The 288,358-nt window shown below is 42.0% G+C and overlaps 3 protein-coding genes across 4 annotated transcripts; 1 reads left to right on the forward strand and 2 right to left on the reverse strand.

Moving 5' to 3' along the window:
* Positions 1 to 1,296: 1,296 nt before the first annotated feature.
* On the reverse strand, positions 1,297 to 31,709 carry HS1BP3 (HCLS1 binding protein 3). The gene is made up of 7 exons (XM_053588578.1): positions 31,620 to 31,709; positions 26,510 to 26,675; positions 22,308 to 22,515; positions 19,799 to 20,024; positions 8,272 to 8,432; positions 7,063 to 7,201; positions 1,297 to 3,126 (listed from the first exon to the last, which is right to left on the reverse strand). Exons 1-7 carry the CDS (start codon positions 31,649 to 31,651, stop codon positions 2,868 to 2,870), a joined length of 1,191 nt encoding a protein of 396 aa, XP_053444553.1. The 5' UTR covers positions 31,652 to 31,709; the 3' UTR covers positions 1,297 to 2,867.
* Positions 31,710 to 45,463: 13,754 nt separating this feature from the next.
* On the forward strand, positions 45,464 to 49,499 carry GDF7 (growth differentiation factor 7). Its single transcript, XM_053589750.1, has 2 exons — positions 45,464 to 45,894; positions 48,494 to 49,499. Exons 1-2 carry the CDS (start codon positions 45,507 to 45,509, stop codon positions 49,453 to 49,455), a joined length of 1,350 nt encoding a protein of 449 aa, XP_053445725.1. The 5' UTR covers positions 45,464 to 45,506; the 3' UTR covers positions 49,456 to 49,499.
* A 12,464-nt stretch (positions 49,500 to 61,963) lies between these two features.
* LDAH (lipid droplet associated hydrolase) lies at positions 61,964 to 203,392 on the reverse strand. Of its 2 annotated transcripts, XR_008379646.1 has the most exons (8): positions 203,315 to 203,392; positions 191,922 to 192,077; positions 178,544 to 178,687; positions 161,341 to 161,510; positions 114,324 to 114,558; positions 79,091 to 79,173; positions 63,085 to 65,100; positions 61,964 to 62,763 (listed from the first exon to the last, which is right to left on the reverse strand). XR_008379646.1 is itself a non-coding variant. In XM_053589131.1 (7 exons), exons 2-7 carry the CDS (start codon positions 192,073 to 192,075, stop codon positions 64,909 to 64,911), a joined length of 978 nt encoding a protein of 325 aa, XP_053445106.1. In that variant the 5' UTR covers positions 192,076 to 192,077; positions 203,315 to 203,392; the 3' UTR covers positions 62,807 to 64,908. The 2 variants fall into 2 exon arrangements, 1 of the variants encoding a protein (XP_053445106.1); XM_053589131.1 differs by lacking the exon at positions 61,964 to 62,763 and having other exon boundaries at positions 62,807 to 65,100.
* Positions 203,393 to 288,358: the final 84,966 nt, after the last annotated feature.

The raw sequence follows: 288,358 nt of genomic DNA on the forward strand, positions 1-288,358 counted from the left end.
AGCTGGTGAGCTAGAGAACTGAGCATGACTCTCCACATCACCCTGACACCAGGTGTCACACCCATGGCACAGAGTAAGTCAACACAATGCCCGGGTACGGCCACAGCACCACAGACAGCAGCTGAGCTTTGCTATTTCGCTTGCATCTGGCATGAAGGCCCGAGCCTTGGGGCAGCCCACTGCATGCATGGTGCACTGACACGGTCACAGGCTGCCAGAGCTCAACGAATGGGTGCTGTCCAGTGGAGCCCATGACATGGGCCTAGCCAGGACAGGCTATAGTTCGGGGACTTTCCAGGAGAAACAGCCTGAGTTCCTGGCTTCCTGAGAGGAACAATACCCAGAGGAAGGGAGCAGCAGGACCCCAGCCATAGACAGCACATCCTGTCCTGGGCTCACAACAGGTTTCCAAATAAACAGATGTCACTGTCCTGAATTAAACCTCTCAGTTTCCCCTCCGTGGTGAACTCTCAGCTGCAGGCTTTTGGGCTGAGCAGACCTCAGAACAGCTTGAATGCTTGTCCTCGGGAGCAGAGGCACCAATTCAATATTGGCTACAATACCCAAACAACCCACATCGTGGGGGAAAAGGGGCTGTGCAGCTGCCCTCGCTTCCTGGGAATCAGTTTCTACTTCTCCAGTGGATGTCGCTTTGCAGAAATGTCTACATCAGAATCTCTGGGTCCCAGGGCTGAAGGAGAATCTTGGAATCTGACCCTTGGCAGGTGCAAATGCAAGAGAGGTTTGTTTACACGTGGGCAGGGCCACTAACGTCAGAGCTGAAGGGCTTTGGGGCCAGTCCAAGTCTAGACAAGTCCCCACTGTGGGGAGACAGGAGTGAAGCCTGGAGAGGGAAGGGATCCTCCTTCCACACAGGTCTTGGCTGAGCCATTATTGGCTGGATGACCCTGCTGAGCCTGGGCCTCCAGCCCCTCTGCCTAGTTACACAGTGGGAAGGAGTACCACAATCCCCTCCTTCCCCGACCCTGCCCCAATAAGCAGCAGCCTGGGTCCATCATTTCAAAGGACGATCCCCTGCACTCCCCAGCACCTGTCATCTCCCATCAGCTCAGGCACAGAAAAGAACATTGCTAATAAATGCTGGCACGCGTCAAGGACACAAGCTTTACTGGATGATGACTGTCATCAATTGGCCAGTAGATCACAGATCTGCAGAAAAAACAAGCCACAACTGGAGCGTCAACATCTGGGGAAACACAATCCTCCACTGCATGTTCAGAGAACTCCAGCCTATGGAGGCAGCTGGTCCAAAGGGCCTAGGGTGGCAGGCTAGGACCCAAACTAGGGTGGCAGGCCAGGACCCCAACCAGAGGATCAACCCCACAGCCATTAGCCCTGTGTGTTCTCTGCCCTGTTAACCAAAGGTGACAGATGCATAGGACAGGGTGGGAAGGGGAAGGAGCCCGAGGGAGACATAGACCCCACCTCCCCATGCCTCCCAGGGACCCTTCTGCCATCAGCAAGGGGTGCAGAGCCAGGGTGAAAGAGGAAACTTAGCTCTTTGTCCCTGAACCGCCGGTTCCCTCTCACTCTGGCACAGGTAGAGGGGAGGGCAGGGATCTGTCCAGGACTAGGAGCTGGTGGGGGACGTGGTAAGATGCAGGACAAAGCAGACAGGTCCTGGCACAGGGTAGGCACTGGCGGTACTAGACCCTGATGGTTGCAAAAACCCAGTGTCAATCGGGGCCCTCAGGGTTGGCTCTTGGTGCATATCAGAAAAGGGTCTGGGGTTCTAGTCCCAGTCCCTCTAATGCCTCTGCCAGGCAGGACAGGACCAAGGAACAACAGTGGTTGCATTTCATTAAAAACTAGCCCTGAACATAAAGAATATATCCAAGAAAGACATCCTAACATTCTTTGCTCCATTAAACATCTGAGAATTTCCTGAGCACTTTCATGGTGCTCAGACCTGTGTGCCAGGGCTCTGAGGGGTCAGGAGAAGTCTAAGGCACTGGCCCTGCCCTGTCACATAGTTCCTGCCCCCTGGAAAGGCAGCTCTGCTGCTGAAAGGCCACAGATCAGGTCCAGACCCTGAGGACAGTGAAGGCCTAAGCGTATAAGCCCAAGAGCATGGAGCCCCTGGGAGAGGGAGGCGGAACCAGATGGAAGCTCAGACCAGCCCCCTGCTGAGTTGGGGGGGTGGCGGCTGTGACCCACTCTGCTGACAGCTGCAATGCTGGATGCTGGCTTTGTCTCCTGAGGCCAAAGTAGGCAATGGTTGGCCAGTACTTCCCTGGGAAAGGAAGAGGGAGGAAACCTTGGAGCCTGACAGGGCCTTCCACACTCAAAAGGCAGGGCTGGGCCTGACTTCTCTCTCCTCTCAGAGCTGGTAACCAGGGGGTGCTCAGGAGAAGTCCCGAACAGCCCAGATGGCTTGACTCTCCTGCTCAATATGCCTCTTAGCGGGGACCACTGAGCCCCTGCAGAGACTCTGGAGTGGCCTGGCATAGACAGGCCTCATCTCAGGCTGGCCAGGCCCTCCCTCCTATTCTGGGGCTGGCAGAGTCAAGGGCCCATCTGACACCTCCTTGGGGCCTGCGTCCATCTTTGCGGTTGGGCTCCTAGGTGGCAAGGCATCTTCACATTCTCCCCTCCATATCCATGGGGACTGAGACAACTTGGATTTCAATTTCTAGGAGGACCTCTACTCTCTGCAGCCTACAAGGTTCCACTGTGGCCCCAAAGCCCTTGAGAAAAGGGGAAAATGCAGCTGTGGGTCCTGTGACCCAGGGTTCCACCCAACTCCTTTGGGTGGAACGGAGTCCTGGCCCCACAGGGCACCCTGCCCCTCCCCCACACCGCCCAGACAGGCCTGCCCAGGCCAGGGCCAGCATGTGGCGGGCAGGTCAGAAGAGGCTGGGGGTGGCCTGGGCAGGTGTGTCGTGGTCCTGGATATACTGTAAGATGTCCATCTCGTCCATGGCTTGGATCTGCTGCTGTGGCTTCTGCGGCCCAGCTGCTGCTTCAGACGGGCCTGCATTGAGGGGAACAGCTGGCTTTCTGGGTAGTGCTGGCTTTGCTGCCACCAGTAGCCTGGGCTTAGGCTGGGGCTTGGGTTTGGCCTCAGCACCCAGGTTCAGAATCTGGTCCAAGTCCTCTTCGACTCTAGAAAATGAAAGGGAGGTGCCCTGAGCACAGCCCTTCTCCATAGAAAGAACAAGACTGCCCCCCTCCCCCAGGACTGCCTACTCTGGCCTGTCCACCCATTCTGTCCCGAGGGAACCCTGAAGGCCAAGGCTCTCCTTCCTTCCCAGCCACAGCACATTGGGCTCACGGCCAGCCCCTCGCAGGCTCCTGAGAGTTGCTCTTCAGGTGACCCCACTCTAAGTGCCTTGGCTTCACTGGGGGCTTTCCCTCCAACCCTCTAGAAAGAACTAACAGCTATCATGTCCAGAGTTCCCGCTCTACACTGAGCCTCTTAGACATGTTATCTTTTTTCTCCCACCCTTGCCTTTTAGACACATTATCTTATTTCATCCTTAGAATACCACTCTGGGAGATAAACTGTGTTTCCACCTTGCAGACAAGGAAGCTGGAGACCGAGGCCAAGTGGCCCTGAGAGGACAGCACACGACAGTGCCCACGTTGGCAGGAACCAGGGTGTTGGCGCACAGAAGCTGAGCTGTCACCCAAATCAAGTTCAACCAGTGAAGAATAAACAGGGGCTCTGCAGTGAGGTGGAGCAGGAGACACCTCTGGAGACCCACCAGCTCTCTTGACCTCTAGAGACCGAGGCCTAGCAGCAGACTCCTTCAGTCTGCTCCATCCACCCACAATTAACACTGTGCTGAGTATTCACTGTGGCTAGACATTTCCATGTCCATTAACTCACATAATAATCTCAAAACACTGTCTAGTAGCAGAGAACAGTTCCATTTTACAAATGTGAAAACTGAGGCAAGAATGGTAAAGGACCTTGCTCTGGCCCCACAGCTAATGAGAAAACGAACAGGACTTGGCCCATGTATGCCTGGGTCCCCAGGGGCTTTCCTGGGGCACCTGGGTTCCAGCTTCCGGGTGGGGTTTCTCCTTGCGTGTAGTGGGTAATGGCCAGAGGCATCATTCAGCCAGGCTGGCAGGGGTGGCACGGAAGCGGGGGCAGAACGCTCAGCGCAGACCTAGCCATGCCAAGCTTTGGTGTCCCCAGCTACAAAAAGGAAGAGGGACAGCATCCCCTGGCAGGGCTACACACGGCTGTGCACGGCGCTGCAGGCAGAAGCGGCTTCCACTTCTTGCCCCAATGCTCCTCATCAGGTACCTCTGGCCACTCTGCCTCCCTGGTCCTCAGTTTCCTTGTCTGTAAAGTGGGATTATTCCTGCTCTGCCGCCCTCACAGGGATTCTTACAAGGATCAAATAAGAACAAACGGAAAGTCCTTTCCAAACGTAAAGGGATACTGCAGGTATTGATCTCACTGACGGCCACAGGCGCTGAGCAAAGCATGCATAAAACATAAAGTGGCAGCCAGTTCCGTGCTCAGTGCTGGGCAGCCCCAGCAGTCAGAGAGGATCCACATAACTGCAAAGGTCTGGAAAGAAGTTACTGCATGCCAGAGAAGGGAGGGACCCATGGGCCAGAGCAGGCTGGGAAGGCTTCCTGGGAAACTGGGCCCTTAAGAAGGGTAAGCCTCCTGACAGCGGGAACAAGAGGATCATTCCAGCTCTGACATCAGCAAGGCCGGGGAGGGGCAGGTACCATTGGTCAGAACGAGGCCTAAAGGGCACTGACCCCAGAGAGGGAGAGTTCAGAGTCTGCTGGCATAAAAGTAAATGAAAGGTATCCTTCCTTTCTAGACCCAGAGGCGCCAGTCCAGGCCTTCATGGAGAGAGCAGCAGATGCTTGGGATGGAGGCGATTTGGGGAGGCCTCACCCATGGACTGGCCACACTTCCGCCCAGTGGCAGCCCTTCCACAACTCCCTGGGGCAGCTGCTGGTTCCTCCTGCATCCTCTACTAGAGGATAAGGGTGGCCAGAGAAAGCTCAAAGGAATGGAATTATCCTCAAACATGGGCCCTTAGGAACAGAAAGCAGCAGCTAACAGCTCATGTCAGATTTCAGGATTATCCTGCTTGGCAAAGCAGCAACTCTTTGGAACTAATCAGCAGCTGGATTTGCTCTGAGGTGGGAGGTGTGTGTGGGTGGCCAGTCATAGGAGGCGATGCAGCAGCTCTTGGGATATAGATTGGTTGCATGGACACCCCCTTTCCAAGTACTCTGTTTCCATCTGGGGTCCCCGACTCATGGAAGAAGTCTCACTAGTACAAGGCCTAGTTCCCTTCTTGCCCAGGACCAGGTGGTGTGAGTGCACCAGCGAGGAACCCCGGCCTCCCCTGCCTAGCCCCTGCAGAGCACAGAACTCAGCCCAGCTCTGGAGGGGCTGCACAGCAGAGGGACCAGAGGCTTCTAAATCCCAAACCTTGCTTAGTGTACAACCCATGCTGCTTTGGGATAGCTGAGGCTAGCAACAGGCTGGATGTGAGGTGGGAGCATGAAAGAATGAATGAGCATCATTATTATGAAAAAGCCCAATTACTGCCTACACAATCACAGGGCAGACACAAAGAATAACATGTGGTTCCTACTCTCAAGCTGACCTTTTCATAGCAGATGTCCCCCCCACCTATAAAGGGTTGATGCAGCATGCACACTGAGCAGTGACTCCCAAAGAGCTCTGTGGGGTGCTAAGAGGCACCACAAAGGACAGGTCCCAGGGACTAACAAGAACGTGACGCGCTGCGTGGTGGTGGACCATGTGCCACAGGCCTCACCTTTTCTGACTCACAGCAACGGCCACAGAGCCCCTTCTAACACCCCACTGTACTGTGTTCTCCAGTACACAGGATGGGAAGAAATTAGGAGAAACAAGGCCAGAAAAGGACCCAGGAGAGCTGCCCCCTGGGGACACATGGGCTCCTAGATGTGCTCAGCCTGGGCCTGTCCCTCCCCCAGATGACTCTAGCACCTGCCACCCTGTGCCTTGGTTTCCTCACTAATGAAATAATAATCTTGGTTTCTTCCTAGCCTGCTGGGATGTCAGGAGAGAAGCCACAGGATGAGAGTGAGCAGATGCCAGGGGCCTTGGGGACATGTAAATACAAGGAGCCGTCATAGTCACTCAGGCTTGGCGGCCACTCGGAGGGCTGTCTGATAGTCTGAGGCTGCTAACAAGGGGTGCAGATGAACAGCCTCCAGGGACCACACACCTCGGTGTCGCACCAGCAGTTCCTGGAAAGAGGCAACCTGGCTTCTTGTGAATCACCAGGCACAGCCCTGTGCCAGGGGTGACAAGGATATAGAGAAAGGCACAGCACCAAGCTCGCTGGGATCACAGCTGGGGGAAGCTCAGGAAGAACCAGGGGCTGGTGGGGAGTGGGGATGGCAGATTGTCCGGCCGAGTGCTCAGAGAGTCCCCAGTGGAGTGGTGACCTCTCCCACGCTCCACTTTCTACGATATGGCAAAAACAGCGTTTACCATAGGGCGCTGTTGTGAGGATTAAGTAAGCTGGTGGGTAAGGAGTCTGGCTAACCAGCACACAGCAAGCACTCAGGAAACAGGACTGTCACTTGCATGAGTGCCATGTGGCAGATGGGGCCTCGGGACCCTCCCTTCTCTAAAGCTTGACCACTGGGCCCTCCTGGAGATGGCCAGCACCCAGGATACCTGCATTCTGCTCCTTGTGGGCAGGTTGCTACCAAGAGGCAGTTTTCCCTGTTCTCAAACTCAAGTGATGCCAGTTACACCTGCTTTTGTGATTCCATAATTATCATTATAGAATCTATTAAAATATGAGTGTGATAAGAAAAAGACTGGTTATGCATATAAAGTTCTTTTTCTGGAATGGCTGAGCTGCCTTGGGCTGCTGATCCTTCCCTGAGCCCCTGCATCGCCTCTTGGCCAGTTTGCGCCCCCAGGCTCCTGTTCCTGACAGGCTGGTTGTCTTCCCTCAGAGGCTGAGGCCAGGGAAATGTTACATGAAGGGGCCCCGGCTCTGCCCAGGCTACCCGCAGAGCTGGTGAGGTGCTGCTGGGGACAGGTGGTACCTGAACAGCTCCTCAGAGGAATCCCCGTGGCAGGGGCTGGATGTGGGGCCTCCACTCTCACAGGGGGCTGGCCGCAGCAATAAGGAGTCACCCAGGGGGACAGCACCGCCGAGGTCAGGATCATCAAACAGCTTCAGAGCTGCAGGAAAGGCAGCAGCAGGAGGTCAGAGGAGGTCCTGGCCTGCTCAGCCAGCTGGGCTGCCGGGTGGGGACGACTGGCCCAGCCTCCCACACACCCAGGAGATAGATACGTAGAAAACCAGAGTGACAGGAGCAGGCAGAGGTGGGAGGGCAGGAGGACAGGAGCTCACTGAGGGCCTGGGTCAGCAGTCTGCCAGGACTTCCAGCACCAGGGCTAGTCAGCTGGCGGCACCACCCCACTTTCAAGCCCTCGTGGGTTTCCCATGCCTTTCAGAGGTCAGAGCTCTTGGGGTCACTGTGCTGGCTCCTCAGGGTCCAGGCTAGCTGGCGCTCCTAGCTTGTAGCTTGCTCCCATGGCTGCCCTGTCCCACAACAAGGTTTGACCACAGCCACTGCCCTCAAGTAGCCTGGATCTGCTCCCCACACTCTCCCCCAGTTCAATTGAGCAAGGCTGCCCTTTGAGAGCACAGACTATGGCCTCTTTGCCTGGGATGAATGCATTTCTCCAGCGGGCATGGCGAACTCTGGCTGACCTTCCAGGGCCCAGCTCACATAGAGCCCATTGCCCCACCCAGCATCTGGGCGTCCACAGGAGCTGATGCTTCGGCTCAGCCTGTCACAGACTTATGCTGCTCTGAGGCCATACAGACGGGACCAGGCCTTACTCCTCGGGCCTGGCCCTGAGTGGCCACCCAGCATGCGCTGGATGAATTAGTGGGTGGCAGCAACTCCCTCTTGGAGGAGGACTAGCAGGCCTGAAGGAAGGTAAGACCCAGGGATGAATAAGTCCCAAGGCTCCTCGGGTTCCCTCTCCCGACTCTGCACAGGTGACACACCATACTCTCTTGTTAGAATCTACACTGCAGAGCCCACGTGCGCCCAAGGCACACCAGTGCCCACTCCCAACTCAGTGCCTGCAGGCCCTATAAACTCATGTCTGTATCCCAGCTAAACACGACAAGGGGAAGATGTGTTCTGTTCATGCACAGTGGGTCACTTAGTGACAGAGGCTGGCCACTGAGCAAGGACACCAAGAGCACAGGGATCACAGCCTGAGGCTCTACTTACGGTCTGAGGGAGGTGGCTCCTCTGAGGGGCTTTGTGGGGAGTGCTTCCTGCCGGGGCCAAAGAGCCTGTCGTCCGTGTTCACCTCCTCATCAAAGATGGTGAGCCGGGGTGAGGGCCGGGATTTCACAGCCACTTTAGGGGGTTGCTTGGGCTTCTTGGAGCTAAACAATCACAGACAAAATACAAGGTGACGACTTCTCATAAGGGTCCAGGTGGCCTGGTCAACCCACACAGGACTGGGCCCTGCCAGATGCCAAGGGCCAGAGTAGACCAGGCATGGGAAGGCTTGGAGTGGCCTGCCGGAGCAGTCCTCATGGGCACTAAGATCCTGTCACCAGGTAAGCAGAACAGGCCTGTGGAGGGAGTTAAGAGGCAGCTTTTACCAGTGACCTGACGATGGAGTGGTGAGAGGCCTGCAGCTGCAGGTGGCTGTTCCGTGTTTAGGAAACGACCGCTGTCAGGAGAAGCAGGTGGTCACCTGGTTAGGACACTGGCTGCCCAACAACCCCAGTCCCTAAAGCCACTTGGGCCTATGTAGCACAGACCAGAGAATGTGCTCTTCTCCTGGGGGTGGAGGCGGCCACCTGGGCTCAGAAAGTGGGGGCCCGGCTCAGAGAACCAAGTTTCACAGCTACTTGAAATGGGGGGGGGGACACAGCCTGAGGACATAGTTTAGGCCTGGGGCCGTGGTGAGTGCCCTTTTGTTTGCTTTCAATGGTGTAGCCATCCTTGTTCTAGATACTTAAGTTCCTTGGAGCATCCCCCATCCTTCTTGAAGCCCTTCCGGGACTCAGAGCTATACTTGACTCTGCCACCCTAGATCCTGTCACCCCCCACTAGCCAACTGGCCAAGGAGGTCCTGCTCTGGGCCTGATTCTGCTGTGGGAAACTCAGAAGGGCCACAGTGGAAGCTTCTGGGGCATGGGAGTGCTTTACTTTTTGATCCAGGAGCTGGCTACACAGCAGGCTTGTAACTAACTATTCATGGAGCTAAATGCTCATGATCCATGCACGTCACTGTGATACCACCAATAAATAAATAAACTGGGTTTTATTTTAACAAGTTGGTCCAATCCCTACTGCAGATGCCTACATTAGCCATTTGAACGTTCCTGCAGATTATGAGAATACACTCTTTACTGGAAACTGGAATTCCATGCGCCTTTCTGCCTGGCGAGTAGTTCCATTGGACTGAGGTCACCATCTGAGTTCACAGTGACAAGACTACATGGCAAAACTGTTCCAAGAAGCTGTCCAGGCCTTGAGCAATGCTACAGATTAACCAGTGGCAGATAAAAATAGCTGGATGGCCTTGGTGCTGGAGGGGCAGGGCCCTCCAAGGCGACTATTCCCAAGGTTTGCAGTTTGAAGTCTGGTAGGATCTTAGGTGCCAGCTTCCAGCTGCAGCTGAGATGGGAGAAGGTGTGACAGTGGGGAAGGTGCCCTACTGAAGGCCGCAGGTCAAGTACCCGCCCCAAGCTCAGGGCCCAGTTCTGGTGGGAGGATCTCTGGTCTGTTTTCAGGATGAGAAAACAGTGGTTCAGAGAAGCTGAGTGTCTGCTCAAGGCCACACAGCAGGCAAGGGGAGGGCAGGCAAGCTGGGACCAGAACAAGGGTGGTCACATTTGTGGTCCTGTCCTCTTGTCCTGTCCAGGTGTCCCACAAGCAAGAAGGTGATAAGGCTTGGTAGGGATACCAGGACTGATGCTGCTGTTCTCTGGGGGGGGAACGTGGCTCATGACACAGGTGGAGATGAACAGCAGGGGCACAGCTGTGGGACAAGGCCAGGGGGACCCATTTGCATGGCCCCTGTACTACGGCCATTGTAGCACAGGCCACCAAGGACATACCTCTGGTCTTTACTACCTGAGGGTCCTGCCTGTGGTGCTGGGGTAAGGCAGGGGAAGCCCAGACTCTCCATCCTAACAGCTAGTGCTTTCCAGAAGCCATAAGCCTGCATTCCCCTCGGGTTCTCCCCATACTGGAGGAGCTGGGGCTAGGCTGCTCTTCCTTAGACACCTTTCCCTCACTCTCACTGAACCAGCAGAGACAGCTTCGCTCTCACGACCCCTTGGCTATGGATACCAAACACAGGCCAAGGCCCCTCAGGGGAGGCCCTTGGAGATGGCTCCAGCCACTACTCCCAAGAGAGAAGCCCCAGACAGGTGGGAAGCCCTAGTTGCTCTCCTGTGGAATTCATGGTCAGTCAGGGCTGGGAGTCATTGTTCTGCCCCCTGCCTCTCTTCCCTCGGCCCTTGCTCCTGGATCCAGCAGGGACAGCAGCAGTGAAGGCTAGAGAGCCACCCCCTAGTGGGTCCAGCTCCCTCCTGGGAGGGCAGGTCTGGCCACTCTGCAGCCTGGATCAGCAGCTTCACACCATAGCCCCTGTGTCCTGCTCAGAAGAAACAAGCTCCCAGGACGAAACTGGCATCCCCCACAGCCTGCGGGCCGCATGGGAGGGAGCTGGGGGGAGAGGCTTCTCGGTGACCAGAAACCAGAGGAAGAACCGAGAGATGAGACCCGTGTACAGAACAGAGGAAGCGAGAACACAAGTGTGATGCTGGCTCTGGAGAAACCGGCAGGGTCTCCATGGCGCCCGTCTTACACCCACGTCTACTCCTGATAGCGCAGTCAGCTTTGACTTTCCTCAGTGTGACCTTTTCCTCCCCAATCAGATAAATGCCCTTGTCTTTCTCCCTAGAGACACGTTTGACTTTTTGTCATCTTGAACTGAAATAAAGTGGGGTGGCTCAGTGAGGCAGGGTTTGTACTCTGCCCCCAACCTACTGGGCCATCCTGTCTCCCTAACTCTCTGGACCCATCTCAAGGGAAGATAAGCAACAAGCAGGGAATATGTGGCTCTGGCATCTAAGAGCCTCAGGGCTCTGTTCTGACCAGGCTTAAAAGTTTAGGCTCTGGAGACATAGTTGTGGGCCTGGTTCTAAGCAGATGCTCGATAAACACTGGACAAAAGGGTAGAGGAAAGGGTGGGGGATGGATGGATGGAGGGACGGACGGACAGATGGATGAACAGGCAGACAGATGGGCGGGGTGATATAGCACATCTCTAATTCAGACTTATTTTTACCTGTTCCTCCACAGATGGGTTCCCAACCCCACTGTCGGTCAGGCCCTGCACTTGGGAAGCCCTTCCCTGCTACTGCTCCCCCTCCAAAGCTCTCGGTCAGCCCCCCAGTCCCTCTGACTTCTGTGAGCCACCCACATACTCCCTAGTCTGTACCTTTTGTGACCACAGCACGCTGAGCGCCTCCCCCCTGCAGAACCCCAGGCTGGGACAAAGCCACCCAGGCAAATAAGACCCACCGCTGTCTTCAGAAGGTGACGCCCAACCTGGGTAAAGACAAAGAAACATATCATTGCCCACTAGGCGCTCCACTCTGTCACTGCAGAACACAGAATTAGGAGCCATCCCAGCCTGAGAGCTCAGGGGAGGAGGAGGCCCTGTGGAGGTGGGTGGTGACCCTGCTAGACTGAGGGTGGCAGAGCATCTCAGGCAAGGGACCTACTTGTGACTCTATGAGGGTAAGCTTGGAGTCTGAAAGCCCCTGAGCAACAAGACATTTGTCAGGTTTAAAGCATGTCCCCTCGGCCTGCCCCCTCCACTTCTACGTCAGCACCCACCTGGCCGTCTGAGGCACCTACCCGCCAGCCCACCCTTCATACTGACAGGAGATGAAGCCCCTGACTGATGTGATGAAGGACGCCCTCATCTTCCTTCACCAAAAGAAAGGCTGGTCATTAGACTCTTGTCACGGGGCGTTGTGTGGGAGGCAACAGGGGCATCAAACAGAAGGGTCTGCAGTGAGAGGAGCTGTGGCTTAGCATTGAGCAGGGGCATGTCTGAACTTGTGCAGTCCTCAGGACTGCCAGACAGCCAGCCCAGCATGGGTTGCATGAGGCCGGTGGAGGGGGAGCTCCTGGATGGGCACAGGCGTGTGCATGTCGCACGCACATGTGTGCACCAGCAGACACCAGCCTGCCTGCTGTGTGTGACAGAAGACAAGACGCACAGCCCAGGCTGCGTTCTGCAGGCGGGCATGCAGCACAGGGTGAGAGGCGGCAGCTGCCACGGCTGACAGCTCCAAAGCTCTGACAGGCTGAGATGAGGCCCTGCTCCCTGTGGCTTGGGCAGTTCTGGTGACAGTGATTGACACATGAGAGCATTCCCCACTCTGGCCACCCAGGAGGCCAGATACACCATTTCCAGATGTGCCCACCCATGTGGCAGACTACCAATGGCACCAATGGCCCAGGACCCAAGGGTACGTGTGTCACAGAGGTATCTTCCAGACACAGCCAGGCCCCCTGGGTCTGAACAGAAGCCAGCAGATCCTTCCACAACCAAGCCACAGGACAACATGACTGTTACCATCAAAGCCAGGGTGATGCTTAACCAAATGGGGACATCAAGCATTTTCCCAGTGATGCAACTTTCCCACTTTAAAACAAAGCACTTTTCCTATTTTAATTTAAAATCCAGCTATTTTTTTTTTTAATTGTTGGGAATTCATTGAGCTATTTGTGTTTTTTGTTTTTTTTTTTTAAGAGAAAATCCTCAGAGTGCCAATAAATGAATTTCTGAAATGCATTCCAGGACGATGTTCTGCAGTGGGTGCTTTTGCAGAAGTCATCGTAAGAATGAATCACCAGAGGACAGGCCCAGAGGGTCCAGGATGGAGGCTTTAGCGAAGGACTGGATGGAAGAAGGCTGGGCAGAGTCTCGAAAGTTGAGCTCCAAGGCAGAGAGAAGAGCCCCGGGAAAGGCAGAGGTTGGGCGCACTGAAAGTGCACACAGAGGGAGAGGTGGGCTGATGGGTCTGACCCAGGGAAAGTCTGTCCTTTGCGAAGCCACAGAAAAGATTCAGGAGGACTGGTGAGGAATCTGGGCCAGTCCTGTAACTTCCCTGAGCATTTCCTTATCTGCTAGGTGGGAAGGAGGCAAGAGCAGGGAAGTGCTCTGGAAACTGCAAAGTGGAACCCCTGTGCTGGTGGTACAAGGTGATGACAGAGGCCTGGGGTCCTGGGGACTGCTTGATGATGTCTAGGCTCACTGTGTTTTCCACCCAGCAGACTTCACTATGGCTCTTAAGAAGTAAATGGGGCCAGTCTGGGTAGGAGTTGCCATGGATGTCTATCATTTGCTGTGGTCCCCAGAGTCATACTCCAAGGATCTGACTCTCCAAGCCACTACGTCCTACCCCAAGGAACCAGGACCTCAGTGACAACCCCGTCTTGTGAGTGATGCTGTTTCACCTCTACACGGGGGCTAGAGGCTACCCCTTAACCATCACAGCACCCGCACCACCATGGAACCAGGTGGGCCCAGCTCCAGGGCTCTGTAGCCCACTGCTCCATAGCAAGCACAAAGCCCTGTTTGCCCTGATCACCCCAAGAGCCTGAATGAAGGGGCAATGGCCAGACCCTGGCTCACCTGACCTGTAGCAACCAGCCCAGGAAGCCAAATCACAACGTCTATAGCCATCGGCACAGAGCAGTCATGCTCAGCCAATACCTGCCAGTTTTCCTGACGTGTTCTCCCATTTTTAGTCTGGTAAGACCAGACAGAGAAACCAGACACACTCCCTGCACAATCACACAGGACACAGGACACCCCACCTCTTGCCAGCCGCTTCCGTTGCCCCAGGTCAACAACCTCCAACTAGTGCACACAAGCCGTCCTTTCTGTCCTCTATAAAGGCTCCCACTCCCTGTTGCCATGTGCCATGGAGTCTCTGCCATGCCCAGGTGCAGGGGCTGACTCCTCCCTGGCTGCAGCAAGCTCTGAGCAAACAGCTTCTGCCTGTTCTCCCGTGGGCGCTCTTAGCTACCTGTGTGCCAAATAGCACCCCAAATGCTGACATGGCCAACAGGAGGCCGGCCGCCTTGCCATGGAGAATGCCCTTCACCAGGTCACCACATCTGAGAGCAAATGGACGAGGACTGAGAAGCCCATCTCTTGGCACAGGTGGGGACAAGTATGGAGTTAGAGGAAAAGTCTCCACTCAGCAGGAGACCCCAGCTCCCCTCCCACCAGCTCCTGTGTAGCCTTGGGCAGGTTCCTCAATCCTTAAGAACAAAGAGATTGGATTTGACTTCTCTGGTCCTCATAGTTTTAAGGCTGTGTCATGCTAAGAGTACTCTGACTTGCCAGAACTTTCCACAGAGGGTCCTGGAGCAGCCTGAGGCAAGGATGACCCCCCCACCCACCCCAGGAGTCAAGCAACCCTTTCACCCCATTGAGGACTCAAGCAAGCAAATCACTTCCTCCAGAGACAGAGATTTCTCTCCCCAGGAGGGCCTGCTACAGGGAAATCTGACAGGTCTATGGGTCTCCTGACAGGAGGTACTGCCCCCGGGTCTCCTGGAAGGAAGGTGTCTCCTGGTAGGAGGTACAGCCCCTGCAAGCATCAGATGGAATCATTACCCACATAACAAACGCAGGAAGCAGAAAAGCTGCCTTTTACATCTGAATTGTTTAAAACACAAAGATCACACCTGTAATGCTAGCACTCTGGGAGGCCAAAGCCAGAGTTTGAGACCTGACCAGCCTGAGCAAGAGTGAGACGCTACTAAAAATAGAAAAACTAGCTGGCATGTGGCAGGTGCCTGTAATCCCAGCTACTGGGGAGGGTGAGACAAGAGGATCTCCTGAGCCTAAGGTTTGAGGTTGCTGTGAGCTATGACTCCACGGTACCCTACTCAGGCAACAGAGACTGTCTCAAAATAATAATAATAATAGTAGTAGTAGTAGTAGTAATAATAAAAATAACACACAAAGACCTCTTTAGAGCAAAGTAAATCTGAAATAGTGATAACATTTACAAACTTTCCTCTAGTATTTCATCTGGTTTTATCCTTTTAACCACTGGGCCAGGCAGGACTTTACCCCTACTTGACAAACACAGAAACTAAGTAAGGCTCTGTGCAGTTCAGGGGTCCACTCAGTGACCACCAAATGGCAAGGGGCAGAGTGGGACATGACCCCGTTTGGGGGTGGCCACAGATCCTGGGGTGTCCAGCCTTCCCACTCACTGTAAAGCCATGCTCCCAGGAGCCCTGACCTTCTGCAAAGCTGCCCAGGGCTGCCTCAGGTGGTGGGCTGAGGCTGGGGACAAAGATCCAGACCCCACACTGGTCCCAATTGGAACAATTCTACTTCATTCTGTTTTTTTTTTATTGTGGTTCTACAGATTTCTCTGGAGCCAAAGATTCTGCTACGAACTTAAAAAGTGGAAACTACTGTTCTTTCTGCTGTCCCTAAGAGTCCATCCATTCAGGCTGGGTGTCACAGTTGCCCAGTAGGGAGTGTGGATGTGCTGACATGCTGTGCTGCAGTGACAACTCATGTGGAGCGTAGCCTGTGTGATGTTTCAGGGTGGCTGTGTCACCCACCTCCTGCGTTCCTCATGGCTTTGGGCCCCTGTGCAAGCCAGGGCTAAGTGCCACAGAGGTGCAGGGTGACGTAAGGCCCAGCTGCCCCGGCCCCCACATGGCACATAACTGCCCCCGGCATGGCACACTGGGGAGCTCCCCTTGCAGGCAGCTGGCAAGAGAGAAACCCCAGGCTCAAGGAGGAAGAGGTGGGGAGCAGAGAGGAAGGCCTTTCTCTGGCACCCTGTGGGGGGCAGACCATGGTGACCAGCTGACCTTCTCCCCTGGGGGCCTATTTCCTTCTGGCATCTTCAAGACTTTGATGGAGTTTGGTTTCTGGGGCTTCTCCAACAGGACCTTGCACAAAAATTGCGTTAAGAGTTTGTTAAAACACAGAGTCTGGGGTCACACCCAGGTCAGTGGGGGCCTGGAATCTCCATCTCTGCCAAGTTCCTGGTGGGACAGGGTCTCCAGCTGGCCTCTGCTGTGCTGGTGGCCTTGAGGGGACCCCTGGGTGCCCAGGCTTGGGCAGAACAAATACAAGGCACCATGCCAGCGAGCGATGTGTTGATACTCAGCAGGAGGGAGTTCACCCCCAGGCACCCTCTGTCTTCTAAATCTTGGGTTAGCAAATCTGTGGGCACCTGCCAGTATGCCAAGGGCATTTAAAACCACAGAGTCATCCCAGAATGGTGATTTTGTCCAAAGTAGAAAGTAAGGTATTATTTTTATACTAAAATATACATGATGATTTTATGGAAGATGATTCAAAATCCATACCAAAAAAACTACAATAAAACACAGCGTTCCAAGAAACATCCAGTATTACCACTTGAGGCCCTGGCACAGGGCACTGGGTGCTGGCTCACCCTTTGTGGGAGAGTCTGGGAAACCCCACCCTGCAGACAGGTGTGTTCACTCAGGAACCAGCCTGTCCATAGGGAAGTTCAGGGTCCTCAGGGACCTGGGGCCTAGAAGGGACAGGCCCTGCAGGTGGGCAGGTTTGGGAAAGTAGGGGGGCCCTGCCAAAAAGAGGGGCTTCACTCCTTAAAGAACCCTTTGACTTGACACCAAAGTCCCCAGAGGAAGTTCTGGGGGTCTTGCCATATACCTGGGGGAAAACCAAAACAGAATTAAAGCTCCGCACGTGTCAAAGTTCCTCAAGTTACCGCCTGTAACAGTCAAAACCTATGGAAAACACAACGTCCACAAGCAGAGGCTCGGCAATGCCACTCACGGCACCATGACCTGAGAGACTGGCACGGCACGAAGGGAGAGGATATATCTTGATCTGGAAAGAACCAGGATACTCAAGCTGAAAAAAAGCAAATTATCGAATGGTGCACACAACCCAATTCCATTTTGGTAATAAGATGTGAATATATTCAAAAGTGAATTTAAAAATTCACAGAGGAAAGACTTTTACCCATGTTTTCAATTTTTTTCTGTACTAATTGTGTATTATGTGAGTCACGGTGAAAAATGTTCCCAGCAGACTATTTCCAGCAGAAGGCAGAACTATTAGGGGAGAACTTCAATCCCTCCCCTCAGTGCGGTGAAGTCTCTGCAGGGGAAAGTGAAATACAGACGCTACGTGTGACGTGGAAAGGCAAGCGGAGTAGGCAGAGCAGGCAGAGGCAGGCACTCTCCGCGTCGGCTGTTACGGGAGGGAGCTGGGACAGCGTCAGGAAAAAGCCCCAGCAGATGGGGGCAGGGCAAAGCGGGGCTGGGCCAGGCCAGGGTGAGGCTTCTTCTACCTTTAGGTGCTCTGTAAGGGTGCAAAAGCCCACCTGGTTCCTAATCAAAACCAAGTTTAAAAGACAAAGAGGAGCCAGGCTAGCTTGGGCTGGGCTTTGTGCTGGCGACTCCCAGCCGCCCAGCCACCCTACAGTGGAGCAACAGCGCCTCATGGTGGCCACAGCAGGGAAGGACTGAGGCCTGTCACACGGAAACGTTATGGGCTCCAGGGAAGTCCACAGCCAGGCCCACACAGGAGCTTGGGCAAGGGGAGTAGGCACAGCTGGAAAGTCAGGGCTTCTGCGTGTGCACAGGGCAAGGGATGGAGAGAAATGCAGAGAGGACATAAGCCCCCTGCAAAGATGAGAACATCCCTCACTGCACAAAGTAGTCAACAAGTCCATCTGATGGCTGCACAAGGCGGAGGTGCCATGCTGGCTTCAAGACACTGCTCTGCCACACACCAGGCTCTGGCCACGTTCCTGCTCAGCTCTGCCCTTGACTTTGCCATCTGTGAAAGGGGGGTGATGCTAAGGCCCTGCTCACCTCCCAGACTGGACTGGAGATGGTGTCAAGCCCTGGCACTGCCATCTACAGGCTGCGTGAACGCGGACGAGCTGCTGGACTCAAGGCTAGTTTCCTGATACATAAATGAGTCATTTCCTAAACTGTACCCATAATGGACTCTGAAAACAGTGTACTCAGTTATGACCCTTTTCCAAAGAATGAAAACAGAAGAGAAAACATCGGTACAATATATGTGGTAAGACTTTGACTTCTTGGAACTCCATCTGTTTTACAGTACATGTCTATCTTGGGTCATACATGCGATACAATTTCTACTGTGGATTACAGCAAGGCATTTCCAAAATGCTCTCTTAACGATAATGCAAGCAAATGCTAACTTAGTTCCTGGCATTTAATAAGCTCTCCAAAAATGTTACTTATTACGCCTGCTGGAGGTGATAATACCAACTGTTGTAACATGGGTCCTTAAAAGAAAACCCGGCAGGAGATGGTCTGAAGCCTCTGGGATTCCTCTTCGCTACTGAGCCTTCCTAAAATTCAGGGCAAGGCCCCTTGGAGTACAGAGCCAAGGTACGGAGCTGGGGGCGGGTGGTCTCAGGCCGGCTGATACATCATCCCTGACAATCTGCTAATAAAGTAGGAAATTCAAGGCAGCACTTGCCAACCCCAAAGAGCATTTTCCTACCCAAAAAAGGAGCCACTTGCTAAGCATGTCCTTCAGCCAAAGACTGGCAAACACCACCAAGTCCATCTCAGCTTGGCACTGCAGGTGGTTACTCAGAATAACGGAGGGCATGAGTTCAAACAAAGCCTTGTCCTGACCAAAATAAAGCCCAAGAAGGGCCTTTGGGCTCGGATAAGTGTGATAAAGACTGCTTATTCCAGGCTTCTCCTGACATCACTGCCACCCGGGCTGCCTCTCCCTCACAGCTGCTGACCTGCTGCTCCAGGACAAGGCCGGCCACGAAGGAATAAGAGGGGCCTGGCTGTGGGCACTTGATGTACCAAGGTGCTGCAGAACCCCGGCCCCCTGAGCACCAGACACCTTCCCCCATCCCTCTATGCCAGTCTCACCGCCACCTTGCAGCCCGTCCTGAGAGGAAGGTTATGTGCAAACTGGCTCCAGCTTCTAGGACCACGTTCTGCATGTTGTTGCAGCCAAACTTGCCTCTGCCTGTTTTCTAATCGGCTCTAATTTCTTTCTAGAGCAGGACCTACAGGACAGGGTTCCCTCACCTGCTGCCTGGGGACTTCAGTGAACCTCTCAGACCCACTTGTTGTGGCAGGGAGCAGGGGGAACAGCACCTCTCGGTCTGGTCTGATCCTATTGAAAGAGGGGGCTGTGATGACAGCTAATTGCTAACATTTACATTAACTTGTTTCATCTTTACAAAGGCCTGAAGAGGTAGGTACTGTCATGGGCTCATTTCTGCTGAGGAAAACTGATGAAAAGGTAAATGGCCAGACACGTGGCTGTAGTGGCAGAGCTGGACCTCAAGCCCAGGCAGTCTGGCTCCAGAGACCAGGATCATAAACTCAGCTCAAACCCTAGCACCTTATTTACCAGCTGTCTGACCTCAGGAGTGGAACTTGGCCTCTGAAGACTTCACTTTTTTTAATCTGTAAAATGGGTTAATGAGAGCTGTTTGTAAGGCAGGGAAGCAATGAATCAACGAGATACAGTATGTGCCCAGGTGCTAGTGAGCCCAAGCCTAGAGACAAGGGTGATGCCGAGGGCATGCAAAGAGCCCATCCCTGAGCATACCAGGCCGAGGCCTCACGGCCCAGATGCCTGCACGGGGATGCAGGGGTCATCTCCAGAAGGCCTGAGATAAGGCAGAGGGAGCCCTCTCCACAATGGGAGACCTACCGCATGATGCCCAGAGGATCCAATACCTCCTCCTCCTCTTCCTCCTCCAGGGTCTTTTCTGAGTCTTCGTCCTTCAGGCCCAGGGTGGGCAGACCCTCACCGGCCCTTCGGTCTTGCTGCTCAAAGAAGTCAAAAGCCTCCTCATCGTCCCCTACCTGGCTGTGTGCGTCATCCAGGACAGAGGAATCTTTGCTTGTGAGACCCACAGGCCCTGGGGATCTGGTGCCTGTGGAGGAAGATAGAAGAGAAGGGACTTGACACCCCCAGCGGCACAGCAGGCCTCGGCACACTGCGCCCTCCCGCACCAGAATCTGAGGCTGAGGGCTTCCTGTAGCATCCTGGGACCAGACTCCGCCTGGAGCCAGGATGGTGAGTCTGAGTGGATGGGAGGCGACCACCATTCCAGGAGGCACCCAAGTGCCTGCTACAGCCCCCCAAGGGAATCCTGGAGTGGTCACAGGACAAAGGCAGCAGTTCCAGAAGACATGCAGCCCGCATGTGCTAGTTGCAGGATAGACACCCAGGCACAGGGCGATTCAGAAAGAACCAATACCTCTAGGACCGTTTCACAGTCAAGGAGCACGGCAAGGAGCTCTGCAAATCTAACCATGGACAGAGGCCGTGAACTTGATGCGTGCACAGAGTGAGCACATGGAAGAATCTAGAGCAAATTATGATCACTCCATCACCAACTGGCTGAGACCTGTACTTCTCTTTTTTTTTTGGAGGGGGGGAATAGAGTCTCACTTTGCTGCCCTTGATAAATTGCTGTGGTGTCATAGCTCACACAGTCTTAGACTCTAAGGCTCATAAGATTCTCTTGCCTCATTCTACTGAGTAGTGGGGACTATAGCCCACAATACCCAACTATTTTTAGTGACAGGGTCTCACTCTTGCTCAGGCTGGTCTCTAACTCCTGAGCTCAGGCAATCCACCTGCCTCGGCCTCTCAGAGTGCTGGGATTACAGGCATGAGCTACTGTGCCCAGCAGACCTGTGCTTCTCAAACTGTGGTTGCAGAGAGGCGTCTACATTGAGCGAAGTACAGAAAGGGACAGCAGGCATCCAGAAACTTCCATAGCCACTTGGTTCTGTCATCACATCCAAGCATGTGATTCTGAATTCGTGATAGTATGTGCCTGTGATGGACTGGGTATGAGACAGCTAGCCCTGCCCCCATGGACAGTTTCAGAAGCGTGGGTTTAACTACTTGTTCCTCTCTATCCAAACAGTTCCTGGGTAGTTTATCTTTGAAAGCATCAGCTTTAAAAAAAAAAAAATCACATTATAAGAATTTAGTGTCTGGCACACAGGATGTACTGAGTAATGATGGATTATATTGTATTTTATGCTGTTACTTTATTTGGACAAATGTGAAATACCACTCTAAATCTTAACAACCTTCAATTAAATGTAATAAACGTCACGGAATAAGCACTTTACATTTAAATATCACAAAAATTCTATGCAGGAAGCCCTTACTGTCTCTCCATTTCAGAGATGAGAAAACTGAGATCCAGGGTGGCTGGGGAAGTTGACCCATTCCACAGTGCCTCTCCGTACGGGGGGAGCCAAGCCATCCTGACATCTGCTCCAGCCATGCTGGACCATAGCCTCCAAGACAGGCATCATGGGGACAGGTGCCTTAGATCCGTGGGGGTGGGGCAACAGACACAAAAGTCCCGGGCCTTCTACACATACGCTAGCTTTGCTCTTTATTCCCCATTCCTATTTTTTTCAATTAGTTTATCTGCCATCAACTTGTTTTGAAAACAACTTCTGATACATGGAACTAGGAGATTCATAGTAGTTGGGAACACAGTTAAAGCTAAACAGACTGATCCAAAGGCAGGGAGAAGTCAGGGAGTGAGAGCCCAGCACCACCAGGGGAGCCTCTCTCCACCCAAGGCCCAGGAGAACCTGCCCTGCCAGGAACCTGCCCGGGGGTTCTCAGGGGTGGGGTGTGACTTCAGTCACCATTTACGTGTGGTGGGCTCTGTTCAGAGCATTTCACAGGTATTAGCTCACTTGATCTCACACCCACCTGCCAGCCAGGTTATCCACGCCTTACAGATGAGAAATCTACTGAGAGAAGAGGGACATAGATGGGAGAGTCCCAGCCTCGTCACTGAGGCGGGGTGCTGGATCAGTGGATCATGGCTCAGCCTGGAGGTACATTCATGACTTTCCGTGGGTATTATAGGACCCCGGGGTGGCAAGAGGTGGACAGGTGGGGGTGTGTAGTGGGTGTGTGTGTGTGTATATGTCAGGAAGCTTCCAGGGATGGGGCAGATCAGGAAGCCCAGGGATGGGATCACACTTTGGAGACCTACGTGAGTCTCTCCAGAGTGGGTCTCCTGATCACCATTTGGTCTCAACAGCCTGGCTGAAGCTTCCCGGCTTTCCCGGCTGCAGAGGGTGGCTGTGAACCTGCCCCCATTGGGCCAGGGCAGCGAGGCCTAGTTCTGGGCTGGGAAGGCTTCAGGGACACGAGGCAGAGCCTCAGGTACCTAGGAATTCTAGCAGCTCGGGGCTGCCAGCCAACTCGGCATCCTTGGAGACACAGCGCAGAATCTCACTGAACACGGCTCTCCTTTCCCGGATGTCAGACTCCCCAACAAAGAGGACCTTCCTGGGGAGCGGGGGGAGGCTGGCTGCTGCATAACGACTGCTCAATTTCTGGTAAAACTCCTCAATCTCGCTGTACTTTTTGGAGACCTGGAATGAGAGGAGCATGTGGTTTCCTCAGTGAAGAGTGACAGGGAGCTGCTGTCTCCACAGCCGGAGATCGGAGGTGGCACTGGACACAGGCAGTGTGCTGCTGGCCCTGCCTCGGGCTCTGGTCCTCAACCCTCCTTGTAAACAGAGGCTCAACTACAAATGTCTTAATGGCCTAAAGGAAAGATGCCATAAAGGTGCTGTTCTGGGCACTGTCTTAAGTCCCAGGCAGAAACACTTGACACAGAGAACCCTGCCTGGCCTCTAAGTGACCACAGCTGCGGCCTGCATGCTGGGCTTCAAGTGCATCAGCAGGGTGCTCTCACCCTCTGGCAGGCAGTGGGCTGCCCCCTGCAACACTGTGAGTCACCTTTTCTCTGTACAGACCTCTGGATCACTCTCCTTGGAGCCAACAGCAGCCTTTGGCAGGGCCTGTCCACACAAGCAGTGGCAGCAGGTACCATCAGCTAGGGGCCCTCTGCGTGCCAGGACCCAGGAAAACAGGCTGGGGCTCCTGCCATGCCATCTTCGTCAGCTGAGGGCTGAACTCAGCTCCCTGCAGGGTTGGGGCTGACCATGCCGCCTCCACAACCTCTCCCCATGACTCCCAGGCAGTTCAGGCTTCGTTCATTCATTGAGCTCCTGCTGCATGTTCGCTCTACATGGAGACACCCCAACAGCTCTCAGTGTCATGTAGGGCTGGCAGCCAGAGCACAGCAGGTTCAGTGACATTGTCTGTGGTCCACGTGTGGGAAGAGAAACCTTTCCTGCTCTACGTACACACCACCAGCCTGGCGTCCATCCTCAGTCCTGGGCTCCTCTGTGCTTCCCCACAGGCTGGGCCTGTCTCCCCTGACTCTGTGGGAGCACCCAGGGTGAAGGACAGGTCACTCACACTCCTGGACCTAGGTGCACCCACAGGCACCACTGGAGTGCCAGCGTGTGGCTAACCAGCAATGCTTCCAGAGTCCCCAGCCTGCGGAGGTTCCAGACACCAGAAGGTGGCTGGGGACTCCAGAACCCCCTCAGAGGGGATTCCCCTAGGATAGGGAGCTACTGCAGCAGCTGTCAAAACAAGAACCTGGCTCTGGAGCTTTCCTGAGAAGGCTCTAAGGAGAGGCAAGAGGATCCTTTCACACCCAGCCCAGGCTGTCCCCAGGCCCTGGTGACTCCAGCCTGCCAGGCAGGCAAAGCAGGCCCCAGTGGAGGCAGGGTGCACCCTGTTGGCCTAACAGCTCCATGCAGCCTTGGCCCACAGATGCCTCCAGGCCCAGAGTCCTGGGAGCTCCAGGGCATCAGCAGTCCTGAGGGGCCTGGAACTCTTAAGGCTGGGAGCTCACCCCTTGCAAGGCCTATGCCCATCAGTGTTCCAGACAAGGCTTCCCAGGCAGCCACCTGCCTCGGTAGCAACGAGAGGAGGCCAAGGGCAGAGGAGCTCAGGATGGGAACTCATCTACCCAGTGTCCCCATGAGCCAGGCATCAGGCTGATAGCGTCTACCATAACTGTGTGCATGCCTGCACTGCCAGCACACGCGGGGTGCCCGCAAACCCTGCATGATAGCAGCTCAGCCTAGAGCCCTGTTTTACTTCAAGGTTAGCTATTAAATACATATTCATATTAAAACATATGTGACCTTTAAAGGGGTAGATACAAAATGCTCACTAATTCTTTTAGCTAAGTAATGAAACGTCTAGGAGATTTCATGCTTGGGGCATACACCTTTGGGCTACACCATCAGATCCCAGAGCACAGTGCAGTTCTCCTTTGCACTCATGATACTTCAAAATGAAAAGCTCCTGTACACACACATATACTCCACAGAACATGGGTGTCACGATAAGGAAAAGTGGCACTGGTGTGGCACAGGAAGGTGTTACAAACGACCTCATGTCCACCCGGCTGGCCTCCTGTATAAGGCCAGCCTTTGTGCAGGACCGAGCAAGCGGCTGGCTGAGCGCCTCAAGGCTCCCAGAATGCTGCTTCTTGATGCCCTGCAAATCAAGCAAAAACCTCCTCTTCTGAAAACAGGGGCATGCTGAGCTCCATGCTGGGTCAAGTCACATCACTAGGAGATGCATGTAAACAGAAAACCCAAATCTCAGGGCCACCTCACCCAACTCCTTATGCAAAACAGAAGCTAAGGTCTCTGAAGAACTGGTCCCACAGATCATTCATTAGGGACATTCTTTGCTGATCCCCCACTATAAGCAACAATATGCAAATTGTACCTATGTCTAGCACCTAAAGCTTAAAGTCTGCTGATTCCACACTAATAGCATTAGTAATGAATTATAAGTTTATCTATACAGGTAAGGAAAGTAAAGACACGGAATCAAACATCCTTCCATCAAAAGACATCTCCATAATTCTTTTGCTGCCCCTTTTCTTTCCCTTCTAATATTCCCCTTATTTTATGTTAAATGTAGGTTTCCTGGGCCTCAGGAGAAGGTAACCACCTTGCCTTATCGCCCCCCACTCCCACAGTCTTTTTCCTTCTTTTACAGCCTTTAAAATGCTGATGGTTCCAAGTTGCCCTTTTGGAAAACACAGCCGTGGCTTGTCCACAGTTCATGTTTTTCTCCACTGGTTGAGATTTTCACCTCTTCATTTACTTGAGTCCACAGGAGCAATACAGACCCAGAACCCCTTCCTAACCCTACACCTCTGCTCTCCCCAAGAGGTGGTCTCAGGAGCAATGAAATGAAAACCAGCACTATTGTAGACACTTCCCATGATGTTGCTGAATATCCCATAAAGAAAGATCTGTGCCATAAATCTCTTAATGTGGTGTGTCTTTGAATAGGTCACCAGAGCAATGTAATTCATCATTTCCCTTTTTGTTGTGGCTGCCAGGAGATTCAGAGCCAACCAGTAACTTTTAATAATCTCGGCCCTTCTTGGAACTCTCTCCTTCTTCAGCCCCTGAGACCCCACAGTCACCCAGCTCTCCCCGTTCTGCCTTGACTACAGACTCCCCCTTCTCCACGGGACTACCAATGGCCTTGCAGTTTCCTCCTGAGCCCCTCTCTCCCACCTCCACATCTGTTCTGTAGGCAACTTATCCACTCCCAGGCTTTTAACATCCCCTACAAGCTGATTCCCAAACCTGCCTTGGAGGTTAGGCCTAACCAGGTCCAGAGCACCAGCCTCACATATCAGTCCATTGGTCTGATTGACGTGGACACTTCACACTCAACGTGCCCCTCAGATCTGCCCCTGCGGGGGTACTCTTAATCTCAGTGGGTGGAAACATCCAGCAATTATGTGCATGCTACCTTGAAATACTTCCCTCTCCTCCAAACCAACTGTCACTGGCTTACTCCGAGTGCTCACCTTGGGGATTGCCTCCTTTGGGGATTACTGTAGTGGCTTCCTAACTGGGTTCCCTGTCGCCTGCCTTGTTCCTTCTAATCCATGTCCATGTTCCCAACCAGTCCAGTTGGATAAAGGACCATGTTATTCCCCTGCTTGAAACTCCTCCATGGCTGCACGACAGGTTCAGCTGGCCCCCCCAACACTCTCCATGACCCAGGGCCATGCTCAACTGCTCAGAGTTCCCCTCACAATACCCTGTCTCCAGCCTCTGCTTAGGCTGTGCCCTCCGCACAGGGCACCCCTTCTCCCCTCTTTTCCCACTGAACTCCACCTGCTCTTTACAACACGGCTCAGCCCTCACCTTAACTGGGAGGTTTCTGGAAGCTGTTCCCTAGGGTGGGTTAGATGTCCCTTCTCCATGCCCCTAAACCCCTGTGTGCTTCTGTCACCATCTGTATCTGTCTCTTTACAAAAAGTCTGCCACCCCATGGACTGACAGCATCTGATTCACTTACGTTCTTACTGTCCCAGGCTGAGCCTGGCACTCCAGGCTCTGAGTGAGCACTAGACAGAGAAGTGCCCACTCCCTGATGCCACTTGCAGCTGGTGGATAGGTGCGTATGCCTGCCTGGACTCGGGACACCCTCAGAGCCCCTTGGCTGTAGTCCCCAGCTCACCAAGAACTGGACGACATCCTCGGGCCTGTGCTTGGCGGACTTGAACGCAGCCAGCTGGGTCACCACTAGGATCTGATACTCCACGTGGCCGGACATCATCTTGCCCCGCACCTCCTGGTGTTGGGGCACAGACAGGTCGATGCCTGTGTGGACATTCTGAACTCGCCTGCCAGAGGAAGAGAAAGCAAACGAAGCTGAGATTCAAGCTATAAGACTTCTCAAGGAACACAAGGGTAGGATCGTGTAGTGGCACCAGGTACTAGGCTGCTCTGCTGGCTGTCCTCAGTGGTCACTGCTCCACATTACCTGTCCTGCCACACTCTAGCCCCTCAGGAAGCTTGGCCTCCCAGGCTGCAGCCTGCCTTGGGGATGCATTGGGGCAAAAGGTCTGTTCTCAGAAGCAAAATGAGAAAGGGTGGGGCTTGTTGAAAACCATGAACAGCTGGGTGCCTCACACAAACTCAGTCCCTGAGCTCTGCAGGATGGGGGCGGGATGGCATCTGGGGGATCTACTCACATCAAGGAAAATACTAGATAAGACAGTGGGGACACTACACCAGGGACCTGGAGGAAGATGCCTCTATTCAGCTGGCTAGAGGGAGGGGAGGTGCTGTGGGGAAATGGGCTGAGTGCTAAAGCCAGGGTCCTTCCAGCCTCATCCGGGTAGAATCCTCCCTTTGGAATGCTGGTAGGACCAATCAGGTGAACACTGTGGCTCTTAGGAAAATTTTAAATGCAATTCAAACATACTGAACTGTGTGGAAAGCAAAGAAGTAATGGGACATTCTCTTTGAAGTGAGAAAGATGTTCAGCGTACCTTCCTGATACACAAGGGTGTGACACATACCTGCGCAGACTAACCTCTCTCACCCAAGACACCTCTGGCGGGACGAGCAGTGCATGCCCTGATCATCAAGGCGAGATCAACCATGTGCTGGGCAGAGCCCTTGGAGCACACGGGCTAAGACCCTGGGCAAGGTGGAGCTTAAATTTGTGTGTGGGAAAAGGTCCTTCCCTCTCCAGAATTACATCTCACTCAGCAAATCCTCCTCACCCAGCATCCCTTCTCCATAGATTCCTCCCATCCCCTGCTAAGCCTGTGACACCATCACCGAGATACACTGTCACTGACTGGGAAGGCCCACACAGCAGGCCTCCTTGCCCCGTGTGTGCCCCACGGCTGTGCACACCAGTACACTCGACAAGCATCCTCCCGCAGCACGAGGCACGCTGCAGACCCAGGCTGGCCGGGCCCGGGGAGGTAAAAGGCACAGGAGGGCCAGACGGAGGCTGTGACGTGGAAGGGCCCTCTCTCCAGCAGCTAGATGACACCCAGCTCAGATGTGTTCATAGCCTCATGTTGCACAGTGTCGCTGTCACAAGTGCAGGAGAAAGAAAACAGGCACTGTTTCTTCAGGATTGTTATGGAAACGGAGCACAGATGGGTAGAAGGGACAGGAGGACACCTGAGTTGGTGGGGGGGTGGTGGGCCTCTCACCTGGGAAGGGGACAGAGGAGACCCAGCTCTTCCCCGACTAGCACCTCCCACGGTCCATCCTGGTAGGCCCCAGGTCTGACAGTTCCTTGACCCCACCGACACCCACAATCCTCCCTCCCCCGTTTCCAGAATCTCGTCTCACCGCTACAACCCTCTGCCTCTGGCCCCAGATCCTCCTCTCCTAACCTCTCGCCCAGGGCTTTCCTTGCCGGAACAAGCCCACTTCTCCAGTCCTCTGCTTTCTCTGCCCTGTGCCAGGTGGCTTGCGGCTACAGACGGACAAGACACAAGCGTACCACCTGGTCCCACACAAAACTCAAGGCCACAGACTTCAAGGCTGGCACGGCACCAGTTGCTCCAGATGTGGGGTTCTGAAAGTGTGGCCCCGGACCAGCATCTCTTTGGCTGGGAACTTATAGGAAAGACACCTTCAAACCACTGCATCAAAAGGCTTGAGATGGCCACATCTTTGTTTTAGCAAAGAACCTCCCTCCAGGGATTCTGATGTGTTTGGGCCTAATCCAGTGACTGTTCCGCGTCCACACACCCCTAAAGAAACTTTTTCTGGACAGGGCGAGATAGTAACTATTTTAGGCTTTGCAGGCTACATGGTCCCTGTGGCAGCTGCTACGGACAATACATAAACAAAGCAGGGTGTGTTGGGCGGGATTTGGCCCACACCTGTGCCTAGACCAGGCTTCTCACATTTGTATGCCAGGCATACAAGTCCCCTGGGGATCAGATTCTGGTTCTGCAGGAGGGGGCTAAGGGTCAACATATCTAACAAGCACCCAGGAGATGCCTGCGTTCTCTGTTCTGCTCCAGGGACCACCAGGGAACATCCTGGGCTCCACCATCACACCTGCCATCAGCCTGCATCTGCTCTTGTACATGCCTCCTGGGACTGTGGACTGCCTGCTCCTAAGGCTGCACTCCCCCTTCCTAGCCCCTCTGGGCTACTCAAGGACACAGCTCTGTTCTCCTCTCTTTCCTTGCCTCAGTTTCCCTGCCCTACGGCATCACTGCCATCAGCACACAATCGCACTCTGAGGTACATGTGACAGAAGCCATGATGACCCCACTCCCCTTCCCAGCAGAACTCCTCAAATTAGTGGCCTATATTCATGGGTTCCAGTTTCTCTCCTCTTGATTGATTTTGAACTCATTCTAACAAACTTCTGTCTTCTTCTTGCAACAAACTGCCTGCGCCCAGGTCACCTGTGACCTCTGTTATCAAATCCAAAGGCTGGGTTCTCACTTCCCCTCTTGCCTGACTTGTCAGTAGCACCTGGTTGGCTGCTCCCTCCCTGAAGCTCCCTCTGCCTGCATGGGCTGCAGGGATGCCCCATTCCTTCTTCCTGGCTCCTCCCTGCCCTTCCTGGGCACCGCTGCTTAGCTTCTTTGGCTGTTCCCCTGAAGGCACCCACCCCTCTTAGACCTGTTTCCCCCAATGGCTCCCAAATTCCTCTCACCAGCCCAGACTCTCCTCCCCTCAAAGCTAACCTCCTTTTGCCTCCTGACCTCCACTGGGCTGTCAACAAGCTTCTCAAACCCCACATGTCTACATAAATGCTGAAGCTCACTTTTCCCATATCTGCTCTGTTCAGTCTTCCCACCCTGCGATCTTTCAGAACCGTAGGACAGGAGCTTTGCAGTTAACTCCTAACTCGTCTTCCTCGTTCTCACACCCCACACCCAAGCATCAGCAAACCTGGGTGCTCAAAATATATCCAGAACACCAGCATTTCTCACCTCTGTGCTCCCAAGTCACCATCAACTCTATATGGACTCCTGCAAGGAGTGAGCCACCAAGGGTGCAAGGGAGACCCCTGCTGGGCCCCTGGCCACCTCTATCTACCTGCAGTTCCCCCCTCCCCCAGCCACAGCCCACACTCAACACAGTAGCCGAAGAATCTCTGTAAAACAGAAGTGGGGGCCTATTGTGCTCAGAATGAAATCTGACAGCTTATAAGGTCTTTTCTGATTGTCCACTGCAGCCACACTGGCCCCAGGCCCTTGACTCCTGCTGCCCTCACAGCTGGGCACACACTTTTCAACATTTCTTTTCCCTGGCTCTCTCCTTCACGGAGCTTGTCGGGGATCTCTCCAGGGCCACTCCACGAGCAAGATGCCCCCTGACCACAGCATGCAAGACGTATGCACTCCTCCCAGCATCCTTTGGCCTCTACCACATCATTTTCCTTCACAGCATTTGCCATCTTGGACATGTGACCTACTTGCCTACTATCCTTCTGTCCCCACTGGAGTTCTAGGTTTGGCTCACTGCTGTCTCCTAGAACCTAGACTTGTATCTGGCACAGAGAAGTGCCAGTAAACACCTGCTGGCTGAAGGCATGCATGAGCACAGGTGGGGATGACACATGGAGGCCAGGCTGGAAACAGGAGCTGGGACCGAAAGGAAAGGGCCAACCGAGCTGCTGGACTGGGTGGAGGCACTCACCCTCAGGCAAGCTCCTCGGAAATGAGCACAACTCCCTGGGCCTTCACGCTACCTTCACCCCCGTCTGTTAACAAGCTGAGCCCAGGTCGGTGGGGAGAGAAGCCACCCACCCCCTTTCCCAAGCATCCAGCACCAACATCATGCTCCACCAGTCTCCGTGTGGCTGGGGGGCCGATCTCAATCTTCCAGTTTGCAGGACAGCAGACAGACATGGTGAGAGGAGGTGATGTGTATGCAGTAGGGAAACTTCTGTCCAAGAAGATGCAACCTGTAACCGAGGTCTATCTTGCAAATAAACCAAGCAAGTTCTGACATCAAGGTTTACAAAAAGAATCATGTTTTTCTAGACTTGACTTCTGGATCACTGGAAGATTAACAGTTGGGTGAAGCAACACATTCACTGATGTAATAAGCAGTTGGCAACTTAGCCCAAGATTTTGTGTAAGGGGGATGAGGGTGGAGTATATGAAAATACTTGAAGTGAGTCACTTTACAGCTTTTTAAAATGAAGGAAAAGAGTAAAACCCTCCTGGGTCCCCAAGACCAGGACCAGGGAAGACCCCTCCAGCCTGGACTCTTAACTTGCACATCTCCTGAGCTGCCCCCTTGAACCTCTTCCTAGCCTCTCCCATCCACCTGCAGGATGTGAGCCCGTGTTCCTGCCCTACTCTGTGTGTCCAGGCAACCTGAACTTACTTCCCACTCCCAGCATCTACGCTCCCCCACCAGCTCAGGGTTTCCCCCTGCAGGGCTCCTCTGATTCACCCCTATCCCCAGTGCCTAGCTCTGGGCTGGCACACACTGAGTTGAGCGCTGAAAAGGATGGAGAACTCTCAGGCCCCAAAGAGAAGACCCCAAGTGCATAGGAAAAGAGAACAGAGTCCCCTCTCTGCCCGCCTGTATTGAACCATTCAGTCCCAGGCAACCCGCTGGATCTTGGGTGAGTTCTTTTCCCTGCAGGGGCCTCAGTTTCCCCATCTGTAACACGAAGGCACTAGAGGTGGGCCCCGTCACCCTCCCGCAGAGGCCCAGCCCGACAAACCACCGAGGGCGCTGGGGGAGGCCCCAGCCAACCACAGCCACGGACCCCCGGGTGATGGCCGGGAACCCCGGACCCCAAGGCTGGCACCGGGCGCGGGGGTCTGGCTCACCTGGAGGTGACGAGCACCGCCGGTGACTGCATGACGGCGGCCGCGGCTCCGGGCGGGGCGCGCAGTCACGGGACTGCGCCAGCGTCGCCGCGTCCCCGCCCCTGGTTCCGGCCGGCCGCGCCCCTCCGCCGCCCTGGCGCGCCCCCTGGCGGCCGTGACCGCTTAGTGCGGCCCCTTGGGTGGCCCCGGCAGGGCAGAGCAGGGGGCGGTCCCCGCACGTTCTCCGTCCTGCGCAGCGAAACGCTCCTGGAGTCCCGGAGCTGAGTGGCAGCCCACGTAACCACCTCACGCAGTGGCAGTCAGTATGTTTGTTGTGTAGCGAAGAAATCCTATAGTAAAGGTTCTGAAACATGATTTTCCCCAGTGTTTACTCGCTGAACAGACAGGACTCTTTCTGCAGCTAGTCCCAGTACAAAACCACTCCCGCCTTTCCCTCCTGCCCTTTTCATTCATCCATCCAGCCAAAAAATACCTACTAAGCTGGGACTCTGTCTGGCCTCCCGCCCTCTACCCAGGATTCCTCTCCGTCCCGCTGACCGCTCACCCTCTCTACTGGTCAGGCATTCTCCCCCACAGAGCATCTGTAGAGAGCCACTTCCTGGTGGTGTCAGAGCCCTGGGTGGAGGGTTCCCAGCCCTGGCCCTGCCTCTGATGGCAGCTGCCGGCCCTAGCTGGGCCAGGGCAATGGGGCCCAGGGGATAGCTCCCTCTGAAAGGGGCCTAGGTGTGGAGGCAAGCAGATGTAACAGGCCCTCTCGTGACAGAGTCACCTCTCCATGGGGTGAAGAACAGAGAGGTTATGTCACTTGCCAAAGTAGCCCAGGAAAAGAAAAGCTGTGTCTGGGAGCAAGGCTGGGAGAAAAGTGCAAACCGTTGCTCCTATTCTGTTGCTCTCTCCGTGGAGGGCCCCAGTGACAATGAGCCACAGAAGCGGGGCTCACCCACATCAGAATTCAAGACAGGGTGACGTTGGCCATGTTTCCTAAGCTTGCCAGCCACCACCATCATCATCATCACCACCGACGTCATTACCTGCATTTGATTTTAGTGATGAAATCCTATAGTAAAGTCTTGAAACATGACTTCCCCCAATCTATCTCCTGAATAAATGCATTGACATGCCTTATAGAGTTTGTTTCAAATTTGTTTACAGACAAGATGAGTAATAATGAATGGAAGGACGGCTGAATGAATGAAAGTTTTGGAGGGAGGCCAGTGGAGGCTGCAGGGAAGAGCCTGGATATGTAGCCAGAGCTGCCATCTGCTCTGCCTGCCTGCTGGCCTGTCTGGGGGACAGAATTAGTGGTTGCAAATAGTCCTCTCTGTCTTATTTAAACTGACATGCTCCACTTTAGAGGAAGGGAGTTTGGTGTCTGGGCAGAAAACACTACTGGCTTCAACATTCCAGAAGTCTGGGTATTGTGGAGTCTAGCAGTCACCTTTGCACAAACATTTATCCAGCAGACACAATGTGCTTGCTGGCTGCAAAGAATACACAGTGAATAAGATACTTTCACTGCTTTCAATGGGCTTTTCTGCCCTTGTACTTGGAGAGTGGGTGGGGGGGAGGTCAGATAAGGCTTTCTAAAGGAGCCAAAGTCCAAGGTAAAACCTGAAGATGGGAGGGGCAGAATAGAGTAGAGGGAGTATCATGCACAAAGCCCTGAGGTCAAGATCAGAACACCAGGGAGGACAGGGAAGTGGCAAGCAGAGCCAAGGGAGAGAGAGCCTTGTTCACCACACCTAGGACTCTGCACTGATCCATCAGAGGGTTGTGGACTTAGGAGTGGGCTGACCAGCAAAACTGTGGACGGGGCTTGGAGCATGTGGTGCTGAAGGCAGGAAGATGGGCAGAACTGCTGGGCAATCTAAACTGGAGATGATGGCGGCATGAACGAGGGTGATGGCTGCCTAGGGGGAACAGGGGACAGGTGAGTCAGTTGTAGCAGGTAGAAGTGATCAAGACTCAGGAATCAAGTAAGTGTGGGTGAGAGGAGTTAAGATACCTGGGTGGTCTGCTCCTAGGAGTGGCTGGGCAGTGGAACCGTTCTGTGACAGGGCACCTGGACAAATAGCACATTTTTGGTAGGATGAGAGGTTCTGTTTTAGACAAGTGGTGTTTGAGGGTCTGGGGACATTGAGGAGATTGGGTCTATGGCCCTGGACCTCAGGAGGTGAACCTGGGCTGGAGACTGGGGTGGGAGCTACTGGCAGAGAGGAGGCTATTGAATCTGACATGGGGTTAGCCCCCGTAGGAAGGTCTAGGGAAGCATTTACATCCCAGGGGTAAGCACAGGTGGGAGCACTAAAGACAGGGACTCCCCATCACTGGGAGAGCTGTAGCAGGTCTGTCACTAGTGCCTTGTAAGGAAATGAAACAGAGCTCACTCCGGCCCCAGGACTGCCAAGTGTGCACCGCCGGGGGACTCAGCATACCTGTCAAGAATGCAGCTGGTTTCCCATGAAGCAATGACCCCATCCCGGACAGCAATCTCATTTTCTGCCTCTATGGATCCCACGTGTTCCAAGTGGCTCCAGCACATAATTGTATACAACGCATGGAATGTGGGATCTAAATCTGATATTTTCCGCTTCCTGCTTTATTTGGGGAGCTCCTTCTGTGGCTGAAGCTGCGATAACAAAAACCACATTGCAAAGACTTTTCTATTCCTCCTTTCCCTGATGGCCTGGGAGGAACCGCAGGGCACAGTCTCCACCCAGGAAAGTCGCTGGGCCTCAGGAGCAGTGCAGTCAGCTAGAGACACCTGCAGCCCAGGGGAGGTGCTCTGAGCTCTGGCTCCTTGTTTCTGGTGCCATGGGTCTTTTGGGCAATTGCTGATTTGCTTCTGTCCACTGATGTGATGCTTTAGAGCTCCAGAAGTCTGGGCCACCACCTTACTTGTTATTCAGCAAACACTCATGGGCATAGTTCTGGGCCTGTTACCTCTCCAGGCTGGGGAGTCAAAGAAGGAGACACAGGCTTGTCCAGTGTGGGCTCCCAGTCCTCTCCTGGGGCTCACAGACTGTTCTGGGACAGTTGGAAATTTCAACAAGGATGCAAGCCCAGAGTGGAAGACACAAAACTAACTCAGCCAGGGGTGAATACTAAGAATTCTTCCAGGAGGAGATGGTGCCAGACCCAGTCATGAAAAAGTGGGTATTATCTTTTTGAGCCTTGGTTCTCTCATTGGTGGAATGGGCATAACAAAAAACTTTTAATTCTTAACACTGCTATGAATTAAATGAGATAAATTGTGATTGACCTGAGATGGTGAAATGCATGGCAGACACTGTAGGTCAGCTACCCAAAAGCCTTTCACAATCCTCTTTCCTGCTTTTTACTACTATGGGGTCTGGAAAGGTAAAACATTCATGTCTCTTCGTGGTTAGAAGGGGCCACGTGACATAATTCCAGCTGTGTACACAGAAGATCCTCTGGGGGGTTTACTTTGCTGGGAGAAAATTCTTCATCACTTCTTTGTCTTCTGGCTGGAAAGAGGATAGAATGCTGGAGACACAGCAGCCATATTGTGAGCATGAGGCACAAACACAAGTCTGGGGCCTATACATTAAGAATGTAGGAGGAACCTGGGTACCTGATGGAATATGAATTTCTATATACTTTCTCTGAACTTCTCCTTTCATGAATGTCTAAGCCACTCTAACTGGGGTTTTCTGCAATGAATTTCTTATTGGTACAGTTGTAATGTACTTAGATAATGCTTGAAATAAAAATGGCTCCATATGGAATGGGGATGATTGAGGAGGAAGAGAAGAGATAAAGGGTGTTCTAGGCAGTGGCACGAAGCCAGGGTGTCTTGACAGAAGTAGGCACGGGAGAGATCTCTAGAACAGGTGGCAGGAGCTAGCAGGCCCTGTGCTTGGAGGGCCTGTTGTGCACCACAGAAGAGTTTACATTAATCCTATAGAAGGAGGGGGGAATGGAATCACAGAATGAACAAAGGGAAAACAGAATTTCAGGAAGGGGATCAGGGTATGATGAGCAGTGCTAAATGCTGCTGAATGCTCAAGGAAGATAAGGAGCCATCAAGAAAAACTCCAGTTGGACAGTAAAGAGATAAAAGCAATTTTTCCTGAGGACGGTTGCAGTAAAGGGGTTAGAGATTCCAGCACAGAACCAGGCTCAGATCTGAATGCAGCCTGGGTGAGTGTGAACTGACAGTGTGAACTGTCAGTTCACACTCACCCAGGGAGCAGGGTGGGGGCTGGGGAGGGAACTTCGCTGAGAGGCTTGGAGATAGGCTGGAGTGCTTAGATGTCACCTGGAGGGTGGCAGAGTGAGGAACCTGACCAGACCAACAGGGTGATCAGATACAGAGCGTAGGGATTCTCCCTCAAACTGGATTTTATAAGTACTTGCACAGATGGGCTTAAGAGAAGGTTCAAGAACCCGACTAAAGTTGGGTCAAGAGGAGAATCTTTTTTAGAGAGAAAAGTATCCCTAGGCCTGGAGGAGAGCACTGTAGGGGAGAGAGGAGAGGTGGGGGTGGCTCCCTCTTCTGGAAGCCGAATTCCAAGGCAGAGTATTTTTTGAAGTATTGCTTAGAAATAGCACAAGCTGAATATTGAAAAACTAGAATATAGGGTAGCAAAAAAAAAAAAAGGAAACAAGAAATCACACCTCGTTCTACAGCAGATGTAATAATTATTCACAGTTTGTTATTCCTTTCCTCCTGACATTTTTTTTCTATGCTTGGACATAAGATCTATCTTTCATTTCAAACAATACAGAACCTTATTCAATATATATTTCATAACTTGCTTTTTTGTTTACCACCTGCAAATATTGTTCCATGGTAAATAATCTCCCAAACCATAATTTTCAAAGGCTATTGAAGTACCATGTGCAGACGTACCAGAACTGACTTCCTCATCAATCTATCCCTGGCAGAAAGGTGGGGCATGGGGGATCTAGGGAAGGGCTGTTTAAAGCCAGATGCACTAGGAAGAAGGCTTGGGAGGAAGGTGCTCACTTGTTTGGGAAAACTGTTCTGTGAGTCTTTGTGCGCTAGTAGTGTGGATCAGCCCTGGATCCCAAGAGATTGGGAGAAATGAGACAAAGAGCTTAATTTCTTTGTGTTATAAAGTAAAAGAAATTCTGGAGGAGTTGCCTGCCAGTCTCTTGTAAACTCTGGGAGCCTGGGGGGTTGGGGAGGGAGAACAGGGCCCAGCCATGTGGAGAAGGCCCAGGGTGGTGGCGGCAGTAGGTGGCTGCCCTGAGTCCTGTCCTGCTCTGTCGTGTTCCTCTGGGGTGCCCCACCTCAAACTTTTGTGGCCTGTTGTGCACACTGCTCTTGGGAAAATGGTCTTTGGAATAAAGACAGTGGCATCCAGGACACAGAGGACCATGTCCAGGAAGTGACCAGGAAGTGACAAGGCAGCAGGAGTCAGTAAGGAATGGATTGGGGACAGACTCTAGAAGCCCTGCTGGTGGCACTGCAAATTCAGCCTGTCTGGATACTGTAGAAGGTGGCAGACTTGGGGACACAGGGTCGCGAGCAGTCGATGGGTGTGGAATCTTTGTCCTACTAAACTGTGCTTGTGTTAATACCACGTGCAGACGCGCCAGATCTGACTAAGCTGACAGAGCTGGAGGGAACGCACCTGCTCCACGCCTCGCCAGCTCCATTCATTTTCTGAAACTTTCTCATACATGGTAAGTGAAAAATGCTATTTTTTGCAGGGGTCCTCAAACTACGGCCCGCAGGCCACATGAGGTGGTGTGATTGTATTTGTTCCCTTTTTGTTTTTTTACTTCAAAATAAGATATGTGCAGTGTGCATAGGAATTTGTTCATAGTTTTTTTTTTAAACTATAGTCTGGCCCTCCAGCGGTCTGAGGGACAGTGAACTGGCCCCTTGTTGAAAAAGTTTGAGGGCTCCTGTGTCCTTTACATGATTACAAGTAAGGTTGAACATAGTTTTACCTGTTTGTTACTCTTATAATGTTTCTTTGTGTCTGTTTATTTCTTCTGCCCACTTAAAAAAATTTGCCCTATTTTCCTTTTTCTTGTTGATTTGAAGAATGCTTTATATATTAAAGATACTATTTGTGATAAATACTATCCAATTGGTTTTTTAAATGGTCTTTCTCCTAAGTTTTGATTTTGAAAACGTTTCAGATGCACAGAGACGTTGAACCTAAAGGGTTACCAGCCACATCTGTGAACACTTGGCTAGTCTCACGAGTGAGGGCTCAGATGAAGACCCCCCCCCCCCAGAAAGGCATCACCTGGGGTTGTGAGGGAAGCGGGGGGCTGGGCAGAGCTCACTAACTGGGATGCAATCTGTAATTACAGCAGAGGTTCCAGCCCGTTGAGCCCAATGGCTCTTCCAGGCTGTCCTGAATTGGGGCAAGGGAGTGGGCCTTCACCCTCCACATGGACCAGCCATTGGACGTGATCTGACCTTGGGTGCCACAGCTCCCTTAGCTAACCTCTTTTTAGGACTGAAAATCTGCCTCTTCCCTGTCTCTACTCTGTCCACCCTGGATTTCTGCATAATATATTATGGATATCTTCCTAACTCGGTCTTGTAAGGGGGGAATAGAAAGCCGCTGTAAGGATGTATCATGTATTATTTCATCCTTACTGTATTGACTATCATTATGACCATTTTCACTTTTCACTATTAACTCAATTAAAAAAAAATCCTTGTATTTAAAAAAAAAATCTTTGTATTTTTATCTTCACTTGTGTGAGTACATATCTATAAATTAAATTTCTAAAGTGAAAAGTGCCGACTCGAAGGATTTCCTTCCTTAAAGTGTTGATGCCATCAAATCGTTCTGGGGAAATCTCTATGAACTGCCATGGGTATACATAATAATGCCCATTTACTCATCTCATCAATAATCAAGTTTTTTTTTTTCAGTTTTGTTAACCTAAAATATATATTTAAAGTGATATCTTATTGTTCTTTTAATTTGCAATGACTTCCTAATGACTTTTTGGACTTTGATTCTGTCACCCAAATAACGTTGGGGTTTGTGTCCCCAGGAATCAGAACAAGGATTTTTATTGGAGCTCTTTTTTTGAGCCTGGAACAAGGTCTGGGAAGATAGAACCCAGCTGGGTCACTGCCCTAAATTAACATATTCTTTTAGAGGTGGATCGATCAGCTACCTGAGGAATGGGGAGCACATGGGGGTTGCCATGGCCTAGGGCCGAGTCTCCAGTTTGGTAGATGCTCCATTGTTTGCAGGACAGTCTCCCAGATTGCCTCCTGCTGATAAGATAGCCCACCCAACCTGAAGACACCAGGATGCCGGACAGTCAGGGATCTATAACACTCTGCTGCCACCATCCTCATCCTCAGGGATGGGTGTAAGGTCTCACCTCCCACCTGAGACACACTTTCTGGTTCCTCCAACACTGCCCCTGCCCTGTCAGCCCCTGCCTACTCAGGTTGAAGACAGTTTGGTTCCCTAATCATCTAGAACAGAAACCCTGGACTCTATCTGAGCAACACTGGAGGATCAGGCATTCCAAATCATTGCACAAAGTGTCTGCAGCTTTTATTTCAAAAGTTGCTGTTGTTTTAAATCTTATGCGTCTACAAAGGTCTCCAAGAAAATGCAATGGAGATACAACAACAGAAGATTCAGAATACTGACATTCGGGATGAGCAAGTCCACATTAAATGCCACCATTATGGAGCCAGACACTGTGGTAAGGACATTCTCTACTTGATTTAATTTACTCTCTGCCACATCTTGATAGGTAGGGAAGCCTTGTCCCCTTTAAATACAAGCAGACAGCGGATGACAAAGGTTAATTAGATTAACCTGATAAAGATCACAAAGTTCCTGCTTGGCAAAAGCTTTGGAAGCCAGGTCTTTACCACGACTCCAGACTGTAATCTTTTTACTGACTTCAGTGGAGGTATGTGGTCCTGTGTCCCCATCTCCTAGTATACCTTTCAGCTCCAGGTGAGCTTGCTCATCCAGAGAACTGGTTTCTGAGTCTTCTCCCAGACTGGTCAGATCTTTTGTCATTCCTCCATGCAGAGACTTCAGCCACACAGTGATGCTGTTACAACCAGTGACCAGAAGATGGCAGTGTCTGCCAGCCCACCTCCAATTTGTCCAAATCTCAAGGGCTCTGTGATGTCCCCTTTGGAAGACTTCTGGGAAAGAAGCCACTCTTCTTCCTGATCTGTTCTTCCCCTCCCCTGGCTGGTGACCTGGGGTACAGGAGCCGGCCACACTCAGCAGCCGGGGGCCAGTGCTTCAGCTGACCCCAGTGTGGATGCCAGAGCTGTTGCTTAGGGTAACCTGGGGCCCTGGCCTGAGCACAGGAAATTCCTCAAGCTCGAGTAAGTCCAGCCCTGGGCATTATATAAGGACTGAGCCAGAGCCCACTGGAATCTTCCCACGCCCACTGTCCATTCTTGTCTTCTGGCGATGTTCGCTGCACATCTCTGGACTGAGTGGAGGCCATCACCACCAGGTGTGGAGACGTTGGTAGACACTTTGCAGCTAATGTCACCACCTTCCTTCTCCCTCTGTCTCAGGGAGACCTAACTCAGGCCTCTGAGTCCTCACCCCTAATCCTCTCTCCTGCTCTTAGTCAGGAAGGCCAGAGGCTGAGTTGGGTCCAGATCCTGGGCAGTGGACCAGTCCTCACGATCTCCCCACCTTTCACTGGCAGACACATCGACTGTGAGTCTTACTGCACAGTTGGGGATCTAAAGCCAGGAAGGGTGAGGGATTTGTGACCTAAGATTGGAAGCACAATTTGGATTGGGGTCTCTTTTGACTTTCAAGCGCATCAGTTTCACGTTCCAGGACACAGCGCTCCTAATGGTGGGCAGGGTGGAGGCAGCCTGCGTCATGCTCACCCACAGGGTACCGTGATCAAGGTTGAGTCAGGCCCCTCTGGGCTGTGATATTTAGCAAAGGCCCAGGATCACAGAGGGGCCCTGGATCGCAGGTGGCTGTGATGACAAATGACAGCTGGCTGATTACTTCCCCTCGCTGGGGACTTGGCTTCCTCAAGTGGACGATGTGGGCTGTAGAACAAGTGACCTCTAAGGTTCCCCTGGTTCTCTCATCATCAGAAATGGGGGTCAGGTGGCTGGGTGTGGTGGCAGAGGACCCATGTAAGGCTGAGTGGGCTGTTGCTGGGGCTCAGGTCCTGTGCTGAAGATCAACCTGGCTCCAGCTGGTGGGATCCAAGACTAACTTCCTAAGCGCCATTAACCCAGTGTTCCAGGTTCCCAAATGACATGTAGACTCCCCATAGCAAAGGTGCCTCAGAAAAGTGGCTCTCACAACAGTATAAAGAGCTTCCTCAGAGCCAGAGCTGTCACAGGCTTCCTGGTACAGGGAGCTCCATCTCTGCAGGTATGCAAATATAGCCTGAAGAGCAATTTGTTACGATTCAGGCATGGCATGGAAAGTTGGCCTAAATAACCCTGAGGTCCTTTCAGATCCTGCGATTCCATGCCTGAATCAGGGGCTTGGTGTTCAGAGAAAGCAAATAGCTTCTCAAGGCATGAGTGAGCCAATGGAAGGCTCTGTGGGTAAGAATGTGGAAAACGCCCTCCTCATCCCAGTTAAGAAACACCACCCCTCTCCCCAGCCAACTGCTTTCCCCCATTCCCTGCCTTCCTCTGCTGGGACCAACCTCACCTCCTTTCTCTGAGGAGGAGACAGCTGGAGACTCGAGATCTAGGGGTTGGGGGACTGCCATCAGATGAGGGAAGAGGGAGAGTTAGGACTTCCAGTCCCTAGGTTTCTTCTATCTTCTTAGAACTCTGCTCCTGTTTTCTGCCTCTGGGCCTCATAACAGCCTTCCAGCAACTCCTGGGGCAATACAGAGGATGGGAGAGCCACCATTCACAGTGCTCTTGGTGGGATTAGCCACTTGGCACAGAGCACAGCTTCAGGGTTTCCAGGCTGTGGGTGGAAGCTCTCTCCTGCCCAGCCTATTAACACAAAGCTCCCTGTATCCTCCAAGAGGAGTTCCCAAATGGGCCTGGGACAGGTGGGGTTTGTACTTCCAGTGAGGGCCACCTGCTCACCAGTAGTGCTCACGCTTCATGGAGTCAGGACTCAGGGATGATGCCTAGGAGGCTCCTGGTCTCACGTTTCTCTCTTTAGCCAGGACACTATCTTCTCTGTAGGCAGATGCTCATGGGAGGGCCTCAGGAAGCCCTGGGCAGAGCATCTGGAGACCTGGGTCATGGGCAGGCCCTGAAGCTGGTACAACAGACTGTTTTCCATGGCAGGTGTTGTGAGCTCCCAGTTGACAGAAGTGGCAGGCAGGAGTCTCCTGGGGGCCACTTTCAGTCTTTACCTGGACCTGAGAGGTTCTTTTGCTGCCAGGAATTTTCTAGAGAGCCAGAGAGCAAAGGCAGGAACAGTGCCTCTCTGCTGGGGTTGAGGTGTATGGAAGGAGATTAGTTCATCCCCTCTCATACATACACTTCTAACTGGCATAGGCAGCAGACAGCCTTCCAAACACTGGGCAAACACAGGTGGTGACTCTAGGCTTACCAGGTGACCCTGAGCAAGTGGCTAAATTTCTTTGAATCAACCTTCCTTATCAATAAAATAGGAATAGGGAGCCAGATGCGGTGGCTCACACCTATAATTCTAGCACTCCAGGAGGCTGAGGCAGGTAGATTGCCTGAGCTCACAGGTTGGAGACCAGCCTGAGCCAGAGCAAGACCCTGTCTCTAAAAATAGCTGGGTGTTATGGCACGTGCCTTTAGCCCCGGCTACTTGGGAGGCTGAGGCAAGAGAATCGCTTGAGCCCAAGAGTTTGAGGTGGCTGTGAGCTATGATACCATAGCACTCTACCCAGGGCAACTGAGTGAGACTCTGTCTCAAAAAAATGAAAAAAAAAATGGGAATAGTCCCTAGCTCACAGAATAGTCCTGAGAATGAAATGACATTAGGTATGTAGAACAGCAGACATGATGCTGGTATTCAAGAGATAATGGGTCCCATCGTTATTCCTGGGGGAGGAGACACGGCTCCTCTGTGTTGCTTTCCTTTCTAGGCTCAGTTCCACTGGGTCCTCTGCTGATCACAAAGCACAGCCTCCACCCCCAACCCTGGTTTCCCATGGCTTTACTCTGAATCTCCTGACAATATAATATACATTTATGTGCTTACTCTTTTGTTTTGTGTCTGTCCTAAAGCTCCACATGTTTGTCCCGTGCATTGCTGAGTCTGTAATACATGGAAGAGTGACTGGCAAGCAATATTTACTTGAGAGAAGAAATGAATGAAGAGACGATAAATAATTGAATGAATGCATGTTTTCCCTGTACAGACCAGACATGGAGGTGAAGTTAAGTTGGGCTGGAGCAAACAGCTGGCTGGCAGTGGCTCTGGCTGCATCAGCCTACCCTGAACGCCTCTTCCAAAGCCTTCCAGTGGGTAAAAGCTGCTCCTCTCCCTGCCATTTATCACCCTTGGCACTCAGAATACTTTGAGGGCTGGAGGACAAGGCTACTGAGCCTCCTCGGTGCCAGTCTGTTATCCCGGCCACACACAAACTTCCTAAGCTGAGAATTCTCCCATTTTACAGATGAGGAAATTCAGTCTCCAAGAAGCTAAGTGGCCTGTTGCCACAGAAAGGCAAGGGTGCAGGGATTCCAACTCATCCCGCTAAACCCCAAGGTGGCCTAAGGGCAGGGCTGTCATAGAATCAGAAAGGTTTATTTGTCACTGACTGCGCCAGGACCGCTCTATTCTCTCCTTTATACAGCTGAGGAAACGGAAGCAGAGACAAGGCAAGGGAAACTTGCCGTCAAGGATCAAAGCCAGACCCAGGACTACAGCTGTTGACCCCAGTTCAGGGCGCCAGGGGGTTGGCACAAATCATAGTGGAGTTGATCTAAACCACGAAAAGGCCGTGCGTTCACGGCTGCAGGGAGAAATGACCAGTAACAGAGCAGCCCGGCACTGAGAAGGGCCGCCAGCCCTAGCGTGTGGTGGCTGTGGGGGAGCGTCTGCCAGCCAGCTCGCGCGTGTCCTGCACGGCCACTCTGTACCGGCACCAAAGAAAGAGAAGAATCCATGGCTATGGAGGCCGCTAATTCTCCAGCTTCTGTTGGACAGAGTAGCCTAATGCAGCCTGATTGTCGCACAATCCCCAGGCGGTCGCGTTCCGGCCACGGAAAGACCCTGGGAAGACCCTCGGCGTCAGTAGCGTTGATACGGGCGGCGGCGGGAGGGTATCTGCCTTCTGCCTTCCCCGCTTAGTTCTGGCCTTTCTCCTTGGCCCATCTGATGGATCGGCCTTGGGGTCCACCGAGTACTGACCCTCATCAGGCCTCTCCTTCCAGCCCCCGTGGCTCAAAGCCCCAAGCTGAGCAGGCGTGACCCGCAGGGCGATGACTGAGTTCGCTTGGGACGAATCGGCGGTTCAGGGGAACTCGCGAGCCCAGAGTTGGCCCCGGAACTCCCCAGGCAGGGTCTCTTCTGAGGGTCAGAGTGCAGCCCAGCCAGATGAGTGTCGGGACCCACCGGGTGTGGATCCGGCAACATCGTGCTGAAGCTGATGACCCGCTCAAAGTGAGCACCATCCCGGTCGAGAGTTCGAATTTGGTGGCAAATGTAATTTTAAAGCGAAAGGACGTGCCTGTCCTTCGGGGGTTCGTCGGGCTTGTTGATCACGGAACTTTTTGCATTCTAGGGATGTCCTGGCTGCCCTCGAGCTAAGCCGACACCCGCCACCGACCTTCTTCTGCGCATCTCCCAGAGATGTGCCGGCTGCCGAGCCAAGTGTCCCGCAGCCCGCGCGCGTGCGCTCCCAGGATCCACCACCTCCGTCAGGCGTCCGGGCCACCCACCCCCGTTCCGGTGCCACAACCGCAGCCAGGGAGAGAAGGACAGAGGCGCCACCCCAGGTGCACCAGGGATCTCTGCCGCCCGCCCTCTCCGCTCTTGGCCGCATCCGAACTTACCTGGGGTGGCGGTTTTCAGTTAACCAGTTTCCATACCCGAAGGCGGGCAGAAGGTCACAAGTTCGACGCAAAAACTGGCCGCGCCCTCCAGCACGGAAGTTCCCTCCTCACCCCGGGGCTGCTGTGGTAACTCCTGAGCTCCTTCTAGAGCTTAACGGCAAATTCCGCCCTCTACCCAGTCCTTCCCGACGGACGGCTGTGTCCGTCGCTTTCTTTCTGGCCTTCCCTTCCAGCCGCTCGCTCTTCCTTTCTTCCTCTTCAAGGAGCCTCCTTCCCTGGTCCAGCCGTCGTCTCTGATCCTTTGGGGCTTGTGGCAAGGTGGGGAACCGCGGACCTGGTGACAGACAACGCGCCTTTCGGCCGCCCGGCGGCTTCTCTGTGCGCGCTAGCCACAGGGTTGCAGCGCGAGCCGCACGGGAGGGGCCAGACTTTTCGTGGCCCCACCTCTGGCGTCCCTAGCTCTATCAGAATAAGAGCAGAGGGAGGCCGGTGTTTCTCCCCAGGGGAGAAGGGAGGAAGCTGGGCGGGTCCGCACGATGCCCCGGAGCCTCGAACCCAGGCGGGCACTCTGGTCTCCAGCACAACACGGGAGGAGCGGGATTCCCATTGCACTTGAGAATGGAGGCAGGGTACCCGGCTGTGGCGGGGGCCTAGGGCCAGTAGCGCTCATTTGGTGAAGGTGGGGGCGAAGCGCTTCGGGGGGAGGAGGAGGTTCCTGCCCTGGACTCCACTCTAGGCGCGAGTGGGGGGCGCAGCGCTGCCCCTCGAGCGTTCAGCAGGGGGCGCTGCTCCGGGGGCGTTGGGCGGGGTAGGGTGGGAGAGGAGGGGGGCCGCGGCTGGCCGCGCACACTTCCCCCATTATTAAACACTATGTTCAAAAGGCGCCGGGGGACTTCCCGGAGCCACGGAGCCTTCGCCGCCCGCCCGCCCGGCCCACGGAGCCCATGGACCTGAGCACCGCCGCCGCGCTGTGCCTCTGGCTGCTGAGCGCCTGCCGCCCCCGCGACGGGCTGGAAGCGGCCGCAGTGCTACGAGCGGCGGGGGCTGGGTCGGCCTGGATCCCGGGGGGCGGCGGCGGCGCGGGCGGCAGGCGGACCCTCGCCCCGGCTGCAGGTGCCCCGGCTGTGCCGACCGCCAAGGTCCCCGGAGCCCGCGTCGCGCGCCATGCCGCCGGTTCAGCCTTCAGGAACGGCTCGGTGGTGCCGCACCACTTCATGGTGTCGCTTTACCGGAGCCTGGCGGGACGGGCTTCGGCCGGGGCAGCAGCTGTCTCCGTCTCAGGCCACGGCCGCGCGGACACGATCACCGGCTTCGCAGACCGGGCGACCCAAGGTACTTACGCCTTTTCTGTGCTTGCCCACCCGTCCGGTCCTGGGCTGAGAGACCACCCCTGGAGCTGTACCACTGCTCCATTCTGTTCGGGGCTGCGACCCTGTACATCCCAGACTCAGGTGTTAGAAACCGCCAAGGCCATCGCTCCGGAAACTCTGCGCCTGGACTGTGGGCGAGTCGTGGCAGCTTGCGGGGCTGAGCCGGTCCCCCTCGGTGGGGCTGCCCTGGCATTATCGGGTGGCAGGTAGAGGGCTGAGCCGGTCCCCTCTGTGGGGCTGCCCTGGCATTATCAGGTGGCGGGTTCTTTCGAAGAGGCAGCCTGTGCCCTAGATTCACTTCTTCGGGAAGGGTCTGGAGTGGCCTCCGGCTCATAGCCCTTGGAGAAGAAAGGAGGGCAGGAGTTGGGACTCAGGGATCTGGCCGAGAGAGTCTGCAGCATTGATGGTGGCTACTTCGTCCCAGCTGTGTCTGCAGCTCCCAGTCTCCCCGGGAGCAGCACAACTTGAGGAAAGCCCAGGGGAATCTGGGGCGGAGGCAGGCATCAGACGCAGTAAACGGCCCTGAGAAAGAAGCTGGTGGCCCCATCAGGTCTGAGAGTGTCCTACTCCAGGCTGGTCTGGTGGTGGTGGCTTGGGTGTGTTCCAAGTATGTAGCTAGGGGTGCCTGTGTTTGGTGCTGGGCCCCTTCAAGAGCCAGAGGGCCAGGACTCTGGTTTCGGAGAGGACAGGCCAGGAGCCCCGGGGTTGTAGGCCAAGTGCCCACCTCTCTCTGCCCAAGGCCCGCTACTCTAAAGGTAGGATGTGGGTGAGGCCGTGTGGTGGTTGCTGTGTCATCTGGATTTTATTAATCTCCACTGAAATCATTAAAGCAGACAGATAGGGAAAATTTAACTAATTTCAGGAGGAAATGCAAGTAATTTCAGCTTTAATTTTATCCAGCCAGAGACAGCATGGAGAGCAGGAGGGAAAGAAAGGCAAATAGGAATGCAAATAAATGCTGCCGGTCTGAGGTGGCCCCTGGTGGGCAGCCACTGACAGCGGACCTCAGACCTCGGCCTGGGAGAGCAGGCAGAGGCCAGGCAGTGACCAGATCCTGCATCCCCCCAACACATACACAATGCCTCTCCACAGACGGCTTTATTTTGGGTAGTGGAAAACCTGGGCCCAAATGGCTCTATGTCAGAACATTCAAACATTCTCTGAGGGCATGATAAGGCCCTGGACTGGATGCTGGATCCTCATAGGAAACCCCAGGCCTCACAGGGCCCTGCGGGTTCCCAGGCTGCAGGAGGGGGCTATGCAGTGCCCTAAGCTGGCAGAGGCACTGCACTCTTTTTCTTAGCTTGAGCCAAGTCTAACACTGCCTCAGACTAGGATAAATCCTTTCTTGGGGAGTTTCCCTGGGCTGTCAAGACCTGAGAGGCCAGATCTTCTGTCCCCCTCCTTCACCCTGACCCTCACCTTGGAGCAGGACCGCTTGAGATCCCCAGAGGCTGTGACAGGGCCAGACCTCCGACTTCAGGCATCAAGGCCTGGAGTCTGTGGTTGGTGGGCAAATCCCCAATGGTTGGGGGAGTCTGCACAGTCTCTGTGAGTTTGGGGCAAAATGAAACCATATGACCCCCTTCAAAGGGAGCTCCTTATCTGCTGCTTGGTGGAATTTAAAAAAATTTTTTTTGCCTGAGCCCAAAACAGAAAAAAAAAAAAAAAAAAAGTGTCCACAACCAGAAATAAAACCCCCAAACTCAAGATAAGTAACAACAGAGGGAAGAATGTGCCCACGAAGGGACCAGCGGGTCCTGGAAACAAGACCTCCCTGTCGCCCACTGCCTTCACTGCAGCAAGGCCATTCAGGCTGCTCCAAACCCCTCCAGAGGTTCCTTTCTTTTCTTTACGGACTTTCCTCCTCCTTCGCAGCCCGCTGGAGCACACAGGGAGGAGCCCAGCCAGCAGCAGAGGTCATTGCTGTGAGACCCTGGTCCCTACCTGGGCCTCAGTTCCCCTTTGGCAAAGCGATGAGGTTGGAGTAGAGGGACTCTGCAGTCGCGCTCCCCTTCTGGACGACTGGCAGAGCCTCAGCCTGCCTGGGAGGCTGTGGGCGGAAGAGATGTCCAGGTTGGGCTGGAGGAAGAGAGGTAGCAGAAGACACAAGAGTTTTCAGGGGACAAGAATTTACGGATTTTGCACAGCCTGAGACTTTCACCTTTCCAGGGGGCAATAAGGAGCACTCCGCATACAGTTAGCCACCTCAAGAAGGGCCGCCGGACTTCCGAGCCACTCACTAGAACTTTCCTCTGCATGGGACCCTGTCCCCAGGAACCCATGGCTGTGGAGCAGGCATCAGAATTCTAGTGGGCTTAAGTCTTGAGTCTCCTGGTGCGGGGGCTGTGCTTCTGCTCTGTGGGTTGTTGGGTGGAGGAAACCAAACTGGGTCCCTATAGTCTGGGCCGACAGAGACTCAGGGCAGGCAGCAGGTACAATGGGCCTTATTCCCTCCTGGAGAGCAACTGGGACGTTTGCAGGTAGGAGGCCCTATGGCTGGAAAGAGTGCAGGTTTCGCTCTCACTCGCTCTTTCTCTGTCTCTGCCGATCCCCTGCAGATGAATGGGAGGCCGAGACGGGCCAGAGCTTCTTGTTCGACATGTCCAGCCTTCCAGAAGCTGATGAGGTGGTGGGCGCTGAGCTGCGCGTGCTGCGCCGCGGGCCTCTCGAGCCTGGCCCTGGCCGCGGGACTGCCCCGACGCTGCTGTTGTCCACGTGCCCAGGCGCTGCCCGCGCGCCGCGCCTGCTGCACTCACGGACCACGGAGACCCTGGACGGCAAGCGCTGGGAGGTGTTCGATGTGGCGGACGCCGTGCGGAGCCACCGCCGAGAGCCGCGCGTCCGCGGAACGTTCTGCCTCTTGCTGCGCGCGGTGGCCGGCCCGGCGCGGAGCCCGCTGGCACTGCGGCGGCTGGGCTTCGGCTGGCGGGGCGGCGGCGGCGCGGCGGCCGCGGAGGAGCGCGCGCTGCTTGTCGTCTCCTCCCGCTCGCAGAGGAAGGAGAGCCTGTTTCGGGAGATCCGTGCCCAGGCCCGAGCTCTCGGGGCCGCTCTGGCCGCGGAACCGCCTCCCGACCCGGGACCCGGGACCGGGCCGCTGAGAGCAGTCATCAGCGGCCGCAGGCGGCGGAGGACCGCGTTGGCCGGGACGCGGGCGGCGCAGGGCAGCGGCGGGGGCGCGGGCCGGGGCCACGGGCGCAGGGGCCGGAGCCGCTGTAGCCGAAAGCCTCTGCACGTGGACTTCAAGGAGCTGGGCTGGGACGACTGGATCATCGCGCCGCTGGACTACGAGGCGTACCACTGCGAGGGCGTTTGCGACTTCCCGCTGCGCTCGCACCTGGAGCCCACTAACCACGCCATCATTCAGACGCTGCTCAACTCCATGGCGCCCGACGCGGCGCCGGCCTCCTGCTGTGTGCCCGCGCGCCTTAGCCCCATCAGCATCCTCTACATCGACGCCGCCAACAACGTGGTTTACAAGCAATATGAGGACATGGTGGTGGAGGCGTGTGGCTGCAGGTAGCGTGCGGGCTGGACAGGGGGCAGCCGTGCCGCCAAGGACCCCAGCTGAAGAACAGCAGCGAGCCACCCTGTCACCGAGCATGGAGCGTGTCCGACACTGGCCCAGCCCTCACTGGGGAGGGAGAGCGCTCGTTCACACTCACACACACACGCGTGCACACAGGCGTACCTTGGACGCCTTCAGAAAACTATGGGATGTGATGGCCCGACCTGCCTGCCGCGATCGACTGTCAGCCACGTCTTTGTGTTTGCAAACAGACCACTACTCCCATTTGGGGAGAGGGAGGTGTGTGTGTGTGTGTGTGTGTGTGTGTGTGTGTGTGTGTGTGTGTATGTGTGTGTGTGTGTGTGTGTGTGTGTGTGTGTGTGTGTTGATGTTACAGTAACAGGCATGAAAAGGGATAGGAAGTTGGGGGATCCAGAATGGGTGACCTAAGGGGGTGCTCGAGTACGTTTCATCGCAGCCCTTTTTGTTTCTGGCTGGGTTGGTGTGTGAGCGGCTGAGTTCCCGGTGGTGCACCCTGTAGCTGGCTGACAGAGGCTGAATACCCTCTTCCAGGATTTGCCTTGCACCGGAACCATTTACTCCGGGAAGGAACCGCTGCAAAAGGCATCTTTTCTAACTTTTAAAAGTTGATGTGCCCCCTGCCTCAGTTGTGGAAGGGCAGTTTTGTCTGAAAGACTGTATTGTGGAACTTCCTCAATCTCTGTAAGGGTCAACTCCGTCGCTTTTAATCTACTCTGATTTGAAATGATCTAGAAAGTGGAAAGGATATTTTCCTTTCTTGGGGGTGGGGAGTGAAAATTGCCTATTCTGAGCTGACATGACATTGCGGGTCAAGAAGGAGCTGCTGGGTCAGAAGATTCCCTAGCTTGGCGGATGGAGGTGGTAGCACCGCCTTAAGGTTGTCGAGAAGGAAGTTAGTGTACTGAGCGAATGGAACAGGGAAACTGCTTTTCCTAGAGACCTGCCAGGAGGTTTTCCTGAGAAGCCGGAGAAGAGGCTGTCAGGGCTTGAGTGTCCTCAGGTTGGCTTAGCAGGGTACACAGGTTGGTAGCCAGGTAGGTGCAGCCCCCCTCCTAAATAACATGTTCTGAATGGTTGGCAGGTGCTTGAGCTCAGCTATCCGGTGGGGTCGGCCTCAGCATTCACATACTCTCACTAGTGTTGTGCTGTAGTTTTTGGCAGTGTTTTTGTAATGTGAAGGGAAGCCACACAGAAGTGCTTTTGTCAGACTTAAACTCACAACCTAGACCCTGAGATCAGGAGAAGGCCAACACCTCCCCTCCTCAGCATCCCAGGTTGGGTGCTGTGGCCTTAGGTAGGGCAGGGCCTCGATGTGCGGTGTGTGGGGTGGGGGGCAGAGATGGAAATCCTTATTCCCCACTTTCTGTTTTTTTGCCTCCAAAGAGCTGTATTGATGGTCAGATTTTTCTATCCATGTAAAAGTGAGCTGAGCATGCAGCCTTCATTGTGTTGATTCCGGTATGCCTGGGAATCCTTTGTGTCCTGTTGTAAATGGTTGGGAGAGGGAAGAGAAACAGGTTAGACTCCAGCCGTCTGGGGTTCAGAGGACTTCTTTGAAAACCTTTGCAGCCCTCCTGGGTACTTCTGTGTAATGTCGTGCTGGGCTTTCTTCTTCAGGGTCCTGGAGAGGCATCAGTTCCTCCTTTGTCTTAGAAGCTAAGGTCTAGGACAATTCATAAACATTTAATTCTTAATGATGACACTCTTGAGAGAGGAAAAAGGGAGAGGGACTAAAGATTTAGATACAGCCAATTTATTTAAGGGTCTCACCTGAGTCCTTTAATCCTGTAAAATTTCCCCAGAAGGAAAAAAAGATGTATAAATTTTTCTTAAAATTAAGATCCCCCCCCTCTTATAATGTGATTTTATATATTTTTGGCTACATGAGTGGCTATAAATAACCAGAAAACTGAAAAGTCCCTTCAGGTTAAAATTTTTAAAAACATCCAAACTTGGCTGCTCTGGTGCAATCCCATCTTATTTTAGGGACTGAGCAAGGATGAACTCCAAATTTGTGAATTTTGCCCGAGAAGTCTCTTGTTTTCTAAACAAAACTTGTTATAATGAAAAAATTTTTTAAGTGGCACTAACATGTTATAAGTGACGTTAGAAGGTTTAGAAAAGAAGTTAGCAAAAAGCTACAGTTGAATATTATTTTGGAGAAACCCTAGGGTATTTAATATTTTTGGACCAAAAAAAAAAAAAACATTTTGATAATTGTTTAGTGACTAGGAAAAACACTGTTTTTTAAGAAAATGTCTTGATTTAGCCTGAGCTTTTTATGTAGGAAAAAATGCCAGTTTTCCCCGTTTCATCTGTTGACTTCCTTCTAACAAAATGTGTTATGAGTGATGTGGGAAGCAAGTGCCTCCCTGCATCTTGAGTCCAGGCTGCACCCTGGGAAGAGCAGAGGTGCTGTCCTCAGACAGTGACAGTTCCTCCATGGTTCCATCCCCTCAGTGTGCTCTTTGTCTATTGCACGAAAGGCTACCTTTTAGATTTCCTCTGGAGACCCCTGGAGCCATGGTTAACACAGGGGATGCATTCCTTGCATGAAAATGAGAAGAAAAGGGCCACCACAGGCAGGGCAGACACGGTTTTGGTGCTAGTGTGGTAAAACTAGCTTCTGCCAGCACAGGGGGTAGCACCGTGTGTTCTCTGCCCTCTAGGCAGTGGAGACCAGTGCAAGCCCAGAAGCTCTGTTTGAATCCTCACCTGGAATCTCTAGTCACAGCTGACAGCAGGGATGAAGTGTGTTAGGGACAGCAGTCCCTTTTTCTCCCCCTGCCCCATCATCCTCAATCTGAGGTCACCAAATTCTCCCTCCTAAAGTCAGCGGAATTTTCTGGTTGGGGGAAGAATTGTGCATGACTAGTTGAGATCTTTTGAACCACTATTTCCTTCTAGTGAGTAGGGTTGTAAGGTTTGGCATTCCTGCTGAGGGAGCTTGGCAAAGGCCAGGTGGGGCCCAAGTGGGGCTGGATCTGCCAAACACCAAGACAGTCTGGTCACTGCTGCTTAAGCCAGAACTTTCACATTAAGGGAGACCCCTACTCTGGCACCACGAGGGCATTCCCACTGATGCCCAGATGCTTGCCTTGTTGAATTCTGCTTTCTTAGCCACTAGCCTGGGTCTTCCAGAGAGAGTGGCAGGCTTTGTCTCGTCAGTCTGGGGAAGCTAGGCTAGAGCTGTGTTCATTCATAATATCCATAGTTCTCTTCACTGTGCTTTCTTGGCATTTTCTTGTTAAAAGGTGTGTATTGTGTGGTAGGAGAGTCCCAATTCCACCAAGCCCCAGCCAGCCACTGCTCCCTGGCAGCCCTTATGCAGTCGGCAGGAGCTGGAACCTTGCCACGGGCGCTGTGGAGAGCACTGATAATCCCTGGGATGGGCTGGACTATCATTCAAATCCTGCATGTTACATATCCTGTCAGCAGTTTTTTTCAGACTCATGGCAGAAAACAACTATTATTTGTAGACTGAATTTTTAGGCAGAGAAATCGAATTGTTTCCAAGAGTAGCTTGTACACAAATAAGGTCCAACTCTTCCCTTGCTTGAATCTCGTTTGCAAAAACTCCAGTGAAAAGAAGAGAAAGGGCTGTAGCTGTCTGTCTCTGGGCCTAGATGTTGATAGGGGGCCTTACTGGTTCCCATGAGAACATGTTGGCTTGGGGCTGCAGACCTCTCCCCAGCCTGGAAAGCAGGGCTGACTGGGTGGGCTGTGGGTCGGGAGGCCCAGATCAGATGGTCAGTGGGCTGGAAGGCCGAAGGCTCTTGAAAGCAGCAGCATCAGCAGCAGCTGTCTGCCTGGGGGGCCAAGGGCTGGCTTTGCCCTTCAGAGTGTCTGGATTGGGAAGGGAGGAGAGGAAGTAGACTGTGGACGGGCAGTTGGCACACTCTGGGAGTGGGAAGTAGCCAGATCCCTCTAGGGCAGCGGTTCTCAACCTGTGGGTCTCGACCTCTTTGTAACAATGAAAATACATCCCGGCATTAGGAAGGTTGAGAACCACTGCTCTGGGTCTGGTGTGTCAGAGTCACGCTAGACTCAGAGCCTACTATGAGCTCAGCACGTCCAGAGGGAGCTGCCCTCTACCACAGCCTGTGCTTGCCTGGAGGGAGGCTACTGGTGCCTCCTGAGAGAGGTCTGAGGAGAGTCTGGGCGGTCACCTCCCTGAAGGAGCTCCCACTTCTGCCCCTGTAAAATGAGAACCCTCCTAGTCCCAAGGTTCTAGGATTCTGCTTTGTCCAGAAGCTCCCTCAGCCACTTTAAAGCCTGAGCAAATGTGATAGCTCTTGGAAAAGTCCCCTCCCAATCCCAGTCCCAGAACTACATCTCTTGGGTTTTGCTGCTCTTGCCATTTGTGTGTGTGTGTGTGTGTGTGTGTGTGTGTGTGTCCATTTTACTTCCAGCTCTATTGGTGCTTCATGGATGCTGCTTTGATTTACACCTGGGGTCTTGTAGATGCAGAGGAGGCTAGCACCTAGGGATGGGGCTCAGCTAACCTTATCTTGTGGCCCCTGGTTGAGCTGCTGACACAGCTCGAGTTCCCTGGGCTCATGAGGGGTGGGTAGAGCCAGACTCAGGCTGAGATTGTGACCAAGCACTGGGAAAAGGCTCCCACCTGCTGCTGGTGTGTCTGCAGAGGCAGTGGAGGAAAGGAAGGACTATGCCTTGTTAGCTGAACAGACAGGAACCTGGGACTGTCCCGGGGGCCCCAGGCAAGGCAAGTAAGCCTGTCCCAGTGGACTGCTGCCCCAGGGCCCTACCCCTCCTCGCCCACCTCACTGCCATGCCCATGTCTGGATTTGAGGTCCAGTTCCAGCTTGCCGGGGTAGTAACCCTGGGGCAGGCACCAAAAGAGCTTCTGTCTTTCCTTTTTGTAGTCTGGAATGGGGTTTAACATAAAGAAGCACTAGGAGAGAGGGGGCAGAGGAGATGTTTATTTCTAATTTTTGAGACAGCTCGGGATTTTGTACCTGGAAAAAAAATGACCATTTAGGTTAAAGCGGAGTTCTTCCTCCCTTTGTGCCATTCCGAACTTTAATCTGTGCCCAAAGCTTAGAATTTCACAAATGGGTGACCAAGGGTGTTATTGAGAGAAGCCTCTTCTTTTTAGGAAGGTCACCATCCCAGCCTGAGCAGACACCTGTGTGGACATAGGCTACAACAGGAGAGGGTTAGAAGTTGGCCTGGTGAAGCAGTGGGTAATTGAGGGCTCAAAAGTTGCTCAATGTGCTCTGATCATTATTCAGGGATGCTCTCTGCTCATGAGGTGCATACATGCAACTGGACCAGAGCTCAGCTTGCAGCCTGCGACTTGGTGACAGGCCTTTGACTGGGCAAAGTTTGCCTTGGTGCTTCCTGGTGGCAATAGCAATGATGGCAGAGCAACCCAGGACAGGTGAAGCCGTTGAAAAGTAAGCGTGAGGTTATGAAAAAATCAGTCTCTGTTTCACGTCATGCTTGCAGCTGCCAGAAAGTACAAACATATCCTCAGAGCAGCACAAGGGTGGATGAGGGCCTCCTGCCTCCTGCCTGTGCAGACCCTGCAGGAGCCTTCTGGCATCTGTGCAGGGTGTGTACATGTGTGTGACAACAGATTTCTCTCACGTGCATCCCCTACACTGGTAAGAGGGCTGCAGTGTTCACAGAGGTGTCCTGAGAGAGGTTTCTGCACAGCCAGGTGAGTTTCTTGGCAGGACAGCTTGGTGTGATGGCATAAGGAGCACAGTTCCCCTGTTTTTTTTTTTCCAGATGAACTTCCTTCTGCTAGTTTAGAAATGTTTCACTTTCAGAGAGGGCTATGTGATAGAAGCTATAATGCAGAAGCATTTGATCATGGTTCTCAGTTACAGAATGCTGGAATAAACTGTCAGGAACAACAAAAGAAAGCTTCTGATGGACAACCCCAGGCACCTCTAGGCATGGCGGTGCAGGCCGTCCAGGATGAGCCTGCTGCAGTGCAGTGGTGGCTGGAGATTTGCCTGGGCAGGAGGTGGGTGAGTGGCTGTCTTTGTTGTCACATCTACACTGCTCCATCTGACCAGCAGTGGCAATGACCACACCTAGTCACTGCATTGAGAGGTGGACCCGGATGCCAATTCTGCATCTAGGCCCTGCCCAGACACTTGGCTGCCAGAATCTAGAACTGTGGCTTAGCTTTCTGGGGTTGGCGGGTGCTCATGGCTCGCCAACACTGACTTCTGGGAAGGCCTGTTTTTGTAGGTGTCCAGTGTCCTGTTGAATTAGAAGTAAACAGGAACCAGTCAGAGATCACAGGCTAACCTCTTGAGGACACTCCCTGGGCTACAAGATGGGAAGGGACAGCGCCCAAGGTGGTGACTTGGTGCAGCTGGCACAACTGTCCCTTGTTTACAGCACTCACAGGTCATCAGGACGTGCCCCCGGCCTGTCACATAGGTGCCAGCAGCCCTCACTTGGAGTTTTCAGTGGGATGAGCCCAGAGAGCAGTGACAGGTGTGTCGATAGCCTTTCCTTGTCTGCATCTTTTCATTTCCACGTGTCCTGGACCCCCCTGGCCTGGGCCAGCAGCAGCTTGAGGAAGGGGCCGCTCACAGCAGGGCTTGTTTCTTGGTCAGGGCCTGTCAGACTCAAAGTCAGCCCTGCAGCAGTTCTGTTAGAAAATGCTGGTGCACTTCAGCGAGGAGAGCTCAGGGTAAAACGTGTTTTCTGGCTGGGAAATACTCGAGTGTTCCAAATCAGGAACAGAGACTCTCGGGAGGAACTTCCTCTGGCATTCTCTGTCTTGGATCAAGCATGGCTTAAACATGAGCATCCGTAGAGTAATTTTATTTTTGTATTTCATTTTATACTGTAATGCATAATAGCTTTTATGTTTTCTTTGACAAAGAATCATAATTGAGTCACTTTAGGTCTTTTAGCTGGAAAGTATTTCACCTCATATGAAAAGTTAATGCATTTTTTACAAGGATTAACATGCCAACTGTAATTTGCCCTTTCAGCAGACGACAATAGGGGATCTGAAAAGTTTGGGAAAAGTTTATTATTATTTTTTTAAAATGTACAAAGAAGCAGGTCTTTTCATGGCTTAAGGGTTGCTGCAGAGGTCCTGTACCCACTTACAAGGGCTGTTGTTGAAGCAGGCCCTGGGTGGGCAGAATCCTGCACGTAATGCCTGCCCTGCAGCTTAGAAAGAAAATTTCATCTGATTCTAACACTGTGACTTTAAGGAAATGGCAAAAGTCGAAGTGACAATAATGCCAGCAAGGCTCACTATCACACCATTCCCTCAGCAGCTAAGGACAGAATTATTTGGGGGTGAAGTTAGAAGTCCCTTGCATTTTGCAATGATACCTACAGTTCTCAGCATGCCTTGGGAGATGGAAAAAGAGGAGGTTTTTAATACTCATTTAACATAAACTGAGATCTTTGCCAGCAGCCTTCCAACTTTGCTTTGGCCAGAGCAGAACTCTGAGGCTTGCAGGTGGGGCCATCTCCCTGCTGCCTGGCCATTTGGCCTCTGTGAGATGACGTCGTGAAATGTCGCCTGTGTCCAGGCCAGCTAGCAGGGCCCTTTAAGGGCAGGCGTGAACCCGTGTGTGTGTGTATTCTCAAATTTAAATAGACTGTACATAGTGAAATGTAAATGACCTGAAAGGCAGCAATCTCTATTTTTCTTAACTATTATATAGCAATATATATTTGTTAAACATGCTTGTATACGCTTCATTAACCATTTTAATATTTTGTACAGATAAGTTGATTAAATATTTTATTCACAAAATGGCTGAGTGGTCTCCAGAGGAAAAAATGTTTCTGCTTTTGTTGTTCAGCCTTCCCATGCTCTTCGCGTCCTATTCTTCAATAGCTAAGAAGAGCAGTCAGCCAGGCAGGCACTGGGTGACTCTGTGGTAGGCCTGGTCAGTCCCCCTGGAAATAGCACGGTCTCAGATGTGGAGCTGGGGCTGGGGACCTAGGGGCATGCACCCTGGGTGTGTGGCTCCCCAGGGCACTGTGCACAGCCTCACACTGCATGAAGTCACTGCACAGGAAGGTAGACCAAGTGTGGGTTCAGGGCAGAAGAGGCCAAACGCAGTGAAGAGGAAGTATTTTCACTTTGGGCAATAGGCATTATAATTCGTAAAGAGTTGCGGGTTGTCCCTCCAAACAGTTTGAGAGCCAAGGTTTTCAAGCTGCTGTGGGATATGTCTCACTCCAGAAAGCATGAGCCTTTCTGCCCTGGAGGCTGCATGGTTATGTCTCTAAAGTCCCAAGGCATAAAGTCCAGATGGGCTTTGCAGGGAAAAAGTCCTACAGCAAATCTGATCAGCTACTTTTGCTTATTACTCTTCTGGACCAGTACAAAGTTCCTGTGCTTTGATGCCCAGGACAGGACCAGCCAACGCAGTGTTCTGGTGAGCCTGGCTCTCACCCAACTTTGTCCTACAGATGAAGGAGAAAGCTATTTCAACTATTCCTTAAAGACTTCTGAGAGAGGACTAGTGACAGAGCAGCTGTTGTGGGAACATGACAGGGCCTCACCCTCCTTAGTAACTTGTTACCAGCATTACCTCTATGGGGATATGGAGCTTGCCAGTGTGACCCAACTTCTTTGTCACAGCGATGGCAGCATAGGTCCATGATGAATCCAGCGTTCCCACAGTTTGTTAGCACGAGTACCTGCAGTCATGTGACTGTCTCTGGTGAAAGGTAGATCAGGGAACTTGATCTTTTACTCCTTTATTTCATATTGTTATCTTTCACTGGAAGAAAAAGTGTGTTCCCTTTTCAACTAACTCATTTGGCTGATACAGAGCTGATACAACTCTGTGGCCTCGCCCCTGAGAAGTGTAATGTCATGCTTTCTTAATAATAGTTGTTGATCCAGTTTGCACTGTCTTATTTTTCAGTCTGCAGTTGACCTCCCTTGGCATTTTTGTGCTTAGAATATTACACATTCAATAGAGAAGGGATGGTTATAGGGGGACTGGGAAGTCAGGGGTGGCATTTACAAATTTACCCACTTTCCTAAACACTGATGAGAGCGAGGCTAAGACTGCTTCACTCCCTCCCTGCCCCTGGTATGTCCTGGGTCTGTCCCTGCCTCCTGCTCACTCCCAAGGGGGCCAAGGCAAGGATGCTTCTAAGAGCCGCTCAGCTGAGGAAGGCCCTGTATCTTTCATGACAATGATCCGAGAGAAACTTGTCCAATGCAACACGTCACCAGTATGCAGCCGCTGACCATAGGCTGTGGGCTCTGCTGAGTCCTAATCACACACAGGTGCACAGCCCTTCCCAGTGGCCAGTAGGAGGAGGCCCAGATGTTCTGCAGAGGCTGAGCAGGGTGGATTTGCAGAGGCGGCATTTTAGTCCTGTGAGGGAGGGAGACCCTGCAGGTGCACTGCACCCCCTGGCTGTAATGGCCGCCCCATCACAGGGTCACATTCCCTTCCCAGGGAAGAGGAACTTTCCCAGAGACTTACCCAGCAAGGAGATCTGTCCCAGTGTGGGGAGGTCAGCACAGGTCTCCTTGCCAGAATGTTTGAGGAATGCAATACAAAATGAAAATCTCCACTATTCTAGAGCAGAGTCTTGTGTATTGTTGCTATAATTCCCACTTGGGGTGCTGCACGAGGTTAGTGCTCAAAAAATCATAAACCACATATTTGGTAGCTGTTAATACCCAGACTCCGGGGGTTTTCTAATCGTGGAAGAATGGAAGTAACACTTGCAGTCACACTACACAAGAGGAATGGGACATTTGGTTAGTGACCTTGCTTGCTTGTAGGCCCCCAGTGCAAGACTCGAACAGCTCATGTCTTTGAATCGGTCTGGCCCACTCATGCGCAGCTCTGCTGGGGAAATGCTGAAGTGATAAAAGAGCAAGTGTTCCTGTCCATGCTTCCACTGACAGCTCAGTTTTGAAGATGAGGAGGCCCAAAGATGTGACTTCCTGATAGTCTAATTGCAAGAATTGCATTTCTTGATAGCTTATCCATTAGGTATGGGGAAAGCTTTTATTTAGGTTAACACAATGTACAGAATACTCTATGTAGCAGACCTTATTCAGAGATGACTAAGACAGAAGTCATCTTCCAGCACTGTTCTGAGGGCAGGAAGGGCATTGGTAGGGCAGGGAGGTGCAGACAGGTAAAGATATATTTCTGCAGTGATGGTAAGTGCTTCAGTGGAGGCAAGCCTGGGGCATGAAGTCTGGGAGGGAAGGAAGACTGCTCTGGGAGGCAGGAGCAGTTGGCGTTTTGGGCCACATCTCAGGGTGGGACAGAGGATGGATGTTACCAAAGCTGGAGCAGTGACTCGCACACAGAAGAGCCCATGAAGAGTTCAGGTGTTTGGCACGGAGCACCAGGTAGCTTTGGAAGAGTCGCAGAGGTCAGGGCATTGTCACGACAGCATGCCGTGCTGCTGTCTCTCAATCCACTGCCTGATGCATTTTTCCCCTCTGGAAACCAGTCTCTGTTACAGCTTTCATTTTTTTTTAGAACTCCTCAGTTGTTCTTCTACTCTTCACCTCCCTTGCCAGTGGGCCCTCATTTGCCCTTCCCGTGACCGCTTTTCCTGGCTCTGCACTTTGGCTAGGTGTGCCTACTGTGGCCGCCAGGAGGCAGCATGATGCAGTGGACAGAAGGGGATGAAGTGGTGGCTCTGGAATTGAGGCCTGGATTGTTATCTGTTCTTGTCCATTTTCTGTGCCTGTAACAGAATTTCTGAGCCTGGGTCATTTATAAAGAATAGATTTATTTCTTACAGTTCTGGAGGCCAGGAAGTCCAAGATCAAGGAGCCAGCATCTAGTGAGGACCTCTGTACCGTTATCCCATGGCGAAAGGCAGACGGGCAAGAGAACGAGAGAGCAAGAGAATTAACCTGTTCATGAGGGCCCTCATGACTTAAACACCTCCCATCATGACCTGCCTCCCAACATTGTTACATTGGAGATTAAATTTCCAATATTTGAACTTTGGGGACACATTCAAACCATAGCAGAATCTCACTTCTACCATCCACTAGTTGTGAGATCTTGAGCAAGGCACTTATATTTGTACCTCAGTGGTAAACTGTACAGTGGGCACAGTCAGAACTTTATAGGATTGGGAGGTCTAAGTGAAACACCATGAAAGTGCAGGGGGGAGCAGCAGGTTCTTTATCTGAACTCACTCTCCTCTATTCCAAACCCATCCAAGTTCTCCCTGTGGTAGGACCAGGGAAGTCCCTCCTTCCCCTCCCTCTTCCCCAGGAGCTTTCTCTTTATAGCAGCGTGGCAACCCAGAGCTTTCTCTGGCCCTCGCCCATGCTCTGAGGATGCTCACCTGGAATTACACTTGGTGACATTAGTCTTGCTCTAGAGATGCCTCTGGTCTGGTGGGAGAGGCTAGGTTCACATCTCACAGCCACTCCCCACCTGCTCCAATGTGATCACTTACCTACCTCTGTATGGGGCACAGGCAGGAATCTCAGTTCCCTTGGAAAGTGATTAGGAGATTCATACAAGCTTTCTGTCCTTGGCACTCTGGCAGAGGAGCTTCACTCAACACTTCAGAGATGGGTTTCCTCACAGAGCACACTCAGCTCCAGCCTCCAACCTTGCCTTAAGCCCCACCCCCAGGAAAGGAGCAGCCCCAGTATACCCTCACTGTTCACCTCTGCAAGAGAAGACCAGGGACAAAGATGATGTCTAATGCTCTCTAAGAAATGTTTTGCTCCTGCATCTTTTCTTTTTTCTTTTTCTTATTTTGGGGATTCATTGAGGGTACAATAAGCCAGGTTACACTGATTGCAATTGTTAGGTAAAGTCCCTCTTGCAATCATGTCTTGCCCCCATAAAGTGTGACACTCACACTCAAGGCCCCACCCCCTCCCTCCATCCCTCTTTCTGCTTCCCCCCCCATAACCTTAATTGTCATTAATTGTCCTCATATCAAAATTGAGTACATAGGATTCATGCTTCTCCATTCTTGTGATGCTTTACTAAGAATAATGTCTTCCACTTCCTAGATCAACTGTTAGAGCATCCTGGGTTATACATGGGGAAGCCTGCATGGCCTAAGGTGAGAATGTTGAACCAGGTGAGTGTGCATTGTCATTGCACATGAGCCAGAAATGCTAAGGCTGCGAGAATCAAGTTACAGGCTGGTGAAACAGTACAGAGACAGAGATCACGGGGTCCTGCACTGCACCACAGCTTCTGCTATGCTTTTCCTGTAGGTACCATTTTATAGAGCATCGGCCATATGCCTAGCAAGATGCTAAATGCTATATGCATGACTTCATTTTATCCCCATTAAAAACAAACAACCCCCCCACCCCCAATTCTAAAAACTGAGGTAAGTGCTCATACCATCCCAGTTGCCAGATGAGGAGCTGGCAGCCCGAAGAGGTGAAAATTAGCATGACAAACTTAGTAAGTGACAGATCTGGGATTTGAATCCCTGTTTCCATTTTACTGCCTAGAATAAGGAATTTACCTTTTGGAAAAGAAGCAATGAAAAACTGAAGCAGGAGAGGGACTGATTTTTAAAAAATAATTAATTTTATAAATTCAAAACATCTAAAACTTCCAAAAAAATTTGCAAGTAGGAAGAACATTTTCCTCTGAACCAATGGAGAATAAACTGACAGGATATCCCATCGCTCCCAGATAGTGCAGTGTGTCTGCAGTACAAATGGGGACATTCTCCCATTTCTTCACAATTCAACCAGAGAAAACAGAAAATTAGCATTAGCGTCTTACTCCCAAACCATCTGCAGAGCACATTCAAACTGTGCAAATTATCCCGACAATATCTTTTATAAGAAAAACCTCCAATCCAGAATCAGGTTTTGGGTTAAGTTGTCATGTCTCTTTAGCTTCCTTTAATCTAGAATGGCTTTTGCCTTAGCATAGTGTAGGGTGGAGAACAATCAAAGCTCTGGAGGTGACTGGTTCTCCAAGGTTGAGTGGAGAAGCAGATGGAGGGAGGGCCCTGGAGGTCGTTGCTATCAGTCCATGCAAGCCAGGGAAGGTGGAGGCCTCTGGAGATTCTTCCCCATGGCCTGGAGCAGAACAGGAACAAACCTGGGCATGGGTCAAGGTTCCCGCTACGCTTTCCTCTCAGCTCTGCTTAACTTGGTAAGAAGTTAAATCTTTGACAAAGACCATCCATGTGGTTGACTGAGACACACAGGCAGAAAGAACTGCTTCAGGAAAATGAATTCATCCACTGTTTATTGATTTTAGTCTTCTAATTCCTATTGAAATAAAATGAACTCCAGTCTTCTGAAATCTGATTCTTCTCTCTCTAAAAGAGGCAATGAGAAAGTAGCTTTTCACTTCAACAGAGAGACTTTGACTTGAGTTTAACTCAAGAGAACTGCTCAAATTGTACCCTTTTCCCCCTCACTACAGAGATCAGGCCAGATAAGGTCATACGTGCTAGTAAAACATTTATTTTGAAAATTCATTTTCAAAAGTGAATTAAGAGCCAATTATCTTTTTTAAGCTTTAAAAGTAAGATACAATTTCATACATGCAGAATTTTGAAATACAGAGTAATACTGTAAAATAATAGCTAAAAGCAGAGCTATGAATGTTACTCTTTATTCCAGTAGGTATGATTTACTCAGTACTTGCTGATGTGCTTTGATTTGGTGCTACTGAGCATCTCCTGTCTGCAAGGCACTCGGGGCCACGAGTCCCAGCCTCTAGCATCAGACTTCTAGACGATCTCCCCACATGGATGTCAATATGGCTGGTGTGCACCCCGTACCCATGTCCTGTGTATCTCAGGCTAATAGCACTCCTTGTCTGGAGCTTAGCTGCTCCCTCTGAGAAGTCATTTGCTCCAATGCAGAAGCCATGCCAAAGGACAATAACTCATTCAACGCTCATGCTGGGCTGGCAGCACATCAGAGCTGAGTCTTTCATCAGGGGCTTTAGGTTTCAGGAACAACATCTCATTGTCATTAAGGAATGATAATGCCATAAGGGATTTCCTCTAGGAGAAAACGGAATGTTTCCGATCGATCATCAACTGTCGCTGTAGTCTGTAGGCTTTACTGGTTCCTAAGGTCTAAGGATTGAGTCCATCTAGGGAAGGCAGCAATATTTTCCACTCTAGGCCTCAATGTGTCCAGAGAAGGTAAATTCACCTAACTTAACTAGCACAATATTATCTTTCTAAAATTAACTTTAAAAATAAAAACTTTAAAAATTTCTTTAAAAATAAAGTTACTGCAAAAACGGAGAAGTGATTTATGGTAATGCTCTCAGTAATTTAAAATGCCATTTCAAAAATTATTTATTAGAAAATTTTCATCAGAAAAGAAGGAAAGAATCATCAAGTAGCTAAAAGAGCTCTATCCTCAATGGCTAGCACAGTACTTGGCTCACTGCTGGAGTAAGCCAAGTCTTCAACAGAGTTTTATCGCCAGAATCATAAAAGCTGGTGTGCTCTCATGCAATGCGCACAACCAAAGGGTATGTGGCACACCTCCTGGGTGAGGGGCACAATTACCACAGAGATCTTACCTAACAAACACAAACATTGTAACTTAATCATTTGTACCCTCATCATAATTGAAGTTAAAAAAAAAAAGAGGAATCATAGAAAGAATATGTTGGTGCAAACAAGCCTGATTCAGGACAGCCCAGTGCCTCCCCATCCTGGCTCTGGAGAAGAGCAGCCTGCAGCGAGCTCACACCGAGCAGGCTAAGGCTTAGCACCCAGCTTGTTGGCTGTGCTGTAGTAGGAGGCATAATTGGGATCCTTCAACAACTCTTTATCTGACTAGTTGACCAGAGTAATGTCTGGTGAACTTTGTTCTCTGTCTAATGCAAGCAGACCAGCAATGCCACTGATGATCTTAGCCAAGACCTGTGCAAAGTTAGTTTGGGCTGATCTTCATTTTCTGCCCTAAGGGAGACCCAGGTCCATGGCCAATATCCAATGCCCATCACTTCCTGCTTCTGAAACATGAGTGTATCCTCATCATGACCTCGTACACTTCACATATCTAACCATATCCTTCACATTCATTGATCTCTTTCACATTTTCTACATATATTTCATAATTTACCCTAGGAGAGCCTATTCAATAATGTAACTCAGTTAAAATCAATTAAGTTTAGATTTTCTTTTATCTACAAGGATCCTGCCTACCAAAATAAAGCATATGGTGCCACTGGGTATTCTGTGCAAACACGAGACCTTGTTTAGATCACTGTGTTCCCTGAGTCTTAAAAAATGTTTAAACTTATGGAATAAATCATCAAGTGTGTTTACTTCAGCTTGTAACATGGGGAGCTGGGAGCTTACAGTTTTTAAGCTAAGAGGTTCTCAATTTTTCCTTTACTCATATCAAACATCACAATAATTTATGTCAAGTATAGTACACCTACTGCCTCCATGTACTGGTGGGAGGTACTTGTTTTCCTGCATCAGGATTTATATTTTAGACAGATCATCCTTGAGCCAGTCAGTGACCATTTCTGCCATTTCCTGGTAAGAATGGAGGATAAAGGCATGAGGTATTTGTTTCTCACAGAGTCGAATATCTCCTTCTGGAAAATCCTTCTTGATGTCTTCATAGAACTCTTTTGGACACCATCTATCTACAGTTCCATAGTAAAATGTAAGCTGAAAGACAAGATAAAAACATTTTTTTATTAAATCATAGCTGCGTACATTAATGCGATCATGTGGCACCATACACTGGTTTTATAGACCGTTTGACACATTTTCATCACACTGGTTAACATAGCCTTCCTGGCATTTTCTTAGTTATTGTGTTAAGACATTTACATTCTACATTTACTAAGTTTCACATATACCCTTGTAAGATGCACTGCAGGTGTAATCCCACCAATCACCCTCCCTCTTCGCACATTCCCCCTGCCTCCCCTTCCTCTCCCCCTTCCCCCTATTCTTAGGTTATAACTGGGTTATAGCTTTCATGTGAAAGCCATAAATTAGTTTCATAGTAGGGCTGAGTACATTGGATACTTTTTCTTCCATTCTTGAGATACTTTACTAAGAAGAATATGTTAAACATGCTCCATCCATGTAAACATGAAAGAGGTAAAGTCTCCATCTTTCTTTAAGGCTGCATAATATTCCATAGTGTACATATACCACAATTTATGAATCCATTCGTGGATCGATGGGCACTTGGGCTTTTTCCATGACTTAGCAATTATGAATTGGGCTGCAATAAACATTCTGGTACAAATATCTTTGTTATGATGTGATTTTTGGTCTTCTGGGTATATGCCTAGTAGAGGAATTATAGGCTTGAATGGCAGGTCTATTTTTAGATCTCTAAGTGTTCTCCAAACATCTTTCCAAAAGGAATGTATTAATTTGCATTCCCACCAGCAGTGTAGAAGTGTTCCCTTTTCTCCACATCCACACCAACATCTAACTGGAGTTAGATGATATCTCAAAGTCAGGACAAAAACATTTTTGAGGGTGCTTGCCCTGTGTGCTAGTCCCAAGGCTTTCTCCAGAGCATGACTCTCTCAAGACAGTGAGCTTTCACAGTTCATAGGTCTGTATTAAGAGGAACTGATGGAACAAAAACCATGCAGAAAGTCTCTCATGTTAGCTCACCCATGATTCACTCAAAGGACTCACTAGCAAAACTGTGTATACTGAGGGTGGGATGGACACTGGAGAGAAGGCAAGTGAGGAGGAGGACGAGAGTGGAGAGAGGGTCATTGGATGACTAGTGACCATTTAATAAGCTTAGTATTTCCTCCAAATAGACACATGGTAAACACATGGGACATATTTGTTGAATGGATACAAAGGTGGATCGGAGAGAGTCAGCCCAGATGAGGGGCAGTTGGAGGTTGGTAAGATGTGATCAGTATCCTAAGACAGTTTATGACATTTCTATGAAATGGCTCCATTTCGTATGTTGATTTGGTGGGGACGTGTTGTAAGTAGGTGACAGTAAGCAGACCGAATGGAGACTGGATATCTGCCTCTACCTTATGTGTGTGTGTGTGTGTGTGTGTGTATGTATGTGTATATATATATATATTCCAGCTTTAGGTGCTATGCCTCACTGAGATACCACTATGTTCTAGTTCTCCTGTGTTTCTAAAGAAAAGGAAAACAAAGTGACATCTGATGTTCACAAGGATGCATAGTGGTAACTTCTGCATAAAATAAGAACTAAATTTTAAGGACCCCATGACCTCAGTTATCACTGAAAGAGTTGTGCCCAGCATTAGCCCTTAACTGGACAGTTACAATTGCTTGCACCTTCCATAAAACACCAAATTTGTTCCCTCACTCAAACACTTAATCGCTTATTCATTAATATGTTCAACAAATACTTATTGAGCACCTACTCTGTATTAGGAACCTGGAGAACAGAGATCAAAAGACACAGTCCTGAGGGAGGGGAGATAGGAAAGCCCACGTATAGGCAATTCGAGAACTCAGATGAAGGGCAGCTGGAGGGAAGCCGTGGGCAGGAAAGATCTGCCAGACAGTGGATGCCCGAATTGAGTTTTCAAGGTGGGGGAGCATGCTGTGGAAAGACCCAGCAAAGTCCAAAGCATGCTAGGGCATGGCCTGCTTGGAGAATTGGCATGAAAGATGGCTGGAATAATGGTGGGAGATAAGACTAGAGAGGCAGAGAGCGGCCAGCTCATGGTCAGTCATCGTCTGTGAAGGAGGTTGAACTTTATGCTGAAGTCCACAGGAGCTAACAGAAAACTTCACATGATGCAGTGACAGGATTATGTCCCTAGGTTATGAAAATTACTCTGGCCACGTTGGGAAGAGACTGGAAGGGATCGAGTGGTAGGGTTAGGAGGTATGGAATGACTTGCTCGCTGGATTATGCTACTCATTAAATCCATGATCTGAATATGGGACAGGTAAGATTGCTCTTTATAAAAACACTGCCCTAAAGTCATAATAACATGACTTAACTAATATCCAAAGAGATGGATTAGTTTTCTTTAAAAAACAAAAAACCCTTAAGGAGGGAAACATTTAATGTAATATTCCAGAGAGTAAATTATTAACTAAATCTTGAGTGGCACACTTACTCTGAATCACTTCAGAGATCTTTCTGGTTGTTACCTGGGGTTCCAGTTTTGAATGCTGTAGAGGATCTCAACTTATAGATTTATCACTTAATTTATTCTTCCCATTTTCCTACTTTTGTTTGCTGTAGTGATTTCTGGGGACTCCAAAGCTCCTAAAACTAAAACTCATTTTGTCATGGCTCTTAGGAAAGTAAGAACCTCTTTCTGGAGAATGGGAGAGCCCCGGAGTTGCCTGCTTCTTCTTCCTGGTCGCAGCCCTTTTTATAGCTCTAAAATCTCACAACCTTACCACCAGTGGGTGAATATGCTGGCCAGCTGTAGAAAAATACAACCACCCTGCTATCGCTTTCCCTTGAAATGCTGTTGAGAGTACAAACTCTATTTGTGAGCATTAAATATCTAGCAATAGGGCTAATAACTTCAAGTTCTCTCTAAACCACTCCTCAGGCTTACCACAGGAATTTTTAAATTATATTTAGTACACGGGGCATGGAAGAGTCACTGTACATAATCGTTCAATACTTCCTCACGGCGTGAAATGCTGTGAAGGAGTCTGGAAAGTCAGACCTGGGTCTGTGCCCATCAAGTCTGTTCTTCTGCTCCAGTGCCTGCTCTTGCCTGGAGACACCTGGACACTGAGAAAGCCACTCTGAGACCCTCATAGCAGCACAACTATCACGTGAAGTCTTGTGAAGACCACAATACAGCGGGTCAGCTAGAAGGAAAGCAAGGTAGGAAAGACGTCCTCTAATAAAGTCTGCCTGACAAGAAGAACATTGTTACATGTACCTGCTGCTGCTTTCTGCTGACATTTCAAAGACGATTTCTATTAAGAACTTGCCATTTCCTTTTCAGTAAGGCAATTACAACTTGCAGTGTTTTCAAGAGAAGCCCAGCTTGATGAGCCGTTGGCAGTGGGCAAAGGCCATCCCCATACACAAAGGTGACAGCAGTTATGTGAGCAGGAGCGATCAACACGGAGCCCTACAACCCTACACCCATTTCTGGGTATCACAAGACAAATCACATCTGAGTAATTATGGGGCACACACCGTCCAAGGCATGTACTAGGAATCTCAACAAACGGTGTTGTCAGAGTTCAAGACAGTGCAGCAGTAAGAATTCCAGATTTCCTATACGTTCATTATGATCTTATTTCTTGATTCTCCATGACCAATCACCATTTAGAGTGGGTTTCATTTGGTTAAATAGCTAATTGATGTTAAAGCCAGGTTTTTAAAATTTTGTCTTATTTTAAAAGTTCTTATTCAGGCTATATTCACTGAAGGGCTCTCTATGAAAATCCTGGCTTAAGAATAAAACATGTGATTATCTAACGCCTTTGCATATGCTGGCTTGAGATACTTCCTGTTCTCTCTCTGTTATAAACCAAAGGCAATACATCTGACCAGCAGACTCTGCACCTGTAACCCTAAACAGGAAAATGAAAAAGTGTGGGGTGTGTGGCGGCAGGACAGGTGAAGGAAAAAGAAAGAGAAACAACTGGACCCCAACACGTAGTGGTTAAGAGGACATATTATCATCATACTGGCAAGCAAAACGGAATCCCAGCAGATGAGAATGAACGGATGGAAACTGAGAGTAATGTGCCAGGCTCTGTGGAAAGCGCTTTCCATATATCATCTCATTGTGCCTTATGACAACACTCCAAGCAAAGGATTTTAATCCCCATTTAACAGACAGAGAAACAAAACAAAATAAAACACTGAGGATTAACAAGATTAACTTGCTTAAATTTGAGCAATTAGTGAGTTGAAAAGCCAGGTTATAAATCCAGAGACAACATTTCTAACCAGTACCCTTTCCTACTATAGTTCATAATGAACAGACACATGTTATAGAAACATAAAACCTGAAGGCTGGGAGATCTTAAACTGGATAGGAAAATGAACAGAATGTGATAGGTGCAAACCCAACTACCTTTATTTAAGGCAGTGGTTCTCAACCTTCCTAATGCTGCGGCCCTTTAATACAGTTCCTGTGAGTTGTAACTCACAGGCTGAGAACCGTTGATTTAAAGCTTTCTCAAAGTCTGGGTTGTTCTTCTGAGGTGCTGTGTGTCAGGGGGTGATGACGTCTGTGAAAATACTGGAACTGTGAATTCTCAGGCTATTGGAAGAATATATACATTTGAAGGTTTAGAAGAAAATAGACACTTTCCTGTAGTTTATTTCTTTTTTGCACTTGTATTTATACTAATGAGAGTTGATAAAAAGTAAACATTAAGATGAAAATTTTTATTTCTAAATTGTGGTCAGCTTATGTAATCCATTTTTTCCCATTAAGCACATAATTTAACTTCCTCAGTTTTAGATTTTGATTCCCAGGATCGCACATTTTCCTTTTCACCTGTGTTTTGTGCAGGAAAGTGGAATTATGCTTACTATATCATCTCTGTACTCAGAGATGTGTTTTCCTTTAACTCTTCAGTGAGCCTCTAAGGCAGTGGTTCTCAACCTTCCTAATGCCAGGGCCCTTTAATACAGTTCCTGTGGGTCACGACCCACAGGTTGAGAACCGAGGCTCTAAGGAGATGTGTCCCTCCTAAAATGTCCCTACAAGTTGCTGCTGCTTGTCCTTACACAGAGTCCATATTTGTCTTTTCCCATGTGTTTTTTTCATGCACACGCGTGTGTGTGTTTTGGTCTGTAAATAGGTACTTTTTGACAGTAAATTCTTAAAGCTGACAGATTCAAAGGAGTTCTACGGCAGAGAACAGGAGGCCTATAAAAACTGGCCTTCCAGCACCCCAGGTGGACAGAGGTACGGGCAAAGCACTCGGGAAGACCAAAGCAGGAAAACCTCAACCCTGCCCCAAGAAAGTCAATCAAGCTTTATTTTAGTATGAATTTTGAGTTGTTGCTTTTAGGCATTACTAATGGAGGATTTATTGTAGAACAAAGAAATATTAGAAACCATCTTTTGTGATTTAGCTAATAACAAAAATCACTTTCAATAGCATATCAACATCTCAAAATATTAATAATGAAAAAAGCCACACACAAAATTCTCTGGGTGACTGACTTCTTGCTATTCAATAGGCCAGTAGGGCCATAGGAGTAGAGGGTCTCATAAAATGAAAGTTCTGTGTAGTTTAAGAATTATATATACACTTTTCCTTTGTTAACCTCACGGGTACCCTGAATTTTAGAAGCTCCAGAGATCCTAATTCACCATGCAGTCAAGTTGGGTACAAACTAGATCTCAATTCTTAAGTCCTTGGGCTGTTTCATGATATAGTGTATAGGGCAGAGGGGTAAAGTGGCATTTCTGGGGGTATCATGCTCAGAGTGAAAGGGCTTCTCATAATGTCTTTATATATTATAGGAGGGCAAAGTAATTTTATTTATATTATGGTAGAGTAACTTGTGAGCCACTCAAGCTCCCCTGTAGCCCGGGGAGCATGGTGCACAGCCAGGGCAGTGTGAAGACCTGGGCCCTGAGCCACACTCATCAGGTCTGGAACTTGGTTCTACTATTTATTAGCATTATGAACTTGGATCAGTTTTACTTTGTCTCCCTGTGCCTGTTTACTCACCTGTTAAGTGGAGACAGAAATAGCTACCTGGTGGACTTGTGGTGAGGATTAAACTTTTTTTTTTTTGCAGTTTTTGGCGAGGGCCGGGTTTGAACCCACCATGTCTGGTATATGGGGCCAGTGCCTTACTCCTTTGAGCCACAGGCACTGCCCTGTGGTGAGGATTAGAAAACAAAGCACATCAAGTACTTTGCACATAGTAGGGGCTCTAAAAGGGCAGCTGTGACACAGACGAGGACAAAGGGAGCTCTCAGACACAATGGAGGACTGGGGGCATCTGTCTAGATTCTTCCCTGTGGTGACAGCTATTTATAGGTTAGAGGAAAAAGAAGCCACATAACCTTAAATTAACCTTTGAGAAAATATCTGTTCTTCTGAAAAGTTGCTTTGGGAATAAGTTGGGCTGAGAACATATATAAGTATCAAACATTTTCTTACACCGAAAGTAAATGTGTTTTATTTTGTACATTACTTGTTATGTAATATATGTATGAGTGTTGTATTATATGAGTGTTGTATTCCCCAGTAATGACCATGGAGAAAGACAGACGGGATGGAAGACGGGTCATAACAGTGAAGCACATCTCCTGTCCTCAAGCTGGCACCAGCAGTCAGCTCACAGAGTAGATTCTCTAAATCCACTTTTTTAATAAAACCTGCTTTTCCTCCTAACTGAGACCTGGGGCCTTCCTCTCTTTTTTTTTTTTTTTTAAGGTGATGGATATGCTTTATTACTGTGACTTGATCATTACACACTATATACATGTATTGAAATATCAATATCTATTCCATAAATATGTACGTTATATTGCAAACAAAAATAAAAGAAGAAATATGAAATTATACAAAAAAAATGAACCGTAAAATCTCTTCCCAACCTGTCACCGTTGAACACATGTATCTCAGAGGATAAAATTACAGTCCTTGGCATACCCAAAATACATGAATTACACTGATTTATGTCTTCCTCTCGTGAGGAAGTGAGTATGAGGCGCCGAGAGCCGACTCAGCCTCTGGCATTTCTGGTTCTCTCTGGTTGTGTGCCTCAGGAAGGTGCAGATGTGCTGGGATCGTCTTGCTTCACCCAGTGAGAGAAAGGCCAAGCCCAGCTCATCAGAATTTTCTGCACTGGGTCCTGGGCCTAAGCCCTGGTAAAAATTAAGTACTGCTGTGTTTTCCCTCATCATGGCTCTTATGGGAAGTGGTGGCTGTGGTGTAAAACGGGATTGGGGCATGCCAGGATCTCCTGGCCACATACTTAATATCACTAACACCTTTCATTAACAAAATATCTGGGAAGGGAGATGTGTAGGGAGGGAGAGTTAGGCTAACAGTCTTTTAAAACTACTCAAAAGTACATCCAAGCTACAACTAACTTTATAATAGCAACAATGAACATCTATTGAATGCTCAGAACATGCCAGACACTCTTATAAGGTCTGAATTACAAAGTATGAATTACAGCATTATGTATTTGGAACAACTGTATGAGAACAGATGCTAATATTAAACCATTTTATTGGTAAACAGAGGAGGAACAGTACAATCTGGTAACATAAGCAAGAGCACATAACTAAGCGAAGGGTGGAACTGGGGTTTAAGGCTAGGCTGAGACTCTGGGAACTCTGCCCTCCACCTCACTCACCTCCTCTCCAGCATCACGCTCCACTGGAGAACCCAGGGTATGTTAACGCATTGCCCCAAATGAAGCTCTCAAGATCAAAATGATTGAGATAAAAACAAACCTATCTGTTTCCAGGGTGATTATGATATTCTGGACAGGCTTCAAATTAAATAGGCAGAACTAACACAATCCGTTTCAGACGGAGGCTTGGCGGAAAGGCAGTCCTGGTGAGCTGGACCAGGGAGCACTTCCTATGCTCCACCAAGCAGGACGTGTGCATGTCAGAAGGATTTGCATGCCCAAATCTGCAAACAACTGTACGAGGTTTGTTCCAAGGCAACATGCACCTCTGGGCTAAGGCTAAGACGGAACAATAGAGGGTACCGGCAGAGGGGTTCCTGTCCCCAAGCGCACTTTGCCCCTTTCCCAAGCCACACTGCAGCCTGTCTTGGCCTTGTGAGGCTAAGGGCAGCCCACTTTGCAGGAAGCTCTTCCACTGCTCCCTGCCTTTATCTGAAAGCGGCAACCCATGTGTTCTCTCTGGAACAATTTTAGACTCCTATTCACTGATAGTGATGCTCCGATTCAGTCTGGCAGTAGCACACACCAGCTGTTTCCATAAGTCTTGGCCAAAGATGGTCATGGCAGTTTAGAATTTCCCTCCTAAGTGAGTTTGAAATGAAAACTTCAAGTTTTTAAACCAAACACTAATTCACTTTTCAATGAATGAGACATACATCCCCTCATGGCTCGGAACGATGACAGAACAAGGGAACGTTGACCTCTTATTTGCCTCCAACACACCAGGTGCCTCATAAAGCAGAGCAGACCCTCGAGGCCTCTAGGCAAATTGGGATTGGGATGGGGATAATGTACTGTTGATTGTCTTCCCTCGGTTTATTCCATCGTGGTTTTCATTCCCACCCTCTCCCCTCTGTTCCCATCTTATTCCCTGGCTCCTTGTCCTCCCAACCCTTACGCTGTGTTCCCCAAGGCTCAACTGCTAGATGTCTTCTCTCTCACGTTACATACTTCCTTAGGCTGCCATTGTCCATCCTCATAGCTTTAACTCCAGCCTTCTCACTTTCCATTCAAATTCAGCCCAGAGAAGGCTTCAGACTCACATGCCCAGAAGCTGTCAGACACGTGTCCTCTCTGATGTCCTACAGGTGTCTCAAACACAAGTGCCAAAATGAATGACTTGCTCAACCACCTCCCCTAACTTGCTGCTGCTCCTCCTCCCATATTCTCTACTTTTTCACCAAATCCAGATACTGTGAAATAATCTTCGATTCCTCCGTCTCCATTCCCTCATGCCCTGTTAGTACCAAGTGCCTTTGATTCTGCCACTTAAATCTTCCCATCTCCAATCCACTGCCTTAGTTCTTATAAAAGCCTTGTAAACAGTCTCCCCAACTCAAATTTCATCCTTTTCCAATATTCCACCACACATTTTCCCCAAGCTAATTCCTCTTGTGAGTTTCACCACATTCTTAGGGCCAACTGATGGGAATGGGAACCTCTGTTCAAGCTGGCATATGTTCTGATCGGTCAGTGGCTATGGCACACAGTTGTCAAATGTTTTGATCATCACCCTGATTACGCTTCCTTTGCTTAAACACTTCAGTGGCTCCCCAACAACCTAAAATCATCTCTTTAGTGCAGCATATCATGGTTTCTTATTCTTGGCCAGTGTCTGTGCCACAGTGGCACGCTGCCCAACTTTTTCTAGTTTCTCTAATGCAGGGCTGCTTTAGTCCCTCCTGGTCTACAGGTCCAGGCAGGTCCATGGGTAAGGAGGACCTCAAGTTATGTAAACTTGGGGAAAAACAATCACATCTTTATTTATGTTAACTTCTAAGTATAAGAATTTCCTTCAATTATAAATGCAGGCAACGAATCATAGATTTGGTAATGCCTATATTTGTCATCTATTAAAATTATGGGTATTTTCAAATCACAGAAAATTTTCTGCAGATAATGAAAAAATATTTATACTCATCGCTGCAAAATTATAATAGCAATTCTGACTGAGATTATATCTCATTATTCAATGTATAAAGATGCACATATTACTATAACACAAATTTGTTTTTAAAATATTTTGATAACTCTATTTCAATATAATTGGTTTCTTTTATAATCTTACATATTTACTTTATATGCTTAATATTCTGACTAGGGGTCTAAATGCTGTATGAGAGCTAAAAAGATCCATGGCACAAAAAATGGCAGGATCTATATTGTATAAGTCCATCTCTTTGCCTCTCTGTTTATCTATCTAGCGTATATTCATTGAGCATTTACCAGGGATCGTGACTTGTGCTAGGTCCAAAAGGATGTCAAGATGAGAACAACACAGTTCCTTACCTCCAGGAGGGGTAAGGAGAAGTCAGACCGTTTAAATACTGTGTGGTAGTTGCAGCGTTACACCTTTACACAGGGAGCCAAGGAGGCCAGCAGAGGAACATATGACCAAAACCAGGGGCTGAGGAAGGCCTCTTAGAGATGGCACTCAACCCAAGTTTTAAAGGACAAGTAGGATTTAGTCAGGTGAGGAAATAACATAATCTGTGATGTCATAAACCATGGCATATTCTTTTGGAACAATAGTGAGTCTGATGTATTTGCTCCCAGAATAAGAAATAACTTAATCCTGAACTGAAGCACCACAAAACCCCACAACTGTCTCATACTATGTATGAAATCTCTCAATCTTGGAAGGAAGACAATCGGTCCAGTAGATTTTTCAAGTTAAAAAAAAACATAGAGCCTGGGCAGGTGCAGTGGCTCATACCTGTAACCCCAGCACTTTGGGAGGCTAAGGTGGGAGGATTTCTTGAGGCTAGGAGTTTGAAAGCCTGGGCAACATTCTGAGGCGCTGTCTCTAAGTCTATGTGAAATAAAGATCTAGCTGGGTGTGGTGGTTATGATCAGGCCATTGTACTACAGTCTTCACAACAGAGTGAGATCCTGTCTCTTAAAAGAAAAAAAAAAGCCTATTTTCCCCAAGAATATAAAAAGCCCTCTTCATGTGGGCAATGGAAATCTTGCAGTAGAAACTTTGAATTGGGAACCAAAGTCTACTGATTACAGTATGACAGTTTTCGAGGGTAAGAGAAAGAAGCAGAAAGCCATCTTTATGACACAATAAAAAAGGTATTTTCAGGGCAGCGCCTGTGGCTCAAAGGAGTAGGGCACCGGCCCCATATACTGGAGGTGGCGGGTTCAAACCCGGCCCTGCCAAAAACCCCAAGTATTTTCAGACTAACTTTTCTGTGGCATCCTAGCTGGATAACACAAAGATACATTTTTCATAACTGTTTTAAGTTGAGTAACTGAGATATATGGAATGATTTGTTTTTTTTTTAGTGGAATGATTTTTGCAAGAAAATGTGCAGCTCAAAAACTTTTCACATGGGATAGCCTTAGATAGGTCTGAAGTTCTGAATGCCACTGGGTGGAAATGGCAAAGAGTATCTTTGATCAGAATAACTAAAATTGGGATACTTCCAATCTTAGGAAATTGGGTGTTTGGAAGGCAAGAGGCAATTCCCACCTGTCTTCCTAGAACTATGTGCACCTTTAGATTTCCTTATTTTCTCAAGCAAACTGAGACATACTATGCTGTTTCAACTTTTACCAATATTAAATTACAGCATATTTCCTCTTTTTCATTACAGAAACAAAAAGTTGCAATAAACTTCCTGTCGCTCTGTACCTAGTTTCACTTAGGAATTAGAATTGTGTTATGCTAGTGGAGAGTTCAAATTCAGCTGGTAGAACAGGTAATCAACTGCAAGGAAGCTTTAAACGAAACAATACCTTGTTGCCCCATATCCTACAGGTACATTTAATGACATCTTAAAAACAAAACTATTCCCTGGAGTTGGAAACGGTTACTCCTATGACTGTGTGTTAATATTAACCCTGAAATGCCTGCCATCTACCATTATGCCCCCATGTTTCTCCCATAAAAGTCTCAGTAAACTTACAGCCCTGACACACAGGCTTCTATCTGGGAATGATTACACTTGCATATGGATTTAACTTAGGACAGGAATAAGTTAGCACCTTTCTTTGACCTTTTGCTGAGCACAACATACAAGCAGAATCCAGGAATGATGAGTGTTTTACAGCCGCTGGCTCCCACAAGTGGTAAGACGGGCTCTGACACACGATGGGTCGGTCATTCAGCAAGTGTGAATTTTGGAAGGGAGCATCTGCCAGTCTTATTATTAACTGAGAGTTGAGCTGTTTTTTATGAACTTCCAATCTGGAAACTTAAGTGCATTTTTGAAATGGATTCACTGATTTTTTAACTGAAAAATAAAATACCATTTTTCTTTTCACATCCCTCCATGACTAGATGCAGCTGAAAGCCCTGGAGAGAGGGTTCTTCCGTCTAAGGCCCCAACACTCCCCATTCAGCTAGTGAGGGCTTCCTTCTGGTTTCAGAATTTCAAACTCTAGCCAAGTGCTCTTTTAGAAATATTGGCATTTCCAAAAGTCCTCTCTGAGTGAATATTTTCAATATTCTGAAAATATTTTGTAAGAACATAATGCCTTTCTTGCTTTATGATCATTGTATTCAGGAGGTTATGAAAACACGATGGAACACTGTAGCCAAGTTTAAGTCCAATGTATCAAAGTTTATTAAGGGTTTCTAAGCCCAGTAGGGCAACTAAGGTTTTACTGGCAGGTTTTAGGTTCCTGGGTCCTGTCAGAGTTTGCTACTCAGCAGGGGTCATTTCACTGTCCCCTGCAGATACCACAGTTGAGCACCAACTGTAAAGATCAAGATTAGTACTGTCCATCAGAAGTATAAAGGAAGACACATATGTAATTTAAAAAATTTTTAGTAACTATGTTTCAAAATATAAAGGAATGGATAAAATTACTTTCAATATATTTTATCTAACCCAAAACTGCTTTAGGCATTGCTTTGGGCTACTGAGCATTACCTGAGTCAGGAAGTCTCAAAGTTGCAAATTACGCTCATCAAAACAGGATGGAGGCGGGGCAAGTCCAACCAATTAGAACTAAGTTGGTAGAGGAACGCCCACCCACCCATGAATATTCCTCCTCTTGGTTAGTCTGTTGCCAAATAGAAATAGAACAGGAAGCAGGGGGCTGGTTCTCTGCAAGGAGAATAGCCTCTGGTCTGTCTGTGGAGCAGATTTCTATAGTTTCTGCACAAATCTCAGTTTGACCTACATTGTCAGCTTGCTCTCTAATTCTTTCTTGCCTGAAGCCAAGGACCCCCCATTGGGAGTCACTTCTGTGCATCACCACTGTATCTAAAATATTATCATTTCAATATGTAATAAATATAAAAATTAATTAAATATTTTACTCTTTTAGGAAGTATTAAGGTTTTGAAATCCAATGTGTATTTTACAAAAATTACAGCCCTTCTCAATTCAGACTGGCCACGAATAACCACATGTGGCTAATGGCTGTAGTATTAAAACACTGCAGCTCCTTCCTACTCAGGATGGACAGACAGACAAATGATTCCACGGGAGTACTGCAGCTACCCAAATTCTAGGGTGCTTAGGCATATTCTAAACTGTAGTTCCCTAACAGTTTCAGAGATTGGTGATTCTAGTATTTGCAAGGTAACTTACAAATGATGAGAATTTCAGAAAACAGGTCTTGGTACTAGCACAGGACATTCCTACTCTTGATGTGTTGTAGAATAAGAAAGACAAGCTCACAACTCATTAGGCCATATATGATGTTAGTTCTTTCCGACTGGTCTATTTATGTTTCAATATAACTCATTTATTCTATAAATAGCAAGTCTTCTCAGTACAAGACCAAGAGAGGCTAAAATGCACTGACAAAAATAGGAAAGTCTTGATTCTAAAAGTAAATTCAACAAAACCAGGTGGTAACATATATTTAAGTAACTATGCAATCAGCTTTACTATTCTCTACACAACTTTCAAGGATATCATATATTTAAGTAACTCCGCAATCAGCTTTACTATTCTCTATTCCCACAACTTGCAAGGATAACAATTTTAACTAGTAAAATTGCCTCATAACCTATAAATCAGACGTCCTCAAACTGCGGTCCACGGGCCACATGAAGCAGTATGAATTGTATTTGTTCCCGTTTTGCTTTTTACTTCAAAATAAGATATGTGCAGTGTGCATAGGAATTTGTTCATAGTTTTTTTTTTTTTAAACTATAGTCCAGCCCTCCAACGGTCTGAGGGACAGTGAATTGGCCCCCTGTTTAAAAAGTTTGAGGACGCCTGCTATAAACCTTTGAGGTCTGCATTCTAGCCAATTCTAGTCCTTCATCCTTAGTAAATATATCTGTCCATCTACTTGTTACTTATCTCCTTGCAACACCAAAGTGGTTACCTTAGGCAAATGTTCCTGTATGGTTTCATTGTCTCTCTTCACCACCTCCATCATTTCTTGGCCTCCCAGGTAGGCAGCATTAGCTATATTTAAAAAATAAAAAGTCAAACACTTAGAATACATAGAATAAAAAACAAATGACAAATTTACTTTAGTAAACTCAATCCTCCTTTCTTTTCTCCTGGCAAGTGTTAACCTGATTTGTAACACTGGTGAGGCCAACAGAGGGATGTCAATCACGTAACATGCATAGTCTCTGGAACAAAGAGCACGTCTTATAAGAGAACCTCTCAGCCTCGCTTAGCTTCTCAACAGTAAAGTTTAACAGTTCCCCAGCCTAACGTCAGACACCACAGCAAATGATGTGTTGTAACTGGACCTGACTTGTATGTGTTGTTATGATTTAAAGATCAGAAGCACAAATTATTACAGACAAATCGTGCATGCCAAGGAAATGTACACAGTTACTAACATGAAATCATATGGGCTTTTTTTTTTTTTAAAGGTGACAACTAAAAATAATGTTTATTTTTAAAAATAGGTTTAAAGCATCTCTAAGAATTTTCAATAAGGATTAGTCCTGTTATACTGGTTGCACAACGGGCAAACTCATGCTCACATTTAAGATACTTGGAAAAGCAGAAGAAAGCCAGAGATAACATAAATTTATGTGGCTTTCTTACACTGCCTTGGATTCCATTTAGGTTGATATTATTATTGGCTTTCTTTTTTGATAGCATTAACCTTGTGTATGCCATTCCCTTCATTTTGAATCTGCCACTTTAAGTATGATTCTTGAAATCATATAAATGGACTTCCTTAAAAGTGCAGTTTGAAAGTCTCTCTTAACTAAAGGAACAAAAAGATATTCATGCATATTGAGATCAAAGATATTTGGTCAGACTCCAGTCATCTTGTTTGTTATACTTTGCTATTTCCGACTCTTTTTAGTATGAATGATGAGTTTTCCTCCCCACCCTGGCTTTAAAATTTTCTCTTTATTAATAGTGTCGAAGTATAAATTCCATTTTTATTTATCTAGTGGTTAAGCTTTACCTAAACATTGGAAAACTTAGAGATTTTCCCCTTTGCTATCTGGGATTATTCATCCAGACAAGGCAGGCCCTTGGCATACCTGTATTTTCCCTCCCTCGTCTCCCCGCCCGGCCATACTCTCCCCATGCCTTCCTCCCATCCTGCTTCTACCCCCATGGTTTAAATTATCAAGAATTTTAGTTCCAGATTATTTTACATGTTGCCTCTACTTTCTTTATTTAATGTTTTATCAAGGTAACAATGACGGAGTTTATATATCAAACTTCACAAAAATGCTTACAGCAAAAAGCCATAGTTTCTTGTTCCATTGTTTCCTGCCGCTAGGCCCATTCCCCAGAGGAATCTTCTCTTAACTTTTTTAGCTGTGTGTCCCCTAGTTATCTCCATACTGCTAAATCAGGATCATCTTGTTATATTTCAGTAACTTACTCATCATTTTTGCTGAGCTGCTACGATAGAGTGATAGATGGGGATTTAGCTCACTTTATGGCTCTCACATTCCTTCTTACCATCTTCTCGGTATGTTTAATTCTTATTTTTAATTCCTCTATTACTACTTAAATAATACACTTACACTTTTATTTCTAGATGTTGTTTACTACTGAGCCAACTCATGTACGAGACCGCATTCCCATTCTTACAATAGGCCCCTCCTCCAATACTTGTTTTTGTTACAGCCACTACCTTTTCTCCCCAACTCTCCTCCCAGAAGATGGCCTTCTGAGTCAGTCTTTCACAGTCCTTCTTTCCAGGATCCTTAAGACCCTCTGTTCTAACCTGAGTCCCGTCATCTTTGTATATCCTCTACTTAGCTATTCCTGATTCTTTTTAGTATGAATGATGAGTTGCCAACTTAGAATTTCTCTTAGCTGCCTTTTTGGGTTGTTTCATTGTTTTCTAAGTCTCAGTTAATTAACTCAATCATTTATTTATTCGGTCAAAGACAACAATACTGTATGCCAGACAGTGGCACTGGAGGTAGAGCAATGAACAAGAAAGAAAAAGTTCTGCCATCATGGAGCTTATAATTTAGTGTTGGCAGTAGTGAATACAAATACATGATAGACAGGGAGAAAAGTAAAGTAAGTTCAGGAGACAGAATGCACAGTGACAGTGGTGGCTTATGTTATGTAAAGTCCACTGAAAAAGCCTCTCTGACAAAAGGACCTGTGAACAGAGATTGAATGGGATGAGGAAGTGGGCCATGCAGGCTCTAGAAACTCCCTGTGTCTGAGGACAGTAAGCACAGCATGGGGCTGCCCAGGATGACGTGGGTGGGGAAGGGGAGAAGGACGGGGTTGGAGCTCAGTGAAGTGCCATGGTCCTGTTCTCCTTCTTGTCTGTGATTGCCCACGCACTTTTGCAGGAGCATATCTTTAGGTAACTTCTTAAGGGAAAGCATACTAGAGCAGAAGTTTCTGGAGCTTCTGCCTCTCTGAAAAAGTCTATTCTTCACCTTTACACTTGACTGATACTTGGCTAATTAGAGACTTTCAAGTTGAAAATAATTTTTCCCAGAACCTAGAGGACACTGCTCTACTGTCTTTAAATAACTTGCTACTTCTGATGAAAAGCTTATACGTAGTACTACTTTGATTTTCATTCGTTTGAAGGTGTTTGCAGAATTGTGTGTGCACAATTCTGAAGCTTTTAGAACCTTCTGTATTTTGCTTATGCACATTTTATGACAAAGTGCCTTGATGTAGATCTTTTTCAGTTGTTCAACTTTTTAGTTTTTAACCTCAATTTTATTTTCTACCCCTTATAATAAAGTTTTAATTTTGACAATCACACACACACACACACACACATATGCATATATATTTTTTTTGGAGACAGAATCTCACTCTGTTGCCTAGGTTAGAGTGCCATGGCGTCAGCCTAGCTCACAGCAACCTCCACTCCTGGGTTCAAATCCTGCCTTAGCCTTCCCAGTAGCTGGGACTACAGGTGTCCGCCATAATGCCTGGCTAGTTTTTCTATTTTTAGTAGAGACAGGGTGTCACTCTTGCTCAGGCTTGTCTCAAATTCCTGAACTCAAGAGATCCTCCTGGCTCAGCCTCTCAGAGTGCTAGGATTATAGGCGTGAGCTACTGTGTCCGGCTGACAATCAGATTTTTAATTTATGTGGGATCAGCTTGGGTCTTTGATTATATCTTCTTTAGAGCATTCTGTTCTTGTTTTTATCAAGGTATTTTCCCAATCTTATAGGATAACATGTAGCTTTTAAGTTTTCTTCTGCTCCTCTGATTATCCATTTAATCTAAGGTCATTTATTCATTTCTTTACTTTGCTCAGTTCATTCATGTTGGGGGCTTTCCTTGAATGTCTGGTGATCCTCAGTTATTCATTTGTAACACAAATACAGTAATCAGCTTTATGACTGACAGGCTTCATTTTAACATTACTACAATGTTACATCAAATGTGGTACCACTATACCAGAATACTACGTATATAAAGGTCTTACCTCTATGCTCTTACAGGCTCTTAACAATTTTTAAAGAACATTTTTTTTTTTTTTAATTTGGAGGTCAGATTATGCGTGGCTGCTGAGTGTGCTATGTGAAATAGCAAGGGTGAGGAAGACTGATAGTGGTTAATCCTTGTTTTTAGAAGTATGTCTCAATTTCACCTTTCCTTGCTCATACTTGGAATTTTGAGTCTCAAGTTCTTAGGGGATTCTTATGCTCATTCTTTGGCTATATGAGTATGCCCATCATCTAAGCCAGGCTTGTATAACTAAATTTTATATCTGTGTTGTCCAACACAGTAGGCATTAGGCCCTTGTCACTATCAATCGCTTGAAATGTGGCTGGTATGAATTAATTATAATTAATTTAAATTTAAATAGCTTCATGGGACTAGTGCTCACTGTATCAGACAACGGGCTGAGCTCTAGTTCTCTGTATCTTGTTTCATCAGCTTCCCCTACCCCAGATCACTGTCATCCATGAATTCACTAAAATCTCTTACCAGCTAAGGTCCTCCCTCATTCCTTCATGAACTTCAAAAAAACTTCCTTTAATAAAATTTTCGTTGGATACTAGAATGAAATGAAGCTAAGTATTAGTGATTAATCGGCCCCTTCCAAGTGAAGTGCTTTTTTGGATTATTTTATTAAACTATTTAATTTCACAGCTACAACTAGAAATATTTATATTATTTTAATTATGGATTTGACCAGTTTCTTTGTTCATAATAGGACACCTATTATGTTTTAGGTACCACATGATCAAAAGAGAAAATCCTCACCCTCACAGTATATACAGTCCATAATTGACTACTGCCCTACATTGACCAACTCCTTAAGTCAAGCTAATGTTCACAGATTGGACATGTACCACATGTACTTGATGTAAGTTCCTTATGTGGACCACCTTCATATGTTGACCAGTTTGTTACAGCCCCTGGGGTGGTCAATTTACAGAGATTACATTACATTTTATATCAAGCAAACAATAACAAGCTACCTTCTCAGTTCAAACACCTTAAATATAGTCATTATATAATCTTAAAAAGATTTTTATTATTCTTGTCTGTGATATTAGCATGAATACATATAGGAGTAAATAATCTACATTTTCTTGGCCTAATCTCCTAAATCTGGACAAGACATTTAATTAAAGCTATACATTAAAAATCTGGAAATTAAGGCTCTAAGCAGTAGTTCCAAAGTCAGAGCTACCTTTGTTTCACTGTAATATATATCGCAAGGTATTTATAATAAACAAATAAAGCAACAGAAACTAGGCTAATAAATTATGGTCTATCTACTCAATTAATTCATGCATAACCTATTAAAAATTATGCTGCAAAAGAATATACATTTTGAATACATATTTAAGAATACAAGTAACTGGAAAAAAGCAAACTACAAAATAGTCCAGTATGATCCCATTGTTATAATAATAGACATTTGTGTGGTACAGATTTATGTAAAAAGATGAATAAAATGGTAACAGAGATAATCTCTGTTGATGAAATCCCAGGTGATCTGCCTGTCCTCCCCTTTCTTTTTTTCCATTCTAGTAGGTGACAGAGTTTCTCTTTTTGTTTATTGTTTTCTCTTTCCTAGGATTATTTATTGCCTTTATTTCTTTTCTTTTTTTGGGGGGATAGACAATGAAAATTGCCTATTTCCTTCAAAAATTTGTTAGATTCTCCCTATTTCTACCAGTATTTTATTCCCAAATGTCCAAACACATCCAATAATTCAGTCATTCCATCCCTCCTCCTGTGGACACTTCCCACTTTTTTTTATTTAGTTTGGCCTGGTCACTTTCCAGGCCTGCTCCATAGCTGTCATCCTTGGACTTCACTTTGCCACTCCTCTGGACTGGATTCCCTGTTTTTTTTTGGATTCTATCCATGACTTTCTTTTTGTTCGTTTATTCTCTTACTTTACTGAAGTACATTTTTCAGCAACTATTTAAAAGGTACATGGGATTAATTTTATAAATGTTTACATACCTATTTTTTTCTGTTTACACATTGGTTTATAATTGCTTGTGTACAGAAGTTAAAAATGGCATACTCTCCAAATTTATTCCAGTGTCCATTGGAACGATTCTGATTCCAGTTTCTTGGCATGTGACTACTTCCTTCTGTCTTACTTCTATCCTCATCAAGCTCTTAGTATCTTCACTTTACCTCTGATATTCCAAAGTTTCCAGGAATGTGCCCTCATATTCTCTTTCTTTCATTAATTGGGCTGGGCATCCAGTAGACTTATTCATTGCCTGGACACATCAACTTCAGTGTTATAAATTTTTCTCTTATTATCTGTTTGATAATTTCTTCCCCTATTTTCTCCGTTCTCTGTTTCTGGAACTCCTACTAGTAGGATCTTGGATCTCTTGGAGTGGGCCACTAAGTTTTATTTTTCTTCTACAGTTCCTCCCACCTTCTCTTTCATATTTGTATTAATTACTTTCTCAGAGATTTCTTCAATTTTCTCTTCTAATTCTTTATATCAAATTTTTATTTGGGCTATGAAAATTTCAATTTCCAAGAACATTTTCTTTTTCTTTCCTTTTTTTTTTATTGCATTCTGTTCTTTATTTTATGGCTGTTTTTATTATCTTTCTGATATTAGAGGGCTGTTTTTAAATAGTTTTTTTCCTTATTTTCTTGAGCCTTTTCCTTCCCTTGGTCTGTTTGTCTGTTTGGGTTTATCTCTTACATTGAGGGAATGTTTTAGGCATTTAATTTTATATGAAGGAATGCGCTCTAAGTTATATCTGAAAGAGGCAGCCTTATGAAAATAACAGAACAGTACCTAATCCTGCAATTTCCTTGTAACAGTTAAAGATCAATTCTATGGGTTCTCTTTCTAACAGGCACCCTACCTCATGAGAGTTCTATTTTGTACAACTTCTGAAAAGGGCTGAACAGATAGAAAGGAGATGTAAATCTTTTTTCAAAATTGTTTTTGAGACTCTGTTTATACAGAGTTCCTGTGTAAACAGCAGGGAAGGAGCTTCAGGCTTCAGCCATATGGGCAGACTCTGCGCATCTCCTGCCATATAATCCTGATAATCCCAAGGAAAGGCAGAGGAACCGGCTCTTGGACTTTGACATCAGCCCAGCTTGTTTTTGTTATCTACCTGAGAAGAAAGGAAGGAGCTCATGCCACAGTGCAGTTTTTTCAGCTGTACTTGCCAATTTACAACCCTTTTTAAAATCACCTAGCCTTCTGGCCTCAGTACTGGTTTTCCCTTCTCTTTCCTTGGGATGGGTGCCTTGCCACCGTCTATCCGCTCTCTTTTCTCCTTCTCTTCCCCACTCTCTTTCACTCTCTCCTTCTCTTTCTCCTTTTAAGAAGATAAAATAAATTTTATACTTTTACATCTTAGTCTTGATCTGGAGAAGTCTTTCTCGAACTTGTGTACACTGGCTTACGATGCCCTCTGATGCCCTCATCTGTATTTGTTAGCCGTGGACTCAGGAAGACTGCTGCTGATTTGAACAGGTTTCAGTTAAGACAACTGTCACAGGAAAAACCATGTTTTCCTACTGGGATAATTGTTTTCTATTTTCTTTTTGACAAACTGGGCTTCCATATCCCTTTATTTCCCCTCAAAATACGTATAAAAGCTATAAAGTTCAGGAAAAGCAATTCTTCATTCCTCTTGTCTAGCCCTGACATTTTGGGCGTTCAGATCCTTTGTCCCTGGACATGAAATATCATTTACTCATGGGTGGAAAAATCCTTTTCCTTTTAGATGCAATCAGAACAACCCGCTTCTTTCCTATTACAGCCATCCACTTACCACCTTTCCTATGTAATGTGGCTATTATTGAATGTAACATGGCCAGGCTACTTCCAGCTGTGATTCTAATTTCTTGACACAGTGTTCCAAAGGCACTTTATCTGCAATGTAGGCCCAGTTTAGCTGTGATGGGTGAACAAGATTTGTTCCCCTACCCCTGTAGACACAGCAGATCTGAGTTATCTGATGTCTTGAGACTGACTGTTATATTCCAAAGACTGAAAGCACAAGTGTCTTCTCATACATGACACGTGAACCCCCAAGTAGCCCTTGTTAGGTGCAAGAGTGAGGTGTGTAGCCACTGTTTTCTCTTAGGTGGGATCTTTCTCATTGTAATTCAGGGCACTTGAAATCAACACAGAACACTTTGACCATCAATAAAGCATTACTCTGTAATTATAAACAATAGATTTACTTTTTTTTTTTTTTTTTGGCCGGGGCTAGGTTTGAACCCACCACCTCTGGCATATGGAACCAGCACCCTACTCCTTGAGCCACAATAGATTTACTTTTACCTTTCCAGATTCCTTCACAGAAATTCCAGTTTTAAGTATGTTCATAATCAAGGTAATCAAATTTCTGTTTCATATATATATATATATCTTAATCATATCAGAAACATGAAGTGACTGCAGAACAACATACCCTTGTTTAGCCCTTCTATAAAAATGTCGTTATAGACAGTCCAGAACTTGCAGAGAGATTATGTTGCAGAAGTTCAACCCTAGGTCAATTGTGTTGAATCTGGTACTTGTTTCACTATGGGAACGATACTGATGAGATGACAGGCTTGCCTGGGTTCTGTCAAGGGGCCTGCCTGAGTGAGTCTGGTTGTGCAGGAGTGTAAGATGCTCAGAGATCACGTGGTGATGCCTGAGAACGAAACTGCAGGTTAGGGCCAGGTCAGGAAGGACTGTGCCTTTCAGACTTATGAGTCCACAACTTTCTCCTCTGGCCCTGGGGAGAAAAATGAAAAGAACTGATCTATGATTTAAGAATATCATTTAAATAACAGATAACAAGATAACTATCCCAGAGCAAGCCAGAAGACAGATAACAGGATTAGAATACTGTTATATTGCCTCATGGGAAGAGACTGAAGCCTACAGTTCTTACAGTATGGAAAAAAATAAATGATTGAAGGCATAATCTTTCTTGCTGTAAACATGTACTTCCTATAGAAATTGTAGAAATTATAAGAGTAGAAGAAACAATCATCAAGAGTCTAGCTAAAGGTAATCGTTGCTGATATTTTGATGCTTTTCCTTTAAATCTTTTACACTTTATTGTTATTCCCAGTTTTTACACAGTTATCTTGCATATGAAATTTTAAATCACCATCTGGAGTAGTGCTATCTTTTGTAACTTTCTGTGATGGTGGAAATGTCCTTTGGGCCATCTAATATGGTGGCCACAGGTCACATGTGCCTCTTGAACACTTGAAATATGGTCAGTACAGCTGAGAGACTGCATTTTCAATTTTATTTCATTTGTTTACCTTTAAATTTAAATAGCCACACATGACTAATGTTTGCCCTCTTGGACAGTGGAGTTCTAGAGCAACAAATAAGGCAGAATTTACAGAGTTGGGAAACTGTTTGGATATTAAGGAGAAGGAAGAAAAACTGGATGTTAGTGGGGGCTTAGGAGAAAGGAAAGGCATGGGGGAAGACCACGCCCAACTAAAACAAATTCTAGGTACATTCTGAAACAAGGAAACACAGCTGATAATATGGGGAGGCTAAGGCAGTGGTTTTTGGTACAGCACAGTAGTGGAGAGAAGAGAGCTGCAAGAGAAAGTGAGGGAGACTCCTGAGATCCGCAGAGGCTTCCCCCTGAGTTTTGGCTAAGTTCTGATTAGTACAACCATATAAGAAACTACCCAGAAGCTGGGGAAAGAATCATTTGAAAGAATTACAGAGAATAAACCCTGTATTGGTAATAGTTATTTTTTCTACCAGTTCAATAGAAAACCTCACAATTAACAGTACATCAGCTAGAGAACTCAGAGAGGTTTTTACCTTGGTGGTAGAGTAAAATTATCCCTAACCTCCATGATGTTCTGGTACCAATCATTAAAGCTTGAAAGCAAGACCAGAAAGAATCAAACAGTTTCCAAGTAACCAAAACTATATCTTATAACAGAGCTCAAGAATATTTATAGAAATGCAAAATATCCAGTACCCAACAAGATGTTCACAATGTATGGCATCTAATAAAAAGTTATTAAGCACGTAAGGCAGAAAATACAATCCAAATGAGGAGAAAAAACAATCAACCTAAACTATTAAGAAATGACAAAGATAATAAAATTGAGGAACATGGGCAGTGTCTGTGGCTCAAAGGAGTAGGGTGCCGGCCCCATATGCTGGAGGTGGCGGGTTCAAACCCAGTCCCAGCCAAAAACTGCAAAAAAAAAAAAAAAAAAAGAATTGAGGAACATTAAAGAAACCATACTTGGACAAATGGGTATACATATGCAAAATCATCAAGTTGGATTACTACTTCACACCATTTATGAAAACTAGTTCAGAATGGATCATAGCCTTATATGTGGTAACAACTAAATTTATAACATTTTAGTAGGAAAGAGGAATAAATCTTTATGACCTTAGATTAGGGAATGGTTTCTTAGCTATAACACCAAAAACACAAGTTACAAAAGAAAAAATAAATTGGACTCCATCCAAACTAACATTTTTTGTGTTTTAAAGAACATTATTAAGAAATAAAAAGATGGGGCGGCGCCTGTGGCTCAGTGAGTAGGGCGCCGGCCCCATATGCCGAGGGTGGCGGGTTCAAACCCAGCCCCGGCCAAAACTGCAACAAAAAAAATAGCCGGGCGTTGTGGCGGGTGCCTGTAGTCCCAGCTACTCAGGAGGCTGAGGCAAGAGAATCGCTGAAGCCCAGGAGTTGGAGGTTGCTGTGAGCTGTGTGACGCCACGGCACTCTACCCGAGGGCCATAAAGTGAGACTCTGTCTCTACAAAAAAAAAAAAAAGAAATAAAAAGATAATCAACAAAATGGAAGAAGATTACATATCTAATAAGGATCCATATCCAGAATATATAAAGAATTCTCACAACTCAATAATAAAAAGATAAATATCCTGATTAAAAATGGACAAAGGATTGGAACAGGCTTTTCTCTAAAGATATCCAGATTGAGCATCCCTAATCTGAAAATCTGAAATCTGAAATCCTCCAGAGTCCAAATCCTTTTGGGTACTGACATGATACCAAACGTGGAAAATTCCATACTCGATCTCATGTGACAGGTTGCAGCCAAAACTTAGTCAAAACTTTGTTTTGTACACGAAGTTATTTACAAGTACATATAAAATTATCTTCAGGCTATGTATATAAGATGTGTATATAAAGTTTAAATGAATTTCTTGTTTAGACGTGGGTTCTATCCCCAAGGTGTCTCATCAATATCTACAAACATTCCCAAGTCTTAAAAATTCCAAAATCCAAAACCCTTCTGGTTCCAAGCATTTTGGAAACTGCACAAATGGCCAATAAGCATGTGAAAATACATTCAACATTACTATTCATCAGGGAAACAAACAAATATCAATGAGATACCATTTCATCTCTATTAGGATGTTTATAATAAAAAAGACAAACAATAATCAGTGTTAACGAGGATGTGAAGAAATTGGAACCCACATATGTTGTTGGTGGAACTGTAAATTGGTACAGGCACTTTAGAAAATAACCTGCCAATTCCTCAAAATGTTTGAGTTACCATATACCCTGCAATTCCACTTGTAGGCATATACCTGAGAGAACGGGAAACATAAGTCTATACAAACTTTGTACATGAATGTTCACAGCATATGAGGTCTGACAATTAAGTTCATGAAGTCATCCTAGAAAAAGTGCTACATACCTCATTGGTGAATACCACTATGGTCACCTCTGAAGTACTCCCCATGGGAAGCTATGCACTAAAATTAGCACCTAGTCCACCCTTAAGAGCAATTTTGGAATTCTTTTTTTCTGGAATGGCCATCAGAGCTATCATTGCACTAACTTTGATGTCCTGAATGTCATCAAAATATCTTTCTTTCAATATTTCCTTTATCTTTGGGTAAAGAAAAAAGTCATTGAGGGCCAGATGAGGTGAATAGGGGGGGTGTTCCAATGCAGTTATTTGTTTACTGGCTAAAAACTCCTTCACTGACAGGGCCATGTGAGCTAGTGTACTGTTGTGCACATTTCTCCCCTCAGAAAAATATTTAATACATTTTTACAATGCCATTTTTTTCATGGCATTGTCCCCATAAACTTGGACTAACATGTTCCTGACCTCACTTCCACCCTTGCCAAGTTTAATAAGAAATTTAATGTTTATTCATTGTTCTAATTCAAGCTCCAACATTCTCATGATGACACACAAAAACATGTAGAGACAATAATGAATGCCACTCAGCAAGACACACATAGACACAAACACAGCTGTGAGACATTGATATACTGAGGTCATGAAGCCTTACTGAGTTGTTTGTACAGTATTGCTAACGTAATCAAATGGTGGCAAGTTCACAAACTTAACTGTATATTATTAATTAAAGCAGTATTATCCATAATAATGAAAGAGTTGAAACAATCTAAATGTTCATCAACCGATGAATGGAAAAACAAAATGTGGTTAAGTTATACAATGGTATAGTATTTAGGAATACAAAGTAAGCAAGCATTAACACATACTGAAACATGAATAAACCCTGACAAATATGCTAAGTGAAAGAACCAAGACACAACCCAACATATCAAAATTTTTGTGGTACACAGCCAAATCAGTATTTATAGAGGAATTTATAGTACTAATAACATCTATTAGAAAAGAAAAAAATAGTTCAAATCAATTACCCCTGTTTCCACCTCAAGAAACTAGAAAGAAAAGAGTAATTAACTCTTAAGCAGGCAGGATCAAGGAAATAAAAGTTCAGAGCAAAAATTAATGAAATTGAAACCAATAAAACAATCAAGAAAATGAAACTAAAAGCTAGTTCTTCAATAAGATGATAAAATTCATAAACCTTTAGCTAGACTGATCAAGGAAAGATGTGAACAGACATAAGACATTACCAATATCAGAAAAGAGGGATGTAACATTCTTAAAGATTCTACTGATACCAGAAAAATAATCAGGTAATTTTTGTGGACAACTTTATGCCAAGAATTTAAACATCTTGCACGAAGGACAAAGTGTGTACACAAAGACAAAAATTTTAAGCTTACTCAAAAAGAAACAAATAACATGAATAATTTTATATTCATTAAAGAAATCGAATTTGTAACTTAAAACCTCTCCACAAAGAAAACTCCAGGCCAAGATGACTTCATTGGTCAATTCTATGAACACTTAAGGAAGAAATAATTATTGATTCTACATAAATTCATCCAGAAATGACTACATATATGTAGCTATTTGATTTTTGACAAAAGCAGCATTTCAGAACAGTGAAAACAAGGTGGTTTGTGGTAGGGAGAATTCTGAGATGACTTCTAAATATTTCTCGCCTTTCTCTAAGCCCCTCTTCTTTGATTATGAGTGGAACCTATGAAAATGACATTTTACTCCCAGGATTAGGTTACATTACCTCAGCAGAGTTAACTTTAAGAAAGGGAGATTATCCTGGTGGGCCTAAACTATTCATAGGACTCCTTCAAAATCTGGCTGGTGGCAGAAGCAGCAGCCAGAGATTTGAAGCGCTAGAAAGATTAAACGCACCAGTGCTGATCTGAAGATGGAGTACATGTGGAAAGAACGTGAGAACAGCCTTTAGGATCAGAGAAGTACCTCTGGCTGACAGTAAGCAAGAAAATAGGGACCTCAAACTTAAAGCCACACAAATCGGATGTTCTGCCAACAACCTAAATGAGTTTAGAAGTGGATTTTCCTGCAGAGCCTCCAGACAAGAACAACTTGGATGACAACTTGATTTCAGCATAGATTTTTTTTACCTACATACTATGATAAATGGGTGTTGTAGTTTGTGGTGATTTGTTATATACGTGAAAAGACCATGTGGTAAAAATATGATCTTTTCACTCAATTGGATATTCATATGGGGGAGAAAACATCAAGTAGGCTTGATCCTACTTTGTACTTAACATAAAAACAAATTCCAGGCAGGTTATAGATCCTAAAATAAAAGGCAAAATAATTAAATGTCTAGAACATAAGAGAATATTTCATGACCTGGGGAAGGGAGAAGATTCCTTCAGTAGGACACCGAAACACTACCCATAAACGATTATTAAATTTAATTACATTAAAATTAGGACTTTTTTGCCAGCAAAAAAACAGCATTAAAAGAATAGAGAACGGGAGGAGATATGTACCACGTGACACAGGTATTGGTATCCAGAATATATCTTAAAACTTCCATAAATTGAAAAGAAAAAAGCAGGCAACCAAACATCAAAACAGATTAAGTAGGAATAGAGTGGGCAGAATTTCAGAAGCTGTTAGTCAAATTATGAAGAGGTACTCAATGTCACTAGTTATGATGGAAATGTAAATATAAAAATCTGAAACTCTTCCAATATGATATATGCTAAGTGCAAAATAGGCTCACAGACAAATTGATAGCCAACAAAAAATGGTCAAATTTTAATTTATGTGCTTTTCTACCTTTATAAAGAAAAAGGATTATAAAATTTAAAAAGTAAATTATTTGATTAAGATTAGAATAAACTATCTCTTATGACACCAAAAATTCAAACTATAGAGGGAAAAGGTAGTTAATGTGTACAGGTTTTTGTTTGTTTTCTTTTTCTGCAAAGTTCATTTGGTATCAGTTTTAAATGACTTGTTATAACTACAGAATAGTTTTTGTGAGTGTTGTAGTAACTTCGAAACAAAAACCTATGATATATATGGTAAAAATAAAAAGCTACGAACTACCACACACTATCAGAGAAAATCACTTAACCACAAAGAAAGACAGTAAGTAAAGAAGGAAGGAGTTATACAACCAGAAAATAAGTAACAAAGGGCAGTAGTAAGTCCTTACTATCAATAACATTGAATGTAAATGAACTACATTCTATAATTAAAAGATACAGAGTGGCTGAATGACAACTTGATTTCAGCATGGATGAAAACAAGACATAACAATATGCTTCCTACCAGAAACTCATTTCATCTATAAAGACATACACAGACTGAAAGTGAAGGGATGGAAAAAGATTTTGCATGAAAACGAAAACAAAAAAGAACAAGAATAATTATATCATATAAAATACACTTTATATCAAAAACAGTAAAAGAGACAAAGAAGGTCATTATACATATATAAAGAGTTCAATTCAGCAAGAGGGTATTACAACAGTAAATATTACATACCCCAAAATTAATAGATCTAAAGGAAGAGACAGATTAAAATACAATAATGATAAGAAATTTCAACACCTCACTTTTGGCAATAGACAGATCATCCAGGCAAAAAATCAACAAAGATACATCAGAGTTAAACTACACTCTAGACCAAATGTACTTAGCAGACATTTATAGAACATTTCATCCAAATGCTGCAGAATACACATTTTTCTCATCAGTACATGGAACATTCTCCAGGATAAAATATATGTTAGCCACAAAATAAGTCTCCCAAAATTCAAAAATGTCAAAATCATACCAAATATCTCTTCTGACTGCAAGAAAATAAAACTAGAAATCAATAACAAGAAGATATTTACAAACTGTACAAATATATGGAAATTAAAGAACACGCTCCTGAATGACTAATGGGGTTAAGGAAGATATTAAGAAGGAAATTACAAAATGTCTTGAAATAAATGAAAATGTAAACAGAATACATCTGGGGAATATAACAAAAAAAGTACTAAGAGGGAAGTTTATAGCAATAACACCTACATTAGAAAAAGGTAAAGACTTCAAATAAACAAAATAACCATGCACCTTGAGGAACCAGAAAAAGCAAGAACAATTTCACCCCAAAATTAGTGGAAGGAAAGAAATAATAAAGATCAGAGCAGAAATGAGTGAAATTCAGGCAAGAAAATACAAAGATAATGAAACAAGTTTTTTTTTTTTTTGCAGTTTTTGGCTGGGGCTGGGCTTGAACCTGCCACCTCTGGCATATGGGGCCGGCGCCCCACTCCTTTGAGCCACAGGCGCTACCAGAAACAAGTTGTTTTTTGAAAAGATAAATAAAATCAACATACCAGAATCCCCAAATAAACAAAATCAGAGACAAAAAAAGAAACATCATGACTGATAGCATAGAAATACAAAGGATTATTAGCTATTACTATGAACAACTATATGCTAACAAATAAGAAAATCTAGAATAAACGGATGAATTCCTGGACTCAAGCAATCTACCAAGATTGAACCATGAAGAAACAGAAAATCTAAACAGACTTACAATGAGTTACAAGATCTAAGCAGTAATAAGAATGGCTGGGCAATGATGGCTCATGCCTGTAATCCTAGCAGGCTGGGAGGCGGAGGCAGGAGTATCTCTTGAGGTTAAGAATTTGAGATCAGCCTGAGCAAGATCAAGACTCTGTCTCTACTAAAAATAAAAAAATTAGCTGTGCATTGTGGTGGGTACCTGTAGTCCCAGCTACTTGGAAGTCTGAGGCAGGAGGATTGCTTGAGCCCAGGAGTTTGAGGTTGCTATAAGCTAGGCTGATAGCTAGGCTGATACCATGGCACTCTAGCTTGGGGCAACAGAGTGAGACTGTGTCACAACTAAGTAAGTAAGTAAGTAACTAACTAACTAACTAACTAACTAAGGCTCCCATCAAAGAAAAATGCAGGAATTCACTGCTGAATTCTACCAAATATTTAAAGGAGGACTATTGTATTTTGCTGTGTATAATGCATACTACTATAGGGTGTCCCAAAAGTTGTCATACATAGAGAAAATAGGAGATTGTAGCTAAATCCACTCATATTTACAAATTACTCATTACAAATTTTTACAAAGTGGTGGCCAACATATAGAGAATATTTTGTAAATAAAACAAGTACCTAGGCTTGGTGCCCACAGCTCAGTGGTTGGGGCGCTGGCCACATACACCAAGGCTGGCAGGGTCGAGCCTGGCCCGGGCCTGCTAAACAACAATGACAACTGCAACGACAACAACAACAAAAAATAGCCAGGCATTGTGGAGGGAACCTGTAGTCCCAGCTGCTTGGGAAGCTAAGGCAAGAGAATTGCTTAAGCCCAAGAATTTGAGGTTGCTGTGAGCTGTGACACCACGACACTCTACAAAGGGCGACATATTAAGACTCTGTCCCCCCCCAAAAAAGTACCTAAAGGTAAACAAATGAAAATGTGTATTAAAAATTGAAAAATTAATTTTCCTAAAACGTTGGGTCGAAAACATGGGTATGCATTATACATGGGAGCACATTATACACATCAAAATACAGTAATGACAATTCTACTCAGACTATTTTTAAAAAATCGCAGAGAAGGAAATATTTCCCAACTCATTCTATGAAGCCAGAATTATCCTGATACCAAAACCAGACAAGAATGTAACAAAAACAAGCAAACAAAACTAGAGGCGCATATCCCTAATGAACATGGATGTAAAAAAATCCTCAACAAAAAACTAGTAAACTGAATTCAAAAACACATTTAAAAAATCATTCACCATGATCAAGTGGGATTCATTCCAGCAAAGCAAGCAAGGGTGGTTCATTATATGCCTATCAATATGTATATATCACATCAATAGAATCAAGCACAAAAACCACATGATCATTTAATTAGATGATGAAAAAGCATTCCAGAAAACTCAACATCTCTTCATGCTACAATCTCTCTACAAACTGGATACAGAAGGAAGGTAACTCACAATGATAAAGGCCATATATGACAAACCCACAGCTAATATCATACTGAATGGGAAAAAACTGAAAGCCTTTCCACCAGGATAAGGATGCCCACTCTCATCACTTCTATTCAAGATATTACTGAAGTCCTCGCCAGAGAAATTAGTCAAGAGAGAGAACAGGGCGGCGCCTGTGGCTCAGTCGGTAAGGCGCCGGCCCCATATCCTGAGGGTGGCGGGTGCAAACCCGCCCCGGCTGAACTGCAACCAAAAAATAGCTGGGTGTTGTGGCGGGCGCCTGTAGTCCCAGCTACTCAGGAGGCTGAGGCAAGAGAATTGCTTAAGCCCAGGAGTTGGAGGTTGCTGTGAGCTGTGTGATGCCACGGCACTCTACTGAAGGCCATAAAGCGAGACTCTGTCTCCACAAAAAAAAAAAAAAAAAAAAAAAAAAAAAAAGAGAGAGAGAGAACAAAAGGCTAAGAAAGAAGGCAAATTATCCTTGTTTGCAGATTACATGATCTTATATTAGAAAAACTTAAAGACACTACCAAAAAACTATTAGAATAAGCAAATTCAGTTGTTTCAAAAAAAAATTAAAAACAGGGAAAAGACCCAAAAAGGCATTTCTCAAAAGAAGACAGACAAATGGCCAACAGTTACATTAAAAAACAAACCCCAGCATTACTAATCATCAGGAAAATGCAAATCAAAACTACAATGAGATATAATCTTACCCCAGTTAGAAAAGCTATTATCAAAAAGACAAAAAGTAACAAATGATTATGCAATGCAGAGCAAGGGGAATGCTTATGCACTATTAGTAGGAATGTAAAGTAGTACAGCAACTATGAAAAATAGTATAAAAGTTCCTCAAAACACTAAAAATAAGTGGAAACATCCCAAGTACCCATCAACCCACGCATGGATGAACAAACTGAGTATACCATGGCATACTACTCAGCTATGAAAAAGAGGGGGACTTTGAATCTTTTGTATTTACCTGGAAGAATTTGGAGAACATTCTCCTAAGTAACGTATCTCAAGAATGGGGCGGCGCCTGTGGCTCAATAGAGTAGGGTGCTGGCTTCATATGCCAGAGGTGGCAGGTTCAAACCCAGCCCCTGCCAAAAACTGCAAAAGAAAAAAAACCCGGAAAAATGCATCCCATGTACTCATGAATAAGTTGAAAGTAGTGGATTAACAACTATAGGTTCATATGAAAGAAAATCACAATTAAAGTCAAGAAGGAGGGGCTTGGTGAGTACCCACACAATAAAGTGTACAGGTATATGGCACACTTCCTGGGTGAAGGACTCAACTATAAGGACTCAAGACTACCTTACAAATGCAAACAATGCATGTTTATTGCAGTACCATTCACAATAGCCAAGATATGGATTCGACCTAAGTATCCATCAACGAATGAATAAAGAAAATATGGCATATATACACAAGGAAATGTTATTCAGTCCTTAAAAAGAATGAAACTGTCATTTGCAGCAACATGGATAAGACTGGAGTTTTGAGGTGATGAATATTCTAATTCCTGTGATTTGATCATTATATTGTAACCAATGGTATTAAAATGCCCACATATCTGGGGCACGTATATGTGGTATTTTATGTATATTTATGTATAATTATGTATAATTTATTCTAATTATTATACATCAATAAAAGAACAAAATATCTTAAAATACAGTGAAATACCTTTAAACACATATGCACACACATACAATGAGATAGTACTACATACCGACTAAATTAACCAAAATTAAAAAAAAAGGCAACAGACAATATCAAGCATTGGTGAATAAATGAAGCAAAATAAACTCTACATTGCTGGTGGGAGTATAAATTGGTACAACCACTCTGGAAACCATCTGGTGTTACCTCCTGAAGCTACATGCATGCCTCCGTGCGGCCTCTGCTTTTCCTCCCATAGACAGTGACCCAGCAGAAACACAAGCACAAGTTCACTGAGAGACAACCATAAAAATGGTCTTGACGGCATTATTTTTAATAGTTCTGAACTGGAAATAACTTAAATATTCACCAATATTTAAAACAGTGTAGTACATTCATCCAATGGAATAATTTAATTTCATCCTAATGAAACAATGTTAATTTCATCATAATGAGAGAACTGAAGCTGCCAGCAAACAGTGAACATCACAAATTCGTCTGATTGGAAGCAGCCAGACACTGTGATTACACACAATATACCTCCAGTTGTATAAAGTTCAAAACTTCGACTTTGTAGTTAACTGGTGAGAATGAAGCAAGAGACACAGCAAAAAGGAGGTTTCTGAGATCCGGTTTATGGTGATTCTTGGAGAGGTGCTTGTTAATGTCAGTCTGTATTGTGATAACTCATAGAGGTATATGTTTATGTTTTAAGTACTTTTTTGGGTCATTTTTAAATTAGAAAAAAACTTAAAAATCCAAATGATTTGTAAGTAAGTTTTATGTTTTTAAAAGTATTTTTTCCTCCATCCCATTCTTTATTCCCAGTCTTACTTTTCTCTGGTGACTTCTCATCTAAGTATACTTTTTTTTTTTTGGACAGAATACTAGTTTCTTTTCCAGTAATTACTCTGAGGAAGTCATCTTTGTCATTCCTCAGAAATGCTCATAACACAACACAGTGGTCAGAAATAATAATACCAAACAGAAGTGTAATTTCCTAAGTGGAAAACACATTTCTCTTGGCAAGGACTGTCAACAGCATTCCTGGAATCCCGAGAATGCAGAGTTTCAAGCACTACAGTGAAGGAAATGTCTAGTAGCAGAAGTAATGGAAACAAAAACATGAAGGAAAGATAATGACTTAGAAGAATGTTGACTGTTTACTTTTGCTTCATTATAAATGTAAATAGGAGCATATAAGAAAAAGAGGAGCCTAATATTAATTACATTTGCCTCCATCATCTTCTGAAATCTGCATAATGTCTAAATATTACTACAAGACTTCAACTTAGGGTGGCTGAAAGGCTTCGAACAGCTAAATGAGGACTAAAGGGGGAAGACTAACAGGTCAAACGTTATCACCGAATTCTTCAAGTACATATAACCTACAACAGAAGGCTGCCTCTGTTCAACTCATGTCTATTCTGCCGCTATTCCATCTGCCTAGAGAAATCCCAACTCATCTGTCTTTTCCTCTGCTTCTTACCACAGCAGAATGGATCTCTCCTTTCCTAGTACCAGATACCCTGTACCTGTTTTTATATATTAAAATTCTTCATATTTGTCTCCCCTACCACATTGTAAGTAATTTAAAGGCAGGAGCTATGTTTCATTCATTATTCTTTCTACTGCTTATCTGAGCACTTAGTTCTTGGCAGCTATCAGGAAAGCAAGGTTATTAAATGAAATAAATGAGAAGAGACTGAAGGGTAAGGTTGCTCAGCTAGTGTTTTGGGAAGGGGGTGAGGAGGAAAGGCCTGCTGCTTCATCTGCAGTGGTCCAGGAACTGACAGCACAGTGGAGACTGAAGCTCACTGACACTGGGAAACCACGCTGGCAGACAATGGCATAAAAGTAGGACAAATAGTTACAGACCAAAGGGCAAATCTAAGACTTTCTGATAGGAACTGGCCAGAAAACAGGCCACATAGGCACTGGTCATAGCATCCGGGGACAATGCAGAGGCAAGTAAAACCACCAATAATTATAAAATGCAAGTTTCTGAGGCAATACATAAATAGCTTTCTGACGTAGAACTAGGGGGTGGAAAGCCAAGTTATCCTGCGGTTTTGGTGGCTTGTGGCTTAGTACCAGTTGTAAGATTCCATGCTAAAATTCCCTCATCTGTTTGGCTTTGGCATTAAATTGAGGAGAGGGGATTGCTGGTGTTGAAGCAAAGCGAATTACTAGAGGTGGGCCTGGTTTAATTAGCATAGTGAATTTTGGAGGAAGGACATGTACCATGTGGGTATATATAACCCAGTGCAACCTTGGTTCTCTCTTCCTGGTCTACTCAGGTGGGTGCGTATACACTGCAGTGTCAAATTGACTCTTTACTCCTGGTCTACTATGGCTGAAGTACTACTTTAGTCAATGTGTAATAATAATCATGGAAGCTGAGATGGGCTCTATTATGGATAGGTACATTTAGAGACGATTCAAAGAAGACCTACCGCAAGTAAGAAATAAACCCCAGTCTGAGATTATTTTGCAAGGGCTTACAAAGTTGAAAGACAATCCAGAAGAATATGTCTATGGTGGATCTCAGCTCTGGTGGACAAGGGATGGAATTAACTGTGGTAGCTCCTGTTTGGTAGGTAGAGTAGGAGGAGATAGTAGATACAATGTAACTACCCAAAAGCCAATAATAGACTCATTTCCCTTGATTTCCTCCACTGAGACATGGGAAAGTTGAAACATGTGACTTTCTATATCCCTTTTAGTGAGGGATATGGCATAGTTCTGGATGCTAATCTAAAGGAAGAAGTTCCTAGAGGAAGACTTTCTATATAAGTCAATGGCTAATAAAAAATAAATAAACTTTTTGCTTTTCTTTCCCTTTCCTTTCTTTCTGTCTGAATGTTAAACATGAGGCCTAGAGATGCCAGAGTCATCATGTGATCATGACATGATGAGCAGCATAAGGATAAAGACCTATGTGCTATGGATATCAGAGCTGAAATATGGGAGGAACCCACATCACATCCCAAGTGACACTGTTGTGATGATATTTACATCTCAACTGCCTATGCCCAGATTTCTTGGTGCACGAGAAAAGTAGATCACAATCTGTTTAGGCCATTAAAATTTAGTTTTTTGTAATCTATTTTGTAGATTTTAATTTTTGTATCAAATTCAATCCTGGCTGACAGAAGTGAATAAAAGGCGAAAGATCTGAATGGATACCACAGTATTGATAAAAGTGAATTAAAACTAGGGCCTTTAAATTTTCTGGGTGTTTTTGGTGACAGCACAGGGGTTGACAGGTTCTGGTACTTAGGGAGGAGGGTGGCATCCCTCCTGCTGTATCTCTATGTGTCTCGTGCTTGCCTGAGAGGAGGTAGAGGTAGAAGACGAAAAAAAGCCTATCCCAGGACAGCCCCTCCTAGCACGACTTCTGACTGTCCCTGAGACTGGCAACATTTGCTGAGTATGCGGGAGTTAGAGAGGTTGAGGCCAAGCAGAGCTGCATGGTAGCAAAGTTTGGAGTTGAAATGTGAGACTCGACGATTCTGGAGACATGAGCAGTCCACATTCAATGGAACTTTACGCAGACAAAGCCTCAGGCAGAGGAAGGCTGGGTACTCGGAAAGGCGTATATCAGCAGAGCCTCCCTAGAAGGGGAACTTCTTCAGCAGTTCTTTACTTTTTGTAGATTGTTTTCCACCTTTTCTAATGGTTCCAAGTGTGGCTTTTAACAATGTGAAAACTACGTCTAAAAAAGTAATTCTCATATCATAACATTTGTGCATGAATTATTCGATACAATTTATTATGCATTTTTGTCTATAAACCAGGACTTTGGTTATAAACTTACCTAAGTCACCAAAGTAAAAAATAACTGAAGGTGTTGTATTTTTTTTTTTAAAATATAATATTCAGACTGGTAGATAATTTAAAAATATAAGTAAAAATTTCTTTAGAAAAAAATAGTAAGATAGTCACCGAGTCATTTAATTCTAAACCAGATATGATATCTTAGCATGTATCAAACCACCTTTTACCCAATCCTAATAATAACCCCCCCCCCAAAAAAAGAGAGAGAGATCATTTCATTCCTGAAATTCTATGAGTCACGAAAAGGTACAGCTGAATTTCATAAACAGATTTTTCATAAGCTGCTTACATAGGAGAATAGGAAACATGGGAATTTGGTTTCATCTAATTAAAAAAATTGCTCTGGGGCCAGGCATGATGGCTCATGCCTATAACCCTAATACTTTGGGAGGCTGAGGTGGGAGGATTCCTTGATCCCTGGAGTTCTAGACTAGCCTGAGTAAGAGCAAAACCTCTTCTTTACAAAAAACAGAAAAATTAGCTGGGTATGGTGGTGCACAAGGATAGTCCTACCTGACCACAGGAGGCTGAGGCCACAGGATCACTTGAGCCCAAGAGAGAGAGGTTGCTGTGAGCTGCAGTGATGCTCTGTGCTTTAGCCAAGGAGAGTGAGAGAGCAAGACCCTGTCTTACCAGAAAAAGAAAACAAAAAGATTCTGTGATCAAGTGAAAAATATTTTGAGAAGAAATTTGTGATTTTTTAAGTGAAGCTAATATTATCAGCTCATGAAATAGTTCTTTCATGTTTTATCATTGTAAATGTTTTTAAAAGTTATTTCCATATTGATTAAGGAAAGGACAGATTATTAAAATTTCTTTTGCAAGAATGTATTCAACACAGTAATGTAATCCACCAGGAATTCTCTATATCGCTATGCTGTGTTTTTCTAGGAAAGGAATTAAAACATCAGTTTGGCCTAACAAAAAAAAATCCTGGATTTTTATTTTATTTTATTTTTTTTTTATTAAATCATAGCTGTGTACATCAATATGATCATGGGGCACCATACACTTGGTTCATAGACCATTTGACACATTTTCATCACATTAGTTGACATAGCCCTCCTGGCATTTTCTTAGTTACTTTGCTAAGACATTTACATTCCACATTTACCAAGCCTCACATATACCCTTGTAAGATGCATTGAAAGGAAAATCCTGGATTTTTAAAAGTTAATTATTTTAATCTATTATACTGCTGAACTAAAATATACTTTCTTTTAAGTTTGGTCAGAAAATCCAACTTAGCTGTCTCAGTGAAGTCTATTTTTCAGGAAATGGAAGAACATTTACTCTAAAGAAATACAGTAAATATTCCAGAATTAAAGAAAAATCCATATATGTTCTTTAAAAAAAGCATTTAAAACCCTCTACACAAATCATGCCGATGGGCACCTGTAAAGTCTGTAACATACGCTGTTGAGTTAGTATGCTGCTCTTCTCCGAATGCTGGAGAGGAAATGAGGAGAAGAGTGCAAATGGCACAGAACTCCGGCCTACAGACGGATGTGCCATCTTTGCCAAAATAATTGAGTATTTTGGTTCCTTGAATTTTTCAAAGCCACAACAACAAAAAATGTGTGTATAAACTAAAGGATACAGAAAACTAGTTTCTATCTAGATAGGGCAGGATTTATTATCCAGTACTTGGACTAGCTAACTTCCTCCATTTGTTTCTGTAAGATTTCTAATGAAGCACAGACATTACATAATGTGCAAACACTGCAAGGCCTTCTAAAAGTCAAGCTGGCAAGTTAAAGGTTGCTGTCTGAGTGACGGTCAAGCCACAGAGAAACAAATCTGCGGAGGGAATTATCTGGCCAGGACAGATTCCCAGCGAGGAATGATCTCTGACCTGACCTTCTTTTCCCTTGATAACCCTTCTCTACATGTAACCTCAAAATCATGCCACCAACTCGAGTGGCTGTTATGAATGTTGGTTACTTTCACCATTCATCAGCATAAACTCTGGTGGCGCCCACTTACCATCTGTAGGGGTGTGGCTCTTCTGCTAATGAGTGTTGCTCTTCTTTAGCTGGGACCTTCTTTCATTTCTATTAAGTAATATACTAGGATTACCAAACGGATGGCCAGGGCAAAACTGGGCAAAGAAAGCTTCTGTAATGACTAGTGTAAGAGATGGCAAGGGTGGCACTGGGGATCTAGAGGGAACAGGAGGGAAGAAGCTGACTAGGATGTCTGAGCTGCTTAGTAAATGATGACAAGACCAAACTAAGTAGGGAATGAAGCAAAAACTCAAAGAAGAAAGCAGACAGGTAAATTTTGCCTCCTTTCCTTTGCCTAAAGTTACACAGACCGACTGGGCAATGGGAAGAGAACAGAGGCCATTTTAGTATGGATTAGAGCCAAGGGATTAGAAAATGAGAGACAGGAAGGATGTCAGAAATAGGAGGGTTGTGCTCCAAAAGGCTGTAAGTCAGCTGTTTCAAATAGAGATGAGGCAAGGTGGTTGATGGGCCCAGTCTGGTTTACAAAGTCTATTTTGAACACAGGATTATAACTCTACTATGGTTGTATGAGAAAGGAAGCCCAGGGCTCCTCAAGCAACAGTGTGGTGAGAAATCTCTGGTTCCCTTGGGTTAGGGAGAAGAACATGTCATAGGCTCAAAGTGCCTTGTTCGCTGCTGCCTGCACTTAACGGCTGCTAGAAGATATAGCAGGAGGTGGACTACTGGAACTAAAAGATTCTTTTCTTTCAAGTTCAGATTTTGGAGCCTACTTCTCCAAGAGAGTGCTCATAACTCTGGTGCAGAAAAATTAGAAAATACCTTTATGTAACAACCTGTTTTAATTAAAACATTAAACACTTGAATTCATGTTACATGTATTATATTATATATTCACCAAATATATAATTTAGTATAATTTATTATACCTAGTTTTTTCATAGAAATAGAAAAGCAGATAAAACTAATACATTATGTCCTGATTTGGGTTTAAAAAATACTTCCAAAAGGCATATAGAAAGGACAGATAGCTGCATATCTAATGGTGCCCTTAGTTCTGTGACTCTGGGTCTTCAACCTTTGCAATTGCTCAAGGACAAGTAGCATCAGATTCAGGCAATCAGAATGAAGGGAGCATCTCTCCCAAGGATGAAAATGGTGTCCTGAGCAGGAGAATGCTTTTTTGTTTTTCATTCAGTTTTTATATTAAGAGAACTGCAGATTTATATGCAGTGTAATAAATAATACAGAGAAATCCGGGTAACCTTTACCCAATTTCTTCTAAAGATAACATCTTGAAAAACTATTGTATGACATTACAATCAGGATATTGACAGTGATACAATCAAGATACAAGAGAATTCCAGAATTCTATCAGCACAAGGACGGCTCTTATTGCCCTTTTGTAATTGTAACCACTTCTCTCATTCATTTTTTAAAATTTCAGAATATTAGGGGGTACATGTTTTATTTACATACTTTGTTTTTTGTACAGATTGAGTCCAAGTTATAAGTGTGTCCTTAACCCAAATAATGTGCACTGTAACCAAGAGGTGTGAATTTACCCATCCCTTTTCCTCCTTCCCTGAGCTTGCTTTTCACTGAGATTTACTTCCATATGTACACTTAGGTGTTGATTAGTTCCAACTCAGTATTGAGTACACATCTTTGTTTCTACATTCTTGTGATGTTTCAGTTAGAAGAATGGTTTCCAGTTCCATCCAGGTTGTCACACAAAATACTAGATTACTAATATTTTTATGGCTGAGCATTACTCCATAGTATGCATATACCTACTACATTTTATTAATTCATTCATGGATTGGGGGGCACTTGGGTTGTTTCCACATCTTTGTGATTGTGAATTGTGCTACTACAAACATTCAAGTGCAGGCGTCCTTTTTATAAAATGACCTTTTTCCCTTTGGGTATATACCCACCAGTGCAAATGAGTATAATCTTTATGGAAATTTTTATGGAGCTACCTCAAAGAACTTAAAGTAGACCTAAGATTTGACCCCTCTTTCACTTTTAACCCATGGCATCCACTAAACTATTCTCCATTTCTGCAATTTTATCAGTTCAAGAATGCCATATAAATGGAATCAAACAGTATACAACCTTTGGAGACTGATTTTTTTTTTTTTTTGCTGAGCATAGGTCTCTGGAGATCCATATAAACTGTTGAGAACATTAATAGTTTGCTACTTTTTATCACTGAGTAGTATTCCATGGTATGTCTGTCCCACCATCTGTTTAACTATTTGCCAATTGAAAGACATCTAGGTTGTTTCCAGTTTGGGGCTATTATGAACAAAACTGCTATACACTTTCATATATGGGTTTTTGTGTGAACATGAGTTTTCACTTATCAAGGATGAATGTCTAGAGCGTAACTGCTGGGTTGTATGGTAGCTGCATGTTTAGCTTCTTTAGGAACTGTCAAACTGTTTTGTAGAGCGAGTGTACCGTTTTACATTACCAGCAGCAATGCATGGGTGATCAGCTTCTCTGCATCCTTACCAGCATCGGCTACAGCTATTTGTTATTTTAGCCATTCTGCCAGCTGTGTGATATCAGATCTCCCTGTGATCTTAATTTGCATTTTCATAGTGGCTAATATGTTGAACATCTTTTCACATGCTTTTTGGCATCTTTGCTAAAATGTCTGTTCACATCTTTAGCCCACTGTCCAATCGGACTGTTTGGATTTTTACTATTAAGGTTTGAGAATTTTTATGCATTCTAGATACTAATCCTTTGTCAGATAGGCTGTAAATATTTTCACTTAGTCTGTAGCTTGTCCTTTGAAAAATCTTTAATAGTGCAAGATTTTTACTTTTGATGAAGTCCAATTGATCAATTTTTCCTTTTGTGAATCATGCTTTTCAACTCTTTATCCAGTCCTAGACCCTGAATATTTTCTCTTATTTCTTTCTAAAAAGATTATAGTTTTGAGTTTTATATGTAAATATAAATACATGGATTTGTAAATCCATGGTCTCTTTTGGATTAATTTTTGTATTAGGTGTTAGGTTTAGATCAAGGTTCACTTTCTCTCTTTCTTTTCTTCTCGGCCTGTAGAGAGCCAAATGCTTCAGTAACAAATATTGAAAAGGCAATCTCTTTTTCATCAAATTGCTTTTACATTCTTGTCAAAAATCATTTGGACATATTTGTGTGGGTCTATTTTTACGTTCTCTTCTCTGGTCCACTGATCTGTGTGTCAATACTACAAATATCACACATTCTTGACCACTGTAGCTTATATAACAAGGCATACAACCAGAAAGGCTGGCTCCTTCAACCTTATTCTTCTTTTAAATTGTTTTAGTTATTCTAGTTCCTTGTCCTTTCCAGGTAAATTTTAGAATAATCTTGTCGGTACACACACACGAAAAAATCTTGCTTGGATTTTGATAGTACTTATATTAAACATGGGAAAAATTGACATCTTTATTATGTTGACACTGTCAATCCATGAATGTGGTCTCTCTCCATTTATTTAGGTCTTCTTTTGTTTCATCAGCATTTATAGTTTTTAGCATATAAGTTCCATACATGTATGTTTTGCCAGATTTATGCCTAAGCATTTACTTTTTTGAATGACTGTAACTGGTATTATTTTAAAATTTTGGCTTTCATTGCAAATGTATGGAAATAACTGATTTTTGTGTTTATCCTATGACATTGCTGAATTCACTTAATAATTCTACACGTTGGTGTTTTTCATAGTTTTCCTTGTAGATAATCATGCCATTTGCAAGTAGCAATAGTTTAATCTCTTCTTTTCTGATGTTTATCTTTTATGTCCTTTTCTTGCCTTATTGGATTAATTTCCAGCACTATATTGAGTAAAAAAGGTAAGAGCAGACATGTTTGCCTTGTTTCTGATCTCACAAGCATCCAAAATATTTTTTTCTACATCAGTTGATATGGTCATGTGATTTTTCTTCTGTTGATATGGTAGATTACATTAATGAATTTTAAAATACTGCATCCCAGAAACAGACACCATTTGATTGTGGTTTATAATTCTTTTTATATATTGCTAAATTCTGTTTGCTAATAGAGTATTTTGTTGGGGATGTTTGTGTATATATTTATAGGGGATATCAGTTTGTAGGGGTTTTTGTTTTATTTTGTTTTTGTCAAGTTTTGATTAATGCCAGCTTCAAAAAATGAACTGTGGCCCGGGCACGGTGGCTCACGCCTATAATTCCAGCACTGTGGGAGGCTGAGGAGGGAGAATCGCTTGAGCTCAGGAGATCGAGACTCGCCTGAGCAACAGCGAGACCTCGACTCATGAAAAAAATGGAAAAACCCAGCCAGGCGCCGCAGCGAGCACCTGTAATCCCAGAGGCTTCCGGAGGCTGAGGCAGCGGGATGCCCGCAGCCCCAGTCTGAGGTTGCGGTGAGCTACCACGCCCACTGCACTCTGCTCAGGGGCATAGGGTGGGACCCAGTCTCAACAAAAAGGAAAAAAAAAAGAACTGTGATGTGTTCCCTCCTCTTGTACTTTCTGTAAGAGTTTGGGTAGAAGTGATGTTATTTTTTTTTAAACATTTGCCATAATTCTGAAGTGAAAGCATCTGGGTCACTTGGTTTCACCCGAAAAGACATGTTCTTTTGGGGAGTTTGGAAATTATGAATTCAATTTCTTTCATGGTTATAGGGCTATGCAAATTACCTATTTCATCTTGGGTGAATTGTGGTAATTTGTCTCTCTTGAGGAACTGGTCTGTTTCATCTAAGTTGTCAAATTATGTGTGTAGAATTAGTTGCAGTAGCCTTTATTATCCTTTTGATGTCAGTACGGTCTATAGTGATATCTGTTAATTTCTTTTTTTTAAATTTAAAATATTAATTAAAAGAGTACTGGTGTTATTGTTACATAGATATCTCGTGTAATGCTCTTGGTACACCCATCCCCAGATTAATGTTCAGTGGGCCCAATAGGTAAGTTTTGATCCTGCATCTACCCTCCCATCTCCCCCCTTCTTGATCTCTCATGACCTTTATAACACTTTGTGCCCATGTGTACCCATCTATTATTCTCATTTATTAGTGAGAACATGATGTCTGGTTTTCCATTTTTGAGATACTTCACTTAAAATAATGGTCTCTAGTTAACTCCACATTGCTGCAGATGACATTATTTTGTTCCTTTTTATGGCTGAGTAGTGCTCCATGGTGTGTGTGTGTGTATCATATTTTCTTATCCATTCACTCTCAGCTTATGTTGATTCCATATCTTTGCTATGGTGAACTGCACTGCAATAAACTTTTCGGTACAGGTGTTTTTTGTATTTCATTTCTGATCTTGGTAATTTGTGTCTTCACCTTGGTCTTGTCAGTTTTGCTAAATAAAATTTGTCAATTTTATTAATATTTTCAAAATACAAGCTTTTTTCTCTATTGTTTTTCTTTTTAATTTCCTTGATTTCCATTCTTTTATTTTCTTCCTTCTCCTTGTTTTAGGTTAATTTTCTCTTCCTTTCTAGGTTCTCGAGGTTGAAGCTTAGGATATCAAGACTTTTCCTTCTCCAATGTAATCATTTCTAATGTAAGTTTTCAAGTACAGGTTACAAATTTTCCACCCATTACTGCTTTAGTTGTGTCCTACAAACTCTAATATGCTGCGTTTTCATTTTCATTCAGTTTTATTACTTAAATTTCTTTGCAATTTCCTTTGATTAATGTATTGTTTAGGAGTGTGAGGTCTTTCCATGTTTTTAAAGATCTAACTATTGATTTTCTGTTACTGATTACTAGTTTGATTCCATTTCCATTGTGGTCACAGAAAATACACTGCATGATTTCAATTATTTTAGTATGTTGAAATTAACTGTTTTGCATAGAATGTTCTATAAATGTTCAGGAGATCCTGTTGGTTGATGTAATTGTTCAGTTCTTTGCTAATTTTTAGTATTGTCCTATCAATTGTTGAGGGGGTGTTTAAGTATTTGACTATAATTGTGGACAATTTTTGCTTCATATATTTTGCAGCTTTCTTTTTTGATGCATATATATTTAGGATTGCAATGTTTTCCTGGTGAACTCTTTGTGGACTGTCTTTTTTATTATTATGTAATATCCTTTCCTATCCCTGGTAATTTTCTTTGAGCTGAAGCCTACTTTATCTGGCATTAACAAAGCCATTCTTGCTTTCTTCTGCTGATAAATGTTTGCATGACATAACTTTTCCCATTCTTCTACTTTCAACCCACCTATATTGTTATATTTGAACTGAGGTCTTTGAAGATAGTACACAGTTGAGCCATGTTTTTTTATCCACTCTGCCAATCTCTGCCTTTAATTGGTGTATTTAGACTAATGTAATCATTTGATATGCATTTTATTATTTGTTTTCTGCTTTTTCTCTGTCATTTCTCTGTGTTCTTTTTCCTGCCTTCCTGTGTATAACTGAATATGTTTTAGAATTTCATTTTGATTTACTATAGCAGTTTTGAGTACATCCTTTGAACAGCTTTAGTTGTCTCTATTGGTGTTGACATCTCCCAGTTCAAGTAAAATGTAGAAAACTTATTTCTCATTATGTCCCTTCACTCTCTCCCACATATATCAGTACCTTAAGGATTTCCTCTGAATACATTTAGAACCGTAAGAGATGGTCTTATAATTTATGTTTCAATTGTCAAACATAATTTAGAAATCTCAAGAGGAGATAGAAAATGTATTTACTTACACTTGAACTTTTTCTATTGTTCTTTTTTTTTTTTTTTAATATTCCAGGATTCCTTTTTTTAATCATTTCTGTTCTGTTGAGAAAGCTTCCTGTGGCTTTTCTTTTAGGTTTAATGGTGACAAATTCTTTTATTTTTCCTTCATTTGAGAATGTCTTACTTTACTCTTCTTTCTGGATATAGGTATTTTTTCTGGATATAGAATTTTGTATTGATAGTTCTTTTCTTTTTGCACTTGAAATACATGTGCCATTTCCTTCTGGCCTCCATGGATTCTGATGAGTAATCAGCTGTCAGTTAAATAGACTTTCCTCTGTGAATAATGCATCATTTCTTTCTTGTTGCTTTTAAGAAATTTTGCTTTAGCTTTCAAAAGTTTGATTATGATATATCTTAGTGTGGGTTTCTTTGGATTTATTCTTTTTTGGATTCATTAAGCTTCTTAAATCTACAGGTTCATATCTTCAGCCAAATTTAGGAAGTTTTTAGCCAATATTTCTCCTTTTTTTTTGAGACAGAGTCTCACTATGTGGCCCTGGGTAGAGTGCCGTGGCATCATAGCTCACAGCAACCTCCAACTTTTGGGCTTAAGTGATTCTCTTGCCTTAGCCTCCCAAGTAGCTGGGACTATAGGTGCTCACCACAATGCCTGGCTATTTTTTTGGTTGCGGTTGTCATTGTTGTTTGGCAGGCCAGGGCTGGATTCGAACCCACCAGCTCCAGTGTATGTGGCTGGTGCCCTAGCCACTGAGCCACAGGTGCTGAGCCCAATATTTCTTTAAGTACTTTTTCAGACCCACCCTCTACTTCTAAGACTCTGCTGACACAAACGTTCAATCTTCTGTTATAGTCCCACAGGTACTGAGGCTATATTTATTTTTTCCCCCTTTTCAGTTAATTTCCTCTCTGTTGGTTAATTTCTGTTGATTTACTTTCACCGATTCTTTCCTCTGCCCCTTCCATTTTACTATTGAGCCCATTCACTGAGTTTTTATTTCAGTTATTGTATTTTTCAGTTCTAAAATTTCCATTCAGTATTTTTAAAATCTTCTCTTTCCTGAATCTATCTTTTCATTAGTCTTAAACATTTCTAATAATTGCTCCTTAAAGCGTTTTATAATAGCTGCTTTTAAATCTTTTTCAGATAATTCTATTATCTCTATCATTTTGGCTATTGGCATCTATTGTCTTTTCCTTGTAAAGTTGAGATTTTTTTTTTTTTTTAGATTTTCAACTAAGATATGAACATTTTGGCTATTATGTTGTGAGACTTTGGATCTTATTTAAACTTTCTGCATTAGCTTTTTTTTTTTTTTTTTACTAATACTGCTCTAGCAGGGGAAGGGAAGGGTGCTGCCTCATTATTAACAGGTGGGACAAGACTTTAGCTTCCCCATTTGACTTCTGTTCCCTTGGGGTAGAAGGGCTCTTTGTTATTGCTGGGTAGAGTAGAATGACTCTAAGTCACTAAAAGACCAACTGACATCGGTAAGACAAACCTTTCTCTCATTTGCTGTGCTTTTTCTGGTCAGTCTCCCATATTGGCCTTCTGGATACCTGTTCTTTCTTTGTTTCAGTTGAAGATGGAATTCATATCTGACCTAAAAAAATCTCTCTTTAAGATTTATTCATTTCTCTGGGTTATCTCCCATGTATACGTGAGGTATACACATTGATAAATTTATTTTTTCTAGTGTTAATCTATCTTTGTGACAAGTGTCTATCCCCCAACTAAGTACCATAAAAGATAGAGAGAAAATGATTTTTTTCCTTTTCTATAAAAAGCTGTCCCTTTCCTGATCTTTTGGGGAGGGAGAGTAGGGTTTTGTGGAGCTTTTTTTTTTTCTCTACTCTTTGGTGTTTCTGGGTTGCTGGCTCCACATCTAGGATATATGTTGTAAAAAGAAAAACAAAGGAATTCACTACTGTGTTGTTCTTTGGGTCCCACTGTCCCTTCATAATTTGCCTTCTATTCTCCTTCTTGTATAGTCTTCTGATGTTTGTTTTATATATAATATCCGGGGATTTTAGTACTTAAAAGGAGAAGTAGGGGAAAGTATATTTACTCTGTCTTCCCAGAAGCAGGAAAATGGTGTCTCTAATTGAAGATTGCTTCCCCTCCCCATTTCAATCCATTCTGTAAGGTTAAAAAAAGAAATGCCAAAGAAGAGAGGAAAGACACTGTAAAGGAAAATAAAATGATCATGTTGAGGTAGACCTGGAGAATTCTACATACATCTGCCCCAATTCCAAAGGTCACAAGTAATTTTCAAAGGTGGAGTCACTTTTAGATTTCATCTAGTGTAACTCTTGTTGTGATTAGCTGTTGAGAACCAAAGAGAAGAAGGAACTTAATTGAGGGCACAGAGTGAGTCTAGGTAAGAACCAAAATGAGGGTTGAGGGTTTCTGACTTCCAGTCAGTGCCATTTTCACTAGTAGGCCAACTCTTCCTTTTCTGTATTATGAGGGAAGGATGAGGACCTGAACCAGATGGTCTTTAAGGGATATTTCCCACTTCAACTTCTGGCAATTTCTAGGACTATCCTTAACTTTACTTCTCTTTCTCCCTATCTCATCTTTTTTTTTTTTTCCTTTCACTACTATGCCAAGCTACAATAAAGAATGGGAATTGGGGAAAGCATGGAGGGAAAAAAATCCACAAATGCAAAAAATATATTGAACCTTGTATTTTTGATGACTGCTTTTTACTATATATTTGGAAAAACACCTCCCACACAAACTGCACCTATATACCAGAATGGACAGGGCTGTGCCTTGTTTCTAGAATCACTATGCATGTGGCCTTATGACATTGTTAACACATAGAGCATAGAAGAAAACTTCATTCAGGAGTTTTGCCTTTACCATTAACTAGCGCAAAAAGACAATAGTGGCAACTACTGTAAAGGAAGCTAATCACAGTGGCAGACTGCCTGAATTTAAGCACTGTCCACTAGTTTGGGCAATTCATGTAACTACTCTGTACTTCAGTTTCTTCAGTTGTAAAATAGGGACAGTAGCAATACCTAAACCTCACTAATTCTTCTGAGGACCACAGTGCCATTAGCTGTTGCTGCCAACTACTGTTATATCACTTATTGGAGGTCTGTTATAAATAAAATGCTAGACAGAAACTTTGCATATATTATGACATATAATCCTAGAATAACCCTCTGAAGTATGGGGTATTATTGTTCCTATTTCATAGATTAAGAAACTAGGATTATTTTATTATGAAAGTAATTTATAAATACAGTATAAATGAGTATTATCAAAAAAGAGATTACATTTTAAAGTAATTTTTGAAGCCAAAAGTTAAGGAACAAAAATATTCCCTGGAACATCCAGCAAATATAATCAGCAAAACATCCAGTATTAAAATATATTACTATGATGATTATTTATCACTCTTATAATTTAAACGCTCTCAAAACCATTTAAAGAAGGAAAATAAAAACATAGCCTGTTAACTCCAAAAGAATATTTGGCCTTCTTCTCTTGTGCTGTTTTTTGCAAAGTGAGGATTTTGCAAACTGAGTGTTAACAGGGCACAACATAGCTTCCTGTTAGGACTCCATAAGTACTATGTACAGGAGAGTTGTTTCTCACCATCCTACAGGTTGAGTAGAGAATTAGAAACATAAAGAAAAACATAAGATAACATACGGTAAAAGTAAAGCTTGACGAGCCTTTTCTATTTGTTACATAGAGCTCCCCTTGCTCAATGTATATTCCAATTTTATTATTTCTAAACTTTTGAGAGAAAATAAAGCCAGCAAATATGCTTGCTTGGTATTTGTTCACTGTCTGAGATCGTTCTGCAAACACTTTTTGTTATAAAAATGAGAATATACGTATTAAAATGTGCTTACCTAGGCAGAATGGTTCTAAAATATGCATCAGTGAAAATTCACTCTTCAGGTTCATCATTTGAAGGCCCATTCTGAGCATCAAGGACTTGATTCTCTCAGGAAATGGTTTAAGTATCAAGTAGGTAGTAGCATAGAGAACATATCGAAACCAGCACAAAAGTGGAGTGGCAATTCTGCCATTGGGTGACTCGGACATTCGTTCAATTGTTGGAAAGAGCAGAAAGGAGCGAATTACCTATAATAAAGAAACATAATTTGATGAGAGGTTTTCGTATGGGGTAGTTCATTACTTTATTGTTCTTTTACATAGTACTGAAAAATCTTTGGGTTTTAGAATGACTACGAATCTGTTCAGATTATAAAGAACCATCACCCTGCTGCTCTCAGCCTATACAGGTCTCGGCATACAATATGGATAAGGGTGAGATAATGGAGTTAATTTTCAGGGTGAAGAAGGAATCAGATTTCTAATTCTGGTTTTTTTGCAGTTTTTGGCCTGGGCTGGGTTTGAACTCGCCACCTCCGGCATATGGTGACGGCGCCCTACTCCTTTGAGCCACAGGCACCGCCCAGAATCAGATTTCTAAATAACTCTTAGATTGTGATAACAATTCATAATTCCTTTGAAAGACTGATGAAAGTAGGAATTAATACTACATATACCTTTTTAGCAGTCATACCAACCTGATGAACTAACGATACCAGAAGAAAGTAGAGCCTTGTAAGTGACTCCACTTCTATTCAGTATTTTTAATTAATTACATTTGGAGACAGTTCACTTTTTTCTTTTTTGGTGTGATTCTACTTTAATCACTTTTTTTTTTTTTTAAATTGTTGGATTCATTGAGGGTACAAGAAACCAGTGTAAACTGCTTGCATTTGTTAGGTAAAGTCCCTCTTACAATTGTGTCTTCTCCCCAAAAGGTGTGTCACACAACAAGACCCCACCACCTTCCTCCTTCCCTCTCTCTGCTCTTCCTTTCCCCCATCCCTCTCCTTATTTCTCTCTCTGCTTTCCCTTTTCCCCACCCCCACCGTGTCATTAATTGTCATTAATTGCCCTCATAACAAAATTGAGTACATAGGATTCACGCTTCTCCACTCTTGTGATGCTTTAATAAGAATAATGTGTTCCACTTCCACCCACTATAATACAAGGCTGTAAAGTCTCCATTTTTTAAAATGGCTGAATAGTATTCCATAGTGTACATATACCACAGCTTGTTAATCCATTCCTGGGTTGGTGGGCATTTAGGCTGTTTCCACATTTTGGCGATTGTAAATTGAGCTGCAATAAACAGTCCAGTGCAAGTGTCCTTATGATAAAAGGATTTTTTTCCTTCTGGGTAGATGCCCAGTGCTAAGATTGTAGGATCAAATGGGAGGTCTATCTTGAGTTCTTTGAGGGTTCTCCATACTTCCTTCCATTAAGGTTGTATTACTTACCAGTCCCACCAGCAGTGTAAAAGTGTTCCCTTCTCTCCACATCCATGCCAGCACCTGCAGTTTTGAGATTTTGTGATGTGGGCCATTCTCGCTGGGGTTAGATGGTATCTCAGGATGGTTTTGATTTGCATTTCTCTAATAATTAGGGATGATGAGCATTTTTTCATATGTTTTGTTAGCCATTCATCTGTCTTCTTTAGAGAAGGTTCTATTCCTGTCTCTTGCCCATTGATATATGGGATTGTTGGCTTTTTTCGTGTGGATTAATTTGAGTTCTCTATAGATCCTGGTTATCAAGCTTTTGTCTGATTCAAAATATGCAAATTTCCTTTCCCATTGTGTAGGTTATCTATTTGCTTTGGTTGTTGTCTCCTTAGCTATACAGAAGCTTTTCAGTTTCATTAAGTCTCATTTGTTTATTTTTGTTGTTGTTGCAATTGCCACGGCAGTTTTCTTCATGAAGTCTTTCCTCAGGCCGATATCTTCCAGTGTTTTTCCTATGCTTTCTTTGAGGATTTTTATTGTTTCATGCCTTAAATTTAAATCCTTTATCCATCTTCAATCAATTTTTGTGAATGGAGAAAGGTGTGGGTCCAGTTTCAGTCTTTTACACGTGGATATCCAGTTCTCCCAACACCATTTATTGAATAGGGAGTCTTTCCCCCAGTGTATGTTCTTGTTTGGTTTATCGAAGATTAGGTGGCTGTAAGATGTTAGTTTCATTTCCTGGTTTTCTATTCGATTCCAAATGTCTATGTCTCTATTTTTGTGCCAGTACCATGCTGTCTTGACCACTATGTCTTTGTAGTGCAGCCTAAAACCTGGTATGCTGATGCCTCTGGCTTTGTTTTTATTACTAAGAACTGCCTTAGCTATACGTTTTTTTTTTTTTTTTCCTGGTTCCATACAAAACACAGAATCGTTTTTTCCAAGTCTTGAAAGTACCATGTTGGTATTTTAATAGGGACGGCATTGAATCAGTAGATAGCTTTGGGAAGTACAGATATTTTAACAATGTTGATTCTTCCCAGCCATAAACATGGTATGTTCTTCCATGTGTTAATATCCTCTGTTAACCTTTCTTAGGGTTTCATAATTTTCTTTATAGAGGTCCTTCACTTCTTTTGTTAGGTATATTCCTAGGTATTCATTTTCTTTGAAGCTATGGTGAAGGGAGTTGTGTCCTTAATTAGCCTCTCATCTTGGATGTTACTGGCGTATACAAAGGCTACTGACTTGTGGACATTGATTTTATATCCTGAGACATTACTGTATTTTTTGATGACTCTGGGCTTCTCTAGGTATAAGATCATATTGTCAGCAAAGAGGGAGAGTTTGACCTCCTCTGCTCCCATTTGGATTCCATTTATTTCCTTGTCTTGCCTAACTGTATTGGCTAGAACTTCCAGCAGTATGTTGAATAGTAATGGTGACAGAGGACAACCTTGTCTGGTTCCAGTTCTAAGAGGAAAAGCTTTCAGTTTTACTCTGTTCATTAAAATATGAGATGTGGGTTTGTCATAGATAGCTTCGATCAATGTAAGAAATGTGCCACCTATGCCTATACTCTTCGGTGTGCTCATTAGAAAAGGATGCTAGATTTTATTGAATGCTTTTTTTGCATCTATTGAGGATCATATGGTCTTTGTTTTTGCTACTGTTGAGACAGTGAAAATGTTTATGGACTTGCATATGTTAAACTAGCCTTGCATCCCTGGGATGAAACCTACTTGATCATGATGTATGACTTTTTTGATGATAAGCTGTAATCTATTGGGTAGGATTTTGTTGAGAATTTTTGCATCTATTTTAATGAGTGAAATTGGTCTGAAATTCTCCTTTTTAGTTGGGTCTTTTCCTGATTTTGGTATCGGGGTGAAGTTTGCTTCGTAGAACGTGTTGGGGAAGATTCCTTTCTCTTCAATTTTTTTGAATAATTTCTGCACTACGGGAATAAGCTCTTTCTTGAAGGTTTGATAGAATTCTGGTGTGAAGCCTTCTGGATCAGGGCATTTTTTGGTTGGAAGACTTTTTTATTGTTTCTTTAATCTCAGTGCTTGAAATTGGTCTGTTCAGGAGCTCTATTTCTTCCTGGCTAAGTCTAGGGAGAGGGTGTGACTCCAAATATTGATCCATTTCCTTCACATTGTCAAATTTCTGGGCATAGAGTTTCTGGTAGTATTCAGAGATGATCTCCTATATCTCTCTGTGGCATCAGTTATTTCCCTTTTATCATTTTTGATTGAGATTACTAGAGATTTTACTTTTCTATTTCTAGATAGTCTGGCCAAAGGTTTATCTATTTTATTTATTTTTTCAAAAAACCAACTCCTTGTTTCAGTAATTTTATGAATGATTCTTTTGTTTTCAATTTCATAAACCTCTGATTTAATTTTGGATATTTCTTTTCTTCTGCTGGGTTTAGGCTTAGATTGTTCTTCTTTTTCCCAATTCCATAAGATGGCTTGTGAGTTTGTTGATGCACTCTCTTTCTGTTTTTCGAATGTAGGCATCTAAAGCAATAAATTTTCCTCTCAGAACTGCTTTTGCAGTATCCCACAGGTTTTGGTAGCTTGTGTCTTCATTGTTGTTGTGCTCAAGGAAGTTAATGATTTCCTCTTTTATGTCTTCCTGCACCCAACTGTCATTCAACAGAAGGTTGTTTAATGTTTTTGTTGGAGTTGAGTTCCACCTTCCGTGCCTTGTGGTCTGAGAAGATACAAGGTAAAGTTTCAATTCTTTTGATTCTATTGAGGTTTGTTTTGTGTCTTAGGGTATGATCAATTTTGGAGAATGTTCCATGAGGTGATGAGAAGAATGTATATTCTTTATCTTTGGGGTGGAGTGTTCTATATGCATCTATCAAGCACAGTTGTTCTAGGGCCTCATTTAAGTCCCTTATATCTTTGTTTAATTTCTGTTTAGAGGATCTGTCCAGCTGTGTAAGAGGAGTGTTAAAGTCCCATTATTGTGGTGGTATAGGATATCATATTGCTCAGACTGAGTAAGGTCTGTTTCAAGAATCTGGGAGCATTTAAGTTGGGTGCAAAAATATTTAGAATTGAAACATCTTCTTGTTTTTTCCCTTGACCAATATAAAGTGACCATCTTTGTGTTTTTTGACTTTAGTTGCTTTAAATCCACATGTATCTGAAAATAAGATTGCAACCTCTTTTCTTCTGAATTCCATTTGCCTGAAACATTGTCTTCCAACCCTTAACTCAGAGTTTTAATCTGTCTTTTGAAGCTAGGTGTGTTTCCTGCAGACAGCAAATGGAAGGCTTGTGTTTTTTAATCCAATCAGCCAATCTAGGCCTCTTCCATGAGGAATTCAACATTAACATTTATTGAGATAATTGATAAGTGTGGTAGTCTTTTATTCATCTTATTTTGTGAGAGTCCATTGCGTAGTTTTATCTTTTGCATCATTGTGGAAGTTAGGTTCTGTCCTTTAGTTTCTGAGTTCTTACTTTGCTGTTGATCCATTGTGATGATCATTGTGTAGAACAGGTTGAAGTAATTCCTGTAGAGCTGGCCTTGTTGTGGCGAATTTCCTCAATGTTTGCAAATCAGTAAATGAGTTGATTTCTCTGTTAATTTTAAAGCTTAACTTAGCAGGATATAGAATTTTTGGCTGGAAATTGTTCTGTTTAAGTAGGTTAAAGTAGATGACCATTGTCTTCTTGCTTGAAGTCTGCAGTCAGCCTGATTGATTTGCCCCTGTAGGTCAACTAATGCTTACTCCTGACAGCTTGTAGAATCTTTTCTTTTGTCTTGACTTTGGACAGGTTCATCATAATAATGTGTCTTGGAGAAGCTCGGTTAGAGTTGAGGTGACCTGGAGTCCAATATCCCTCTAAAAGGAGTGTGTCAGAATCTTTGATGATATTTTGGAAATTTTCATTTATAATATTCTCTAGTGTGGCTTCCATTCCCCTGGGACGTTCTTCTTCTCCTGGGATACTATAACTTGTATGTTTGAATGCTTTGCAAAGTCCCATAATTCTGTCCGTGAATGTTCTGCTTTCTCTCTCTTCTTTTCTGCCTCTTTAACTGAGTTATCTCAGGAGCTTTGTCTTCTACCTCTCAGATTTTTTCTTCTGCATGGTCTAATCTATTGTTGATACTTTCTATTGCATCTTTAAGTTCCTTAATTGACTGCTTCAGTTCCTTCAGCTCTGCTACATTCTTTCCATTTTCTCTATATTGTTCATCTCTTAATTCTGTTTTTGGATTTTCTTTTGGTTATTTTCCACTTTATCAGAAGTTTCCTTCCATTGTTTCCATCATTTCCTTCATTGTTTTTATCATCTATCTTCTAAATTCCCTTTCTGTCATTTCTAACATTTTATAGGTGGAATCCTCTGCAGTAGCTACCTCATGATCCCTTGTGGGGGTTGCTCTGGACATGTGTTTAATAATACTGCAGTAAGAATAAAAGCATCAGTAAGACCATTTTAAATGTAAACTTACTATTATTTTTGAAATTAATATATAAAAATAATTTATGGTGGATCAGAAAAGTCAAAATAGCTCAATCCCTACTAATAGAGTAATGTAAATAGAGAGCAGATCAAAATATTAAAGACTATAGAACAGGAAATGAGAAGGAAAACAATGGTTTTGAATGGATTAACAAGCTAGGGTATATGGAATACTATTCAGTTATTTAAAAAAATGGATACTTTACATCCCTTGTATTAACCTGGATGGAAGTGGAACACATTATTCTTAGTAAAGCATCACAATAATGGAGAAGCATGAATCCTATGTACTCAATTTTGATATGAGGACAATTAAGGACATGGTGGGGGTGGGGAAAGAAGAGCAGAGAGAGGGAAGGAGTGAGGGGGGTGGGACCTTGGTGTGTGCCATACCTTTAGGAGGCAAGTCATGATTGCAAGAGGGATTTTGCCTAACAAATGCAATCAGTGTAACCTGGTTTCTTGTACCCCAACAATAAAACAATGAATGAATCCCCAACAATAAAAACAAACAAACAAAAAAACAACAAGAATGGTTTTACTGTTTTCTAAGACCACATTTTATTTTTTATTTATTTATTTATTTATTTATTTTTTTTTTTTATTGTTGGGGATTCATTGAGGGTACAATAAGCCAGTTACACTGATTGCAATTGTTAGGTAAAGTCCCTCTTGCAATCATGTCTTGCCCCCATAAAGTGTGACACACACTAAGGCCCCACCCTCCTCCCTCCATCCCTCTTTCTGCTCCCCCCCCATAACCTTAATTGTCTAAGACCACATTTTAAATTAAGTACAACATACACAGAGAGAATGTCTAAAACAGAAACATACAATATAACAACTAAGTCTAATATGGCCAGCTAGACAGGGTGTGGAAAAAATGTGTCCACACATGTGTTTTTCAAAAAATGAAACATTGCCATAAGCCCTGCTTCTCACCTTCTAAGCGCAACTCCAAATTTTAGATAACCTTCCTTTAGATTACTGGTTCTCAACCTTCCTAATGCCGTGAACTTTTAGTACAGTCCAGAGGGGTTGCAACCCACAGGTTGAGAACCACTGCTTTACACCAATATTTGCCATCTTTTAATAGTATAACCACATCCTTACCTTGTTTTATATTAATACTTAGCATCTCTTAACACTACAGCTCAGTTTTGCCTGTTAATGAATTTCATATAAATGTAATCATGGGCGGTGCCCCTGTGGCTCAAAGGAGTAGGGCGCTGGCCCCATATGCTGGAGGTGGTGAGTTCAAACCCAGCCCCGGCCAAAAATTGCAAAAAAAAAAAAAAATGTAATCATACAGTATGCTTCTGTGGTTTTACTTCTTTCACTCAATGTTACAAGATTAATTCATGTTGATATATGTTGCAATAGCTTATTTATTATCTTTGCTACATAGTCTCCCATTGTATGAATATACCACAATTTATTTATTTTACTTATAAACTTTAGAGTTATTTTCAATCCAGGGATATCATACACATGCTGTTACTAATATTTTTTAGTTTTTATTTTTCAGGGTTAAAAGTGCATTTTTGGTCATTGGTTTTATTGATCCAATTTCTCAACTGACCAAGAACAATAGTATACTAGACAGGATGTTTTATAAAGTGGTTCATTTCCATGTACTGTAACCGTATTGAGATTAAATGTGTCCCCCAGTGTTCAAGTGTTGCAACATAATCCCCAACTCAATAGTGTTGAGAAGTGCCACTTTAAGAGATGATTAGGTCATTGAGGACTCTGCCTTCAAGAATGGGTTAATGCTGTTACCTTGAGAGTACACTAGTTATTACAGCTTTAGGTTCCTGATAAAAGGATGGGATTCAGTCCCCTGCTTTCTCACAAGCCTCCTGGTAGCTTATAATTAAATATTTTGGGTAAAGTAAAATTTCTGGACTCTAATTTTCAAATGTTTTATATACCCTTGCACGCCCAAGATAAATTCCACTTGGTCATTGTATATAATTCTTCTACTTTGTAGATTTGATTTACCAATATTTTGTTAAGGATGTTTGTATCTATGGTCATGAGAGGTATTGATGGTTGTTTTCTTTTCTTGTAATGCCTTTGTCTGATTTGGTGTAAGAGTAAAATGCTGTCCTCATAAAATGAGTTAGGAAGCCAGCTGCTTGGGAGGCTGAGGCAAGAGAATCGCGTAAGCCCAAGACCTGGAGGTTGCTGTGAGCCGTGTGACATCATGGCACTCTACCGAAGGCGGTAAAGTGAGACTCTGTCACTACAAAAAAAAAAAAAAAAAAGCTTAAAAAGAAATGAGTTAGGAAGTATTACTTTTGTTTCTATCCTCTGAAATAGGTAGCAGAGAATTGTCATAGTTCCTTCCTTAAATGTTTGGTAGAATCCACCAGGGAACCCATTGGGTGTTTTGAAGATTTTTCATCACTGGTTTAATTTCTTTAATAGACATTGGCTTATCCAGGTTGTCTATTTCTTCCTGTGTGAGTTTTGGCAGATTGTGTCTTTCAAGGAACTGGTTCATTTCATCCAGGTTATCAGAGTTGTGGGCATTGAGTTGTTTGCAGGATTCCTTTTTTATCCTTTTAACGTCTACAGGGTCTGTAGTGATATCTATCGCCTCGTTCTTTTAGTAATCTGTGTTTTTCTTAGCTGGCTAGTGACTTACCAATTTTATCCATCTCAAAGAACCAGCTTTTGGTTTCACGATTTTCTCTATTGAGCTCTTGTTTCCAAGTTCATTGACTTCTGCTCTACTGTTTATTATTTATTTTCTTCTCCTTATTTTGGATTTAATCTGTTCTTTTTTCTAGTTTCCTAAGGTGGAAAGTTAGATTGCTCATTTCAGTTCTCCTTCTTTTCTAGTATATAAATGCCATTAATTTTCTTTGTAAGCACTCCTTTTATTGTGTCCCACAAATTATGAAAAGTTGTGTTTTCGTTTTCATTTAGTTCATATTTTTTTTTTTTTTTTTTACTTTCTCTTAAAATTTCTTTTTTAAGCCATGTGTTATTTAGAAAGTTTGTTCTTTAATCACCATGTATTTTAGGAGCTTACAGTTCTCTTTCTGTTATTGATTTCTAGTTTAATTTCACTGTGATCTGAAAGCAGACACTGTATGATTTCTGCTCTTCTAAATTTGTTTAGATGTGTTTTATACCCATAATGTGGTCTGTCTTGGTGAATGTTTCATGTGAACTTGAGAAGAATGTATATTCTGGGCCAAGTGCAGTGGCTCACTCCTGTAATCCCAGCGTTCTGGGAGGCTGAGGCTGGTGTACTGCCTGAGCTCACAGGTTTGAGACCAGACTGAGCTAGAGTGAGACCCTGCCTCTAAAAATAGCCAGGCAGTGTGGCTGGTGCCTGTAGTCCCAGCTGCTTGGGAGGCTGAGGCAAGAGAATCACTTGAGCCCAAGATTTTGAGGTTGCTGTGAGCTATGCCACCACAGTACTCTACCCAGGGTGACAAAGTAAGACTCTGTTTCAAAAATAAAATAAAAAGAATATATATTCTGCTCTTGTTGAATGAAGGAGTTTATGAATGTCAATTACATCCAGTTGATTAACAGTGTTGTTGAGTTTAAATGCATCCTTACTCATTTACTGCCTGCTCAAACTGTCCATATCTGACAAAGGGGTGTTGAAATTCAACCTCTTTATCATTATGTAATGCCCTTATTTAACCCTAAGAACCTTCTTTGCTTTGAATTTGTTTTGTCTGAAATTAATATATCTTTTCCCTGCTTTCTTTTGGTTATTGTTAGTCTAGTATATTTTTCTCTATCCTCTTGCTTTAAATCTATAGGTGTCTTTATATTTAAAGTGGGATTCCTATAGACAACATATTGTTGGGTCTTGTTTTTGGATATGTTCTGACAATCTCTGTCTATTAATCAGTGCATTTAGAACACTGACATTGAACGTGATTATTGATACGGTGATATTAATATCAACCATATTTGTTATATTTTTTCTTATTTTCTCTTTTTGTCCTTATTGTTATTATTGTCGTCCACTCTTTTTCTGCCTTTTGTGGTTTCAATTAAGCATTATATATGATTTTATTTTCTCTCCTTTCTTAGCATATCAGTTATACATTTTTTAGAAAAACTAATTTGAGTAGCTGTCAGAAAGTTTGCAATATACATTTATGATTAGTACAAGTCCAATTATTATTTTATTATTATTATTTTTTAGAAACAGAGTCTCACTCTATCACCCTCAGTAGAGTGCCGTGGCATCACACAGCTCACAGCAACCTCCAACTCCTGGGCTTAGGCAATTTTCTTGCCTCAGCCTCCCGAGTAGTACAAGTCCAATTTTAAATAGTACTATAACACTTCACAATGACTACCTTATAAAAACAAACAAAATAACTGCTTGGCACTTGTAGCTCAGCGGCTATGGCGCCAGCCACATACACTGAAGCTGGCAGGTTCGAATCCAGCCTGGGCCTGCCAAACAACAATGACAACTACAAACCAAAAAACAGCCAGGCATTGTGGTGAGCATCTGTACTCCCAGCTACTTGGGAGGCTGAGGCAAGAGAATCGCTTAAGCCTAAGAGTTTGAGGTTGCTATGAGTTGTGACGCTGCAGCACTCTACCAAGGGCAACAAAGTGAGACTCTGTCTCAAAAAAAAAAAATAAATAACCCCAATTCTTCCCTCTTATTTCTTGTATCATTGTTGTCATTAATTCCATTTATATATAAGCATACATATAGATAAAAGATATGAACATACAAAATCAAAAACATTGGTGCTATTATTATTTTGAACAAATCTGTTAAGAATCAGAAAAATAAATGGTTTATTTCACCTCTACTTATTCCTTTTTTGTTGCTTTTCTTTATGTAGACCTGAGTTTCAGACCTATATTTTTCTCTTTCTGAACTTCCTGAATCTGTGATTTAGTGTTGACATTAATTTGGGGAATTTCTTAGTCATTACTGTCTGAATATTTCTTTTGTTTCTATCTCTTTTCCATCTGATATTTCCCTTACACATACATCACACCTTTTTATTTATTTATTTATTTATTTATTTATTTTTATTAAATCATAGCTGTGTACATTAGTATGATCGTGGGGCACCATACACTTGGTTCATAGATTGTTTGACACATTTTCATCACCGGGGGCCAGGGGCCAGGCCAGGTGGGTTAGTTAACCGGGGGCCAGGGGCCAGGCCAGGTGGGTTCAAACCGGGGCCCAGGGGCCGGGGCCAGGTTTGAACCCACCACCTCAAATGCTTTCGTAGCATTTTCTTTTGCAGTTGTCCCACGTTCTTTGAATATGCTGAGTTTTGAGACTCTATTCTTTGCTTTTTAGCTTTAGAGGTTTCTTTTGGGACATTCTTAATCTCAGAGATTCTTTCCTTAGCCACGTCCAGTCTACTAATAGATCACCCAAAGTATTCTTCATTTCTGTTACAGTATTTTTTATCTCTAGCATTTGTCTTTTTCTTTAGGATTTCCATCTCCCTATTTACACTTCCCATCTGTTTCTGTATGTTGTCTACTTTATTTATCAGAGCCTTTAGCATATGAATCACAGTTGAATTAAATCTCTCATCTCATAATCTCAACATCCCTTCATGTCTGGGTGTGCTGCTTGCTCTATCTCCTTAAACTGTGTTTTCTGCCATTGGGTGTGCCTAATAATCTTTTTTCTTTTTTTTTAAGACAGAGTCCAACTATGTTACCCTCGGTAGAGTGCTATGGCATCATAGCTCACAGCAACTTCAACTCTTGAGCTCAAGAGATTCTCTTGCCTCAGCCTCCTGAGTAGTGGGGACTACAGGCGCCCACCAAATGCCTGGTTATTTTTTGGTTGCAGTTGTCATTTTTGTTTAGCAGGCTCAGGCTTGGCTCCAACCTGCCAGCTTCAGTGTATGTGGCTGGCACCCTACTCACTGAGCTACAGGCACCGAGCCTAATAATCTTTTCTTGATAGCCAGACATGATGTACCAGGTAAAAGTAACTGCTATGAGTAGGCTGTAAGCTTTTAGTAACGTGGGGATACAACGTGGGGCAAGGAGAGGGGCAGCATTCTACCACCTGTGATTAGGTCCCAGCCTTTTAGTAAGCCTATGCCTCTCATCTATGAACAAGTGGTTTCTCAGTAATTTTCTCCCCATTTAGGTGGGGCAGGATGGGTCGAGCAGTCTAGGGTTGGGTATTTCTCTTTTCTGACATAGACGACTAGAGCTGATTAGAATTGGGTCTTTCCCTTCCCTCAGGTTCGTCAGGCTCTGATAATACACCATCAAGTTAAAATCTGGTACAGTTTCTTCTAAGGACAGGCTTTATTATTATTATTATTATTTTTTAATTTTTTGCAGTTTTTGGCCGGGGCCAGGTTTGAACCCACCACCTCAAGTATATGGGGCCAGCACCCTACTCCTTTGAGCCACAGGCGCCGAGGTCAGGCTTTCTTAAAAAGAGCACAGTGCTCTGACATAATTCAAAATGGTTCCTTTCCTCTTCCTTCTGTCAGAGCACATGGGGACTTCTCTGCAATATTTACTGTGAAAATCTAATTGGAGCTCTTGGAAGTAAATCTAACAAAATTGTGGGGTTCCCCCACTGGAATTTTTAACTTTCAGAGTTGTCCACACTGAGATTCCAGCAATTGATCAATAACAGTTCAGGTCTTCTCACCCTAGCAATGGTTCCTATGGGGCTTCCCATTCGTGAGTCTGTGCTCTGATAAGGCATGACTCCCTGTATTTGCCCGTCTGTCTCTCCAAACTTTGGGGATGGTGGTTTTTCCTGAGTCCTCCCCTCTCTTATGGATCTAAGAAGAAATGATTTTTTGATCTGTTCAGCTTTTTACTTGTTGTTAGGATGGAGTAGCAACTTCAACATTTTTGTGTTATGTCGCTGGGTATGTGCACGTGTTTCTGTTGGCTATGTGACCTTAAAGTAGATACTAGGTCTTATTCATTTGTTCAGCTGTAGTAGATAATTCTGAAGAGTTTTCCAAATTAGTTGTATCAATTCACAAGCACCTCCCCCCCAGCCATGTGCCCACGAACAGTATATAGGATTTCAGTTCCTTCACATCCTTGCCAACACTTATCTTTCATTTTTGACTAACCATGCTGATGTGGTGGTACAGTGTGGGGGTTTCATAACCTTAGTATGTAAGTGTCCACAGGGGTGTTCATGTTGACATGTGACAGTGTCTTGGTGAGTGGCAATCATTTCTTCTGCTGCGTTTTTGTATGCCATATGATGACATACGAATCCCCAAGCTGTATAAAATCCTTTATATACAGCTTTGATGATCATTCCAGAAAAAGAGTTGCATAATTGCTTTGAGGGTGGGCTAGGCACTAGCATTGGTAAATAGCTTCTCAAGGGGAGTACTTCAAAGGTAACTGTACTGATATTCAACAAAGAGGTACATAGCATTTTTTCTAGGGTAAATTCATATACTTAATAGTCAGGCCTTCATTAAGTTTTCTTTGAAGAAGTGTCTATTCTAATCTTTAGCTCATTTTAAATTTGGGTTCAGTTCTTTTCTTTTATAGTTATTGCTCTTTGTGTCTTATTTTTGAAATTCTTCTCTAATTCCCAAATCAGGAAAATGTTTTTCTAATCAAAATTATTTTTTATAAGTTAGATACTGCTACCTCTTATCTGTTCTACAATGTAGGCTCAAGCCTTCAGCTGTGTATAACTTCAGTTGTGAATCTGTTCCTTTGAGTTCAGATACTAGTGATTTGCTTTATTACTTCATTTATATACAGTAGAACCTCCACAGTTGATTATCTCCCCACATTGACCACCTCCTTAAGTTGACCTAATTTTCATAGACCAGACAAGTACCACATGTACTCAAGGAAAGTTCCTTTTGGCTCAGCACCTGTAGCTCAGTGGCTAGGGCGCCAGCCACATACACCGGAGCTGGTGGGTTCAAACCCATCCCTGGCCTGCCAAACAACAATGACACCTACAACCAAAAAATAGCCAGGCCTTGTAGTGGGTGCCTGTAGTCCTAGCTACTTGGGAGGCTGAGGCAAGAGAATTGCTTAAGCCCAAGAGTTTGAGGTTGCTGTGAGCTGTGATGCCATAGCACTCTATAGAGGGAGACATAAGTGAGACTCTGTCTCAAAAAAAAAGGAAAGTTCCTTCTGCTGACTACCTTTGTGTGTTGACCAGTTTGTTCTAGTCCATTGGGTGGTCAACTTACAGAGGTTCTACTGTATAACTATTTACACTCTTCCTTCTGAATTTGGACTGAATGTACTTCATCTGGCAGGCTCTGAGAGTAAATGTAGGTTTTTGTGGACTCAGTCTCTTCTTTTTTTTGGGGGGGGTGGATCTTTTTTTTTTTTTATTAAATCATAACTGTGTACATTGATATGATCATGGGGCATCATTCACTACCTTCACAGACCGTTTGACACACTTTCATCACACTGGTTAACATAGCCTTCCTGGCATTCTCTCAGTTACTGTGCCAAGACACTTACATTCCACATTTACCGAGTTTCACATATACCCTTGTAAGATGCACCGCAGGTGTGATCCCACCAATCCCCTTCCCTCTACCCACCTCCCCCCTCTCTCCACTCCCTTTCCCCCTTCCCCTATTCTTAGGTTGTATCTGGTTATAGCTTTCTTTTTTTTTTTTTGCATTAATGTACACAGCTATGATTTAATAAAAAATAAAATAAAATAAGAAGTTTAAAGCACAGTTAAGTATATCCTTTTTTTTACCCTCTTTTTGATCAACATAATTAAGTGTGCTGGGGAAGTTTAACTAAAGTTTCCAGTGTGCCATGTAATCAAAAAGGCTGAGACACGCTGTTCTAGAACATCTCTGGTGCCCAGACACAGGCCCACCTCTGACCCAGTGTGAGGCTAACACTTCTGGCATGTGGTGGTGCAGGCCTGTAATCTCAGCACTCTGGGAAGGAGAACAAAGGGCCCCAGAACATCTTACCTGAGTCCTCCTTGTGGGCCCCAGGAGTACAAGCAGACCAGGCCACAGTACGTGTTTGCCCAACAGTGTGTTATGAATATCTAGTAGACTGGGGGACTGGCCAAAAGGGTCTTCCCTTGGCCCCAGTGACTGCCATAAGCTGGATTCAGAGTCCATGGATTGAGCACCAGGGCAGAATAACAAACAGCAACTTCTCTGTCTGGGCTTCTTGTAAAGAACCATTAGCCTCTCTCCCTCTTTTTTTTCTTCAAGTAAGACTCTTTCACCCTGGGTAGAGTTCTGTGGCATCATCATAGCTCACAACAACTTCAAACTCTTGGGATCAAGTGATCTTCCTGCCTCAGCCTCCTGAGTAGCAGGGACTTCAGTGTCCACCACAACGCCTGGCTATGTTTAGAGATGGGAGACGGGGTTCTCTCTGGCTCAGGCTGGTCTCGAACTCCTGAGCTCAAGAGATCCACCCGCTTCGGCCTCCCAGAGTGCTGGGATTGCAGGCGTGAGCCACCACACCCATCCCTTTTGCTGCTCTTTTAAGGAAAGGAAGATGCGTCCAATGAGTAGTCAAAGACAGCACTTGGCTTCTCATGTTCTGAGCGTATCTGATAAAAAAAAGTCAAGGCTGCTGGGACTTGGCGGTGATCTAAGGATTTAGTTCAAGTAAGGTGACGTGGCTTTGGATCTGACACCCATTCAGTGCTGGGCTGGACCTTTGACCCCAAGCCTCTGCATTCTGCATCATCATGAAAACCAGAGTTCAGTTCACATTCCTCCACTTTCTGAGGAACTCACTGTGATGACCAGTAGACCTAAGGGTCCTCCCGTGTGTCCTCTCCTGGTGGGCTTTGTCATCATGCTCGGCTACCACTTTGAACATATAAGCAAATACCCTGTGATCATTCCCCCGACGGGGTTTAGGAGAGCCACCCACACACTTGGGAGCTTGCACTGAGCAGGAGACACAGCATTACACGGGAAAACATCCAGCACACTCAGGTAGAGCCTGGTTATAGCTTTCATGTGAAAGCCCTAAATTAGTTTCATCAGTCTCTTCTTCATCTTCTCCTGTGGACAGTCATTTTCCATAGCGACCTGTCTGATAGCATCACTCAAATATTGAAATTGATCTATATCACCTGAAATTCTGCCTTTTAGATAATTCTAATGTTTTAGGTAATTTTAATAACATGAGTCCTTTTATTCTTGAAAGCATTATAGATGTTCTGTTAGACTTAACAAGATGTGAGAGATTTCAAACAAGGGAGGATTTATGCAAAGCAATATCTGGTACTGAGAAAGGAAGGGCTTCTCACTGTCCTGCTGAAGCCTCTTAAGCGAAGGGCTTAAGGAGCTTCCTTCCCCGTCCCACAGGAAGACTTCTCCTTGCAGGCAAAGAGCAGTTTCTTGGTAGCAACTGAAATGGCAGCAAAAATAATAATTAAAAAGGTGACTTCTCACCTTTGCCTGGATTCTGGCTCGTCAGTACCACCTAGAGCTGCAGGAACATGATCTGGTAAGAAAGATAGCTTGGCCACAATTCACAGTCAGAGCAGGCTCCTTGGCAGCCAATATTTTTCAATAATACCTTGAAAAGTTGGGTGGTTTTGTTTCACTTTAGGTCTACAATCTACCTAAAAGTGATTTCCATGTATGATGGGAAATATAGCTCTCATTTAATTTTTTCTATATGAAAACCCAGTTGTCACAGAACTATTAAGTACAAAGGCTGCCCTTTCCCTGCTTTTCCCTGCATTTCTGTTGTAAATCACACACACACACACACACACACACACACACACGTATGTGAATGTACCTATTTCAAGGCTTTGTAGTCTGGTATACTTTTCTAACTCTACCAAGAGCAGAATATCTTATTATGAAGAGATTTATAATATATTTTCTTATTTACATAGAATATATATTATAATTATATATAAATTATAATATATATAATATGTTATATATTTTTGAGACAGTCTTAAAAATATATATATTTATTAATTTTCAAGACAGTCTTAAATATATATATTTAAGTCATATATATATATATATATTTTTTTTTTTTTTGAGACAGAGTCTTACCATGTTGCCCTCAGTAGAGTGCCATGGCATCACAGCTCAGAGCAACCTCAAACTCTTGGGCTTAAGTGATTCTCTTGCTTCAGCCTCCCAAGTAGTTGGGACTACAGGCGCCTGCCACAACGCCCCATTTATATTTTGATATTTAGTGCTCAAATCCCATCTTCTTGTTCTTAACGAATGCCTTGGATTTTTGGCTGTCTGTATTTGCAAAAACATTTTTGAACTGGCTACTCAAGTTCCATAAACACCTTGTTGAGATTCTGATTAGGACTATAAAATCTTTATAATACTGAGTTTTCCAATCTATGAACAACAAATTAGAACAGAAGGAATATTTCTGAATACAATAAAGACCATATATGATGAACCCATAAGCTAACATGATTGTCAACATTAAAAAGTTGAAAGCTTTTCTTCTGAGATCAGGAACAAGGGTACCCGATTTTTACCACTTCTGTTTAGCATTGTACCGCACGTCTTACCCAGAGCAATTAGGTAAGAAAAAAAAAGGCATCCAAACTGGAAAGGAAGAAGTAAAACTGCCCCAGTTTGTTGACAACATGATATGTACAGAAAATCCTAAACACTCCACAAAAAACTGTTCAAACTAATAAGCAAAATCAGTAAAGTTGCAGGATGCAAAATCAAACATTGATGAAAGAAATTTAAGAAGACACAAAGAAATGGAAACGTAACTCATGCTCATGGATTGAAAGAATTAATATTGTTAAAATGTCCACAATATCCAAAGTAATCTACACATTCAATGCTATCCTTGTAAAAATTCTAATAACATTTTTTATAGAAATAGAAAAAAAAAATCCTAAAATGTCTATAGAACCACAAAAAGCTCCAAATGGCCAATGAAATCTTGAGCAAAAAGAACAAAGCTGGAGACCACACTACCTGACTTCATGATACTCCAAAGATATGGCAATCAAAACAGCATGGTAGTAGCTTAAAACAGACAATCAACTAACTAATAGAACAGAATAAAAGTCCAAAAGTAAATCCATGCATTTACGGTCAAGTGATTTTCAACAAAGGTACCAAGAACCAACAAAGGTACCAATGGGGGAAGGACAGTCTCTTTAATAAATGGAATAACAGGATATCCACATGCAGAAGAATAAAACTAAACACTCATGTCATAGCATATATAAAAATATGACTTAATAAAAAAATAAAAAAATCAGCTAAAATGGATTAAAGACTTAAATCCGATGGTTTTGGATCTAAAACCATAAAACTGCTAGAAGAAAACACAAGAAAAAAGTTCCATGACATTAGTCTGGGCAATGATTTTTTGGATGTAACCCTAAAAGCACAGACAACAAAAGTGAAAATAGACAAATGGGATTACATCAAGCTAAAAAGCTTTTGCACAATACAGGAAATAATTGTCAGAGTGAAGAGAGAACCCATGGAATGGGATAAAATATGTGCAAATAATACATCTGATAAGGGATTAATATTCAAAGTATATAAGGAACTTAAAACACAACAGCAAGAAAATAAATAACTTCATTAAAAGATGGGTAAAGGACTTGAGTAGGGATTTCTCAAAAGAAGACATACAAATGGCTAAGAGGCATATGGAAAATTTTAACATCACTAATCATCAGGGAAATGCAAATCAATCCACAATGAGATATCACATTGCACCTGTTAAGAGTTACTAAAAAGAAAAAAGATAACAAGAGCTGGTAAAAAGGTTGTGAAGAAAAAAGAACTCTTACATGTTGTTTGGAATGTAAATTAGCACAGCTATTATGGAAAAAACTATGAAGGTTTCCCAAAAAATTATAAGTACCATATGATCCAGCATTCTCTCTACTGTGTATATATCCAAAGGAAAAAACATCAGTATGTCGAAAAGATAACTACACTCCTATGTTCAGTGCATCATTATTCACAATAGCCAACATACGGAAATAGATCAACAGATAAGTGAATAGACAAATAAAATGTGGTTTGTGTATGTCTGTGTACAATGAAATACTACTCAGCCCTAAAAAAGAAGAAAATCCTATCATTTGTGGGACAACACTGATGAACTTGGATGACACTGTGTTAAATTTAAGCAAGGCACACAACATATGGAATTTTAAAAAGATGAACTCAAAAGTAGAAAGTAGAATTGTGTTTACTAGGGGTTGGGGGTTGGGAATGAGGACGGGGTGATACTAGCCAAAGAATATAAAGTTTTGATTAGATGGGAGAAAAAAGTTAAGACATCTATTGTACAACATGGTGACGAAAGTTAATAATACCATATTGTGTTCTTGAAATTGATAAAAGAGTAGAGATTTCAAGTGTTCTTATCACAAATAATGATAAGGTAATATATATGTTTATTAGCTTGATTTAGTCATTCCACTATATATATTTCAAAACATTGCGTTGTACACAACAAATCTACACAAGTTTTGTCAATTAAAATTATAAATTAAGAAATAAGTAAGACACAATTGATAATAAATGTGTGATTGAGTAAAACCTGCATGTTCATTAGCCATAATAAATGAGTTATAATAAATATTGATTATATAACAATTTCAGCAACAAACAATAATTGAGTCAAAATGCATAATTGCATAATGTTAATAATCACAAGTCCTAGGGTGGGGAGCAGATAAGATAATGAGAACTAGGAACTGTCATATGTGTTGGTATAGTTTTAAACAGGGTGTTTGAAGACGGTGTCGAGGAAGGGTGACATTTGTGCAAAGGCATTTAGGGAGTGAGCTGGACCAACACGTTTTGATAAAGAGTTTTTCGGGGAGAGGGAAGAGCAAATGCAAAGATTTGAAGATATAAAGTTAATTTAGTGTGTTTGAGTTAAGAGCCAGGTGAACAGTACTGGCAGAGTTCAGAATATGAAGTGGAGAGCAGTTCAAATGTGCTTATTAAAATGTTCTCAAAGAAAAAAAATAGTACCACACAAGATTCCACACTAGTTATGTAACCCATAGTACATAAGGAATTTCAGACTGATCAAATCAGCTGGCAGAAACAGGAAGCAATCCATTACTTTTATAAATGATCCTTTACTATGACCCATGTTAAACAAAACTGCATGCAAGGGAAACTCTAAAAGTACACAAGCAACCACAGGGTTATGTTTGGTTGATTTACATTAATAACAAATTGAGAATTAAAATGCACTCTGAAATCATGGGAATGGACCAGAACAATGAGGAAGTTCTAATAAGTACTCTGAATGCATCACTGCCTTGCAAAAATATAAGACCAAAGATTGTTTATCACAATTAATAGTTGATGAGATTCGTTTTCCTCTCTTGTCTTTGGAGAACAACAATTATTACCTGCTGGATGAAACTTTCTAGATAGCGTAATGATAATTTCAACAAAATTTATCATCTAAATTTGATAGGATAAGTCACAGTAATAAAAATTTCTATTATTCTTCATATAGAAACCTCCTGCCTCCCTCCAACAAAAATCACCCAGGTTAAGAAAGTATACCTAATTTTATAACACAGCTGTGCAGAGAAGGCTTCCAAATATGTGTACATGACAAAACATTTCCTTAACACTGAAAAAAGAACTTCAAGGTTGGCCAATTCATTTTACTCTAAAAAACCATTTTCACATATTTCATGTTCTCATTTGAAGTCTACCAGAATCAACATTTGATAATGAAGCACCACCATGTCTTTTGAACAGTAGAGGAAAGAAAATACGCATATACTGAGACTTTTTTTTTTTTTTTCCAGTTTCTGGCCGGGGCTGGGTTTGAACCCATCACCTCTGGCATATGGGGCCGGCGCCCTACTCCTTTGAGCCACAGGCGCTGCCCCTATACTGAGACTTTTTTTTTTCTTTTCCATTCACGTGGCTTTAATAATCTTTGATAAATGAAACCAATTTTAAAATTGTTATTAACATTCTAATTTTTTTCTTTTTTTTATACTGGAATGGGAGTATAATGGGAGAGACAATATATTATTGTTTATTTTTCTTGAATTTATTATTATTATTAACCAGTTTTCAGAAAACAAGTTAAGCAACAATTTAAGGTATGGCCATAAAGTGAGGAGTATGATGCTCAGCTGTGGTTTTAGGTTTACAAATTGTAAACTGACCTCACTGATGGATTTGCTTTTTGCTAGATAAAACAGAACAAGAAAGCTATACTTTGTTCCTCCCAGTTGACTCTTAAGAAACTGGGAGTGTCCTGGGGCAGCTTCTGTGGCAGAAATGCCACTTACTCTTTGTGAATCTAAAAAATCCTTCAAAAACGTCACCATTCAGAGGGCTTACTGTAGACGCATTCATCTTTCTGGGAAGCAAGATGATGCCTATGTGTTATGACTAAGTGAAGCCATGACAAATAGTACTTTGATACCTCCAAAAGGACAGCATCTCTACACCTATCCCTATTCATTTATTAGTTTAGCTCACTGGCTGCAGCAAAGATAGGGCGCTCCCTATTGTACAGCAGAAAACAAGAAAACACAGCATACAGTTTCTATTTTTATATGACTGCTAGTATTGTCACGGCATATCTTAGTGAAAATACAATATAAACCACACAGCCTTCAAAGATAAAATCTAGCAGTCAAAGTGTAGATTTAGAAAGAATCCTAATTTACTTTATCTCTTTTCCACGTAAGGCCATGATTCCCTCTCCTTAGGATCAGACTGGAAACACAGGCTTATACAGCTTGTAAGTATGCAATTTATAAACTGCAAATGCCATTATATTTTAATCACTGAGAGCTGGCTTTGTGAGACCTTTTACTATTCTGTCTTGAAAATTTCATACATCAGTAAGACAGAAATATGCCCCACAGTAGGGAACTATTAGTACTTAGAATAATAGGAGTAGTGATAGTGTACTATGTTCTAGGTACTATACTAATGCGCTTTATATAATTATCTCACTTAATATACATAACAACCCTATTAATAAGTAGTGTCTTCATTCCATTGATGAGAAAATTCAGGTTCAGCTTCAAAGTGACAAAGATGGGCTATGAATCCAGAGCCCCATGCTATTACCCATTATGTACACTACGTTCGCATATACAAAATGATTTATTTAAAATTGTTATTATTTGGAGACATAATTCCCATATAGTTGAACCAATCATTATCATTATTGTTAGATATGGGCCAATCTTTACAAATGTTTGAAATCAGTTAGCTTCAGAAATAACTGGCCCTATATCCTAAGAAGTATGAGATACTTCAACTACTGATTACTGCAATAAAAGTATGCTATTTTAATATGTTTTTGTTTAGACAGTATAGAAGAAATTAATCACTTTTACCATTTCCCTATTTGTGTGAATTAGACCATGTGGGGCAGAAATTTCTCTACACTTTATTGTAAGTTTTTAAAAGGTCATTTCATGCATTTAATATACATGTCATATTTTCTAATTAGAGGGGCTGCATATTAGCTGAGATCTTTATATAAAGTATAACTACACAAACACCTGAAACTTAGCTTCAATATTTTCCCGTAGCCCATTCTTCTCAAGGTTTTATCATTTTCTTTTTTTTTTTTTATTTATTTTATTTTATTCTTTTTTTTTTTTTTTTTTTTGGTTTTATCATTTTCTATACTTTGCACTTACTTTGAATGAAAAATGCTTTTCTTAGCTTTAAATCCTTTGGAATGTATTTCCTTTAGAGTTTGTTCAGATTCAGAATCACTAAGTACTCATTCAGAAAATAATGATACAGGCTTACTGCAGATTATTCTTTACAAGCTGCTCTGTAGCATAATGACCTCTTACAGAACACCTTTTATTTTAAATTTGAACAGTGTTTTTCAGGTAGCCTCAGAGTTCAGTGAATGGTGATAACTGCAAACTACTTCATGTCTCCAGCTACAAAATTCTTACATGACTACCATGGTTTTTGGCAATATCAAGCCTTTCTCAATGACTCCCAAAGGGAAAAGCTACATAGAATAAGAAAGGACGGCTTCGCTGACCAACTGCTATTTGGCAGTTCCCTAAACTTGGAGCTGAGGTACTAGGTGTGGGTCTGGAAAACTCATTGCCAAAGTTGTTTGGCAATGGCACTGGGACTATACTAAGTTAGAAAGCCCAGTCTTTAAAAGCTTAGGCCTAGCATCACTAGAGGAAGCAATTCATTAGATCTATTGTTCGTTCATTCCTTGAAGGTATGCAGAGTAACCATAGTATGCCAGATGCTGTGCAGATACAACAGTTGTGAACAAAACAAAGACTCTGGTTTCAGGGAGCATAAAGTCTAGTGGGAGAGATATTTATAACAATGCACAGTCAGTACCATGGTATGGGAAAGAAAGAGTACAACAGACACATAAAATGGGTGCTAGAAATCTCTTGTCTGTCATGGCCTAGGAACCTTTGAAAGGAACCATAGGAAGAAAATTTTCTGACACTTATTCACTGAATACCTACATGAGCAAGTGCTAATGATACAGCAGGGTTTTTCAGGGAAATTTATCAAATATTGAACACAAATGTCTTAACACTGTGATTAAGCAAATGAAGTGAAAGCTATGTTAATTAGTAGGATGTAAGCACTCCAGTTTGTACAAATAATCAACACATTGAATCCCACAAAGGCAAAAATGTATTCATGATCTATGTATATATGACTTAATAAAATAAAATTTTATTCTATAAAAGACAAAAAAAAAAGTTCCTCCCCATTTCACTGTACTGAAAGACACAGTGAAACATGCACACTTCAGTTCCATATACTAAAATACCATTTTTACATCAGCACTAAGATGAGTGAAACGATAGAAAAGCCCATAGCCAGAGGCATGTACTGGGCACAGGGGATTTCTGCCACAGAAGCTGGCCCAGGACACTCCCAGTTTCTTAGAAGTCAACTGGGAGGCTTGAAGGCACTTGTTACATTTTATCTGGCAAAAAGCAAATCCATCAGTTAGGGCAGCTAACCTCACAGAATAGAGACTAAACATTGGGAATAGTAATAATTAACTCATAGGCAAATGCCTGAAGGAGTAATCTCCACACCACCTCTGATAGTGCAACAGGTAAGTTTTGTCCTATTCAGTTCAGGAAAAAAGACAGATGTGTCCAAGATATGTTTTACGTTCATTTCTTCTTCTCATGTCTCTGAAGAGGGTGTTCTGCTTCCTGTTGACTGGTTTCAGACTCTCATTGTGAGATTATGTAATTACTATTCATTGATTGATTTGGGGGGTAAACTTGTATGTTTCTTTGGGCCCCAAATCAATATAAATGTTTGCCAAAGTAACAAATCTCATTAAACCAGACACAATGACTTCAGTGATTAACAGTCCTCAGAGCTGGATTGCAGCCTTTAAGAGCCTTGAGGAGTCATGGGCAATACCTCAGCATGTAAGAATTTACCCTGTTGCTGAAATTCCTGGCTCTGCCAGAGTTAAATATCTCCATAATCATCTTCTTAAAATAAGCCTGATTGCGGCTGACCATACTAACCTTTGGGGCCCTTGACAAAAAAGCTGATTTGTATCTCATCACTGTACAGTGAAGGCCAGAAGTCCTTGTATTCCTTATGTGCAGCCCACACAAAGAAAGTCTCCAAAAACAAATTTAATATATAACCTTAACATGAATAAGAAACAGGTTGACGGCCATGGGAGTAAAGCCTCTAACAGGGAAGACAGCACAACAAGGATAAGATAGTATTCTTAAAAATTAAGTAAGTAACTTCCAACTTCAAAAATCATAGAAAAAGTTACAGGTAGAAGGAAAACCAAAGACTCAATTCAGGAAAACTGACGTCCTACTAAAAGAGTTCCAGAAAGAAAAGATGCAAAAAGAGGTGAGAAGGAAACCTAACAGAGATAACGCAGGAGAGTTTCCCCCAAACATGAAGAGCACAGATACACAGGTCTGTCTTCATACTGAAATGTCATCAAGCGCCAAGGACAATGTACTAATTTCCGATGACTGTTCTAACAAACTACTATACATCGGATGGCTTCAAATAACAGAAATTTACTTTCTCATAGTTGTAGAAGCCAAATCAGTATCTCTGGGCTGAAATCAAGACGTCAGAAGGGATGCACTCTGCCAGGAAGCTCTAGGGCAGAAACTGCTCCTTGTTTTTTCCAGCACCTAATGGTTGCTGATATTCCTTGACTTATGGCCTAATCATGCCTATAGTCTTACTTTCAGATAATTCAGAATCTCACCAAGTTGATAGTCTGTTACATGAGTTGAGCTTATTGTACTCATTTTAAACTGTGTTCTTTGGAAAGTAAAGAAACAGATACCTTCAATGTGAAACTCCCATAAACCCCCAAATCCATCAGCTCAATCTGGTTCTCTATCTTAAATACAAGTTTCATCATCCGGTAATAATCACCCGTGTTTCTAGGGTAATGCAAAAATGTAAATAAGCTAGTAAGCACAAACCACTGTCTACTACTTCTTTGTGATTATTATTTCTGAGACATGTATAAATTAATGAAAGCATCAATTTTATATTTTGTCTTTTTTTAAAAAAGAACATTTTTATCTTCACTTGTGAAAATACACAGAAATTATTTTTTAATCAATTGTCTGCATTGTGAAATCCAGACTTGTACTAGGTAATGACTTAGTCACTGTCTCCCTTTTCTAAGTACAATCAGGTCCTATATTATTGTCTAAATAAAAGTGTCTGGAATAACTTCCATGGAAACAAAAATATCAGTGACTGATGGGATATATTTTTAAAAGGCACACACCTGTATGTAGCTATCTGGATTTTACAATATACAAAGTAGATTCAAGAAGTTGGCTTAACTAAAAAAGATGAAGACTTTACATCTTTTGTATTAACCTGGATAGAGGTGAAACACATTCTTCTTAGTAAAGCATCACAAGAATGGAGAAGCAAGAATCCAACGTACTCAATTCTGAGATGAGGACAGTTGAGACCTAGTACAAGGTGGGGGGTGGGAGAATGAGGGAGTGGAGACAGGAAGGTAGGAGAGGGGTGGGAGGGTCAATGTGTGTGACACACATCTTAGAGGCAGGACACAATTATAAAAAGGACTTTACCTGACAAGTGTAATCAGTATAACCTGGTTCTCTGTACCTTAATGAATCTTCGACAACAACAACAAAAACATATATAATAAAGAGTTAATATCCAAAATGAAAAAAAGAAGTTGGCTTAATGGTAGGTTTCACCCTTTGTCGGCTGGGAGGAAGGGTGTATTTACGCTTCTTCTGCACGACGGGAGGCAGAGGGAAAGGCAAAGAAGCCACAGCATAAATGACACATAACACCATGAACGTTTTCTGATCTTACCTGTCTATGGCCTTATAAATAACTTCTAATTACAGAACATAATTCTTACTGTAGAAAAAATTATTCACACTTTTGGTTAACGAGGCAAATGAACCTATTCATTTATTTCTGTTCCAAGTAAAAGAAAATAAAAAAGATACATGTACAAACACATTAGAACAAAGAGGACAAGAGAATACTAATAGCTGATGAGAGATGTCAACAGATTTTTCAAGGTTGTAGAGCACAGAACAAATACGATGACAATTGAGTAACTAGTGCCTCTAGAGGGGGATATGAATACAAAGCCACAACAATTCATTCACAGAACTTTTGAAGGTGGAAGATATGCACCGGGGCAAAAACAGAGAAATCAGCTGCAATTTTTAAATTTCTTTTATGCTACTGAAACTGCTCAAAGTCACCAAAGACCTCAACATTGCTAACTCTAATCATCAACTCTCAGTCCACGTAACGTGAACTGTATGACGCATCCGACAGAGCCTTGACTCTACTCAACAGAGCCGATCACTCTCCTCTTGATACACTTATTTTACCTGGCTCCATGGATACTACATTCACTGGTTTTCCCTCTCACGTCTCTAATTTCTCTTTTTCAATATTCTTTGACATCTGACACCCTAGACGTTATAAAATCTAACTTCTTACTGTACAGTTCCACTTGAGATGTCTAAACAACATCTCAAACTTAGTATTTCAAAACTAAACTTCTGCTTCTCCAAACCTCGCCCACCAGCTTTTTTTAGTTTAGCTGATGGCAGTTGCTGTTGCTTGGCCCCAAAGTTTATCATCATCCTTAAGTCCTCCCTTTCTCTTACATTCCAATCTAATCAATTAGGAAATTCTCTAGCTTCCCCTTCTACATACACACAGAATCAGAAAACTTTTCATCATCTCAACCCCTGTGGTTGAATCCACATGCAAACCATCATCTCTCAACTGAACTCTACAATAGTCTCATAACTCCTCTCCCTGCTTCTGTTCTTGTTCTTTTAAAGTCTATTCCAAACCCAGCAGCCAGAAAAACCCAAGCCAGATGTCACTCCTCTGGTTAGTCAGAATAAAAGCAAAGTCTTTCAGGCAACTCTTGTTACTCCACACTTTATTCACTTTGCTTCAGCTGCAGGGGTCTTCTTGTTGTTCCTCAGGACTATGCTGGCCTTGAAACCTTTGTAATTACTATTTTTGCTGCTTGGAACCTTGTCTCCTACATAGCCATTTAGCTAACTCCATATCCTCCAGGTTAGGCCTCGTGAATAGCAGTGGCCAAATATAGAACAATTTTATCACCAAAATAATGATACACAGTAATGAATTATACACCTTTAACAAATCAGAAATTCCTAAGTCCACACTCACAAATAAATACATACATACAAATATAAATACATAAATGAGAGAAAAAAGAGGGTCCTTGCAGCAATAGAATGCTGAGTTCTAAGTGATATCTATAGGAGTACTAGAGTTGCAAAGTCATTTTGTAACCATCATAGTAAAGATAGGATCAGGCAAAGATAAATAATGGACACTTAATCTAGGGGAAAATTTTGATGAAGAACAGGCTACTGGCTGGCATGATCTTAAAACTGTCTCCCATAAACTGTTTATTAATTGCCAGGAAAACAACAAGAACGATACAGGGGAGAAATCCTGGGTAACGTCTTGGTTAGGTGATCAGAATCAACATCACCAAAGAGGAGCAGCTGCAAGCTGTGTGCCTGGAGATGAGCCACCCTGAGTAGGACACAGCATCATCTATGAAATAAGGTAGCCAAGCACACAGGACCTCAGTCTAGTCATAACAAAACACGAGGCAAACACAAGACTGAGGTTTTTATTTCTTAAAAGAACTTTATTCTTCAAAATGTCAGTCTTACAAAAAAGGAATGTTGTTGAGATGTTTCAGACTAAAGGATAACAAAGGGACATGAAAATTAAATTCAATACTGTATTCCAGACTAGATCCCATACTGCTGGTGGTGGTGGTGGTGGGGGCGGATGCTACCAAAGATATTAGTGAGTCAAATGATAATACTGAAACGTAGAAGGTCAAGTATTTTATCAATATTAAATTTACTGAAGTCGATAACTGTACTGTGGTTAAGAATATCAATTTTCTTAAGAACACTTAAGAATATATTATATTAGGGCTAGAGGGCCATGGTATAGTCAACTTGCCCTTAAATGGTTTAGAAAGAAGTATCGTGTGTGTGAGTGTGAGTGTGTGTGTAAATGGAGGGAGGAAGGGAAGGAGAAGGAGAACAAATAAAGCAAATGAGGTAAAATATTAACAAGAGGTAAATCTGGGCAAAGTGTGTATTGCGTTTCTGAATTATTCTTACTCTTGCAACTCTCTGTAAATTTGAAATTATTTCAAAATAAAATGTTGAAAAAACTCACTTGCAGTCCACCACTGCCCTCTATCCCCCAGCCACAGCACTTTCAATCCCCTTTCCCTTGCTCTACTCATTATCAAGGCAGTATCACCTTTGAAGGTATTAATTACCTCATTTTATGCTTATTCCCATGTCCCCAGGGCAGACTGTTTGTTTTTTCTTTTCTGTTTTGTTCAAAGACGCATCCAAGGCCGTAACAGGTATCTGTGATACTGCAAGCCATTAGAGGGTAGACTAAATGAAGCAGAGTCTGGCTGGAGGCAGCCAGTCCCTCAGGACAGCTGCCTCACCTAATATCCTCAAGCAACTCCACCACCCACCAAGGCCTGGACTGCATAGAAGTCGAAGAAACCCTTTCTTCCTAACCTGGACACACTGGGTATAGAAACGGGCAGAGGAAAAGGGACACCACAAAAAAGGGGGATAAGTGAAAGCCCAGATACTAAATGCTGTGACCCTTTCACAGACAAACACTGGCCCATGGGGCTGTTAATTTCAAAGATGTTGCCTGCAGACGAGAGGTTGGAGGATGTTTTCCTAGACAAATTTAATAGCACTAGAAGGAAAAAATACCTACAGATACTGACACTGGGAAAAACCACACACACAAAGTGGTTTTGTTCCCCATCCAATCACCCTGCACTGTAAGCTGACCAGCTGACAAAATCTACTCACACACAAAACCTCCTCACATTTTTGGTGACTCATTCTTAAATATGAACAGGTAACAAAGGAATATCAGATATCTTAGGAAAGCTTCAATTATAATAACCACATCAACATAAACAAAGTATGTAAAAATCAATTCAGAATGAATAGAGAAAATGCAAGAGCCCAACAAAATTTCAAAAATTTGCTTTCCAGAGAGAGAAATAAAAAATATATCACAAAAAGGCAGCAAAGAATAAGAAATTCCTTCAAAAAAAAAAAAAAAGAAAAAAAGAAATTCCTTCAAGACTATCTGCATGAATGCTGAAATCAAAAGTTTAACTAGATGAATTGGAAGATAAAGTTAGGGGGAAATATCCCATGTTTCTCATTGTTTAAAACGAAAACATTAAAAGAGATGGTGAATGGAAAAGAAAATAAATCAAGAAAATCCTTTCTGGAAGTATAACACACGAATAATAAAAAAATAAGAAGAGAGAAAAAAATACAAGAGAAGTTCTTAGTATGTAAGGCAGTTTCTAGATTAAACAGGGAATATCATCATAAAATACAATACTAGGAATAAAGTGAAGACTCTAAAACTTTCCAGAGAAATAAAACTGTTCACATAAAGAATCAAAATCCCCAAATGACATACTTCTCAATAGCGGAGCTGGAAGAACTCAAAGCTAGGCAGCAGCTGATGGTGTGAATGGGAGGAGGGGTGGCAGGCTACCTTGCTGCAGAGCAATATTCCTGCCAAGAATAATTAGAAAAACTGGGAAAAAAGTTTAAAGTCTAACCTCTGAAAGCATCAAAGGCAGAGGAGATTTGAAGGCCAAAATTTTTGGGGAAAAGGAACCTCAGAAAGATGTGCTGAAATAGCTTTTCTTAGTTATTTGCTGACTTGCAAGCAACAGCTTAGAGGCTAAGGAACTAAAGAGACTTTCTGAAAATCTTATATAGCTTGAGGGAAAAAACTTGGGGAGTTTGGTGCCCATTAAAGCAAAGGTACCATACATAGGCTTTCAGTGGAAACTCTCAGGGCACTACCTTAGTAGTAGTAGACCAGTCCCTACAAACACACTTGGATTATTAGTCAAAAGTCAATGTAAACCCATCCTGGAGGAAGATTAAAAACCTAATATTGTCAATAATTTTTCACGTATAATGTCAGATATTCAATGAAAAAAAATCTTACCAAGTCATAATGGTTAATTTTATATGTCAACTTGAATAAGCCATACAGTGCCAGGTAATTGGTCAAACATTTTGGGTGTATCTTGAGAGTGTTTCTGGATGATGAGATTAACATCTGCACTGGTAAATAAGCAAACCATATTGTCCTCCCTAACATGAGTGGTCCTCATCTAACCAGCTGAAGGCCCAAGGAGATACAAAATGTTTAATAAGACAGAATGCCTTCAAGCTGGGACATTGGTTTTTATCTGTCTTTGAACTCAAACTGAAAACACTGCCTGCTCCTGGCTCTTGAGCATATGGGCTCTCAGACTGGCCTTACACCATCAGCTTTTCTGTGTCTACAGCTTGCGGGCCTCAAATCTGGGAATCTGTCAACCTCCACAATCATGTGAGCCAATTCCTTATAATAAATCTCTTTCTATGGATACATCCTATTGGTTTTGATTCTCTGGCAAATCTTGACTAATCCATAGAGATGGATAAGACAATATCTCCAAAACCAAGAAGGAAAAAGCAGAAGCAGAGATACACTGACAGGAGACTCAGGCATTGGGATAGTCAGACCCAATCTTTATTTTTTTATTTTAAGTGTGTCACCCTCTGAACCTTTAAGAATAAAAGTAATTGCATTTTTAAAAACTGTTGATGATACAAAGGAGAATAAAGTCAAACAGAGAGCTTAAAATAAATGTTATTAATATTAGAACATGATCAAGATATTAAATGACAAGATGGAGAAATTCAGAAATCTGTAACTATAAGAATGGAAATTCTCTAAGCAAAAAATAGAAAAACTAAAATTGATCATACAATGGACAGGCTTAAAGGCATTTCTACACAGTTCAAGAGAAGATTAATAAACTGAAATGCATGTTAAAAATATAGACTGAAGCAAAAAGGGAAAAAAGTTATTGTATATAAATTATACCTTAATTTAAAAAAATAGAAAAGTTAGAAAACTGCTAACAGGAAAATTCAAATCAATATGCAATGCCTACAGTATAAGGTAGACTATATAAGAATTATGAAGAAAAGATAACGCAAAGGAAGGACAAAATGAAGATGCTTGAGAAGAATCAGGAAACAGTTCATGTAGGAGCTGGTGTTTGAGATGAGTTTTGGGCCAAACAGAGTAGAAAGGGAGCTGTTCAGCAAAGGCACACAGACAGGAAAGTATAACATATTCCTGGACGAGAAATTACAACAGTCAGGATGGAGCCCTGCATGCAAGGACTGCCAGTGAATGGAAACAAATTGGTGCCAGAGGAGAGAACCCTACAGAGAACTCCCTTGGCACTCAGATAACCAGAATCTGTCTGTAGGTTTTTATGAAATCTCTTCTCAATCGGTGTCAATCAACATTAACGTAGTATGACGAAAGCTGTCAGAGACTTTCTTCTTTTTAAGAGGACAAAAGTAGCTCCTTAGCATTTTCCTGAGGATAGGAGGCAATGAAAGGGGAAAAGGCTGAATCTCTAACACTTAATTTGACTTGCTGCAGAAGCTCCCATGACTATACCGGTAAGGAGACAAAATGAAATTATTTGTTGAAATGGAGTTTCTGGACTGTCCATGGTCTTTGTTCACGCAGGCTCCCTCTGATCTCTGAATGACTGGTACTGGAAAATGATTTACTACCTGGTTTCCTAGGGACAGGATGTCAGATAAACTGCTGACTTCAGTCTTTTATCCACTCATCAGTATGCCCTCCTGATACCCGACTATCTTGCTTCTGCCCAACCACATACAATTAATGTGAGATGGCCTGGAATGTGAGATCCCAAAACAACCACATTTGATTCTTGGGGAACATCTTTCATTTAGTGCCTGCTGGGCTTTTTCCACTTCAGGGAATTCTTTGTGGCCTGCATTGCACATTGTTCACAGATTTTCCACATAAGCAAGAAGAGAGTGTAACATAACCTCATATAATACGGCTAACCATATCAGAAAGCCTTTTCCTTTCTTAAAGATCACAATCATCTCTCTCATCTCCATAAACAGACCTAGAAAGCAGAGTCTGTCCGGACTAAACAAAATTCACAGAATTTTCTTCATTTGTTTCCGTCTCCTCCTTGTTATTCATCTCTGACAGTTAGGCTCCATCTACTGAGACTTCAGGAATTTGCTCTTCTATGTACAGGCTTAATGTGGCAAGGTACAAGCTATATTTTTCAGACCTGTATCCATGCAGTTGCAAGAGTATTCATAAAAATAGCACCTCTGCCTTAGCATGGGCCATCAATAATATCCCAGTCTCTCTGTCTCTTTTTTTTGAGACAGAGTCTCATTATGTTACCCTCGGTAGAGTGCTGTGCTGTCATAGCTCACAGCAACCTCAAACTCTTGAGGTTACCTGGTTCTCTTGCCTCAGACTCCCAAGTAGCTGGGACTACAGGTGCCCGCCACAGTACCAGCTTTTTTTGTTTTTTATTGTTGTCGTTGCTGTAGTTGTCATTGTTGTTTAGCAGGCCTAGGCCGGGATTGAACCCACAGGTGTATGTGGCTGGTACTCTAACCACTGAGCTACAGGCGCTGAGCCCCCTGAGTGTCTTAAAGCCCTACTTTCACGAACCTCCTGGTAGGCTGAGATTTGAATATAGCTGTACTTTCAAATAATTCCTACTTCAACCTAGAGTAAGATGATGCTAATCCCAACCTGTGATTTTATTTTTGTATCAAATTATCATTAGGCATTAGGCAAGACATCGAAAGTCATACTTATCAAATAACCTAAATTATTTGGGGTGGGAAGGTAATGTTAATAAACAATTGCAAGGAAGCCCAGAGGTCTGAGTGGAGTAGGAAAGTAGGCTGCTTTGGGTAACAGCTAGAAGAAAAGCAGGACAAGAGGCTAGGCCAGCTGCTGCTGCTAATGATGCTGACACTTAGTGCCACCACTGGTCTTAGGAGAAACCATGTAGCTGACATTACCCTTTTACTTTCTTGATTTGTTATCTATTGCTGTGTAACAAATTAATAAACATGCTGTAGCTTCAAACAATACGTATTTGTTATCTCACAGTTTTTGTGGGTCCAGGCCTGGCTTAGCTAGATCTTCTGCTTGGGGCCTCACAAGGATGCCATCAAGGTGTCAGCCAGGGCTATGGTCTCAACTGATGTTTGATTGATTAGGATCCAAGATCTCTAAGGCTATTGACAAGACTTGGTTCCTTTCAGTCTTAGGCCAGGGCTTCATTTTTTTGTTGAACGTTGGCTAGATGCTTCTTTCAGCTTCTAGTGACCATTTCCAATTCCTTGCCATACAGGCCTCCCAACACAGACAACCCACAACATGGCAGCCTGCTTCTAAAGCTAGAAAGGAGAGAAATTTTAGCATAACAGGACCTATAATCTTATTTATTTAAATCACACGCACGTAATCATGCGCCTCCCGTCTGTCAACTTTACCGTGTTTTTTATTTTTTTATTTTATTTTTATTTATTTATGTATTTTTTTGGTAGAGACAGAGTCTCACTATACTGCCCTCGGGTAGAGTGCCGTGGCGTCACACGGCTTACAGCAACCTCTAACTCTTGGGCTTACACAATTCTCTTGCCTCAGCCTCCCAAGCAGCTGGGACTATAGGCGCCCGCCACAACGCCCGGCTATTTTTTATTGCAGTTTGGCGGGGGCTGGGTTTGAACCCGCCACCCTCGGCATATGGGGCCGGCGCCCTACTCACTGAGCCACAGGCGCCACCCAACTTTACCGTGTTTTGTTGGTTAGACACAGGTTGAAGGTCAGAGCCACACTCATGGAAGACAGTATCTGTAAGCTATGAACGTGAAGAGGTGGAGTTCATGGCAAGCAACACAAGAGCCTCCTAATCTCATTTTTCATATGTACAGCAATATTTTGTATAAAACTTTGTGCTACCTAATTTAAGAAATCGTCATTTAAGATCATGATAATATTCTTCAATTCCATCTCCTAGAAGCTGAATTAGTACTGCTCCCTCGCATGCCTAGCTGAGCAAGTTATTTATGTCCTTTCTAAAACTTACTTTCCTCACATATAACTGGAATAATAATTGTTCCATCAAAGACTTGTTGAAAGAATTAAATAACATTAAAAAATTATGCTTGGGCGGTGCCTGTGGCTCAAAGGAGTAGGGTGCCAGCCCCATATGCTGGAGATGGCGGGTTCCAACCCAGCCTGGCCAAAAACTGCAAAAAAAAAAAAAAAAAAAAATGCCGATAGCAATATTATATATAGCAAAGATACTTAACAATCATTTTTTCTTTAATTAATATAAATATCTACAAGAGAATTTGTACCTTAAGTAAATTTTTATATCCTAATAAATAACAATGCAAAACATCTCAAAATTTCTCTTTTTTCTTACTAAATAAAAAAAAAAACAATCAAGAGAAGGTGTGGCATTATTTTCTCTGGCCTAAACATGGAAACTCAAGGAACAAGCTTGTTAGCTTTAGTGTGATCTGTATACAATCACAAACTCTTACACCAAATCTTTCTAAAATAAACTATAATGAGTCTATCCCTTTCTTAAGCCAATTTCACATTCTGTTTTTAAAAAGCCACTTATTGTGTTATAAAAGCAATCTATGGCACACTTAGTATAAGTGTCTCTGAACATTACTTTTTACCAACCTTTCAAAGTACAAATACTTTTTAAAATTTTTGCAACTTTCCTGACATTTGCAAATACATTTTTATACTTAGGGAAAAAAAAAACTTTAAAGAAGGATCTTGCAAAACAATTGTAAAAACACTATATTAGAAATCCAGTAAAGTATCATTAATTTTGGCAGGTGTGATAATGGCATGGCAGTTACATAAGGAAAAGTCCTTTGCTCAAGAGGCACAATGAAGTATTGAAGGATGAAATACCTGGCCAGGTGCAATGCCTCCCACTGGTAATCCCAGCTTTGGGAGGATGAGGGGGGAAGACTGCTTGAGGCCAAGAGTTTGAGACTAGCCAGGGCAACAGCAAGACCCTGTCTCTACCAAAAAAAAATTTAAAAAGCAGCCAGGACATGGTGGTATGTACTTGCTTCAGAGGCTGAGGCGCAAGGATCACTTGATCATAGGAGGAGTTTGAGGCTATATAAACAGCCACTTGCGCTCCAGCCTAGACATGAGAGCAAGAGCGTATCTCAAAAAAAAGTGGGGGTGGGGGCACATACAAGAAACAAAAAAAAGAAAGAGAAACCAACAGAAGAGAAGATAAGAAAAGAGATAAGAAGTGCTGAGATATCATAAGACTATAATTTACCTGAAAGTATTTTTAAAAAGACATGAAGCAAAGATAACCAAATACTAGTGGCTGTATTAATCTAGATAATGGGTATTTGGAGATTCATTATATAATTATTTTTGTTTCTCTTTGAAAATTCTCATAATATAATTTTATATTATTAATTTCAAAATATATGCCTCTTTTTCTTTTCCCTCTATATACAGCCTATATAGCTGTATGTTTCACTGACATGGTTTAAAGCTGAATATACCTTTAAACCCCTTAAATTCCCTGAGGCTATGCCTAAATTTCTTATCCTTACAATAAGGGCACCAGCAATTAGCTAAGGACCCTAATACAACAGATGGGTGACTTCTATCACGAGAATAGTGTTCTCAAAATCTATTAATTTACAATGCCACATGCACAACTACTTCAGTGCCTAGAGACACAAATACATAGACATTAAGGTTTGCTGAAATGCAAAGGGCCACTGTCCTGTGGGAGACTGAGAGCTTGGACACAAAACAGCAGAGTTCAAATCAGCTTCCACAGACAGACCTGATACCTGGACACTTAAATCTTGGAACTTAAGACTTCAAAGTCTTAAACCTAAAATACATAGTCCCCTTCTAGTTTTAACCCTGGTAACTCAAAGAAATGAGATTATACATCTTGGTAGTGCTATTACCCGGATCAAGATGGATATCAGCACCTTTACTCAAGAAGGTCTTCATGCTTGTGGACAGGGTCGTAGGTGGAAAGAGCTAGCATGAGTTAACAAAGAAAATCTTTTCTTTAGAGAACTTGATCAGTATTCCTCGGGCTTCCAAAGGATAACAGAAGATGATGAGAAGACAGAGCTGCCATAGTACAGGAGAATCAAGGACAGATATGATTGCCCACAGCATTTCATGTGTTCTATGTTCTAAGCTTTTAGAAAGCTCGAGTAGGTGGTTCTTTAACTTGAGCAGGTTCAAGATTAGTTGAAACTGATTGGTGGGCACTATCTTTAGAGGTTCCCATTCAGTAGGTCTGAGTAGGGTCCAAGAATTTGCATTTCTAACAAGATCCCAGGTGATGGTGACACTGCTTTGAGAAGTGCTGGCTCAGATATCTGAGTTGGTGCTTAGTGTCATCTACTATATTCTACTCTGGACTACAGCATAGTGTCCTTGGGCTCAGAAGATACGGTGATAAAATGTGCGAGGCAGTTAAGTGCAAGGCTTTCTCTGGCCAGCAGCACTTCACTTCATTTACTTTATTTGTCACTCTAAACATATCTCACTAATTCCCAAGATATTGAACCTTTGAGAGGATAAAGGAACTTTAGTCTATTTGAAAGATACACAAATATTAAAATGGTTCACTATTTAAATCTAAAAAGTGTTCAGAAATTCTCAGATGAAATGTATTAGGTAAAGTACTGAGTATTAACATGCATGAAGAATGTTCTATTATAAACCCCTGTTTTTACTTTTTTGCAGCTTTCCAAAAAATTAGCCCTTTGTGGTGAAATTTTCCATGCTTGGTTTCAGCCCAAAGGTGATTTTTTTTTTTTTTGCAAAGTTTGAGAAAAACATATTAAGTAGTATTTGAGTTATGAAAAGATGAAAAAAAGCCCACACAATCTTTCCACTTTGAAAGCAATTTTAGGATTTAAAAAAATATGGAGATAACTAAAAATGGCTGAAGTTGAAAAGTTGAAACTTTCCATGTGTTTAGTTTTCAACAAGGTATTCTTTTGGGTATCTCAGAAAAGATAATCTGTGTGTGCACACACATAAACAAATACATACGTGTATATATTTAAATAAATACATAAGTTATTAAAATGGCATTTTATCATATTCAATACAAACTCTCCTCAGAGTAGATTTATTGTTTTCTGAAATGGAGAGTCTTTCACAAATTAGTGTTGTTGATTGCCATTGCCTGATCTTTGTGGTTTTCACACACCAGAGTTTATTAATGGGTTACAAGGAGACAACTGTCAAACTCCTGTGCACTATGTTTACAAAATCCTCCAATTTCCTTCAATTCTTAATTGAATCCTTCCTTTTAATGTCCTCTGTTTCCCAGCTCAAGCCAAGGATTCTGATTCACTGTCTTTTCAGTTTAGTTTCTGACCTTGGCCTATGCCTTGCCACCAACTTCCTTTACCCTCTGCACTCCAGAACACTCTCATGTGCTCTCATTTCTCTCAATTCTCTTCCACCTTCTCTAAAAGCCTTTACCTGCTTGCCACTAAAATCCTCCTTGTGTATTTGAAGAACTCAAGTACGGTAGCACATCCACAGAAGATCATCTACTGACACTGACCACTTCCCTAAGTGGACCTAATTCGCGTGGACCAGACAAGCACCACAGGTACAAATCAGCATAGTGGGCCTCGTTCTTTATGTTGGACCACCTCTGTATGTTGACCAGTTTGTTATACTTCTTTGGGTGGTCAATTTAGAGAGGTTCTACAATAATAGAAAATCTTAAGTTTAGGCCAAATAGGTTTTGGTGGTTTGTGAAAATAACTTACTCTAACCCTGTTCAATCATAACATTTCTAATTAACTCACCTAGAAAACGGATAATGAGAAAGTTAGAAAACAGAATACAGAGGCCTAGTTCTGCCATTTACTATTACCACGTAACTCTTTGGCAGTTCAGCATTATCTGTAAGATGGGAACAATTAGGTTGTCAAATGACACTGTTGTATGTGAACATGTTTTGTAAATTCCAAATGTATATCAGGTATAAGTACTGTTAGTAATGACAACAACATCAATTTTAAAAATTGATCCAAATTTCTAGACTGAAAGTATAAGTCCCCCCAACACACACACATACACAAAGAGGAAAAAAATACTTTTGCAAGGACACAAAGATAAAAGAAAATTCAATCTCTGAGTTTTCAAGTGTGCAGGATTAAAAGACAAATAGAAGAAAACCTATTTCAACAAATGTTCTATGTCTCTATTTTCTACATCCTCTCTGCATGGGCTCTTCTCCCCAGAATATGTTAAATTCTCATCTACTTACAGGAAACAAATGTTCCCTTGACCAGCTTCTTGCTTAAGTTATCATCTTGTCTTCTCCCCTTCACCGGCCAATTCCTAAATCACTATCCATTTAATCACCTAGCTTCCTGCAGCCTCCTTCTGCCATTATTTCGTTAAAAATTTTCTCTTCAAGGGTGGCGCCTATGGCTCAGTCAGTAAGGCGCCGGCCCCATATGCCGAGGGTGGCGGGTTCAAACCCGGCCCCGGCCAAACTGCAATCATAAAATAGCCGGGCGTTGTCGTGGGTGCCTGTAGTCCCAGCTACTCGGGAGGCTGAGGCAGGAGAATCGCTTAAGCCCAGGAGTTGGAGGTTGCTGTGAGCTGTGTGAGGCCACAGCACTCTACCAAGGGCCATAAAGTGAGACTCTGTCTCTACAAAAAAAAAAAAAAAATCTCTCTTCAAGGCTTTAGTAACTCTCCAATTATGGATATCAGAATCCCGAAGCCTTCAATCTTTGTTACATTCAACTCTGTAATCTTAAGTTACCTACTGCTAAATAACATACCATCCCCAGGCTTATGGTTTAAAACCACAATAATTATTCTTTCTCATGATTCTATGGGTCAAGAATTCAAACAAGTCTCAGCCAGATGTTTCTTCTGCTCCATGTGGTCACTTCCTTGGCTACATTCAGCAGTGGATGGGCTGGGCCGGGCTGGGCTGGAAAGTCCCAGGCTTCACTCACAATCCTCCCCTGTGCCAGGTTGGGCTTCCTCACAGCATGGTCGCCTCGGGGTAGGTAGACATCTTACATGGCAGCTGGCTTCTGAGAAGGAGGAAATAGAAGCTCCCAGTCCCTTTAAGTTCTGGGCTTTGAAGTCCTGAACATCACTTCCACTGTATCTGACTGGTAAAAGCAAGTCACATGACCAGCTTAAATTCAAAGGGGAAGAAAAATAGACTTCACCTTGTGAGAGAGGAATGGCAAAGAATCTATGGCCATCTGTAACCCCTCATATAACTTACTACGCCTTTCTCGACATTCTCATTTCTCTACTCTCAGCTTCTGTAGTAAACTCTTGTCATACTTCTGTGGTTTTCAAACTTTTTAACTTTAACTAGCAATAAGATATACGTTATATATTGTAACTACAGATATCGGCACACATAAAAGTGAAACAAAAGATTCACAATACATATTTATTATAATATAAATATTTTCTATTCTATTTTACTCTATTTTCTAACATTTTCTTTTAAAGGCTATTATATTGTTCATAAACATGTGCCTCCCTTCTCTAGGTAGGTTTATACTTTATTAGCCAAGGCAGACTTGGTCACATGACTTACTCTGTCCAGTGAAATATGAGAAGTGACAAGCATCACATTTAGGAAGAGATTTTAAAATGCAGTGAGTGGTTCACTATTTCGTTTTTATTCTCTGCCATAGACTAGAATATTCCAGATAGAGGATACGCCATTAATCTTTGTAATCAGAGTGCCTGGATAAAACCACACAGGGGCAGCCTACCCTCAAAGGATTTATGTCATTAGCAAGAAATGAATCTTTGCTGTCTAAAGCCACTGCCACTGTTACTGTAGCAGAGTTCACTCCATCTTGACTGATGCACTGGTTACAACCTACTGGAGAGACTCTGGGATACAGTAATGGACTGCAGCCAACAGTCTGAAAAATCACTGCACTTGTGCCCCTTCTCTGCTTCCTCTCCTTCATATTCCTTTATGCCAAATGAAGGCATTCCGCCAGTATACATCCATGACCTCTTCATTTCTCAACAATTCCCTGAGTAATTTTACCCTGGACACTATCTTTGTTATTTCTACTTACGTATCGCCTGGTTGTTGACTTTTACACTTTACTCTCTCCATTTCATTTTCCTTTTCTCTGAGTATTAATATATCTGATGCATGACTATTATCAGAGATCGATCCTTCAGTGGCTTTCTGCTGTCCAGAAAATGACAAAACCCCCTATCACTCTGGGTTCTGCTGCAACCCCATCAGACCACCTACTGCCGTCTCCACGTGCCCAGTGATAAAAGCCAGTTCTCTTTCTTTACACCGTCCTCTCTGGTTAGAAGGCATAACTACCCCCCACCACATTAAATCCTCTACTTCTAGTTATTGCTCATTCTTCAGTAATATTGTTTTTGAATAAATGTGTTGTTCAAAAAAGCTCCTCCATGAAGCTTTTTCTGAGCTTCTTAGCTTTAAGACAACTTTCTCTTCAAAATATTATAGTAAAACCTCATTTTGCCTTCAACTTCTTACCCTTAATCTAGGAAGGGGACTCTGACATTTACTATGACAAATGGATTACCTCCTATTCTTCTCCCTCCCTTTAGATTATCTTGATTGCTGAACCCAGCTTAGTGATGTCATCTGAGTATTTCCCACAAATGCGTCCACCTTTGACCGGAGACGGGAAGGTTCAGCAGAACCGTGTAAGTGAAGCACAGTCTCGATAACCTCACTGCTGGCAGAAGACCTGGATACAGTTTTTCTCTAGTATAGATAAGACATAATCCTGAATCAACACATATATGATCTATTAATAATGTGCTATCCTAACTCTACTAGTAAAGTTTTTCAAGCTTCTTAGCTGTAGCTATAATGTATTTTAAGTCTCTCAAATTTTGAGTATTAAAAATCCCCAAAATACCCTTTTGGTGAACCCCAAACAAACAAAGACAAGCTGTGAGTGATAATGACACCCATGCATTTGATCCTGTCAGTGTTACTCTGAATCTTTATGTAGGATCTCTTCATTGTTACTGAGAGAAACGATAACATGGTTATCTGCTTTCTCTATCCATGGCAAACTAGCAGCAATAAATTACAAGAGAAGTGGCACCTCGAAAAACTATAGACACACATGAGAAACTTTTTCTAAAAAGTACTCCCACCTAAAATATTTCAAAATCTCTTTGACTAATACATTTTATTCTAGCACCTATCAAAATGACATTGCCATTATCACTGTCCTTGAATGACTAAGGAAACTTCCTCTATTAGTTGATATGCATTGTTAAAGAAGCCAGATAAGTATGTAATGCATCTTAGACAAATTCTTGTCCAACAGGATAAAATGTTCTGGCCCTTAAAGAAATGACTTTAAGTAATCTGGAAATTTCATTTAGAGAGAAGATACTTTTGCCAACCAGTCAGACAAAGGCAGCTCTATGTTGTTGTGCATTTTCTCCAGGAAAGGCCAAATAACGTATAAAATTTAAAAATAAGTCTATGAGGACCTATAAAAAAGAAAAAGTTTATGAAGATCTGATATCTTTGGAGGGGGAGTATGTGTCATCATTAAATGTCATATAAATCCTCAGAGAAAAATAAAAGTTAAAATACTTGAAGTTCATCCCACAACTCACCACAGACCCCTGGTTAGAATCAAGGGCTTTTAACTCCCAATCTCGAACTTTGAGCAAACAATTTATTGGCAAAATCAGATGGCACATTTTTTTTTTTTTGTAGAGACAGTCTTACTTTATTGCCCTCGGTAGAGTGCCGTAGCGTCACAGCTCACAGCAACCTCCAACTCCTGGGCTTAGGCGATTCTCCTGCCTCAGCCTCCTGAGTAGCTGGGACTACAGGTGCCCGCCACAACGCCCGGCTTTTTTTTTTGTTGCAGTTTGGCCGGGGCTGGGTTTGAACCCACCACCCTGGGTATATGGGGCCGGCGCCCTGCTCACTGAGCCACAGGCGCCGCCCCAGACGGCACATTTTTAACACAGAGAGGATTGATAATGAAAGAAAGAAGATTCCAGTAGTAGAGACTACTACTTTTTTGTTTCCATGTCATCTGCCATGGTGACACCACTGCCATGTTGACCCCAGATGCTAGAGCATTCATTCATAGGGTCTCCTACTCCTGGAGCTGCAAGTCACATGAATTTAGTAGCTGTGTACGCTACAGGGACATATAGTAACGTCTGTAGGCTCTGCTCTATCATTCAAAGGTTGAAAGAGCCATCAGCCCTCTTCTTAGATTCTCCTTATATCCACAGCTAATATAAGCATATTCCACAGCTAATATAAGCATAGAGCCAAGGTCAAATCCTGGCAAAGTACCTTCTCTCACTTCCCACCTATAAAATGAAAGATGGGGCTAAATTGTCTTTAAAGCCCCTCAGTTCTAAGATCATGTGAGTCTACAAAAAATTATGTTTATTATAATAAGTCATGACAACTACTATATTATAGTCTTCCAATCACATATTTTCTCAAGTTTCTTTTTAAATTCCCTATTTTGGTTGCTGTCAAAATATGTGAAGAAGTTTTGTAATTTTATGGATCAAACTTGTTTAAAGAAATAAAAGTTTAGGGGAGGGAGGGGGAGGATGGGTGGAGGGAAGGTGATTGGTGGGATTACACCCGCAGTGCATCTTACAAGGGTACATGTGAAACTTAGTGAATGTAGAATATAAATGTCTTAACACAATAACTAAGAAAATGCCAGGAAGGCTATGTTAACCAGTGTGATGAAAATGTGTCAAACGGTCTATAAAACCAGTGTATGGTGCCCCATGATCGCATTAATGTACACAGCTATGATTTAATAAAAAAAAAAAAAAAAGAAAGAAAAGTTTAAATACTAGCTTTTTAAAGAGACATTTTTCAATGTACTAAAATATAGGTAAGAGAATATATCTGATGAATACAGTAATTCTCTGAAAACGGTTTGAGACCAATGGAATAATTACAAAAATATTGTAAAGAACTGAACCAAAATAAAACTGAATAAACCATCTACTAAACTACACATAAGAACCCAAAATCTTATGGGAGTAAAATATTCCAGCAAAAATAACAGAGGAGATGGAAACACAAGTTTCTTATTATCACACTTCATATGTTATAAAACATAATAGCTAACTTATTTTTGGCAAAAAGATTAAGGATTGTAACACTCTGGCATACACAACCTTATGTGGTTGTCAAATGCATCTTAAATGGGGCATGTCATGCTAACTTCAGGCATGCAGGCACTGTGCTTAGAGTAGCTCAGAGACACTGAAATCTCAACACTTTGGCAGTGATCATGCCCACATATTAACTGGCCCAGGTGTTTAAATGGGTGGGGGTAAGGGAATTTCAACAATGTATTTAATTGAAGAAAGGTAAAGCTTCTGAATAATAATAATAATGATAATAATAATAAATCACACAGATGTTCACTGCCCTCCCCTTCTTCCCTTCAAAGAGGTGACCTTTTAGACAATTTATTGCACACATTATTTTCTAGAACACACCTTTTTAAAGAAGCTAAAACAGAGTTTCACGTCTCTCTGAAAACCCTATAATCACAGTTTGAGTTGTATCTCCACAAATAAACTAGGTTAACGTCATGTTTAATCATTTTTCCCCCTCTTCACCACTATTGCTATAAAAGCAAGGACACCTGAAAAGCAATAATTAGAAAATTGAGAAGCTGAAGAAGTTATAAGAAGGCACATTAACCTTCAGATGCATTATATTTCTTTCCCAATACCGTGAATCAAAAGGAGAGAAGGGCTCGAAACTAACATGTTGAACAACTGTTTTCACATACACAAAAGAGAAGCCACATCACATGTGAAAAGATCTGCAGCAAACAAAAACAGAAGGACAGATCTTTTGTGATTAAGTTAATAGAATGTGAAAAACTCAGAAATGAGTATTTTCTTCCCAATGTTTATAGACTCACTGGTGATACTATTAATATTTCAACTTTGCAAGTATCTTTTTAAATATTTTTAAAACTTTTAAGACACCCGAAATGACTAATATATTTCATGTCAGTTTCTACCTTTTATTTGACAGGACAAAGTCATTTCAATACCAGAAAATAAATTCAGCACTTGAGTTTATACATGTTTACTGACATAGCCACACTACACAGGTGAAATGCTAACTCTCGCGTGGTGGGGCTGGGAGCTTCTGACATGGCTCCCAAGGATGCCCTAGTATTCATATCCTCGTGTAATTCCCTCCCCTGAGTGTGGGCTGGACTAGTGGCGATTCTAACAAAAAGGATACAGGGAAAGTGATGGGATGTCACTTCTGTAATTAGGTTACAGCCTGTGACTTCCATCTTGCCAAGAGGCGCTCTCTCTAGTTCTTCTCCCAGGCTTGCTCTGATGAAGCAAGCGAGAGAGGACATGCTAAGGAGGGGGCCTCCTGCCACTGGTGACCTTAGGCCCTCAATTCAACAACATGCCAGGAACTAAATTTGCCAATAACCATGTGAGTGAGCTGGTAAGCAGATCTATCTCAATTCAAGATTTCACATGAGACTGCCGCTCTGGAAGACACCTTAACAATAATCTTGTGAGAGATCTTGAAGCTTAGAACCCAGCTAAGCTGTGGCCAGATTTCTAACCAGAAACTGTGAACGAATAAAGGTACCTCATTTTATATTGTTAAGTTTGGGGACAATCTGACATACCCCAATAGATAACTAATACAGTAGTTAATGACTGAGCAAAGATTCTAGTGTTTTATTTCCATAATAATAACAACAATAATGATGGCTAGTTTAGTACAGCCTCCATAGTTGACACTTCTCTACATTGACCACTTCTTAAGATGACCTTAAGATGAGGCCTAGTTCCTTATGTTGACCACCTACATATGTTGACCAGTTGTTACAGTCCCTTGGGTGAGGTCAACTTACAGAGGTCCTACTGTATGGAACTTTTAAGTTCCAGATGCCATTCTTAGTACTTTATATAATTCCTCACCAAAATCCTTTGAAGACCATATAATTTATCCCTGTTTTACAGATCAGGAAACTGAGTAGAGACTCAATAACTTGTCCAAGGTCACATAGACAAAAACAAAACAAACAAACAAACAATAGCAAGTACTGTAACATAGGTGTCCTGGTTCTAGCATCAGAGCTCATAGCAACTGACCTCACAGCAGAACCACCGAAACTGGAAGGATGGTGACCATATAACATAGTACCAAAGAAGATTTCGAAGACACAAAGGAGATTAGCAGCCATGCAAAATGCTAAAAGCAAAAAATAAAGTTTGCTTTTGATTAAAATGTCTTATCTAGGGATAAAAACCCAGTGGAGTAGAAGCAATAATACAGTGAATGGACTGCAATCTTTAATTCATTGAATTCACATTTAGAAATGAAAGAATACATTTTTTATAACAGTAAGAGAAAATTAAAAGCTTCCATTTGATAAGATAAAAGTATAACCAAGGAGGCTACAGTTGTATTTTTTCCGAGGGCAATTGTAAGAAGCATGTAAAACTGTTAGGAAAAGAAACAAACTCCTAGAGAGACTCAAGAGCCCCTTAGAGACTTTTTGTTATACAAAGTGAGAAACTTCAAACTCCTAGGGCAAAGAGGACATGAAAGGATTCTTCCTATCCTAGCTTCAGATTCCTAGATTAAACAGCACTCCACCCTCCCCACACCCTGTCCTTACATCAGACAGCAGCACCTGTTGGTTAGTCTGTCTCCTCCAGTAGACTCCAGGCTCTCTTACCTCAAAGACTGTCTTCTCTTATTCCTGGGACATCCTCAAAGCATAGCACAGTGTCTGACATATGGCAAGGGCTTAATATATATTTGTTGAATAAAGAAATTATCTTGTGAATTGCATCCACTCAATGGGTCATTTCAATGGTACACGTTAGTGAAAGCACAAATTTTTGTTTTATTTTAAATCCCTTGTAGTTCTTGTACTTCCCTGGGCACTTTTAGTAGGTTTCTGTGTCTCTAGTGCCTCATTTAATATCTGGCATATAGTGGTACACAATAAATATTTGGGAATAAACGAATAAATGTATGTCCCAAAAAGGTAGCCAGGCTATAGAGCAGGTAAAGATCCAGACTTACAACTAAATAAAGATTAAGTGTTCCATAAGGAGAGCTGTTTGCCAACAAACAATGATGATGAAGATAATACATCCTCTTGCTTTTGAAAGAAGGCATGAATACTTGTAAAATATTCTCCCAATAAAGATTGCTATCTAGGCCGGCAATGTTCTTTTTCATAAAAGATAGCAAGTTATTTGTAACATAACAACTTCAGATAACCTCAGACTCAAAGACATTCATTTAGAAAATTCCTATCTCCTTCAGCATTAATTTTTTGGAATTTCATGGGAACTTCATGAATATACGCTCACACAGGCCCACAGCAATATGGCCATGATGATAAAGGCAGCAGCCAGATATCCCCCTCTTGGTTCTGTTTATCAAGTAAACAAGAGGCAAAAGAGCAAAGGAAACGTGAGGAAGATCTGTCCAAGTACACAATCAAGCTCTCTCAGTCACCCCCAAGACATACTTACAGGAAGCTCAGGGGCACGCTTCAACATCTGAAGAGCAAAATAGCTGCCGACTGAATGGCCGATGAGCACAAGCTTCATGTCCTTTGGCACATGAGTTCTCAGGAAAGTTAGTTTGTGTTCTATTTGACCATTCAGTCCATAGATGTCCTTGATGTCTTGAGCATTTGGATCTAAAAGCAAAGATAGGAGCATATTTTCATGCAATAAGTAAGTGTAATCACTGTAAAAATACCAAAAAAAAAACAGAACAGTCACAATAGTAGTAACCATTTATCCAAAGCCTACAGTGTGCCAGTTATAACACTAGGTACTCAAAGTATATCAGTCAATCCTCATAACAACCTTTGAAAGGAAGTATTATTACCTCCATTTCATAGGTGAAGATACCAATGCTCATAGACATTAGTTACTAACGGTCACAGGCCTATTAACTGGGAGAATTCCATTCAAATCCTGGTCTCTCTGTCCTCCTTTCAAGTCCACGAACTGTCAACTGTTCAATGAACTAATGTTGCTTAGTCCAGCAGCTCTAAATGTGAGCCTGCACCAGAATCCCTTGGAAGGCTTATTAATACAGGTCCTACCACCTGAGTTTTCTGATTCAGTTGGTCTGGGTCGAGGCCTGAGAATTTACACTTCTAAGTTTCCACTGTTTTAGGCTAACTTATATTGTTTGTTTGTTTTTGTAGAGACAGAGTTTCACTTTATCACCCTTGGTAGAGTGCCATGGCATCACACAGCTCACAGCATCCTCCAACTCCCGGGCTTAAGTGATTCTCTTGCCAGCTAACTTATATTGTTAATAGGCAACTAAAAAAGTCTGTGACAATGCTTTATTATTTGAGATAATCTTTGTTTCTCTGTTTAAAGAATTTAGACTGAAAAAACTTGAGTAGAAATGTTATAAACTGTTCCCCTTAATCAGCAAGGTCCTGACCTAAAATATTCTCCTTTGATGTCACAAATAAACTGTTTTCCAGATTCTTCATGACTGAGTTAAAACTTTACCTAGCTAATCCTCAAGAAAAATGAATGAGCTCTCTTTGATACTTAAACAGGACTTAATTCTTTTATCACAGCACTTTATCAAACTTGTATGTTCTCCTTTTATATGTTTATTTCCTCTCTTAAGCTTAGTTCCTTGAAGACAAGGCCCATCTTCTCATCTGTGTCCTCTGTGACAATTACACAGGAAATGCTATTGTTGAGTGAAAACATGAACTGACTAGATGATTCCTAAGAATGCTGCCAACTCTAATACTGTAAGATAGAAAACGTCAACAGGAGCTCCGTGCCTGTAGCTCAGCGGCTAGGGCGCCGGGCCACAAACACTGGGGCTGATGGGTTCAAACCCGGCCCAGGCCTGCTAAACAACAATGACAACTACAACAACAACAAAAATAGCTGGATGTTGTGGTGGGCACCTGTGGTCCCAGCTACTTGTGAGGCTGAGGCAAGAGAATCACTTAAGGCCAAGAGTTTGAGGTTGCTGTGAGCTATGACACCACAGCACTCTACTGAGGGTGATATAGTGAGACTCTGTCTCAAAAAAAAAAGAAAAAAAGAAAGAAAACATCAGTAGGTTTTCCCTATGAACATACATATGACCTAATGGCAAGATGGAATATTTCAAGATATCACAAGGTAGTCAATTGCTTCCTAAAATTTGAAAACTGCAACACTAATGTTTTTGCTCTCATGACTCCTGCAAGGTAGTGATTACAAATTATAATCAGCATGGCTCATTCAAGAGCTCCAAACTCATCATGAAGGACTGCTCTTCAATTTTGTCTGCAATTGTTTTTTCCTTCAGTGCTCATCTTCTGTTAGTCTAAGTCCTATTCATCCTTCAAACTTACAGCAAGTATGATCCCTTTCATGATTTATTATGTGGGAGGAAAGAAGCCTTCCTTTTTCTTCTGTTGATCTCACCCTACTACTCCTAATTTGCTCCTAGTTTACAACTGATGTCTTGTTTATCTCTGTTTCCCAAAGTCAGGTGGTTAATGAAAAGCTTTTTAATGAATCAATGAGCCTCACTTGCCATTTCCCAGGTACTGCTACTCTCCCAGGGCAGACATGTTCTGCCCTAACCCTTCTTCTCTGGTCAGCCCAGAATTCACTCTCTGTCTAATAAGGAAGCTAGCATTAAACAGAATTGGAAGGAGACAGAATCCAGAACCTGAGTTTGCTGGGGCTTTTAATGACTACAAATTCCCGTTTTTATTCATTAAATATTATATTCAGTTTTGAATGGTTTATACCCTGCTTCTCAAATCACTCTACCCCAAAGTGATCACATCATTCTGTGATACGATACCAACAATGTTTGTTTATTGACTTCTTTTTCAAAATACAGTGTTTCACAATGTCCAAGTATTCCTTCACTGGGATAGTAGTTGTAGAACAAAGATCAAGGGCAGTGAAGATAAAATAAATCTGGTTCTGAACCCCAGCTCAGCATTCTTCAACCTGTGTAACTTGGGCAAATCCTTTACCATATGCTTCAGTTTCCTTATCTATAAAGTAGAGATAACAAGGCTACTGGGTAGGTGCCCGGCATAAGTGGTCTGATAAAATTGCTGTCACTTCAATTCTTGTCATTTAAGTCCTCCCCCAAATATATACCAAGAACATTTACATGGTTAAAGCAAAGAGAAAGAAAATGAACTAAATACACTAAACCTTTAAAATTCACCAATACCACAAATAAGGCCCTAAAACATTATATTTAAAACAAGATAAACTTTAACGAACATTATAATTCAGAATATTTCAGAGGTAGATCTGACTTTACCTATGAAAATTGCTTAGTAGATTTCCAAGATATATATACTACTTGTTAGTATTTACTTAAGTAATGAGATTAATGGGAAAAGTACTTTCTGTTACATAAAGATAGAAATTTTAAGTATGTTATCATTTTTAATTTTACTAGCAAATAAAATATATTATTTTCCTAACAAAAATGAAAGGTTAAGGGACTACATGCTTGGCTTTATTTATTTACACCATTCTTCCTATAGGGAAAAAATGTATTCCAAGTTACAATCAACTAAGCACATTTGGAACATAACCTATTTCTAAATTGAGAACTGTTGAGAACTGTCTGAATTGATAGGTAATCCAATTCACCATATCATTACCAATAACTGCCCTAAATATGATACTGACAATTCCCTCTGAGAACTTGACCCTATTTTTCAGACACGTCTGTATTAGATTCACTTCACAGCTCATCCATCAATTCTAGAGTTTATTTCAAATGTATATAGACTCTGTTCTGAAGTAGTTCATAAAGAAATTAAATAATACCAGTAAATCACATTTACTTTTCACCTAATTGCTCAAATTTATTGCTCCAGATATTAAAATTGTTGCCAATTTTAAATTAAAATATTGTGCATCCCTTACAGCTTCTGGACACAGGTAAATCTGATAATTATTATTTTCTTCCATTTCATGTGAACTAAATTGACTACTCTGAAGAAAAACAGTGACTAATTAGTTCTTGGCAATATTAAAAATACAGATAAAAATATATTACCTTTGCATTCAAGAAGGTCATAGTCTAATAAGAGGAAATAGACATGGATAAAAACACAATTATAAAATACTGAAGTATCTCAAGCATTTTGCAACATACTTTACCTTCCTCCAGGTTACCCAAGATAAATAACTAGAAGGTATCCTTTTTTTTTTTTTTTTTTTTGAGACAAAGTCTCACCCTGGTGCCCGGAGTGGAATGCTATGGCATCACAGCTCCTAGCAACCTCAAGTTCTTGGTCTTAAGTAATCCTCTTGCCTCAGTTTTTCTGTTTTTAGTACAGACAGGGTCTCAGTATTGCTTGAGCTGGTCTCAAACTCCTGAGCACAAGCAATCCACCTGTCTTGGCCTCCCAGAGTGCTAGGATTACATGTATGAGTGCTAAGATATTCTTAATACATGAACATTACTATAAATATATAAATTTAACTACATATTTGAATCCAAGCATACTAATTGAAATTTAACTATATATTTATTATCCCTACATATGTGTATCTAGCTATACATTGAATATAAATGCATGAATTTAACTATTTTTACACGAACAGTATTTACAAGTCATCTATGACCACAGAACTGGTAAGATTGGACATCAGCCCTACATGAGCTTCTGGTGGGACTGAGTCTGCAGATAGTAACACTCTACATCTCAAACCAGAATCTGCTCAACCACTAAACTCTTCCATCCTGGGCCTCATCATTACTCCAAACCTATATCTTTTTTTTTTTTTTTTTTTGCGGTTTTTGGCTGGGGCTGGGTTTGAACCTGCCACCTCCAGCATATGGGGCTCGCGCCCTACTCCTTTGAGCCACAGGCGCTGCCCCCCAAAACTATATCTTAATAATAACTTTAATTAAATAACATGTGAAAATTAAAAGACTACAAATGGTATTTCATATTTTAAAGAATGCTTTGGACAAAAATATAGTTCACTCCTTAAATTTAAAATACACAAAACAAAATCAGATATTGTTTATCATACGTAACAAAAAATATAAAAAGAGACATGAAGTACATTTATGAAAATGGGATACAAACAAGAAAACTTTCCTGTACAGTTTCATTTCATTTATTCTATTGACAAAAAAATATCGAAGTAATTATGGCAGTGTTATAGTCAATTGTGAGTAACAGGATCTTGGACTATTACACAACTACTTTTTAATGTTTTTAAAAATTTCTCAAAATAGACTTTTAACAATAGGAATGCCTTGATATGCTCTTCCTATATATCTTACATCTATTTTTACTGAGAAAAACCACCATTGATTTATTTATTACTCACACGGACCACAGAAGCCTCAAAGGACTTTTCTGGGTTCATGCTAAACATCAGTGAAACAGATAGATGAGAACTATGGCCCCTAATTCTTTACGCTTACTTAATCCACTGATCCAAAAGGCTGTCCTTTCACAACTGTCCTTAAAGTTCACTAAGCTGATGTGAAAGTATGCTTTCATAGTTTAGGCTCATCTATCCCCAGCTTCTCTAAGTATTCTGTAAGCTCCCTGTATTTAAAAACTGGTGCAACTGTTATCTCTCCTTGTATGCACCACAGTGAGGGGATGACAGATAAGCATTCTATTTAATGCTGCTATCTTACTTAAAAAACAAAAGTTTTGTAAACTCCAAGCATGTATCTTCTAAAATAAAACAGGGTCACCAAATTATGCTTTCCACTTGACTAAAGCCAATGTTCTGCTACTTCAACAGGAAACAGGAGAGAGATTTAGCAAGGAGAACAGATTATACAATAAAAGCCAAAGGCATATTAAGTGTCAAGTATTATTTTGGAAACAGCCTTGAGTCCTATTGCTACTTGTGATTATAGGAAGAGGTAGAGCAATAAGATTAGAGAGGAAGGTTGAGTGTAGATGATGTAAGACCGGAACGTCACACCAAGGACTGTGGACTCTGTCCCATGATCAGTAAGAAGATGCCTATGGACTGCGAAGACAGGGACAGAACGATCTGACCTGTGTTATAGTAGGCCATGAACTTTAGTGCAAGCCCGAAACTTGCTTGACTCCTAACTTCTCCTGGTCTGCTCTTTAGTTTTTTGCTTCTTCCAATGTAGAGACTTACTTGCTTTCTTTTGACTGGGAGCCCTGATATTGGATTGCCTAATTATTCCGGACTGGGGCTCTTCTAGTAATTCCATCTTACCCCCATGCTCCTCTGCCATTCTCAGTCGTGAAAAGAGGGAAAGTTGGGGGACTGTGATGGGAGTAGTTTATTGTTTCTTTGGACTAAGCATCACTCAAACTCACAACTTAGTTGCATGATTGTATAACTTTTTTAGGTAATGTTTTTACCTGCTAACACCAAACCAACACGATTTGTAGGTTTTATATTTTCTGAACAAATGACTTGATATAATATCTCCCATAAAGAAAGCTGACTGTAAATCGAAGCCAGAAAACAGGATATACTTCTTTTTTTAATTGTTTTTGCAGTTTTTGGCCAAGGCCGGGTTTGAACCCTTCACCTCTGGTATATGGGTCGGGCACCTTACTCCTTGAGCCACAGGCACCACCCTACATTTTCTGAACAAAAGACTTGAAACAATATCTCCCATCAAGTAAGCTGACTCTAAATCAAAGCCAGAAAACAGCATATACTTCTAATCCTCAAATTTTCTTTTCACACTCTTCTTCTTGAACCATCCCCTCTGACATTGTTGAACATGTGTTCTCCCAATTATATTCAATTTATTATTGTGATAATATGGTGCAACTAGAATATTATTTCCAACTGTTCACACGCACTTTCAACATTTGATGTGTGGCTATAGTTTATGCTCTTTTTCTCAATGATTATATATTTTTTCACATCATATTTTAGAAGTCAGAAAACCAGTACCATAGTACAATAATCTTGGTTGATGAATAATACATCTGTCCTATTTATCAAAAGCTATCTATTATAGCATATATTTGCAAGCATAACCTCCAAAATGTAAAACAGATGAAAATAGAACTGTTTTGGTTGAATGGGGGCCCCATTTAACTTTCACAGGACTTTTGGGCTACTCAGAACACAGATCACCAACCTAGAAGGTGGAGACTGGCATGTCTATCTCTCTGTATCTCTCCTGCAGCACCACACATAATAACCTACTGAAGTGTCAGTAAATTCCTGATGATGATGAAGAATTAAGAATTGCCTCCACACCCCCTTCTAGAAACCATAGCTTCCTTTGGCCCTGTTGTGTCCCTTTGGGCTAATGCCTCTAGATGGCACTGTTCTCATTAGGTAGCAAAGAACCCAGTCTTTAATTACTAAGTTGTTAACTCAATAGAACATAGACAGCCCAAACAGAAATAAGTGTATTAAAAGTTATAAATAATAAGACGTCAATTTAAACAAGAATTAAATACATCTCTTAGAAATTCAGACACACACAATACTTTCTACTGGTTTTCCTCATCAGTGTTTATTAGTGAAGATCTAGGGTAGTGATTCCAAAAATGTTGTCTCAGGATCAGTACCATCTTGTTAGAAATTAAATTCTCAGGTTCTACGCCAGAGTTACTAAATCAACAACTCAGCAAGTGGCTATCTGTTTTAATAAATCTGCTAGGGGATTACGATATACGCCCTGACCTAGGAGGATCTTTGAGCCTTTTTTTTTTTTTTGAGACAGGGTCTCATTTTGTTGCCCTCAGTAGAGTGCTGTTACGTCATAGCTCACAGCAAACTCAAACTCTTGGGCTCAAGCAATTCTCTTGCCTCAGCCTCCTGAGTAGCTGGGACTATAGGTGCATGCCACAACACCTGGATATTTTAGGGGTCTTGCTCTGGTTCAGGCTGGTCTCCAACTCAAGAGCTCAGGCAATCCACCTGTCTCAGCCTCCAGAGTGCTAGGATTACAGGCATGAGCCACAGAGCCTGGCCTTTTGAGTCTATTTTCAACTTTCAAAGTTGCTATACCTGTTCTGTTCATGTTTGCTTCCATCTTTAGTATGACTTAAGATAGCTATGATTGCTAGATGTAGTTCTGATTAAGTAATTAAATATATAGCTCTGTCTGCTATGGATGGCTTTTCTCAACAAGGTAGGAATGTAAGAATAAGACATAAGAGCTACTCACTATTAGGTAGTTTGAATACGACAGAAGAGGAATCACCCTACACTAGCATCTTATGTTTCCACTATTTTCCAGCTCCCCGTAAAAATTCTTCCTAGAAAACAAGCTTGTTTAAAAGCTCTGTTTCTAAATATAAGATAGCGAAAGCACATTTTCTTTTCTTTTTTTTTTTGATTTTGCTTTTTTTTTGCAAAAGCACACTTTCTAAACAGACATATAAACTTCCTAACAAAGGAAACATATGATATTAAATTGCTAATTTAAGGCATATATAAAGACATCACTTAAAACAATAAAGATGTATCTTTAACAATATTTCACAGCAGAGCAAGTATCTACTACATATTTTATTCATTTTCATTCACATTTCAGTATAACGATGGTCAAAACAGATTTTTTCTTTTGGGTAGTGGTTATTGCTTTGAGTAGAATCTAACCACCAAAACATAGACGTTTTTAATTAAGGCAACACAATTTGTATGTTTAATTTCATTTCACTAATGTTCTTAAAATCTTTCACTGCAGGTAATCAATATTCGATTACTTTTATACAAAGTGCTCTTGATTTTAAATTCCAATTTTTCATTCCTGCTAGATAGGAAAGCAATTGCCTTTTGATATATTAACCTTATATCCTACGATATTGTTATAATTGCTATGTAAATTCCAAAAGGTTTTATTTGTTGATTCTTTGGGATTTCCTACATAGATAATACTGTCATCTGTGGACAAAGATAGCTGTATTTCTTTCTTCCCAATCTGCATGCCTTTCAATCTTTTTCTTGTCTTATTGCACTAGCTATAAATTCCAATATGATGTTGAAAAGGTGTAGTGAGAGGGGCATCCTTTCCTGTTTCCAATCTTTGGAGGAAAGCATCTGATTTGTCACTATTAAGTCAGACATCAGTTGTAGGGTTTTTTTGTAGATATTCTGTATCAAATTGAGGAAATTTCCCTTTATTCTTAGTTTGCTGAGATTTCTTATCATAAATTGGTGTTTTATTTTATCAAATATGTTCTCTGCCTCACTTGATTCAACATATAGTTTTTTCCTTTGGCCTGTTGATGCGATGGATTACATTAAATGATTTTTGAATGCTAAACCAACTTTGTATACCTGGAACAAATTCCACTTGGTTATAATGTATATTTCCTTCTGTACATTGTTGGATTCAATTTGATAATATTTTTTGAGGATTTTTGCATCTATATTCCGAAAAGATTTTGGTCTATAGTTTTCCTTTCTTGGAAACTATAAATGTCTTTATCTGGTTTTGGTAATAGGGCACTGCTGCTTTCATAGAATGAGTTAGGAAATATTCCTTCTGGTTCTATTTTCTAGAATTCCTAGAATAGATAGAGAATTAGTATAATTTCATTAAATATTTGGTAGAATTCACCATTGAAACCATCTGAAACTGGCATTTTCATATTTGGAAGTTCATTATTATTAGTTCAATTTCTTTTTTAATTTTTTATTCTATCCCTATTCTCTTAGCATAAAAAATATGGACTTAAGTATATAATACAGCATTAACTATAATCATAATACTGTACATTATTAATAGATCCCAGAACTCCTTCATCTTATATGTAGTACTAATAACTGAAAGTCTGTACCCTTTTACTAACATCCCTTCTATCCCCCATTTCTTAGCCTATGGCAACCTTCGGTCTACTCTATTTCTATGAGTTCAACTTTATAAGATTCCATATACAAGGGAGATCATATAGTATTTGTCTTTTTAAATTGCTCTTGATGCTACTGTGACTGGGAATGTTTATCTTTTTCTCAGATAGTTTATTATTAGTATGTAGAAATGTGACTGATTTTTGTTGCATTTTTGTACCCTGCAACTTGACTATGTTCATTTATTAGTTCTCATAGATTTTTGGTGGCATCTTTAAGGATTTTTTATATACAAAATTGTATCATTGAAAATACAGATAATTTAACTTGTTTCCTTCTCGTTAAGTTGCCCTTGATTTCCTTCTCTTGCCTAGTCACTCTGGCTAGGACTTTCAGTACTATGGTGAGTAGAAGTGGTGAGAGCGGGCACCCTTGTCTTACTCCTGATCTTAGAGGAACACAGTGGGTATCCTTTTCTTATTTCTGATCTTAGATGAAAAGCTTTCAAATTTTCACCGTTGAGCATGATATTAGTTGGTAGTTGTCATATATGGCTTTTATTATGTTGAAGTGCATTTCTTCTATACTACACTTGTTGAAAGTTTTTAATCATGAAAAAATGTTGAAATTTGTTAACTGGCATTTTTTTGCATCTAGTTAGAAGAGCATATAATTTTTTTATTCATTCTATTTAATGTGGTGTATGACATTTAGCAACTTGCATATGTTGAACCATTCTTGCATCACAGTGATAAATCCTACTTGATTATGATCTTTTTAATGTATTGTTGAATTCAGTTTGCTAGCAATCTACTAAGAATTTTGTGCCTGTGGCTCAAAGGAATAGGGTGCCAGCCCCATATGCTGGAGGTGGTGGGTTCAAACCCAGCCCCAGCCAAAAAAAACTGCAACAAAAAAGAATTTTCCCATCCATATTCATTAGGAATATTAGCCTATAATTTCTTTCTTATATCATCCTTATCAAGTTTGGGTAGTTCAATTTTTCCTGTGTGGGTTTTGACAGTTGTGCCTTTCAAGAAATTGGTCGATTTAAGTTAATTGTCTTTTTAATATCTATAGAATCAGTAATCATGGCTCTTCTTTCATTTCTGATATTGGTAATTTGCGTCTTTTCTTTTTTCCTCTTGGTTAGTCCTGCTACAAGTTCATGAATTTTTATTGGTCTTTTCAAAGAAATAGCAAATTTTTGGTTTTGTGAATTTTTTCTACTGATTCCTTGTTTTCAACTTCATAGATTAGTATTCTCATTGTTCTCATTTCTTTTATCTAGTTTCCTAGAATGGAAGCTTAGATTATTGAATTGGGATCTTCTTTCTTTTATAATATATGAAGTCAAAGCTATAAATTTTCTTCCATGTACTACTTTTGCTGCATATCCCCAAAATTTTAAGTTGTCTTTCCACTTGTATGTACACATTAAGGTATATTGCCCTATAACCTCAGTTTTCAAAATATTTTTAAATTACTCTTCAGCCTTCATTGACCTATGTGTTGTTTAGAAGTGTGCGGTTTAATCTCTAAATATTTGAAATTTCCTACATTTTTTTTTTTGTTGTTGTTGCTGATTTCTAGCTTAATTCCATTGTGGTCTAAGAGCATACTTTGTATGATTTATACACTTTTAAGTTTGCTCAGGTGTGTTGTGTGGCCCAAAATGTGGTCTAATTAATAAATGTTCCATGTAAGCTTGAGAAGAATATGTATTCTATTGTTGAATAAAGTCCTCTATAAATTAAATCAGGTTGATTGATGGTAGTATTCAGTTCAACTATATCTTTATTGGCTTTCTCTTTTCTGGATCAATCAATTACAGAAAAAGGAGTTGAAATTTCCAATTATAATAGATTTGTCTATTTCTCCTCACAGTCTTATCAGTTTTGCTTCATGGATTTTTTACCTCTTTGTTAAGTTCATATGTGTTAAGGATTGTTACATTTCCTTAGAGAAGTGATCCTGTTGACATTATATAATACCTCTCTTTATCCCTAACACTTTCTTTGCTCTGAAGTCTAGTGGTCTAACATTAAAACAGCCATTCTAGCTTTCTTTTGATCAGTGAGACCATGTATATCTTTTAATATCCCTTTACTTATAATTAATTCACATCTTCATATGTAAACTGGGTTTCTTTTTTTTTTTTTGTAAACTGGGTTTCTTATAGACAACATACAGTTAGATCTTTTTTAATCCACTCCAAAATCTGTCTTTTAAGTAGTGTATTCATACCATTCACATTTAGTGATTATTAACATTGTTGAATTAATATCATATGTATAAATGTTTTCTATTTGTTATACTTTCTTTTTATCTACCTTTCTTCTGCTTTGTTTAGCTGTAATTGAATATTTTATGTAATCTCATTTTCTCTCTATCATATCATAGTTCTCTAAAAAAAATTTTTTTTTTTTTTTTTTTTGTAGAGACAGAGTCTCACTTTATGGCCCTTGGTAGAGTGCCGTGGCCTCACACAGCTCACAGCAACCTCCAACTCCTGGGCTTAAGCGATTCTCCTGCCTCAGCCTCCCAAGCAGCTGGGACTACAGGCGCCCGCCACAACGCCCGGCTATTTTTTGGTTGCAGTTCAGCCGGGGCCGGGTTTGAACCCGCCACCCTCGGTATATGGGGCCTGCGCCTTACCGACTGAGCCACAGGCGCCGCCCTCTAAACAAAATTTTTTTAGGAGTGGCACCTGTGGCTCAAGGAGTAGGGTGCTGGACCCATATACCGGAGGTGGTGGGTTCAAACCCGGCCCTGGCCAAAAACTGCAACAACAAAAAAAAAAATTTTTTTTTTAGTGTTTGCCCTTGGATTTGCCAAATGCAAATCTTTTCTTTTTTCCTCTTATCTAAATCCATTTTAAGTAATGTTGTATCACTTCACCTTTAGTCCAGGTACATTATACTGAACACTCACAATTCCTCTTTTTCATTTCTTAAAATATCACTAACATTTATTTCACTTATCCATATGTTATAATCACGCAGTACATTGTTAACGCTTATTATTCTGGACAAAAGGCTATTAGATCAAATTAGAATTAAAAAAATAAATGTTTTAAACCTTTATTTATTCCTTCTCCCATGCTTTTTTCTTTCTTTATATAGATTTAGGTTTCTGACCTCTATCACTTTTCTTTTCCCTAAAAAACTTTTTTTAATATTTCTTAGATGGCAGGTCTACAACAAATTTCCTCAGCACTATTTGTCTGAAAAAGTCTATTTCACCTTGACTTTTGAAGGATAATTTCACTAGATAAAGAAGTCTAGGTTGGTGGTATTTTTTCTTTCAACACTAAATATTTCACTCCATTCTCTTCTTGTTTGAAGAGTTTCTGAGAAGAAGTTCCTTGTTAGTCTCATCTTTATTCTTCTATAGGTAAGTTGTTTTTTCCTGCCCTCTTTCAAGATTTTCTCTTTGTCTTTGGTGTTCTGCAATGTAAATATGACCTATGTGGGTGAAGATTTTTAGTATTTGCTTACCCTACTTAGTGTTCTCTGAGTTTCCAAGACCTGTATTTTGTTGTCTGGCATTAAGTACTTCAATTATTTCTGCTCTGTTCTCTCTTTTCTCTCAATCTGATATTTTAATTATGCATATATTGCACCTCTTTAAATTGTCCCAGTTCTTGGATGTTCTATCTTTTCCTAATTATTACTTTTCCTCTTTGCATTTTAGTTTGGGAAGTGTCTATTGAGCTATATGTAAGCTCAATCTTTCCTCAGTTGTATCCAGCCTACTCAAAAGCTCATTTTTGTCACAGCATTTTCTAGTATTCCTTTTTGATTCTTTCTTGAGAGTTCCCAGCTCTCTCCTTGCATTACTCATCTGTTCCCCATGTTTTTTTCTACTAGCGTCCTTGCCATATTAGTTATGGTTATTTCAAATTTCTATCTGATAATTCCAAAATCAATTTGGAATTGCATATATAGGCAGTCCTCGGGTTACAATGAGATAAGGTTCCATAGGTTTGTTCTTAAGTTGAATTTGTATGTAAGTTGGAACAGGTACATTTACCTATTACCTGTAGTAGCCTTCATTTCTAAGTGTGAGTTGAACATCAATAGGATGTTTGTAACTTGAGGACTTACTGTAATAGCCTCTGTTTGTAAGTCTGAGTTGAATGTCAGTAGGATGTTTGTAACTCGGGAACAGCCTGCACCTGAATCTGGCTCTAATGCTTGTTTTGTCTGTTCAGACTGTTTTTTCTTGCTTTTACAAATGCCTTATGATTTTTGTTTGTTTGTTTAAAGCTGAACATGATGTATTGGGTGACAGGAATTGAGGTAAACAGACCTCGGTGTGAGGCTTTAAGTTAATGTGGCTAGGAGCTGAGCTGTGTTTAATGTGTGCTGTACCTGTAAGTGCCAGATGCTTCAGTTTCCTGTAGCATCCTTATTTTTATCCCCTGTTATCTTTGTTTTTTCCCACAAATCACTTAAACAATCCACTTTCATAACAGGGGAGACCTGCTGATGAGGTGGTAAAATATGGGGGAGGAAGGCATCCTACACCCTTTTCTCTCTCTCTCTTTTTTTTTTTAGGCTAGTCAAGTGAAGCAGTGTGAGTGGAGAAGGAACAAAGGAATCTGTAACTTGTTATGACCAATTAGCTGTAAATACCATTGCACTTGGACCAGTATATATAAACTTTGACTAAACCTCAGTATTTTAATGGGCTGGGGTCCAGTGCTGTGATCTCCTAGAGTATTTATCAGCTTTTTTTTCTCACTAGCGTGTGAGACAAGAAGGCTAGAGAAGGCTGAAGATAGCTAACTGTCCTTCCTTCAGGTAAGGTTAAGGCTCTTGCCATTGTTTTTCCCTTTAAGATTGGCCTTTGTTAATGAGAATGCTTTGGGCATACTGCAAAATGGCTACTTCTGTTCTACTCCTAACAAAAACTCTAGGGGATTTTTCATAGATTTTCACAAAAGAACCTCACGGAGTACCTGAAGTAATTTCCGTGAAAGTGGGGGAGTCCCCAAGACAAAGCAAGCAAATGTTTCTCACTTTCAAAACAGTCTGCAATTCACCTTCTGCAGTTCATCAGAATGACAACTTATATATTCTACCAGCTATGGCTCTAGTATCTTCTGCTTTGGCTGACCTTCACCGTATTCCTCTTTCTCTCCAGATTTTAGGTGGCACTTTGTTCCGTGACCTCAGTTGTCTGATAGGTCTAAGAAAAATCATGATTTTCAATCTGTTCAGCTTTTTCTTGTTGTCAGAATAGAAGCATCAAATTCCATGTTTTATACTTTAGAGCTAAAACTGGAAGTCCACTATTTGTTTTTAAAATCTTTCTATACCAAATATTTTCTTGGTGTATAACATACACCAACAAAACCTTTTAAATAGGTAATAAGAAGCCAATAAATGTTGGGAAAAAACCCTAAACATTTAAATGCAACTGTTTAAGGTTTAAGATGCACACTTTATCATGTCATTATCATAGGGAAAAAAAAGCACAAAAATATACTCCTTGGTGCTCAGTTCCCAGATGCTAATGTCAGCCTGGAGAAAACCCCTCCGCTATTGCACAATGTTAAAGGCATTGGAAAATACCATCTCTCAGTGCCAAGGTGTTAATGTTTGTTTAACTTGGGGTAGAAAATGTTTAAGCATAATTAAAACAAAACATTATGAAGTTTTAGTATTCCTTTCAACCTTTAAACTATAGACAACTAATTTTTTTATTTTCTTATTCACAATTTTCCATATTGTATAAAATTTTTAATAATAAGCATGACTTTTTAGTATAAAAAAAGGCTAAACCATTTTCCAAATAAATAAATAAATAGTATACTACTGCCTAGTGCTAAAATGTTAGCTCCAAAATATAAGGTTAAAAACTAGATAAAATTGGATAAATTGGTACTGTTATCTGACATGTACACTGACCCAAATTAATAATAGATTAATAAACTAATCTTCTTTACAGGGTATTCAGAAGAGTTCACATATAGAAATCATATTTATTGTCATTATATTCAAATTTAAAAATAGAAACAAAACATTGTATCTGATGTGATTGTCAGAGGCTAAAGTCAGAATACACAGTTAAAAATAAACATAATCAAAAGTAGCCTTGACTATCACTTAGATCTGCAGTCCCTAAATCCGGGTCTGGGTTGCATAGCATCGCCACCCAAGCTCTGCCACCTGCCCATCCCTCCCTCCACTGCCTGCCCCACCGCTGGTGGTGGGTGGGGGGTGGTGGGAGTGAGGGAGGGAGGGAAACTGAGCTGCACAGCGGGAAATGAACGGCAGGGGAGCCAGCTGAGCTTACTTGTATTTCTAGCTGCTCCCTATCATTTTCATCACGGCTTGAGCTCCACCTCCTGTCCGATCCCATTCTCCTCTCCCACCTCCTGTCTGTGGAAAAACTGTCTTCTATGAAACCAATCCCTCCCCATTACTTGCATCACTACCTGAGCTCTGCCTCCTTGTCCCACTTCCCAAACCCCAGAATATGGAAAAATTGTCTTCCATGAAACTGGTCCCTGGTGCCAAAATGGTTGCAGACTGCTCACTTAGATCATCCATAGAGTGCAGGTTTTGTATATTCAATTTGTAAATCATTGTCTAAAATAATCATGAATATATAATATCAAAGATCACAAATATAAAATGCAACTTTATAGTAGCATATCTTTGAAACTTAGAAGCTCAGTAAGTATAAAAAGATGCTATACCACAGGAGAGACATATCAGGAACCAGGAGCAAACTAGGTAATGAAGCCATAGCCACCTCTCTCTAACCTCAAGTTAACCAAGAAACAAACAAAACACTCTTGAATAGAAAGCCTGTAGAGAATTTACATTATGTTTTTCTTTTCCTCTCTCATTTTTATTTTTATATTTTGGAAGTGTGAACATGCTAGAATTCCTGTAAGTTAGAATATGTATTACATCCTCCATTTGAAAGCTGTCCAGCAGTGCACCACATGGAATCCTGGCCCTGCAGAGCAGTAACACGTCCACTAAATCTCGCTCCCTTCTGTGCTATTCCCTCTGCCTGTAATACCTTGATACCCACCTCCACCCTCCAAACCCAAATCCTACTCAACTGTCAAATCTCAGTCATGGTCAGAAAGTGTGTATCCCCCTAAAATTCACATGTTGAAACACCATCCCCAAATGTGATGGCGTTGAGAGGTAGGGTCTTTTGGAGGCAATTAGGATTGAGTGGAGTCACAAGGGAAGAGGCCTCATGAATGGAACTAGTGCCCTTTTAGGAGTCCCAAGAGAGCTCACTTCCTCTCTCCTCCATGAGATGACACAGCAAGAAGAATGCTACCTATGAATTTGGTCCTCATTAGACACCAAATTTGCCAGCACTTTTACCCTAGACTTCCTGGTCTCAAGAACCTGTGAGAAATATTTCTATGGTTTATAAGCTCCGTGGTCTATGGTATTCTGCTACAGTAGTGCAAGCTGAATAAGATGCCCTATTCCACAGTCTTCTCTAACCCACACTGTTTTCTCCTTCGTTTACTTACTCCATAGGTATCTACATGATCAGCAGGCCAGAGATTGTCATTTAATCCTTCCCTAAACATGAGAAAGCTTTTTTAGAGTAAAGAACATGACTTACGGTACTTTTTTGCCCACCATTCTTCTTAGTACAACCCTGGAAAAATAATACACACTCAAAAAGCATGTATTTGATCACTAATTGGTAAATAAAAAAGGTAAGTCATAGATTATTGGATCCATCCAAATTCTTACAGAAAATCAGCTGCAGAAGAATTAAAATGTTTCTAAAAACCCTAATATTATAAAAAATATTATAATGTACCTAATGCCATGAAAAGAGGTTTCCACTTATGTACCTTGTAGCCTTAGCAGGCTTTCTAGAAACACAAACATACATCCAGTGTAAAGGAAAGGAGATGTTAACAAGAACGTACCCTCTGATGCTGTAAGAACCTTCTTGTCTTTGGGGGCCAAGACATGCCCAGCATGACTGATAATCCAAACTGGAAAGTGTCGGTTTGTCAAGGAGTATAAAGCCTTCGCAAATGGCACGTAAAAGGAAGGAAAACCTGGGTTACCTAAAAAAAGAAACACAGATCTTAGATTAATCACAGCAATAAACCATATAAGACGGTATGCAGACTAAAAAAGAAGGGTCATAAAACCAGTGTATGGTGCCCCATGATCGCAGTAATGTACACAGCTATGATTTAATAATAAAAAAATAAAATAAAAAGAAGGGTCTATTTCTCCTCCTATTCTCTCCTGAATTCTTTGGAGTCCCCAGGAAGAGAAATCTTCAGACTTCAATTAAAATCATAGCAGTGCCCTATTTAAATACCCTTCAGTAGCAGCTTCCCATTGTCATCCCAATAAAGCCTGAAGTCTTTAATACTGCCCCTAAGGCTGCAGTCCCTAATCTCCAGGTCACAGACCACTACCAGTCTATGGACCATTAGGATCCAGGCCCCACAGCATCACCGCCTGAGCTCCACCTCCTGTCCCACTGCCACATCCCACACCCCACACCCGCAGTCCGTGGAAAAATTATCTTCCATGAAACGGGTCTCTGTTGCCAAAACGGTTGTGGACTGCTGCTTTAAGATCCCTCAAGATTTGATTATGCTCAATTACCAAACTGCATGAAAACTAGAAATAGAGCAGACAAAACAGTGTAGGAATCATACAAAAAGAGAACGTTCAAGAGTCTACTGCAGCGGTTCTCAACCTGTAGGTCACAACCCAGAGGAACTGCATTCAAGGGTTGCGGCATTAGGAAGGTTGAGAACCACTGGTCTACTGTTTTCTTGTCACTTGTCATAACTACTTATATCCTAAACAGATATACAGTTTGAACTTTTGGGGAGAAGACCACCGAAAAACACATGCAGGTTCTTTTTGTGTGTAGTGCGTAAACAGAAAGTATTTTTGATGTGGGTTAGTTACAGAGAAACAATAAATAAACGTTCTTTGATGTAAATAAAGATCCCTGTCAAATTTTACCAATTTCTTCTCCACTGTTCACATCTTTCAGTCTGGAGCCAGACTGCCTGGGCTGGAATCAAGCTTTGTCACTTAACAACTACATGAGATTTGACAAGTTATTTAACTTCTCTGTGTCTAGAGCTCCTCATCCATAAAATGGGGATAATTATCGTACTACCTCATGTGAAGACTAAGTGAACTGAACTATGTAAAGCACCTCAACGCTGTCTGAAGCGCAGTATTACTGTATAAATGCTAGCTACTCAAACGTGTACAACAATGGCTAGCCATAATAATAATCTGTGTATGATACTTTATCGTGCATATTGGTATTCTGCATCTATTATGTTCTAACCTAGTGACCCAAGTTCCAAATGCCTTTTTGTGATAGTGCTATTGCCATCTTTGCCAAACAGGGTGATAAGTAACTCAAACATGAGTATAATATGCTTGTTGGTCAGTTTACTGGACACTGGGAGAAAGGAGGTGTAACTTCTACGGCATCTATGGTGGCTATGGAGGGCATTGTTTCATGTCTTTTAAATTTAAATCTTCAGTAAGTTTGAAATATTTTTTGGTACAAAGAACAAAATAGCAATCCAACTTCTTTCCAAATGACTAGCCAAGTGTCCCAAGACCATTTATTATATAACCCATTCTTTCTGCACTGATTTGAAATGTCTTCTGATCCAATACTAACTTTTTACATTAGCTTGCTAATTCTGATTCCAAATAATTCTGTTTATTTTTCCTTTTCTCCTCTGCCAGTACCATACTGTCTTAATTACTACATTTTTGTTTTAATGTTTCAGTAACTAGTAGGGCAAATCCCGTCTCTTTATTTTCCTTTTCCTCAATTTCTTAGGCTGGTCTCATAAACTTTCAGATTATTTTCAGTAGTTTCAATTTTTAAAAATCTCTCTGGGATTCCATTTGAAATTCTACCATTAACAGATTATTTTAGAAAGAATTGCTATTTTTTACATTACTGTAACCTTCTAGGAATGTGTTATGTCATATTTCCAAATGTTTCTGTTGCTCAGTAAGGAAATCTATAGACTTCTTCATTGGAAGAAAACAATAATAGCTAACATTTTTAGGTACTACAACTTATTACATGGTAGGCTGCGTTTAAGTGTTTTACATAAATAATTCATTTAGCCCTGATATAAATAGTACTATTATTCTTTTCATTTTATGGATGAGAAGACTGAGGTACAGAGAGGTTAAATATCTTGCCCAAGGTCGCAAGATGCTATAAGTGCTCAATATATATTTGATGACTGAAAGAATATACAAAAGAAAATAATAATGCTAAATTGGTGATCTAATGTGCGTTCTTTTGTGTCTCTTGTTTTAAGTAATGTTACAACAGCTATATAAAATGGTTGGCATTATCTTTAGGGATGAACGTACAACCACTTGCACACTATTTGGCATATAGTAGGAGCTGAATAAGTGGTAGCTATGATTACAATAATTATGAGTATAATTAAAAATTGGCTTAACATTAAGGAGATGCCAAAGATAATAACTACATGATTGAAATTCATGAGTTACCATGATAGGATATGTAAAAACCAATGAGAACTAGACAACAGAACTGCTGTAAGACAATTTTTCCTCCCTATCTCTGTTTAAATTCTGAGTTCTTCCCCTTAAGCTTTCTGATCCACTATTTTATCAACCTCAGGTAAATAATGATGCCAAATACTTCATGTTCTTTCATTCTATTTAGTATAATAGACTCTTTTGCATCTTCTCTTAGCCATCAATTTATATTTTGAGCACTTTACTGTCTGAAAGTCACTATGTTAGGCATAAGTCAGGTGAGAGCCCTTTCATAATTTATATACTAGTGACAGAATATTCACATACAACTAATTTAGCGAGACAATTAAAAAGTCTGACGGCTCTAACGAAGGATCATGAGATAGAGAAGGTTAGAGATTAGGATGGCCTGAAGAAAAGGTCTGAGGAGTTGGCATTAGCTGAGACTTAAAAGACAAGAAACCTTGTGAACATTTGAAGGAAGAGAATAAATACTAGGAAGGGAGGAGAACAAATGTAAAGGCCTTCAAGATATAGAGAGCTTGCCTCTTGAAAACACAGAAGATCGTCCACAATTCTTGGACATCTAAGATACAGTGCACAGTGAGAGGCAGAATCTTATACGAGACGAGGTTAGAACAGAGGAGAAAGGCAATCATGAAGCACCATGTACACCATGATAGGACATATGACTGAACTGAAGTAATGTTAGAAAAGATTAAGCATGGCTCGGCGCTTGTGGCTCAAGCGGCTAAGGCTCCAGCCACATACACCTGAGCTGGCGGGTTTGAATCCAGCCCGGGCCGCCAAACAACAATGATGGCTGCAACCAAAAAACAGCCGGGCGTTGTGGCGGGCGCCTGTAGTCCCAGCTACTTGGGAGGCGGAGGCAGGTAAATCGCTTGAGCCCTGGTGTTGGAGGTTGCTATAAGCTGTGATGCCACAGTACTCTACCTGGGGTGACAGCTTGAGGCTCTGTCTCGAAAAAAAAAAAAAATAATAAGAAAGAAAAGATTAAGCAAGGGTAAGGCATGATCAGATTTAAATTTTAAAAAACATTGTTTCTGTATTAAAATTATTAGGAAATATTATAAAAATATTATAGCAATAAATTTGGAAACTTAGATGAGATGGACAGTTTTCTAGAAAGATGCAAACTACCAAAGGTTACTCAGGAAGAAATAGATAATCTGAATGGCCCTGTATTGATTAAATTAATTGAAATATAAGTTAAAAACCTTTCCACAAAGAAAATCCAGGCCCTTATAGCTTCATTGGTGAAGTCCAAAACAAACATAAAGAAAGAAATAATACCAAATCTGTACAAACTGTTCTAGAAAACAGAAGAGGAAGAAATATTTTCTAACTCGTTGTATGGAGCCAACAATACTCTCATACCAATAAATGGCACACTATTTAAAATTGCACATGAACTTTATGGCTACCCAGTATATCTATGTGTGAACTTGTATATTTTATGTAACCTACATATTGATATTAAAAAAATCATTCACTCAAATATGCTAAAAAGCAGACTGAATATCTTTTTAGTCTCTCTATAGAAAATATTATGAAACAATTGCCACTTGAAACTGCATTGTCATAATAAAATACACAGAGAATGCAGCCAATAAATGTAGGAAACAAAGCTTTCAGGCAGGTAAATAATTTAAAATCTGTTGTTTTTTGGATTTTGCAGTATTTCTAGGACTTTGTCATATCTGTAATCTGTATCTTCTTAAGGTTTACATTTTTATTCCAAATAAATATTCATTTCCACTGAAAATAAGTTAATTTCCCCCCCAAATGCCTAGAGGGGCCAGAGAGGTATTAATGCGGGGAGGCAGAAGTGGTAGGAATGGTTCCAACATAAAATCTAGGCCCCTGTCTTTAGGGGGCAGCTGCTGCTCAGCTCCAATAGAGTTCCTCTGTAAAAACCAATGTTATCATTTTGTTGTGTGCTCTTTCAGATATTTTATGTACATACTTTTTCTCACTTTTTATGCAAATGACAGATAGTGACACACACTATACTGCCCCTTTTCTTCTCTTGATAGAAGTTGAAGATTGTTCAATATCTTTGTTCCATAAAGTGTTTCTTCTTTCTTTTCCTTTTACCTTTTTTATAACCATATGGATATTATACTCTTTATCTGATAATCGGTTAATATCCAAAATATATAAATACATACAATTCAATAGCAAGAAAACAAATAGCCCAGTGAAAAAATACACAAAGTACCCAATGGACATTTCTTAGAAGAAGACACACAAATGGCCACCAGGCATATGAGAAACACATCGACATCACTAGTCCTCAGGGAAAGAGAAATCAAATCCACAGTGAGCATCTCACCTCTGTTAGAATAGCTATTATCAAAAAGTCAAGCCATGTGTGGTGGGCTCATGCCTGTAATCCTAGCACTTTGAGAGGCCAGGTGAGAAGATTGCTTGAGGCTAAGAGTTCAAGACCAGTCTAAGCAAGAGTGAGGCCCATCTCTACAAAAAGATAAAAGAAATTAGCGGGCAATAATAATGCCACTATACTCTAGCCAGGGGTATAGTGGGAGCAGAGAAAGATCCTACCTCAAAAAAAGGAAAAAAAAAGTTAAGAGATAACAAACCTTGGTGAAGACGTAGAGAAAAGGAAACCCTTGTACGCTGTTGGTAGAAATGTGTATTGGTGCAAACATTACAGAAAAGCATATAGAGGTTTCTTAAAAAATTGAAAATAGAACTACCATGTGATCCAGTAATTCCACTTCTGAGTATATATCTAAAAAAAGCCAAAATCAGTATCTTGAAGAGAAATCTGTACTCCCACATGCATTGCAGCATTATTCACAATAGCCAAGACATGGAAACAAGCTAAGTGTTCCATTAGCGGGAGAATGGATAAAGAAAATGTGTTATATATATACACAACAGAATACTATTCAACCTTAAAAAAGAAGGAAATTCTACCATTTGCAACAACATGAATAAATCTGGAGGATGTTAAGTGTAATAAGGCAGGAACAGAAAGACAACTGTTCCAGGATCTCACTTATATGTAGAATATAAAATGTCAAACTCTGCAATAAGAATTCCATTTAAAAATAAAATAAAATATGTCAAACTCATAGACACAGAAAGTAGAACAATGTTTATCATGAGCTAGAGGTGAAGACACTGGGGAGATATTAGTCAAAGAATATAAAATTTCAGGTAGGAAGAATAAGTTCAAGAGATCTATTATATATCCTGGAGGCTGTAGGATAACAACCTATTAGACTCCTGACAATAGCTGAGAGAACAGATTTTAAGTGTTCTTGTAAGAAAAAGGCATATCGAAACGTCATATTGAATATATAATTTTTATTTGTCAATTAAAAATATGTACAGTAGTACCTTCAGAGTTGACCACCTCTCTAGATTGACCGTCTCCTTAAACGACCTAATTTGCATAGACTGGACATGCAACACATGTACCTATCAGTACAGAAGGCCTAGTTCCTTATGTTGACCACTTTGTTCCAGTCCCTTGGATGGTCAACTTACAGAGGTTCTACCGTATATATAAAGAGTAAGGAATAACCAGCATATAGTTGAAACTGAGGCTACACGCAAGTGAGATCACATAGGTGTACAGCTATCCAAACAGTGGGTATCTTTCTAGTTCCTTTATCCCCTTTTATATCTGTGGAATATACAGCATCTACTCCCCTGGAGGCCTGGGGAATACAATATAAAATACAGGGCCGGCCTTGAGTATTCATAATTAAGGTGTTAATTTTCTCTTCCCCTTGAGCCCATACCGTAAGCAGAGAAACATAACATATATGATATAATTTTTCTTTCTTGAGACAGTGTCTTACACACTGCCCCAGGTGGAGTACAGTAGTGTCATTCTAGCTCATTGCAACCTCAAACTTCTGGGCTCAAGTAATTCTCCTGAGTCAGGCTCCCAAGAATCTGAGACTACAGATGTGCACAATGCCCAGCTAATATTTCCTATTTTTGGTAGAGATGAGGTCTCACACTTGCTCAGGATAGTCTTGAACTCTTGACCTAAAATGATCATCCCATCTCAGCCTCCCAAAGTGCTAGGATTACAGGCATGAATCATCAAGCTCAGCCAATATCACTGTACTTAAATTATTTCTCATTAGGTAAGTCTTCTTAACCAAACTTAAGTTTAATTTCTTTAACAGTAGCCATTGCTTGTTATATTTACAGTTCTCTGTAACCAGTGGCAATAGCAGCAGGAGGCTAAGCACATGGAACTCACATACAAACTGAATGCTTGGCTGGTAACATGAAAATCTAACTTTATTATAGACAGAAGTGGTAAATGCAATGCAAACACTTAAATATCATTGTATACAGGACTTCATACTTCACCACTTTAGTGTTATGGCTTATATTAAACTTTATAAACCATGAACTAAACTTCCTGGTTCAGAAACCACAAAGGAAATTGAAAGGGCCATGTTAATACAACTAAACAAGATGAAGAAATAGATACAGATAAACACATACACGTACAGAGAGAGAGAAAGAGAGAGGTTGAAAGTGATCTCTAGGTGTTGGGAAACATTCCAACATAGACATGTAAATAAAACATTTCATAAAGATTTATATGAAAATCTGGACAAACACATAATACTCAAATGCCTAAACAAAGTATAAGAGAGTCTATGGTGATTATCTCTAGGCCCTGACTGCCAATAAACTCTAGTCAACACTGTAATTGTAGACTTACACTTCCCAGTTAATGTTATACTTTCGGGGACAAAACCCACCATATATCAAGTGAATATGGCACAGCAGCTAAATAGTAGGTTCTCATGTGGGCAGAACTTTGAGTTCATCCATGGAACCTTGTCCACTCTATCTCCTATCACAATGCTCACAGAACAAGATAACGTTATTGTAGAATCCCCCATGACCATCTGAGAATTACAATAATTCAGTATGTTCCATAGTAAATCCTCAAATTGCCTCCCTTTCCTCATTTCACTACTTAAAGAAAAACCAAGGACGTTACTTAACAGAAATTCTAGATCAAAGGTTCGCTGGGAAAGATGACACTAAATAAACAATTCTCTAATCTGTGAATTTTCCTAAATCACTCTTCATTATCATTACTAACCTAAAAGTATAGAACTAATTTTGATAGCTGTAAAAGCAGAATGATTTTAAATGAAATGTATGTCACTTTATCAGAGATGGACATAACTTGGTGTATATAATGGCTTACTAATTTTTTTGTTGACTTTTTTTTAACCTTTATTCAAATTAATATGAAGGTACAATATTTAGGTTACATTGTTCTCACTTCCAGGGTAAAGTTCCATTTGGTGAGATCTCATGTCCTCCCCCTCCCCTGGCTTACTAATCCTTAAAATACTGTCATCCTAATTTCCTCAATAATACAAATTGACTAGGCCCCCTCAAATAAAATGCAATTCTGCCTTCTAAATCTAATGAGTGGCACCAGACTACAGATCTCAGGAATTTAAAGAGAAGAGCCAAGTGCAGCAACGAAAACAGAAGAGCAAACTTAAAAGAACTAAGAAATGAAATGCGTTCTGAAAATGTCACAGCACTATACACAATGGTATTATAAAATGAATGTTTCAAGCTTCCCACCATCCATAGTGCCTCTATCTCCTCATTATATCTGAAACATGGCTCTCCCCTGCCATGGACTCCTGTCCTTTCAAGCTTCTTTAGTAGAGGTCACTCTCTCTTCTCTAACACTTTGTATACTCAATGAGAGCAAAGATTTTACAACAAAGTATTTGTAGTAGCTAGGCAATGGTTGAGTAAATGAAAAGCTCTAAGTGGAGAAATAGAATGGGCTGTCTTCTCCTCTTACTATTTTACCTCTCCTCTTTTTAAGACTCAAACCTCTACTCCCATCTATCAAGTTTTTAGTTGCTCCACATTCCCTGGAAACTCTGACTCTTCAGTGACAGTTGCACTTGCCACACCCTGTCTTAAGAGATTTCAAAATCCAGTTGGAGGTATGAAGCCAACACCTTTATTCCACAATTCATTCCTGTGACCAAATCTAAAGAACTTCACCTATGTTAAACTTAAGCAACTAATTCCTATGGCAACATCCTAGATTAGGTGTGACTATCATAATCCCCTGGACAGCTTATTAAAACACTGATTGCCCAACCCCCTGACTTTCTGGTTCAGAAGGTCAGAGATAAGGCCTAAGAACTTGCATTTCTAACTAAAGTTCTAGATGATATTCATGGGCCTGACACTAACTTTCAGAACCACAGGCCTACATTTTTTCCAATAACCAGAAATGGTTAACATTCAAAGCATCCTAATTCTGATAGGCCTTTTCCAGTTCAAGTATCTGCTCTTTTACACATCACCCCAGTAAACCTGCTATTCAATTACAGAGCTTCCCTAAAATACATCTACTTATTTTTGGTGGACAATTGTTTCTTTTATATATATATATATCCTGTATATCTACTGCTGTAAATGCTGACCACTTTCCTCAAGGCCCCTATGCACCCTTCAGCATCCTCACTCTCAACAAATGACCTCAACTCTTAACAGAGAAAACAGAAGTCAGGAGGCAGGAACCACTTCACTCCCCTCTGTAATGCCTTCACCTGTCTCTGTTTTAGTAAACAACTTCACCTACATCTTCCTAATCTCAAAGGCATATCCCTTTTCTAGTCCAAGATAATCTTTCTACTTATTTTCTCTATCCTATTTTATCTAGTGGCTTCCAAATCTCCTTTTGACACATCTACAATATCAAACTCTCCTCACTATTGGCAGATTACATGTATTTTTAATTTTAATAGATACTGACAGATTGATTTCAAAAACGACTGTTATATCCTGGCAGAAGACTTGAGGTTTATTCCCAGAAAAGGTTAAAATAAAGAGAGATTCTGGAGTAGGAATTTTAGTCCAGCTAAGAATAGAAGTACCACATTGAGAAGAGCTTAGATTATGTGTAACTAAACACTGAAACTGCCTCTCTCCTGTTCTGCTCTGAACATTTAAAGACAGGCTTCTAACTTTCAACAAGAGATTGGAAGATTTCTTCCTGGGAAAACTGAACAATCCAAGAAAGAGCTTCAGATTGAAAGCTGGAAATTCCCCAATGAAATCATGGATTCCTATCCAATCACCTTAGGATGAGACTCAGCTAGGATGTCTAACCACCCTGTTTTGCCCAGGACTGCCAGTTTTAGACAGAAAGTCACATCTTAGAAGTTCCTATAGTCCAAGCAAACCAAAATATCACTCTAGGCACACCTGTGGACAAGCCCCACTCCTGAATACAAAGCTTTCAATCTGTTGTGTCTTCTTTAAAATGAATAGATAATGAAGGATTACCAGACATTTCAGGAAAAATGAACACTACTGCAAACCAACAGAAAAAGGAACACAATGAAAACTCTTACAAATACAAGTTGCCAAAGAAAACGACACTGCATCCATTAAACAGCAGACTGTAAAAACAGAGAAGAGGGGAAAAAAATAGCTCTTTGAACTGAAGTACATGATTTTCTGGTTTAAAAGGGTCCCCAAACCCCAAGTAGAATGTACGACAAAGACACTCACACTAAGGCGCTTCACTGTAAAATTTCGGAGTCACAGAACAAAGAAAAGGGTTCCAAAGGATTTCAAAGGGGTGTAGAGGACACTTCAGTTACAATAGATCAAAAATCAGAATGATACCAAGCCTTCTCATAGGCAGCTCTGAACCCCGAAAACAATGATTAATGCTCTACAAATTATAAGAAAAAATTATTTCAACTGATGACTCCATTCTGAACCTCAGAGTCAAAGCATTGTATAATACACATACTCTTATCTGACAATGTGAATGTTACTTTCTTTGCATTATTATTATTGCTTAATATTTTGATGAAGCAATCATCTGATTTCTTTTCTGAATGTATTTATTGTTGTTCATTCTTTACGAGGTTTTTAGTTTTAATCCTTATCTTAAACATTGTTATTGTTATTGTTATTAAATTTTAAGCCTTTTTAATTCTGTGAAGGCAAAAGTGGAAACCTAATAAACACATGTATATGTAAAAAAATTATTTCTAAACTAAAAGTCTAATAAGACATTTTTTAACATGCTGTATCTTTAAAAGATTACTTCTCCTGTACCTCTTCTCAGGAGACTATTAGATGTGCTCCACCAAAAACAAGGGAATAAATTAAGAAAGAGGAAAACACAGGCTCCAGGAGAAAGTGACAGGAATCCCCAGGACGGCAGCTATGAGCAGGCCTGGAGATCAATCAGTCCAGGCTATAGCCCAAGACCAGAGTGGTCTGGAGGGATAGCTCCAAGACAAAAATAAACTGATTATTCAAATGTATTGAGAGGATTTTTTCACTTCTAGAGAACAGTTCCAGGATAAATGAGAAAACTAAGTAAAAACAAACAAACAAAAATACCTAAACCAATAATTAACTTTAACCCAAGGAAAGCAAACAAAAATATACAAGAAAGAAAATGTAAGTATAATTTCCAATAGGCTTGGCTATAATATAATATAAGATAATGTCATAATAACAAACTAAATGAATACTCATCTAACCAAAAGGGTGCATGCTTGTTCATTGAGAAGGGAACATCTAAGAAAGCTAATCCTTTTCTTTCATGGAGGAAGTCAATAGATAAATGTCTAATATTGAAAATTCAAGAAAGATTAATATAAGTCTTTCATTTAAAAATGTGGACTAAATATCAGAGGAATAACCCACTACTGAAAGTGTTTGCCTCTGAGACTATTAGCTGGAACTAGAAAAATTGACTTTAAACATCATACAGTCTTTTTTTTTTCTCCTAATGAAGCAAAATAAAAATAAAAATACTGTGAAGGCAAAAGAAGAGAGGACAAAAATACGCTGGAAAAGAATAAAAGTGAGCCGGGGCAGGTTCTAAAAGATACATAAAAATATCATAAAACTTTATCTTTAAAGAAAAAAACCCAGCAAGGTCCAGTGTCTCACACATATAATCCTAATACTTTAGAAGGCTGAGTCAGGAGAATCATTTGAAGCCAAGAATTCAAGACCAGCCTGAGCAACACAGTGAGACCCCACCTCCACAAAAAAATTAAAAAATCAGCCAGGCACGATTACGTGCACCTAGAGGTCCATCCACCACTAGGCTGAGACAGGAGGATTGCTTATGCCCAAGAGTTCAAGGCTATAGTGAACTATGTTCATGCCAGTGTACCCCTGACTTAGGGACAGATGAGATCCTGTCTCAATAAATTAATCAATCAATCAAAAACATGAAGAACACAGGAAGACACAGAAAATACAGAAAGAGATTCTCAGCATTTTAAATGAATGCTGCAAGTCAGTAGGGAAAAGATGGATTATAAATAAATAATTGTGGGTTAAGCAGTAATCCATCTAAGGAGAGGGAGAAGAAAACTAGATCTCTTCCTCAGTTCCTGACCTTAAATTCTAGATCCTTTAAACTTAAAGATTACAAATGAAAATAAAATCACTGGAAGACAAGGCAGAAAAAAGAAAGATTACAGTAGAACCATTGTAAGTTGACCACCCAACGGTCTATAACAAACTGGTCAACATATGGAGGTGGTCACCATAAGGAACTTCCATTGAGTACATGTGATGCATGTCTGGTCTGTGAAACTAGGACAACTTAAAGAAGCGGTCAATGGAGGGACGTGGGTAACTATGGATGGAGGCTCTACTGTATTTCATAATCTTGGAGTAGAGAAGGCATTTCTAAAAAAGTCATAATACCTAGAAGTCTTTTTTTTTTTTTCCAGGTCTGTTTTATGTCTTTTTTTAAAATTATTAAATCATAGCTGTTTACATTGATATGATCATGGGGCATCATACACTAGTTTCACAGAGCGTTTGACCCACTTTCATCACAATCGTTGACATAGCCTTCCTGGCATTTTCTCAGTTATTGTGCTAAGATATTTACATTCCACATTTACTAAGTTTCACATATACCCTTGTAAGATGCACCGCAGGAAGAAACTGACTATTTTGGCCACATAACCATGACACTTTCTGTACAACCAAACGAACATTGTAAATGACGTCAAAAGACAAACCAGGAAAGATTCTTGCCATATATGAGAGAGAAAACAATTTTACTTTAAAATAAAAAGCTTTTACAAATCATTAAGAAAAACATTGATAATGCAACCGAAAAATAGGCAAGGGTTTCAAACTGGGAATTCACAGAGTAATAACCCCAAATGGATTATAAACATATATGCTCAAACTTACAATGTAAAAAGTACTTCAAATACCTGCAATCAAACAAGCATCTACCCCAGTATTCTGCTGACAGTGATCTAGCAAAAGTCCCAAGGGACCGAGTTGCCAAATCTCAGAATAAACCTTTTTAAATAAACATATAATCATCTTGAAATGAGGCAGAGAAACAGTTTAGGAAACTGTCAAAAACCTTGATAGATTTCTGAATATTAAGAATTTTTATAAAAGAACATTACAAAACTATCCACATAGTATACTTCCAATTGTGATATATACACACATATGTAAAACAGCCAACAAAATATACATAATATAAACACACAGAAGAAAAACAAAGCCAAGCCATCAAAATATTAAAGATGATTGTTATCAATGGGTCAAGTGATTTTTATTTCCTTTCATTAGGTTTTCCATATTTACCAAATTCTGTATAATTAACCCATAATAGTTTTACAATCAGACATAGGTATGAGTGTCTGTGTAAAGTCTCCTCACTCAGACCTTCATACTCACCAGGAATGATAAAAATAAGCAGTTTGGGTCTGCTGACACTTCGATCATTAAAGAAGTCAGTCCATGGCCCACATTTTAGAACCTGCGTTTCAACTCCACCACACAAAACAAATTCCTCCTGCACCAGAATGTCTTCTTTGAGTTTTGAGTTCATTTCTAAATAAGGGAAGAAAATCAATATGAAGAGTCGGTAAAATGTAAAACCACGAGCCAAAGAAAATAAAAAAGAGCAAATTTCAACATTATTTAGCTATTCTGGATTAGAGACTGAAAGACAGATTAAAACAAACCACAAGGGTAGTTAGAAACTGGGAGACACATTTTTTGGCAAAATAACATTATAGAGGTGGTTTGAATCTAATCAGATTAGCCTTTCCCATGGTTGTCCTCTCATGTCTAAATCGGCAATGACCATGCCTTAATATAACTTATACTTTCCCTCTGCTGCAATTCTCTTTCAGCTCGGTGTGTTTCCACTGACAGTTCTCACTTCCTTCCCTTGGTGAAGACTGGTGAACAAAGCGCAGAGGTTATGCCTCGCCCTTGCCTTCTCCCAGCAGGACAGTGAGAGGGACAGTGAACCCCATACGGCCTCCTATTTCCTTTTATTACTCCTCTCCTGTTGTTAAGTTCTATAAGTGCATTTTTAGTTATTATGAAATTAATATATTATTATTAAATAAATTATGAAATGGGTAGATGGAGTAAAATCAGAAGATGAGGTAACACATGAACAATTTTCAGAATAATCTAAGTATGTGCAAAAATGTTGGTCCAAATCATTTCTATCACTCCTCCATCTCTGCCTCAGCTTTCCCTGTCTACTGACAGCACCAGATCTCAAACCTTCGCTGGTCTGTCTTCCTCTTTCACTACCTTCCCTCACTCAAATCCCAGAGTCAAGACTGGAAGAACTCTTGTAGCCTTTCCTCCTCTTCCCACTTTACACTGACCTTGCACTGTAGCCTGTCCTGCCTTCTCATTGCCTCAGTGTCCCTACACTTTTTTGCTCCTATAACTTTGCTCATATTATACTAACTACTTCCAAATGCTTTCCCTCTTCATGCAGTTATAAGTTTATTGCCCCTCCACTCCAAATTCATCCTCCATAGCCTTCTCTGGGAAAATGGATCTGGGCCCTTGAAATATTTTTCCTTTACAGCTGCCATGATGTTAAGCTCTGTCAGTAGAGTACACTGAAGAGACTTGGTAGGAGGAAGGAGTTTTCTCAGCAGATTTCTGGAGCTTTTACTTCCCCCCTTCCACTGCCCCACTACTGTGAGATTTCTTTGTTGTACCAGTTTACAACCAGAGACGATTCTGCCCCCAGAGGACATATGGCAATATCTGGAACTATTTTTCATTGTCACAACTTGGAAGAGCCACTGGCATAGAGTGACTAGAGGCAGAGGGTGCTGCTAAACATCCTACAATGTACAGGACAGTCCCCCGCAACAAATTGTCCATCCCCAAAGGTCAATAATGCCAAGGTTGAAAACCACTGGTCTAGTGCGAAGTGCCTCCAAGGTATAGCTTTCTCCAGCATCTGGCTAACTGCTGTGGGCTTACTCCATCCACCTTTCTACTCAGGCAGTAACTACATTGCTGCCAGGAGCCTCAGACGAGGTTCCTGCTGGTGAAACCCTCTCCTCAGTCCTTACACACATGCCTGGTCAGCCAGCCACCTAACCTTTGTTCAATACAGCAGCCTGGAACTTCCTTGCCCCAATCTGTTCACGTAGTGCTCTAGATTGCTCCATAGGGAGGCCTCTCCAACTTCCAAGTCCAGCAAGTCCCTGAAGGGGTCTCCAACTCCCTCTGTACTCACCTACCAGCCTCAACTCACCTGCGCCCCTAGGGTTATTACTGTGGCCCTCCCTAGCACAGATACTATGTGCTCCAGGGCTCCCTTATACCTACAGCAGTGCCTTGACCTCTGCAAGCTCTCCCACCAGTCTTGGCTGACCTGCTGACACAGCGACAGTGTACCAGCTTTGGCCCTGGCATCTGAGCAAATGTCTCTACGTTCAATGGGCTGCAACCACACCTTCAGTGAATTCTGAACCCTTATTTCAATCTCAATTTTGTCTTTCCTTGGGTACTTTCCCTCAGCCCTCGGGGCCTTTTAGAGTTCTCATATAGTCACTTTATAGTTTCTCTCCTATCATAACCTAACAATTCTTTATGTTAATCATTTAAGTTACAGTGGGGTTTCTGTCTCCTGATTTGACAACAGATTGATACAACCTTCATCGATCTACGCATATTTTTCTCTGTAAATTTTCTCCTACCTTAGAATTTAGCTCAAATACTACTTCCTACATGAAACCTTCCCTAAGCACCCCAAGTAAACAAATTATTGCTTCCTCTAAATTCCTAGCACCTGTCTTTATCACAAGGTGGCAGTGGCAAAAGTAGTCAGCTAGGCTTTACTGTATAAAACTCACTACTGGTGTCTTGGCATGTTCTCCTACAGCACCACTATCAAGAAATTCACTACAAACACTACCTGTTTCCCCCCTAGATTGAACATCTGAAGGAAAATGCCATGCTGGCTAGGATGTGCTAAAATGATAAATTCCACACACTGATGGTAATAATGAAAATGGTCTTTGGAAAGCAATCTGGCAGCATGGGTCAATACCCATTAAAACCATAAACTCTGATTCAGTCATTTGGGGGTATCAGTTCTAAGAAAAAAAATCCCAAATTCTTCTTTAAAGACTGATACATACATAGAATGCTATTTATAACATTGAAAAGCTGAGGAACCTAAACGGTTATTAATAGCTGTATAGTTACGTAAATGATAACAAACCATTATACAGAAAGACACTGAAAATTTTATATATGACTCAACAGTAGGGAACGATTAAATAAATTGTAGTTCAATATAATGATCGAATATTACGTTCCAACAAAACTGCTCTGCTCTGCTAAGTTGGTTATAATTTATCCATTTGCTTTCTAATATTTCTCTAATCTGATATTATGCTGACTCTTCCCTTATTCATTTATGCCTTTATTACTTGTACTGTCAACTTAGTGAATTTAGAGAAGAAAAAATAAACATATATACTCTAAGCTCAATGTTAAACCAATGTCCAAAACTGAGTTTCTTAAATAAAAATACTTAGAAAAATGAAAAATCTTCACTTAAAAAATGGGATCCGTTACCATTCAAAACAGATTGACTATTCAAATAAAGTATCACTTTTTATGTATTTTTAGTTCACTAATAAATGTCACTGTAACACAGTCTCCAAAACTATCACAAAACACAGTATATTTATAAAGGTTCTGATGTTTATAATGTGTTAGAAACAATATTAGATTTTGCTGTTAAACACAATATTAAATTAGAGCACTAACTGAGAAGACACTGGTTAAACTTAATACTTTCACCAGAAGAAAATTCAATGTTATTAACTACAAAATTATTAAATACATTCAATTCATAAATATTTAACTTCAAGCAAATGATACTTTTGGAGTTTGGTTAGCCACTGAATTAATAAGAATTCAAATAGACTTAAACTTAAGCACAGTCTATACAAATTGGAAAACAAACAAAACAAGCTCCAACACTGCAGATAAAATACAACTGAAAAACATGGAGTTAACATATGTATTTAAAAAGCATCTTTTATTTTACTTCACTCTTGTATTTCTGAATTTAAATTAAAACTCTTCCTTACCTAAGAATCCAAGGTAATTCAGGTTCTCCAAACAAGTGGCAGATTAACAATGGATAATGTGTTGTAACTATATATTGTGAAAAGGTGATGACCCACCTTCAGCCTCAGCCTATAGGCAACCTTTAATGAAATCAATTTTGACAAGCAGCAAGACTGACGCTGGACAAAAACCAAGTGTGGGTATAATTTATACAACTTAGACAAGCCCATTTTCTTTCTTAGAGATAAGTGTTCATTTGCTTACATTAATGGGCAAATGTTATTTAGCAAGATCTTTTTTTCCATTTCAATCTAAACCTAGACAGTATTTAAAACAGAAAGTAGCATTTGACCATTCTAGAGGTTCAAATGTATAAAGTTTATTATAATAAATTTATTAAAGTATTTATGATACAAATATGTATATGCCAGTCATTAACTGATTTATTATGTATTTATATGTTTAAATATATAGTATATTAAATATTATATGTATTTATCTACTTAATATTTCTTATAAAGTCAGCCAATAAGAACAATGAGGCTGTACTAATGAACAAAAATACTTAAAAGTGGAGTTATAAACACATCTTGTACAATAATGTCTCTGTTTTTTCTATTCAGAAAGAATTATGCTTTCTTCATGTAAGAACTGCAAATAAAAGTTTCTTTAAAAGCTCATATTACAATGTCCAGATAGACTTCAATTAAACTAAACAAGAAAAATGGTAGTAAGACAGTTTCCTTTCAAAGTTAAAGCACTAACAACATCTAACATAACTTATATTTATCACACATATAAGGTGAGTGAGAAGCATCTATCACTTCCCCACATGCCAAAAACTTTATATATAATATTGCCAAATACGGACAACGGTGTGCACTGTGCCATCGTCCTGGGTCCTGTGTGCATATACACTTTGCACGTGTCTGAGCCTTCACTGGCAATTAATTAGTGCTGTTCCTGGTATTAAAACTACTAATACAATACTTTGTGACTGGGTCAAGTGCAGATTTAATTTTTAAAGGCCCAGAGAAGAGTACAAAATGAGTGATTGATATTAAAACATAATATAAGAAAAAATATAAATAAAAATGCCAACAGAAGATTTATTGCAAGTCTGTTTTTTAATTGCATTGTTTCAGCAACAAACATTATCATGCTAGTAATCTATATATATTAAAGGTTTGGTAAATAATAGAAGTGGGAGTTGTTTTTAATTAGTTGTTTTTTAATTAGTTTGAAATACATATTAGAATTTTCAATCTACGTTAGCAATGATAGAATAGCTTGTTTTCAGATAATCTTCCACAGAGAACAATCAGAAAAGCCAGAGACATTTTTGTCAAATCTGTTAAAAAAAATCAGTAACCACAAAAAGAATTGTACAAAAATGTGTAACAAGAAGTTAATAAAAGAGGAAATAAAAATATAATTAACATAAAAGTGAGCAGAAAGCAAGGAAGGAATAGGGAATAGAAGACATGACATATCAAAATGCGTGGAATACAGACAGACATGAATACAGGACGATTTAAAGCTCAGAAATGCATATATTAAAAAAGGCTGAGAATTAAGGATTTAACAACCCAGTTTAAGAAATAAGAAAAATATATGATGATATATAAATAAATTTTTAAAAGATGATAATAAAGAGTAGAAATTAATGGTGGAGGACAACAAGTTTATATTAGAGACGATCAGCAAAGCCCGAAGTTTATTCCAAGACTTATAAATAAATAAATAAACCTCTGAAATGACCCATCAAAAAAAGAGAGTGCATAGATAACTAATATCAGAAGAGAAAAAGGATATTACTCCAGATAATACAGACATCAAAAACAATAATAAAAGAATATTATGAAGTAATTTATGTCAAGAAATTTGACATGGGCAAATTCTAAGAAAAATAAATACAAGAAGACCAGAATAATTTTTTTTTTTTTTGCTGAGACACAGTCCTACCCTATGCTCTGAGCAGAGTGCAATGGTGTCACAGCTCACTGCAACCTCAGACTCGGGCTGTGGGCATCCCACTGTCTTAGCCTCTGGAAGCTGCAGGGATTACAGGCATTCGCTGTGGCGCCCGGCTGGTTTTCTACATTTTCTTCATGAGTCGGGGGCTCACTCTCGCTCAGGTGAGTCTCGAGCTCCTGAGCTCAAGCCATTCTCCCTCCTCAGCTTCCCATAGTGCTGGCGTGAGCCACCGCACCCGGCAAGACTAAAAGAATCTTAGGAGAACTTTATCTTTTAAAGACACTGAAGTCATAATTCCTGTCCAGAAGAAACAGTCAACACTTAAGGAAGAAATAACATCAATCTTACATAGAGTGGTCCAGAGAATAGAAAAACAGGACCACTTTTCAACCAAATTTATGAGGTCAGCAAACCTTGATATCAAAATCTGACAAAGATGTCATACGAAAGGAAAATTACAGGCCAATCCCTCTCTTGAACACAGATGCAGAAAACCTATTCAAAATAATAGCAGACCAAGTAATATAGGAAATGGTAATATATGATGATATATATATATATATACACACACACACCAGAAATGAAAGGTTGTTTAAATATTTAAAAATTTTAATCAATTTATGACATTAACAGAATAAAGGAGAAAATTCATATAATAATCTTAATTGATATAGAAAATATATGTAATAAAATCCAATAGTCATAAAAAACTAAAAGAAAAACAGGAATTTTCTTTTATGAAATGCAAATATGAAATGTATACTATTTTCATGTGACATAAATATTAAAACGCAAAAGTAAATGTTTTACTAAGGGTGAAATACTTAAAGCTCCTGAGTTTGGGATCGAGATGTAGAGGCCTGCTAGCAACATGTCTATTCTATTATGAATTGTCCTTGAAGTCAATAGAATTGTATCAGCCTGCTAGCAACATGTCTATTCTATTACGAATTGTACTTGAGGTCCAAAAGAATCTACACATACTCTATTTGAATTAAGTGACTGCAACATGGTCATTAGCTAAAAGGTTAATATATAAAAATCAAATATATTTCTATACATCAGCAAGAAGCAACTAGAAAACAAAAACTTTAAAATGATACCCCTTATAATAGCACTCAAAAATCAAATACTTAGGAATAAATCTAACAATGTACAAGTCATTTACACAGAAAGCTATATATAATATTATAGTTTGCTGAGAAAACTTAAATAATATGGGGACCAACCATATTCATGAGCTAGAAGACTCAGTAAACTTCAACTTAGATTTTGTAAAATTCCAGTCAAAATCAACAGACTTTTCCCCCCTTTCCTTTTCTCTTTTTTAATGAAAACTGGAAAGTGAATTCTAAAATGTGTATGGAAATAAAAAGTCAAGAACAGCCAAGACAATTGTGAAGAATAACCACAAAGATGGAGGACTTTACCCTATATCTAGACTTAATAAAAAAGATACAATTACTAAGCACAAAGACAAAACATTGGAAAAGAACAGAGAATCCAGAAACAAATCCAAACATACATGCACATGATTTATGACAATGGTGTCTCCGAAGAAAGTAAGGAAAAGATCTTTCAAATAAATGATGCTGGGTCAACTGGATACTTATATGGATAATAAATGAATCTTGACTCTTATCTCAAACCATACACAAAATATAAGACTAGGTATATTGTACATCTAAAGGAGAAAAGTAAACAATAAAGCTTCCGAAAGATAACATTAGAACATACCTTTATTAGCTTAGGATGGCCAAAGGTTACTTAAACAAGATATTGTATATTTTAACCATAAACAAAAGACTTTTTAAATTGCATCCACTAAGATTAAGAACTTATATTCAGCAAAAGAGACTATAAAAAGAGTGAGAAGACAAGTTACAGAGTAGAGACATTATACAAACACACACACATATTTTGTGTAAAGTATATGTATACATATATGTATAGTATTCTCTGGATACAAGCTTGATGGAAAATATTTATATATACACACACTGAAAATATGTACATATAAATCCTATATAAATCCTATATATACATGTCTATATATAAAATACAGATTTCCCCCACAATATACAAAGAACTTATATAAATCAGTTTTACAAAGAGATGGCCAACACATAGAGAATATCTTGTAAATATTTTGAAAAATTTTGTGATGAATATTTTGTATGTAAGAGTACATTTAGTTACAATTTTCCATTTTCCATAGCTATGGTAACTTTAGCAGTGACTTTTGGGACACCCTGTATAGAAAAATCAATGAAACAAAAAAACAGTTTTTTGAAAAAGATAAATAAAATTGATAAACTGTCATTGCAAAAGATATTAATAAAAAGAGAAGACACAAATTACTAACATAGTATCAAGAATGAAACAGGGGGGCGGCGCCTGTGGCTCAATCCGTAAGGCGCCGGCCCCATATACCGAGGGTGGTGGGTTCAAACCCGGCCCCAGCCAAACTGCAACCAAAAAATAGCCGGGCATTGTGGCGGGCGCCTGTAGTCCCAGCTACTCGGGAGGCTGAGGCAAGAGCATAGGTTAAGCCCAGGAGTTGGAGGTTGCTGTGAGCTGTGTGAGGCCACGGCACTCTAACGAGGGCCATAAAGTAAGACTTTGTCTCTACAAAAAAAAACTTAAAAAAAAATGAAACAGGGGCTGTTACTAATGATCATGCAGAATGCTATTCCCCAGATACCAAAACCAGACAAAAATAGTACAAAAAAGGTATAGAATACTTCTCATACCTATACCCTAACAAAATATTACCAAATAGAATCCAGTAATGTATGAAAAAGATTAGATACCATAACCAAGTGGTACTTACTCCAGATATGTTCAACATTTGAAAATCAGTCAATGTAACTCACCATAGCAACAAGCCTAATAAATCATATCAGTTGACTAAATACACACTTACCATATATAACCTAGCAAATTTACTTTCAGACATCCCAGAGAAATAAAACTCACATTCACTCAAAAACCTTCAAACAAAGGTTCATAACAGCCTAACCCAAATGTCCTTCAGTGAGTGACTGGTTAACTGTGACATAGCTATCCCATGGAATACCAACCACTCAGCAACAAAAAAGGAACAAATTATTGGCATCCACAACTTGGAGCGACCTCAAAGAAATTATGTTGAGTAAAAAAAAAGTACCTCAAAAATTTACATACTGTATGATTCCATTTACACAGTATTCTTGAAATAACAAAATTATAAAGAGAAAGAGATTAGTGGTTGCTAAGGCTTAGGAATAGGGCTGGGGACAAGATGGTTATGACTATATAGAGGCATCATGAGGGAACCTCATGGTGATGGATGAATTCTGTGCCTTGAGGTTATAAGAACTACACGTGATAAAATTGCATACAGGTGTTTACACACCACACACACAAATAAGTGCTTATAAAACTAGAAAAATCGCAAGAAACTCTTCATATTATATCAATTTCCTGTTTTGTTTTGTTTTTTTTTAAGAGGTGGGGTCTTTTTATGTTGCTCAGACTGGTCTCAAGTGATCCTCCCATCCCAGCATTCAAAAGTGCTGATATTAAAGACCTGAGCTACCGAGCCTGGCCCCAGTTTCCCAGTTTTGATAATGTGCTATAGTTATCCAAGATGTTACCATCAGGGGAGGCCAGCTAAAGGGTGCACAAGCAGGTCTCTATAAAAGACTTCTGCAATTTCTTGTGAATCTATAATTATTTCAAAATGAAAAAGATATTTTCTTTTAAAATGTATTTATCTGATTACAATGGGTGTTAAGTGTTATGAAAAGGGAAAAATTTGGAATTTTACCACACAGGACTATGTAAACTTCAAAAGATACAGTTTAAAGTCAACATATAATATAGATTCATAAACAAAATAGTTTTTAGTCTGCTGTTAACTATTAAATTTATATCCATCCTATCTTTCTTCAGAATAACATGTTGAAGCAAATAAGCATTTTCTGTATTCTGACTTGATACTATTGCCTCTTGCAACAAAACCATGTTTTTGTAGTTCATTTGCAAAGTACATTTCATCCCTTCTCATCTGACCTTGACAAGGTCTTCAAAAATGGACAGTGCAATTAATTAAGAAATTGAAGGTCAAAGATTTTTATATTCTTTGTTCAAGGTCAAAAGAATTTCAATGGCAAAATCAATTCTATATTCTTCTGACTCCTACTCCATTATTTTTCCAGTTACATTACTTTGAAAGGATATGTAATTGAAAGAATGACCTGCAATACTTATAGGAGTAAGGCCATGTGGAAATGAGTATGCTATATGTTACTTGAAAATTCTGTGCCATTGTCTTTGTTCCTGCCTGGTAAATGGGCATTAGACCAGCAATTTTACAACATTTTTTGCAACTTTTGCATTTCATTTACTTTTGCTATCTGAATATTTGCTCCTTAAATGACTGCATACTAACCTCAGCGAGATTCTACTCATATGTGTGCAACTGAGTTAGAAAATAGAACTTATGAGATGAACATAAAATCCATCACTACCACAAGGAAATATAAAAACTAATGCACACACTACACTGATGAACTTCCTGAATTTACTTGAAAAAGGTAAAAAATATTTTTGACAACTCTTTTGCTGCCTCTTTATTGTAATTACACACAGATACAATATTTTAAATGTGCCAAAATGCAGCTTCTGGATATCAATTAAAGACAAGAATTTCATAAATTTGTACAAACGACTGTACTTACATATGTTAAATATTATTAAAAATAATATACTAACTTCCCTTTGGTTGAAGTACTCTTAAAGTAGACCTCAGAATTAAGTGCTTAATTCTAAATATATGTGGTAATACTACAAGTGAGAAAATGCTGAAAAGGGATCAATCTTTCAACAAAGTCAGTCACCCAGCCTGAAGGTCTAAAGTCATCTAATTACAAAATATTAAAATACAAATTTTAAAGGGGCACCTTGTGTTGCCTTGATTGTCCTCTAAAATCCTACATGCTAACAAGAGTGCTTAGGTTTGCAGGCTTTCCACTTTTAGGTGAAAAAAAAAAAAAGGGAAAATACCCAATGGGGACACTTCTACTTACAGTTTCAGAAAGAGGTTTTTAAAAGAAAAATGTATGAATAAACATTCTGAAGATTTTTCTTGGTTTCTTTCTTTCTGTTGGTTTCTTTCAATCATGTGTCTTTTCTCTACAGGGATTTGCTCTTAGAATTAAAATGACGAAGAATTATGGGTTCAGATGGTGAATCATAAATTCCCCAGTGTCTGGTACACAAAACGCAAAGCAGGTGTCTAGTAAGTACTTTCGAGATAAGACATAAATAAGAATAAACTGTCTCATCTTAAAGGTGGAAGAAAAGCGGTGTGAACACTAGACGCCTGCTGCAAAGCACACTCCAGGCCCAAACTTTGACACCTCTTAGTCATTTCTTCCCAGATGGTTGCCAAACGTTCAGGACCCTACTCCCCGAAAGGATCACAATAAGACTCCCCGCAAAGGGTAGATGCGACGGCAGTACAACTGGTGCGTTAGCGCACTTGGCGGAGCGACTGCCCTGTCAGCAACCCAATGGGCTCCCACGTCAAATGGCTCAGAACTATAAGCAATCGCAGCAATGTTATTGCTACAGCTACGAGCCATGTAGCCTTCTGCGAGGAGCCATAGAAAGGAAGAAGTTCCAGATCCTGCGTGCCTGCCCACCTGTCCTTCCTCGGGCAGTCACCCAGATGGGGTAGACCAGTAGCTCACCTGTCCGCCTAGAAGGCGGCCGGCTTTCCCTGAGGATCCTGGGAAGGCGTCTCGGAGCCGGAAGTTCCGCCTCCAGGTGACGTCCGACACCGCGCGCTCCCTCCTCCGGGAAGTGACGCCTTTCGGGCGCGCGGTGCGCGAGCTGGCAGATATCTGACCTAGGCTTGGGGTCCACCGAGATCTCCCAGAGGATATGCATCCTTCCCTTCTCTTTCATTTCGGCTTTACCCGCCTGTTATTGTATGTCATTGTTGATAATCGCTCGGTTTCCCTTTCCTCTCATTGATTCTTCATTTCTCCCTCTTTTTTTTCTTTGCCCACGTTTCCCCTTCCTCCATTACTGGTTATATCTCTTTCCTTCCCACAAACACAGGAAGTGGATTCTCGTTTGACAATATTAGCATTAGTACGGTCAGCCCCTGATACTCTGTGCCCTGGGAAAATGCTAAACGTGTCTATACCAGAGGTATATTTTGAACTTAACACACCCAAACTGGTGTGTGTATGCGCGCGCATAATATAAAATTAGTATATGTCTATGCAATGACGCACTGATGCACTATGCTGAACACGACAGTCTTATTGTTAGGGAGAGAATCAGACGAGTACACTGACAGATCATCAATGACTAGCCCTTACATGGAAATAAATCTTGCTCCTTTTGTATTCAACATCTCAGTGATTGGCACCACTGTCTCACCCGTTGTGGCAAGTAGTCTGGGACCTCATCATCTCCTCCCTGCTTCCTAAATACAATCAGCAACACACAGAGTTTAGAAAAAGCCACTCACTGTACTAAGAGCTTTTTCTGAATGAATTAATTTTAATCCCCACAGAAATCCAATGAAATCAGTGTTAACATGTGGCATTAGAATCTAGAAATGTAAATACATATAATAAATATTGATTATATTACAATGATATTACATGATAAGTCCTTGGTATTTTCTGCCATTACTAATGTACAGTTCAATTTGTGTATGCAAAATTCCAATGAGTGTAGTTCACTAATGCAGTATTTTCTTTCAACCCTTGTATATACATCTGAGATGCATTGCCTCAAAAGATTAATATCTCCAATTTTGTTAAGCCTGTACCAGAAAAGTTAACCAAGAGGGCTCAATATTTTTTTAAATCTCTCTTTCCAGACCTTATGGTTAGTCAGTATTATTATCTTCATTTTAACTATAGTATAAAATGAAGCACAGAGAAATTAAATAACTTGCCCAAGGTACCTAGGCAGAGCCAGGCTCTACCTCACTTACCCCTGCCTCCATGGACTAACTCCAACATAATGGCAAGATTTATTTTCAAATGGCTTTTCCTGATACCTCCAGTGTGGCGAGGCATCCTCCTTTACAATTCTGTATCACCATTTGCATTCTTTAATTGGTATGCTTGTTTATCTGGCTCCAACACCAGACTCTGAAATCCTGGAGAGCAAGTACCATTTCCTTCACTCATCTTTATATTCCCTAAGTCTGGAATAGAGTTTGATACATGGAAAACATGCTGCAAATCTAGGTATAAATCTGCTGGGTAGCCCTGTGAGGCTCACAGAATCCACTTGGCACATGTTCCAGGTAAACCTGCCTTGTGAAACTTTTGTGTGTGTATTTTCCTTTCTCATTCATTTTCAGTTCCCATTAAAATAGGATCTGCCCTTAGAAAATGTGCTCCATACACTCCTCAAACAAGGACTATTAAAATCCTTTTGTATATGTGCACCATAGCATTAATTCATTCGTTATTCAAAAAAATACTTACCAAGTGCTTAGTGTGTGATGGGTAGGTGTTGTTTTGGGTGGCAGGGGCAAGACAAAAAGATCTTTGCTTTTTTGCAAGGTAAGGAAATAACGAATAAGAAAAGAGTAAATAATTAAATGTTAGTGTTAAAAAGAGTAGGTCAATCAGGTTGGGTTGACAAGGACTCTGAACAGAGTCCTGGATGGCAAGGAGTCAGCCAGGACATCAAGTAAGATAATTCTGGCATCCCTTCTCATTCTTTGCCCCCTTTAACCTTAGCTGCCTTATATCCTAGAGCACTGTCCTTGAACATCTCTTCTACCTAAACTTTCTCTCTAGGTGTTTGCATTCAGTTCTACAGCTTTAAATACTAGTTATAGATAGACAACTCTCAAATCCACATCTTTGGCCCAGATGTCTCCCATGAGTTCCTGGCTTGCAGACCAAACAACCTACCCTACATCTCCACTTGAAAGTCAAATAGGAATCACAAAGTTCATATAGCCCACATAGGACCATTGATCTCCCACTCCCAGGGCAGGAATTCATCTTGACCACAGTACAAAGTGGAAATTGGGTCTGTAAAACAGTTGGGAATTTAGGCTGAATTCTCTTTCCATCCCTTGACTTCACTTCTCTCTGGGCATTGTTTTGTCATTCATTTATCCACAGGCTACATGAAAGAATATGGATGTTTAGGGCATATGCAATTTATTCTGTAGATTGAGGAGTTATCTGTGATAAATAGTTTCCACTTTCTACCTCCTAAACATTTGATAGGAATGACTTTATCTACAGTTAGGTGAATGGGATGTGGGGAGAAGGAGAGATGGAATGTGAGTGGTACTGGCCAATAAATTGTAAGGAAAAATGGTATTTCACTTCCAGGATGAGCATTTGGCTTCAAAGCAATCCTCCTGCCTCAGTCTCCCAAAGTTCTGGGATTATAGGCTTCACTTTTAGCTTCAGCAATATTATACCAACATTAAAGCTGGTATCAGTCCCAATATCTTATAACTTTCCTTGAGTAACTGTCACTGCATAGATTCTAATCTCCATCTTGTGATAAACACATCTTAGTCTCTTTGTGTTGCTGTAACAGAATACCTGAGACTGGATAATTTATAAAGAAAAGAAGTTTATTTACTTTATGGTTCTGTAGGCTGGGAAGTTCAAGATACATGGTGCCAGCATCTGCTTAGCTCCTGGTGAGTGCTTTTGTGTTGCATCATAGCAGGGCAGAGAAGCCCGAATGAGAAGCAGACACATGTGGAGAGGGACCAAACAGGAGGAGGAACCTTCCTTTATAACAACCGGCTCTTGTGAGAACCAGCCCAGTCTCACGAGAGCAAAGACTCATTATCTCAAAATGGAGCCAACTTATTCATGTGGGATCTGCCTGTAACCCAAACACCTTCCAACACTGCAACATTAGGTATCAGATTTCAGTATGAGTTTTTGTGGGGACAAACCATATTCAAACCACAGCAACAAATTTGATGCAAAAGAAATAAACCTTTTTTGTTTAAAGCTGTAGCTCCCAACCTTCAGGCTGCAGACTGGTAGCATTTATAAGTGGAGATAATTCTGAATGCTTTTAAATGTATGATTGTTTAATGCAGTCTTCACAAAATGGCACTAGTTATCCTGAAATCCACATTGATTCTTCTTTCAGACACTTTTGGTTAAAAAAAAAAAAAAATCCACTCATTACTAGGTGTCTACACAGCAAAAAATAAATCATTTTACATTAAGGACATTTGCACTAAAATGTTCATCTTAGCTCAATTCACAATTGCTAAGACATGGAATCAGCCCAAATGCCCATCAACACATGAATGGATTAATAAACTGTGGCATAAATGTATCATGGAATACTATTCAGCCATAAAAATGAAGACTTTACATCTTTTGTGTTAACCTGGATGGATTAAAGGACATTCTTCTTAATAAAGTATTATAAGAATACACAAAGAAGTATCCAATGTACTCAGTACTAATATGAAATCAATAGATAAACAACTAGGCATCCACACAAGAGAAAAGCACAATTAAATTCAAGTGGCGGGAGGGGAGGAGTGAAAGGTGAGAGGGGACACGGGTCGGGGATTGGTGTGCTCTCGCCTAATGGGCACAGTGTAAGGGTACACATCGCAACTTCTGGTGAAAGGCTCAACTATGACCTGAACTTTACCTGACAAATGCAAACAATGTAACCTAATCATTTGTGCTCTCATATTAATCTGAAATGAATTTTTCTAAAAAGAAAACAAATCCAATATAATGGCCATCTTAAACATAAACTCAAATGAGGGTTTTGTTGTTGTTTTGATACAGTCTCACTCTATGGCCTTGGGTAGAGTGCTACGGCATCCTAGCTCACAGCAACCTCAGCCTCTTTGGCTCAAGCCATCCTCTTGCCTCGGCCTCCAAATTTTTAAAAAAAGTTTATGAAAGTGTATTATTTTAATCTTTAGGAATCTATGTAGTATAGAAATAACATCTAAAAATTGAAAGAGCTATATTTAACTAAAACTAAAAGTTCCTCCTGGTATTTAATTAGGCAGAGACCCAAAGAAATACATGGTTCCAAGAGTTGGCACACTTGAGGTGTGAGACTTGGCGATTCTTGCTAAAGGACCATTTGTTGATAGTATTGTCTTCTCAGAGGCACTTAGCTTATAAAAAGAATGAATTTAAAATACACTAGTAAACACCAACGTTTAGATGGTCTTGCCATCAAAAATTATACAAAACACGTATATACACGTGTATTTGAATATATATTTATACATATGTCCTTATATGTGTGTGTATCAATTAGAGAAATAGCCTAAAATGATGTATTTAAGACTTTCAAGGTAATTCACCACTTATAGTATAACTACACTCCAAATGTTTTGTTTTAATCCATGACTTGACCCATTATTCCTCTTCAATGAAACCCTACACCATAAAGAAGCTTTTAGTGGCAGAACAACATTGGGACAGGGTAAGATAAATATAGGAGATATAGCTCAACTCTCTCTACAAATTGAAAATAAAGTGGAGATTTGTAGATGAATTATTCCTTTTAAAGTACAGTATGTTCCAATTTTATTGGATTCCTAAGAAACTAATTGCTTCATTCAATGAAGTTTTTGTGAGTTAATAATACTGTTCCAGAGCATTTCAATATCATTTCTTTTTATTTTTTAATGGAGACTTTATATTCCGCAGTAAAATAAGAATGGGATTTATCATAGCTCAAAACACCTTACCGTACCATCCACCTATCCAACTATGGTAGACTGAGATGTCTTCCCAAAGGTGTCCACATCCTAATCCCTGGAACCTCTGATGCTACATTACCTGACAAAGAGGACTTTGCAGATGTGATGAAATGTATTTGGATTTTGAGATAGAGAGATTATCCTGGATTATGCAGGTGGGCCTAATGTAACTACAAAGTTCTGTGTGAGAGGGAGAAAGAAAAGTTAGAATCAAAGAAGGTACTATCACAGTGGGAACAAGAAAGAAACGTGATGGTGGAAGCAGCAGTTATAGTGCGAGGGATTAGAAGATGCTTCATGGCTGGCTCCAAGCTAGAGGAGGGGCCACAGACTGGAATGCAGACAGCCAATTGCTGCAAAAAGCAAAGAAATGATTATGATTTCTCCCCTAGAGCTTCCAGAAGGAACAGAGGCCTGCCAACTCCTTGATGTTAGTCCATTAAAACTGATTTTGTGTTTCTGACCTCCAGAACTGTAAAACTGGTATGGGGTGTTTTGTTTGTTTTGTTTTGTTTCCAGAGATAGGGTCTGGCTCTGTCACCCAGGCTGGAGTATAGTAGTGCAATTATAGCTTACTGCAGCCTCGAACTTCTGGCCTCAAAGCAATCCTCCCTTTTCCATCACCCCAAATGCTGGGATTATAGGTGTGAGCCACTGTGCCTGGAAGAGTTGTGTTGTTTTAAGCCACTAAATTTATGATAATTTGTTGCAGCAGCCATAGGAAACTAAATATCTGATCAAATTATTGCTGTTTTGAAAGAATGATATTAGCTAGGTTGATTTCAAGCTTCAGAGTACTAGCTGTTGCCAAAAATGCTGTTATGGTTTAAAAAGAATCTCAAGTTTTCCTGCATTTTCACAAACTAGTTCACCACCACCAAAAATGTCACATCGTTAGCACAGAGTTGAAATCCATTCTTAGATCCCATCTTCATTCATGATTTTCTTTAGAATTCTTAAATTGACAGAGTTGACTTTTTTAAATGTTTAATTTTAAGTATTATTAAAGCATTTCAACTTTTGATTCTAAAATTATTTATTTTTAAAATTGTTTTAGGGCTATCATAGAACCACATTCATTTTCTTTTCCTTTTCTATTTTTATATTCCCCCTACCCCCATAGAGTGGAATTGAGAGCTCAACCCCAAGGGGCATTGGTGGGGATTGAGTAGCTGCGTTAACATTTTGGCAGCCCATATCTGGCCTTCTTCCTATGTTGGGAGAAAGATCTGTGTGATGAGTCATGAGTCCTATAACATCCTAAGTATTGTGGCTAGGCTTGGGATGACTCCAAGGAAATAACTACTTCTAGCCAAGGAGATAAGATTATCCCATTTAAAATGATACTGGTTCTGTCCATAAGCACATAATCAACTACCAAATTAAACAGCATGCTTTTACAAGTTAGAAGAGGGAGAGAGTTAAGTGAACTACAAATGGGTAAGAAAAATTTTTGACTCAAGAGAATTCTTGAGTTCTGCCTGGAGAGAAAGTATTTGCATAAAGGATAAGGAAGATTGCATCCTGGAAAGAGATTAATTTAACAAAATACATAAAATAGTCTGACAAAGCATGATCCAGTGAAGAAAAGTTGACTAGTCTAAACTGTACAATCGAGAAGAACATTTGTTCCTCAAATGTGTTCACTAAGGTTGTGTATAACTTCTACTGCAGAATTGCCTTGAGCTCATGTATGTCTATCCCAACATGCTTTTCTAAACCTCTGTAACCTTTCTGCCTAGAACACTACTACTTTCTAAGAGAACCCTACCCCAACTAGCCAAAAATCTCTACAGTTATTTTAACACTCAAGTATCACTGCCCTGAGTTTCTCAGGCATGTTTAGGCTCCTGGGCTCTCAAGTTACATCTACAGTATGACTTTTTTTTATTTGTTTGCTGGAACATTTAAAAACGAATTCCATGAATTCCAAATGTCATATTATTTTAACTTTAAATACTTCAGCCTGAATATCTAACAGATAAGGACTTTTTTTTTTAAAAAAAAGAATAATATCATTATCACACCACACAAAATAACTATAATCTTCTAATATCAGATACATATTCAATTCCTCAAAAACACATTTGGCTGACAGAATCTTCATAGTTTTAATCTATGCTTCTAGGCAACAGTGTTTGCATTTTACTATTGGAGTGCCTTAATACTGTCATTAATATCATTGAGGACTCTCTGATGGGCTGTTTTTGACAGCACAGCATTTTAAAACAGAAGACAAAATGGATAAAATTACACACTTGAGCACAGCATGGCCTTGGGTTTGTCAAATAAAGTATTGTTCTAATCCAGTTCCTAGCCTCTGGGGCCATATCTCCTTTGCCCATCAGAAGTTCCTGAAGAATACCCAACTGCTGGTGTAGTTATTGGTGCAATGGCTTGCTGAGGGTAGAAGCAAGACTCTACAGGAGCTATCACTTGAGGGATATAGACCCTGGGCTAATGGTTAAACCAAGTGAAAAAACAAACAAACAAAAAAACACCTAAAAAACAAAGTTGGGTGGTGCCTGTGGCTCAAAGGAGTAGGGCGCTGGCCCCATATACCAGAGGTGGCAGGTTCAAACCCAGCCCCAGCCAAAAACTGCAAAAAAACAAAACAAAACAAAAAAACCCCCCAAACAAACAAAAATAAACAAAAACAAAGTCAACAAGCCGCATTTTCCACTCCCAATATTTCCTTCCATGGTGAAGATCTAAGTTGGTATAACATTTCTGGCTGAGAAGGGAATGGGACAGGCCAGAAATGTTATACCAACTTAGATCCTTCTGCCCCAGGGAAGACAGAGTGACTTCCTGATACGTTAACTTTAGAAGAATTATGAACACTTACATCATCTTTTTTCTTCTTGGTGTTAACTTCCTACAGGAAGCAGAGGTCTTTGCTTTCCATGATGTAAGAATAGCCTTAGAAAGTTTCCGTCCTGCAGAACATCGCCTGTGACTAGGTATGTAAGTCGGTCTAATGCCGGGGTTCACTTTGCAAGCCCTTTTGACTCTGATACTGGCTGCCGGCTCTAATATAGCCCTTCTCAGAAATAAAGATGACATTTTTGTCCCTAGATGCTTTATTCCTAGTCTGATTTCTCAGTTTTTTTCAGAACCCAGGTGCAAATAATGTGTACTACTTAGGGGGTCCCCTTAAAACTATAAAAAAAATCATAAAATGTTATTTTAAAATGTTGCTTTATTCTATTTATTAATATTTTATATAAGATTTTATACTGATATTCTTAAGTGAAGTTAATTTTTGGCTTTCCTTTAGGGTTTTTGTTATAAGTATTATATATACATATATTTATTAAATCATAGCTGTGTACATTAATGCAACTGTAGGGTAGAATGTGCTGGTTTTATATGCATTTTGAAATACTTCCATCAAACTGATTAACATAGCCTTCACCTGTTAAAAGTATTAAAAAGCTTTGTGAAATATTTCAAGCACTGAGATCAAAGAAACAATAAAAAAGCTTCCAACCAAAAAATGCCCTGGTCCAGATGGCTTCACTCCAGAATTCTATCAAACCTTCAAGGAAGAGCTTATTCCTGTACTGCAGAAATTATTCCAAAAAACTGAGGAAGAAGGAATCTTCCCCAACACATTCTATGAAGCAAACATCACCCTGATACCAAAACCAGGAAAAGACCCAAACAAAAAGGAGAATTTCAGACCAATCTCACTCATGAACATAGACACAAAAATTCTCAACAAAATCCTAGCCAATAGATTACAGCTTATCATCAAAAAAGTCATTCATCATGATCAAGTAGGCTTCATCCTAGGGATGCAAGGCTGGTTTAACATACGCAAGTCTATAAACGTTATCCACCATATTAACAGAGGCAAAAATAAAGATCACATGATCCTCTCAATAGATGCAGAAAAAGCATTTGATAAAATCCAGCATCCTTTTCTAATTAGAACTCTGAAGAGTATAGGCATAGGTGGCACATTTCTAAAACTGATTGAAGCTATCTATGACAAACCCACAGCCAATATTTTACTGAATGGAGTAAAACTGAAAGCTTTTCCTCTTAGAACTAGAACCAGACAAGGCTGTCCTCTGTCACCTTTACTATTCAACGTAGTGCTGGAAGTTCTAGCCAATATAATTAGGCAAGACAAGGAAATAAAGGGAATCCAAATGGGAGCAGAGGAGGTCAAACTCTCCCTCTTTGCTGACGACATGATCTTATACTTAGAGAACCCCAAAGACTCAACCACAAGACTCCTAGAAGTCATCAAAAAATACAGTAATGTTTCAGGATATAAAATCAATGTCCACAAGTCAGTAGCCTTTGTATACACCAATAACAGTCAAGATGAGAAGCTAATTAAGGACACAACTCCCTTCACCATAGTTTCAAAGAAAATGAAATACCTAGGAATATACCTAACGAAGGAGGTGAAGGACCTCTATAAAGAAAACTATGAAATCCTCAGAAAGGAAATAGCAGAGGATATTAACAAATGGAAGAACATACCATGCTCATGGATGGGAAGAATCAACATTGTTAAAATGTCTATACTTCCCAAAGCTATCTACCTATTCAATGCCATTCCTATCAAGGTACCTACATCGTACTTTCAAGATTTGGAAAAAATGATTCTGCGTTTTGTATGGAACCGGAAAAAACCCCGTATAGCTAAGGCAGTTCTTAGTAACAAAAATAAAGCTGGGGGCATCAGCATACCAGATTTTAGTCTGTACCACAAAGCCATAGTGGTCAAGACAGCATGGTACTGGCACAAAAACAGAGACATAGACACTTGGAATCGAATTGAACACCAAGAAATGAAACTAACATCTTACAACCACCTAATCTTTGATAAACCAAACAAGAACTTACCTTGGGGGAAAGACTCCCTATTCAATAAATGGTGTTGGGAGAACTGGATGTCTACATGTAAAAGACTGAAACTGGACCCACACCTTTCCCCACTCACAAAAATTGATTCAAGATGGATAAAGGACTTAAATTTAAGGCATGAAACAATAAAAATCCTCCAAGAAAGCATAGGAAAAACACTGGAAAATATTGGCCTGGGGGAAGACTTCATGAAGAAGACTGCCAGGGCAATTGCAACAACAACAAAAATAAACAAATGGGACTTCATTAAACTGAAAAGCTTCTGTACAGCTAAGGACACAATAACTAAAGCAAAGAGACAACCTACACAATGGGAAAGGATATTTGCATATTTTCAATCAGACAAAAGCTTGATAACCAGGATCTATAGAGAACTCAAATTAATCCACATGAAAAAAGCCAACAATCCCTTATATCAATGGGCAAGAGACATGAATAGAACTTTCTCTAAAGACGACAGACGAATGGCTAACAAACACATGAAAAAATGTTCATCATCTCTATATATTAGAGAAATGCAAATCAAAACAACCCTGAGATATCATCTAACCCCAGTGAGAATGGCCCACATCACAAAATCTCAAAACTGCAGATGCTGGCGTGGATGTGGAGAGAAGGGAACACTTTTACACTGCTGGTGGGACTGCAAACTAGTACAACCTTTCTGGAAGGAAGTATGGAGAAACCTCAAAGCACTCAACCTAGACCTCCCATTCGATCCTGCAATCCCATTACTGGGCATCTACCCAGAAGGAAAAAAATCCTTTTATCATAAGGACACTTGTACTAGACTGTTTATTGCAGCTCAATTTACCATTGCCAAAATGTGGAAACAGCCTAAATGCCCACCAACCCAGGAATGGATTAACAAGCTGTGGTATATGTATACCATGGAATACTATTCAGCTATTAAAAAAAATGGAGACTTTACATCCTTTGTATTGACCTGGATGGAAGTGGAAGACATTATTCTTAGTAAAGCATCACAAAAATGGAGAAGCATGAATCCTATGTACTCAATCTTGATATGAGGACAATTAATGACAATTAAGTTTATGGGGGGGGAAGCAGAAAGAGGGATGGAGGGAGGAGGGTGGGGCCTTAGTGTGTGTCACACTTTATGGGGGCAAGACATGATTGCAAGAGGGACTTTACCTAACAATTGCAATCAGTGTAACTGGCTTATTGTACCCTCAATGAATCCCCAACAATAAAAAAAAAAAAAAAAAGATACATGAGGGAAAGTGGGGAAAACCAAAGCCAACCAGAAAAGTGAGAATAACAAACTGAGAGCCAATTCCTCAGCCCCACAGCCTGGAAGTCAGAACACTCTAGAGTAACACTTTCAAGGTGCTGAGAGAAAATAACTAGTGAGCCAGAAATGTTCATCTGACAAAAAAAAATACCTTTGGAGGATGAGGATGAAAAGACAGTAGCTGAGGATTTACCACCTGTAGATCCTCATCAAAGGAAATTGAGGGAGTTTTTTCAGGCAGAAAGTGATCATTCAGGGAGAAGGGCTGATATGCAGGAGGAAACAATGAACGAAAAAGTAGGAAATATGTGGTTGAATCTTAAGAAACATGACCATTGGGCGGCGCCTGTGGCTCAGTGGGTAAGGCGCCGGCCCCATATACCGAGGGTGGCGGGTTCAAACCCAGCCCCGGCCAAACTGCAACCAAAAAATAGCCGGGCGTTGTGGCGGGCGCCTGTAGTCCCAGCTACTTGGGAGGCTGAGGCAAGAGAATCGCTTAAGCCCAGGAGTTGGAGGTTGCTGTGAGCTGTGTGAGGCCACAGCACTCTACCGAGGGCCAGAAAGTGAGACTCTGTCTCTCCAAAAAAAAAAAAAAAAAAGAAACATGACCATTAACAATAACTTATAATGTCCAATGTGTAAGACATTCACTAAGTTTAGAAAACAATGACAAATAGCTGAGTACAAGAAGGTCTTAGAATCTTTGCATCATTTATGGAGAGGGTAATATTTGAGTGAGCATTGGAGAAATTTAAGATTTTATGGTAAATACTAGGAGAATAGGATTAGTCTATAACTTGTACATAGTAGAGGGGGAAGGAAATTAGAATGAAAAATAATCCAAAATAAGGTTCACAGGGAACATGGTACAAATAGAAAGCCCAAAATAAAATAATGAAAACATGTGAAACTTGCCTATGATTACAAGAAATGTAAATGGGCAAAAAGCTTCAGTTAAAAGACAAAAGATTGTCAGGGTGTATATTTTTTCCCCTTAGTTCAAGTTTTATGCTATTTACAAGAAATGCTGATGCAAAAAAATGCTAAATATTTGAAAGTAAATGATGGAAAAAAGCCTGGAAAATATTAAAAACATAACAAAACTGTACCCATATTAATAAAGTTATTGCTGGACTGAAAAAAAAAAAAGCTTTGTGAAAAAGTCAGAAGTTTTCCTTTTTTAAATTTTCTATGCTTTGGAAAAATTTAAATTATATTGGAACTATATAATTCCGGTAACTTTTATTTTTTAAAAAATCACCCTTTTAATTCAGGTCCTTGGGTTCATTTATTTACAGTTGAGCAAAGTACTCACCTATGACTTCTTTGATTTTCTCTTTTGGGGGGATATTTCATTGTCATTTTCATTTTTTTGTGTGTTTTATGCTAATTCCCTTTTGAACTGATAAGCTAATGGTTTATGTTTTTCAGTTTTTATTTGTGATTCTTCTTTCTTTGGTGTTACTCTTTTCTAACTTGAGTCTTATTTGTAGATATAAATTTTCCTTTGAGCTTTGCTTTCCTTATGGGATGTTTTAGACAGCACAGAAAGGACAACATTTTATAACAGAAGTCAAAATGGAGAATAAAATTTCAAATTTGAGCACTTGAGCACTTATAGCCCATATTTCCGGTCATATTAATAGTCATTGGATAAGCAAGCAGATTTGTTTAGTTGAGCAGTCATTGTCCTGTGAAGATTATCAAGTTGTTTATGATAATAAAAATATATTTTGGATAAATATATTTAAAAAAATATTTAAAAAAATCTCTTAAATAATAAAGTCATTACCAATAGTTTTCTGCCCTTCCCAGTGAGAGATTGTATTTTAAGGACCAGTGACATTAAGCTTGGCCTTGTGGCTTATTTTGGACAAAGGAATGTGATAAGATGGCCCATTGTGAGTTCTGCTATTGTGGGAGTCTGTCATTTCTCTTTTCTTTCTACCTCAAGATCAGCATGTCCCAGATTGGGGTGTTCCTCTATCCAGGGTCCCAGAATGAAGAAGAAGTGGGATAGAGGTCCAGCCAACCAGTTAAGAGCATGTACTGGGAGCAAGAAATAAATCTCTATTGTTATAAACTGTTGAAATTTTGAAATGTCTTTTTTACTGCAGCCAAAGCTGGCCAAACTCTCTGAGAGAGCATATAAATAAATATTTATGTATTTAACATAATAAATATTTAGTTACAGATCCTTTATAAGCACCTTTGCCTACATTATATGTATTATAAAATATGTAATGTCCATGTAAGTATATGATAACAACATCTTTAGAACAAATATATTTTATGGGACTTGAAATATAATTTTTACTATGTAAATTATTATTTTAAAATATATAGTTGTGTCTTTGTTTTATGATGCACTTGCAGACAGGGTCATGATTTGTTGGATGTCAGGGTTTTGGTCTAAATCATTCTCTGGTTTATTATAACTCTGTTTCTTTGAGGAAATTCCAACTCTCTGTTCCCATCAGCTTTGGGGCATGGTTCTAGAATTCACTAATATGGAAAAAGACATGGCCTCTTCTTGTTTGTAATTTTTAAATTTTGATTTTATTACTCTTAAAACTGGTGGAAATTACCTATAATCATAGTAATATAATCTATCTCTATAAATATGGTCTCAAAAAATTTCCTCAAAGGAACAGAGGAGAAAAATAGTTTCCAGTAACAATCAGATACAAAAACAATATAAGATATGAAGATAATTTAAAGAAATTATTTAAATAGGGAAAAGAAAATATTCCAACTTTTTCTTGAAAGCATAGTCAAAAAGCCAGGTAATATTTAAAGATTCCAAAGTGAGTGTCATATTTTGACAGCAAAGATAAAACGTTGTACCTTTGATTTAGTAAGTACTCATACAATTTTACAATTGTTTAAACCTAAGATCAGATCTAAGCAACAGTGCATCACTTGCCAAAAATAATTGAAAAGTGTTTTTGGTTTAATACTTGCTGCATTAAGTTGTCATTATTTTACATGGCAAAAATGGCATAGGTGAAATTTTGGTGAACTGTCTAATTTTGTACTTATAAATCCCAATTCTTTATTTGTTAGTACAAATCTGAGACTTAGTATGATAATCTCTAAGGAATCAAATATACCTAGGAAGGAATAATCTGTAGGGAAACTGGAGCTATGACCATATGATTTGCATTATTACTATTTCCATGTAATAATTCTACACGTTGTTATCATTAGCAACACTACTTCAATCATATCACCAGGTTCAGAAGAAATCATTTCTGAATTGTCTCTATTAGACCATGATCAAGAGGAAAAAACACAAGACTGAGTTTTACTTTAGTGTTGTATCTGACATTTTTAAATAGACTCATTTTCTGTGGTTTCATGTGACCTATAACATTTGTCACTGGATGGCAAGGAGGCCTGTCTCTCATTAGCACTTCCGCTAGTACTTGAGAAAAATATCCTGGAAGAAAAAAGGTTCAATATCCCCACCTCCAGCCCAGATTTGGGGGCATTTGATTTTTTGAGAATTTCAGGGAATATTGTCTCTACTTTTACTTGAAGACCTCTCACCATATGATGTTATACATTATAACTAACGTACTATTTGCCTAGAAATATGTTTCTCTTTGATCCTAAAAATGGCTTTTGATTAAAAAATTGGCTTGCCATTATGTTAAGGGTGAAATAGGATTTAAGTGTGGGGGGAAGACTGATCTGAAAGAGACAGAACAAAGGAATAGATCAGAGTTAAATTTGTTACTTTTTTTATCCATCTCTTAATTTTTCCCCCTCCTTTCTGTTTATCCAGTATTAAAAGAAAAACTTCAGACAAATTGAATTTAACAGAGTTTAATTGAGCAAAGAAGGATTCATAAATTGGATAAGGGCAGCTTCCGCACCCCTCCACCCAGAATAGGTTTGGAAAGACTCTACACTGCCCCATGCTTGGAGAGGATTTATGGGCAGAAAAAGGAAAGTGACATACAGAAAAGGAAGTCACGCGCAGAAACAGCTGGGTTGCTTGTCTGCCTTATTTGAACACAGTTTGAACACTTGGCTACTTTTGATTGGCCCAAACTCAGTGATTGGTACAAGAGTAGATTACAGTCCATTTTTATATCCAGTGAGGTTACAGTGCACTCATTATGTATGGAGAAACCTCTACACTGAACTTAAAATATGTAAGGAGGCAGCTTTAGGCTAAACTTAGTTTAACACTAAGCCCTCTTGTTTACTGTAAGATTTCTGCAGGTTTGCAGTATGTCTATACAGGTTTGTGTGGTGTGTGTATGTGTTGAGAAATAAAAATAAAATCCTAAGCCCCCCAACCGGCTGAACATGAAACTGCTCTTTATAAAATTAATAAAGAACCACAAGGTGGTAACTGTGATAGGGAAATTATACATGTAAGCAGCCATTGTTCCCTGGCTTGCTTTCCTGTAATTGCTCGCTACTCAGGAGTTACAGAGCTGATGGTTATAATGATTCTTAGCTTTCTTCATTGCTCCCACAGATGATGCCACCCTTGTAAAACCCAGGGCTAGTTTTTGAGCCATCTTTCAGCTCTGCATTCCAGTGGAATGGCTGACCCCCACCAGACCAGAGGCCCATACCTAGGAACTGACTCAACTGGTCTTGTGACCCCCACCCAGGAACTGACTCAACATAAGAAGTTGATTTTCACATCCCTATGGTTCCACCCCCAACCCCAGCCAATTAGCAGACCCAAATGCTTAGCCCTTGGCCTGCCAAACTTCTTTAAAAACTCTTTCTCCTAATTTCTCAGGGAGATGGATTTGAGAACTTCCTCTCATCTCCTCACATTGCACCTGTGATATTAAACTCCTTCTCTGCTATAGCACCTGCGGTCTCAGTGTATTGACTTCCTCTTGAGCAGTGGGCAATGCACCAGGTCAAGCCGTAATGAACAGATCTCTTCTTGGCTAAGGGGACACCAAAAAACCTTACAACTGGAGTTCCTGCCACTGATGGGATAGGGGGTCGAACAGGCATCATTATAGCCCCTCCCTCACTAACTGCCATTAGGCTTTTTCCCCCAAGGGTTTAAAAGAAATCAACCTTTGCAAAAGACCTGCTCCTCTGCTGATTTCAAGCACCCTTACGACTGCCCCTCCCTTGTTGCAGTTTTGACACACCTGACCAGCATTCCTTCCTGATAAGAGTCCACGGACCACGGAATTGTTTTGACTAGTCTACAGAGGCTGCCATGTGCACAGAGAGAATTGGTATCCTCTGCTTCACCTTTGGACATTAGAGTGGCTGAAAACTTCACCCTGGGATCATGCTAATGCTGCCATTTTGCAAACATGGATCCCCCAAAGGAGCTTAATTGTACTCAAGCCTCTCTTCTCATAAATGTTCATGACTATTTCTTGCTAAATATATATAGTCTACCACCCTGATTAGCACAAATTCCTGTTCCCTTTAGTGATCCCTGGAAGTGCCTGTTCCCAGCTTCTGAGCAGAAGCTATGCTTCTCAGCCTATCAGAAGGGCAGCCTGCAGGCCGCAACTGTTTTTGAGAAATAAAGCTCTCCAGTCCAAATTTACAAACCGGTCATCCTGCAGCTGACAGTGCACGTGTGCGTGTGTGCGCGTGCATGTGTGTTTTTGTAAGGAAGTTCTAGTAATTGTCTTGCTCCTTCTTTCTTTCCTCCTATGTTCTTAGCATGTTAGTGACTGTTTATTGTGGTGGATCATCTAGGATGAAACAGAATTCCTCTTGCATCAATTGCTGATAGACATGTTTTAGGGTATGTGTTGAAACCTCTTTCGGTTGTGAAAATCTGACTGCATTATTCTCATGCTTAAAATTGCTAATCAGTTCCCTGTTATCTACAAGATAAACCCACACCTCTCCATCCAGTTCACAAGGCCTGCATGAACCAGCCCTAATCTCCCAGTTGGCTCTCATCTCCCTGCTCCAGGAGTCTAGGTTTCCTAGTTTCTCTCCAAGCTAAATTCTGTCTGCTCTGTGTTTACACATCCTATTTGTGTGGCCTGGGATGTTCTTTGCCAATCGGAGAGGCTAATTAATTCCTTTTTATTTTGTTTTGTTTTAGCTCAAATGCTGCCTTTTTAGTGAAGCTTTTCTGCCTGCCCCAGGCACCTCTAGTACTCACTTTGTACATACCCGCTGAGGCAACATCCAGCATCTCTTCGCCCCTTATTCTCTCATAAACTATTCCTAAATTTATTTGCAGTGCCAACATGCTTAATTCCCAACCTTTTTCTAGCCAAGTGACCAAACTTTGGCTGATGAAAAACAAATAGATATTGAATGGGACTTCCAAGAAATCTTTTCAAAACAGACACCTGAAACTAACTCTTTTGTCTTAATCCATTTTTCTTCTTCATACTGCCTGGAATGGGGATGTACTGGCTGGAGTTCTAGCATTCATCTTGGATCATGAGGCTTTCTTAAGGATGAATACTGTACATTAGAAATGGTGGACCTGAAAGATGGAAAATTCCTGAGACTGATACTGTTAAGCTTCTGTACCAGCCTTTGGACTATGTACCTTTAAACTTTTTATTTGAGAGTTAAGAAATTTACTTATTTTGTTTAACCTACATGTGTTTTGGTTTCCTCTTACATGCACCAACTTTAATCTTGACTAATACATCTGAATTATAGCAATTACCAAAGTGTATAATATTGGTTTGTTTTCTTATGTATCTTTTTCACTGTTTTATTTCATTGTAGAAGTCCTGGGATTACTGTGTCTAATATAATATGACTTTTATGCCGAGTCCTTTAAATCAATGGGGGTAGGAGTAGGGAGGTGAGCATGGGGTCTTCCCAAAAGGTCATTCTTGGTGTCTATCATCTTGAGAAAAGGCAGCATCTTCAGATAAAACCAGAACAACGGTAAGGTGGACCTCAGTTGATATAAGAAATAATTGGGCCTTTCTTACTCTCTCTGAGCCTGAGTTTTGAGAAGCCTTGGTTTCCACAAGGAGGCATTCAGGTGACAAATGTTTAAGAATGCTTTTTTTTAATATATGGAGGCAGATGGGTACTTAGACCGAGTGGGACCCTGTAGTTATCACAAAGTGAAAAAAGCATTGTTCAGAAGGGCCAAGGCAAGAGCCTGTATTCATCTTGGGTTTGAGGGTATGCAGAGGCCATCTGAAGTCAGCATGATGGTAGCAGTAAGAATCAACCAGGGATCCTAAAAGTAAGGGAATACTCCACAGGAAAAGGTGAGTCAAAGGCCAGAGAATCCTTGCTTCATAAGCACCTGCTTGCAGCGTAACATCTGTCATTTAGTAAAGCAGAATTTCCCTTCGATTATGCACATGTATGATTTAGTTCTGGAGGGGCACATAGAGGTCATCTGGTCTAAGCCTCTCATTTTACAGATGAGGAACTAAGATCCGTAGAGGTTACATGAACTTGCTTATCAGTGGTCCAGCCAAATCAATTTTCAATGAAATAAAATAATTTTTAAAAAACTATAGGTTTATGCATTTTTATGGAGAAGAAATCCCTGGTTTTTTAAAAAATAAAGTTTGTTAGGGCATACATAAGCTATAGCGGCAAAAAATACATGTTGGAAAATGGCAGTTTTGTCACAACTTTTTCACCTGTTTTTCGAAGCCCCTGTGGGTGAAATTCCACAGATAAGCCCCTCCAAGCCCCCAACTTCAGCTACCAACTAGTTTATCCTAAAGTATCTGTTGTTTTCCCTGAAACCTTCCTTTGATGTCTCACTTTACTTGTACTTAAGGCTCTGAAGGGACAGGAAAAGAGATGGCATCAGAAAGCATCCAGCGTTCCACTTGAGCAAGAATCCAGGATAGTCACAACCCAAGGGTCACAAAGGAAGTAAGACAGTGCCCCTTTTGAGCGTTCCCTGCTTGGGAGAGCTGTGTTACTTGTTCTTTGGTTTAGCCTTTTTTTTTTTCTTTAATTTTTTTAAATTTATTTTTATTAAATCATAGCTGTGTACATTAGTGCAATCAAGGGGTACAATGTGCGGGTTTCATATACAATCTGAAATATTCTCATCAAACTGTTCAAAGTAGCCTTCATGGCATTTTCTTAGTTACTGTATGTAGACACTTGTATTCTGCATTTAGCAAGTTTTGCCTGTACCCATTCTAAGATGCACCGTAGATATGGCCCCACCCATTACTCTCCCTCCACCCTAACCTCCCCCCCTCCCTTCCCCAGCCTTTTTAATGAGAAGTTTCCCAGGGAGTGGTCAGCCTCCTTCTGTGCCCCACCACAGCAGTGAGGACCTTCTACCACACCTGCTCAGCATAGGACTCTGACCTGAAGTCCTGGGACAGTCATAATCTCTCTGAAGTGGAAGCAGCATCTTCCACTTCAGGTCTGGAAGACTGATAGTGAGTCAGTCTCGGGCCCTTAAGTGTAGGTTGAACTGAGCAGAACCAGCTGCGAGTCTCCATCATGTCTCAGCCTGTGGTAAAGCACCCCTTGGTGGTCTGACTGTGTTGGAAAGTCCCTAGGGAACTGCAGAGGGGAGCGAAAGTTGTCTGCAGTGACGGGAAGGCACTAGAAGTGAGGGGTTAAAAGTGACGCTGTCATAAATTTGTGGGCGTCACTTGCCCCACTATCACACTTTATTTGGGTATTGGGCTTTTCACCTTTAATTCCGCTCTTTCTCTATTTCCATTTTCTGGCCATGGCCCATCCAACTAGAGACCACTCCTCCTTTCTCTCTCCCCCTTATTTATTGGTGGAATGTTTCCCATGGTGATCATCAGGACAGATTGCCCAAGACATGGAAATGGGCAAAGGAGATTTGCTCCTTTGACTGATTTTCTATAACCTTCCGTGGGAGTAGATATTAACTCGTATTGCATGTTATTGATGTCCATAGCAATGCAAATTAATTTTGTCTGGTAGAGATAAAATTGATTTTTGTGCTATGGAAAAGAATTGCCTAAATGTTAATATCTTACCGAGATATTAACAAATTGAATTCAACCTTCCAAAGATATTTCAGATATACGAATTCCATATATATATTTACATATATGAAAAATGTTGGTTAGTTTTTCTCTAAATAGAGAGGAACTGGCCGATTGCTCCAAGTACTAATTTTTTTAAACATGGGACATTTTTGTTCAATAAAATGGCTTTTATCAATTTTGGCTTAGCATTGTAGGACAAGGTGTAATAATAAATCTTAGAAGCAATTTGCCCAGATTCATGTGGATATTAGCAGATGTCGATGGAATTAGCTTTATTATGGGAACAGACAAAAACATCACTTCCTTCTTCTGTTGATTATGCCTGAGCTGAGCTCTATAAACCACATTAGACTTTTTATTAGAATGGGATAAAGCAAGAGCTATCCAGGATAGAAAACAGCATAAAGGAATTATTGGAGGTTAAGGGCATTGGAATGATCTAAAGTGAGTAAACAGTGTACTGCTTGGGTAGCAAATTCCAAGGTGGAGCAGTGGAAGATATGGATGGATAAGATAAATGAAGGTCTTTGAAATGTACCCTACTGGAAAGTGAGGCCACATTGGTAATCATGGGGTAGGGGAATGGCATTCTAAACCTAAATGGCTGAGGAAGAGTAAAGTGTCTGAAGAATTGGATTGGGAGATGGTCGGCTGGGGGAGGGGCACAAACTAAAGACAGCCTTCAGAACACTCTGGGTGGAAAGTAAAGAAAACATATAGGTAAATAGCTGGGAATTGTGGTGGGTGCCTGCAGCCCCAGCTACTCAGGAGGCTGAGAGGATTGTTTGAGCCCAAAACTTTGAGGTTGCTGTGAGCTATGATGCCATAGCACTCTACTTAGGAGTACAAAGTGAGACTCTGTCTCAAAGGAAAAAAAAAAGGTATAGTTGATTTTTCAAAGGTTTAGTGACTTTTGGAATAGAAAGTGAAAAAGAGTGTGATATTAAAGATGACTTTATATTTGTAAAATATACCTTAATTAATGAAAAAGAAATAAAGATGCCCTTAAAAGTTTGAACTAGGAGTTTGGAACCATGGATAGGTGATGTCACTGAAATGGAGGACAGACAAAATTTCTCTTCTCCGACCCTTTGTAATGTAAGGCAGATCTGACAAGGTACTCTTTTGTGTTGTTTTCTTTCTTTCTTTTTTTTAATTTTCAAAGAATTTCCTCCGTTGTCTTATTTGGTGGTCATGACCATCAGTGAGGCAGGCGTGGTAACTGTCATCTCATGACTGTTGCTCTCGGGGAAGAAGAAATGGAAGCTCAGGGATGGTCCTGTGATGACATGATTTATTCAAACTTCAGGGAGGTGGCCCAACTTAGACAGATTATGTTGTTTTTTTTTATAAGTGGGGAAAATAATGTACAAGCATCAAAGGAATTCAAGATAAAGAGTGAGAACTCAGGGAAAGGTGAGAAGGTTCCACACAGAAGAGGTATAAGAGGAGGCAGGGTCTTATGGATGTGGTCAGTACTCTTCTGTGTGTGAAATACGGGCACCCTGGACATGAAATAATTGGGGCCCAGGTATCTGCAACTTGACTCTTAGTGTTAATACAAATTGAAAGTATTAACACTACAGGATCCAATCAGATTGAGCCCTGGCCTCACCCCATGGCAGGATCCAGTCAGATCCTGCCTCCTGCATCAACTCATTGCAAGAGCCAATCAGATTGTGCCTCATCACCCTGCGCTTATAACATCAGCCCAACCCTCTTGTTTGGTGACACACTGCTTTGGGAACCATCCCCAATGTACTCCATACTTGTACCAAATAATACAAAATCCCTTGCTGTAACCAAAAAAAAAAAAAAAAAAAAAGTAGGATCTTTCCTAGAAAAAATAGACGTTATAAAATATGCTTCTCGAACAAAGCTTAAAGAGACATATTATATATACGTGCAAAGAGCTCATGCAGTCTCTGTCCAAGAAAGGCTTAGTTTCCTATCAGCTACGTTTGGCTCTCTTACTATCTGAAATTCATTGTATGTCCTTTTATCTTCTGGATTTGGTAAATGGTTTTAGATGAGCTGTTGATTAAATGAGAAAGCTCATGGGACATTTACCAGACACAGCCCAATCTCCACTGCCAAAGATGCATTTTGAAAAGCATTGGAATTTTTGAAGATTAAGTGTGGAAGCCTGAAAGCAAAGCACTGCTTAAAAACAAAAAGAAAATTTCCTACAGCATCCTCCCCAAATTCACAATCTATAAAGTGTGTTCCTCTTTAATTTCCTGTTCAACTTACGTCTAGTTTCTAGCTGCTTCTGTGGGTCTCTGTAGTTGACACTCTGCAGAGTGTTTGCTTAATAAACATTTGTGCTCTGAAACTAATCAGACTACAGCAGACAGCATATGAGGACATGTTGGCAAATCTCTTAGATCTAAAATGATTTAGACCATGGTCTGATACCACAGAATTTGTAGTTTAAATAGACTTTAGTATGGAGCAATAGCCTTTTAAATCCTTAGTTCTCAGGTGAAAAAGTTCTTGTCTTCATATTGCTATAAATATTGTAGGACACATAGGCAGCAGTGCCAGATTATTATTAAATTAATTCTAAGAATGTGAAATGTTTGAGGGCCAAAGCTACGGATAATATCAAAGGAAACTAAGTATATCGAAACTACATGATGTCTGATATGAAATATCTATGGAAAATTTGAAATGTCCTTCCTTTGCTCCGGCTCACGGTGGGTTTCCGATCGGCTTCACGGATGTGGTTTCTCTCTGAATCTCATAATAGCCTCATGGGGCAGGCAGCTTAGAAAGTTCCTGCCCCATTAAGGGGTGAGAAATCTGAACCTTAGAAATTTTAATTGATCTTCTAAGGTTTTCCAGCACTATTGGCAGGTTTGGGACTAAAACATAGACTTTTAGACGCTTCGATGAGTACATTTTCCCATTGTAACATCAGGAAAAAAAGGTGAAGAATAAGAATAAAGAAAAAGGAGAAAAAGAATTCATTCTCACAGGTTGATAAGTACATATTAAAAATAGTTTGAAATGTAGTAAGTTTGTTGGACATTGGAATAGACTTCTGGGGGTGGGGGCGGAGAGAATGGCTTACCTTTTCCCAAGTGCAACTAGTAGGTGAAAATAAACTTTGTGGAGACATAAAGCCATTAGTGGAAGTAAATGGTAACATTCCTTGGCTCTGCTGGTTTGTGGGTTGATTTTCACCTCTTTCTAGAAAGAAACTTTGCATTTGCTCTCATATGCAGTGAAATCACCAATCCTTTCAAACTCTGGGGGGAGTTTTCCTCATTCTGCACCAAGTAGGCTGACGGTGCTCTGCATAGTAGCTGATGGGATTTCTGCTGTGAAAGCTGTTAGACTCCAAGTGGAGTCGCTGTGTCAAATCTTAACAACAAAACAAAGCCAGGAGCTTATGCGGGAAGGCCCTCACGCCTCATGCACACTCATGTCTGTGATAGGAACTATGACACTTTTTGAAGGGCTCTTACCCAACATGTCTGCAACCAGAACTTTGCCAAGAACTTTCCAAATTGAAGCTTGAATTATGAGAACAGCTAGCCCAAGGCACACGAACTCCTGCCTGATAGATACACTGTCTCCACTGATGAACTGTAACCAAATTCTCTTTGTCCTAAAACAAAAGGAGTGTACTTCTTTTGCCTTTAAAAGCTTATTGCCTCAACCTCTTCCAATGTGGCAACCAGATTACAATCTTCTGCTTATTCCTGAATAAACTCATTATCTTCGGAGAACCTCTTTCTACTTGTTATTTAGGTTGACAATGCTTACTGGGAAATTTCAGAAATCTGTCCAGATGGGATTGGGAGCACACACTTGGCTGTCACCATTATTTAGAAATTTTCTGATGCAGATTCTGGCCCCAAACCATCATTCACTGTGGAGTAGAGGTTATTTTCCACAGCCCAGATCTAGCAATGTATTTTTATTCTTTTACTTGTTAACAAGTAAAAATTTTCCCAGGGCTGCAAATGACAACCTTTTCATGGCTGTGCTTTTGTCCCGTTGCCAACAGGCTGAGGCTGTGCAACTTGAAGTGTAGAATGAAATCCTTCATTCTTACTACCTGGCTCCTACGAAATAACTCCAGAAATTCAGTCATTCATTTTTGACTTTATTTTGGCTCTGTATGTGCAAAATACTTAAGAGAACATCTATGAAAAATCATTTAAATATAATGGCAATTAAATACTTAAAAACTGGTTTTGGATAGTTAAGACTCTTGAATCTTCATGGGGTGATCAACCCAGATTGAAAGATACACTTTAGGGACTGTATCAGGCCATTTGTATATCCCACTTGAATTTCACAGCATGCTGGTGTATCTAGGTCAACAGAGTCATTAAAATGTAAGTTACTAGGAATAAAGCCTGGTGAAAGAAGCTAGCCAAGGCAAGGTATTCTATTTTCTTCCTTTTGTTCCTCAAGGTAAAGAGAGCTTTGCAATTTCCCTGCTGCTGGGCCTGGAGCTAGGGGCAGGGCCAATGTTGACCCATGAAGCAAACCTCTTAGAACCCAGAGAGGCTTTAGGAAGTTAAGTATAAACCTAACCATGATTGGAAGAAATTTTATTTATGAAAATTCGAGATGATAAGTAGAAGTTAGACCCAATCATCTAGCTACTTTTTTTTCTTCTCTTCCCTTCCCTTTCTTTCTTTTTTTTTTTTTTTTTTGTTGTTGTTGTTGCAGTTTTTGGCCGGGGCTGGGTTTGAACCCACCACCTCCAGTATATGGGGCCATCATCCCACTCCTTAGAGCCACAGGCTCCGCCCTCCTTCCCTTCCTTTTTTAGGCAGAGTCTCACTCTGTTGTCCCAGGCTGGAGTATCTTGACATCATAGCTTATTGCAACCTCAAACCCCTGGACTCAAGCAATCCTCTTGCCTTTGCCTCCTGAGTAGCTAGGACTACAGGCACCCACCCACCTATTTTTTTTGTAGAGACAGGGTCTCACTCTTGCTCAGGCTCGTGTTGAACTCCTGAACTCAAGCAATTTACCCACCTTGACCTCCCAGAGTACTAGGATTACAGGTGCGAGCCTCCATGCCAGGTCTCTAACTACTCTTTGGAGCAGCCTGGCATTTACAAACTCCCTTTTATCCCTCTCCCATCTGTACTCTCCCTGCATTCTGCTGTTGCACAGGCATTCATGTACATCCACACTTAGGCCTAATGACACTACACCTTTTCCAATGGTTCAACCCATTTCCGTCTTCAAGACTTAGCCTGCCTGAGGCTAATGTGAGGCTCATAAAGATGGAAAGGAGGCACCTTGGCATAAAGCTCCCTGGTCAGGCGTCTTTCCAGGCTCTGTTGGAATATCCACACTAGCTGCCAGTCTTCCCAAAACACAAATCCAAATCCCACTCATTTCGAGTTCTCCTAGTATACTGGTCCAACTTTCTCTCCTGTCTTTCAATGTGCACGCTGAGGACCTCTTCTATTTCTACATTTCTGCCCATGTGGCCCTTTCTACCAGGGCAAAGAAACAAAGAAACAGACCTACTGAGCCTTTAAGCCTGTAGGAGAATTTATAACTTATCTTTCAACATATGGCAGAAAAGAAAAAAGGTTGGACACCCTTGCTAGAGCTGTGATGGCCCCAAACATAGATGTTCTTCAAGGAGTCACGCTTGTCTCTGTTCTATACATTCTTTATGGAAAAGCTCATTTGTTTTTGTGGTTTCACCTATGGTTTCTGATCACTGTCATTTTATCTCTTTCCCAGATTTCTCACTTGAACTCTAGATTTGTATATCCAATGCCAATTAGTCATCTCTGCCTGGATATCTCTCAAGTGCCGTACATGCAATCTGCTACTGCTTTCCCTTGTTATCGTCCTCCTAATACTTAATTTTCTATTTTTGGTCCCAGTAGGTGATGTCATCATCAGTCACCTAAACTCTAAATCCTGGAACCATCAACTTTAATTAATATTTGTTGTATGCCTTGTTGGACCCTGCATTGGGAGAATATTTTGATATATGTTGTTTGCTCTTTGGGTTTTCTTCTCTGCATACCAGTCCTTCACCTGTACTTCTCCATATACAACCTACTTCAATTTAATTGGTTTGATTCTTACAGAGTTTCTCCCCCGCCCCCTTCTTCTGCACGGCCAGTGTCTATATGATTTTCAGTGTTTCTTACTTTGACCATTGGGCTGTCTTCCTCTCCTCTGGCCTCTAGAGTATTTTATGAAGTCTCTGATAGCGCCTCTTTCTTAAAGTAAAAAGTAAATTCCACACTCAGCTTGCCATCAAGAGTCCTACATAGTCTGCCTATGGCCCATCTACCTGGCCATATTTCCTTCTTCCTTACTCCAGAACCTTGATCTCCAATCAACTGACTCACTTTTAAAAAATAGACCTTTTTAAAAAATAGATCTTTTGTACTGTGGTGGCTTGCTTGAAGTGTTGGTCTCCTTAGAGACCTATATGTTTTGAAATTCTAACCATCTAACGTCTAGCTTTATCTCTTTTCCTTCCAGTTTTCCCATATCTTCTAAGATTATAGTCATTTCTTCCTCCTCTACATTTCCAAAGGGCTTTGTTTGTATTGTGGTGCTCACAGCCACACAAGAGAGCTTTACACGAAGTGTTAGGGAGGTCAGGATCTGTCGAGAGTCAGTCTGTCTGGTTCTGCCTATGTTTTAAAATAGGAAATATACAATTGGTCATCATCCCCATAATCAGGGATTATTACACCTTAAATCTTTGACTAGAGAACATCCCAAACCAATGAACCTTGGGGAGATTTGTTGCTTGTTTTAGTTAAAAATAAAAAAAATTATTTGGAGCCCATAAATGTCCCATGAAAACAAAGCAAAGCAATGAAAACCCTTGTACTAAGTATGGTAGAATTGCTGTGGGCACTTAAAGGAAAAGAGCAGGGAGTGGCTAAGTAGGTTAGGGAGGCTTAGTGGGAGAGAATGATAAAATGAAGTGATTACAGCAGTGATAACATCAAGGCAAGTTCCTAAATAATTTTCATGCCATTTTCTGGGGTGCATTAGGTAATCGTCCTACTTTGCCCCAGCTTGTGTGAAATGAAGTAACTTGGCAAAACTTGCTGTGTAAAAACATGACAACATGGAGGCAATAGTGTCTGCAGGTAGCATTAAACCCTTATCTGGAGTTGGATGAGGTTTAAGCCAGGGTAAAAGTCACGGACTGAAAAATCATAGAAAGAGCATAATTTGGGCCAAGACAACAGGAAACCCTTTGTTTCCCCAATTATAGTTTACCTCTTGAATTATATGGAAAATCACTTCAAAATTCTTATTTCCTGGAAAAGCAATGGGCATTAAAGTAATACTAGCATTCTAAGTCATTGACATGATGGAACATCAGATCTTCCACTGAACTTGCTGTGCCATTGAAACAAGCAAATGTTTCTCAGTCTCAGCTGTGCATTGCAGTGTGCTCAGCAGCGCCCCTGGCCTCTGCCCGTTCAGTGCCAGTAGCACCCTCTTCCCAGCTGTGACAACCAAAAATGTCTCAGACATTGCTAAAGGTTGAATGAGACTGTAAAATTTCATCCACCAGAGAAACTACCAGCTTAAATGTTCTAAAGGATGATGTTTCTTTGTTAGTTTGTTCAACTATTTCCTGATCTCAGTTTTTTTTTTTTTTTTTTTTACTCTTTACTGGACTAAGTTTTTAAAACCTGCTTTATAAGTTAATTAGTTTGTTGATTCATTTAACCAAGTTTCCTCCTCGTTAAGGTGGTAATGGTAACAAAACATGACATTTTGGAGGTTCAAATAAGATAGTGTTTGAGAAAATGGTAGGTAAACTGTGTCTTATGATCAATTATAGTAGTATAATTATCACATTTGCAAAATTACTGATAGACACGTTACAGAGTGCTTGATTGAAGTGCTGAATTTGGAGTCAGAAAACTCGTAGTCAAGTCACTGCCCACCCAAGCTTGGAGTCTTAATCTCTGCAAGTCACATTATGTAATTTCTGCTTACTCTATTGTTTGAAGCAAATTCAAGGTAACTCAGATTCATAGAGTGAGGCTAAGACCCCTTCTTGATGGAAGATTATCAAAGAATTTGGGGCCATATTTTTAAAATTACTATACTTTCTTTTCCTTCCTTCCTTTTGACAGAGTCTTGTTTTGTCTCCTGGGCTAGTGTGCAGTAGCATCATCATAGCTCACTAAAACTCAGACTCCTAGGCTTAAGTAATCTTGGTCCTCTTGCCTCAGCTTCCCAAGTGGCTAGACTATAGGTGTGCGCAAACCACCCCTGGCTAATTTTTCTACTTTTTGTAAAGACAGGGTCTTGTTCTTGTTCAGGCTGTTCTCAAACTCTTGGCCTTAAGCAATCCTCCTGCCTCAATCTCCCTAAATGCTAGGTTTACAGGTCATACCCTCTTTAGTGGTTTGGATTGTGTCCTCCTAAATATATGTCCAAATCCTAATCCCTAGTACTATGAATATGGTTTTATTTGGAAGTAGAGTCTTTGAAATCTCATGAGATAAGCATCTCAGTATGAGATCATCGTGGATTTTGGGTGGACCTTAAATTCAATAATTGGTGTCCTTATTCAAGAAAGGAGAAGACATTTGGCCCACAGCCATAGAGACCCAGGCAACAAGATTACCAAAGAGGGGAAGAGATGGGAGTGATGTTGCCACAAGCCAAGGAATATTGGAACCACCAGAAACTGGAAGAGGTAAGGATGAAGTCTCCCTCTAGAGCCTTTGGAAGGAATGTGGCCCTGCTGACACCTTGATTTTGAACTTTTGGCTTCTATGAGAGAATAAATTTCCATCTTTTTAAGCCACTGAGTTTATGGCAGTTTGTGTAGAATCCCAAGGAAACAAATACATCCTCCAAAGGAATACAAGGCTGTAGGTGTAGGTGAGTTTTCTGCTTTTACTTTTTCCCAGCTAGTGGGAAATGCAGGCTGCTCACAGAGTCTCTTTCCTCTGTCTTTCAATAACATGGTAGGATCTATGATACAGCCTGTCATCCCTGACTGTCATTGGTGTCAAATCAAGTTCAAGAGCAATGCTTGCCATTACTCTGTTCATATTACCATTGCTTTAAGTAAGGACTTGTTTATTTTGCCTGTCATGATGGCCCATCCACTTTGGAGAACTATTCTCTGTGACCTCTCTCTGAGAGACCCAGACACAAGCATCACCTCTTGATTTCCCCTCCAACCCTGTTTGATCTCTACTGCATTTCTTCATAGGTTGTGGGTCAAGGTTATAGATGTTTCCTCTTTTGTTAGAGATAGAGCTTAGATGTCTTATTTTTGTTCTCTTTGTTGCTTTGAGGTGATTTCCAAGATGAGAAGGTAGCAACATCTTAACTTTACATTTACATTTAAAACTGAGAGTCCACACAAGGCCGTTCAAAATTCTGATATTCCACAGCAAGAACCGGTGCATTTGTTCTCACAAGGGCTGGACAGCAAATATTTTTTGTTTTACATTGTAATTACTCAACTCTGCCATTGTAGTACAAAAGCAGCAGTAGACAATATGTAAACAAATGAGCATGACTGTGTCACAATAAAACTGTCTTGGACATTGAAGTTTGAAAATAATGTATTTTTTTAAGTGTCACAGATGTTATTCTTCTTTTGATTTTTCTCCCAAATATTAAAAATTGTGAAAACCATTCTTAACTCATGGGCTATATAACAACAGGCAATGGGCTGGGTTTGGCCCACAGCTGCTGTTTGCTGGCCCCTGTTCTGCAGTATCTCTCCTCTGCCTTTTATTATTTTATTTTATTTTTATTTTTTGAGACAGAGTCTCACTTTGTCATCCTTGGTAGAGTGCTATGGTATCATGGCTCACAGCAACCTCAAACTCTTGGCTCAAGTGATTCTCTTGCCTTAGCCCCTCAAGTAGCTGGGACTATAGGCACCTGCCACAATGCCCGGCTGTCTTTAGAGGCACGATGTCTCTCTGGCTCAGGCTTGTCTCAAACCTGTGAGCTCAGAGCAATCCACCTCCTCGGCCTCCCAGAATGCCGGGATTAAAGGCATAAGCCACTGCTCCCAGCCTCCTCTCTGCCTTTTAAGAAAGGCTCTTCCACTAACTTGTGATATATAAAAGATTTAAATCTATGTCACAAAACTATAAATCCTCTAGAATAAAGTGTGGGAAAACTCTGGATCTTATCAGCCTAGGAAAAGAATTTATGAAGAAGATCTCATTGGCAATCACAGCATCAACAAAAATAAATAAATGGGACCTGATCAAACTGAAAAGTTTCTGCACAGCTAAGGACACCATCAACCAAGCAGTAAGACAACCTTCAGGATGAGAGAAAATACTCCCTCCACCATGTGTTACAAGTCTGACAGAAGCTAATAACCAGAATCTAAAAGAACTCAAGCAAATCAACAGTAAAAGAGCAAATAGCCCCATTAATAATTGGGCAAGAAACAGTTATTAATAGCCCCATTAATGAAGAGTATTTTTTCTGATAAGAACTAATGAATGGCTAACAAACACATGAAAAAATGCTTATTATCCCTAGTCCCCAGAGAAAGGCATATCAAAACCATTTTGAAACATCACCTAACCCCAGTGAGAATGGTCCACATCACAAAATCCCAAAGCTGTAGATGTTGTTGTGGGTGGAGAGAGAAGGGAGCACCCTGTTGGTTGGACTGCAAACTAGTACAGCCTCTATGGAAAGAAGTATGGAAATTACTTAAAGAACTAAGGAGACTTCTCATTTGATCCTGCAATCCCATCACTGGATATCTATCCCAAAGAAAAAAGATCATTTTACCATAAGGGCATTTGCACATGAATGTTTACAGCACTCAATTCACAATCACAAAGTGCCCAAGAACCTATGAATGGATTAATAAACTGTGGCATACGTATACCATGGAATACTATTCGGTCATAAAAGATGGAGACTTTGTATCTTTTGTATTTACCTGGAAGGATTTGGAAAACATTCTCCAAAGTAAAGTATCATAAGAAGGGAATATCAAACATCCCATGTACTCAATACTAAGTTGAAACTATAGACCCACATGAGAGGAAAAACTCAATTAAATGCAACAAGGGGGAAAGGGAAGAGGAGCCGGTAAGTATCTCCCTAAGGGGTACAATGTGTGAGTATATGGCACACTTCCTGGGTCAAGGAAACAACTACATCTTGGACTTTATCTTACAAACACAAGCAATGTAACCAAATCACATGTACCTTCATATCCATCTGAAATAAAAACAAAAGGCTTCCCCAGAGGTAGTGGTCAATGTCCTCAGTGTTGGGAGAGCAGGTGGAAGTGGGCGCACACACACACACACACACACATTCTCACAGGAGCAAGGTTCAACGTGGTTGCTGACGTTGAAGGCTTCCGAGAGGGGTTTGATTGCTCTTTGGATGATCTAACTGACATTGAGCAGGATGAATTGAGAGAGACAGAAAGATGATTTGTGTGGTTGCTAACGTGGAGGTGGCCAGGTGCTAGGTGGTAAAGTCTGACCGAGGATGAGGCCACACAGATGGGATCGGATTTCAGAGGTACCATTCATCACTGCAAACGTGCTTATTATCTACCGTGCTTCCCTGGAGCCTTGCTATCCCACCTTGTTTCCCAAATATCTGAAGGTTTTCTTTTGTGTCACCCATAGAATTTACCAGAAGGCTGGTCACTTAGCTATCAATAATGCTATGGTGCTATCTGGTACACTGTATGTTTGCTGTTTTATTTCCTTTTTAAATTGTGTGTGTGTGTAAAACATAAAACTTGCTATTGACAACATTTTAGGTGATTAACTCAGTGGCATTAATTACATTCACAATGTCGTAACCATCAGCACTATCTATTTCCTAACTTTCTTCATTACCCCAAACAGAAACTATACTCATTAAGCAATAAGTACAAATTTTCCCTGTCACCAGACCCTGGTAACCTTCAATCTACTTCCTCCCTCTCTGTGAATTTGCCTATTCTAGATATTTCATGTACGTGTAATCATGCAATATTTGTCCTTTTTTGTCTGGCTTACTTCACTTAGCATAGTGTTTTCAAGGTTCATCCACATTTTAGCAGGTATCCGAACTTCATTCTTTCTTACAGCCAAATAATATTCCATTGTAAGTATAAACAACATTTTGCTTATCCATTTATCTGTTGACATACATGGGCTGTTTTCACCTTTTAACTGTTGTGAATAATGCTACTATGGACGTTGGCATGAAAGTATCTGTCTGAGTCCCTGTTTTCAGTTCTTGGGGGAAATATAGCTATGAGTGAAATTTCTGGGTCAATCTGGAAAATCAGCATTTAAGTTTTTTGAGGGATCATTAAACTGTTTTCCAGAGCATTGGCACAATCTCCATTTCCACCAGCAATGCATAGGCTTCCAATTTCTCCACATCCTCACGTTGATTTTCCTTATCAATTTAAACAAAATTTTAAACTTGACCTAGTATACATGAAGTTGCATCTCACTGTGATTTGGATAAGCATTTCCCCCAGTGACTAATGATGTTGAACATCTTTTCAAGTGCTTAGTGGCCATCGGTGTATCTCCTTTGTAGAAATGTCTGTTCAAGTCCTTGGCTGATTTTTAAACTAGAATGTTTGTCTTTTTGAAAGAGTTGTGGGAGTCTTTTTGCAAATGTTAGATATTAACCTCTTATCAGATACACAATTTACCAGTATTTTCTCCCATTCTGTGTACTGCTTTTTTACTCTTTTGATAATGTCCTTGGATGCATAACATTTTTGATTTTAATGCAGTTTAAATTATCTATTTTTCCTTTTGTTGCCTGAGTGTTGCTTTTCTTTAGAGTCACTATTTGTAGATGTTAGATAAGAAGAATTATGTGTTGTTAAATATTTAGATGTTTGAATATCTCTGTCCTTATGACTAGATTAGAAAAACTTATTTTAGGGAGCTGGATCCAGGGTACAGACCTCTACTCTGGTGGCACAGGAATCTAAGGGGAGAGCTCAGATGTCTCCTCAGTCTCATTAGAAATACTCCTTGGGCCATTATTATTATTACTATTATTACTATATTTACATTTTGCAAAAGATCATTATTCTTTTAATCAGAGTCTCAAATGGTCTCAGGTTATCTGGGTGGCTGACCAGGTTATGGGGGAGTGAACTTCAACCTGTCTTAATTTCCTCTTTGTATTTCCTTTTATCTTGTGCTCTTGGCTTTCTCAGAGATATCCGTGCCCAGAGAATGAACAATGGCTAGTGGCCACTTTCTATTTCATTCTTTACCAGTTGAACTTAATCTTTTAAGCTCCTTATCAACTTCAATTAAACCTGTTGTTTTCTATAACATCAAAAGGTCATCACCTGAATCAGCGACGTCATCAGCTGAATTGTCCTTAGTATTCTAATGTCCATAAGATGGATAACATCACCAGATTTTTTTTGCTGTTGTTAGTTTTTCTTCCCAGAGACAATCTTAGTGTTTCTTTTCTTTTTTCCTGTATAGAGAAGACAATACATTTGAATAATAAAGCACAGAAGTTGTGTGCTTTATGTATGTGTGTGCATTCAGATGAAAGCATCTTAACCTTGTGGACCCAAGTGGATTCTTCAAGCACCCTAGAAATATCAAATGCCATCTTTGCCCATTCTGGGCTTAAAATACAATTTCTTTCAATGTCTAGGAAGCAAAAGTGTATTCCCAAAGTACATCCAAACACCTATGGAAAGATTTAGGGATCCAATGCGAGGTGTTGTTTCTTTTGGAGTAGATTTAAAGTTTGTAGACACATAATTAAATTATATTTATATTCCCATACAATTGATATCAATGTGGAAGAAGTGGCTTGAAAGAACAGAATTGGAAAAAGTAAGTCACGAATCTTGCCAGTTCAACACCAGGCCATCTTGACTGCACATTTGGAACAACAAGAAACAAGTCCTAAACCTTTGGATTCTGGGAGTGAAGACAGCTGGCATGAGAAGAGACAGGGCGGAACCCACCAAGGCACCAGGGCTGACCCTTGGGGTGCATTTCCAGCCTCTCTGGGAGGAGGATAAATGGAGCGCAAGGGCCCCGTGCAGACATTTCTCAACAGGCAGGGTCACATGAAAGGGTAACATAAAATGGGGAAATAGTTACAGGAGTAAAATGCCATGAAGGACAGCTTTGTACAAGGTGGAGTCTAAGGAGGAAGGATAAAGGAGGAAGAAGAGAGCTTTTCCTAGAGCTTCCTAGCTAAAAAGGGACATGATGTGACTCACCGGAGCAGGGAATCCACAGATTCTGCTCTAACAGTTGGTAACATCTGCACTTTGCTGTATTTAGGGAGAGCCTGGGGATCTTGTTATAAGCACAGATTCTGCCCAAGCTGGTCTGAGCTGGGACTGAGTTCCACATTGCTAACAAGTTCCCAGGTGATACGATGCTGCTGGACTCCACTTTGAGCATCAAGGCTATAAACTGAAGATAAGGGTGAAAAATAATGAAGGAAAGGATGGAGAGGGAAGGTCCTAGGCCCTGAAACTTTCCTTGCCTGTCATGCCCTGGGGACACTTCCAGGTGAGGAGGCCCTTTGGATTCTATGGCAACTAAATCTCCTTAAGTGAGGTCCATGACAGAATTCCCTCTTATAAGAACTGTAGCCATTTACTTCTCTCAAATCCATATAACAATGAGTGACACCGCTTGTTGTAGGGGCTTATTCTCCCCTTTTTGGGAAGGGAAGCCCCATGGATTCAGGGTTGTGAAACCCTCCAACTAGATACGTTAGCATTCCTGTCCCAAAGTGCTGGAACAGGAAAAACTGCACGGAATCTAAGTAGATAACTGAGCATACACAAGATATCTCCAGGAATGCTTAGAAAAACATAATTTTTGGTGAACCTGATGAGCTAGAAAAATATGTGACTTTCTTTCTTTCTTTCTTTCTTTCCTTCCTTCCTTCCTTTCTGAGTCTCATTTTGTTACCCTCGGTAGAGTGCTGTGTGTCACAGCTCACAGCAACCTCAAACTCTTGGGCTTAAGCGGATTCTCTAGCCTCAGCCTCCCAAGTAGCTGGGACTACAGGTGACCGCCGCAACGTAACTCTTATGTTTAGAGATGAGGTCTCTCTCTCTCTAGCTCAGGATGGTCTTGAACCTGTGAGCTCAGGCAGTCCACCTGCCTGGGTCTCCTAGAGTGTCTTGGATTACAGGCGTGAGCCACCGCGCCTGGCCTAAATATGTGGCTTTCTAAGGAACCACATGTGTGTTGCTTAGAGGAGACAGCACTAGGTTGCCTGTCTGCCCCAACAACACACAGAGACTGACACAGCCCTTTCCCTTCTTCCTCCCATCTCCATGCTGGCAGAGCCAGAAGACAGTTGCTATCTGAAAGCCAGACTAATCCCTCATTCCTCCTCTCTCTCTTCAATCTTACACGGTTGCTTCTTTTAAAACACGTTTATAGCTTGCCAATTCGTCTATTGTGTTCATGTTTTCTTATTGATTGATGAGAGCTTTATATCAATATATATCCTACAATTAGGCCTTTCTTGCATGTGTGGTTTAAAGTCTCATTAACTAGAGACACATAGCTTTCAAAGATTCAGATATATCGCCTTCTCTTTGGGCTTTGGGCCTACAGAGCATGTCTGCCCCGTGGGTCACAGTGTCCCATCAATACCATTGCTGCATAATAAAGCACCCCAAACTAAGTGGTCGAGGAAAAGGAGAGGTTAAGTGGATACCAAATGGCTAATTAAAGACCTCACGAATACTGAGTGCCTCATGAAAGTTTGATGTATCACACATGCCGAGTGCTGAGTGCCGCCTTTGGTTCTTCCAGCCGCTCCAGTCCATGTTTAACACACATGCGTTCCGCTGCCTTTTTGTCTGTTTCTTATGTGAAACTTCTGTGCTTGGTTTCATCTATCTCTATTTATTTGTTTCTTTAATATTTTGTTATGGAATTGAATCGTCTTTTAAAAAATCATAAACACTCATTACTTTCCCCAAAGCAGTCTTTAAAACATTTGAGAAGCAACCCGGGACGACATGAGATGTAGTCAAAAACTGTTTTCTTAAACTGAGGGTTCTCTCCCAGCCTCCACGAGGGCATGATTTGGGGGTCCCAGAGAGCATGGCAGGGAAATCCAGCAACATTTTTTCCCATCAAGCCCTGGTAAAACCCCTGTTCCAGGAAAGTTTGCACGTTCTGACAGCAAGTCAGGGCTCCTCAGAGGATCAGGGCTCCTCAGAGGACATTTCTGGCACAAGCCTCACTGCAAGGCATAATTGCTCTGGGATTCTGGCATAGATGTAGAGGGCGCCGGACTCTTACTGAACACACCTGCACTTTTGAATGTGGGGTGGACTGCGATCTCTCCTCCTTGGTGATGTGCTAATTCTGTACAAAGTGATAACTGCAACTGAGATCAAAATTGGAAACAAACAAGTCCCATCTGCCAACATTTGTCACATCCTCATATAATTAGTGGAAAAAAGTGAAAACTTAAATTGCTCTCATAAAATGAAAATAGTTATTGGGGTAAACTTTATTCCTTCCATTTTAATAGGCATCATTAGCCTTTTATTTTACATCAAGAAGGGGGATCAAAGGCATTAAAGACCAATTATTTAAAATCAAAACAATGTTTTATTGGGTTTTCATTAATTAAAATAGATCAAGGACTTTTCAAAGTTCAGAAACAAAGTGAATAAATTTAAGAGGATGAAGGGAAAAGAATTAAAATACTAGAAATTCTATACCTAAATAATAGCTCTTTACCACCCTCCAATCTCGTGTTTGATAGAAAAACAGAGATGAATTGTTTTCATTAGCTAAGCATATTCTAATGTTCTGTTAGCTAAATGAAAATCATTATAGTCCCCGGTGGAATAATTTAAGCTAGTATTCTTTATGTGGCTCTGCATATAAATATCTACCTTCAAAATTTTAACCAAGATCCAAATAAAACAAAATTTGTTAATTTCATCTTTCAGTAAGACATTGTTCAACTAAGGCACAGGTGTACTCTTTGGAAGGAAGCCAGCCAGAAAAGTACTTGAAACTGAGCACAGAGAAATTATTAGAATTTACTGAAGACCATCAGCTACAGTTTTAATTACTTAAAGAGTAATTTATTAAAATAGCCAGGAGAGGTTTTAGTCTCAGCTGAAATGTTTGGGTAGATTCTATTTTACTTTCTCCTTATTCAAATCATTTTGTGTTTTATTTCCTCCCCAAAGTGCCATATTACTTCTTACATTATGCCAATAAATACAAAGTCCTCCTTGGTTGAAATATGGACAAACAAGAAACACTCAGTCACTGTCTAGGTACTTTTGATTCACATGTCTAAGGTACTTGGGATAAATGATACCCACGCCTCTTGGTTCTGCAAATACAGCCAAAAATCTCCAAAGATTAGATTTTCTTGCACAGCTTCCAATAATAATACTTGATTGCACAAGGATTGATGTTAATAATCATTTCAGATAATAACAATACTTAGTACATAAGCATTTGTCATCTTCAAAGTGCTTTAGCTGTTTAATTCTCCTAAAGCCTCTGCGTAGCTGGGGAAGTCAGCAGGCGGCCTGCGATTCTCACTTTTTCATTTTTAACTCTGACCACAGAAGCTTGTTTGTCTCCGCCTGTACCACGTGGATCCAGCTGGCTTGGATGAATTTGAGAAATGCCTCTTTCACCATTTAGTTTTGTCTCATGTAAGCCATGAAGCTGGCAGAGAGATGCTGTTTTTAAAATTTGTGTTATTATTATTTTTTATTATAAACATTAGCTCAGTTATCTTAATTTTACAAATAAATCTGGCGAGTTTCTTCTGTAATGGTGAAACACAACTCCAAGGGCCTCTACCTTCTAATTCTGGAACACGAGATTTGGGATGTCTTCATTAGTTGTTATAGGAAGTTCTTAGAAATAAGAGGAACATTGAAGATTTAAAAGCTTTCAAACCTCACTCAGATTAAAGAGTATGGAGTTTTAAAGAAAGCACTTTAGGGTGGCGCCTGTGGCTCGGTGAGTAGGGCGCCGGCCCCATATACCGAGGGTGGCAGGTTCAAACCCAGCCTCGGCTGAACTGTAACCAAAAAATAGCCGGGCGTTGTGGCGGGCACCTGTAGTCCCAGCTGCTCGGGAGGCTAAGGCAGGAGAATCGTGAAAGCCCAAGAGCTGGAGGTTGCTGTGAGTCCTGTGACATCATGGTACTTTACTGAGGGCGGTAAAGTGAGACTCTGTCTCTACAAAAAAAAAAAGAAAGCACTTTACCCCCAGAATTAATAGGGTAATATTTAAAGTATATTTAATACAATGGAAAGTTATTACCTGATCTGAAAAATAAATTTAAGATTAAATAAAATAGTAATAGAATACAATCATTGTTACTGAAACCTATTATTCTTGACTCATAATTTAAAGCTCTGGTTGAGGTTTGGTTTAGAGAATTCCAAAAATGGTTACTATATCAGTAAGGATAGGATAAGTTTTGCTGTGATAAATTAACTGCAATATCCCAATGGCTTAAAACAGCAAAGTGTTAACCCTGTGCTGCCTGTCCATTTTAGGTCAGGGAAAGGGTGGGGAAGGGACTTCTGCTCCTGAGGTGCAGCTGATGTATGCTCTACTATTTTATAGCTACGTCCATCTAGAAACTCAGCATTCACAGATGCAGAAGACAAGAGGGATGTAGGGAAATCTGATCTGCTCTGTGATTGGATCTGAAACCAGAATTTACTGGGTAGAAGTTGGCCAGAAGAAGGGCAAATGGACCATATGGTGAGTATCACTGCCACACAGTTACTATGTGATTTTTTAACCTATGTAATTTTGTAATTTTTTAACCTATATAATCATTTATATATATTATATGTTTATATATAAGGTACATTATGTATATAAGATTTTTCATATACGAGCTTATACATGTATTACTTGTATATTGACTTTCTTTTACTTATATTTATGAAAAAAATTGAATGCAAAGTAAAATGTATCTAATACATATATAATATTTTACACATATATAACTTTTTTTTTGTAGAGACAGAGTCTCACTTTACTTCAACTTTTGTTTTTATTGGAAAGTCTTTATTTTCCCATTTTAAAAATAAAATTTTCCCAGACCAAGCATTCTTGTTTAGTATTTTCTTTTTGTTTACTCGTTTAGTCACTTGAAATTTGGAAGGTTCTCAGCCTGCCTTTTTTCCCCTAATAACCTCTTTCAGGTTTTTTCCTCCTATATTTTTCTAAGACTCATTTCATGAATACATTGGTCAACTTGATGGTGTTCAGTAAGTCCCATACTCCATCGTCATTTTCCACCATTCTTTATTATTTTTTTAATTTTCCTTCTGTGACTTAATATCTTAAATGACATGTCTTCTGATTTTGTGGTTCTTTCTTCTGCTTCAGCAAGTCTACTGTCATGAGAGGCTGTTTTCCAAACAAAATTTGTTCTGTAAAATTTGTAGTCAGAACTTAAGGACCTCACTTAAAGATCTAGAAGGCCACATTTGGTGTTAAGGCTGCAGGTTCCCCACCCCTGCACAATAGACTAACACACAGGGCATCCTGAGTTGAAATCCTGCTTCTAGGAACACTCATAGCCTCTGAAAGTTGAAGTTGAAAGTGGTCTTAAAATGTTCTCTGGAGTCTGCTATGAAGTTGAAGGCATTTTGCCCCTTGTCTGAGTGCCTTGCTTACTGGTCTGCCATACACCCCTAGCTCTCGGCCTGCTATGAGCTGAATGTTTTCATCCCCCAAGTATTCCTATGTTGAAACCTAACCTCTAATAAGGAGATGGTTTCAGGAGGTGGAGCCTTTGCGAGATGATTAGGTCACGAGGGTGGAGCCCTTATAAATGGGATTGGTGCCCTTACGAAAGAGGCCCTGGAGAGCCAGCTCACCCTTCACAGTACATGAGGACAGGCTCATCTATGAATCAGAAAGTAGATCCTCACCAGACACCAAATCTGCCAGTGCTTTGTCTTGGACATTCAGACTCCAGAACTGTAAGAAATCAACTTCTGTTGTTTGATCCCATTCATGGTATTTTATCATATCAGCTTGAAGGAACATAGACACTGCCTATCAGACAGAGATCTAAAGCTCATTCACAGTGTCAAAGCCATCTTGAATGAATGCCCAGAGTAAAATCTCTTTAGAAGAGGTGCATGTGAGAATTCAGTAAATACATTTTATTGAATGAATGAACATTTCTTATAGGGAATTGTTCCACAAAAGGGACTTTCAGCATAGGAGGTCTGGCTGGGGGAATTAGAGGTTGGAGTGCCCAGAGCTCCAGCCACAGGGGCATCCGATCTGTCAAGAGCCCCAGGGGTGCTGCTATAACTCCCTAAAGAGAGACCCTAGTGGGTGAGGAGGAGGCATTTAGAATCCCTTTGCCAGGGGCCTATTCCTGCTGGTGAACCCAGACCATGATATTGGCTCTATTCTCTTCGATTTCTTTCCTTTCCACACTCTTGGGGTAGCACAGATGCCTGCAGCCTGCAAACTGCAAAGAGGCACTCCTGGGAGCCAGGCCCCCCAGCTTCCCAGCACTATCCCCTGTGTCCTCCCTCCTTGCGGGTCCCTTATCCTCTTTTCCTGGGGTTCCTTGTCCCTCTGAGTCCACCTGAGGTCTGGGATTTGAGCTTTGTAGACCCTGAGCAGCAGAGGTCAGGACCCCATGCTCATGTCTGAAGAGTCTAATTAGAGGCTTCTCCATCCACCTGCCTGCTATCCTTTCTGAGCCCCTGATGTCAGCATCCCAGAAGGATCTTCTCTGCTGTGGGTCACAAACCATAGCAGGATGCCTGGAGAAGTCAAGTGAGGAGGCCCTCAGACCTCAGCTGGTGTTAATCTTGTAAAGCTTAATGTACGAGGCAGGCTAGGTAAAAATGCTTTCCTGCTGCATCAGTGTTCTAATTCAGCGGTTCTCAACCTTCCTAAGGCTGCGGCCCTTTAATACAGTTCTGGTGGGTTGCGATCCACAGGTTGAGAACCACTGTAATTGGACACCAAACGCCACTGGATTAAACTATGGTAGTAATGTTGTTGATAATGGTAATAATAGCAATCCTAAAAGCCACAGGAGGAGAACCCTGACACCTCCTGGTGTGTGTTTGTTGTCTTTGCTGATTGAGCAGAAAGTCCAAGTTGTGGACCCTGTGACTGCAGGTCTCCGGGGCGCGGCGGCTCTGCAGGATGTGCCAAGGCTGCTTCTGGGATCATCCTCAGGCCTGAGCCTGGTTGCCCAGATCTAATCCTGGGAGTCCAGTCTGAATTTTGGCTACTCTGTAGCTAAGAGATTTTTTTAGAATGAAGCCTGGGAGAGTACTCTTCCTGGGAGCAGCTGACTCATGTCTGGCACTTACAGGACCAATGTCAACTACCCAATGCCAGAGCACTGTGGCTACAATCAGCCAGCTCTGGCAGTAACTGTTGGCATCTTAGGAAATCATGAGGGATGAATATAGTTGAATATTAATACAGTTAATGAAGTTGATATAATTATAAACTGAAACATGTAGGAATAATTTATGACCCTTTCCAGAGGACACCCTTCACATCAGACAATTTCTGCTCATCTTTCAAATAAAGTTAAGTGTCTTGCCCTCTATGAGGCCTTCCCACCCTTGGTGGACCGAATTTTACAAACCCTTCTCCGTGCTCCCTTTGTATGCCCTTGGTCATATGGTATTTGTTATATTTGCCATGATCATGTGTCAACCCCTGTGTCTCAGGGAGACACAGCTGCATGCTCCCTGAGGGTAGTGTATCTATTTCTGATGGTTACCATCATTCCTGGCATATGGAAAGCCCTCAGAAAATTTGGGTAAATTAAAGTGTGAATAATGAATCAATGTATGAACAAATGAAAGATGTGAAATAACTGGTTCTCAGAGCCAGACTGGAAAGTCATTTCTTAACCATAGACACACATGTTTGGATGTGTGTTAAATAATTAAGGAGCATCATGAAGGTGCCTACCAAGGGTGATGCCATGTAGCTGAGGCCTCCCAGAACAAGCAGGCATTATTCCAGTGGATGCTCTCTGTAAAAATATCAGGATGACATAAAATACTGGACACTCCCCAGTATTACCAGAATAGAGTAAATTGGAGTATTATACTACCCCAGAATAGAGTAAATTGGAGAACCCCTTTCCAATTTATAGCCCAGGTACACCTAAGAATTGAGCTAAGAGACAAACTTGTGCTCCCCCTACCATGATGCTGATGGTTTTAAGGAGAATGTCTCTGATAAAACCACCCTTAGAACTGACCAAAAACAGCCAAAATTCTAGGAGATGATGACAAATCTTCATCACTGACTCTGGCCAATGTCAGTTCACTTATACTGAGTCAGACTCTTGCCCTATGTCAGGGAAAGCCCAGGATTGTCCCTGTAACACCCCTGCTCCATAGTAGCAAAGGGTGAGAGTGTCATTCTGTGGATCAAACAAACATTATACCTTTCAATTGTTACCTAACCAGTTGTTTTAATACTTTTATAAAACCACTTACAATAACATGAAAATTGGGCCATTTTCTACACAAAAGAAGAAAGCTCCTAGCAAAGGGGAGAAGGCACTCAGGTTCTGTGTGTTTTGAGGAAGAATAAGAACAGGATCAATAGAGAAAAAAGCAAAGTCTTCACTGATGTGAATTCCTACTATCCTGGCTCTGAGGATTGATGCTTTGTCCCAAAGCAGTGGAAAGAAATAAACCTCAGCTCCCTAAGCATGATGGGCTGCTTAGCACCCCCAGCTGGCAGATCTTGGGTTGCCACATCTTCTCTGCGTTAGTATTATTTCATTATTCTGCTGACAAAGAAAGACATGAAAACAATCTACAATTGGACACTTACTACACTTTCCTTCCAAGCCATGCAGGCTCTGTGTCTTCCATGAAAAATTATCTTAATCCCTCATTCACTTGTAACCCATCATCATATTGTCAAAAATGTCTTTGTCATGCTTTTCAGAGGATTTTGATTTCTGTTCCTTCTACCTGACTTTGCAAACAGTGTTACCTCTCTTGTCTCTTCTATCTTAGGGTGACCAGAGGCAGGCTGACAGCGAGGAAATTTTTACCAGTATCATCCTTAAGGTGGAAGCTGCCCACTCCTGCCTTCCCCTGTGGTGGTCCATCCACTAGCCCCACCATCCAGGAGCCATTCCTGCAGAGGTGGAGTTAGCTGTCCTTTTTTGGTGATGTGTGCAAAATGAGAACCTTCTCAATTAGATTGTAAACTCTTAAAAGTATCTATGCTTTTGTGTCTCCCCTCCTCCCTAACACTCTGCTGCTACACAGTAGGTCGCAGTCTATGCCTTTTCATTCACTAGTTGAGGGTCAGGTATCCTCAATTGTATATATAATGAAATGTTTTCTCATGTGCATTCAGAATGGTACTGGGTTATGTGTCATTCATAGAAGAATGAAAAAAATGATCACTTGAATTTTTTCCATGCTCTGTGGTTCAGACGAGCCACTCCAGCTGAGGAAAGCTGGCAGAAGTTGGGGTAACCAGTGGCAGGCTGAGCACTAAATCATTCAATATCATTCTCATCCGCAAGGACCGTGAATGAACTCCTTCCTTGAATGCCGCAGGGGAGGATTCACCGGGGAGCTAATGAAGCTTATGTATCACGGTTCCTCACCTGCATGAGGACCCCTTCCAAGGCATGTACCTAATCTGATATTCCTAAGTCAAAAATCTCTTTTCTTAAAGAGAATAAGCCTGGGTCTTGCTCTGCTCTCTGTGCTGTGTTAGGCTGGGATGGGGGGTTCTGAGAAATGTTGATGCAGCCTGTGTTCCTTCTAGGCAGGAGATGAGACATTAACACCAAAGATAAATAATTACACAGAGTAACTCTCAGATGTTTCTAGGGACTCCTCTCCTTCCTAGGAGAAGTTAAAGACCAGCTGTTTCTGTTCTAACAACAGTCTGACTTCTTAGAATTGAACCTTTTCATCTGATACAGTCATTGCCTGTAGTTCACATGGGACAACTAGAGGGAATGACTCGCATCACCTTGGCTGAGCCAGTAAATACTATAAACATTTGCTCATCTGTCATCTGTGCATTCATCATTCACTCAGCCATACACCCATCCATTTGTCTGTCCATCCATCTATCCATCCACCCATCCATTTGGGGGCCCATTCACCTGACATTGAGAGTTGCACAGACCTGAATACAGTGCCCTCAGCTCTGCCACTTACTAGCTGTGTGGCCTTGGACAAATTACTTCACTTCTTTAAGCTTCACCCTTTTTTTATTATTAAATCATAGCTGTGTACATTAATGCGATCATGGGGCACCATACACTGGTTTTATAGGCCATTTGACACATTTTCATCACACTGGTTAACATAGCCTTCCTGGCATTTTCTTAGTTATTGTGTTAAGACATTTATATTCTACATTTACTAAGTTTCTCATGTACCCTTGTAAGATGCACCGTAGGTGTAATCCCACCAATCACCCTCCCTCCACCCATCCTCCCCCCTCCCTCCTCTACAAATGGAAAAACACACAATGCTCATGACTGGGAAGAATCAACATTGTTAAAATGTCCATATTACCCAAAGCAATATACAATTTTAATGTAATCCTGGTTAAAGCTCCACTGTCATACTTTAAAGATCTTGAAAAAATAATACTTCATTTTATATGGAATCAGAAAAAAACCTCAAATAGCCAAGACATTACTCAGAAATCAAAACAAAGCAAGAGGAATCATGCTATAGGACCTCAGAGCTTCACCCTTATTATCAGTAAGATTATGATAGTAATAATAATAGCTACCTCATAGAATTGCTGTGAGAATTAAAAGAATTAAAATTTGTCAAGTGCTTAGAAAAGCAACTGGTCCTTAGTAAACCTACAATCTATGAGAGCTCTTGTTGTTTCTGAGTGGCTTCTCTGTGGCAGATCTGAGGGACACACGTGGAGGAGGTCTGCTGTCCCTAGGAAGGAGCCATAGTTGAAATTTCCAAGGAGATGTCCCTCAGTGTGGGTCATCCAAGCCAAGCCAGTCATGTGAGGACATTTTCTCCTGGGACTATCCAAGGATATCTAAGCAACTCATTCATCATAATTTTACCTCATTCTGCAAAGCCTAGAAGGACCTGGGAGTATCTGTGAGATATGAAGAAACTGACCAGTAGAGCCAAGATAATAGATCATTCTACTTTCCTTTCTTATAAAAAAAAAAAAAACCCTTGCAAATCTATGATTTCATTAAATCCTATGATTCCAAAATAAGTCTTGAAGTTGATCACTTCTTATCATTTAGCCTTCTATGATGCTGGTTCAAGATACCAACATCTTGCAACAGAGCTATTGTAATAGCCTCTGAAGTGATCTTCCCACTTCTACTCTCTCACCCCTAGTGTCTATTCTCCATGCAACAGCAGGAATGATTCTGTTCCAACCTGAGGGAGATCCTGTCAACTATGCACAAATGCTCCAATCTAATCCATTTGACAAATATTTATTGATCATCCACCATGTGCTAGGCATTGTTCCAAGTGCTAGGAATAGAGCAGTGAGTAAAACAGAAGAAAACTCCTTGTTATGTAGTGTGTGTTTTAATGGGGAGGGGAGGCAGACAAATAAAGAAAAGAAACACTAAAATGTGCAGAATCATAAATGCATGCAGTACATACGTGGCCAGGGAAGGCCACATTGAGAAGGTGACGTTAGAACAGACAGGAGGCCAGGTGGGCCTATGAGGATGAGGAGTTCAGCAGAAAGAACAGCAAGTGAGCAGGTGCTAAAGTAGAGTGTGGCTTTGGTTTTTGAAATATAACTCCCATGCCATAACACTCACAAATCAGTGGATTGTAGTATGTTCACAAGGTCATTCAGCCATCACCATTATCTAATTCTAGAACCTTTTTTCCCACACCATAAAGACATTGTATAGCTGCATTTGTTCATAATAGCCAAAAAGTAGAAACAATTCACATTTATCAACTAATGAGGTGGGGGTGATGACTATAGTGGAGCAATGTTTCTTTTTGGAACAATGAAAACATTCCAAAATTGAGTGTGGTGATAGACGCGTAACTCCGTGACTATACTAAAAGCCATTGAATGGTCCGCTTTAAGTAAGTGAACTTTATGATATGTGAATGGTTATATCTTTTTTTTGAGACAAAGAGTTTTACTATGTCGCCCTCAGGAGAGTGCCGTGGCATCACAGCTCACAGCAACCTCAAACCCTTGGAGAGGTTTGAGACTCTCTTGCCTCAGCCTCCCTAGCGGCTGGGACTACAGGCACCTGCCACAATGCTCGTCCATTTATTGGTTGCAGTTGTCACTGTTGTCTGGCCCGAACCTGCCAGCTCCTGTGTATGTGGCTGGTGCCCTAGCCACTGATTTATAGGTGCTGAGCCATGAATGATTATATCTTAATGAAGCTGTTTAAAGAACAAAACAGAAATTCCATATCGCTCCCCATTCTCTCACCTTCTCCAAGCCCATGGCAACCAGGAATCTACTTTCAAAAACAAAACTTTTAATTTTCAACAAGTCCAATTTGTCTATATTTTCTTTGATTTCTTGGGCTTTAGGTATCATATCTAAGGTCATGACAATTTATGCCTATGTTTTCTTTGAAGAGTTTTATAGTTTTACTCTTAAATTTAGGTCTTTAATCCATGGAGCTAATTTTTGTTTATTGTGTAAAATAGAGATCCAAGTTCAGTCTTTTACATGTGGATGTCCACTTGGCCAAGCACTACTTGTTGAAAACACTATTCTTTTCTAATTTAATTTTCATAGCATCCTTGTCATAAAGCGATTACCCACAAATGATAGATTTATTGCTGGATTCTAATTCTATTTCATTGATCTGTATCTCTATCCTTATACCAGTACTACAGTTTTGATTACTGTGGCTTTGCAGTGAGTTTTGCAATTGTAAATTATTTCTTCTTGTTCTTGTTCTTCTTCTTCTTTTCCTTCTCCACCTTCTCCTCCTCCCTAACCTCCCCCTCCTTTTTTTTTTTTGCCAAGATTGCTTTGGTTATTCGGGGTCCCTTGCATGTCCACTCTAATTTTGGAGTCAATTTGTCAATTTTTGCAAAAAAATTTCCTTCCTTCCTTCTTTCCTTCTTTCCTTCCTTCCTTCCTTTCACAGAGTCTCACTGTGTTGCCCTGAGTGTAGTGCCAGGGCATCATAGTTCACAGCAACCTCAAACTCTTGGGATCAAGGAATTCTCTTGCCTCAGGCTCTCCACTAGCTGGGACTACAGGTGCCCACCACAATGCCCAGCTAGTTTTTCTAATTTTAGTAGAGACAGGGTCTCACTCTTGCTCAGGCCGATTTCAGACTCATGAGTTCAGGCAATCCACTCGCCTTGACCTCCGAGAGCCCTAGGATTAACAGGCATGAGCCACCGTACTCAGCCTCTTTAAATTCTTTCAATGGTGTTTTCATAGAAGTCCTGTACTTCTTTTTGTTTTGTTCTTTTTGATGCTTTATAAATGGGATTGTTTTCTTAATTTTATATTGTTCATTGTTACTATAGAAATGCACTTCATCTTTCATATATTAGTTTTTCCTTTGTATATTGATCTTATATCATTCAACCTTTTGAATTTGCTTATTAATTCTAATAGTTCGTATTCAGTAGGATTTTCTATATTCAAGATCATGCCATCTACAAATATAGATAGTTTAATTTCTTCTTTTCCAACCTGGATGCTTTTTGTTTCATTTTCATTCTCATAGCTGACCTGTTTTTAGGTACAATATTGAATATGTGTGTGTAAGTAATAAGCAAGGACATCCTTGTCTTATGTCTGATCTTCAGTGAAAAATTTTCATTCTTTCATCATTAAGTATGATGCTAGCTCTGTTTTTTTTTTTGTAGATGCTTTTTAATAAGTTGAAGAAGTTTACTTCTATTCTTAGTTTGTTGAGTATTTTTTTTAATTATGAAAATTTTTTTAGATTTTATTAAACTTTTTTGTATCTGTTGAGATGCTCATGTGGCATTGCTCTTTACTACATTAATACAGGGCACTATATTGCTTGATTTTCATATATCGAATCAATGGTGCATTCCTGGGATAAAATCCACTTTGTTTTTTTATATGTTGCTGGAGTCCATCTTCTAGCATTTTGTTGATGATATTTCATATGTAGTCATAAGGATTTCTGCCTGTAGTTTTATTTTCTTGTGGTGTTTTTGGGTTTGGTATTGGAGAAATACAAGCCTCATAGAATGAATTGAGAAGTGTCCCCTCCTATGTTGGGAAAACTTTGTGAGGGATTGATGTTAATCCTTTTTAAAATGTTTGACAGAATTCACCATTGAAGCCATCTAATCCTGGGCTTTTCTGTGGGGGGAGTATTTTGATTACTAGTTCAAACTCTTCTTGTTACAGGTCTATCTTTGACTTCAGTTTTTGCTTTCCCAGAGTCCAAGGTCAGCCCAAAGTGGCATTTAGGGCCTTCTCAGGTTTTTCCTGAACATATGCACATCCCTACATATGCACATGGCTTTCTAGATTCCCAGGAATACATCACAGCTTTTCAAAGTCCCCATGGACAGATCCTGCTCCAGATTTTTAAAAAAGTTTTTTGATTAGCATATTGTTTTCCCCGGCTGTTGTCCACTGCCTCAAAACTTCAAAGTCAATCGACTGCCTCTAATTTGTTTTGACAAACACTCCCAGGGAAAAGGATTTTTGTAGCTGGCAAGATGAATCAGGTAAAAAATGAGACAGCCTCAAAGATGGGGTCTTGGAGGGAACCACCACATAAGTCAAATGGCAGTTCCCTGGGAATTGGACTTTGAAGGAACTCCATCACCATTTTGCCCCTACTGTGGCTGCCAAGCTGATGGTTTTTAGCATAATTTCAGGCTGTTGGTTTTCAGAGTTACCATGGAGCTGGAACAGGAGTAATGGAAATAGGGCAAGTGGAAATGCCTGAAATCTCTCTCTTCAAAATTCAGACTTTTTTTTCAACAGACACTCCCTTGATTGCTGCAAGTGTTTGGTTTTATTTCCAGAGTTCTGAAAAAGTTGATTCTGACAAATTTTTGCCAGTTTTCCTATTACTTCTAAAGCATAGAGAATTTTCTGACGTCTTTACTCTGCCATTTTTACTGATGTAACTTTTTTTCTTTATTGTATTTCTTTTCTTTTTTCAAGAAACATCAAAGAGGCACCATGGCAGAGGCAGAGAGGCAAGGAGGGTGGTCAGAGCTGTAGGAAGGGCTGGCCTCGAGGCCAGTGTAAAGAGTCTGGATTTTAGTCTTATGGGAGAATGCAATGGGGATGTTTGGGCAGACAGGTGACATGACAAGACCTGGATTGGAACATAGTCACTCTGGATGCTGGGTACAAACTACGACGTAGAGAATCTGAAGTAGGAAAGAACAGAGCCAGCTCTCTCTTAAGAGAAATCCCAAGTTCTTTCTGGGGCCTACAGGGCTCTGCATGATTGATCTCTGGCCAGCCCCCTGGCCTGCTATCTTGCTCCTTTTTAACTCCACTTCAGCTATACTGAAGGATAACTTACTTCAAATTATGCCCCTGCTCCTGAGGCTTTGCACCTACTGTTCCATCTGCCTGGAACCCAGTTCCGATAGATGCTCACATAGCTCATTCCCTTCCTTAAGTGTCACTTTATCAGAGGGCCTTCCTTAATCTTACATCAAAAGGTAACTCTCTCTTTGCCACACTTCATCCCATTACCCTCATTTATATTTCTTCAAAGCCTCCATCACCACCTGGCACATTTATATATATATATATATATATATTATCTGTCTGGCAATGGAAACAGAGCTATTCCAAGCCCCTCCTTTAGTCTCCAGGAGGGAGAGGAAGTGATGAAGTAATTTCTCTGAGAGAAGAACGCACGACTTTTTCATTTTCTGAAAGCCACCTTCTCTAGGAGTCCCTCCTTATGGAAACCTTTCAGTCTTATAGTCTACCAAGTTCTTCAACATTCTTGGAGTTGAGTAAAAGTATGCTGAAAGAAGAGCCAGGTGTGAAAGAGGAGGTTTTCACTTTTGATGCTAGCAGACACAGAGAGTCACTGGATTAGTCAACGTAACCTTCTCTAAATTTTACAACAGGTGATCCTACAGACTCGGCTGCTTAAGGCCATGCAGGTTTGTTTCTTATTCACATAGTTGGCTGTGGATTAAATGGCTTCTGTGGGCCATGCTTCTCCATGCAGTGACTCAGCAGTCCTTGTTCCCTTCGTCTTATCATCCTGCCATATTAAATATGTGGTCTCTGAAAGGAAACCGAGACTCCCTGGTGAGGCACACTGGGCTCTAACTGCCTTAACCCAGCAGTGCCACACATCACTTCTGCTCATACTTCATTGGACAAATTCAGTCACATGCCTCCCCTCCTCCTAGGGGAAAATGTTATTACTGTGTGCACTCCAGGAGAAGAAAGCAAAAGAGCCTCTGGCACACACGGTGTTGTTTCTGCGCCCCAACCACTCTGAGAGTGCTGATGGGCTCTTCTCAACGTCTGCTGCAGGATGAGCTGGAGGTAAGGAAGAAGTTGCTGCTGCAGGTTCTTGAGATTCTTGGCAAACCAGGGAGCCCCCTGCGGATCTGGGAGGAGATTGGCAGGCTCTAGCAAGATAACCACCTTTCCTGGAAGCAAATAATTGCCCTGAGAAATGAATCCCAGCGTGCGTCAAACTGGCATCCACCATGACATGCCCACGGAGCGTTTCCTCAGGCTTGTCAGAGTCCTGGCCCATGTCACCAGTGCCTTTCAAAGCTGACATCGGGAAGCTCCTCAGGCGAAGCAGTTCATTTCTGCGGTGTGAATGACAGCTAGAATTAGCTTAACTTGGTGACTTGTGCGACACTTTCATGCTGGGCTGTTTCTTGGAGGTATGTGATTCCATATGTGTTTCTGCAGACTCTCCTTTGAGGGAACATATCTCCCCAACCTGACAGTCAGCTTAAGTGCAGGCCTCCTTATACACTGTGTGCTGGCTAAAATGTCCAATGTGGAAAGTATTATAACAGCTATGCAACCACCTTTGATTAGAAGCAGCTTTTGCTTCGGATATGATCAGTGTTACCAGAAAATCAGGCATGTGCAGGGGCTGGCTTAATTTCTTTATTCTCTTCCCTCATCTTGTTTACCATTTTTTAACCTTGGGCGGTGAATTGTAAAGGCCTGTGTCCCCTGTAGAGTGTCCCATGGCATTTACATTGAGGAGCAGAGATACAGAGGAACATGAACTCCACTTAGAGTAGCAAGTAAGATTTTGGGCATATATATTTTTAAATATTTAATTCTCATGCTTTGGCATATTACCTGGAGATTCCTTTAACCAAAACAACAAGCCAAAACTAGACACTCAGATGCTGCGTCCACGTCTGATGACCTTGTTGTTTTGGGTTTTGAGTCCCTAACTACCTGTATGATTGGGGGTGGATCTGTGCCCTCCTGGAGATTCCCTTATAATCTTATCTAAAATACAACCTGGTTTTATAATGAAAGGTAGTTGGGTTCCCACTTATGGTCATGTAGTTTGTGTGAGGCATAAAGGGTGCGTGGCAGAGGGGTTTATGGGCTGGAAGGCAACCCTTCTCCAGCTTGTCAGGCTGGAGGATGGAGCACCTTCTGTGATTTGATATCTCAGTTGGGTGCCCTTTTGTCAGCATCCCCACCCGGGCTGCCATGTCCCTCACCACACATGCTGTCTCCAGCACCCACAGCCTCCAGATGACTCTCAGGATTCTCTACTGCCACCCAAGGAGAAAAGACCTGAGGTGGGGGAATTCCTCCCCTACTGCCATTTCTCCCAAGTCCTTGGATTCTCAACTTCTGCAGTGATGTTCCTGCCTGCAGATAACTCAGTGCACATGAAGAATTCTCTTTCACATCTAAACACTGTAAGAATGTGTATGTAGCATGATAATATTCCACTGTGTTAGCTTATATGCGTTTTTCTCTCCCTACATTGAAACATTTTCTCTCCTCCCTCCATTCAGAATTAAGCAACCGGGCTGTTTTATGCTCAGATCTTCAGGAAAGAGATGGGAAATCAGGGAGCAGGGAAAACAAAGAGTTGTCTCCCCATACATTTCCAGAAGCTGATACTCACAGGGGACTCATGAGGACTCATGTGTAGACAAGAAGGGAGACATCCTGAACAAAGTAGACTCCCTGCCTGTTTTCTTTAGAAAGGGTGCCCTGAGGGAAGGACAGTTGGTGGACAGCTCTGTGGTCTGCCTCATGGCAATTCTGCCTGAGAAGGTTCCCCTGTCACAGTGTGGCATAAAGTGAGTCCTGAGCCCTCAAGGATGGCACGGAAGTGCTGAGAGAATGATGGCACAATTCTAAAGCCTGGAATGAGGCGTGTCCCCCTGGGGATCTATAAGGACCAAATGCGGAGGTGCAGACGGGACTAGGACACCTCAGAGTACCTGCTGGGCATGAGGCCACCTCCCCGCTATGTGGGCTTCCCAGAAAAGGGACACAAACCTGGGGAAAATCGGGGCGAGGTGGTGAGGAATGCATGAATTTAAACTTCTGTCATCCCCCAAATGAACACAAAGGTATGAGTAGACAGATGGATTGCACACCCCAGCAGTGGACAGTGGGATTGGGGTGGCCAAGCCCCCAGTGGGATGAGGGGAGTATGGACCAGGCCTTTCTCTCCTTTCCTTTCCATTCCTGTGCTCCCACTGCCTTCCCTCTGTCCTCCTTTCTGTGAGTGCCTGTGACAACCCCATGGCCTCTAGGTGGGGAGGAGCTGCAAGACTGAGGCCAGATGTCCCTGAGCATTGAACTGGTCTGGGAGGCTCAGTGCAGCTTAGGTCTACACTCACTCCTTCACCTTGGGTTCACATTTTAGCACGGAACAAGGATTTCCCCTGCCCCTGCTATCTCAGGTGTTCCCTCCATGGAGACTCCAACCTTGCCCCCAGAGCCTGGAGGAGGCGGCTTCTTTGCTACCTGGAATCTGGCTGGGCTTCTAAATGAAGGTCACTCACCCACAGCAAGGCTTTGTGGCCATCGGGGCTGGGACACCTCATCTGAGGTGGGACTGAGAAAGTGAGTAATGAATCCAGATTCCTGTCCTGGCTCTGGCACTGGCTTGTAGTGTCATATGTCATCATATCACATGCCCAAACTTTTCTGGGTTCCTAATTCTTCCCTGGGAAATAAAGGACTCAGACTGGATAACATGCATTTTTTTTTCCAGCTTTTCAAAGTCTATTACTGTGGCTATCTTTGACATTTCCTCTTTTCCTGATTTTGGGTTGTTCCTTTTATGTGCCCAGGTTTTTAGAGGATTCTACCTTCTTCCCCTAATAATAAGAGCAACAGCAACATCTCTCATGTGACTTGTGTTTTCCAGCTGAAAATATCACCATGTTAATCAGGCCCGGTGAGCCCCAGTGTTCAGAACCTGCATCATGGATACCCCGTGCACATCTCTCTGATGATTGCCTTCCTGTTTCTTTCTTCCCTTCTTGAAGGCTCTGAATTTTCCCAGACCCAGCTCTGGGCTCCCCTGCACTTGGCCTCCCTGCCCCTTCTTAGGTGTCCTCTCAGTGTCCTCATGCACACCTCCACGTGCACGTGACCGACCACATTGCACTGCATTCCATGCCTCTGCTTACATGAGGAAATTGTATTATTCTTCTGATTACAAATGTTATATATATTTATGCAAAATGTAGATATATATTAGAAAGCTTCTCATGGGTAGACGAAGGCCTGTCACTCAGGAAGAAGCACTGTGAGGGTTTGGTGCACACTCTGTCAACTTTTTCTCCATAGAAATGTGAGCTGTTCCTTCCCACCTCTCTTTGTTCAAGCCCGATACTTCCTAAAGTTAAAATACTTTCCCTTGTGTTCAGGCTAACCCAAGGCTGGACCGGAGACAGACATATTCCATAATAAGGAACAGGGACAAGCTAGCAGCTTCTGCCTGCTCATTAGCTTCTCCCCTCCCTTCCACCACCTTTGGTGCCTGGCACTTCTTTCTTGCCCCATCAAGCTGCAGATTCAGGGGAGAGGAGTTGGTCACTGACCCAGCCCTGGGTTCAGATAATAGGATCTTGGTTGTAGTGGGTTGAGCTCAAGGGATTCTCCTGCCTTGGCCTCCCAGAGTGCTAGGATTGCAGGTGTGAGTCACCTCACATGGCCAGACTCCTTTTTTTAAGGAAATGAGGTCAGCCCTCCTAAGCTATTCCAGCTTCCCACCACCCGACTCCTTATCACTACATCTCCACCCACATTCATTCCTGCATCTCCAGTGGCGGCACCAGTTGAGGCATCCCCTTTACCTGCCCCCTCCACCCCCGGTCTCCTTCCCTCCCCTTGCTTCAAAGACTAAGCACAATCCATTTTTCCTATTTTTTCATTCTTTCTCTCTCAGTTGGGTTTTTTCCTCTCAGTCAATAAACATGTCTAAGTTTCTTGGGTCTTAAACAAACAAAGAAAAGTCCTCCTTATGGACTGCTTTAGTTATCATCCAATCTCCTTTCCCTTTCTCACCGAAATGTTTTCAAGGATTAGAAACTGTATTTCTTCACTTCCCAAGAATTTCTTTTCTTTTCTTTTTTCTTTTTTTTTGCAGTTTTTGGCTGGGGCTGGGTTTGAACCCACCACCTCTGGCATGTGGGGCCAGTGCCCCACTCGTTTGAGCCACAGGCGCTGTCCCCAAGAATTTCTTTATCTACAGAAATCTGGCTTTCGTCAATCTATTAAAACCACTCTTGTTAAGGTTCCCTGTAGCTTCCTGATTCCCAAAATGAATCAATAACTTTTAGTTCTTATCTTCCCAGACTTTTCTGCAGCATTGGGCAATGTTCCCCAGGCCCTCCTTTTGAGTCTGTGTTTCATTTATGACAGCTCACTCTCTGTTGTCTTGGGACTACTTTGTTTTTTCTTTCTCAGGTCTTCCACATGAGCTCATCTTCCTCAATTCTTTGGTTTCCTAGAGTTCTGCCTGAGGTTCCCTCTCATTTGGCTGTAAATGCACATTGTGGACGCCCTCATCCACTGCCATGATTTTGGCTACCATCTATATGCTGATGGCTTCTTTGTCTCCAGCCCATACTTCTTGGACTTCAGCTTTCACCACCTGCTGGGTATTTCTCCTGAGATGTTCCTTGTGCATCTTAACATCAACATACACAATCCTGGCCAGGCATGGTGGCTCACACCTATAATCCTAGCTCTCAGGGAGACTGAGGTAGGAGGATTGCTTGAGGTCAGGAGTTCAAGACCAGCCTGAGCGAAGTGAGACCTTGTCTCTACTAAAAAAAAAAAAAAAAAAAAGAAAGAAAGAAATTAGCCCATTAGGGTGGTGTGCACCTGTGGACTCAGCTACTTGGGAGTTTGAGATTGCTGTGAGCTAGGCTGTGGCATGGCATTCTAGCCCAGGCAACAGAGTGAGACTTTGTGTTTAAAAAACAAAACAAAACACATAAATCCTTACTATCATAGCTTCTAAATCTCCCTTTATCAGCTGGTGGAGCCATTTCTCTTTTTCTCAAATTAGAACTTTGGGAATAACCTCTTTTACCCTTACCATTAAAGTCAGTCACCAATTCCTGTCTATTTTACCACTCAACATTTCTTGCAGCCAGTTTGAGACTTAGCCTCTCTACTGGAGTATTGCAGTTGCCTCTTTTGAGCCTCCTGTGTCTCCCTGCTGGCTTCACAGCAAATTAATTCTCTCTGTTACCAGAATTTTTTTTTTTGACAAAACTTAAGTCTGATCATACCACTCTTCTGCTTAAAACTTTTCATCATTCCCTGCTGCCTGCATAAACCCTGCTAAAATAGCTTCCTTCTGGCTGAAATAACCTCTTTTGGCTCATCCAAGCCTTTCTTTTCTGTTTGCATCTTCTCATTCTTTATGATCTAGGCCCAGCTCAGGTGTCACATCCTGGAGGAAGTCATCTTCACTCACCCAAGCTGCATTACAGGACCCTCCAGAGCTTGCTTTTGGACTAATTCTAATTCTTTTGTATTACAACCTGCTGTTTCCTACCATACTGTGAACTTCCTGAGCGGAGGTCTGCGCCTTATCAATCTCTGTTTCCCCAACATTGAACTGAGAACTTACCACACATCAGATGTTCAATAAACGTTTGCTGAATCAATGAATGACATAATGAAATCTCTCTACAGCATCAGTACTCAGACTGCTCGGTCTCAGGAGTCCTTTTCACATTTAAAAGTCATGGAGGGTCCTGAGGTTTCTCCTTATGTGGGTTATGCTACCAATATTTACCATACTAGAAATTTAAGCTAAGAAATTTAGGGGGAGGAGACAAGATGGCTGATTGAAACCAGCTTTCCACAGAGGCTCCCGTCCAGTAGGAGAGTTAAAGGACAAAAATTCAGCAAGTAACCTGGTGGATTTGAGCTGCACTAAGAGAGAAGGTTGAAGAATGCACGTCAACCCCGCTGAGGCGAGCTGCGACCACAAGGATACAAACAAAAGGTACAAAATTCATCACCAAGCGGACAGGAGTCCCCTCCCCCATGAGAACGGCTCAGAGTGCCCCACAAACAATCGGGCAGAGTTCAAAGTTCCTCCCACTACACTCCACAGGAGAGACCCTCTAAAAACTGGACCTATCTCCCCTACTAGGGTGCCACGGCGTCCTCCTGCCAGGCATAAAACTGTATAAACTGCATATAGTCTCTACCTGGAATTCTGAGCTCCCAGCGCTCCCCTTTACTCACACTGAGCTCTGGAGGCCAGTCCCGGTAGGTGGAGAGGGAACCACACCGGAGTGGCAGTTCCCTGAGGCACAGTGCAACAGCTGTCTTTTGGTGACAATACGGCCAGGCATAAAACTGTGTAAAGCTGTGTGTGTTCTCTGCCCGCAACCCCAGGCTCCCAGCACTCCCTGCACTCCCCTCTGCTCTCACTCCAAGGTCTGGAGGCCTATCCCCCAGGGGTCCAGACTCTTGGGCGATTGCTCGAGGGGTGTAAACAGTGCTGGGCTGCAGCCAGTTGGTGCAGACTCTGGGGTATGGGAGCAGAGAGAGGATGGTTGGCCGGAGGGGAGCCTACACAGGAGCAGCGGTAGCCTGAGCCATAAAACAGCAGCCCTCTTTTGCTAGCAATACGGCTTACTACCAAATATTCTAAAGCCACACCCCCTGTCTCCTTGGGCAACCAGAAACTCTGAGTATAGGATTTGCCTGAGGCTACTCCAACTTGCAAACCGGGGAAACTCCCAGGGTGGGGCTGACCCAGAGGTCCGTTTTACTAAACCTAAGACGCACCTGGCCCTCAGGGGATCGTCAGCCTATAGACAATACAAGAGCAAAGACAAGCTGATTTGGAACTCAATTAAGCTTCTCTTCTGCAGGGGAACTGCAGAGTTGTTCTGTTCTGTTCTGTCAGTGACATTAATCAGGGGCGAGACTGGACCTAAGTGAAAACCCCCCAACCTTCATCAAGCACCCGAGGTTGTCAGGCCTCACATCCTCCTGCTAGAGAGAGGCAGAGCGCAGCAGCCTGGCAGACTTCCTTGTGATTCAGGCAGGTGCAAACTCCTGGAATACCGATTCACTACAGGCAACTGGGTCAGCCAACTGCAGGGCTATCAGTGACTGGGTGTGACAGTGGTGCAAGGTGGGGAAGGAGGCATCAAACTTCCCAGACTGATATATTGGCTGGGTGGCTCCTCCTGACTCCACGCCGCACTGGAGCAAGCCACACCAGAGTAGTCACCAGACCCCTGTGATCCAGTTTCCAGAGACCTCTTAAACTCTCTCACCCAAGACAGGTGCAGACTGAGACAATTGATTTGGACTTTTTGAACGGAACCAATCACCTGAGGACAAATCAAGTGGTGCCCTGGGTGCACGGTGGTAGGAAGGTTTGATTTTTCTTTTCCAATTGCTGATATTTCTCCACAACTGAGACTCCAATCCAGAGTATCTGTTTCACTAGGGTGGAACAGAAACCAGCTGAAAACAAGACAGAACCACTTAGCCCCACCACACTAGACAGGGCCCAGTTTATCAGGCCACAACACTGTACAGGCCCTCAACAAAGCCCTAGGGGAAAAAAATCAGAGGGAGTAAAACAACCATGGGGCGGAATCAGCGGAAAAACTCTGGTAACATGAATAACCAGAATAGATCAACACTCCCCCAAGGAAAGATATGGCAGATGTAATTGAAGATCCCATTCATAAACAACTGGCTGAGATGTCAGAAATTGAATTCAGAATTTGGATTGCAGACAATATTAACAAAGTGGAATTAGGAATTCGAGGAGAAATTCAAAAGTTGTCTCAAGAATTTAACGAATTTAAAGACAAAACCACCAAAGACTTAGACACACTGAAGCAAGAATTTGCAGCCCTCAAAGATATGAAAAAGACAGTAGAATCCCTCAGTAACAGAATGGAGCAAGCAGAAGAAAGGATTTCTGACATCAAAGATAAAGCCTTTGAACGCTCCCAAACTCTCAAAGAGGAAGAGAAATGGAGAGCAAAAACGGATCATTCTCTCTGAGAGCTCTGGGATAATTCGAAGAAGGCGAATACCCGAATCATAGGAGTTCCAGAAACAGATGAAGTGGCCTCACTGGGCACAGAGGCCCTTCTGCATGAAATTATGAAAGAGAATTTTCCAGACATGCCTAGAGATTCTGAAATTCAGATAGCGGACAGCTTCAGAACCCCAGCATGACTCAACCCCAATAAGACATCCCCCAGGCATATCATAATTAACTTCACTAAAGTTAATATGAAGGAGAAAATCCTCAAAGCTGCCAGGAGAAAGAAAACCATTACCTTCAAAGGGAAGAATATTAGAATGACTGCAGATCTCTCTGCTGAAACTTTTCAAGCCAGAAGAGGGTGGTCACCGACTTTTAATCTCCTAAAGCAAAATAACTTTCAACCCTGGATCTTGTATCCAGCTAAACTGAGTTTCATTTATGATGGAGAAATTAAATACTTTAATGACATTCATATGTTGAAGAAATTTGCCATAACCAAACTAGCTGTTCAGGATATTCTCAGACTTATCCTCCATAATGACCAACCCAAACCTATACCACAAAAGTAAACTCACTCAGAAACTTCGGATCAAACTCCAATTTCCACACTGGCGAAAGGATTAAAAATGCCCACTGGACTTTTGAAAACCTCGATACCTAAAACTTCACCAGACTTATCAATATTCTCCATTAATGTGAACGGCTTAAACTGTCCTCTAAAGAGGCATAGGTTAGCTGACTGGATACAAAAACTCAGGCCAGATATCTGTTGCATACAAAAGTCACATCTTAAAAGACAAATACAGACTCAGGGTGAAAGGATGGTCATCCATATTTCAGGCAAATGGTAATCAGAAAAAAGCAGGTGTTGCAATTTTATTTGCAGACACAATAGGCTTTAAACCAACAAAAGTAAGGAAGGACAAGAATGGTCACTTCATATTTGTTAAGGGTAATACTCAATATGATGAGATCTCAATTATTAATATCTATGCACCCAACCAGAATGCACCCCATTTTATAAAAGAAACTCTAACATACATGAGCAACTTGATTTCCTCCAGCTCCATAATAGTCGGAGATTTCAACACTCCTTTAGCATTGTTGGATCGATCCTCCAACAAGAAGTTGAGCAAAGAAATCTTAGATTTAAACCTAACCATCCAACATTTGGATTTAGCAGACATCTACAGAACATTTCATCCCAACAAAACTGAATACACATACTTCTCATCAGCCCATGGAACTTACTCCAAAATCGATCACATCTTAGGTCACAAGTCTAACCTCAGTAAATATAAAGGAATAGAAATTATTCCATGCATCTTCTTGGACCATCATGGAATAAAACTTGAGCTGAGTAACAACAGGAATCTGCATACTCATACAAAAAAATGGAAGTTAAATAACCTTATGCTGAATGATAGCGGGGTCAGAGATGAGATTAAGAAAGAAATCGCCAACTTTTTGGAACAAAACAACAATGAAGACACGAACTATCAGAACCTCCAGGACACCGCAATGGCAGTTCTAAGAGGGAAATTTATAGCACTGCAAGCCTTCCTCAAGAGAACGGAAAGAGAGGAAGTTAACAACTTAATGGGACATCTCAAGCAACTGGAAAAGGAAGAACATTCCAACCCCAAACCCAGTAGAAGAAAAGAAATAACCAAAATTAGAGCAGAATTAAATGAAATTGAAAACAAAAGAACAATACAATAGATCAATAAATCAAAAAGCTGTTTTTTTTAAAAGATCAATAACATAGATAAACCTTTGGCCAACCAAATCAGGAAAAAAAGAGTAAAATCTCTAATCTCATCACTCAGAAACAACAAAGACGAAATAACAACAGACTCCTCAGAAATCAAAAAAATCCTTAATGAATATTACAAGAAACTGTATTCTCAGAAATATGAAAATCTGAAGGAAATTGACTGATACTTGGAAGCACATCACCTTCCAAGACTTAGCCAGAATCAAGTGGAAATGTTGAACAGGCCCATATCAAGTTCTGAAATAGCATCAACCATACAAAACCTCCCTAAAAGGAAAAGCCCGGGACCAGATGGCTTCATGTCAGAATTCTACCAAACCTTTAAAGAGGAATTAGTACCTATATTACTCAACCTGTTCCAAAAGGTAGAAAAAGAAGGAAGACTACCTAACGCGTTCTATGAAGCAAACATCACCCTGATCCCCAAACCAGGAAAAGACCCAACAAGAAAAGAAAATTATAGACCAATACCACTAATGAATATAGATGCAAAAATATTCAACAAGATCCTAACAAACAGAATCCAGCAACACATCAAACAAATTATACATCATGACCAAGTCGGTTTTATCCCAGGGTCTCAAGGCTGGTTCAATATACGTAAATCTATAAATGTAATCCAGCACATAAATAAATTAAAAAACAAAGACCATATGATTCTCTCAATTGATGCAGAAAAAGCTTTTGATAATATCCAGCATCCCTTCATGATCAGAACACTTAAGAAAATCGGTATAGAAGGGACATCTCTTAAACTGATAGAGACCATCTACAGCAAACCCACAGCCAATATCATATTGAATGGAGTTAAATTGGAATCATTTCCATTCAGATTAGGAACCAGACAAGGCTGCCCATTGTCTCCATTGCTTTTTAACATTGTAAAGGAAGTTTTAGCCACCGCAATTAGGGAAGAAAAGGCGATCAAGGGTATCCATATAGGGTCAGAAGAGATCAAACTTTTGCTCTTCCCAGATGATATGATTGTATATCTGGAAAACACTAGGGACTCTACTACAAAACTCTTAGAAGTGATCAAGGAATACAGCAGCGTCTCAGGTTACAAAATCAACATTCATAAATCGGTAGCCTTTCTATATACCAACAATAGTTAAGTTAAAAAAACAGTTAAGGACTCTATCCCATTCACAGTAGTGTCAAAGAAGATGGAATATTTGGGAATTTATCTAACAAAGGACATGAAAGACCTCTATAAAGAGAACTATGAAACTCTAAGAAAAGAAATAGCTGAAAATATTAACAAATGGAAAAACATACCATGCTCGTGGCTGGGAAGAATCAACATTGTTAAAATGTCCATACTACCCAAAACAATATATAATTTCAACGCAATCCCTATTAAAGCTCCACTGTCATACTTTAAAGATCTTGAGAAAACAATATTTCATTTTATATGGAATCAGAAAAAAACTTGAATAGCCAAGACATTACTCAGAAATAAAAACAAAGCAGGAGGAATTACGCTACCAGACCTCAGACTATACTAAAAATCGATAGTGATCAAAACAGCATGGTATTGGCACAAAAACAGAGAAGTAGATGTCTGGAACAGAATAGAGAACCAAGAGATGAACACAGCTACTTACCATTATTTAATCTTTGACAAGCCATTAAAAACATTCAGTGAGGAAAAGATTCCCTATTTAACAAATGGTGCTGGGTGAACTGGCTGGCAACCTGTAGAAGACTGAAACTGGACCCACACCTTTCACCATTAACTAAGATAGACTCTCACTGGATCAAAGATTTAAACTTAAGACATGAAACTATAAAGATACTAGAGGAGAGTGCAGGGAAAACCCTTGAAGAAATCGGTCTGGGCGAGTATTTTATGAGGAGGATCCCCAGGGCAATTGAAGCAGCTTCAAAAATACACTATTGGGACTTGATCAAACTAAAAAGCTTCTGCACAGCCAAGAACACAGTAACAGCCCTCAGAATGGGAGAAGATATTTGCCGGTTATGTCTCCGACAAAGGTTTAATAACCAGAATCCACAGAGAACTCAAATGCATTAGCAAGAATAGAACAAGGGATCCCATCGCAGGCTGGGCACGGGATTTGAAGAGAAACTTCTCTGAAGAAGACAGGCGCGCGGCGTTCAGACATATGAAAAAATGCTCATCATCTTTAATCATCAGAGAAATGCAAATCAAAACTACTTTGAGATACCATCTAACTCCAGTGAGACTAGCCTATATCACAAAATCCCAAGACCAGAGATGTTGGCGCGGATGTGGAGAAAAGGGAACAGTTTTGCACTGCTGGTGGGAATGCAGATTAATACATTCCTTTTGGAAAGAGATATGGAGAACACTTAGAGATCTAAAAATAGATCTGCCATTCAATCGTGTAATTCCTCTGCTGGGCATGTACCCAGAAGACCAAAAATCACATTATACCAGATAATACAAAGATATTTGTACCAGAATGTTTATTGCAGCCCAATTCATTATTGCTAAGTCATGGAAGAAGCCCAAGTGCCCATCGATCCACGAATGGATTAATAAATTGTGGTATATGTACACCATGGAATATTATGCAGCCTTAAAGAAAGATGGAGACTTTACCTCTTTCATGTTTACATGGATAGAGCTGGAACATATTCTTCTTAGTAAAGTATCTCAAGAATGGAAGAAAAAGTATCCAATGTACTCAGCCCTACTATGAAACTAATTTAGGGTTTTCACATGAAAGCTATAACCCAGTTACAACCTAAGAATAGGGGGAAGGGGGAAAGGGAGGGGAGGAAGGGGCGAGGTGGGTAGAGGGAAGGGGATTGGTGGGATTACACCAGCGGTGCATCTTACAAGGGTATATGTGAAACTTGGTAAATGGTCTGTGAAGCTAGTGAATGATGCTCCATGAATATATCAATGCACACAGCTATGATTTAATAAAAAAAAATAATAAAAAAAAGAAAAAAAGAAATTTAAAAAGTATTTATTGATTCATTTAAAAATATCAATCATACACCAGATCATGTTAATAAGAGTAATATTTTTTACAAGAAATAATTCTACTTTTCAGGAGAACACTGAGATGGATGGTGACATTTTATATTTTTGTAAATCCCTTTAAAGTGTAGCTTAACAGAAGATTGCTGAGTTCTCATCTCTGCTTTTGCATTAATTCTGTGGAATTATGTTGTTCTGGTTAAAGTCAGTAAAGAAAAGCCAGCCTCATCCGCATCTACAATTAGAAAATGGAGAAGTATGTTATTAGCCTTTTCAGATAACTGTGGATATTCTTCTGTGATTTGACATGTAACTCAGCCAATACTTAAGATTAGTTACAATACAGTATGGAATCTGAAACCATATTTGTTAAGTTTTTGTACTCTGTTACACGGAAATCCATTGGTTTATCTTGTCCTTTGGATGGAAGTTTTACTCATGCATGAGTAAAACATATTAGACATATTACGAGACATATTATGTCTCATATAATATGAGACATATTATTTTGCTCATTTTGAAAACATTGCTTCACTGAGTTATGCAGATCTTGAAGATGTCAACTGAGATATTTCATTCATATAAAATAATCACATTCATTAATATGACCACTTCTCTCATTAGAAGAGTGTGTAAGTATTGGAAATCTGTCAATATCATAGTAGCAGATAAAAGTTTTCCAAATTTGTGATTTCATGTAAGTTTACATTTTATCATAACCTGATAACACAAAACTGAGCCAGTTTTTCTGTTGTGTAAAAGCGGTTCTCCATGGGGAACAAAAAGAGTTGTTCAACTTGCAACTCACCAGGATAAGTGCTTTTTCTTGAGCCAATCACAATACTGTGTGACACAGCAGAAAGGCTAGGTGAGTATCTCTCATTTCGTCACACAGAATGTCCCGACTCACGGGACAGCAACGGGGGGCGCAGGAACCACCTAAAGGAGAAAAACAAACAAGGGGCGCGAGAAAGGGAGACAAGACAGTTTTCTGATCAAGTCTCCAACTTTATTGAAAAAACTTGTGTCTTATAAGCATTACGGGGAAGGTGGGTGTGTCTTGTTGGGAGGTTCAGAGGAGTTGTTAACTGGGAATTGGCTAGAGTAAGTAAGATGGGGCATAAGGTGATTGGTTGGCTAGTTGCCGGGTAAAGTTACCGGGAAAAGGTAAAACTGTTTTTTACTTGAAGAGGAAGTAAGGCCGAGCTGTACCTTATATGGCTTCCGACAACAGAATAGTAAAGAGATTAGCTTCAATAAAATGAATGATTTTTATAGCTTCATGAAAAACATTGCTTTAAAAAATTTTTTTATTAAACCCAGTATATTCAAAATATTATTTAAACATATAATTAATCAGTATGAAAGAATTATTCAAGAGATACTTTACATTCTTTTGTCATGCTTAGTCTTTGAAATCGATTGCGCATTTATACTCATAGCACTGCTAAATTCAGACTAGACACAGTGTTCAGAGGCTATGGAGGGCTCTCCTTCTAGACAACACAGGAAATAGAGATTTTCAAGAACCATCTTAACCAAAGCTATCTTTTTGTTACAAAAAAAATTTACTGTGACTGTGTGCAGGTGAAGAATACATTCTGGTACCATTACTTGTGTTCCTGTGAAGCTGCCAGCGGCTTCCACCCCGTTGCTACTGTACCACTGATACACCAGTCAACACGGAAGAAGGCAAACCCTGTCTTGATGTTATTTGAAAATAGTGTTGACCTCATAAACTTCCCGAAAGGGTCTTCCTAGGGCTCTGCAGATCACACTTTGGGACCTGCTGGGCTAGAATTAAGTAAGATCAGAGTCTACTGCCTTGGCTTTGGCACTTTGCTGCCTGTGTAGAAGAAACACAGTCTGGAGCTGCATATTTCAAGGATAATGTAAAGGTCAGTTCATTTTGGACACACCTAAGTTTGAGTTATGTTCATGAGCCTCTAGAAAAAACATGAACCAGGTCACTTCCCAAAAGCAGCCCCTGAGAGTTATTTCAAAGATGGTCCTGTTTCACGGCGTATCTATACATCCCATTAAAGGGAAACACCACGGAGCCGGTGGAGTGGTTCAGGAAGCAGTTGTGAGCATTGCTGTGGCTTTCACGTTAAAGGAGAGAGTGGGACAAATGTCCATCAGCAGCATTGCTGGTGAGGTCAGCGACACCTCACCCGTCAGCAGGAGGTATTGTCTGAGCAGAATGTAGGCCACACCCATGTGGTAGAGGGACTGTGGGGACCTGGCTCCCATCTGATCATCAGAAAAATAGTCCTTCCTCTACCCAACTGGAGCCTGCCTCAGTTCCCACGAGAACTGCTCCCAGGGCAGGTTGTCGTTGCTGCCTGTGCTGCCCTTGTTCAGGTTCTATCCCATCCTTACCCTGTTGGAATTTTCACCAACTTTGACAGCTAAGCAAGGCAAACCTTATTCACATTTGTCAGGAAATAGAGGCTCAAGGGCACATGGTAAGTCTTCTAGTAACTTATCCAAGGACACGGACAATGGTGGGTGTGGGACAGGAATTAGACTTTTCCAGATTTCAGGTCTCCATAGGCTCTCTCTACTATGCAAGGTGTGTATGATATGGGGGCTACTTAGGCCAAGATTTAGGGGAGTGTGTGTGTGTGTGTGTGTGTGTGTGTGTGAGAGAGAGAGAGAGAGAAAGAGAGAGAGAGAGAGAGAGAGAGGAGAGAGGAGTGCCAACCTTTCAGGTCTGCACAGAAGGATTCCTCTGGGGCTGTGGGAATCCTTCAGCATACTCTTTGCCCTGTCTGCCTGGAACAGGGGAGTGGAGTCAGGGGGCGTCTTGTCTCTGACTAGTGAGTTCCGTGATTCAGTCTGGGGCTTTAGATCTGCGGTGCAGCAGGCCAACCATGGTTTCTGGCTGGGTTTCAGAAATAGATGTAACAGTAGAGGACACATGGCCGTCTGCTATCCCCTACAAGGTGACACAGGCCAGGGCAAAGTTCCTTCAGTTGCTGATCTCAGCCATTCCAAACCCCCCCCCCCACCCACCGTCAAAGCTTCTAAAAAGTTCTGATGTTTAGAAGCTTCAAGATTCTAACCAGCCTCGTTATAGCTTATTAGGTGTCCAGATCTTCTCACGGCTCCCTGGGGACAGTGGAAGGTAACTCCCCCATGATTCCCAGCAAAAGTGTCTGCGTGATGGCAAACAAGGTCCGGGGGCAGCAGTTCCTTTGCCGACTTTGCCTGGGGCTCTCTTCCTGCCCTGCTCTCACTCAGAGCAGCCTGCCTCACCACCCAGTAGGCTTAGCTCAGCCATTAAACTCCTTTTGAAGTTTTATTTCCCTCTATCCTTGCTATCTCAATGGCAATCGCTCCCAGGACATTTTGTAACAAATAGCATTTTCTGTTCTGTGAGAACACAGATCCCTGGCCTGCAGCCTGGTTGCATTTGAGAGCCCAGCCCTCCCCCTTTCCCCACCTGAAGCTCATTTTTTCCCTCTTCTTGTTTTTTTAACAAGTGTTATTGTTTACTTCTAAAAGACGCACATGTATAGAATTGAGGTTCCTGTCACATTCACATCCAGACCCGTCTTTTGTTTTGGTTTATTTTTTTTATCATCTCTACTCCATTTTCTCCTTCCACAGGAACCCATTTGCCTTGTAAGGTCTGAAATTCCATGCACTGTGCCCTGACACCTTTGAACATCACAGGGCCCAGGCTGAGCTGAGAGTTCTTCTGCTCTTACCATTTATACCCTGACCCAGTCGGAAGGGCTCCCTGCCTGGCTAGATACCCTCTCGCTCGGTCAGCTGCACCCCACTCCGTGCCCAACTCAAGGGCATTCAACTCCCAGCCAGCCGTGGCATTGTTCAAACAGCCAATCACATCCTCCCAGGTAACCAGGGGGCAGCCCACACCCTGTTACTACAAAGCCAGCCTCCCACAACCCCTTCAGGGTCATTCTGCTCTGGAGTTCTACCCTCTCACATATGGCCCTGCGTGGTGTGCAGTGTCCTCTTCTAGGTCGCGAGGGTGTGTGACTCATACACAGCTGTCAGTATCATCTGTCCAGCGTTAGGGGCTGTGCCTTCATGAAGGGGCTGCACAGTAGGTGATCAAAACATTACTGCAGGGTGTTTAATGTGTGATCTTCCAAACCATCATCCGCACTTTCTTTAGACGCCTGTAACAGCCACTTAAAATCCATAGCGTGCTTTCACCTTGCATGGGTTCTGTGCTGCACATTGCATTGTTTCTTAGCCCTCACTCTCAGCAGTCTTCCCATATTCCCTTGTCTCTCACTGTTCCTAGGTGAGCCTATGGCTTTTACTGTGTGCTCCTGGGACTCCTCGAGGGCTTGCTCTGGTTATAAGAGTGGGGCAGGTGGGAAGTACAGGGCAGCCAACACCCCTGAGCTGCCCTCAATCCACCGTGGTGAGAATGCCAAGCCCTCTCATAGTTCTGAGGCATGTTCTAGGAAGCCCCTCAGAGGTCCCCAGCAGGACAGACTCAGGCCCACAGAGATGTCCTGCTCTTTAATCAACTCTTCCCTTCCCTTCTGGTCTCATTTGCCCACCCATCCACCTATGCTTCCTAAGATCACTGCCAAGCAAACAAGTTGCACTCAAATCCTCATCCAGGATTCTGCTCTGCATTCTGCTCAACACTGTACTTGAGAACTCCACCTGTTGCTCTGGGCACATACAGTTCAGTATGTCTAAGCGTCGTATGGAATCCAGCGTGCTCATCCATGCAGGCCACACACCTCTCTCCCTGGCAAGGAGACCGCCTGCTACCAGAAACAACGTGGGGCTGGCCCTGCCTGGCAGCCTCTCCATGTGGCAGGGAGAGGTGGGTGAGCCAGGCTCTCTGGGGTACACCCAGGCATAGAATTGCTGGGGGTAAGGAGGTCTGCACACTTCATCTCATGAGCTGCTGTCAGATTTCCCTCCGAAGTGTTTGTGCCAGCTTATTCCTCCACCAGCCAGGTGAGAGTTGACTCTTTCTGGTGGTGGGCTGGGTTCTCTGCAAACAGACACCCGCTGTTGGGGCCATCTCTCAACGATAACTGAACCCTGGTGACATCTTTCTGCTAACCTGAGCTGTGAAAGTTGTAGCTCATGTCATTTTAATTTGTTTCCTCGATTACTGGTGAGCTTCAACATCTCTGTATGTGCTCATAAGCAAAGCCGATATTCAGTTAGTAGAAACCAGTGGTTGTTAAATAGCCATGGCCTGAGTCCCCAAAGGCTCCACCTTTGGCCTGCCAACCCAGCCCCTCCCCTGGGACTCCCCCCCAGGTGCCTAGCCCTGCAACACCCGGCCCCAGAGGTTCAGGCAGAGTCTGCTCTGATTGGTTAGGGCCTGCCACTGGTCTGTTGTTGACCGCTTGGAATATCACCTGGAGTGTTAAGCTATTTGCTGCTCCCTTTCTGTGAATTGCCTATTTATGACTTTCCCCATCTTTCTAAGGGTTTCTAAAGCTTACTCAAATCTCCCTGGAGGCCACTGTTTCAGGTTTCGGGGGTGGGTGTGAACTGGGGAAGGAGTGGCAGGAGGTGTGGAGGGGGAGAAGGGTGCTGAGACTAGCATCCTGCAGGAATTGGCAGGTCGTCAGAGGCAGGGACTGCGGAGCCTCAGTTCCTTGGGCCCAGAGGAACAGGGCCCCCCTGCACCTGTGCTTGCTGGAGCCTGGCCAATCAGTGACACTCCTCAAAAGTCCTTCTGCACCCCTCCTGTGTGACGTCCCCAGCATGTGTGTGTGTGGGGCCTGAACTGCCTCCTCCCAGGCCCAGTGTTCTGTCTCTATTTTCCTAGCAGCACCCCACTGGCCTCTGCCTGCTCCAGACTTTCCCACAAACACCTTTCTTTGCATGGATTGCACCATTAGGCTTCATTTATAAAATGCAATTATGAACCCATCTCTTGAATTCTTAACACCCTGCAAAAGTCCCTCCTAACCAGTAGCATATGATCCCTTAGTTTAGCACACAAGATCCTTGCTAATCTGGCCCCAAACTCCCAGCCTTGTGCCATCCCCCCACCCCACCCACCTCCTTTGTGTCCCCTCCATCCTGGAACAGCTCTAGTTCTCCTGAACTATATGCCTCTGCTCACCAGGTTCCTTCTGCTTTGAATGCCACCCCTTACCCTGCACTCCTGTTCCTGCACAGTTCTGGCTTCATGTCACTGCCTCGGTAAAGTTTCCCTGACTCCTAGTGTCCAAATGAGTAGGTTCTCTCTATGGGGCTTTCCCACCAGGTGAGCCCTGGAAAAGAGTTAAGTGTTTCAACAGTTGAGGAAAAGGGAGAACAGAGAAGGGAATTCCAGGCAGAGAGAAGAGCAGAGGTAAAAGCCAGGGAGGGAGAGAATGCAGGAAGTCTGGGCGCCAGCGGGTGGTCGTTCAGGGTGTGGTGAGAGGTGACAGTGTGTGTTGTGCATGTGTTAGGGGACCAGTGGAGGCAGCCAGAAATGAAATCAAAGAGATGTGCAGGAACACAGCGAGTGGTCAGAGTGTAACTTACCTTCTCGCAATGGGGAGCCCCTGAGTGAGTTACATGGGAAGAAGCCTGGCCAGCCTCCAGCTGGGGCCTTCAGCCTTATCCTCCAGGGCTAGCTCTGCTAGTGGGGTCCATAGCTAGGGGTTTGCCACAGCGAGCTCCCACTGACATTGGCAGAGGGACTGGCTTTCCTCTGCTCCCGGAAACTGGCTGCTTTGTGAATAAATTTTTACCAAGGGTCCTGGGATTTCTGCTTTGAGGCCAACTGAACACAGGTGGACCCTGGACTCGCTCCTGAGGCTTCCTCCTACACTGAAGTGGCCCCTTATCTGCGTAGAATGGTTTCTGTGAGGGCAATAGGGAAGTTGAGGCCCAACTGCTTTTTGTGTTTCAATCAAACGAACTGTTTGCTTCCACGGCTTTCAGCACTTAGGCTCTAACCAAGAGGATGTGGTACCAGCAGGATGGAGAAAAAGGGTAGGGCCCCAGCCTGAGCCCAGAGAGCCCTGCCAGGGAAGAGCTTGGGCTGAGGGGGCCCCACAGAAGCCTGTGTTTTCATTACTAAGCAACTTTAGGAGTGTTTGGGGGAGAAAAAAAGATGGTGGGGTAATAAGTCTGCAATAATGGGTGCCATGTGGTGGGAAGGCAAAGTTACCCAATGAAGGAATAGAAAACATGGTTTATATTTTCAACAGTTGGAGAAAGAAATGAAAACTGAATATTTGCTGCACCTGTGAAAACATATTTGATCATGACGGCAAGCCCGGCATTCTTAGTGCAGGATTCATATTTCATAACTCGTGTTCAAACAAGAAAAATGATTATAATGTTAAGTATTTCCTGAGTTTATTTTGATGGATGACAGAATAAGTACTGTATCTTTCACTCATTAAAATACAGATTGGTGTAATTTAATAAATGAACTTAATGCACAGATGTTCCAGGCTGTTTTAGCAGGGTGTATATTAATCAACTTCTTTATATATGATCCTCTTTTATATTTTTTAAAGAAACTTGCAGGAGCCAAGAATTTATTAGATTTGCATGCTGCAGGATGAGTATCAGATATCAGGTACACGCAGGAGTGTATTAAGATGAAACGGAGCCAGATCTGCCGAGCAACTAGGCCCCTCTGAGGGTCATCCCTGGGCTCCCGGCTGGCTCTCTGGGGCGTCTCAGACAGGTCTGGGGTCCCTGCTAGACTTGTCTGCTGCTGCTGCTTTGGGGCCACTCAGAGGTAGACCCAGGTGGGAGGTGGTGGCCTTGGACTCTTTGGTGGCCCAGGGTGTGTAGTGGATCTGTCCTGGAAAGAGGCTTTTGGCCCACAGGGGCCTTCTCAGGTTCCCTGGCCTCCCCCACAGGCCTCTCAACTCCATGCTATTGTCTCTTTTCTCACTTCTCAGCAGCACATTGGGGGCTGATGCTTTGCTCTGTCTGAGTTTGTTTCATACGAGGGCAGCTGGTCTCACTAATAAGCCCACAACCCCCTGGAGGCCTTCTTTATCTCCCACAACCCTGCCCCGTGAACCTGGCTGGTCTGTACCAAGTGTCTACTGGAGAGCCAGGAGTAGCCTCCTGAAGGATCTGGCTCTGCACGGGGAAGCAGAAAGCCCAGGAGTTTAGGCTGGGAGGATGTAGTGTTAACTCATTTCGGTTGGGGGCTGGCCTTCGAAGGAGAGAGAAAGCATGACAGTCAGATTTCCCTTCAGCTACTCATCTCTCCTCTTTGTAAATCCTATTGAAACACAATGTGCTGTTCAGGGGAACACCTCTGGCTGGCAGCGGTGGGGCTGTGTTTTGGGGCAGGCAGTCCAGTTTTGCTGCCTGCCCTATCCACACAGAGCACTAAGTTACCTCTCAAAGCACCTTGCATGCTGCTTGCACTCCCGGAACCACAGTTCTCTCTCTGCACACCACACTGGGTGGGAATGCCTGCACAGCACTCGTTTCATCCACTGCAGCACCAGGCCTCCATGCCCTGCTGCCACGGCCTGGCCTGATGGTGCAGGCCAGCCCGGGAAGCTTTCACGAGTTAAGCAGCTGTGCAGAACACAGGCCCTGATGTCGCTCTGCCCACCCCCACAAGGATGGGTGCTCCCCGGCTGCAGCCCCAGCAGCCCATTCCCCCTGCAGCTTGCTGCACCCTCGGTGGCTCATCAATCACATGGGCAGGTCCTGTGAGTGAGTAGTGGCTTTGCTGTCACATGCCTGTTTGCAATAAGCTCTGGCCATAATCATTAATCATTCATTGAGGCTGTGGTTAGCGGCCCTCAGTCAAGGGGATGGTTTCAGGTTTTCCGGGCTAAGTGCCTTTCCAGCAAGCATCCTTTTCACCCCTTTCATGTCCAGTCATGTGATGTTCTGGGCATGCTGAGCTGGCCACCAAGGCCAGGCTTTGTTCTGGAGTGCTGATCTGAATACTCCTCTCGGGGCCAGGGGAAGAGATTTCTGGGTTCCAGCTTGAAACAGTTGGGTTCAACAAATATTCAAATGTTTTCCCAGCACCTCCTGGATGCTAGGACCACTGATACTGGGAAAGGAAACATCCTGAAAATGCAGAGACGGGAGGGTCGAGTGGAGCATAGTGGTACCCAGGGCCAGGCTCTAGTCCACAGGGTCCTGTCTGGCTCCAAGGGTAGGGATTGCAGAGTCTGAAGCCATGACGGATAGGGCAGTGATTGGGAGATGGGGCCTAGGCATAGTTGGCCTTGCAATGCTGGTGGGATGGAGAGGATGTCTTGGAGCTGTTACTGCGGCAGATGCTCCAGCCTCCACATCAGTATCTTTCCCCAAGAACATTTCTTGCCAAGACAACACATTCACGATGTGATCCTTCATCTTACTTTGAACTTGGTGCAGTGGCTTATGCCTGTAATACTAGTATTTTGGGAGGCTGAGGTGGGTGGATGCCTTGAACTCAGGAGTTGGAGACCAGCCTGAGTAAGAGTGAGACCCTGTCTCTACCAAAATAGAAAAATTAGCCCATGTGGTGCTTGCTTGTAGTTCCAGCTACTTGGGGAGGCCAGAGGATGGCTTGAGCCCAGGAGTTTGAGGTTATAGTAAGCTACGATGATGCCACCGCACCCCAGCCTCAGCAACAGAGCAAGATCCTAACTCAAAAGAAAAAAGAAAGAAAAGAAAGGAACATGGCTGTTTTGGATGTGAGAGGGAGAACATCTGGTTGAAGAGTTCAGGTGTATGTGGCAGAGGTGGGAATTGTCTGGGCTGGGACAACTGCAGGCAGCTCCCCAGACAGCAGTGGGTTAGGAAGAGCTCTCCAGGTGGACAGGGACGTGGGCACAAAGACAGAGAGAATAATCTTCATCCCTGGCAGCCAGGATCCTTGCGCCAGGGTAGCAATGAGGCCTGAATTCCAGGCCGTGTCCAGCGCTGGGGACCCTGCTCTGGCCAGCCTTGCTAATGCATCCCGTGCTCTCCTCCACACGTCTTGTTCCTGCACACGAGATGCTTCTCAGCCACCTGGGCAGTCATTCTAAGACTTTTCTCTCTGTGCTGTTCACGCTGTCTCTACCACCTGGAAAAATTTTCCTTTCTTTAACGCCTGAAGAATTTCTACTTATCCTTCAAGATCTGGCTCAGATGCCAACTCCCTCTGGCAGCCTTCCCTGACCGTCATAGTCTGCGTGAATTTCTGCTGCCTGCCCCCTGGGCTGTGCCTGGACAGTTTGTGACGCTGTTCACCACCCACCTGGAGACCGTTTTCTTTGGGCGGCAGTGAAGATCTGAGCGAGCTTCTGCCGCTCACTACCTCCATCTTCTCAGGAGGGAAACAGTATTGCAAAGAGGTTTGGGTAGCAATAAGTAGATTAAATTAAATGACATGTTAATTTAAGAGCCTGTCACAGAGGAGGTGTCTCTCTCTCCTGACCACATTTACAGTCATTTACACACACATTTGTCAGTCATTTACAAGGAAGTCTCCACAGCTAAGCTGTGAGATTCTTCTCCAGGGAGGAGCAAAGCTGTCCAGGGCAATTTGTAGATGTGGGAATCAAGTTTGTTAGTTTGTTTTCCTTATGAATATTCTAATTAAGCCATAAACTTCCTGAAGTCATACAATTCTCCTCTCCCCAGAGAAGGATTTGAATAAAATATCCTCTTGCTGGAAGGAAAATTGGAGATAATTAGTTCAGTGGTTTTCAAACTTTGTTAAGGACCGGAACCATTTTTCCAAATGAAAATTTTATATGAAGCCCCAAGCTACAAAAACAGACCTAGCATTATCTTATGAAGATATGCAAATTTATTACCGGTTAATAACATATTAATTAATCAATCCATGTTGACAAATGTGTTTATTTTGTAATCTCAAGATTATGACATAGTCAAAAAGCACAATGAGGCTGTTTTGCTCAGTACAAAAATTGGAAATTAGGCATGAGGGGACTCAGGTCTGATTTCAGTTTCAGAATTCAGTTTGCTTTTGTATTTTCTTGCCTTTTAACAGTCTGGAGAAAATGCTGTGCAGACACGAATGACTGGTGATAGTTGGTCTTCAGTTAATCTGACAAGTGGCAGTAGGAGGAGCTCTGCATTGAGACTTCCACGAAAACAAGTTCACTTGGTCCATGTAGTGTTCGGATAGGAGTGGCTGGCTGTCCCATCTGTTGTAGTTTTAAATCACAGCATTATTGACAACTAAAAATATCTTGTAAATATAAAATTTTTAAATAAAACATTTCCAAAGCCATAAAATAATTTTGGGGGTGTTTGGGGGGGTGGTCTTTGGGGCCTGGAGCACATGACATAAGAAGAATGATCGAGTCCACCCCTGTATATCACAGATGAGTCAAAGGAGTCCTGGCTTGTGACAAGGATACATCAAGGTCACACAGAGAATCAGTGACCAGCTGGGGTGGGAACTTAAGGCCTCCTGCATCTTTCTCTAGCCCTCTTTGAGCTGTATTCTCTATCTCTTTTTCCTGATTTATACTAGTAAAACAGTGTTTTTGTTGTTTTTAGTTCTTTAAATACATTAGTCACTCCCAGTGTATAGGTGGGTTTGTATCTGAGGCCCTCCTACATTCTCCCAGTGGGCGTGAAACAGACAGCTTACTAGAATGAATGGTACAACCCAGAAATCTCCACCAGTGTCTCCCCATCTCACCAAGAGACTCCTGCCCTGGTGAGAGCTCGTTGAAATGGATTTGGCCAGCGGGACCTATACAGTAATGATGATTTCATGTTTGTTCATCTGTCAGAAAAGTAAAAAGCAAAGCTGGTAATTTGTGTTAACTAAGCACCTTCATTATAGGAGCTCCAGGGAAAGGGTGGGGAACAGAACATTTTTTCGTACAGCTGTCCCGGATCCTGAGGATGATTTGTGCTGTTAAGGAGAAATTCTAATAATGTTGAGCGTATGGAAAAGTTTAAGGCGAAGATGATAGGTCATTTTCCCAGTGCTTGGCTTGAATATCAAGAGCTACACAGTTTTCTTTCTCAAACTCCTGCTGTACAAGTGACTTTCATGAATTCCCAGCTCACAGATGGCATCTCCCCAGTGAGCCATGATCAGGGAGCAAGTGTCACAAGAGGGGACCCAAATTGCCCACTCCTCGCCTGAGAAAGCAAGAAAAGGCCTTGTTCTTGAGTGTGCTGGGTGCTCACTCACAGCTGCTACAGTCATCTCTCTAATTCCTTACTCTGGCTACAGATTCCGTCTGGCTAGTGCTCAGCCCCCAGTTCCAGGAAGCATTTTAAGGATGACCTTCTTGCCTTTATAGCAGCCTTTTCTGGGGTCCTTATTTGTACAGAGAATAGGCTAGCAGTCCCTACCAGAATCCTCTATCCCCAAGCATTCTTCCTCTACCTGCTCATCCAAGGAGACTTAAAACCTCTTCTCAGGAGACAGGGCCTTTGCTGCCCTGGCTAGAATTCAGGTAAGGATGCTAGTGCCCCAGAAGAGGGAGCCAAGGGTCTGATTGTCATGTTGGGGTATGTGGCTGGTCTTGCCTCTTCCTTGAGAGCAGACACTTCTACAGGGTATGAGAGCTCTGAGAGGCTAGAATTGAAGGGAGAAGAGGAAACAAGGGAGGTTTTTGATATTTAGGGGAACTGGACTTTCTAACCTACCTTTCCCTACGAACCAGAAGGTGAAGAAAGACTCAAAGCCTGTGGGACCTTTTAGAAGAGATGCTGTTTTCTGCTCCCCAGGCCAAGAAAAGCCCTTTGTCTGACCATCCTTAACTCATAAAGGTGCGGAGTGATTCTTTAAATCACAACAGAGGCTCTCTCTTCCTAAAAGGGTTAAGAGCTGAGCTTTCTTAAAGAGCAAATTTCAGCTAGGATTTGATTCACATTCACAGAACGTGGCCCTCTCACCTCCAAGAACACACTTATTATGCAAAGCAAAATTCTAATTGGGCCTCAAAGGTAATCAAATAAAAATAAGGAGATAAACTTTTTTCTTGTTGGAGAAGAAGGTGTTCCTGCCACATAACTAGTGTCTGCTAATTCTGAATGATGGTATATTGTTCTCACAGATACAAGGACCTATAGAGAAAGAGGGAATGTGAGTTTGTTTGTCTCCGACTCAGGATCCCCTGTGTGGCCCTGGGTTTTAGCTGGTCCAGTATGCCTAAACTAAGCTGTCCTGCAGGGGGACGTCCTATAATGGAACTCAAAGGAGAGCGGTATCCCCTGAGACCAACACGTGGACCAGCACAGCTGCTTGTGACCGCAGCTGTGCAATGATGCATCTCCCTCCCCCACCCACCCACAATTTCCTTGGCTAATTAGGAACATCTTCCCTGGATGGCCATGTATCTGAGGAATTTAGACATGAGGGCACAGCTGAATGCTTCTCCCTTTATTAGATTCAAAGTCTTCTTTCTGACGAGTTTGTACATGAAGAGTGAAAGGCAAGTCTGAAAAATTAAAGATCAAAATATTCACCAATGAGTATTTTTTTTTAATGCTCTTTCTCTCGGAGCCTTGGTTGACCTTTACGTGTGAGGGGGTGGAATGTCCCCAGGAAATCTGTAAAACCTCAGAGGAAGCTGTTGACAAACTTCCAGAGAACTGGGTTTTTGTTTGTGTTCTGCAGGCAGAGAGTAACAGATGGACTTTGACATACTCCAGACAGACGAGTACAATCCTAAAAGGGTAGGTTTCTTACTTTGGGGGTATTTATTTCAATTTTTTACTGGCCATGTTACAAACCCAGGATGAAGTATTTCATGGCATCTCAGTGGGGGTGCTGATGTGACGGCAGCATTTAAAAAATTATAAGGAATGGTCACCTGGAGGCGGAAGCCCTGTTTGTCTAGGTCTATAGTCACCTAAGTCTCCTGCATGGTTTTCTCATTTGTATGTCGGCATAATGAAAAAGCCCTTCCTATATCCCTGAGCCATCGTGAACACTGGATGGGACACCAGAGAGTGATAAACACTTGGCAAGCAAACAGAACCGCAGCCAAAGCCCCGGAGGGCTGTGACAGGGACCGGGCAGGTTGGAGAGGGGCTGGCCAAGTAGGGCGAGATCTGGGCAAAGAGAGAGGGAAGCAGGCAGCAGCTGGGCTACCTTCAGAGAAGACATTTTCTCCATCTCCAGGGAGACATTCGGTCTTCACGTGGAAATCGTGCCTCCCTTCTGCTCTAGCCTTAGAGGCTTCTGGCACAATGAGCATAAAGATTGGCTGCTGAGACCAACCCAAGTGTATTAATCTCTTTTGAGTTCCCTGAGCATGTGACTACAGGCAGCACCCCTCCCCCAAGTGGGGAAAGCCCTGCTGCATTGATCCAGAGGTCAGCTGAAGCCTCCATGTCTCCGAAGTCCTTCCCACCCAGGTCAGCCAGTGGTGCAAGGACAGAGGATGTGGGAACACCCACAGTTAGGACAGCAGACGTGGGTTCCATGGCACCAAGCACAATGGCGGCAGTTTGGAAAGATGGGGCAAACTCTGAGGGCGGCTTGTCTTTTCATGGGCAGTTACCCTGAAATAGAAAATGAAAACTCATGACTCTTGTACAGTCTGAGCCCAGGATCCTGGGGTGCACTGGTCTTCAGTACGTTTTCCCGGGAACACAAACCACCAACCTCCCATGAAACCAAGCCTGGACCAATTTCAGGGCCATTAGTATTTTCGAAAAACCTTTAAATCACCAGGACAGGTATTGGGATAATAGAGCAGAAGCCCAGGAGGGGTATGACAGGGACGAGGCAAGTGGGAGAGGCCTCGTTCTTTCTACCTTTCCTCTTCCTCCACTCCCAGAAGAATCCAGGATTCTGGTCCCCAATAAAGGTCAGAGTTGGAGCTCTCCAAGGTGCTGATGGCCCAGGCCAACTCCCCCAGAGGGCACATTACATTGCAAATATGCCTTGAAGCCCACCTAGGGCACCTGGGGGATCTTCCTTTGCCTTCATTCTTATGATGAGAAGGGCCCCTCTTTTAGTTATGAGTGGTAAAAGGTGCTACTTAGCCATTCCAGATAGGTGTGGGGAGACTGACCAAAGGCTTTGAGCAGACCTGAGAGTGTAAGGATGATGTGTCTCAAAAATGGCTGGAGGAGCCTGGATTGGGGAAAGTCTTGGAAATAGCTACTCTACAGCCAGCTATGCCCACACCAGTACATTCTCATCACTTCTGAGAAGTAGGAAAATGCTTTTAGCAAGACTCTAAATGTTGCCTGGGGAGGGGGTATACTTAAAGCATCATCTTGATAGACTGTAGATGTGACCAGTGAAGCCAGCTAGGTATTATTTGAGTATAGCTTAAGCTAGCCAGAGAAAGGCATGGGATTAGGGAAGTGGCTTCATCCCTGTGAGACTCTGGAGAGGCCACCCCAGAAAGACTCAGTGATGACCGGATGCAGAGTGGGAGAGGGAGAGGGAGAGGGGAGTCATCCTTGACTCTCAAGTTAATGGCTTAGGAAAGTGGATAGATGGTAATCCCATTCCCCAGGAGGAGTACAGGCTTTGGTAGTGGTGGGGGAGTATAAATTCAGTTTATACATGCTGAGTGTCAGGTGCTGGTGGTATTTCCAGATGGGTTGTCCACTAGGAGTGGAGTATGCAGTCTGGAGCTCAGCAGAGAGGTCATTAAAAGATGTGGGAATCATCAGAGAAGGGGGCCTGGTTTAAGAGATAGGACATGGGATACAGCAGGGAAAATTTGATTGAGAGGAGTGGAGGGTAGGAAGAGAGTTGTGAATGGATGTCTATCTTTGCTGGGTGTTCTGAGGCCATCTGCCCACTGGCCATTGTACCATCATCAGACTATTTCAGTTACTTCTTTTCACTCTGGCCACAAAGACTTTTTTCCCCAACACAACAAGATCACTTCTGCTTCAGGCCCTTTGAATTTATTAGTTCCTCTGCCAGGAAAGTTCTTCCTGAGCCCCTCCCAAGGCTACCTTCTTCTCACCATGCATGTGTGAACTCAAATGAAACCTCAATAGATTCCTTCCCTGACAAACTTATCTACGTAGCAGCCATTCTTCAAAATCTCTTTCTATCATGGTAATTTTGTTTCATTTACTGTGTAGCACCTATTATCACCAAAATATCATACTCTGTAATTGTGTACTTTTTACTATCAGTTTTACCAAACAAAAGTATAAGTCCCTTGAGCATAGGGACCTCCTCTGTATTTTTCATTGCTACATCCTGACCTCTTTGAACAGTGCCTGGCACCTAGTAGCTACTCAATAAGTAGTTGTTGAATGCATGAAAGAATTCTCTTATAGGGAGGATGAAAAGCAGGAAACTGTAAGATTCAGTTCAGTAAACTGATCCTATGTCACAAATTGACATATATAACAGAATTGTCAATTAATAAACATGGTCCCTATAGTCTGGGAATTTATAAACTACAAGGGGAGATAGAAATATGAATACATACCTTGAAAAGAGATGTTCTACCAGAGAAATAAACACAAGGAGCAATGGGGATTCAGAATAGAGGGACTTGGTAGAGCCCTGAGGTCATGAAAGCTTCGGGTAGGAAGATGAACTTTGAGAGAAGTCAGAGCCAGCTGGGCCAGTGTGAATGGGGGATATAGAAAAATCAAGAGAATGATTGCAGAAGATGAGAAGAAGATTAATCAAGAGCACTGGAATAGCTTTGAAAAGGAGGAGGGAGATCATTTCCTTGGAGATTAAAAAGAGGAAGATGAAAATAAATGTAATAAATATAAACATAGACCCATTTGCAGGTATGGCTGTAAGAGGAAGATGTTGGTATGGTTCCCTCTTGGTGGCCAGGGTTCTGTGGATATGAATGACACCTCAGGACCCATTAGTCTACAGAACCAGTCAGAGGAACTAAGATTTTGATTTAATAGAACAAAAAATGTTCACAATAAGAGATGTTTAATATTGCCAAGGGCTGCCTGTGGAGGAAGGGAGCTCCTCATCCCTTGCTATGTCTGAGCAGAGCCATGCCGAAGGAGTTGGGCTTTGGATTAGACTTTTAGTCTATTGCCTTTAGGTCCTTCTTAATATTGATATTGTTTTATTCTTCTCATAGGAGAGGCTCAGTACAGTGAGATTGTCCCCATGAGGTATGCACCAGTAAGAGTTCTCCAGAGAAAAAGAACTAATGAAAAGAATTAATCTCTTTCTTTTAAGGGATTGACTCATATTATCATGGAAGCTGTCAAGTCCCAAATATGCAGCATTGGCCAACAAGCAGGAGACCCAGAGAGGGAGCTGATATTACAGCTCAAATCCAAAGACAGTCTGGAGACAGAATTCTTTTCTGGGGAGATGTTAGTCTGTTTTTCTCTTAAGGCCTTTAATTGATGGGATGAGATTACTCACCCACATTATAAAGTGTAATCTGCTTAACTCAGGTCTACTGATTTAAATGTTTAAATATTAATAACATCTACAAAATGCCTTCACTGCCACACGCAGACTAGTGTTTGACCAAATATATGAGTACCATGGTCCAGCCATGTTGACACATAACATTTACTAACATGATGTAGGATGCCTGCTGTAAGCCTGTTCATACCCAGATCAACTGCAGGTCAGTGAATAGTATCCACTTGTCCCTTCCTAGTCACTTTATTTTTTCCATTTAAAAAATATTTTTTTTCTAGCTAAAGGGAAGTGTGGAGACCTTCCCAGATGTTTCTCTTTCTTGGTCTGTTCACTACAGGCATGCATTTGGGGATGGAGGAGCAGGGGGTGTTGGTGCTCACCTCAGGAATTTGTCCATATTCTTACCCAAACACATTTGCTCGATCCAACCTTATCTTTCCAGATCCTCCAACCTAATTCTCACTACAAACTCTTTTCCTCTGACACTCTCTAATCTGTACCTGGAATTCTCCTACACATTTGATTCTGGTATTGAACACATTGCCCCTTCCAGCGTGTAATGAATACTTCAGTTCAGCTCTCACACTGTCCCTCACAGGTAATAAGAAGGCTATAAGACAAAAAAAAAAAAAAATCCAAACCCAAAAAACCAAACTCATTTCCATTTCAAAGCTGGAAAATGCCAGAAGAAGAGGAATTAAATTACTTGCCCCAAAATCTTTCAGAGAAAGTCTAGTGCTGCCAGCAATGGGGTTTTCTGCATAGCCACACCATTCCCCATCTGTGTTGAAATCCTCAGTGCATTTTTCAAGCTTAGTGTCCAAGAGATGTCCAGCTAATAAGAATAAGGTGCCCTGGGCTGGTTCCCAGCCAGGGAGGGAGGGAGAAGATACACATTCCTTTGAAGCTGGTTTCAGATTCTGGAATGCTTTACTGGAAAGCACCACAATCTCAGGAAAGATTCATCACCTCCTGATGCCGCCTTTAGACTAGGTCAGGACAGGGCCCCTGTACCCCTGAATGAGACAGTGTCTGCCCTGATTAGTGGCTTCCTGTGTGGTGGCTGCAGGATTTATTCACAGCTAGTCTGAGCAGATCTGGCTGAAATTTAGAGTGAACTCCCCACCTCATCTCTCTCCCCATCTCTCCTTTTTCCTTATCCCCATAGTTGGCTGCTGCATGTGCGTGGTGGAGGGCTGCTCACAGCATGAGAATGGAGATTCAGCCTTCTGGTATCAAGGCAGAAACACAGGCAGAGAACAGGAGACACCGTCCTGTTGAGCAGCTGGGGGTAGGTTTGGCTGCCCCATTTCCCCTGAGGTGAATGTCCCAGACAGGCAGCTGGGGGGCAGTCATGTCAGCAATGGATGAGGGGTCAGGTGCCTTGAGACCTTGTCTTTTTCTGCTGTTTCCTTCCTAGTAACCCCAGGCAAGTCACAAAGCCAGACATTGGTGATGCCAGATGTGCCTCTGGGAACCAGCCTTCTATTTCTCGTACTTCAGAGTTGGGGGAACGTCCAGAAGTCGGAGCATGGGCTTAAGGTGTGATATATCATACCATATACTTTAGGTCTCACTGTTTTGGTTATCTTCGGGTATGCAACAAACCACCCAGAAACTTACTTTATTTATTTATTTATTTTTGAGACAGAGTCTCCTTCTGTTGCCCTGGGTGCAGTGCAGTGGCGTCTTCATAGTTCACCAGCAACGTCGGATTCCTGGGCTCAAGTGATCCTCTTGCCTCAGCCTCCCAAGTCCCAAGAACTGGGGCTACAGGTGACTTGGCATGATGCCCAGCTACTTTTCCATTTTTAGCAGAGATAGGGTCTTGCTCTTGCTCAGGCTGGTCTCAAACTTCTGGCTTTAAGCAGTCCTCTTGCCTTGGCCTCCCAGAGTGCTAAGATTATAGGAGTGAGACCACAGTCAACTGGTATTTATTATTTTTTAAAGGTCCATGGGTTGACCAGACCCAGCTGGATGGTCCCAGTGAGGGGTCTCCCATGTGGTTCCAGTCAGATGGTGGTTGGGGCCGGACTCATCTGAAGGCTCAGCAGGGCTGGGCATCCAGAGGGGGTGCAGTGGGGCTTTCAGCTGGGGCATGCGTGTGTGTGGCCTCTCCAAGCAGCTTACGCTTCTCACAGCTGGGGGCCCATTTCCTGGTAGGAGTGTCCCAATTACCAGTGTGCAAAGGCCAAAAGCAGAACTAGCCTTGTGTCATCTCTACTGTATTTGACTTGTCAAAGAGGTCAAGGGCCCTCCTAGATTCAAGGACATGGGAGAGTGGCAAGGTCACACTGCAGAAGAGGAGGTGGGATGAGAGATACTCGTTTGGGGGAAATGCATGGTGGGAAAAGCTCTCCAGGCTGGACCTGGGCCTGCCTGGAGTTCCCCTCTTTCCTTCCCAGGCACCCTCTGTCAGCCAGGCTGGGAGAATCTCCTCCTTCTCTCTAGCTCCCTCTTTCATCCTCATTTGTCCATCTGAGAACAGAGCTGCCAGAAGTTTTTCACACTCCTTTATCAAAGTTCTCTGCTGATATTTTGGGACAAATCTATATCACCTACAACATGATGTGGTACTTCCTGGCCAAACCAGAGGGTGACGTCAAACTCAGGAGTGTGAAGCTTCTTCCACTGGGTGTGTATTGGCAAGGAGGGGTGTGACAGGGGGCTGTGGCTGTTAGAGGTCTCTAGGCAAACTTTGTCCCCTGCCAGAGACATAGTTCTGAGATGATAACTGAATCCAGGGCAGACACGAACGAGCTACTTGAAAGGGCTTCTTCACCCCTAACCAAGTCAAAGCCACAGATCCTTGACATCAAATCCTCACCTCTGCAAGCAGGCTCCCAGCCGCATTCTAGGAAGTATCTGGCCAGCTCCCATTGCTGCTAAGAAAGGTTGTATCCTCACGTCCTGTGGGCCGGGGCAGGGCTTGGGGTTGTCATCAACCATCGTCACCCTCTAGAGCTGATCCAGTTGCCTCATTTCCCTGTGCTAGTGTGAAGCATGGGTGTTTCTGCAGGCCACATCCCCACCAGGCACTCCCCAGTGCCTCTTCTTGAAGAACTGGTGCCAAGTTTTCTTAGAGAAAAGAATTTATATGCCCTTCTCTTCAACTGAGGAAAAAGTAAGTGACTCTTGGTCTCTCTCCATCCAACCAACCCCCACCATCCTTTTTATCTGAGGGGAAAATCTGTTATTCATAAAGAAAAACAAAGGATGATAAATTATAGGACCTTGTAAAATATATTAACATGAATCTACACTTTCTTCTGGATAATTGAATTTAGAGTGACATCAGCCAGAATCTGCTGCTTATGCAGGAATGCCAGCCTCCCTTGGTTGTTTTTCATTCTTTTAGTGTGATCCCACAAAGGCCTGGAAAAGCCCAAGGGCCGCCATTGTCTCCAGGCCAGCACGTGTTGTAATCTTGTCCACAATTTCATTACTTGGTCTGAGATAGGAGCTTCATTAAAATAATATGTCTCTCTCAGAGTTGTAAGTGACAAGTGACCTTCTAACAGAATGGGGCCTCATTAGATGACAGGAAAGAATTAAATGTCAGAATGCAGGACGGTAAGGGTTTGGTATTTATGAAGGTCAAATTAAGGGTGAGTAATGTAACAGAGTATTCCACTTAAGTCAGACCAAGGTTCCTGGGAACCGTGGCTGCAGCTCAGCTGCTCTTTGGTGCGGTAAGAAATGGGTTTTCTGAAGACTTTGCTTGTGTTGCAAGGTTGTGGGCTGTTTATGGTTTGCATGAAACCACCACCATATTTTAATTATAATTGGATGACTAGTTGGGGAAAAAATAACTGGAAAATGTCCAGAAATAACTCATTTCTGCCAATGGTTTTAATCTTTACCTCCAACCAATTGATTCATTGGTTAATCAGCATTTTGCCAAAGAGGCTTCAGAGGACGGGTGGCTTTGCTCATCTGAGCATCCCTACGATTTAGCTCAATTGGACTTCCTGTCTTCACAGACCTTGTCTTTATCTCTTCGAGTAATAGAAGTATGGTTTTAAATGCTAAATGCAGTGCAGTTCACTGGCTTGGGGCTACTCAGTGAAATGAGGAAAGGAATTTGGGTTCGCAGGAGTTGGCATTTTGATTGGCATGACCCCAAGATCCGGAGGCTGTTGGAGCAAGAAGCAAGAGAGAATGAGGATGTGTGAAGGATGCTGAGACACATGGGAATGGTCCATTTCCCAAAGAGTTTGTCCCCATAGGTCCCCAGCATTTTGGGGACTCAGGAGGGCCACTGTGTGGAGCTGTATAGGTTATGCACCAGGGTGTCCAGTCAGAGGGGTAAGTGGTAGGTAAGTTTTAGCCTGTGTTCCATCTGCCAAGCCCTGGTGCTGAGCTGCATCCATCCAGAGCTGGGGCTGGGAAACAATGGGCATGAGTCAAATCAGGTCTGCCACCTTGTTTTGTAAATAAAAATATTTTGGAC

This window comes from Nycticebus coucang, chromosome 4 (assembly GCF_027406575.1).
Source record: "Nycticebus coucang isolate mNycCou1 chromosome 4, mNycCou1.pri, whole genome shotgun sequence".
Taxonomy (NCBI): domain Eukaryota; kingdom Metazoa; phylum Chordata; class Mammalia; order Primates; family Lorisidae; genus Nycticebus; species Nycticebus coucang.

What these genes read in the sequence shown, in the direction of transcription:
- HS1BP3 (XM_053588578.1), bottom strand. Translation starts at nt 31,651, where the DNA reads ATGCAGTCACCGGCGGTGCTCGTCACCTCCAG. An exon ending in CGAGCTGCTAGAATTCCTAG is followed by an intron (nt 20,025 to 22,307) that starts GTACCTGAGGCT and finishes CTTCCTCCACAG; the next exon opens with GCACCAGATCCCCAGGGCCT. An exon ending in GATCCTCTGGGCATCATGCG is followed by an intron (nt 8,433 to 19,798) that starts GTAGGTCTCCCA and finishes GTGATTGTTTAG; the next exon opens with CTCCAAGAAGCCCAAGCAAC.
- GDF7 (XM_053589750.1), top strand. Translation starts at nt 45,507, where the DNA reads ATGGACCTGAGCACCGCCGCCGCGCTGTGCCTCTGGCTGCTGAGCGCC. An exon ending in CGCAGACCGGGCGACCCAAG is followed by an intron (nt 45,895 to 48,493) that starts GTACTTACGCCT and finishes GATCCCCTGCAG; the next exon opens with ATGAATGGGAGGCCGAGACG.
- LDAH (XM_053589131.1), bottom strand. Translation starts at nt 192,075, where the DNA reads ATGAACTCAAAACTCAAAGAAGACATTCTGGTGCAGGAGGAATTTGTT. An exon ending in TTTAGAACCATTCTGCCTAG is followed by an intron (nt 79,174 to 114,323) that starts GTAAGCACATTT and finishes TTTTAAATATAG; the next exon opens with CTAATGCTGCCTACCTGGGA. An exon ending in TACAGGAACATTTGCCTAAG is followed by an intron (nt 65,101 to 79,090) that starts GTAACCACTTTG and finishes CTTGTCTTTCAG; the next exon opens with CTTACATTTTACTATGGAAC.